This window comes from Schistosoma haematobium, chromosome 6 (assembly GCF_000699445.3).
Source record: "Schistosoma haematobium chromosome 6, whole genome shotgun sequence".
NCBI lineage: Eukaryota > Metazoa > Platyhelminthes > Trematoda > Strigeidida > Schistosomatidae > Schistosoma > Schistosoma haematobium.
The window spans coordinates 8,004,663-8,260,112 of NC_067201.1; the positions used below are offsets into that span (position 1 = coordinate 8,004,663).

At 33.6% G+C, this 255,450-nt stretch overlaps 3 protein-coding genes across 4 annotated transcripts; 2 read left to right on the top strand and 1 right to left on the bottom strand.

Moving 5' to 3' along the window:
- The first annotated feature begins 38,654 nt into the window (after window positions 1–38,654).
- Window positions 38,655–57,036, top strand: MS3_00008440 (uncharacterized protein). Of its 2 annotated transcripts, none has more exons than XM_012941750.3 (8): window positions 38,655–38,833; window positions 40,636–40,835; window positions 41,345–41,500; window positions 46,441–46,698; window positions 48,367–48,423; window positions 49,410–49,463; window positions 51,419–51,472; window positions 54,241–57,036. In XM_012941750.3, exons 2-8 carry the CDS (start codon window positions 40,653–40,655, stop codon window positions 54,385–54,387), a joined length of 909 nt encoding a protein of 302 aa, XP_012797204.1. In that variant the 5' UTR covers window positions 38,655–38,833; window positions 40,636–40,652; the 3' UTR covers window positions 54,388–57,036. The 2 variants fall into 2 exon arrangements, with proteins under 2 accessions (XP_012797204.1, XP_051065393.1); XM_051216778.1 differs by lacking the exon at window positions 54,241–57,036 and adding an exon at window positions 52,231–53,961 and having other exon boundaries at window positions 40,875–41,500.
- Window positions 57,037–60,117: 3,081 nt separating this feature from the next.
- Window positions 60,118–212,132, bottom strand: MS3_00008441 (uncharacterized protein). The gene is made up of 15 exons (XM_051216779.1): window positions 211,926–212,132; window positions 139,852–139,989; window positions 133,068–133,196; window positions 122,673–122,877; window positions 121,445–121,656; window positions 117,029–117,190; window positions 113,052–113,387; window positions 108,464–108,774; window positions 104,171–104,310; window positions 88,122–88,276; window positions 80,869–80,971; window positions 77,504–77,930; window positions 67,219–67,363; window positions 63,001–64,460; window positions 60,118–60,237 (listed from the first exon to the last, which is right to left on the bottom strand). Exons 1-14 carry the CDS (start codon window positions 212,080–212,082, stop codon window positions 63,013–63,015), a joined length of 4,068 nt encoding a protein of 1,355 aa, XP_051065394.1. The 5' UTR covers window positions 212,083–212,132; the 3' UTR covers window positions 60,118–60,237; window positions 63,001–63,012.
- On the top strand, window positions 167,752–173,147 carry MS3_00008442 (uncharacterized protein). Its single transcript, XM_051216780.1, has 2 exons — window positions 167,752–168,263; window positions 172,951–173,147. Exons 1-2 carry the CDS (start codon window positions 167,917–167,919, stop codon window positions 173,012–173,014), a joined length of 411 nt encoding a protein of 136 aa, XP_051065395.1. The 5' UTR covers window positions 167,752–167,916; the 3' UTR covers window positions 173,015–173,147.
- Window positions 212,133–255,450: the final 43,318 nt, after the last annotated feature.

Consider the following 255,450-nt stretch of genomic DNA (forward strand, 5'->3'; position numbering starts at 1 on the left):
AAGAAATATTATACTGAATGAAAACGTTTCAAAGATAAAATCAATATTGTACCATACAAACTTTTACATTGATAATGATACTAAACAATGATTATTTTAAATTAAAGCGGATATATTGTTGTGCTAATGAGGTATGGCAACTTGGACCGGTGTATATGTATATGCTTGGTCTTACGTTATAGCTGATTGACTGATTGTTGAACAAAAGTGATACTGAATTAAAACATATGAGAATAACTACTTATTCTATTAATGTTCAATAAAAATGAGATATGTAACATTTGGGGGGGAAGGGGGAGAGGGTATTTTTTCTGTTCATTTGTTGACAATAATGTTAAAGATTAAATCAATACAAATTAGACTGCTAGTTACATGTTAATATGCTACGACAAAGTATTAAATGGATAATAAAGGATAGGGTTCAGTAGATTAAACTCAATAACACCTTAACTGTGTTATTTCAATTAATTCCAAGTTGCCTGATCGAACAAATTTAATTTAAGCAAGGGTTAACAGAATTATTATGATAAAAAAGAAATGAGGATGATTAAGCAATATTTGTCCAACTTCCTCATTTCACATGTATTTGAATGATTGAAATACTGACAACATTCGAAGATCATTTCATCAGTTACTCCAGTTACTTACTAAATTACATCTGCTACCTGTCATAAAGCAAATATAAACTAATGTTCTGTCTAATTGTTAAGTTAGTGGTTATCTGGGTTCAGTGGCTCAGTGGATATGATATTCAACATTTAAAGTGAAAGGTACAGGGTTCAAGTCCATATGAAATTTAAAACGAACCAAGATACATCCAACTGATAAGTCTAAATAGGATGAAATGCCTATCGTATATTCTATACCAAACATACTTAAGAATAATTTACGTTTATAGATTAGATCTATAGTTGAGTTATAACATTATTTATTGAGTGTTTATAGTGCGTCTAGTGTTAGTGTCTGTCGGTAAACTTCTGTAGAATCATTTATCCAACCGTGTAAATATTATAATACAAATTCTTGTTTCCAAGTCTATTTCAATTAACTTATTGTTATAATTTGTCGTTTGAATGCTTATTGTCTTGACTCTTTTAATGCTACTTTTTATATCTGGTCGTCGCTGATTGTTATGTCGGAAACGCTTATCATGTATACTCGAAACGAGGGACCTCCGCAATTTCCTCGACGCGAAATTAAGAACACAAAAACTGGTATAAGTGAAGATTTATCGACCCAAAAACACGACGACGACGACGACAACAACTCTAGTAGAAAGTACACTCATTTATATATTGATTCGTACACCCATTTTTGATTAATAATTAGGATGAATTCACATACATGAAAAATACTTCGAGTTATAACAAATCACATACTGATCATAGTTCATGTCAATCGGATCCAAGAATATCGCATATTATACAGAATAAAATATCATACGAGAAGAGAAAATAAATACTACAATGAGTAATCATTACATTGAATCAAAACGGAATTAATCTTGAACCAAAACTCATAATGAGTAAATCAATCGAAAATTGACTTTTCTTTCCATCATATCACTTACTATTGTATGTTAACTATAGGGACACATGTCCTTTATGAAAAACTTGACAAATCATCCCAAATCTAATCATTACAATTTTGAAACGGAACTAAAACATAGTGGTTGGTGTCGGTTATCTTAGAAAACAAAAACAAAAAAAAAGACATAATATCAAAATACATGCATCAAACATAAGATGCTGTAATAAAGTGTCATTGAAGCAAAACTGTTTTAAAACATTCATGAATGAAGATGAAATCTTTTCATAAAGTTGGTTTTAGATCCGTAAATTGAATGGTTGTAAAACAGAACTTTTCTATTGCTACTTGAGATTTATTTTAGAGGTAACTAAACTAGTTTGAACCATAGTGTGGTAATCCCATACAACCTGTTGTGTTTGAACTCAACACGTTTAATTTACAAAGAGTGCAATAGTGAGATAGTAGATTACCAGTGACTATTGACGAAGACCATGCAATGAAATAAATTAGATTGTCCACATTTTCAATTTAGTTAACTTATTTCATGGTATGATCTTCATCTAAAATTAGTGGTATATTTGTGTTTCACTCACAACTTCAAATATATTCACCTTGAGATATGAATGTTTACGATTCGATTTTAGGGGAGGGGTCGTAGATGGACATCTACGTGCAATTAAAACTAAGGCATATTAGTTACAGAGTCAGCGCTTTCTGTTAAACCTGTATTTAAATGGCTACAATTGGTTTGATGTGATAACTAATGCGGACTAGTAAAATTCATAAGTTGGCATACTCAATTCAAGAAAGTGACAACCAAATTTGTTAACTCAATTCCGTTGGTTAGCTTATGAGGATTATTCTAAAGATCCTTAGTTTTTATACAAACCAACTGAAATCGCAAAGAGACGATCGAGGAAATCAGTAGTTACTCTGTGTGGGTTCTGATAATTAGTACCACAAATTCTTGTGATACCTTTGCTTATGGCTACAGTTAACGTTGTTGGGAGCACTTTAGATTCAAGGGCTCGATTACGAAATGAGAAACATTTGACGTCTAACATATGCACTTCGTTGATGAACAGAACATCAGGAATTATTTCTGACTTTCCTTTTTCGCATTATTGAGCTATCTTGTGATTAATCTGATCCTTGATCTCTGATTTTAAACTATCAATATTCTCACTTAAAAGAACAGGAAAGCACTGAGTTGTGCTAATAACTACATCGACTTCATCTGTAGTAACATTATGAACAACCTCTTCCTGTTTCTTCCCTTCGCCTTCTGGACACTGAATTTACTTAGCTTGACCGCCAGTGGGACTATACTGCTGACGTCTAATAAACGACCAGCCTAGTCCTGGAATTTTTCCAAGAGAGTTTATCAGTAGTAATAATATGACTAAAAATAAAGCATACCTAGCGGAAAATTACCCAGCTTAGACTTTCTCCTGTGTTAGGGATTCAATCATTTTGTTTAAAGGATTAGTTCGGAAATCTTTGCATTTATTCCAGTTGCCGAATGAACTATAAGGACTTCGATAACTTCTCCATCAACTGTTTGTGCTTCCTCTTTGATCCACTCATCAATCGCCTTTTGAAGCTTTTGAGTAACAGCTTCTATCTTGCTCATCTGCAGTAAGAATATTTCGCTGTCAGTCATTTTAATGAATGATATTTCCCAACCAAGTGCTTGAGTTGGCTCAGAGTACTTCCAGACTTTCCGGTATCAGACAGATCAGTAAGTAATATAATACGTCCAATAAATTTGCATCATACCTAAGATAAGGTTAACTGCTCTTCTTGCCTTACATTAGTCTACTCTACTCCAAATGGTTTATCTAGTTCCAAGATTATCATTTAACCTCGGACAACGAGTATACTAATGAGCACTTATGTATCAAATAGGCTTAATTTCTCTAGCTACAGTTAAACTGACCATTCGTATTTTGAAGTCTTTACATTGTGTTAAATTCATACTTAAAACCTCTCTTCAATATGATGATATTTAGTTGACATAAATGTTTACTAAACGGACATGATTAGAAACTTTAGATACCAAAATGATTTATTTCAAATTTATAGATATTTCCAATAAAAATGAAGATTATTTTCACATTAAATGCTTTCACAATATAAACATTATGGCCTGAGATCTGACTCCAGTTAGATCGTATGATAGATTACTGTTGAATTATATATATATATATATCGCCAATTCTCGTATATAATCATCAACTTATATCGAGTTAGTGAATAACGGAATTAAGTCAAATAAGAGAATGGATGTTTGAATACGTATATTTTGTACAATCGTTGTTCGGAATAGACAATCAGAGAGATGTAACAAAGGAAGGGAAGAAGAGAGAGGGAAACGAGACGAAAAGACACGCATGTGAACCAACTCATTTTAATCAAGCGTTAATCAATAATTATGTTCACACAAAAATAAGTTATGAACATGTAATGAGTAGGATAAGATATACATACACACACACACACATACGTTCATATGAAAGCAGTCAGTGTTGATAAGTGAAAAATTAACAAGGCCAAAATGTAGCTTGAGGAGAACAGATAATTTGGTTTGTCCGGAAGCAACAATAAGCTATATGGACTCGACATAGGATCAGCCATTACAATTTCAAACATTCTAATATATACAAAATTTCCAGATAGGACTTTGCATCTATTCAACAAACAACAATAAATAAAAAAGAAACATAATACAATGGTTCATTCAATATTCAAACTTTTATATATATATATATATATATATATATATATATATATATATATATATATATATATATATGCATATTGATTCTAAGAATAAACATTGAGACCACAATGATGTATAGGATACATAAAATCATAATAGTGAAGTTAGGCGTTAACAAAAGATTGATTCATGTATATGATTACATATTGTTTATTAATGTCACCAAACCTATCCTGATTATTAACGGAAACAATGAAGAGTGAATAGTGAAAAGTAATAATCTAAGTTGGTTAAGCGCCTGGCGCAAGACTGATAGGTCCTGAAATCGAATCTCGTGGCATGCGGAATCGTGGATGCTCACTGCTAAGAAGTCCCATACTAGGACGAAACGGCCGTCCAATGTTTCCAGGTTTTCCATGGTGGTCTAGCTTCAATTGACTCATGATTTCAGTCAGTGAAAATTTCTAAAATCTCCACAAAACCCCTTCTGATAATAATTTAAGTGTTGGTTTGTTTTCTCAGAATAAAAATAAAACAACTGTGATTGTATCTTATTAGATATTTCAAGTTTCTCTCAATGATATGGAACGTTTATAGTTTGTGGAATTTGTTGACTTTTAATCATAGATGTCTTTGTCGTATTGGTTATTTATCATTGAAAAATGTTAAAGTTAAGAATAGAATACAACTGGGTAACGATTTTACAATATATATTCACATAAACAGAGATGATAGTGGCTAGCAGTGAAATTGAGAACGATCGTTTCGTCCTACTTGGGACTCATCAGCTGGATATACCTCCATCCTAGACTGACTTATTACAGTCCTAAATATCAATAGGGAGATTTAAATAACCAGTACAAAAATAAAATTATGCACATTAACATTTCAAGGGAACACAATTAATGGACCGTTATTACTTGTAGTGTAAATGAAAAGTATGAAACACTGAACCTCTATTTTTTCACCATTAATGGATACTCGAACGAAGATTTTTTTCTTCGTCTGTCATATTGTTGGCTCATTGTATATGAATTTAACAAAGTTCGCCCTTTATTTTTCTCCAATTTATGAAATAATCTACTGCTCATCCGAAGTTGATATTTTCTTAGATCAGTTATCGTCAACAAAATTTCTATATCACAACAGAATGTTGTAGAAAAACATCAACAAGTAATACAGTATTTCCCCGAATATATAACTGGATCTATTACCACTGCTACTACAACTACAACTACTACTAATACTACTACTACTACCATTACTGCTAGTGTAGTGAACGAAAAATTATTGGGGCAAACCATCTTATAGTTTAACGCAAAATCACACTGTTGCTTAGTAACATATGAAAATCATACATTAAATACATCATACTCAAATCTTCTTTGAATTATTCTTTACATAACCCGCTATTCCCCTCATTTTGCCAGTATTTCGATTGCCATCAGATTTTCTTTCTTGTTCTATTCATTACAGTCTTCTGCTGCCAAGTTTTCCACTTCCAACTGGTGCCATATTCTACTTATATCTGTCAATATAAGTAGCATACGTTACTCTACCACTATTATGATACTTAGGGTTTAGTGTAATCTAAATTACAAGCATCATTACTAATCCAGGTAATTTGACACCAATGTGTGGCATGTTCTATATTAAATATTATTGACTGATTTATTTTGTTATTATTGGCTTTATTCAATATTATATTTTTGGTACAATATAGAATTCTCAGCGCAAATTATTTCAGCGAGTTTCCATTTCTTATTTCTTGATCGATATTGACGATAAATGTTGAGTGATCGCCAGTTAGATGTTAGAATTTCAGAAATCAACATCTGAATAATATTCATTCTTTTCAATGTACATTGCCAGCAACCACAATATCTGATTGGACTCTTTTGTAACTTGTACAGCGAAAAGTCGTAAACTTTTCACAAACGCACCTTAATAGATTATGCAAATAGTTGACATAATGATCTGTTAAAACAAACAAGGAAACAGATAACTTGTTGTAATATCTAGATGGCAGGAACAAGTAGCCCAGATATTCTATAGCAAGCCGTGTTCTAAGAACTGTTTGTTTGAGTTTTTGCACAACAAATAAAAAAAATTCATTTTAGATAACAGATATATCGTTTCGATAATTGTTTTACTGTACTGTATGATTTCATTACCGAATGCTGAACATAGATCAATATGTGATTCCAAAGAATAGCTTAACCTTACGGTCAGATTGTTGGATCAAGAGAACATATGCATCAGTCACATATATTTTCGAAAATAGTATAAATTCAAATCAATAAAAATTGATTGATTGATTGATTGGGTATGTTAGAGAGATCATAAAAGGAATATAACATTTATTGAAACAGACAGATCAGTAACACATTTCTGATGATCTAAAGTAACTAGATTCAATTCATTTTCTTTCCAAATTTTGATAAACACTTTAATTCCATTCTCATCATCTCAAAAATCCAGCTGTATAATCTGAGCATAGAATCTACTTATGGATGAAAATATAGATTTATTTGTTTATTTACTCAACATAATCTCGAATTACAAACGGAATAGGAATGTTAATTAAGTTTACACTTGAAATCTTTGAATATATATATATATATATATATATATATATATATGTTTGTTATAACATGAGATGAAACTTGTTTATCTAAAGCTTGCTAACAGTGTAAACAATATTGTTTTGTTGCTTTGTCTCTAAAAGAGAAAAAAAACATTTTATTTAGGATAAACAACCTTCTATTTGTAAACAATTTTGAATGTCAGAAACTGTAACCATTTATATTTCTCAATATAACATCGAATACTCCTCCTCCTCCTCCTCCTCCTACTACTACTACTACTACTACTACTACTACTACTGCTACTACTACTGCTAGTAACAATAATAATACTGACAAATAGATAAAATCACAACAACCAACATATTCTCTTAAAGTTACAGCAAAACTAAGACAATGGATAAGTGTAATCCCTTGGGAAACTGAGTATTTTGTTATTAAATCTGTAGTTTTATAATTAATGATAAATGATTGGTCAGGTCAAAAAAACGGGATTTGACCTCATTTCAAAAATTAAGAAAGTGAATTATTTGTGTAAATGTTATTTGTATATAAGCCAAGATGGATAGTGGCTAGTAGTGGAATCCAGGACGCTCATTTCGTCCAATTTTGAACTTTTCAGCTGGATGTACCTACATCTCAGAGCTGATGTTCACCCTGAGATTCGAACTCAGTGCCGTACATATGCCAACAAGAGACTGATCAGTTGAAGTCTTATGATTGTCTAACTTCAATTGACTCATAATCTCAACTATTGAAATTTCATTATTCGTTTATAATCAGTAGTAGAATGCGATTTAGAAAAATCACAATGTCTATTAGACAAAGCATTTCAGCAAACTTATACGCATCATTTTTTTACATTCTCATTTAAGTAATATGTAAGTTTTTAATAAAAAATCCCATTTTTTTTATTCTTTTGACATAAAATCTACATAAAATGATCAATAATCTTGTTCAATTTTCTTGTAATATCTTCAATGTACCTTCTAGTTTCCTCTTGTTCACCTACTATTTCCTTCATGCTTTAATGTTATCTTGTTATATAAATGTTTGTTTTTTTTAACACAGATTATATATTCCACACTAATGGATGGATTTCTATATACTTAAGTAAAACAAACATGTTACATAAATCTATGTTTGTTAATATAACCGAAGATGAAATTCAAGTGGAGTTAAAGCAAAATAAAAAAAATAATGAGATTTTATGAATACATCGGTTATTGATTCGATTATATCATGGTAGTGGTTTTTTTTAGCAATGAGATTCGGTTGACAACCACATATCAAATCCTTCTTCTTTATCCGGTCTTGGTTCCGAAAGTGAGCTTACGATGGCTCCAGGCGGAGTTAAACAAGAGGGATGTGATGCAGATATAATGGCATGGGTTGGCAAAGCAAGGTCAGCATTCTCACAATTAAAAAACATCTGGAACTCAAAATAACTGTCAGTTAATACAGAAGTCAGGATTTCAAATACAAACATCAAGGCAGTTCTATCTTGCGGAGTTTAAACTTGGAGAACTACCAAAACTATTATAAAGAAACACAGGAGTTTATAAACTGTTGTCTAAGTTTGATGCACCAGATATATTGGCAAGTAATCATTAACAACAACCTACTGTGTGAGAGAACGAGCCCAATTCCCACTCAGTATGAAATTAGAAAAATCGATTAATGTGGATAGAACACACACTGAAGAAATCATCAAACTGCATCACAAAGCAATCCCTAAATCGGAATTATCAAGATAAATGGAAAAGAGACAGACCATAGAACATATTTTGCAGAGAATTGCAGGCATACATCAAAGAAATCAATAGCACTTGGCAAGAAGTGGAAAGAAGAGTCCAGGACAGGGCAACCTAGAAGATCTTGGTCGGCGAATTATGTTCCATGAGTGGTGGCAGGTGCAAGTAAGTATACCACAATAATAACATGTACCCAAATGGCTTCAGAATCAAATACAATCAAGTGACCCAATAAGAGCAGAGGATAAACATCCATCATCCTCTATTGCTAAACATATAATTGAAACAGGTCACAAGATTGATCTAAATTCAGCTTTTGTAGTGCTGTATAAAAGTGTAAAAGGGCGTATACTAAGGTTCATTGAAGCCTTAGCCATACGAAAATTCAAACCCCCTTTATGTGTTCAAAAACAGTTTGTTCTTACCTTAAACCTACCCTGGTAATATTGACTTATTATCCAGAGTGATTAGGTTTCGCTTTGTGTTCACATTATTATTATTATTACTCTTATCATTATCCTTATCTCCTCTTACCCCGTTTCCTGTCTAGTTGACCTTTTATTTTTATATATAAATGCTCTTAACAAGTATATGTGTGACCAGATTGTTCGAAATGTATTGCGCTAATATATCACATAGTTCTGATAATCTTCGTCTTTTAATATCATTATCGAAATTTATCAAAGGGACTAATTGTTTTAAATAACATTACTGTCTTGGATAAAAATAAAATATATATCAGATTAATTATATTTCATTGATCTTTTGAGTATTGACTAATGTCATGCTTGTTTATTCCATTCAAGGCATACTGATTACTTCCACCAAAATTTCAGCTATTAGTGTGAATGAATTGACATCGTTTATATGAAGTGAATAGACAAGAATAGATGATCAGTGCTTAGTGATCAATTAATTGTAAATATCTCAAATTTACAAAGAGTCAGTCATGGCGTGAATGTCTCAATGGCAACATTTTAGATTATAAAACTGGATGATGAGTGTCAAAATCCACAAGGGAACATTAGTTACCTTAAGATTACAGTTAGGCATTACTGATGAGTACAAATTATATTTAAGCAATTGTAAACATTTTTATATGGGTACTTTAAATTTTTAGTTGAGATCATGAACCGATTGATGTTAGAACACCGTTGGAAACCTGCAAGCACTGGACGGTCGTTTCGTCCTACTTTGGGACTCCTAAGCAGTGCGCATCCACGATCCCGCACCCCGTGAGCTTCGAACCCACGGCCTTCGGTCTCGCGCACGAACGCTTAACCTACTGGATCACTGAGCCGGCACCCAATAGTGATAGTGTCTAACATCAACCAATCCACGAAATTGCACGACCATCTTCCATTGTACTGAGGTAGATACCTGTCTCTACCCTACATGGATTAGCTCCATTGGTCACGGCTTCTCACTAGAACCCCGAGAATTCCCTCACGAAGCTAGTCACTAGTGAGCACATGTTAATTACTAACATAGGGTTGTGGAGATTATTAAGTTTCTGATTAAGATCATGAACCGGTTGATGTTGGACGACCACATTTGGAAACCTGGAAGCACTGGATGACAATGTCAGATTGATCAATATACTTTGATTGTAATAAGTTAATATTTCAAATAGTAATTGACTATGAAGTAATACCTGGTTTTGTATTAGATACTTTTATTCTTACGAAAAGGTCATTGATTTCTACAAATTCTTATATTTTGAATGTGATATAATGGTTCAACTACTTTAAACTATGATTAGTTAATGAGTTGACAGTTTGATTCAATCAATCATGTATCATTCAATAAATCATGGTTATATTTCATTACTATTCACTATAACTTACTGCTTGCCTAGTTAGTTACTTAGAATTGTTATCAAATATATTATGAATCAATCATATAGTGTGTTATTCATTAACTAATCAGTACATACATTCATCGTATTCTCGTGATGTTTAGAAAGTAATTTTTTATGAAGAACTTATGTAATGGATTTTGAAAATATGTACTACTTGATTTTGGCTGTTCATTTTGTTATATCCCGACAAGAATTATGAATTGTAACTCTTGAGAAGTATTTATGCAACAATATGATACATAAATTTTCATTGGATAATTATTAAGTAACTAAACTATTCATAATCGTGTTCTTTTTATCGTAAGATTTATTTTGACCTATGTACAATTATTATACGATTTACCGTTCTTGAGTTATGCCCTGTATATCGATTACTACCTTTCACATTCACAGCCACTTTTGGCTAGATCTTGTACAAATGTTGTTTCATATTTTATTGGTGCGATATGGTCTGTTTGATTTGTATATAAACCCAGTCAATATGTTTGAAATACATGACTCATATTGCAGAGGTTGAGATTGATGTTCTGAACTCAACAAGAAAGGCTAGGCTAGAAGAAGGACCGATAAAGACTTAAGTCTGCTCGTACGGGTTTTATATGTCATTGGTCCGGTCGTTCCCCAATTAGCGAAATCATTGCATCATATATTAATAGGGCACAAGGCAAAAAGTTATAACACATTTAAAAGTCATTTTACTTACCATAGGATTGATCAATTAAGATATAAAACATGTTATATTAGTATCATAAGGGGTTTTTTGGAGATTGTAGTAATTTCAATAGTCGAGATCATGAGTAGATTGAAGCTAGACCACTATGGAAAACCTGAAAGCACTGGAATGATAGGTCCTGGGTTTGAGTCCCATGCGGCGAGATCGTGGATGCGCACTGATGAGGAGTTCCACAATAGGACGAAACTACCGTCCAGTACTTCCAGGTTTTCCATGATTGTCTAACTTCAGTTGACTCATGACCTCAACTATTGAAATTACATGTCATATTATGTATGATCTATGTACTATTATTTTTTTTCTGTACAAACTATTCATTTACTCTAGAACTTAAAATCTTTTAGATTTTAATGAAGTCATTACCATTTATTCAAATTGTTCTTATTTCGTTTCAGTAATTTTGAATGTGATTATCTCACTTGAATACGCAAGAAAATTTCCCACTCCAGAAATATGATGTATACACAAACTGACAAGGGAAATAAAGTTATGTGTTTGAAAGAAATATATTACATTGATCATGTATATACGCAACTATATTTGACTGGATTCTATCAGTCGATTAGTCTTAAATTAATCCCACAAATTGGTTAGCATACTTACATCTCTTTGTCATTGAATATGAACATCAATAATATACCATGAATGAATTCCATAAGAAAAATGGATTATAAATTCTTACATTGTATTCTATTGTTTGTAAGCTACAAGACTTGTAGGATCCAGGAATTGAAATAACAGCATTTTGGAAGTGGGTTGAACCAACCACTGTAGAATACTACATTGGAGAACTTCAGTAACCTTTTCAGCTACTCATAAAGGGATTAGCAGTGAGGTGACATGATAAGTCTTGCTAATTGAACGCTATATTCGGTTCCTAAGCTATTCTCGTAACCCCTAAGCTAGAACTACACAGCAGCCTGAACACGGAAGAAAAGGCGCAAAGTATGTGAGAAGCACTTTACTCCAGAGGTTCGTTCTAGTATAAAAAATGTAGGGTTTTTTATAGTATTTTAAATGTCCTTGGGTTTCCCGAAGATTCTGGAATGCTACTAAACATAGTAGCAGTATAGTAGTCAGCCAATCAGAAACTCTATACATGACTTTTCACTTTCTTGATGTTTCTGGCTAAACTTCTAATGAACGCTGATTGGATAAAATGCTTCTTAGTGTTTCCTGAGCCTTACTTGTCTTTTGCCAGAAGTTTTCTGGATCACCCCAACATGACATGATATGCCATCACTTATATCAATCCCTCCAGATAACCATAAACACAAATCCAATAGGAAAAATATCAAGATCTCAGATTAGGGAAATCCCAAGAATGTCAGAGAATTTCTAGAAGCATGTTTTCCGAGCACGTCGAAGACAGAATCTGCTAGTTCATATTAGCAGAGTCAACCAATCACGAATTCAAGGGTCAATCAAATAAGACAATCGACGTTCATGAAAAGATAAATGAAAGCAGTCGAACGCAATTAACGTCTTCCTAATGAACTGATACAACACTTGCAGAATAACTAGAAGACTCAATTATACATAACGTAGACACTGAGGCTGTTCAGAATGACAATTGAAGCTTCAGGTTATTAAATTTTCATTAATCACATTTTACAAATTCAATAATGGTTAATCAAACGTCACAAAACTCAAGTTTTCTGAATGATGAAGTGAAAAATCAATTAAAACTCCGAAGAAAACACGTCTGCTTATTGACAGTCAACAATAAGATTGATCAAAATTAGTCTAAGTGATCAACACTTTGATTGTGAACATCATCAGCCATCGAAATGTTTGATACCGAACGAATGATCATAGATAGACTATTACCGGAAATCAGTAAGTACTGAGTGGCCATTTCGTCCCAGTATGTGACTCCTCAGTCATGTGCATTCACGACCCCACCACCAGAGATCGGAATCAGAACCTTCAAACACTTGGCTTCCAGACTATCCACCCAGCATTCAATGGTGTACATATCTAATGACAACTAATATATGAAATAAAACTTGTTAATCACAAAATGATGACCAGTAGAGTACCTTTGACTTTTGTTTCTATACATTAGTGAACTATAACTAAAATGTCCGCTTATATTATTTCAACCCACATAGAAGTTTTTAAATCTAAAGAATGTTGTTCACATCATTTTATAAATCACCATATATAATACTCATAACATCCATAGAAAGTAATATGATGAAAATTATATTCATATTCAGTAAATTTGGATAAATACTTTCATCTTACCAATAGAATGTATTAAGGAGTGTAGATAGACAAGTTTATATCATTTGATAATCCTAAATGATGATCAGACTGTATTATGAATGAATTAAATTTGAAACTACAAAAAAAGTATGATGATGATTACACTTTACTGGTATACTGGGATAGTACACTGTTAGGATTGAATGTCCGATATTGTTGACCATGTATTAGATCGCAGATGTACACTGATGTGGAGTCTCAAACTAAAAGTTATTGAACTACAATTGTGTTAAGAGTAACCTCATGATTTGAATTGAAAGAATGTGCCTAACACACAAAGTGGACTCTTTCCAGATGCAGCTCTATATATTCTCTTACTTAACTGCTGTAAAGTCTGCATAAATCAGTCAATACTTCAGTCCTGGAACATTTAAATTCTTGTTACTTTAACTCATCTAAACTCTCTTTAAAAACGACACATACAAAAAGAAGAGTATGTTCAAAGGTAGTATGATTTTAGAGTTATGTACATAAATGACTCTGGTGTTCCACCAGTTCAAGCCGAAGCTTTGAGTAAAGAAATAATATGTTCAATGTCTTATTCTTCCGTGGTCTTAACTTTCTTCTCTGTCTTCCATTCCAAACATGTCTTTTATTTTTATCTAGTATTTTTTCGGAATCAATTATCAGTTGTTATTAAAATATTTAAAAGTTCTATTCTTCATGCTCATCAATTATCCTCCATCAATGAGCTTGTTGAGTCGGCTTTCCGAAAAGTGCAACGGAGCCTCCATAGGGCCTAAAGAAGCCGAAGAGTCCTAGCCAATCAAAGCATGATGGAGCTTTCTAGAATATCAACGTGGCGTGCTACTATTGGCCAGTAGCATAATATGTCTTTTAGCGGATTGTCCAAAATATGATGTTGATTTAACAAATGTTAACATCTATGAATACCCGTGTTTTTCTGTACAAAAAAGGAATCTTTGGAGTATAGTATTTTTCGCTTATTTCGCGCCTTTCCTCTCGAATTCAGGTTGCTGCGTAGTTCTAGCTTACGGGTTACCAGAATAGCTTAGGCACCGAATAAGGCGTTCAAATTAACAAGACTTATCAGAGCTAACCTCTTATTAAATTTTTTGATTAACCACTGGATCATTACTACTTTTTGACATTTGATCTTCTTGTAATTCAAGATCACTTTGATTTTAATTATAGAGGTTCGAGTCTAGTGGAAAGGTACTTTGTGCACAGAGTAATATAAGTGGGGAGAGCTGTAAAAGAGAAGAACGGAAGCAAAGGTGAGCCAACATGACCCAACAAGTGTACAAAGTGAAATTACATTTAATAAGGAAAACAATATACACTGATCAAGATTAACACAAGAACTCATATTATGACAATCTGGAAGTAGAAACTAGAAACAGATATCGTGAAGTTTGCGTTCCATTGAAAGATAACATTTTTAAATTATGCTAGAATGTCTGGTATATGAGTAGGCTGATAGAAATCCAGAAGTGGTCAAGCTAAAACATGGAGTCAATCGATGAGGTTGTTAACTGTTAAATTGTACCATACAGATATTTTCCAATTAGCTGCACTGGGTCAGCACAATCATCTTAACAACTGGTTATAGATGTTGAGTGATATTACTCAGAATTCATTGTAACGAGGCAGGCGTATTCAATCTTTGTCTTTATTTAGACCTTAAGCTTCTGAATTATCATCAAAAAACATTTTTATTCCACTCATCTATATTTTCTTCTGGAATCATAAACTTTATAACTAAACTTTTTTACAACCGCTAATACTGTTACCACTTGTATTACTCTGATATTTTACTGTACTGATGTGATGTAGTACCTTGAACCAATCGATATATGTGTCGAGCGCCATGTTATTTATAACTAACTGACTAACCAGTTCTTATTATTCAAGCCTATTTCTACAATAAACATTCTCAACAAAATCCAATAGTAGTATTATCCATTTTCTCGCTACTGATTGAATCGGATAGTTGATTTCAGGAGTTCTAGTGAGGAGTCATGAACAGTGGGATTCAACCATGTTGAATATGAGATAAATATCATCAACCGCAACAGATGATACTTATGCAATATCGTGAGTTGATGAAAGTTAGTTATGTAGATCAATGAATGCAATTTACTTATTTATTTATTTATTTGGACACATAAATATTGGTAGAAGAGTGTGCCAAATATATATACGCCACACAAAACAATGAGAATTTAAAGAGAAAGAAACAAAAAAGGTAAGGAGTGTAAAAAAAAGGGAACAATAACGAAGAGATTGATGTAGGGTAGTGTAGGAATAATAATAGTAATAATGGGGGAACGGAAAGGTACAATCACAAGAAATCTTTCAGTTAAGTAGGATACAACCACTTTGTACGAAGAAAGTAAAAGAAGGTTACAACAGGATCGCCACTGGCTTCTATTCTGAGCCATATCTGATAACGTCTCTAGCCACTGTGTTGCACCATCTCTCAAACCCCAACCAGGGAGTCGTGAAGGACCAACACAAGCCAGCCCTTTGCAGCTTTCTTTCATACCACGACACCATGTCATACACTGACCACCTCTCCGCTTTTTCCAATCAGTCCCAGAGTCGGCAAATAATGCACGACGTGGAATTCTCTGGGACGACATTCGTAGAACATGTCCAAGCCGATGAATGCAAGCTCAACATTTTCCAGGCTAAGTACATTCCGCGAGAATTCATTGTCATATGTTTGTTCATAATTGTTCACTTTCAACGAGTTCCATACATGAATGTAGTGGCTATCCACCATGTTTGATTGTCAATAGTTATTTAACTTAGATTACTCTTTGATGTAAGCTATAACAAATAAGTCAATTAAAAAATTGATTATAATTTTAAACACTTTAACGAATCTATCTTTTAGATATCTTTTTTAATAATTCTAAGGATAACTTTAATTTGTCGTTTTAATTTCATCAAAGGTCATTACCAGAGGGGAATAGAAAAATTAATCCAAAAGAAATTAGTTCATTATAAAGACTGTTTCTTGAGTTTGTCGTGATTGTTGTTGACGAATTCAATTTTATTTTACGTTCTTGATGTAAATAGTTTAATAAATTTATATCAATTTAATAATTGAATTCAAGAGTCAATTGAAACTAGATCATCATAGAAAACCTGGAAGTATTGGAAGGCTATTTCATCCTACTATAGGACTCCTCAGATGTGCGCATCCACGATTCTACCCCGCGAGATTCAAACCCAGAACCTATCTATATATTATTTGACAATAAACATTGTTTTCTTTCATTTTCAATAAAAGTATAATATCTAACATTTTCAAACACTTTTCTGTTTGTTTAATGGGTGAGATTAAATTTCAGAAATCTAAAGCTGTTTACATATATCTTCTGAGAACATGGTGCTATAGAGCAGATTAAAAGCAAACAAAGGGAAATTATAAACAAAGACAGATAGTGGCTAGCAGTAGAATCAAAGACGCGCGTTTCGTCCTATTTGGGACTCGTCAGCTGGATGTACCCGCTATCAGGACTCAGTAGCTAAGTGGATAACGCGATGGCGTTTGAAGCGAACGGTAGTGGGTTCGAGTCCCAAATAGGACGTAACTAGCGTCTTGGATTCCACTGGTAGCTACTATCCATCTTTGCTTATAGTGCTTGTGAATTAAAATAATATCGAGGCAATACGCACAGTATGCACATATTCCAATAAGAGATTAATCAATTGCAGTCCTAAACATCAATAGGAAGATTCAAGTGAACAATACCAAGTGAATTTAAACAAAGGGATGTTTGCAGCTTGAAACGAGATGCTTAATGAGAATTATACTGTTATATTTAGTATTCATTTATAAAATGAGTGGAAAAATGCTAGATAATCTATGCATATTAAACATTGAGAAACCGATAAACAACAAATTCGCAGATAATTATTCATTCACTTTATAATTAAATGATAGTTACTAATGGATATTAAAACATAATACGATATGATAACCTAAATAATAAAGTTACTAGATTAAGACGAAACAACTGATATCCATCTTACGGATAATTCAGAAAATGCAATCAAGTTTAAATTCATTCTTCAATGATACATTTATATGTATTATTTACTTTACTTATGCCTGTTATTCCCAATGGAGCATAAGCCGTCGACCAGCATTCTCCAACCCATTATGTTCTGGGCCTTCCTTTCTAGTTCTACCCAATTGTTCTTCATTCTTCTAATGTCTGTATCCATTTCTCGACGTAATGTGTTCTTCGGTTTTTCTCTCCCCTTTTGGCCTTGAGGATTCCATATGAGGGCTTGTCTTGTGACGCAGTTGGATGCTTTCTTCAATGTGTGTTCTATCCACTTTCAGTGTTTCTTTCTGATTTCTTCCTCAGCTGGAGTCTGGTTAGTAGTTTTAATCATTGAGACTACAGTGATTTATATAACGCTTGTTCAGTAATTCTATGCATTGGCGACAACCAAAAAGATTACTTTCCTTTAAATGAAAACATGAATTTTATGAAATTTGACTAAATCTGTAAAATAATTAAGTTATAAAATGAAGCAACAATCTCCCATAATTACTTGAATTCATAGATTATTTCTTTTATCTTAATCTAATATTTACACCCCAATAATGATAAGTGTTTATGTCTCTTACAATAATTGATATTTTCATCAATTAGGAACAACAACATGTGACTGTAGTGAGGTTATGTTGTTAGTGCTTGTTAAAATGTAAGAGAGTTTATGTGCGTGAGTGTGTGAGAAAGAGCGAGAGAGAAAGAATGAAGGATGGGACAGAACAATCTTACTAACTCAAGTTTCGTACATACTTATCGAGATTTATGGAAAGTTTTTATTTTCAGAATAGTATGAAGCTAAATTTCACTACAAGTCATATACGATTACATTATATCAGCTTCATGATAAAAGCTTAACTTAAGTTGACTGATCAAAGAGTTTGAAGTATATTTAGTTCGTCAATTGACTTTACATCATGTTGATATTGTCTCTATTGTCAAATTTCTAGTACAGTCATTCCTTTTAGACGATTTATTGTTGAATACAAACAATTGTATTGAAGATGCCACAGGTATTTGGAGTTTAACAACGCTTTAACCAGAAACACCTATTATGAATCGTACCCACCAAATGAAATCAAAAGACAGAGGCGAGAAGATTCGAAGATATATTTGACAGGCTATCAATATGTCGAGGATCGTCTGATCTAATCTGGCTAGCCATTGCAGGGGTTGTTGAGCACGGCGTTCCCACTCGTGATCTGGTGTGGATGCATGACCGAGCGCCTTCACCTAGATGAGTACATTAAAACATGTGGTCAGCATCCAATGTCGAAAACTTGCAGAGCTATTTATTTTGGGGATTTATTTACCTTTACAATATCATTGGTTGAATTCATACATCTAATATAGTCACTAGGTATTCACAATTGTAATGTTCGCTAATTTCAGCTTAATACATGACGAGCATTTTACTATGTGATCAAAAACAAACAATCCAACAAACATATTTTACCTCGCTTATAAATTGCCCATTACATCCACTTTCATTTGTGACCGTGTTTTTAGCGAGACTCCACTTAACTACTATTTTTATTTTTACTTAAAAATCGTTGACTTTTAAATTGTGTGTGTAAGATAAACTTCTAATATACCCTTTCAAATAGTTTGACAACTTTTACTGATGTAGTTTCGTCTTGATATCCGTCCTAAAAGACAAACAGTGAATATAGTATTCTTGATGAATGGTCACATTTATGTGATACTGATGTATGGCTGTTGGATAATAACAGTATGCCTACGCACTCAACGTTGATTATTTCGTACTTCCCGACCCTTAATTTTAATCTTTTCCATGGATCACCCTCCAAACTTGTCAAACTTAGCTTCTTGACATTTATCTGGTTTCCAAAATATAAAACAATCATTCGATAACATCACTGAGAAGAAATGTGGACGTTAAAATGATCCATCTGAGCGGTTTAAATTCTGAGAACTCATAAGAAACTCTTAAGAATAGGAAAAGACGGAAATAAGATGTGTAACAACACGGATTGGAATTGTTTTCAAGAATAAAATATTGACACCCTCTGTATTTTGTTCAACAAAGTGTTTTCGACCTTAGTTCATCTACTTAAAAGTTGAACTTTTTAGGCGGAATGAACGCAACTTCAATGATAATGTGATGTTTTTAGTTCTGAAACTTATTCAACTATTTGACAGAAGATGATTATTTCTTTTTTTTGCACATATCTTATTGTTGTGCACATTTTTGCTCAACATTATGTACAATGTTTAATACAAGTACAGCAGTAATAAAGATAGTAATTATTACAGCTAGTACGAAGACAAAAACGAACTGACCACAACTATTTTGATTTTCAGTAATCATAACTAGAAAATAACATAGAAAACTGGGGTGTTAATCGGGAAGTTAATGGAGTCAGTACGTTATATGACTAATAATGTTGCAGTGTATATTGTTATGAATTATAAACTACATAATTATATATTGACTAGATCAGTCTGTAACTGGAATATTTAATACTTTAGTCATTCATTGATTGTTTTTCTTTAGAATGTATTCAGTGAAGTGACAATGGAATTAATTTAACAGTTTGAAAGTTTTCAGTCGATTGTTGGCTGAAATTAAAGGAGTTCATAGATCAGTATAGGAAGCGAACCATAATTCGCCAGTTAAACGACTCCTTTATATGAAGCCTGAAATCCGGTTGAGTGTATTTTTATTATGGCTATAGATTGTCGTAAATTGGTTAGGGAGAACATTCACCCACTATATAATGTCATCTCGTACACTGTCAGGAAACTCCCACTCAAAATAATTCAACACCATAGCTATAAATAATTAAAATAGTTCAACCAACTCTCGACAGTCTTGAATAAAACATATAAGTAAAATTGTACGACTTAGGAAAATGATGTCTTTGAAAAGAGATTCCTTCGCTCGTTTCAATGAATCATAAGCTTTATTTTGGATACATACTTCTTAATTAATAAAACCCAACAGTCGGAAGTAACGCTGCGAAAAAACAAAAGGATGAGGTCCTCTTATTAAAGTCAAGTTGAACAAGTTTTTATCATAATTCAACTTTCGCCAGGGGTTATTTGACAACAAAGTAGTAGTGAATTGGAAAAAAATAATTGGATTACTTCGAATTACTTTCAAGTAGTATAAAACATTGAGATGAAATAAAGTGTAGTGAGTAAAAGAAGTTAAAAACCTGGTAGACAGCACTAGGATTTATGGAAATATAACTGGTAGCTTGACGCGGTAAGCAGTGAAAACATCCTCATTGATAAAAGATTTATGAGTAGATGGAACGGAGTAAAAGATGAAAGAATAAAATGCAATTTCGGGCTCGTTACAAATGACAATGACAGAAGAAAATTTGAAGAAACTTTAGATTTCAACGTCGCACCTTCAGAATGTCTGTCGGTTTGATGGCTGGCAGGAGAAAAAAAGGCAATATAATTTCTGATGGAACAGTTTAACAGATCAAGTGTGCAAATTTAGTAGGCTTCGCTGACTAATTGGGTAACACTAAAGGCGTTTAATAACTGTTTCCATCTTCATTTCAGAGTGAGAATAATACAATGGATCATATCCAGCGTTGCAGCAGGAAATCAGCCCAACCCATAAAGGGAAGCCATTAGGGAGCTAGATCTTTATCTCTCATACCACATACGATTCAGTATGGGTTTTTTAAGGCCTACAGCCTACTAATCACCCTAGAGTTTGCATAAAAATACGATTTTACGTTCAGTTTAAACACACACTATAGAGAACACCTCTTTACAAGAAGTCAATTTTAAGAGTTCACTAATGGCTGAGGTAATTCAAGTAACTTTCCATGATTTCTACAGGTAGAGTATTATATATTTTTAAGGACTAAAGACTGAAACTCATACTAACTTACTAATAATCGTTTCGCTCCTGCTTGATAGTACAACTCCGTTCTTATCAAATGGTATCGGTGAATCATTGTCAATAGAAATAAAAGCTCGTTAAAAAAGCTTTGTTCGTTCTATCCACACCTTTGAAGCTTAATTAACATCACGAAAAATGTTTGATTGAAAATCACCACCAATTCCTCCCAAGCTGAAGATAGGCGTCAAGTCATCGAAAACAGAAGGACATTGTGGTGTTTGAATGAACTAATGATACCTTTGTACTCGTTGAATGCTTGATTTTGAATTCTAAGTACAATACATTAGTTCGTGCTTGTGTCGTACTTCTTGATTGAATTGCGTTGTTTCGGGAATTCGCGAAGAATCCTGTAATGGAATCGTTGGATATACATTCAGATTTTGATGCTTTTGAGGATTATTTTGAAAGTTTCAAAATCTGGGCTATAACCAGCGAAGATGCTGAGGATGTTAATATTGTGGCAAATTTTCTCACATTCATCGGAAAAGAAGCATATGGCTTATTAAGAACTCTGGCTATGCCGAAAAAGCTCATTTTGCTTCCCATGTAGTGGCATTGGACAATAACCACACAATCCTCAAAGCTGAACACGAGACTACTCGGAAAATATATATTTAATATTTAACGCGGAGAAATACCTAACGATGGAGAAGGCGCGAACAATGAACTGAATTAATTGGAGTTGATCGGATGGCATGCCTCGTCCATGCAGGCGTGGTCCTTCTGAGGAAGATATGTTGAATGAACCTAGTCATGATCAAAAACCTGAGGCAGTCTTGATAGATGCTGATTTTTTTAATGATCCATTACTCTGCAATGACATTCTTAATAAATTTCATGAAAATATTTCGGAAGAATCTAATCCTGATGTCATATCATATATTACCTATTCTCATAATGCATTTGATCCTTGTGAAAAACTTGTTCAGTGCTAAGCACAAGTACTAAATGACCTCGATTTTGACTACAATTCGGATGATTTCATATCAACTGAAGTTTACCCTTATCACAAAAACAGTTCTAATGTTTACTCTAACCAATGTGAGAAATATGTTTTAAATGAAATCACATTCTTCACAACTTGGGGATATAAAGATCCAACATTATTTCGTGGTGGAGGATAGTGTTGAAAAATTTATGGTTCGAATTCTAGATATTATTGATTTCACTACAAAATCGACATGCTGATTGTATACAATTTCAGGACCCAGTTGAGTCTGTTCCAATTTTGGTTGTTAATTCCAAAACTAATGAGTACATTCTAGTTAATACCGGGTTTTTATCCAATAAAATGTCGGACAGACTCAGGATGAACTTAAGAAGAAGAGGTACAACCGATTACAGGCACTTATACTCCTATTTAAGCTGTGGCGGATGTGGTGTCTGAATGAACTAATGATACCTTTGTACTTGTTGAATGCTTGATTTCGAATTCTAAATAAAATACATTCGTTCGTGCTCATCTAGTACTTCTTGATTCAATTGCGTTATTTCTGGGATTCTTAGTCCATACTACAATTCAAATATTCGAAATACCATAGACATGTTCCACTGTTTCATTTCAGCAGGATAAACGGAGCTGATTTTTGACCATCTGTGATGGTTAGAAGTATTCAAATCATTGTACGAACTAAGAATCCCAGAAATAATGCAATTAAGGTCAGGCAGCACTAACTGAGGACAAACGAATGTATTGTATTTGGAATTCGAGATCAAGCAGTCGTCGAGTACAACGGAATCATTAGTTCATACAAATGCCACACCATCCCTCACCTTTGGTAGGCTGAAGTGACCCAGAGAACTGGTTCAGTAGTATAAAACATTGACAGGAAGTTGGTAATGGGATGACTAAAGGACACACAGTTGGTGTTCGTGTCGTGATTCATCTTTTTAAAGATAGTACATTTAGGGTGCTGAGATTATATTATTTAGTGTTGAGGAATAACTCTTGATGACTCTGAATTTCAGTTACGTATGTGTAGTCTCTAGGTAAGTTAAAGAGAGTCCCAACGAGTTTTTTTAGTGCTTTTTGTAGATCACTAATGTAGATGATCTGTATCAAATGATTGGGAGCCTACTGGAATTAGGTTAGCCAGCTAACGTTGAAGTCACACCTCACGATTAGGAAATCACGTGGATTACTTTTTCATCGTATCTAGTAACTGAGGCTGTCTTGGTGATCGTGTAGCGTGGTGTCGAGTCGCGATTGACTATGAACACCGCTACCAAGGAACGCGTGCCAGGATATCTATAAAATCCCCCGGAAGCCAAATATCAGAAGGCAGTTAATGGACCAAGTCGAGATATATTTGCTGGCGATCTCGTGGTATCGAAAGAATACCGAAATCGTGCCAGGATACGAGCTCGGTTACAGAGCGTGACCGAATTCGCGCGAGGTCACTGTTACGGGAGAACTGAAGACTTTTGACGGATTAAAACCTTTTATTGTACATTAATAATTTACTGTTTTTTGGATGTAATTGTTTTACTTAACTTTTGAACTTGTTTGTTTATATCATTATTTCGGACATTTTGGTTTGTCTTTGGTTTGGTATTTGGGAGTTTTGCTCCGGGAACCTACAAAATTGAAGGTTTGTTTTGTAATTGTTATAATTATTGTCGTTAGAACGACATTTGGTCGATTATTTGTGAATTACGAATAAATTTGGTATCTAAATTGGAACTTGGTTCTGTTGTTAAATTGGGTTCGTAATTTGCAAGTAGATCGATAGTCCGTACTTCAATAACTGGAACGAGCAAAACTTGGACGTAACATAAAGTTCTTCAATTATTGGTTCTGTGTTCATACCTTGGATCTTCTGGATATTTTGGGTCCAAATTCCTGGTCTTATTGGTCGATTTCGTTTGGATTAATTCGGGTTTGTTTTGGTAATTGATTATTTGGAACAACGGTAACGATGGAAACACGGAGCAGAAGGCTGAAGGAAAATGACGAAATGGATGGTAAAACTTCCAAAGCTGTTTGTGGTATGTCTGATGTTAATGATGATAAGTGTGATGATGTTAGTCTTAATAGTATGTCCTCTAGCCAGCTAAGTACTTCTAGACTAAAGTTAGATAAAGCATTACTGAGGAAAAGGAATTTAGAGAAGAGACTTGAATTAGAACGGCAACTTAAGATGTTAGATCTACAAGAAGAGGTTGATATCGCTGAACTAGAATGCAAGGCCATCGAGGACGATGAACGATTACCCGTAGATAAATGTGGGATAAATGCTAAAGTGAAAAATTATTTGGATTGTGATACTGGGTGTAATAATCACTCAGGGGAGGTATGTAACATCTCAAATGTCGATTGGTTTGGGGAGCTGAAGGACACGTTACATACAATGGTTAGTAACATGGTTTTACCTAAGATCGATATGATGTACTTTGATGGGCAGCCGGGTCAGTATTACCGTTTCATTAGTCAGTTCAATAGCCTTATAGCGAGTAAACTGTCAGATAAGGGCCAATTGTTGTCGTATTTGTTATATTATTGCAAGGGAAAGGTCAGAACAGCAATTGAATTTTGCGTTTCTTTGCCCCGTGATTTGGGCTATGATAGGGCTAAACGAATTTTGTATGTTTTATTTGGTAAAGAACATCTTGTTGCGCGAGAACTAATTATTGAGTTATTAAACCATAAATCTGTCGGAGGATCGGCTGACGTATTAACTGACTTTGCGATTAAGTTGCGTAATGTATGTATAACGTTGAAGCAAATGGGATATATGTCTGACGTTAATTCTACGGCTAATTTGGAGGTAATAGTTTCATGCCTACCACTAGAATTGCAGAATAAGTGGGTGGAAGTCGCCGATAAGATCATGATGCATGGGAAGGAGCCAAGCTTTGAAGAATTTGTGGTCTTTGTAGAAGAGAGGGCCAGAATTGCCCGAACCCGTTATGGTAGATTAGTACAGTGTAACTCAAGGTTCGGTAAAAGGAATTCTGAAGGCCAAGCTGATAGGAGATCACGCTTTCATGCAATTAGACGAGACCCAAATAGCTCAGTCAATGTATCACGTTGTGAAATCTGCGAAGGTGATCATGAGGTGACAAATTGTCCAAGGTTAGCAAAAATGAATGTAAGAGAAAGGAGGCAGGAGGTAAGAAAACGTGGTCTATGTTACTTATGTTTGAGGAAAGGTCACATAGCTATGACATGCAACTCAGGCATCAAGTGCGACGTTGAGAATTGCAAGGTTAGGCATAATTCATTATTGCATATTGATAGTATTGATAACCATGTGGTGAACCTAGCTAAGGATTGGAACTCTTCAAAGGTTTGTTTGGGGATCGTTCCAGTCAGACTATACGGTCCCAAAGGATGTTTGGAAACATATGCACTTCTAGATAGTGGTTCGGACACTTCTCTTGTATGTGAAGAATTAATTAATCAGTTGGGTATCAAAGGTAAAGAGACTTCGATAAGGGTGGCGACTGTCAACGGAACTACCAATTGTGAATGCTTGGAGGTAAATTTAGAGGTATTTTCATTAGATGAACGGGGTTCTGTAAGGATCAACAAAGTTTACACGACCAAGAAACTTCCGATCGATCATGCAACACCTTTAACCGAACTCCAACTGAAACGGTGGAAACATCTAAAGGACATAACCCTTCCGAAGTTGCAAAGTAATTTAGTAGGAATATTGATTGGGTGTGATGCTCCGGATGCACATTGGGTCCTGGAGCAACGTCTGGGGGACAGGAAGCATCCGTTTGCTGCGCGTACTCATCTTGGTTGGATGATTATAGGTCCTAGGGGAGTATCAAGGTCTCTACATCAAGTCCAGTTGTGTCATTGTTCCACTAATGATATTTTGCGAGATTTAGAAAGATTATATGATCATGAGTTCGAGGATACAAATAAGTTTTGTAATGGATATCCTGTCGAAGATAAAAAAGCTCTCGAGATAGCTAGCAGTTCGTTTAGATTGGAGGGTGGTCATTTCCAAGTTGGTCTACCATGGAAGTATGATAAGCCAAGACTACCGAATAATTTGGAACTGGCTGGACGCAGACTGGAATGCTTAAGGAGGAGGTTTATGAAAGATAACAGTCTTTTGGAGAAATATCAAGTTGTGATGAATAAACATTTAAGAAAGGGCTATATCATTGAAGCTAGTGAAGAGGGATTTGACTATGATGCTGTTTGTTGGTATATTCCTCATCATCCTGTTATCAATCCTAAAAGGCCTGGAAAATTGAGAATTGTTTTTGATTGTGCGGCTGTCTATCAAGGTTGTTATCTTAATGACCAGCTTTTGAGAGGACCGAATACTGTAAATAGTTTAATTGGTGTACTTCTACGATTCAGATTAGGTAACGTAGCATTAGCTGCTGATATCGAAGAGATGTTTCTTCAAGTAAAGATTCCGAGACAAGACAGGGGAGCATTTCGTCCGTTATGGTGGGAAGACGGTGATATACGACGAACGGCTAAGGCAAGAGTAGCCCCCTCGAAGGTCCAAACTATACCGCGCTTGGAACTTACGGCAGCAGTTTTGACAGCTCTCATGGAATCCCAGCTGCAGTCAGAATTAGATATTAAGTTTGCAGAGGTTAATTTTTGGACGGATTCTATGATTGTCTTACACTATGTTAGAAATGAGAAAAGCCAGTTTAAAACATTCATAGCAAATCGAATTTCGACTATTCAGAGTCTTACTAAAGTGGACCAATCGAGATTCGTACCTTTTAAAGAAAACATATCAGACTTTGCATCTAGAGGGGTCAAGTTTGACATTGATGATGTCAAGGTATGGGAGGAGGGTCCACGTTTTCTCAAGAAGCCGAAGGACTGTTGGCCTGCTGCTGATATACAAGGTCCTGATCCCCATCTCTTGGAATTAAAGAAAGCTATGTCCACGCATGTATTAGTTGAAGAATCATCCGTCGATTTACTTATTAATTACTATTCAGATTGGACTAAATTACTTAAGGCTGTTGCATGGCTAACACGATTCAAGCGATATCTATTGATCATGCGTTCTGGTAGAACTGATCTGTCTCAACAGGTGGGTATGCTTAGATTTGATGAGTTAAATTTCGCTTGTTTAGATTTAATTCTATATGTCCAACGCATAGTATTTCGGAAAGAGATTGAAATGTTATCGTCTGATACCATTAGCAAGGTGAAGATAACGAATTCACCGTTACGAACTTTAAATCCAATGATGATTGGAAGATGGGCTTTATGTTCTGCGGACTCAATTAGTTGTTTGTGTGTGAATATGCAATGGTGCCTGAAGCCATGTGTTATGGTTATTCATTTTCTAAAAGAACTAGAAGGGTCCAATGTTACGATTTGGAATCAGAATAGAGAGTTCGCAGTAAATAAAGGAATTAATGGATTGGTCCTCTATATGTGTTTATATATCCATATTTACGTTAGCGTATATGAGCTTCTATGGAGGATGAAGCATTTTGTTAGATGGTTGATATTGCGATTGTTTATGTTGGCGCAAATATTTTGGAAACGTTTGTCTAAGGAATATGTTTCATTGTTGCAACTTAGACACAAATGGACTCAACCAGAGATGAACATAGGAGAGAGTAACTTGGTGGCCACATGTACTGGGTTTTTAGAGAAAGACAAATGGTTATTAGGTCTGGTAAGGAAAGTGATACCTAATAGTGATAGGTTAAGACCGATGGAGTTGCGGACAAGCGTAGGGATCTTGGTAAGAGATATTAGAAAACTGCGTCTAGAAGTTGTAGATATTAGGTAGCTACTCGGATCCCTAGGCGTACTGGTGTAAGTCCTAGGGACCACGAGATTGTTGGTATAGTGAGTGTTTGTTGTTGATTGTTTGTGATGCTGTAACAGCTTAGGTTGGTTGGTTAAGAGTTGACCCCAAACAACCAAGTATATGCCAAAACAGTATTGTTCAAGTATTCATTCACTTCCTTGTTTTGTATAAGCGTTATATTCCCTATTATCTTATATTGAATGTTGAGAGCCTTTGTTTGTCTGAACAGATAATCCCACGCTCCACTGTGACTGCGCTAAGATCGAAATAAAGACCTATTCACTACTTGTCTGGTTTCTTCTATCAATAGCACGAGGGTTACCTATAGACACGAAATTGGTGAGCCCTTTTGAACACAAATTTAACCTCATTTTTGTTATTAATATTATATTTTTTGTACTCAATCGTAAAAGTAGACCTGATTATCCGTAAACTAAGTTGGATATATAAATAGTTTTTTCTTTTTTTTAATTACCTTAAGTTATTCGTGTTATAGAAACCATTTTTTCGTGCTAACTTTATTGCTATATTTGTCACATACCTCATGTCAGACTCAATAGAAACCCATAATCTGGATGATTTGTCACCAGTGGAGATAGACACTGTTATGACTACGAAATCCCGACTTCCAGAATCTGATCGTAGTGACCCTGAGTTGTGGTTTGCTCAACTAGAGCATTATTTCACGAGACACAATATCAAATCTGAAGGGATTCGCTATAGAGATTTGTGTTCTATCCTTCCTCCTTCAGTCGCCAAAGAAGTCCGTGACTTGATTTTAGATCCACCATCACCACAATCATACACCATCTTAAGACGAGAGATAATGAACCGTTTATCATTATCAGATAGTCAAAGAATCCAAAGACTTTTTCAAGGTGAAACACTAGGTGATCGGTCGCCGTCACAGTTTTTACGTCACCTCCAAGTCTTAGTGGGTGATAACACAGTGGGTGAAGCAGTCCTAAAACAAGGATGGATACAAGCTCTCCCATGCTACGTCCAACACTGTTTGGATGCACAAGATCCTGAAACCTCATTATCTCATTTAGCGCGTATAGCCGACAGAATAATGGAAAGAGGTCCTCCAACTGGATCAGGCACAATAAATCACACACAAAAAGTAGAATCAGCAAAAGACCCCGTAATAGAAGGACTCATTGCGAGTGTTAAGAGTCTCACTGAGGCTGTCACCAGAATGCAAATGGGTCATAGAAACAGGAGCAGGTCACCACAACGACCACGATCCAAGTCACAAAACAGGTCACAAATGTCCAGACAATCTGGGCAGTTTTGTTGGTACCACTGGAAGTTTGGTGTCAACTCAACCAAGTGCATGCAACCATGCGCCTGGCCTAAGCATAATCCTAAGGCAGCGGGAAACGAGTAACCCCTCCCCAGGTCGCGACGACTGAGGAGGGGCGCCTAAACAGTCGCTTGTTTTATGTTAGAGACAGAAACTCTGGCTTGAATTTCTTGGTGGATACTGGCGCTGCTCTTAGCATCATCCCTCAAAATAAAACTGAGATTAGTCGAGAAACATCATCAATTACACTTCAAGCTGCAAATAAAACTAAAATCGCGACATTTGGGCAGAAAACTTTAACCCTAGATTTGGGGTTCAGGAGGCAATTCCCTTGGGTTTTCACGGTAGCCGACTTAGATCTGGCAATACTGGGGATGGACTTTCTAGAGAGATACGAATTTCTAGTTGACACCAAGAAACGGCGATTAACACTAAAAGAAACTTCGTATTACACAAAAGGCAAAGAAAGTCACATCAGCTCTCTTAACTTGATTCAAACTCCCCCAGTAACAACAGCGAAATTCCAAGATATACTCGCGGAATTTCCAAACTTAACTAAACCAAACCCACAGCCTTCTAAAGACAAACTAAAAGTAAGTCACACTATCAAAACCGAAGGTGCACCGGTTTTTGCAAAACCCAGGAGACTAGCACCAGATAAGCTCAAAATCGCTAGGGCCGAGTTTGATTATATGCTACAATTGGGTATTATCCGTCCCTCTGATAGTCAATGGGCATCCCCTTTGCATATGGTCCCAAAGAAGAATGAAGGTGACTGGCGACCGTGCGGGGATTACAGAGCCCTAAACCGTCAAACCGTACCAGATAGGTACCCAATACCTCATATCCAAGATTTCACAAACGGTTTACAGGGTATGAACATATTCACTAAAATTGATTTAGTCAGGGCATATCACAATATCCCGGTGGCTGATGAAGATATTCCCAAGACAGCTATTACTACACCCTTTGGCTTATTCGAGTTTGTACGCATGCCATTCGGCCTGAGAAATGCGGCACAGACATTTCAAAGATTCATAGATAACCTACTTCGAGATATGCCATTTGCGCAGGGGTATATAGACGACTTGTTAATTGCCAGCCCCGATTTGCAATCACACGAACAGCATGTACAAGCAGTGTTGAAAAGACTGGATGAACATGGAATAAACATACATCAAAGTAAGTGTGTTTTCGGTGTTCAAACTTTAGAATTTCTCGGTCACACAATAAGCCCAGAAGGGATTAAACCTATCAAAAAAGAAGTGGATACCATCAAACAATACCCCATACCTAGTTCTCTAACACAACTGAGAAGTTTTCTAGGTCTAATTAACTTTTATCGCAGATTCACTTAAAGGAAAACCAAAAGAATTCAAACTGTCTTCTGACGCCATCGAAGCTATTAAACAGCTTAAAGATAAACTGGCTCAAGCAACTACGTTGATATATCCGAATTCTCTTTCCCCACTTGCTTTGATGGTGGATGCTTCAGATAAAGCAGTAGGCGGTACCCTTAACCAACTGGTTAAAAACGCCTGGAAACCAATTGCTTTCTTCTCGAAAAGACTCGCTCCAGCCGAAACAAGGTATTCTACCTTCGGGCGAGAACTTCTTGCAATCTACCTGACCATTAAACACTTCCGACACATGTTAGAAGGTAGGGAATTTATAGTCTTTACGGATCACAAACCATTAACGAATGCATTAAAAGCGAGAGCCGATAAATACTCACCTCGAGAAGTCCGACACCTTGACTATATATCACAGTTCACAAGCGATATCCGACATGTCAAAGGTCAGGACAATCAGGCGGCAGATGCTTTATCCAGACTAGAAATGAACGTGCTACAGCAGTCTACAGTAAACTTCGAAACGTTGAGACACGAACAAGAGCAGGACCTAGAATTACAAAACCTACTTAAAACAAACAATTCAAGTCTTAATTTAAAACAATTCCCATCACCTATCGATGGTATTCTAATTTATTGTGACACGACCAAGGCAATGCCGCGACCTTTCGTTCCCAAAAATATGCGAAAGTTGATATATGATAACTTTCATTCTTTGTCTCATCCTGGCGCAAAAGCTTCAACAAAACTAATCAATGCCAGATATATATGGCCGAATTTACAGAAGGATGTACACAAATGGGTTAGAGAGTGTTCAGCATGTCAACAATCAAAGATTAATCGTCACACAAATTCACCCATAGGTGTTTTCTCGCAACCAGATGCACGTTTTGCCCATGTGCATATCGACTTGGTAGGTCCTTTACCACGTTCAAACGGTTTTAATTATCTTTTTACATGCATAGATCGATTTACCAGATTCCCTATAGCCATCCCGATAGCGGACATCACAGCGGAAACAGTAGCCAAAGTTTTCATGCAGAACTGGGTAACCATTTTTGGTACACCCATAACAATAACGACGGATAGAGGAGCGCAATTCGAATCCGAACTATTTAATAACTTGGCTAAACTTCTAGGCTCCAATAGGATACGCTGCACTGCATATCATCCTCAGGCTAATGGGATGGTAGAACGTTTTCACCGTCAGCTAAAAACCGCCCTTATATCTCACTCAAACCCCAATCAGTGGACAGAATTCCTACCGTTAGTTATGTTGAGAATACGAACATCTGTCAAAACTGACGCACAGTGTTCAGCTGCGGAACTGGTTTTCGGAACAACTCTGAGACTAGCAGGTGAATTTATTAACCCTAATACTAACAGTCAAAAACTTAATTTAGAAAATTATGTAGATCAACTACGGGACCACATGTCTAAAATTAAGCCGATTAATACTCGTGAACAATCGCGCGCCGTATATATACCTAAAGACCTAAGCAATTGCACGCACGTCTGGATAAGATGTGACAAAATAAAAGCACCACTCAGTCCTCCATTCGAAGGTCCTTTCAAAGTCGTTTCAAGAAAATCTAAATATTTCGTGATAGAAAAACATGGAAACATCGACACAGTAAGTATTGATAGGCTAAAGCCGGCTTATCTAGATCATGAACCACCATACGTGTTGTTAGATCGTTTAACTGACAAATCCATTACGGAATCAAAATGTAAAGATAATAAATCTTTACAAATGACTAAAACGGTTCGCTGGGCACATCCAATTAGTCAGTCAAGGATGTTGACAGTTTCGGCTGCAGGATAAAATCTAACCACGCAGCTAATCACACCCTGCATCTACTTAAAAATAATTTTTTTTCCTCATTCCGTCTCACCGACAACTCCCCAGACCTTTTACCTTTGATATATACGTGTTATGTTAAATATTTTTTTTAAAATACTGGACACATAAGCTAGGTATTCCGCAACGATGGCTGAGGATTTTAATCAAACTCATACAACTAACACTGGCAAATACAACGAATTCTAAAAGCAACCCAGGCGAGTTTTATAATTTCTTTTTCTGGTTAATTATGTTGGCTGTACTTCTTATATATTTATATACATTTTTCACGTAGACTGGCTATACATATATACCATATGAACTACTTCTAAAAGTTTTCGGTTGAGGATATGTTTAGTAGCTTGATACGATTAATACTACCATTAGTAAGTAGTTTTCTAGACAAAACATTTTGGATTAAACCATAGTCAAGTACTTATTAAAGTTCTCATCATTTTTTTCATGTTTAGGAAACTTACGTAATGACTTACCCAGTTTCCCTGCAGCATGCTTTTTAGTGTGATCATATAACCCATCTTTATTGGCAATATTCAGATTTTTTTAATTTCTGACATTTAAGAATCAATAACCGTGAAGATATAGTACAGTGCGTTACTGTAAGGTTACTATGTCAGCCGCATTGATTCCACATACCTAATTTTAAACAACTTATAAGGGAACTGTTTAGTAATTATAACATTGAACTGACAATATGAATATCACGACTATACTAACGTTAAACCAATTATTATTAGTGGCCCATACAAAGTCCTGGAACTTAACATTAGCGTTATAAAAAAGACATTTTATGTCAATAACTGATATATATATATATTCGTTAGTTTAAATATAACGTAAAATGGGAATTTACTAAACTTGTAGTTTTTTTTTCTATAGTGGTAATATTCATGTAAACAAAGAACTTATACTTTTCCAATATGGCACTTTGATATATCAATCTGTCCTCTTGTCATTTTTTCTCTCATATGTGCGCGACTTACGGGCAACAAACATCGTATTGAAAGTGGGCCTGGTGAACAAAAACGCAGGCTCCACACGCACTCGAACCTCTGCCCCCCTGAATGCTAGACCGCGTGCTTAGCCGTTAAGCCACATCAGACCACGGAGAAAGTGACTTCAATATTTCCTTACACCAATTAATCACTCATAATACTAATGAGTAATAGGACTTACTTCTGAGGTGCAAACCAATTCGTTACTTGGATGAATTGACGATATATTGCTTCAATATATCATGCATACCTAAATCAAACAAGAAAAGGGTATTTGACACAACTGTACTTGATCCGCATACTCTACACAATTTTTTTTGCTTCTTAACCGTATATTCCTTTCCTTTTCGTGGAGAATTCTGATGCACCCTTGGTTACGCACCTGGTTGTAAAACGCGGTCGTCACAGGCTCAAGGTCACGCGTTTGATCGATTTTGTTAAAGAGTCCAACTTCTAGCAAGTTTACCCTTTTACATATATGCATTACAAAAGAGTTTTTTTTGTTTTCATGGTTTTTCGTGCACAAGATATCTACACTATGTCTATTCTCTTCCAGAATACCAATCCGTTCTGGAGACCAAGCACTTACATGGAACCGAACAACTATCAATTACATTTATGTATTTCCATTTTGTATCTTATTATTTTATGCAGGCAGTGGAGCAGTTCTTCAGGTTTGCTTGATTTTCACCATTACCTTTGAAGTAGATTCTTCTTTACTTTTTACTTGAGGGCGACTCAAGAGGCAGGTGAGTAAACACCTGATAGCCGGTCTGAGCACGGAAAAATCGTACCTCACCAACATGGTGTTGGGTAGCCCGCTCGCGGCACTTCCTCAGATATTCTTATTCCACATTCTCACACTTTCTCTTGAAAGCACGCAGCAGACCGTCGTCGGTAGTTGTAGAAGAAATCACATGCTACAAAATAAGATGACAAGCTAGTAAAGAAGAGACATCCATGGACCATCGTTGACAGCGTCAGTCGTCACTGATTGTAAGTCAAACAGTGAGGGAGTTGATAATTTTCCCTTGGGATGAGAAATAGAACTAAGGTGTTTTCGATAGATAGGTTAATCGAACCGACGTTCCTACGGAAGTCGATTCTAGGGGGAAGCTAATGTAACAGCTTAGGTTGGTTGGTTAAGAGTTGACCCCAAACAACCAAGTATATGCCAAAACAGTATTGTTCAAGTATTCATTCACTTCCTTGTTTTGTATAAGCGTTATATTCCCTATTATCTTATATTGAATGTTGAGAGCCTTTGTTTGTCTGAACAGATAATCCCACGCTCCACTGTGACTGCGCTAAGATCGAAATAAAGACCTATTCACTACTTGTCTGGTTTCTTCTATCAATAGCACGAGGGTTACCTATAGACACGAAAATGCATATACTTGGATTCTTGTTGTTTATTTATTTGTCTGTGAAAAGAACCAAGGTTCTTTTGGTCGGGAGTGTTACGGGAGAACTGAAGACTTTTGACGGATTAAAACCTTTTATTGTACATTAATAATTTACTGTGTTTTTTGGATGTAATTGTTTTACTTAACTTTTGAACTTGTTTGTCTATATCATTATTTCGGACATTTTGGTTTGTCTTTGGTTTGGTATTTTGGTGCTCTCTTTGTCTTTGGTTTGGTATTTGGGAGTTTTGCTCCGGGAACCTACAAAATTGAAGGTTTGTTTTGTAATTGTTATAATTATTGTCGTTAGAACGACATTTGGTCGATTATTTGTGAATTACGAATAAATTTGGTATCTAAATTGGAACTTGGTTCTGTTGTTAAATTGGGTTCGTAATTTGCAAGTAGATCGATAGTCCGTACTTCAATAACTGGAACGAGCAAAACTTGGACGTAACAGTCACAACCAATGAATGTTTTTAGCACAGTTAAACAAAAGCACATTAAAACAAGCACTGGTACAGCTGGTTATAATAATTTTTTATTAAACCAGTCGTATTCTCGTGATACAAGTAAGTCACTACAATCGTATGACACAAATGACCTTATTAAAGAAATTTGTCAATAGTAGTAGGTAAAAGAAACAGAGTGTAACCACTTCTGCACGCGAGTCCATGACATGTAGTTAACTGGTGCGTGTTTGTTGTCGTTCACTTTGACGAAAATTGGCGAACTGTTCATCACACAGTGATCGGGTTACCGAAGGATTTACCTAGAACCGAGTGACAGTTCACTGGTTCTAAATATGTGGTTCGGGACTTAAAAAATCCTTAGTGACTTCGTAATTTTACTAGGCAAGCTACGCTATTGACCCACCAAGATTTAGTAACGCCTTTCTAAAAGGTTAAAACAAAAAGATCTTTTCGTGAATGTTTTTCAAACGCTTAGGTAGAAGACCACATCGCAGAGCATTCTGAAAGTAGACACTTTGAAGAGGTGTAAACAGAATTCTTAAATAACCATAACACAGACAAACAAGAAAAATGATGACCAATGTTCAAGGCCTCGAAGTAATGGTTTAGGTCAATTTAGACGTGATTACTATAGGCGTGAGAATGAATGTTAGGCTACCGTGTTTATTATTTTGCTGCTGATATGATTAATTTTCTTAAAGTGAATTTCGAAAGCCGTCAGAAACCACAGTTGAATAGACATAAATTACTATCTTTCTTTCCCAAGGAGTGATGAGTATCTGCAATGACCTGAACAAATATCGGTCAAATGTTCAGAAGTGCTTGTAAAGAAAATTGAATTCTTATAGAATTATAAAATTCACTTGCTACTTCCCATTTTCGAAAATTAAGTGTGTTTTTTTCCTTAAGAAGACAAAGCAATCTTGTCACTCCCACTTGTCATGGAGAATATTGAAGGCAAGCGTGGATCATTTGATCGTTCAGAACTCATTTACCCAGGTTGTTCAATCGGAGTTTCATGATGAATCAAACAATTAGTCATAAAAGGTGTTGTCAGTACAAACTATGTAGCTGAGAAGTTGATTTTACCCTAAACTTTGATAATATAGATGCCACAGGTATTCGGAGTTTGACAACGATTTAACCAGTAACACATTTTTCAGTCTTCAGTAATAAGGATAAAAGGTCTATTGACCTATATTAATCATTGCAATTTGTAATACTGTGGAGGTCCAATCTCGTTTTAAATATATTAACAGAAGGTGCTGATATTACGTGTTCCGGTAGAGAATTCCGGTAATTCACTACTCGGTGCGAGAAAAGGAAATCCAGACGTAAACGATTTGATCTCGGTTTTTGAACTTTCTTCGAATGTCCTTTCAAATGATCGGATCTAGACGGAAGCAAGAGATAAGACATGTTGATACCAAGGTCATCGTTCAGTATACGATAAGCCAATATTAGATCACCCCGTATTCTAAGGTAAGATAAAGGGTGTAAGTTGAGGTGTCTCAGTCTGTCTTCATAAGATAGGCTAGATAGACCTTGTACCATCTTAGTACCTCGTGTTTGGATATAGTAATCTAAACATTTCATCGTCTAAATACTGGAAAGACCTACGAATTGACCATAATACTCTATAGCCTTTTACAGCAGCAGCCTTACAGTGGCTAGTGGTTTTGAGATCATTGCTTAATATGACTCCTAAATCTTTATAGTTTCTTACTTTGGGTAGCACGAATCCACGTATTGTATAGTGATACGATCCGTCAGAGTTATTTAACTGCATCACTACACTCTTATTAGGATTTACTTCTAGTGACCACCTGTCTAACCATGCCACCAATGACCTAAGATCATCCTGTAATACCATTCTATCCAACATACTATCTATAGGTCTCCAAATCTTTATGTCATCAGCGAAGAGTAGGACGGATGATTTTGCTACAGTTGGCAATTCATTTACATAGAGTAAAAAGAGAAGAGAATCTAGGATTGTACCTTGAGGAACCCAACTTTTTACAGGTACCCACGAGGAGAGAGCCCCATTAACCCTTACCCTTTGTCTCCTGTCATGGAGAAAGTTATTTATCCAATCGACGACTGTATAATGGATTCCAAAACGTTCCAGTTTGAATTTAAGACCAGAGTGGGAAACCTTATCAAAGGCTTTACTTAGCTCTATGAAAATCACATCCACAGGAACATTCCGGTCTTTTTCAGCCGCCAAATCTTCTCTTGCAATGAGAAGATTTGTCAAGCAAGATAGGCCTTTCCGAAAACCATGTTGTGCCCTGGAGAAAAGATTATGCCCTTCGACATAATTTATAACAGATATCCGAATTATTTTCTCCATCAGTTTTACAACTGCACTAGTTAAGCTAGCGGGTCTATAGTTACTAGCTAAATCCCTACTCCCAGCCTTATACACCGGACTTATTATAGCGTCTTTCCAGTCTCTAGGCAGTCTGGACTGTCTCAGAGACATTTCAAATAGTATCGTTAATGGTTCAGCAATTTCATCTGATATGACTTTCATAATCCTAAGATGAATATCATCAGGACCACTGGACTTATCAGGTTTGAGATGCTGAAGTAGCCTTAAAACGGTACCTTTCTCAATGACTACAGGATCCATCAGCGAGCCGTCACGGTCATGATGAATCGTTGGTCTAATTCTAGTATGAATCTTACACACCAAGTGAAATCAAAAGACAGAAGCGAGGAGATTCGAAGATATATTTGATAAGCTATCAATATATCGAGGATCGTGTGATCTAATCTGGCTAGCGATTGCAGGGGTTGTTGAGCACGGCGTTCCCACTCGTGATCTGGTGTTGATGCATGACCGAGCGCCTTCAGCTAGATGAGTCCACTAAAGCTAATGTGGTCAGCATCCAATGTCGAAAACTTACAGAGCTATTTATTTTGGGGATTTATTTACCGCTACAATAACTCAGTTCAGAACGGCAACGATAGCATCAAAATTAAGTCTTCTAGTTAAAATAAATCAAGAAAATCAAGTTTCTGAGTTAATAATCCCTTTCACTTATGTTTTTAATCAATTTACAATTACCTCTTTAGGCCAAATAACATGTCTTCATCAACGTTTTTTAATGTAGTTCTGAAGGTCGTTGCATTTTTGAATTTAGGGTCACTAAGCTGGCTCTTGAGGTAGACTGCTTGCCTCTCTACATTTTTGGATATTAAACTATCAAAGTCTAATGGCCATGTATGAACTAGTCAGCGTATTCCTCCTTTGTTACGCTTGGTAATCCACTTCGTACTGTCCATTGTGTAGGTGCAAATATGAGTTTTGGTCACATCACTTGTTGGCTCTTGGTTTTTCGCGTTGACTCGTCGTTGGCTTAGGTATATTTCTTAAGCCTGATGTTGATCCCTTTCAAGCTTAAAAAGCAGTAGAGAGGTTGAGTATATTTACTTGAAATCAGGTGCACAGACATGTAGCTAACAGGTTTCATATAAACAATTCTACTGTCTTCTCGTTTGCATTATGCCTTCGACTTTCGCAAACTTAGAACTACATATATAATAATACGTTTGTAAGTAATTACCCATTATAGTGGCTCAGGGTCTCTGATTTCTTCTAAACTTGCTTCGTTATCCAAAATAGCCACCAAGTTTATCAATCCTTCGGTCTGTACTTTTTAAAATTTTTATTCATTTCCTTAAGTCTGTATCTTAATATCGTGCTAATGCGTTTAGGCAGTAATACGACGTTAAATTAGCCGACAGCTGTGGCTAGTTTATAGACGAACCAATCAGAGTTAATATCATCAGTCATGGATTTGGGGACGTAATTTATCCATTCATTTGGCTAAATCTTACTTAGGCATTATAGCCGATGTCAGTTCGTGATTGCAAACCTGAATCTAGTTCTTAATCTTAACACACGGCTGCAAGTCATTCCTGACTTCTCACACTTGTTTATAACCAAGTAACTGAACATTACCAAGGTCAATGTAGCGTCACTCAAAGTTTGTCCATAAATCAGTCTCACTGAATAGACTATTAGGGTTATTACTTTAGGATTTAAATCTAGGTTATAGAAGTTAGTGTCGTAAGTATTAAGTTCATGAGTTAGGGTTATAGAGTTTTATCCTTAGCAGTTGAAATAAAGCCGATTTTTGAGATGGGAATTTGTAGCTTAGGTATAGTTTTGTTCTCTGAGCTGGATGGTTTGGTCTTGGAGCTTTAAATGTTCTTCTGAACAAAATCAGCACACAATTCGGGTAGAAGTTTGTTTATCGTGTCAAAACTCTTAATCCTCTGTAATTTCATCATTGTTTTTGTATTTTAAAACCATTTCATAAATCTTCATTCTGATTGGCTGTTTTCTGACTAGTTAATGTTTACGTTTCTTAAGGCCGTCTGTATAGTATGGTTTTGCTGATTCTGCATCAAAGTAGACACTAGATTAAACTTGATCTCTGTCTTTCGGTCCTATGGCGAGGAACTCGTGATCCCAAAGCTGCATCTGTTCATCTATAAAGATTTCAAAATCCTAATAAAGTAAGACCTGATCATAATTTTAAGGCATTAAAACTACCAAAGGAATTTATTAGAGATCTCTATTTTTAATTAGTACTAAACTCTAGATGACTATGTATAGCATTCAGTACTTAATTAGGAAAAACATCAATGAATAAGGGACGGACATTAAAACTTGTCATTAATTCATCTTCAATATGGTTTTATATTCTCATTTTATTTGTGTTGTTTCTTATCGTATTAACCTAAACCAGCTATGACATCGAAAAATGTAGAACTTGCTATCGAAAGCTGTTTGATCAGAGTATAGCATGGAAGTGATTTCCATCAGTTTAATAAAGTAATGGCATGTAATATCACTGTATGTCCGGTTATTCTCATCGGTTGTTGTTGGTCAGACATGTGGTAAAGTTGAAGTAGCATTTTCGTACAAAATGAAGAGTATTAATTCGTTGAAATAAATACATTGATAAATGTGTACGTGTTCGTCTAAAAGTAATTTTCAAATAAAATTCTGTACAATTACTTCATTTTGTGGTGATTATTCAGTGTTATGAACTGTCACTCATCAAATTACTTTTCTATAGGTGTTTCAATTCAAGCCATGCTTCCAAATTTACCCATGCGATTAGTAAAGAATCTTGTGAATTTTCCGGCTGTTGTTAGACAATCTATTATTGACTCGTATGAAAAACTAAAATCTACGGACTATCGTCCAATTTATGAAATTTACGATAATCTAACTGGATTGGATCGTGTTAGATCCTTACATGTTGGAGTCGCTGAAGTAAGTCATGTTTTACGATTAAATCTTTCTACCAGCCAGTATTTTTCTGTAGATAAAATATAATGTCCCGATCCTCTTCCAGGAATAACCTGGTCACTCTCAGGCACAACAGTAATATACTTTACCCATGAAACAAGATGTAAATGGGTTCATCAACAAAAAACTGAATTTCGTTTGAAAATTCAAACCACTGCTGTACAGACTGCAATTCACTTTGGTTCGCTACTTGAATCGTAAATCAGCTGAGTAGTGGAAGTTTCTCTTCGTACTTTTTTGGTTGATTGTTGTACTGATGAAATACCTTTCTCTCTTTGTTTTATTACGCTGTTTTCATAAAATGATACCGATTTTTTTTTGCATGTTTGTGCTTTTCCTCAAATGTATAAAGCTTATGTTTTGTTATCTTATCCTGATTTGTTCATATTCTTTATCCCATTTATATATAAGCGGGATATTGAATATTTAACGACATTTTCCTAATGCTTTTACTCTTTTCCTTCAAATTATAGGCTGAAAGAAACTTCGTACAGAAACAAGTCGAAAGAAGAGCTTGTCAAACGGAAGTGTTTCAGTTAGAAGAAGCTAGAAATCGAATTAACATACAACTAGATAGTGTTAAACGTAGTGATGAAAGTTTTTTGAAATTAGTTACAGAGTTGCATGAGGTAAATAATTATTTTGGTTTCTTATCGTGATTGTGTTTTGGTAAAGTGTTATGAATTACTCGATAAAGTTTGAAAGTTCAACTTTTTTAACTTAATGTAGAATGATTTAGTATGATCTAGTTAAGATATAGTAGTCAGCTGTAACTGATAGTTGATCAGATGACCTAGGTGTTTAATCCTACATGGTGCTTTATCAATCAGTCAATCATATGCAACATTGAACTAGGCTAACATGAGCATTTGTTCAGTTTGTCACATCATATCAACACAGCGAGATAAAATTATCAAAACAAATGCCAGAATAGTAGTAGCTAGTATAAGTGGTAGTACAAAACATTAGGAATCGAGGAACATTATCAAGATTTTTCAATCACTTATCTTGTCCACCGCTCAGAGCTTATTTATGTGTCAGCACTTACCAAAACTCCTCCTTCCAGAAGTCAATGGCTATTATGGGGCTGATACTATGTTTTGGTTTAGTTCCCCTTGGTCTTCTTCCAATTTACTCCTACGCCAGCAAACAGCATTTCGAAATAAGCGAATTCGATATTCACAGTTCAGATAAATGTTCACAATATTATCTGATTAACAAGTTTCAAATCCGTCACTTCAGATTACAGTGTCATCCACTTGATACTATGGTTGATTGCATCATAGTATTACTTACAAGTGGCTAGCATATAACTCATCTATAGGTAATACCTATTTTTTGAATTCTATTGTTTCGAACAGACAAACTAGTCAGTCACTCATAATCAACGTACGGCACGACACAAATGTTCGTCAACGCAAGTTCCCATGCCACGTTAGCATAACCAGATGTAATGAATACGATAAATAACAAGATCCGAAATGGCAGTGTTATCAGTAATGTGAATTATTAAACAATGGGAATATAGTTAGAAAATAATAGATAAGTTATCCATGAAGATCCGAAGGAAGATAAAGGTCGAATGCATATTCATATGCGCCATTGTGGGGCATGTTACCCAATGTCCCCAACCACTTATCGCGGTTATCGGGTGGACTCTAACAGAGTAGTACCGCGTAAACTAGCGGTCATTGACTTCACAGACTAGTCCCAAGTCTTGACTTAGCTATCCTTATATTCCTTCAAAATTTCTTTTGAACAACCTGTAAATCTGACACAAGCCTACATAGAACAGACGAAATGTGGCTAGTGGTGGAGTCTAGGATACGGGCTGCGGCTTATTTGGGACTCTTCAAATGTATATACCTGCCACATCCCAGAGTTGATCAAATTATGAATAATGGGATAATTTAAAAAAAAAACTACATATTAAATCAGAAATTCGTACACATTGCACAAGTGTGTAACCATTCGGATTCAGTGGCTAACTGAATAACGCGTTAGCTCTTGAAGCGAAGGATTCTGAGTCTAAATCTCGTCAAAATCAGCCCCCAAATGCCCTGGTATGGTCAAGAGTGGAGAGGGCCCGCCCTCCCTCTCGAAATGCCCTCGCACGGCCACGCGTATACAGCTTCTGCCAGGGAATTCCTACTCACTGCCTTCTCGTGGCGGGGGTGTTGTTTACGAAAATGAGAGGACGAAAAGCGAATGTCCGGCGCCTTAACCGGATTCCAAGCCAATGGTGCACATGGGCTCCAGTATCCTGTGGGAACAAATGACGTATGAACCAATTGTTGGTCACCGGCTACCATAGGACTGCATCTCCTCACGATGCTCCACTGCCTTGTGGGGTGTGGCCCCCTAAAAAACCACCTGCTTCGGTCTGGGCATCCGGTCAGTATCACAGCCTACACACAAATAGAATGAAATTTGTGTGGCGCATATATATTTGGTGCCCCCTTGTACCAATGTTTATGTGTTCAGATAAAATAAATAAATAAGAAAATCAACTTTTCTCCACCATCTCAAAATCAAATGAGCTTAACCCGTTTCTTGTTGTTCGAAGTTAAGGGGATTTCGCCAAAAGTCAGGCTTCCACTGAGAAACAACTCTATTTTCTGCACGAGTGTCTTCGTCAGCATGTTCTGCCAACAGGTGTAGGATACAGACCACCAATCAACTGCCCAATGGGATGGAGAATAGCTGAGCAAAATAGAAGGCAAATGGTGCATCTAATTATATCTGATGTACGCTACATGATCCACAAATACCAACACATCATGGATGATCGGAAGAGGATGCCAGAGATTATACTCACATCAAAACATTTGAAAATCTTGACAACAGCGATCTAGATATCAAGCAGACGACACGAAGAACAGGGAAGGAACACTTTCAAGGAAAAAATAATGAAGATTTCAAAGCTACCCATAGAAGAATACACAAACAACTGCGTGGCCAACCTATCTAAACAACCTCTGATGAACATGGAGGAACACTTCATCCGAAAAGGACTGAACTACAATACAAGTGACGCTTCAAAAATAGAATTTTACGCTGCACTAGAGTCATCACTCAAAAAATCCGGAATAAATGAAGGGTCAACAGGAAATAAGACAAACCATAGTACCGCTAATTCAGAGGAAAAATGAAAACATCCAACTGACCGCACAAGAACAAAAAGGCTTAAAAAATCTCAGAACCAGAGAAGATATTGTCAAGCGGACAAAGGATGTGCTACAATGAATATTGGATATGATAGAATATATCAGGAAAGCTGAGGAACTACTTGAGGACAAAAGAGCATATAAGTCAGTGGACACAAGTCCAATCAAAAGGTTAGGCAAACGAATTTAAAGGACTTTAAACAAGCTCGTCAAAGCTGAACAAATATCAAACCAAGATCAATGGAGAATGAAATCCAGTGGACCATTACTCCCTCGACTCTACGTTAGGCTACAAATACACAAACCAAACATCCCACTACGTCCATTTCTATCACTCCCCAGAACCCCAACATACAATTTATCCAAATAAATTCCAAAAATATTGAAAAATTTAGTGGATCCATCCAATCACTTCATAAAATATCCCATACATTTCTCGAACAATGTTGAGGAGATTCAGATCAACAACGACGAACTGATAACATCCTTTGGTGTAACAGCCTTATTCATCTCAACTGAATCAAGCTTAACAAAGGAAACTCTATTTTTCCTCCTCACCAATGACACAAAGTACATGAAGCGTCAAAGTCAAAGCTTACTAAAACTCATCCATTTATGCTTAACAACTATTTCAATTCAACAACAAAATCCACGAACAAACGAAAGGAGCACCAGTGGGACTACCAATATCAAGACTTATTACAGAAGCAATGCAGATACTGGAAGCCTCGGTCTTACCGGTTATCAAGCCAAAAATGCGGATCCGTTATGTGGACGATACATTCGTCACCATCAAAAAGGATGTGCTGGAAAGCACCTACAATCCGATCAACAATGTCTTCGATAACATAAAGTTGACAATGGAAAAGAAGTCCAACAACAAACTATCATTCTTGGATGTATTAATCACCAGAACCGACACAGGAAAACTGGGGACTCAAGTATGTCGGAATCCGACCTGCATAGACCAGATTCCCGATTGCGGTAGCAACAACCCAAGAACTCACAAAATCATTTGCCTCATCAATAACCACTCACGATCGAGGTCGGTAGTACAAACTGTGAGGTATATGTGGAGAAATTCGAACATTTCACTACTGCCTGGAGTTTACGTTGATGATGTTGTTCAGAAGAACATTGAAAGCTAAACAACCAAACCATGCAGCTGACTAATCCTAAATAAGGTGAAACCTACATCCTAGATTCCTTTGCTAGCTACATCCCATCTATTCTATACAAATGTTAGATAATTTTGAAGTATTGAAGTATAACGTTTGCAGTTTGCCAAACTACATCTCAGTCAGTCAGCTACAGTGGTCTTGAGTGCTGTTAGAGGTATGAGGGCGGTTATCACTTCCCGGTTGCCCACACCGTGGAAGGGTTCTTCTGGAGGTACCTGAAAAGGAAATCGGATTAGAAGTGGTCTTAGTGACCTGGGAGCGTGACCGCAGTGCCCAAGGGACAACTGCTTGAGGTCGGTCACACACGACCTTTTAATGGGTAATTTTTGTGTTAGCGCCGTACTTGTTGAGACCTCACCGCCGGAGACGGATATCCGTGGGATAAGGCGAGGTGTGCATTTTTAGGGTCGACCTTTTCTAACCCCACCCCTCCTTGTGGGAAGGCAGCATCGCTGTCATGCTGGTTGTCTGAAGAAAACACCTTACTGCTGTCACACCTCTGTACAGTCAGCAGTACGATTTCGCCTTCGGACCTTGGGTTTGTTGCTTTTAGTCTTACCGCTCTTCAACCGACCTGTCTGACATGGTAGGACCTTGAGGAACAGTTGTTCCAGTCAGTATAGCTCGGTTACTTCATCACGATAGGCAAGCCCGACCACCACGCCAAGGTAGCAACAACGGTCTGGCAAACTACATCTACTCAGGGAGATAAAATTATTTAAATAAATGTCAGAGTATTAGAAGTAGTGATATTATTAACGGTAGTAAGAGAATGGATGAATGTGTTGACTAAAGAAGATTATAACATAATTTTCAAACTTGAGATCACAGTAAAGAGGAAAGATGAATATATCTACGCTATTTCAACCGATTCTTCGTTATGTCATATTCATAGCATAAAACCCCAACTAGATAGTCTGTATAAATCTATACGCCTCAATCTAACAGTCAGCGTTTTAATGGACTGATGTCATGTTTCGGTTCGACTGTCTCTAGCTTTCGTCCAACCTAACATATCTAGGCAGTTGATAGTTGAGCATATCTAATATGTATCCCAACCATTTCATTCGATAAAGATTCACCATCTCATCATTCAAATCAATTATTGTATTGAATGTTATTTCATTTTCTGACTAAAATGTATACCTATTTATGATTCTCTCATAATTTAAGAGATAAGTGAAGTGTGTCTTTTTCTTCTTCATATATAATCAATTGTAGCTTTCACGTCAACATCAACAAGCTCGTGATAAGTTAACATCTATTGAATTAGCTGAACAAGTAACATTTGAACAATTCTCTAGTATTCTACGTCATTCACAAGCTGAAGAACGCATTCAAGCTAGCCGAATGCGACAATGGACTGTTGGATTTAGTTTAGCTGCTGGTTTGATTGGTTTTAGCGCTACATGGATACGTTTTCGTCAACTTGATAAGCAAAATGCATCATCACTTCGCTTAACCTCTGCTACTGGTCAGGTATGTTTATGTTACCTTGTTTATGCAGAATCGGTCAAGTTTTAGTATGTGTGAGGTTGAGCAATTTTTTTTATAATGACGGTATTGTTTTGAAGTCATTCTTGTCTTAGCTAATCGGCAGAAAGACTGTATCAATCAAATGTATTTCGTAACAGAACTAAGAACAATCTGTCAGAATCCAATGATTTTAAGATTACTGGTTTTCCAAGTCCTATTATCGGTTTTCTTATTTCAATGTTGTAGAACTATCACTATATAACACTATAGGTCTGGGTAAGAGTTTATTCACAGAAAACGTTTCTCTTTAAGTCTTTCTCGTAGCTTCAAATAGTCATTACTCGTAAAATCTGATTTAATTAATTCGTTGAGGATTTACGAAGGTAAAATTACAAACATACTATCACTATGGCCATTATGAACACGAAGTTGTATGAAAAAAATCGCCCTCTTTCGGCATTGCTACTTTACCAGGTTGTCTGCTATTCCAGTGAGAGATTACTTATTTACGCCTGTTACCCCTTCTGGAGGAACATAGGCTGCCCACCAGCACTCTCCATCCAACCCTGTCCTGAGTAATACTTTCCAGTTATTATTCATCCTTCCCATGTCTGCTTCCAATCTCCGACGCAATGTATTCCTCGGTCTTCCTCTTTTGCGTTTCTCTTCAGGATTCCAAGTTAGTACTTGCTTCGTGGTGCAGTTCGGTGGTCTCCAGAATGTGTCCTATCCACTTTCATCGTCTTTTCCTAATTTCTGGAATCTGGTTTGTTCTTTCCCACAGTAGGCTGTTGGTGGTGGTATCCGACCAACCAACAATTATAAATATATCTCGTATTTTTTTATAGTGAAGCATAAAAATAATCCATCTTTGAATTTCCCACCAAAACCAGTCTCCTTGTTTCTGATTGGCTAATATTATCAGTATAGGGTTGTGGAGATCGTTGAATTTTATCGATGTCACTAACCGATATAAGTTAGACAACCATCGTCCTAGTATGGGACTTTAGCAGGTCACAGTGAACGTAATGAGAGGCCGTCCAGTGCTTCCAGATTTTCGATTGTTGTCTAACTTAAATTAGTTCGTGATATCAATGAGCTTCGACAATTCCCACAACCCTATATTGATAATCATCATGTGTTCACCAGTGGATAGCTTCGAGAGAAAATTCTCTGAGATCTAATGACAAGCCGTGACGAGTGGAGTTCAACCGTATCAGCTGTGAGGAAGTTACTTACCAAAGATGGTTGTTCAATGTCACTAATTGATTGAAATTAAATTTTTACATCGTTGGAGGTCAGGGTTTCCAGCGCGAGGCCGAAGGTTTTGGGTCAGATGCCCGGTTTCGGGGTCGTGGATGTGCAGTGGTGAAGAGTCCCATACTGAAAGGAAACGGCCATCTAGTGCTCCTAGTTTTTCAATGATTGTCTATCTTACATCGGTTCATGATATTAATAAAAGATTGTGATTAAAATCACAGTAATGCTTCTCATGTATTAATACCTGTATAAACAGAAGTTGATAACTTGGTAAACCTTCGTAGTGTCTTTTTATGTCTACCTATGGTAATAATTCCATTTATCGTCAATATGCACCAATTAGGAATTTATTCTTGTGACTTCTATAGTGGAGATTTTATTTTTTGTTGTCTTTTGTTTGTCTCACCTTAGCCAACTACTGAGTACTCCATCCAAGATATAACTTCCAGTCTTCACTCATCCAATCAAGTAGGTTGCATTAACTTTTGTTTGTCGAAGGTAACCTTAATATTTTATAAAATTTGCATTTAATTTAAGGTTTAATAGCTGATGGATATGAAGAGCGTGGTAAAGTAGTTTTAGGTGGTTGACAAGAAACTTTGTCACTTGGATTAATGGTTAATACATTGCAACGTGATCAATAAAATTCAATTTGCCCTAAAGGATTGGATAGACATGACATCAGTCACTCTCTTCAGTTGATATTAGATTATAATGATGATGTACCGAAAGGTTCTAGTCGTACTTTATACTTGTACTCACATGATACCTCACTATCAAATGATAAACGACCAATTATAAACATGGCACATTGTTGTAGGACATTGATTGTGCACTCACATAAGATCTCAGCTTCCATGTCCTTTTTGGAATTAGAAGGACAATTCGTATATATATATATATATATATATATATATATATATATATATATATATATATATATATATATATATTAATGATTTATGTACTTGACTGCTCAATTTTACCAATTACATCTTCCAAGTTATTCCTCAGTTTTCTCAACTGGATTTCTGGTTAAGCAAGCGTATAAGAAGCCTGGATGTTGCAACCGATTGTCGTGGATTGAGTGTAACAGATAAAAACCAAACTTCTTGTAATGGAACAATCTACATTTTCTCTACATCCTATCGATTTACAAGTCTTATGTAATTCCTAAGTTATGTTCATGTAGTTCAATACAATACAATATAAAGTCTCACCTCGGATTGTGACATAAGCTGGCATTCTCTATTTGAGAATATCATGATAGCTTCGGTAATGCACGGAGTCCTATATTTTTTAATCACTACCCATAGGTTTATCTGAGTAACTGATATTAATTCATGATATAATCTCTCCCTTACAAAATCAGTTGTCTATTCACTTATTACTTTACGATTATATGTAATTCTTATTCTACATGCATAGAAGTATGTGATCTGTTTGCATTGTAGAGATTAAAAACAACATTGGATGACTTAAATCAAATAAGAAATAATTTGAACGATGTAAGTTCTTGTTGCTAACTTCTTTTCTTTATATCATTTTAAAAAGTTGCGTCGATCGTGTGTACGTTTGATTTTCTTTATTCTTTCTCCCACAAATTTACAACTGAATTTTAACTTATTCATCCATTTAATGAAGCATTGGGTCATTGGTTGTCGTGTTCAACTTTTAATCGTTGAGTTTGTAGTCTGAAACCGCTCCACCTAATTCGGTGCAGTCAACTGAGTAGTAGTAGTGTGGTGTATGCTACTTATATCTGACAGCATAAGTAGTATGTAACATCAATCGAAAGTGGAAGACCTGGCAACAGAAGGCTAAGAAGATCGAGTTGAAGAGAATAAAAGGGGAAATAAAAAGGGATTGTGAACTGGAAGAATCATACTGAATATGAAAGACAAATGATGGAAATTTACGAGTGAAGTATATGATTCCTATATGTTACCAAGAGAGTCTGTAATTTCGTATTTAAATACATCACTTGTCCCCACCTGTGTTATCGTTCATTGTAGTAGTAGTATAGTAGACGCTACTCACAAAACTGCTTATAAGTAGCATGCAGTGGAGGGCTGCGTAGGAGTTGCTGCAATTGACAGTCGGAGATAGGAGTTTCAGAAGGCCTAAAGGGCGGCGAATTCGGAATAACTGTGAGACCAGAAGTGAAGCTATAGAAGATAGTCCACAACCAGCTTTGTTTGTGGAATACATTGAAGACTAGATGTATATATTTCGTAAACAGTCAGTGTTCCCTCTAAATAAATGTGTGTGTCTTACAGCCAAGTAAATCAATCTGTACATGTTAATTGAGTCATTGATCATTTAGGCGTTCAGTGTGGTTATAACACAGAGATTAATTTCAATTCTCTTACCACATATCACTAGTGAACACTTTCCTCTACGCGTACAAGATGTTAAATATTTGAGCACTTATCCAGGATTAAATAGATACAAAAAACAATACTGTATATGGTGCACAAAAAAGGAGTCTATGAATGCAATTCTGCTGTAAAATGTACACCTTTCTGACAAGCACTAACTGGCACAACATTTAAATCTAGTGGTTCTTAATAATAATTGGTTCAAATCATCTATAGCCATACAAAATGTACATTGGGACTCCTCTCCATCTTCATTGGATTAAAGAGCCAATTAATATGATTGGCTTCGGCATAATGTTGCCTATAGTTCAGTTAGAATGATAGCTTAGTGGTTAAGCCATTCAACTTTCAGCCAATAAATCGTATATTTGAACTCCTTTCCACTTACTTCGATTTAACAACTGGTTAGTATCATCAACTCTCACATTTTGAATGAAACCTAAAGCCAAATACATAAATCTGTACCTGGTAAATTAGTTAATAATTCAATGCATAAATTTGTATTTGATAAATGAGTTACATTGTTCTTACGTTGAATAACTAATAGACTGATAATTATACTTAAGGTTGAATAAAAGAATTTAATTGAAAAATAAGAATTCGACAATATGAAATTAACTACTACAAACTAATCAAATAGCATTTAAATGGTTGACAATCAATCTGTCATAAATCTTGCTCAATCTAGATTTTATGTTATAGCTAACAATTGACAACAAGACGTAATTGTGTAATCTTCTGAATGAATTGATGTTCTCTTTTTGAGATTCTAGTAGTGTAACAGCATATATTTTTTTTCCTGAAAATTCCAGATCACAAATTTCATATAGTGAGCTCTGTAATTTTTGAATTAAAATAGAGCACTCTTCCTATTTACTATTGACTTTTGAACTAACCTGAAGATGATCTTTTTGAAGTATCGATTTTTCGGTTTTCCAAGTTAATGACTAGTTATTATTATTATTATTATTATTATTATTATTAGTAGTAGTAGTAGTAGTAGTAGTAGTAGTAGTAGTAGTAGTATCATTAGTATTGGTATTAGTACTAGAATCGTCTGTTATCCTCTTTTTAATCACTAGTTGATCAAAACACTGAAAGAAAATTTGAACGTGATAAATATGAATATTACAAAGGTAAATTGGTCCTTACTCTTGTTTTTGTATAAAATTTGTTTGTTTGTTTGTTTATATATTTTCAATTTTAGGTATTTTTCTGCTTTAACTATCATTTTCATCATATTTACTGTGATAACATTTAAAAAGGTTATAAAGAATTGAAGAATATTGATTAGTTAATTGTAAAGTAGTGAGTGACTAGAGGTAATTGAGAAGAAATTCTGTTTAACCTGGGTTTTGTGTTAATTGGAACTCATCAACAATATGTGTCTGTTGTAATTTTGAGCAAGTTGATTATTCCTTTAGGCATTTTTTCCCGTATCATCCAACTTCATAGTCAGAGATGTTATCGTTGAGTTGTTCGGTCCGCGACTGGTCTGTAGGGTTAAGATGTATTTATATGACATTGATTATTACTCAGAGATCAATCATTTGTAAATATCTCAGTTCTACCACCTTACATCTTAACATAGTGAATGCGATATTAATTCTCTAGACTAATGGACACATTGAAACTTGATCGATGGAATTCGATCTGCATTAAGAAGGGTTTTACACGTAATATTGATCACTATCCAATGATCGATCAGTTGTAAATACTTTAGTAAAGTATTGTTCCATCCCAAGGTATAGGAATGAATTTGAGCAAATTTAGAAGTAGTATTGAGTAGTTTTAACCAGATTTATCTGGACTGCATGTGATATAAGTCGATAAGTTATTACAGGGAATGAAAGAAAAATCATAATGTATATACACCTTTTACCATGATTTATAGATTTATGAAGGTTTGTCTATACTACTTCAGCTGATTGTACTCCTTGGAAATACTATGATGTCCAATATAGTCCTTCAATCTTGACAACATCAACTTAACGTTACTTGGACAGTTCACGAAGTGATTCTTATGGATGACACCTTATGATTACAAATGAATCTTCGAAGACATCTGTATGCTTCCCTAATTGTCAGTATAAATCGTAGTTCCTCGTTTTACGTACTTTCTAATGATAGGTATTACGATGAAATTCATTTTTAGCATATTAAAAGTGATCTTTCTGTAGAGTTCTGCTACGAACTATGAAAATCTGCAAGTTAGATTGAACACAATACTACTCATCTATTCTATCAGTGGACTCCTTCCTTCTTTACATCTCACTTTCGGGATAACAGTTTCGTCTATTTGAACCATTCAACCGACATTTTCAAGCTGTAGTTTTAGAATTGACATCATTTCAAAGTGAATGTCTAATAAATTGTTGTCATTGCACTCTTGATACTCCAGTGATCCTCTGGTATCCTCATTATTCAATGAATAATTAGTACATGATCTGTCTGCATTGGTACTGCTTTCTTTATCCAATACACAGTACAGCACTATACTACCTCATCCCATGAGACTGTGCTTTTTTGTAATTATTCAGTTTTCATAACCAGAAGTAGTGATAGTTCTGATTAGTCTAAAATCTTGCGAATACTGGATAATAGAATCATTGAAATTCCCAATGAATTGATCTAAAGTGATTATTTTAGTTTCAAATACACATGGCCTCTAAAACATGATTGGTTCATCGGCCAAGTATAGTTTCTTCAATTTGTTAAGCTTAGTTTTCATCAACAATTTTGGTAGGACTTACGTTTTGTTTTATCCAAACTATTTTTTTAACTAGACACTAGAATATCTCCTTATCTTTCCATTTTACTACGGCTCTATTCAGTCTCTTCTAGAAGTTCGTGTTATCCTTTACCTATAAGAACAGGCCCTCAAATGTCGAAGGTGGGGAGATTCAGCTCGCTCGCTCTCGAAATGCTCTCATATAGAAAGTTGTTGTTTACAAAATTGAGAGTAAGAAAAGTGGATGTACCGTACCTAGACTGTGTTGGTGGTTACGGAGGGTCCACCTAAGGGAGTTGGGAAGCTCCAACCCCAAGCTAGTAGTACACATGGGCTCCAAAATCCTGAGGAGATAAATAAGGTATAAACTTATTCTTAGGTACTGGTTACCATGGCACTGGGTCTCCTAACTTTGCTGCACTGCCTTGTGAATTAAACCTCTTAACTTAAAGCTCGCGGAGTGGTTCTTTAAGAAGACCACCTGTTTCAATTTTTGCACCGGAACAATAATATATCCCATAGGAAATTTTTTGTGGTGCATATATATGTTAGTCCCTCTTTGTACCAATGTTTATGTGTTTAAAATAAATAAATAAATCATAAAAAATATACGAATAGCGTAGCGGTTAGACGACAGTTGATAGCTATAAGAAGAACGTTCTATGTAGCAAAGCTGTGTTTAGCATTCATTGATAGAAATTCGTTTTGCATATTTGTTAGATATAAGCTCTTTCTCCTGGTCATTCTTTTTGTGCTAACAGTTGACTGTTATTACTGAATTCATCACATGAGATGTGATTTTTTTCCTTAAACCTACGTTAATTATTGTTATTTATCATAGGGAATCATGAATGGATTCACTAATTCATTCACATCCAGATATTCCAACATGTCATATATATATATATATATATATATATATATATATATATATATATATATATATATATATATATATATATATATATATATATATATATAGTCTTCCAGTTGTAATCGACCTCGGGTGTGTTATTCCAATGAATCTAACAATTACATGTTTCTGATATTCTATCAATATGTAATCTGATAAATTATGTTTTACTAATTAGACCACTATAATGAAGTTTTATATACTTCACTTTATTAAAAGGGTTTATATTTCATTTATTCTTGTCTCTTTTCATTTCTTAGTCATCTGATGTTAAGGATGGTCAATTACCTGTTGTCAATATGATTGCAGAAATTCCTAGTATTGGTGAAACAAAATATATGTATTATGCTTATGGAACTGGTATATTACTTTTGTCTACTTTCATATTATTCTTAATTAATAGATAAAAATGATATGGATATGGATACTTTTTCTTGAACTACCTAGAAAGGGAAATAGATTAGTAGATAGTAGTGATGTTGGTGACCTGGAAACGTGATTTCGGAGCTCAACGGACAATTATTTGAAGTTGGTCATACATAACGTTTTTCTGAGTAGTATTTATTGTGTTAGCTGCGTGCTTTAAAGATCTTGATCACTTATTCACTCTCCTCCAAACGTTAGACCACTATCATACTTATTGCAGATTAACAGTCTTCATGTCTCTTGATATTAAGGTTGTCTCTGATTTGTTGGATAGAAACATGATTTGAGATTGTCTTCTGGGGAAGGATTTTTCTGTGAAGTTTATTAATATCTTGGAAGATCCATACACAAATACCCCAGGTAGAGTGAGGGTATGCAACCACCTTTCTACATTACAGGATTAACTGTAAAATGACTTTCCTACCTTCTGTATGCTAATAAGATTGTCTTATTGTGCGATGACACAGAACTAATTCAAACCTCGGTTTTTCAATTGGTACTTGGTGTTTATAAATATAGCATGTGTCTTACACCTTCCAAATCCGAAATACTTATTCATGATTAGTAGGAAGCTGAGTGCTGGTGTTGGCGTATCATGAGATCAATCTATGCATAGTGAAAGCCAGAATGGCTTGTGACGATCTGAACCTTCTTCCGCTCTGTTGTAATGTTAGTCTGCCTATAAGGGCTCGGGTTTACGCGTCGGTGCGAGCTGTACTACTGTAAGCTTGTAGAACCTGGTCTCTACCAGCCGAGGATGTCCGGCGATTCTCTGTGTTCGACCGTCGTAGGGATGGAAGGACTTCTGATGTCCAGTGGCAACAGAATGTCAGTTTGCCAATTTGTGTTCGGGTACAGTAATAACAATTAAATCAGTGTCATCACCTTGAAATACTGGCTTCAGTGGTTTTGATTTGTTTTATGAATATCATCCTGATGTCCACCATATGTAACATTATTTGCTGATACTGGGCGCGGAAAGTGGAGGAGCGGTAATTTCATAACAGCCTAGTTGTATATGATTGCTATCTGTCGGTCCATCACAACTCCCTATTCGGTGTCCGAGACATGAATCAACTTCAGTGGCTTGAAATATTATCAGACATGGCTCAGACTAGAAGCCAATGACAGTTGTCTTATTGCGTTTTTCTACGTTTTTCATAAAAATGGGATGAAGTACCGTAACCAAGAGACGTTTCTCTTGGTTTTGTTTTTGTCTGAAATATATCTTCTATTATATAGTATTTTCGTTCACGTGGTTGCTTATTTTTGTTTGTACTCCTGTTCCCTCATTTATCTCCTTGCTTATGTTGCCTATACCCATCTTTTTCTGTCCAGTTGTACCACACTGTCTGTATTAAATAGGTGAATTAAGTGACTTACTTCTAGTTAAGGAAATCCGTGGGGTAAGGTGAGGTGTACTATGTCAAGGGCTGAGGTTTTATTCCCTTTTCCTACTGTTTTGAGAAGAGAGCACATCTACAGATCATGTTAATCCGATGGATCCAATTTTTGTCGTCTCATTTCTGCATAGTCGTCAGCTTGACTTTGCCCTCGGATTTCATGGTTTCGTTCTGATAGCTTTCTAGCCAACTTGCTAAACATGATAGGACCTAGGGGAATAAATATTCCATTCAAAATAACTCGATTGAGCCATCGCCACGGGTAAGCTTATTCACCACATTAATTCACGGGCTACGATTGGGAAAACAGCATGAACGTCTGTAGACCAACCAGTTATTTGAAGTTTACTTATATGTTAACCTGGAAGAAACTTATTTGATCGTTATTAAATTTTAGATGCTTAACAAATTAGAAAGTTAATGAAATACATTTTGGTATAATCTGTAAGGTGATTAACAGCTCAGTTTATTTTTAGACACGAAATTTCCTAATAAAACAAACAAAATATCTGGAAATGCTTTGACGAAAAACCATTTTTGAACGTTACATTTAACTAGGTATTATTAGAAAGGTTTGACTTGTTTCATTTAACTTTCTACTCATTGTTGTATTTCGACTAACAGTAGCAACCAAGACGTGACATTCATTTTGTTTTTAAGACTTCAAGTGAATTTGCCTGTACCCCGATGTTGATGTTCACATCGAGACTTGTACGAGGAAATTCAAACGCTTACGTATTATTTCCGCCGATTTTCAGAACCATAGATATTTGGATGTTTGCCTAGTTTGACTACTTTTAAATAAATAAGTAGTCAAACGTTTTTGTACAAATTAAGTTTGAGCGATTGGTAGTCCTGAATATAAATATCCAAATTCTCAGGATGCAAAATCCACCACTTCTAACGCATAATATTGTCAAATTCATTGATGTATGCCTTGTTCTGACCTTTGTAAAATATCACAGTAATTATGGAGCCTGGTAATGAAGTTGTTGAAAACAATTGTTTGCTCAAATATTCTTTGTTTTCGGATTAATAAGAACACATCCACGTAGTATTTACCTTAAACAGTGCATCTTTCTTTGACTATCTACACACTATGATCCATTGACATTCAAAATATTATGCGAGTGTATTCAAGGATTTATTGGGTGCTTAAGGGGGAGATATACTTTATTGGATTCCGAAATTTCAGAATTGGCTATATATGTCTTAACTCTATTAGGCACTGACTAATCTCATTAATTAGAGATTGAAAGTTTTGATATCTGTCACATAATCGATATTCAGTCTATTTACAGAACAGTATCTATATTACAGATGTTATGGAGAAAAAGGTGACGTATATTTTAAACAATAAAGATAGCAAACGACTTGCTGAGTGTTACATTTGACAATTAAACCACTAGCAATAAACTGATTTGTCCACCTTTTTGAAAAATCCATTCTCATAACATTTTACTTCCAAGTTGATCAGTTGTTGAGATTTATTTTCATAATGTATTGACTTTCTCATTCCCTATTTTTTTGTAGTACTCATTAGCAAGATATATTTGTACACCTGTGGAAACTGATTGTCATTACATTTATGTCACAGGAGCACCAAAATGATTTGTCGACACGTGCTGGCTAGCATAAAAGTCATCTACGGCTTCCTGATGCTTGCTTCTAACCACTTAGCACCAAAATAGTTACAGCTCAAAATTGATTCACTCAGGTTAGTGACTATATTACAACTAGAGTCAGTGAGCCATAATGTAGGACAAGGCACATATGCATCGGCCAAGCTGCCATACCTCATTAGCACAACAAGATGAACACTGAATTCATAGCAGCAGTTACTTCAGTGGTAGTAATATATAAAACAAGATTGCACGTAGAGTTGTGATACCGGGAGGAATTAGTTCGTTAAAGGTAAGGTATAATGTAATTTTCATCTCACGGTTTAAGGGAAGACAAAGTGTGTATACACCTACGCCATTATGATCGATTCTGAGCCATGTCACCCAGAGTCTCCAACCACTGGTTACGATAGTCTCGCGAACCTCAACTAATTAGTGTGCATCTACCAACATGGATCAGACCAGAAGTTAGTGGATTGATGCCACGTTTTGGTTTGGCCATTCCCTGCTTTCTTCTATCCGTCTCCAACACTAGTCAGCATTGCACACCGTGGTAGGCATGCGTAATATGTGGCCAAATAATCCCAGTCAATGTAGATTCACAACCTCATCAACTGAATTACCATCATTTTCTAACACCCCGCGTCTATATTTACTGTTACTTACCGGATGATCCCGGAAGATGTGGGCAATATTTCTAAGACATCTGTTATCAAATACTAGTAGCTTACGAGTATTATCTACAAATAAAGTGGAAACATCCTACCAGTAGAAAAATCAGAGAACAATGTTCATAAAGCTTTTACATTAATAATGTTCCTATGGTCACTGGTGAATCATTTCGTAAAGTGATTCTTGGAGTTCAGCTATGTTGGGTTTGAAGCACAAATAATTGCACAATTTAACCAATTAACTTAAATTAGTAATATAAACCATCGGATCTCGACTCAGTTGTCTAATAGTCGGGCACACGCCATAAAACCTTCAGGATCTGCGTTCTATTCCCGATAGGGTCATGGATACACAAACTGTGATTAAATAGCTGTTAAGTACTTCCTAATTTTCATTAGCTTTCTGACTAAAATAAGCTCTTGATGTAAATCATACCCTTTACTTTTATAATAAGACGTTGGTAAGTACTAAGTGGTCAGTGGATGTACATCACAAGATTGTAGTGTTCCTTATTTTCTCCAATCTACATAAAATGTTAAAATATCTTATATACTTATTTTTAAGACTCATTAGAAATTTTCGTTATTATTCTCTGGTGTGAATAGAGAAACAAGAAGCCTTGACAAACTACGGAAGCTGTTTTTCGGGACGTTATTACATTTAATGCAAAGCTTGTAAAACAGTGACATTTAGTTTTGTCCCTAGTCTATTCTACAAATCCTAAGCTTTCGTTAGATGTATGGTTCACTGCCATAGCCTTTTTGTTCCGAAGCTATTGTAATTTAAACGTATTATTTTGTACGCTATTTTCTACGCCAATCTCCAGTTTTGGACATAATTGTATTTTCCTAATTATTGTACGTTATGGTCGGGTTAGTCATCTATTTATTCATGGACCCTTTTCCACTAATCTGAAATCGGGGGATCGGGAACCAGATCGGAATTGAGAATAAATCGAGTAGTGTTCCAGTTGACTTGTTCTCTCTCACTCGCGTACTTCTCAGCCAATCAGGTGATAGGATAGTTTTCTTCTCTCTACCCCACTTCAAACTCACGCGTTCTAGCCTCATTGTTAAGCCGGTCATCCTATCGAGTCAATGTCTTAATCCAGATTAGACAAGTTATCCTCAGCACTAAAAGTGGGTGGACAGATCAAGAACGTAACATTCTTCTTGCACAATCAAACAATATTATCCCCAATTTTCATAGTAATAACGTTCAGTAAGGATGTTGTATACAGTTCGCATATAAAAAAGAAACTGAAAGAACGTTTAGTAAAAGTTACATATTTTTTCTTTAAAAAAGAAAACGAAACAAAAAAAACAGTGCTCCTAAACTTGAAGAAAGATCAACACAAATAAAATCCCAAATCAAAGTTTATCATTCTTTTCTCAAATGTAAAATATTACAAATTACATTTTTGCAATTTAGATTACAATGTATGGTTTCCTTTGTTTAACCGATAGTCTAACTAAACAGAACCTTATAAAGATTACCTTATGTTATTCCTTAAGTTCGTATTCTTTCCTCTCTTTTTTTCTACTTTTGAAAGAAAGTAAAGTCATAACAAATTTAGTGCAAACGAGATAGATTTGTGCATGTGTTTGTGTGTGTGTGTGTGCACGTATGTGTAAATGTGTGTATATGTATACAAAATGTCCCTATGTACGTGTATCTATGTATTTGTGTAGAATATTTCTCATTAATTTGATTACATAAATAATTATCAAAATTAGTGCACAACCATTAATTAGGAGAACTATTCTGTTCTGTTTGTTTGCTTTTTCTTGTAAATACTCGATAAAGATTTGTGTTTTAAAATGTACTCCTCAAAAGTTCAATATATATTACAACTGTATATTAGCTACTTCCCTATAAATATTTAAGTAATATGTATATATCATGTACAATTTATAAAATGAGCATAATCATGTACTATAGCAAACTTTACTGTCATTTTAAAGTATACACTGAATTGATGATGTTAGTTTCTTTGTCATTTATGTACATGTTAGTTAAATGTATAAGTAATAATAGCTGAAGAATAATGAAATATAAAGTATAAACTGATGAGTAGATTTATATTCTTCATTCTAACAGAATTAATAATTCGTTTTTCTGTTATATTGTCATTCTAAAAAGATTAAAACAAACAAACAAAAAATGGTCAGTATAGGGGAATTCTCGGAGTTCTAGTGCGAAGCCATGACCAGTGGAGCTAATCCTTGTCGGTTAGAGACAGGTATGTACCTTAGTACAATGGAAGATGGCCGCGCGATTTCGTGGATTGATGGATGTTAGTCACTAATACCATTGGATACCGGCTCAGTGGCTCAGTAGGCTAAGCGTTCGCATGCGAGACTGAAGGCCCTGGGTTCGAATCCCGCGGGCGGGATTGTGAATACGCACTGCCGAGGAGTCCCACAATAGGACGAAACGGTCGTCTAGTACTTCCAGGTTTCTAACGGTGGTCTAATATCAATCGGTTCATGATCTCACTCAAAAACAAAAAATTCACATTGGAAAGAATCAAGAAAACAAAGTTCTTTTAATCTTATGAAGTGTATAGTTAATCAATACCTATTTGATGTCTATCTAAAAAAGGATTCAAATCAATTGATTATTCGATCCTTGAACACATCATCAAATTTAAACACTTATCAACAACTAATTACAAAAAAATAGATTAAAACTTCACAAGCTGACGAGTTTTAAAATCGAACAAAATACACGTGTTGGGTTTCACTACTAACCATCATACATCTTTACTTAGAATGCTTGTGACTTCAGGCAATCCATACAGGATGCATATATGCTAATATGAAAGTGACCAATGACAGTTGTAAACATCAATGAGAATGTTCAAATAACTAATTTAAAAATGAACTAAACACTTAGTGTCAGTGGAATTATTAATAAAGATTAACTACAAAGGCAAAAGAGCTAACTTCACAAAGTTTAGGATGATAAATATTTACATAATTGAATCTATGACTGCATTAATTTTAAATATGATCTTTGTATAGAAAAACGAAATGTTCAGTCTCTATATTAATCCGTGGTTTTAACATCCTACTTTTATCAAGAGAACGCGATTGGTTTAATGGAAACTATTATTATAACCAATTATACCAGTGATTGTTTTACTGTACTTGTTTGTTTAACTGTACTAAAAACATCCATTATTCTTCCATTATCCTTCCGTTGATTTGTGCCTTGTACTCTCTTACGTTCGCTCACTGATTCCACTTGTATTTCTTTGGCACGATCTCGGTATTCTTTCGATACCAAGAGATCGCTAACAAATACATTTCGTTACAACTTGTAACCGTCGTCTGATTTCTGGTACTCAACCTCCTTGTAATGGTGTTCATAGTCAAACGTGACTCGACTCCACACTACACATCCATTCTCATATTTTTCATCTATTTCAGACTCATCAAGTATAAACAATTCTCTTTTATATTTGTCCCTTAAATTATGATTTCTCTTTTATTGCTTCTAGAATAATTACGTAATTACGTAACCCTTTGATAAGTCTAACTGCTTATATATATATTTTTAGAAATGACGTAAAATATCTTTATTTTACTATGGTCTATTATATTCAATACTTGAAATATCTTTGTAATCTTTAACTACATTATTATATGATGTAACAATTCTTTAATTCTTATAGACTAATACATTCAACACATTCAAATAAAACTAGCATTTAACTGTCTTTGGTAATTTTATTCAATGATGTAACATTCGTTTATTTTATCATAGTCAGTCAGCTACAACATAGAACCAGGCACATATGTGCATCGGTCCAAGTTGCCATACCTCATTAACACAACAAGATGAACACCGAATTCATAGAAGCAGTTAATTCAATGATGGTAATATATAAAAGATTGCATATAAGGATATAGTACAGGAAGAAAGAATTAGTTCGTAGAAAGAAAAATATGAAGCAATTTTAATCTCATAGTTTAAAGGAAGATGGAGAGTGTATACACCGACATCATTATGATCGATTCTGAGCCATGTCACACAGAGTCTCTAGCAATTGGTTACGATAGTCACGCAAACTCCAACCAAGTAGTCTGAAATCACAACCAACGTGGCTCAGACCAGAAGTCAGTAACCTTGTGAACTGATAGCACGTTATGGTTTGGTCATCCCTAACTTTCTTCCGTATGTTTCTAACACTAGTCAGCATTGCGCATCGTCGTAATCATAGACTATCAAATGTAAAATTACCTTTAATAAGTTCAGTTTGAATTATGAATATTATGTACAATTCAAATTCGAATTTTTGTCACTGACTAAAATTATTACATTTTATTAGAAAGGAAGGTGCATGACAGAGTGGGTTGAAGGTTGTTGGTCGGCGGTCTATTCTTTACTGGAAGTAACAGGCTTAAGTAAGTAAGTACTAGTTAAAATCAATCTTGTAATATCTTCAAGAAACTTTGCTGGTTGAAATCATGAGTCAATTGAAGCTAGACCACCATAGAAAACCTGAAAGAACTGGACGGCCGTTTCATCCTAGTACAGGACTCCTCGGCAGTGCGCATCCACGGTCACTCCCCCCGTGAGATTTGAACCCAGGACCTACCATTCCCGTGCCAGGCGCTTAACCAACTAGTCCACTGAGCCGGCGGTGTTAATGTCTAACTTCAACCAATCCACCAAGTTGCGCCACCGTATACCATTGTCTTCAGTGAGTCCCTATCTCACAACCGACCTGGTAGAACTCCACTGATAACTGCTTCTCACTAGGAGTCCAGGAGTATCTCTTGAAGTCAGTCACTAGTGAGCAAAACTTCGTCAAAAAATATCTATCTTTCTACATCATATTCAATTACTTATACTAACACCTTTTAATACATTTCAAGAATCTACATACTTTTTTTAATTATTATTTCAATGATTGTTGTATAAATTGTGATTGTATTTGATTATGTTGTAATTCATTTGTATCTAATTGTATTGTTTCTATTACTGGATTTATTGTACAATTAGGATTATGATAATCTATACCAAAATAAATAGTATCATCAAATGTAGATAATTTTTTATATTGAGATTGTAATGATAAATGATTCGATTTATTATTTATAAATTGTACATTTTTTATTGTACACCATTGATTATTATTTAGTTCATTAGTTGAATTATTATTATTATTGTTTTGAAATAGTATTACATCATCTTGGAGTTGAATTGAAGAATGGGGATAAGAATCTGTTAATTGATCTGAACAATATATTATTGAATTATTATTATTACTACTTATATTTGTTGTTGGATATGATGATGTAATGGATTCATGAATATTGCTCATAGTGTTTATACTCATATTATTGTTATTTCCATAATTATGAGTATCATTATTACTAATAGTAGTGACAGTGCTAGTAGTAGTAGTAGTTGTATTACTACTATTAATACTACTTATCATTGTATGTGTTGGTTCCAATATAAACGCTGTTGTTGTTCTATTCAACAATCGATAATCATCATTTTGTCTAGAATTTTCTATTGATTTAAATGATGTAAATGTATTCGATGTAGTTATTGGTAATGTAGTATAACCTTTTAATGTATAATAATTAGATAAATTTTGTATTATTTTATTATCAGTAAATAATGTTTCATTTAAACATGAACAATGACTTGGAGTAGCCATTGTAGATGATGGTGAAATTTGATAATGTTGTAATTGATATTGTGATGGTTGTTGATGTTGTTGACATTGTGAATGATAAAGTTGATGTTGCTGATAAGGTTGTTGATGATGATGATGATGAAGATGATGACGATGATGATGTTGGTGCAATGGTAGATCATGAGGTAAAGATCTTTGTAATAATAAAGGATTAGCATATGAATGTTCATTTAACCAATATTTACAACAATCTTTAATATCCATTGTATATGGTTGATTATTATTATTACTACTATTACTATTACTACTACTACTAGTATTACTAACACTACTAGTATTATTATTATTATTATTATTCGTAATATGATTATCAACTGTTAAAAGACTTTTGAATATTTCATTATCTATTTGTTGATCTGATTGACATTGTGGTTTATGAATTATATATTGTGATATGGATGATTGTTTAATTGGATTATAATAATTTTTATCTGTTTCTACACAATGATTTTGTTTTGTTGTTATTGATTTTGATTGTATTAATGAATTTCTTGTTTGATTTAAATGATGACGATATTTACGTGCTAATAACATACCCATTACACCCATTAAACAAGTTAATATACCAACTAAACTCATCATTAATAATATATGTAATGTATTTGAACAATATAATTCTCCACAAATTCTTGATTTAACTAAAAATTAAAACAAAATATTAAAATGTTATAATTTATTAATTGAATGGTACTTGTTATATCTGGTCAATGCTGATTATTATGTCAGAAACTCTTATCATTTATATTGGAAACAAGGGACCTTTACAATTCCCATGATGAGAAAGTTAGAACACAAATACTGGTATAAGTGAAGATTTATTAACCCTAAAACACAAGGACGACGACGATAGTCAGTAATACATTCATCATCACATTGAATCAAAACGAAATTAATGTTGAACAAAACTTATAATGAGTAAATCAATCGAATTTTGACTTTTCTTTTCGTCATATCACAAAACATAAGATGAAACACACAATGAAGAAGTATATTTTATCATTGGTAATAGTTAAATCCAATTGATATGGTTTACTCATATCTTTCGATTGATGTTTAGGACTGCAAATGATCAGTCACTAATTGGCGTATATGCATCCTGTAAGGATTAGCTCAATTTTGCCTTAAATCACAAGCATTATAAGTAGAAATGGATAATGGATAGCAGTGAAATTAAGGACATGCGTTTTGTCCTATTCGGGACTCGTCAGCTGGATGTACCTGCATCTTAGTTTTGATGTTCACTCCGCTTCTCGAACCCAGTACCCTAATAAAATGAAACGCACATCCTGGATTCCACTGCTAGCTACTATCCATCTTCGTTTATAATGCTTGTGAATTAAGGCAGTACGCACAATATGCACATATATCAGTAAGAGACTGATCAATCGCAATCATAAACATATATGGGAAGATTCAAGTAAGCAATACTAAGTAAATTTAAACTTTACCCTATTGCACAAGTAGGTGGCTATCAGGACGCATTAGCTAAGTGGATAACGTGATGGCGTTTGAAGCGAACGGTACTGAATTCAAGTCCCACTGTGAACATCAACTCTGAGAATGCAGTTACTTCTAGCTGACGAGTCCCAAATAGTATGAAACGCGAGTCTTGGATTTCACACTTTATTCTTTCTTCATGATTTATAGTGTCTTGTATACAGTATAATATTTCACTAACTTTAAAAGTCGTTTATTTATAGTCAAGAAAAAGCCTAGTATATATATATATATATATATATATATATATATATATATAGTCAGATAAGAAAGAGATTTGAAAAACGAAAAGTATTAATGGTAGTAAGAGAAAAATCAACTGAGATAAAACTAACGAAAAGGAAAGAACTGATGAAAATGTAGAATAAACAAAGTTTCGCCAGTGAGATCAACTTTAATCCACGTCACTTATACTCTCAAACAGAAGATTGTGATTATCGAGTTAATGGCATACAAAAAGTCTATATCTTACCACTCGATTCAGGTGAATAAAGTGTTAGTTTAATGCTTCCTACTCTCTTGCAACCGATCACTGCGTCAACTAGTGATGTACTTTACTGTATAAGGTAGTTGACCATAATTAATATATGTCAAAACCAGTTAAAGGTAGTTTGCGTATAATAGATAGAATGTAGCTAGTAGTGGATTCCAGGGTGCGCATTTTATCCTATTCGGGGCCCGTCAGCTAGTTGTATCTGCGTCTCAGAGTTGATGTTTACTCCGAGATTCAGAACCAGTATCTTTCACTTCAAACTCTAACACATCATCCACTAAGCTACTAAGTTCAAATGGCTACTCACCTGTGCAACGAGTATGGAATTCTAATGTTTCCGACTATTCCGTTATTGGCATTTTGACTTAAATTTTATCATTCTAGGCTAATGAGTCCTAATTAAGACGAAGCGCGCATCCTTGATTCCACTAAAAACCACATTCCATCTTTCCTACATAATCTTGTGTCATAATGGCTATATCGAAGCATTGTGCAAAGGATGTATATATGCCAACTAAGAACGACTAGATTTCAGTTAAAATATCAACAACAGGACAAATGAAAACTCTTACGAATTTAATTGATAATTAATATTAGGTCAGTTACTACTATTAGAAGAACGATTTCCCATTACCAATAAAAATTTCCATCTAATAAAATAAGATTTTAAAATAACTATTTTGTGTATTTTATTAAATCTTTGAGAGAAAAATACTAATGAAATTACTTATTAGACTATAGACGAAATTTTGCACAGGACTTGACTTGAGTTTCCATAACTGTACAATAATTCTTTATTCTCAGTCGTCTTTTAACTAAGATCAGTTTGTGATTTAAACTATAAAATAAAATTTACCGCTTGTTAGGTAAGTTTAATACACTTCTGTTTAACAACAATAATTAATTAACTTCAACAAATTTGATGGTTATATTTTCAAGCCAGGATCATATTGTGCTTTATAGCTGGATCATTTAATTACTAAGTTATGGCTCTTTTATGGTTATCTAAAATAATCCAGTTCTGTTTAAATTTTGAAGTTTTCTGACGAAATATTTAAATCAGAATGAAGATTCGTGGAGGTTGTAGTAATTTTAACGAATGAATTCATGAGTCTTGCGTATGAGATAATAGATGCGCATTATTGGGGAGTCCCATACTAGAACGAAACGGTCGTCCAGTGATTTCAAGTTTTCAGTGGTGGTATAGCTTAAACTGACTCATGAATTAAACTAGTAAAATACATAAGTACCAAAAAAAAGCTTATATTAGGCTGTTTTTGACTTCTTTCTTTAACTACTTATAAAACTGTTATGCTTGAATTTCAATGTTATTTTGTCAATATAATATTCCTAATGCATTTAAATTAAAACAAAAAAATCTGGTCAATGTTCAATTGAAAACATACCTTGTTTTTTCACTGGTAACTGACTACTTGGAATACTTTCAATTAAATATAATGGTATGGAACGTTGTATAATTCGTAGACTTGGTGGCAGAAATGTTATTCGAGGATTATTCAAACTTGATATAGTTGAATCGCACGCAGAAGGCTATATTTATATGACAATGAAAATTACAATTATGAAATGGTTAATAGATTAAGAGTTATTCTAATCGATGAGAACATCTTGAGTAATATTTCAAAACTAAATCGTTTAAAGATCGTAATCCTCACATATTGATTTCCATAGGGGTACCATTGCAAATCAGGGAGCACTGGGTTATTGTTGTGTCCCAACGTGGGACTCCTCAACAGTATTGATCCGTAACTGATGGAACCCAGAAATGTAGAGAGTGAAACTAATGTCACGTATGCCACGGTATGATCATTGTACTATATCGCAAACTGATTGTAGGTGTAATCATAATGCTGGAAGTAGACCAAGTCGTTCTAATGGTTTAGTGCTTGCCACGAAACTCAAAATTCCTTGATTTGAAGGCTACCTTGGTCCCGGCTGTACCCTGCTGAGGAATCTCATAATAAAACAAAACAGTTGTCCACTGCACTCTGGTTCCCAATTTTAGCCAAGTGAGGTCAGTATACGACAGATTAAACCTAAGATATAAGCTAACCTAGACAAAATATCAAATGAAATAATCTATATTTTCCCATTTTAAATAAACTTATACCAATTTGATGCAAGACTATATGAGAATTCTAAGAAAACGTAGGACAGTGAGTACATTCGCTCTGTAACAAATCAATCAATGTTCTTCAAATACCTACTCAAACATTTACATTGGAAACTAAACCAACCCAAATAAGTCACTAGGTTTAGAGTAGTGTATTGAGCTAAGAGCTAAGAGTTAATTGAAGCTCTTGAGAAACCTACTTCGGTACCAAAACTCTAGCGTATGGAATGACTTTGGAATTTATGACACATTGAATGAGAGGAATAATCAGACGATGGAAATACAGTTTCAGAAAATTTTGAAGTCTAATTGAAATGACGATAATGTCAGTTGTATTGTTTTCATAAGGTCCTAATTCTTGATAAGTATATATTCGATTTTCTACCCTTTTTTCATAATAGTTAATTAAAAATGTTTCTATGTTTCATTGATCCCATAGAAACAGAGAAAACCGTGGAGATTTTCTGATTTCCGGAACAATATTTCCAGTGTTAAAGTGAATTATTTTCATGATGCAGTTTATTATTAAACATCCGGAAGCACATATAATAAAATATATTTTTATGACAGGGATTAGAGATTAGTCATTTTAAGCCATAAAATGCTCTTCCACTTTTGGCGTCATATCCTTTATCTTTATAATATATGTATATAGTTAAAACTGTCGGAATCCTCAGAGAATTCCTCGACGAAGTTATCAAAATCCAGGGTAAAACTGAAAACATTTCGTTTTTGGTAAGATACACTGCAAAAATGTTTAGAAAACTGACATATTAAATGTCATATGTTAATTGTATGATAAATTACGCTGCTATTAAATTTGAAATACTATCGACATTTCTCGATGGTCAAAGATTTTCAGCAGACCTATAAAAATACGATTATTTTCTGTATATAAACGAACCTTTCAGTAAAGTTAGTTTGGTAACTCAATGCATTCTTTGTATTGTTTGAGTTTTAAATATGGGAAAATTCCAAGGATTTAGAAAGTGACTAAAAAGTCAGTATTAAACATTTGTATAACAGACTTAACAGAGCTTATTCACATTTGACTGCATTACATAATCACTGAAAACATAAAAATGTGCACAACTGCACAACGACAAAGCTTAATATAAAATTGTTACAATAAATAAGATAAAAAATTGTACCTCAAGTGGATTTTTTTGTGGCTATTATAGAGCTAGTTGAGTTAGATGCTTCAGTTCTGGAGTTTACATATAGAACTGGAAAATAAAACTTTCAAAGATAACCAATCACTAACAAAACGATCAGAATGTATAGTTTTAACTCTACAGTAATAACTATTATGCTCATTTCAATAAGATGTAGGCGTTAATGATGTTGTATGGGGTGACATTAAAAGCTTTACAATTAAGCTTCGTGTTCAATGAACTCCAACAATAATAACTGAATGAGAATTTCTACTATAAATTTAACTGATAAGGTACCGCACAAAAATTTTTTGACTTTGTTTTCGCTTCCTCAGTGAATTATATTTAGAATATTCCATAAGAGAGTGCTAAACTATGTTAATCTAGTAGTAAACACGATATCAATGAATTATGAAGTATAAATCTGTTTACCACTATTTCGAATTTTAATTCAGTCTACATAAAATCCTTCTTATTCTAGTTGTTATGTTATTTGGGACTGGGGGACAATATATACTCATAATAATGGGAAAAATGATCCTCCCTGATGGATTCGAACACTCTTCATTCAGTATCATAATTTGAAACATTCTAGCCACAACTGACCTTCTGTAGAACTGAGATATTTACAAGTAATTGATTGCTGAGCAATGATTAATGCCATGTTTATCTACTCATTTAATATCAGAAGGGTTTTGTGGATATTATAGTGATTTCGATGGTTAAGATCATGAGTCAGTTGGGTGCCGGCTCAGTGATCTATTAGTTAAGTGCTCGCGTGCGAAACCAGTAGGTCCTGGGTTCGAATCTCGCAGAAGGCGAGGTCGTAGATGCACACTGCTGATGAGTCCCACAATAGGACGAGACGGCCGTCCAGTGCTTCCAGGTTTTCCATGGTGGTCTAGCTTCAACTGACTCATGATCTTAACCATAGTCATTTAATGTCGATCCAATTGCAATCCCATAAGAATCATCATTTCCCTCAAAATTACAGATATTTCATGTTGAATAATGTAAACGAATATGAAATTCAAGTTTAGAGTTTCTTGTCAATTACTTCCAGCTACTTTCCATCTCAACAACATGTACTTAGTGTTTAATCAGTTGAACTAATGAACAATTTGAATGATAGAATTAATCATCTATTTAAAGATTAAACAAACATGTCATATATCATTACTTAGTGATCAATTAATTGTACATGATTATGAATAAGTAAACTAATAATGATTTTAAATAGAATTTTGTGTAATTTGCCAAGGATATTTAACAATTTAAAACATTTTTTTCCTATATTCATTACCCATTACGTCAATGTTAAAGTAACATTAAGAATTCATTGCAACGTGCATATATATAGTATCTATCAAAATGTGTATACAGGTTATTGAAGTGACTATAAATAAAATGGAACTTTTTCAACAACAAAAGAAAACACAAAAAAAAACGTATTTTTATATACATACACATATTTCAGAGGAAGGGACAATAATAGAATAAACAATTTTACGATATATATATATATATATATATATACCTTTAATACTATACAACGCACAGGAAATGAGTGAATGACAAGAAATGGAGTAAAGATATCAAATGAAAGTCAGTGTAATCGTTTGTTTTTTGTTTCTTTGAAATATATACACCGCTATTTATAGATTAGACTTTTGTAAACTGGTTGTACTATATAACTGCCAAATATATATATATATACTCCATCACTTTGCATCCTCTTCACTATCGCCTGATATTCATGTTTTACTTTTACTCCTCTTCTGTTTTTTTTTTATTTATTATACACTCTCTCTCTACCACTAACTGTATATATCTCTTTTATTCTTGTTTAAATTTTCATTGTTTATATACGTGTATTTATATGACTGTCCGTGGGTAGGTTATGTTTATCTCTGTGTGTGTTGTGTGTGTAAGTGTGTTGTATAGATATTCTATCGTAAATATTTTCAAAAGTTATCATAAATGTAAATTTTTCTCATCATATCACTATCTTGTGTTCGCGTCAGTTTCCACCCCCACCATTTTTTTTAACGAAATTTGTCATATTTATTTATTTATTTATTTATACTAAGTGTTAGGTGAACAATTGTGGTTGAATGTATCACTATGTAGGCTTAAATGTTTATGACTCTATGTGTGTATATATGTTGTTGTACATTAATTATATTTATACTACTATTACTTCTACCACTAGTAATACTATAATACTACTACTACTACTACTGCTACTACTACTTCTACCACTACTAATACTATACTACTACTACTACTGCTACTACTTAAATCATCCACTTCTGATATTATTCAAATCTCATAAAATTTTCTTTATGTTATTTCTTTTCAATAAAAGAAAGATCGTGTTTTCTATGGCTATTTATTTCAAATAAAGTTTTCCTTTTAACTATTATATCACTATGACATTTAGATTTGATTTACTTTTTAATTGTTTGAAAATAGGAAAAAAATGATTGAACATATAATGAATATTGAACAAGTGAATTGAAGTTAACCTTTCGAAACCTTAATTTATAAACTATGTACTTTTCAAAAAAAAGATAATCAATTTATTTAGAAATATATAAAGATTTTTTTGTCATGTATGAATAAACACATACTGTCACTATCAAATATGTGAATAAAACAAAGAAATAAACCGATGAAAATATGATCTTTCACTGGTTGAAATCATGAGTCAATTGAAGCTAGACCACCATAGAAAACCTGGAAGCACTGGATGGCTGTTTCATCCTAGTATGTGACTCCTCAGCAGTGCGCATCCACGATCCCGCTCCCAGCGAGATTCGAACCCAGAACCTATCAGTCTCGCGCCAGGCGCTTAACCAACTAGACCACTGATCTGGCCGGCATCCAACGGTGTTAATGTCTAACTTCAACCAATCCACGAAGTTGCGCCACCGTACACCATTGTCATCAGTGAGTTACTATCTCACAACAGACCTGGATCATGGATGCGCACCGCTGAGGAGTCCCATACTAGGACGAAACGGCCGTGCAGTCCTTTCAGGTTTTCCATGGCGGTCTAGCTTCAATTGACTCATGATTTCAACCAGTGAAATTTCTAAAATCTCCACAAAACCCATTCTGAAAATATGATCGCGAAAAATTTTTTTATTGATGAATGACATCAAAAAGGATTCTCCCGAATAGAATAGATTAGAGAATGTTGTTTGTAGATTTACTCTCCATAAAATGTAACTAAGCAAATAAACAAGTAATGCTTAAATATATTTTAATAACAACTATCGTCATGAGAAAGTATCAACTATATAGGTGAGTATTATACTAATAATACATCATTTAAAGTACACTTGTTAGTTACTGGGGCTCAATTTTAAAATGGAATTTTTGTTTATAAAATAGTTTACGATGAATCAGAAATGTATTTGAATACAATGGGAATAGATATGAAACCTAAAGGTCATATGGGTAAAAAAGGAATCTATTTTCTATCCTATTCTTTATAACATAGAAATGTTTTGAGTTTGGATTATTCAACTTTGAAATGAACTAAGTTGTCATAGAATAGTTACCGGATATTTAAATGAGTTTATTTCATTGAAATAAATCATATATATTTAATGTGTTTAACATTGAATTAATAATTTAATTAATTTAATTTAATTTCTAAATGTATATTAGAATCAAAATTCAATTTTACACGGTTACTTTAATTTGACTTATATATTTTAAATCATTAATCTTATGCAAATGAATCTATTTATCGATTTGTAATGAATAAAAATTGGGAATTGTTAAAATGTTTGTTTGTTTTTTTCCCTTTCTATCGAAAATAAATGCATGTAATTAATGATGATCTGATCGTCGGTATGCATTAACTCTGTCTATTCAAGATTAGTAAAGATAGATAGATGGATAGTAGAAGTAGTAGTAGTAGTAGTGCGGGTAGTCGACGTCATCATCGTCGTCGTCGTCGCCGTAGTAGTAGTAGTAGTACTAGTAGTGTGGTGAACAAGGACACAAGTGGGGACAATCGAATGTATTTGAATACGAAATTACAGATCACTTCGATAAAATCTGAGAACTATATAGTAAATAGTTAATTTGCAAAATATCAATCCATCGTCTCAGATTTTACTGTTCATTCATTTTCATACTAATTGCGTTCGGTTCCCGTTCTTTCCTCATTGACCTACTGAAATACATTCGATGCCTGACCACCGTTATATGCTACTTCTATGGGTATAAGTAGTAGTAGTAGTAGTAAGTGAAGTAATAATAATAATAACAGTAGTAGAGTACTAAGTTTATATTTATGTACTAGGTATTAAGGCTTTCATCAAGTTATAAGTTCTAAGTTTCTACAGTTGACTTTTAATTTGTAGTTTAGAAAGTTGTTTACCTAGGTTAGAGTTTCTTATAAACCTATATAACTAACTTTATTAGTTTTTTTATTGATATGACTAGAATTAACTAATTGGACAGTAATGAATAAAAATGAGTAAACGAATTTCTTTAATTTACTATTGCATTTAGCTGATCTTGATTATCTTCTCGATTTATGGAATATTTAAAATAATATAGAAGAATAGCATATATTATGAAAGAGGAGATAAGAAAAAAGAGGAAGAAATTTTAAGTAAAGTTTGTGTGCTGTATTAAAATATGAAATCCTTTAATATGTTGATTTCGAGATCTAGACGAGAAGATTGTCAACGGACACTGTTTGTCTGTCATATTTTTCATATCTTTCCACGATGAGTGTTTTTTCTCGGGACAAATGATTGTTCAGTGATGAGAACATAACAATTTTTTTATGTACTGAGTATGATTTAACAAATATTAGATCAAATAAAAAATAATGTTTCTATGCTCGTATTTTTCCTTTCTACATCAGAATTAGGGTTTTTAGAGGTTGTAATAATTTAATAATTAAATTCATGAGTTGATTAAAGCTAGACCATCATAAAAAATCTGGAAGTACTGGACGACCGTTTTGTTCTAATAAAGGACTCTTCAGAAATATTCATCCACGATCTCAGTGACCAGTGGAGTTCAACCGGGTCTGTTGCGAGGCAGATACTCACTGAAGTTACTCAGTGGACAGTAGCGCAATATCGTGGACTGGTTGAAGTTAGACATTAACACAGATGGACACTGGCTCAATGGTCCAGAGTTTAAGAGTACACGCGCGGCACAGAAGGTCTTGGGTTCCAGACCAACGTACGTGACAGTGGATGCGGATTGCTGATGTGTTTCATACTAGGATGAAACAGCCTTCTAGTGCTTCCAGTTTTCCAATGGTGGTCTAGGTATAATCAGCTCATGAATTGAATGATTAAATTCTACATCTTCAATCTTTAATTATTCTATCATAGAAATCCTTTAAAGTTTAAAGCTCTCGTGATCATTGTATAATAAGTAGATCTTAATGAGAATGTCGAAACTTCGACATCCGTCCAAAAATATCTAACTAGTGAACTCATACAAGAAAAATGACTTCTGATTTCTTGAAATTCCAATAGCATAGTAAAATAAATAACTTTTCTAATATGTATCGTTACCAAGGTTTGACTTGATAATTTCGAACAAATTGAGCATTGGATAGATTGATATAGATAAATAATATGTTTGTAATATCCTAATGAATAGAAAAAATTAGATTCTTGTTGTTCCGTTATACGATCTGAACTTGTATTAATTTTGATTTGGTTCGTTGTTCTCTGAAGAAGTGGCTTACACTGAGTCACGAAACGTCAAAAAATCTAATTTTAGAATATTACAAATATATTATTCATTTATGTTTTCTAATATGTGTAGACATTATTCATTAACCTTATATCCATTAATCAGTCTACTAACTACAATGTTACGTTAAATCTCTCTTGCAAAATATCAAAATTCAAACAAGATGATTTGTTTATTAAGTAACATAATAAATGAACATCTATCATAGAGACTAGACTCAACTCAGTTCTTCATTTTCATTAATTTCATATGAGCTGATGAAATAAGAAAAAAAAATAGTGACCTGAATAGTTAAACAATATTCATTATTGAAGGTTCTCCATAGTGAATATGGACAAATAGAAACTCAGATAGTAAAAAAATTTATTCTTTATTTCTAATGACATGATAATTATGTTATATATAGTTATCAGCCAAATCTTGTTGATATGCCGTTTGAGTACTGATCTATCAAATGAATTTGATCAGTTGTTTATTTATTTATCTGTTTGTTTGTTCGTTTGTTTTTGTTCTTCCAGTCATATATATTTCATGTTTGATTAATTTTGTCTATCATATTAGAACATGAGAAAATTTTAAAAAAATATACATAGTTGAATACATAAATAAATACAATTTTTTGTCGTTTTTCAAATCAACCACATTCTCAGTTAACAACAAAGTACTCTAGATCACAGATCACAAATCACACACAAACACATATATATATATATATATATATATATATATATATATACAGACAAACAGATAGATACAGACCACAATTTAGATCATTTTCCGTAGTTTCATTGATAATTATTATTACGTGACATAAAGTTTTCTAAACTAAGAATGATGATAGTAGTATTAGTAAGTTAATTATTGTTTAATAACCCCCCCCCAGATGTATGTATATAGAGACAATACTTTTGGGTATACATTAATTTAAATTAGTATACAGAGTATAGACATGCCTAAATAAATAAATAAACAAATAAATAAATAATGATATAAACTTATTCGAATCCCACCCCCTCCTCTTGCTCTCTTTCTCCTTTTCTATATATTTATATACTGTCATTTATTATCATTTTTAATTAATGAAACACTCAGATACTGTGTTTTATTACAACAGAAAGAAAACGCACGCATACACACACACACAATAAATTTAAATAAATCCTTGGAGTTTATCAAAATTCAGACTGTATTAGGACAAACTTTCATAAATTGATCCTAATTGTTGATATCAACTATTATTTTTAAAATTCCGCCGTAAATTCATAAAATCTTTACAATCATGTAAAGATTTTAGCTATACTTTTATTACCAAAAGGGGTTTTATGGATATTATAGCAAATTTAATAGTTGAAATCATGAATGAATTGAAGTATTGGACGGTCAACTCCTGAACAGTGCGCATCCACTATCCCACCTTGCGAGATTCAAACACAGGAACATTCAGTCTCGTACTCGAACGCTTAACCACTAGACCATTGAACTGGCCGGCATCCAACGATGTTAATGTCTAACTTCAACTAATCCATGAAATTAAGCGACACATCTACCATTGTCTTCAATGAGTTACTATCTCACAACAGACCCGATTGAACTTCACTGATCATTGCTTCTTACTAGAACTTGAGGAAATACCTCTTGAAGCCAGTCACTAATAAGCATATGTTAATTAACATCGGAAGGTGTTTCGTTACCTTATCGTCAATTGAATAAACTATTTCGTTTTATTTCTAAATAGGGTTTAACAATGAAATCCAGGATATATGCTTTTTTGTCATGTGTGTGATTTATGAGATGTATGAAATTGTATTTCAGTGTTATTGTTGAACCCCAAACTAAAGCTCAGTGTTTTTTACTTCAAATGCTCAAGTAATTATCTAATTAGCTACTAAGATCACATTGCAACTGATCACTGAATTCGAATTCATTTTTTATTGGACTAGTCAGTGTTCATTTTGACTAAGTAGCTAAAAGATTTATGGATTGGGATTTAAAGCGATAGCCACTGAGTTTGAGTCACGGAATGAATATCAACAATGTAATCTAGGTACACTCAGCTAAAAAGTCGCAAGTATGACACCGGATTCATAGAGGCAGTTAATTCAATGGTGGTAATATATAAAAGGAAGAAAGAATTAGTTCGTTGAAGGTAAAGTATAGTGTAATTTCCATCTCACAGTTTAAGGGAATACAGAGAGTGTATATACCGATACCATTGTGATAGATTCTGAACCATGTCACACAGAGTCTCCAACCATTGATTACGATAGTCATGCGAAACCCAACCAAGTAGTCTGCATCTACCAATATGGTTTAGACTAGAAGTTAGTGACTTCAATGGCTGATGCCACATTTTGGTTCCCCCCCATAACTTTCTTCTAACCATCCTCAGCACTAGTCAGCATTACACGTCGTGATAATCGGTGTTCAGGTATATGTAACACGTGACTCAACCATGTCAGTCGATAAAGATTCACCACTTCACCGACTGACTTACCACCCTACATCTACCCTACGTTTATTACTTACTAAATGATCCCCACAGTTGCGAGTAGTATTTCTAAGGCTGATTACTTACAACTTATGTATATCTTCTAATTTCATAGATGTAATAGACATACAGACATTAAAAAAAACAACCCCACTCACAATCAAACTTACCCATGAACACCATGCTAATTGTTTACATATACGAAATATACAAGTAAATTTTAATTCATGTATTCTATATCCAATTTCATTTAATTTTTCTTTATATATATCATCCAATAAATTCATTTGTTTATTTATTAATTTCATTGGTTTATTATTAATCATTGTAACATTTTTATTGATTTTACTTGTATTGATTTTTTCGATATTTGGTTTTATCATTTTGATTGTTTTATTGATTGATTGTGTTATATCTAAATCAATTATTGATTGTTTATTTAAATAAAGATGAAATAAACCAGTTTGTAATTGATATAAATTATTATTATTATTATTCGGTTGAAATATTAATACTTTTTCATTGTCATATTGATTCGTTTGAAAATTAAATCCAATTATTGATTGATTGTTTAAATTTGATTTGAACATTGGACAACTTGAATGAATGATGATAGGAAACATTTAAACAAAACAAAAAGGAATGAAAAATAAATAAATAAATGATGCTAAGAGATATTATTATGTAATAGTTGTTATATGAGGCATGACCTAAAGAGGAAGATCAAAGAACATATTATGTCGGATAATGAAAGCAGATATGAAAAGGATGAATAAGAACTGGAAAGAGTTGGAAAGGATTGACCAGAACAGGGTTGGATGGAGAGTGGTGGTAGGTGGCCGATGTTCGTCCACGAGGAGTAACAGGCGTAAGTAAGTAAGCGAGTAAGTTGTTATATTCTAGCGAAGATTAAATTACGAGTATGTATTTGGTCATCAGTTTTTTTTGTTAATGTTTAGTTTGTTATATTTCTCTTCCATTACCGAATCCTTAAACCACCCATTCACTTATACATCTCAATTCATTTAATTCTCTTTAATTATGTGAACTCTTCAAATTCTACTCAGTTATTACGTAACTCATCTTATCAGTTTTTAATTCCATGAATCTTATGTAAACCCTTCATTACCTCTAAAATTATCACACAATTTATATTATCTGTCTCTGAACTCCATTCTATTATTGATAACCTTTATCATTCCAATTCTTTACATTCACTTATGTCAATTGTTTCATACTATTTCTTACCTCTATTTAAAATTCTAACACATATTTGGTTGGAAACAGCGGATGAGAAACCACAATATATAATGAATTCATATTATTCTGCATCAATATTTGTTCTGGCTCTATTTAAATTCATAAAGGGAACTAATTGTATGCAACTTCTGAGAACTATTAGTGGACTAATTATATATATATATATATATATATATATATATATATATTCACCTTATGATAAGCTTTATTTTGACCTATAGATTATTATTATTATTATTATTATTATTACAATTTACTGTTCTTAAATTATGTTCAGTTTATTGATTACAGTCTCCCGCGTTCACAACCATATTATGGCTTGATCTTGTATAAATGTTATTTCCTAATTTATGATGTAATGTGATCTATTTGGCTGGTATATAAACTAAGTATGTTGGAAATAAATGATTCGCATAGTGGAAGCTGTTATCAGTGTTCTGAACCCAACGGGTAGGGCTAGGCGAACAAAGGACCAATAAGGACGCTATGCTGTTTATACTGGTCGAACGATATTGGTTTAGCACAGTACTAAGTTTGAATAAGTCGTATTTTGATTGGCGAATAAATCAAGTGATAACTAGCTGGCCTTAAAGTCACAACAACACTAAAAAAAACAACGAAAAACAAAGAAAAAAAACTCGTAGGCAGTTCAACAGATCAAATCAATTCATGTATTTGGATTTGCGTTAGTTTCACTCAGTGATGACATAGTAGACTAATTCTGAACATATGAAATCCTCTTTTAAATAGTCGACAAATTATATGATAAGGAAATTTATAAGGTGTATTATAGTTAGTTTTAATAGTGGAATTCCAGTCAGAAAACCAAGAGATGCTGTCTAGATCTCTATTGGCTTATAAAGTGTAAGCTCAATATTAAAATTCATTAATAGTTCAGGGAACAAATAAGGGAAAATAACCTGGAAGATTGATTTAGTTATGAATAGAAATTATTTAACGAAGCTCTGAGAACAGAGATATGGTATACTTTCGTCAAACTTTGTTGATACGACTTATAGAAGTATAATGGAGCCTCCAGATGCTCTAAAGAAGCCGAAGAAATTTCATTCCTGGCAGAGCCTTCTAGAATATCAACGTGTCGTGCTACGTTTGGACAATAGTATAACTCGCCTCCTTGCTGATTGGCTGAATCATAATGATGTTACAGCCAATGCTAATAACTATGAATAACAATTTTTTCTGTACGTTTCTAATTCTTACCCAATAATCACTTCCCTTGCTTCTTCCATCTTCTGATTTGTGAGTGTGGGGTTCTACACGTTCGAGTACCGTTAGTTGTATATCATATTCTGCCGTAATCATGTAAAGGATGTAGCATACTTTTCATTATTGCGAATAGACTTCTGACTTCAAGAGTAAAACTGCTTCCTGTTAACGGTGTCGTTCACACATCACTGTCAAAGGTTCAAAGATCTTAGATTTGTTCAGTGAACTTGTGACTAGTACACAACTGTCAATTATTCGAAAAGCATGCCTGTGTAGTAAAATTTCATTAATCTTTATGTGATCAGAATGAATTAAGCTTGATAGCCAGATCCCAAAAAACTAAAACCAATATACAGTAACTCAATGCATTACAAGCTTAAACAAATAACAATGAAACCATGCCTGGCCTGATTCGTGATTATTTGTTCTTAAAAGTGTTGTTAAATCCATTTGTCCTTGTATCCAAGTTAGTTGTGCTGTTTAGTCAATCTCTAATTATGTGAACAATTGAGATTTTACGTATGATTTGGTAGATCCGATCGGTTTGAATGCCATGCAATAAGAAAATTGTACCTAATTTATGTTCATTGCTTAGCTTTTACTAGTAATATTTTCCTAGAAAAGAATACTAACAATTTACTAACCGTTCACTCTGTCATATCAATTTATTCATGCAGTCGAATTCTGTCGTATTCTATCATTAATTCAATATGAATAAATATACATCAATTGTCCATAAACCAATTCGTCTAAGAACATCAATTACACATTCACAACCTAAACAACACTGATTATCCTTCTGTAGTATATAAGAATATACATATCTAATCAGTTCACGAGTTTTACAAATAATACACCTAACGCCTATCCGGATATCATTTTATGAAAACTTTTCATTTGACTCCATTTTGATATATAAATATATATACTAGTGCTGTGAAACACTTAGAGATTGTCAAGTAGTAATGTCACATTTATATCTCTACATATCTCTTTGTCTTTATATATATATATATATATATATATATATATATGCCGATTTACATACCCTTTGTATAATAAAAGAGTTTCTTTTGAATCTTCATTTCTTTGACCAGATTTTATCCTGTCTATCATATAACATTCTTCAACAGTAATAGCTTTGTAAACATCTATAAAATTAAATGGTGGATATAAAATAAATATTCAGTTCTAATTATTAGACAAAATAAACAATTGAAGTTAACCAATATATTAATAAATAAGGTTAATAGATTCATAAAGATGATCCTTTGTAATATAATATACAATAATATCCAATACAGTAAAATAAAAGAACATTTTTAGGGTTCAGTATTGTTTAGATAGGAAGGAGTAGTTCTAACAACAACAACAACAATGACAACACCAAAATGGTCATTTAGTTGTATGATTTATTCTGTATTATATAACATTTATAAAGTTTGATAAGATTCTTAACAAATAGGGATTTTTATCAGAAGGGTTTTATGGATATTATAGTAATTTCAATGGTTGAAATCATGAGTCAATTGAAGCTAGACCATCATGGAAAACCTAGAAACACTAGACTGCTGAGGAGTCCTACAATAAGACGAAACGTCCATCTAGTGCTTCCAGGTTTTTCACAGTGGTCTAGCTTCAGTTAACTCATGATCTTAACTATTGAAATAGGGATTTCGTTTGTTTGTTTTTTTCAGCCAGACATTTTCATACACAACTTCTTAATTAATCAAGTATTATTCAAATACTAGTGACCAGTTGTCCAGAACATGATTATCCGGATTCATCAATCATACTGTCTAGTTTATAATTAGTAAATTCAATAGTTTCCATAACAAAAACAAATAGTTTAGTTATACTTTAGTGTTAAAAACATTTTACAAATATCATTGAAACTACAGACAAACCATTGGAATGAATGGGGTTCGGTCAACTTCTTTCAACTACAGAACTATTCTAAACTGTTGATGATTAATGAACGACTGTTAAAAATAATAACATTCATTTATATCATGTCACCAAATTTTAAAATGGATCTAAGATGATCAGAAACAAACATTTCTTTCATTAAAACACCTTCATTTTAAGAAATTTATTCATTTAAAAAGTTCTTATGATTACTCTCCAAGATCATGAGAACTGATCCTTTTCATTCAATAGACTTCTTACATAAATTTAAATTGAGCGAAAACAATTACTTTTACATAAGTCTAAATAGTGGATAGGACTGAAATTCCAAAACCTCATTTCATACTCAAATTCAGTACGTTTCACTTTAAATATCTAAAGGGTTATTTATTGAGGTACTTAATTCGAACAATCGCTAAATTGTGCAACATGGATTAACTGTTTTACCAACTATCAATTTTACATTAAAATATTAACATTCTTATAAAATTAAAGAAATGAAGTGTTCATCAGAAAATAACTAATTTCGTTACACTCATGAACCAATCAATGTTAGACCACCACTGAACACCTGAAAACACTGGACAACCATTTCGTTCTAGTATGAAACTTGATGTGTGGGCTAGAATGATAATGATTAGTTGTCTGCTTAGTCAGATATATAGATAGTCTGACATGTGTCAAATGAGTTATATATTCTCCTGTCTTTATTATTATTACTCACTCACCTAATATTGATTGTTCATTGTTGTTGGATTGTGTCGGGTTTTGGTGTGGAAATATATTTACGTTCTAGTCAGGCTAATCACACGTTCTCGATCTGAGTTTTGTTGAAGTCCTGTAGAATAAACACTTGGAGGGAATCTAGTGTAGATATTCATCTAAGGTAAATTAACATCCCATACATTCAAACGTGGAAACCCAACCGTTTTAGCATTAGACTAAGTGAAACCGAACGTTATAACAAAGCTATTTTGCAGTCTCCATTCACGAGCCTGCACGCGGAAATTGACCTTAGGACTTTCGATACCGTGCACTAACGCTTTAGCTCTTGACCAATGAGCCGGCATTCAGTGAGGCATTTGTCTAATTCCAATCGATCTATAATGTTACGCGATGATCTTCCATTGTTTTTCGATGACAGTGGATTTTGTAATCATGACTGACAAAAAACCATCGTAATTGGAATAATACTTTTAGAATACTGGAAATAAGCTGATAACAGTTCATTAAGAAAAACATGAAGTTAATTAGTGGGAATTAGTTCAACGTGATTTCATTGAAGGACTTGAAGATCAATTGCATTTCATTTCTGTTATTAAGGTAGATGACAGTTAACCACCGACATAATTTTAGATAGAAAAGTTAGTTTTCAGCCTTCTAATACTGTTTGCGAATTATTTCAACTAGCTTCATTTTATCAATCTCTAGCCTCGTGTAGACAACTTTTAACTGTGGATGGTTCAATGACGATATGTCTTTGGATCGAATTCATTAATAATGTACAGTTAATATATGTATGATTTATTTAGGAAAGAAATTCTATTAAAATCACTTATTTACAGATTGATCCTGTATAAAATGTGCATGGATAATAAATGTGATCTCATCATATTCTAAAGACTTTCAACAATTATCATCTGGAAATTAACTCGTGAAGTAAGAGACAGATTATAAGTACGCTCTCTTGATAGTAAAATAATGAGAATACCTAATGAAACATTAAAAAAGTTCAGTCTATAGACAATATTCATTAAGTGGCTTGCTAGCAAACTCCAACAGTTAGTTTTGTAATCCCAGTTCGTATAGAAAAATACGATTCAAAATTTTGAAGTGTAAATCATTGAATGATTCCATCTAGAAAATTATTAGAAACTAGAAATGTCATTGGATAGATATTTCGTCTTAATATAGGATTCCCCCAATGATGTATATAAATGTTATGACTCGGTAAGCATTATGAATGTTAATTTTCGGGATCCATCTATGGATCAATACTATGCGTAGATTTTTATCGTATGACTGTTAACTAACTAAACTGTTCATATTCATGTCCCTCTTATTATAAGCCTTATTGTGACCTATGAATCATTATTATACGACTTACCATTATCGAATTATGCCCTGTCTATTAATTACTACCTCCCACATTCACAGCCACATTTGACTAGATCTTGTACAAATGTTGTTTCCTATTTTATTGGTACGATGTGGTCTGTTTGGTTGGTATATAAATGGAGTATGTTTGAAATAAATGATTCATATCACAGAGGCTGAAGTTGTTGTTCCGGACTTAACTGGCTGGGCTAGGCAGGAAGTAGGACCGATAGGGGCTCTAGACTGTTCTCACGGATTTTATGCGTCGTTGGTCCGGTCGATAATTCACTGCTCTCTAATTGGCGGTATCATTGCGTATACATTAACAGGACACACATGTCACAAGTCAAACAATAAACCAACTGCCAGAGATAAAATCAAAACATTCAGATCTCGTATCTGGTGTTTAACCATCAAACTACTGAGTAACCCCAATGTGGTTTAAATGTCTAACTTCAATCAATTGAATTAATATAAACTATCCTCACCAACTCTTGTACTAATTACGAAGAAATTGTCAGATAATGTTTTCAATCTATTGCTAACTAGTTACTAATTGATTACTAACTATGAAAGCTTCATTTGACTATTTCATGAATCATATTCTCTTCACTGATGTAAACGTATTCGAACAGTTATATTTCCTTAATAATATCTTGTAATATTTATATAAAGATAAGTTTCTTTCAACAATTTTCTTCCTTACATTTGAATACTTAAAAAGTTAGCGGTATTATTGAGAAGAAATCTCCAGGAAAAAAAGACATTCACAATCTCTATGACAATTATTATTATTATTATTATCAGTCAGTAATCTGTTGTATTTTTGATATTTGTTTGGTCGCCTGGATGACATGTATACGATAACATGGAAAAAATAAAGCAAACTGAACTTCAAGGTATACACTAAAAGTTACATATTAAAGAAAAATATATGTATAGACCAACTTATATGAAATAGCTTAGAAAGTAAGGCAAACGCAATTCGCATGATCGATTTGGACGATATTGTTACAGTGGAATGAGTTTTAAAATGATAAGATTTGTATTTTGAGAATAAGCCTTTAGTGGAACCCTTTATTTTGACATCAATTAGATTGTACGATGTTGTCGACGGGTCCTCCACTTTAGTGGCCCGGGATCTGACTCCAAGTAGATCGTATGTATGATTGTTATTGAATTATTGCTGTCGAAATATATACATTGCCTATCCTCGTATATAATCATCGACTTAAATCGCGTTAGTCAATAATGGAATTAAATAAGTCATATAACGAGGATGGACTTTTGAATACATTGAATATATTTTGTATATGAACCGAATGGAATAGAGAGAATCGAAACGACGCACAGTGGAGATGGCGGGTAAGCCAACTCCGTTTAGTCAAGAGTTAATCGATATTTATAGTCACATAAAAATAAGTTACAGACATATGATGAATAAGATAAAAAATGTACACGCATATATGCGCTCATATAAAAACAGTCAAGATTGATAAGCGAATAATCAATAAGGTCAAAGTATGACTCAAGTAGAATGAATAGATCATGTTGTTTAGTAACTGAAGCTGGAAAGATAAATATTTAAGTTTCAAACTTGTTCCTCAAGAGTACCTTCCTCTCTTTTGAGTTAGATCTCCAGTTGAATCACCCACTACTAACGAATTCTGTAATATATTGAAATAACTATTCATTACTCTCTGATATTCAATAATTGTGAGGTTGTTTGCAGTTGACGAAATCTAATTTTTTTTCAAACTTCATCTTTGTACTTTTTTATTGAAATATCAGAAGAACAATTTTATGAAGTTCAATTATATATTGGGATTGTGAGTAGAACTTGAAATCAGGATATGTCTTTCGTTGTGGAATTATAGTGTAGTGAACGGAACACGGGTGGGGACAACCGAATGTATTTAGCGCAAAATTACAGAGTTACTCGGTAAATAAAAACACCATGTAGTAAATCGTTAATCTGCAAAATATCAATTCATCATATCAAACCGGACTGTTCCTGTTGCAAACATCAATCCATTGTTTCACATTTCATTGTTCATGCGTTTTCCTACAAATTGCATTGTGTTCCTGCTCTTCCTTTCTTGATCTTCCCCCATCTTCTGCTGCCAGACATTACGTTTTTCACTCGCGTCGTGTACTACTTATATCAATATAATTAGCACGCACCACAGTAGTACACATTAAAAATAGTACAGGTCATTAAAAATAATTCTCAAATACTTTGAATATAACAACAGTATTGAAAACTAGCTGACTATTTTTAACTGAAGCATAAATTTCCTAGAAAACTCATATTGATCATAATGTACATCAAGGATAACTTTAAAATTGTCAGTACTTTATACATTATTCTCTATTCTGTTTCAGAACTGAGATGAAATCTGAATTGATCTGGTTTCTATTGATAATCATTTTATCCTACACGATACCTTCTGAACAACTAATCAAAGATTTATTTTGTCAATTTATTCATTTGAAGAGATTTCAATGAAGCCAGAGCTATGCGGGTTTTTTAATTCAATATCAATAAACAAACAAATCATAACATTCCCATTCTCAGTACTTGTAGAAGTAAATAATATTAAAGTCGACGGGCGATGTTGTCTAATGTTGGAATAGGCTACCAGAAAGCTAGGAATGCCCAAGCCAAGATATCATACCAGTTCATGATGCCAGTGATAATTAAATATCAACAGGTAGAATCTGCCTCGTTCGAGTTGTCGTAACTGATTGTTAGAAGCTTTGAGTGATATTACCCAAAATCATTCACGACGACTTAAGTCAAATAATTCTTAGCGCTGCTTAAGATCCCAAGTTTCTATCTCAACGTTTTTTTTCTATTCCAGGAATCTGTGTTTTCTTCTCGAATCATATTTATCATTCCTAACTTTTTGTTTATTACTACTGACACTGTGATAACTTCAACTAAACGGGAATTTATCTTAATAATTTAATCTTATTGTGTTAATATAGAGTTACAAATTGAACTTGTGTGTAAGATGGTGGTTGTAGGTAGTTAACAGGAAACCCTGGACCCGGGTTTCATGCTACTTGGCACTTGTCAGCAAGGTGTACCTGTAATCTTGAGGGAACTGGTGCTCCCTAACGGATTTGATCCCATGTCATCCAGCTTCAAAGTCAGAGACGTTACCACTGAACTATCTGGGCCGCTACCGACCTTCTGTAGGACTGAGATGTAATCACAGTTGATTGATCACCACCCAGTGAATTTGTGTGTATTTTACTGAATGAATGACAGAGAATTATAAGAATCTTCTTTCTATGTAAACAAATTTGACAGGTTACATAGAATTTTTATCTCTACTTACAGTTTACACCTTGAATTAATATGAACTGGAAGAAAAAAACATACTATCCATGGTGGATAACAAAACGAATGATCATTATGTTAGTTACAAACATCTTAAAACCTGATATAAATATGGATACATCGAAACTCTTAAAAGTACAAAAACAGAATCAAAGATAAAAGAGAGGAAGTGACAATAATGGAAAAACTAACCACACACACACAAGAAAAAGAAACGTAAATAGTTTAGATTATCCTGTTGTGATTATATTTGATTAAAATTTTATCACTTTTAGTTGACATATTTAAATCCTATGTAGATTGTTTTGATACAATACAAATTGATATAAAATAAATGGAATTTCGCTATCGGTAGAATCCAGAACATGTCATTCCTCCTATTCGAAACTTGTTAACCGGATATAACTACATCCCAAATGTGATATTCACTCCATGACTGGAGCTCAGTATCGTTCGCTTGAAATACCACCATATTATCCACTAAGTGACGTTTCAAGGGAATGGTACTGGGTTCGAGCCCTGAAGTGAACATCAACAGCAATATAAATATATACCATTTATTTTGCATGAAGAATGTAGTTTAAAAATAGCGAATAATATCAATTTGGAAATAGGATCAAATCATATTAAAAGTTAAAATCTATGATGAAATGACAGCACCAATAAAAGCCTTCAGTTGTTGATTAGAACGGTCATATTTTAAAAACGACTTACATTTTGTTTCTTAAAAGGAACGTGTTAACCATTCGGAGATCTTTCTAACTGAATAAGTATCTTAAATATTTGCACTAAGATCCTTCTTGAAAACTTTGACTATCTATGCATAAGTAAATAGATCCATGATGATATAATAATGTAGTATAGTTATTGACATACAAATTCAACGATAAGATTATCCAACAATAGTTTATCATATATAATATCATATTTAGTTCATTTGTACTTACTTAGTTCATCAATCAATTCAGCTTCAAATCTGATTGGTGTTGACTCTAATATTGTTTGTACTGATTGTCCATTTTCATCTTTCACAGTAAATTTAACATCAAGTTTAGGCCATGGTGAATCATCAAGTAGATCTTGTCTATTAACTTTAATATTTCTGTTATCATTTTAAAACATAAAAATTAAAATGAATAAACAATGAAGTCAATCAAATGTAAATTAGTTAATTAGTAGTAGATTTAATAGTAATAGTCGAGAGATTAAGCACTCACGTACGAGACAGTACTTCTTTAGTTCGATTTCTTGCCGTCGGGTGGTTCGTACTCAATGATGAAGAGCCCTATACTCAAAAGAAACACCTATCTAGTGCTTCTGTGTTCTCAATGGTGGCCTAGATGATGTCCGTTCATGATATAAACTATGGTAATGGAGTTTTCCAAAAATCTCTAGTAGTAAAAGCAAATGAATTTCTGTCATAGTATAAATGTCAAGGAATGAATTATTAATTAATTATCAAATGAGTCCAAGATGTAGTTTACATATTTAATCAATTAAAATGTTAATGTTACATGCTTTCTAGTATGAATACTCAGGTAGCTGATGGACAGAAATGACTAACTTCTATTTCAGAAAAACAAAACATCATTGAATAAATCGTTAAGTGAACTAATGTTTGGTTAAAAAGTATATAGCTAACGTAATGAAATACTGAAGTCAGTTCAAGATGAATACTATTTTCAAAGTTTATAAACGTCACAACATGTCTATTTAAATAGTGCCCAGTTGTAATAGGATACACCTGTTTGAACTGATTAATTTGAACATATCCTATTAACATCTAGTTATGAAGGGTTTCATGTATATTGATTTAATTTGTAAGTTGTAAGGTCGATATCAACCGAAGTACCGTTGAAGATCAAAGAACAATAAAAGACTGTTTAATTCTAGTATAAGATTAACCAAAATTAAACAATTATGACTCATTTAGAGGTTGGACCTAGGACTTTTAGATCTCCTAGTGAATGCTAATTAAACTTTAATTACTTACCAACAACTTGTAATCACTAATTAAAATTAAAAAAATGTGGCTAAATCAAAATGATACTGAAAAAAATAAACACATGCATTAGATCTTTACTTTCTTACCGTTTTATCCATTCATACCAACTACCTTCGACTCAAATGACAAAATAATCTGATTGAACATAAATATTGTTTTGCTGTTTTTTAGTAAACAAACGACTTAAATTGATGTCGTAAACTCAAGAAGATTACAGATTTGTTTCTAGGTCATTTGTACTATGTGTATATGATGATTATTAATAATGTAGTTAAACCTAACAATGTTTTTATACAAACGAATATTTCATGAATCTAATCAGAGAATCGCTATTATGAAATGATGTAGAGAAAAATATCCTGAAGCCTCTACACGAAAATTGATTGGATCTAATATCAATTTAATAGTCCGAATCCAACGTACTTATTAGTTCTGAACTTTATCTCTTACTAAATAGTTATTGTTCGTTACAGAGAAATCGCGTTTCAGCTGTTTAGCCATATGGTGTGGTGCGTACTACTTATTTTGGTGGAGTTTTGTTCTCTGAGCTGGATGGTTTGGTCGTGGAGCTTTCGTCGTTCTTCTGAACGACATCATCAGCACAAACTTCAGATAGAAGTGAAGTGTTCGAATTTCTCCATATGTGTTTCACAGCTTGTTCTGTGCACCTCGATGTTGATTGGTTCTCGTTGACCTTAAATTTATCATTGTTTACTTCTTTGTTTTAAGGTCAACGAGAACCAATCAACATCGAGGTGCACAGAACAAGCTGTGAAACACATATGGAGAAATTCGAACACTTCACTTCTATCTGAAGTTTGTGCTGATGATGTCGTTCAGAAGAACGACGAAAGCTCCACGACCAAACCATCCAGCTCAGAGAACAAAACTCCACCAAAATCATCCACCTGAGCTACAAATCTTCTCCACCATCTCAAAATCATATGCGTGCTACTTATATTGACATAAGTGATATATAACACGAGTCAGGAATGTAATGTCTGGCAGCAGAAGATTGGGAAGATCAAGAAAGGAAGAACGGGAATAGAAAGCAATTAGTATGGAAATGCAAGAACAGTGAAGTCCGAGACAATTATTGAACATTTTGCAAATTAGGTGTTATAGTACGATTTTTCTATTTTACCAAGTAATTCAGTAATGTTGTGCTAAATTTAATTCGGTTGTCCTCACCTGTGTTCTCCTTCACTGCAATGGTACTTTTTGTCTAGTTGAAGTCAATGTGTAATACAGTTTATCCAGACATTTTGAATGATTTAGATTTAATCATCTTGTATTGTTGCTAGACTTGTGTTCATTTGAATAGAAATGAACTAATTAAAATTTCCCTTATTAGATTTATAACTCTGAAACCAAAATAGTACTTTCTCAGGTAATCATGTCATTCACCGGAATAGTTAGTTTGCTAATTATCTGAAAAGACCCACTGATTTTCACAAGTACTGAATGAGTAAGTGATAACTAGCTTCATAGGTTCAGCCTAATATATATGCTGAGGAGTCCCACAAAAGAACAAAACGGCCATCCAGTGCTTCCAAGTTTTCTATGACGGTCTAGCTTCAATCGACTCATGAATTCAACCATTAAAATATTAGTGTCTATTGTTTTTTAAAAAAAAACACATCTACGAAAATAATAATTCGAAAACAAACTTTCAATATTATTTTTGGTCTAATTCAGTCCTAAACATAAAAGAAATTATTATCAGAATGGGTTTTTTTGTGATTTTTGGAAATTTCACTGGTCGAAATCATGAGTCAATTGAAGCTAGACCACCATGGAAAACCGGGAAGCACTGGACGGCCGTCTCGTCCTAGTACGGGACCCCTCAGCAGCGCGCATCCACGATCCCGCACCCCACGGGATTCGAACCCAGGACCTACTGGTTTCGCAAGCGACCACTGAGCCGGCATCCAAAGGTGTCAATGTCTAACTTCAACCAATCCACGAAGTTGCGCCACCGTACACCATTGTCTTCAGTGAGTTCCCATCTCACAACAAACCTGGTTAAACTCCACTGGTAACGACTTCTCACTAGAACTCCAGGAGTTGAAGTTAGACATTAACACCGTTGGATGCCGGCTCAGTGGTCTAGTGGTTAAGTGCGAAACCAGTAGGTCCTGGGTTCGAATCCCGTGGGGTGCGGGATCGTGGATGCGCGCTGCTGAGGGGTCCCGTACTAGGACGAGACGGCCGTCCAGTGCTTCCCGGTTTTCCATGGTGGTCTAGCTTCAATTGACTCATGATTTCAACCAGTGAAATTTATAAAAGAAATTGTATCGATAGTATTTCGTAACATGAAAGTTTATTTAAATGAAATAGTCATTTTAAAATTTTCTTGAAATCTTTAAATATAATTTACCTATACAAACAAAAAAAATTCTGTTCAAAACTAAAGCTAAGACTGTGAGTTATGAGCTGTAATTGCTAATTTGATTGAATGTTTTCAATAACGGATATTCTAAAGTATTCGATTGTATGTAGTAAGGCTGTTATCAGCATGCTAACGAGTGCCAAACAGGATGAAACACATGTCTTGAATTCTACTAACAGCTACAATCTATCAATTTTGAAAATCGTATGATAAAATATTAATATGAAAGCTATTCTATAATGGTGTAAATTAGGCAATAAAAACTGATGAAGGTGTAGCGTGGCGTGGAGTCGAGATTAACTATGAACACCGCTACCAAGAAACACGTTCCAAGTAAATCAGAAGGCGTAAGTTGAACGTAACCAAATAAATCCATAAAATCCCCGAGAAGCCAAATATCAGAAGACAGGTAATGGACCAAATCGATATATATTCGCTGGCGATCTCGTGGCATCGAAAGGATACCGAGATCGTGCCAGGATACATGCTTGGTTACAGAACGTAACCGAATTCGCGCGAAGTCACAATCAAAGTGTGAGAATAAGAATGGAAGCACAATATAGCTGTCATTAGCACAGTCAAACAAAAGCACATTAAAACAAACACTGGTACAGTTGGTTATAATAATAATTGTTTTTATTAAACCAGTCGTGTTCTCGTGATAAATGTGAGTCACTACAAAGGTCTAGTCATGAATGTCATCTACGGGATAATTCAAATCCCTATTAACGATTATATAAACGTTGTACCAACTTAACACGTTGGTGGGTATATAGATTCAGTAGCTCAGTAGAAATTTTGTCGCAATTCAAAAGTTACTTGGTCTGAGTTCCAATTTGGATATCAATATCATGGTAAATCAGTTGATGAGCTCAGAGTAGGATGAAAAGTATATTCTGGATTTCAACCCTCAACCGTAATCTATCTATTCTGTACAAATTCTTTTAACTGACTTCAATGGTTCACCATGTAATGTTTAAGTAATATGTATGTATGAAAGAATTTTTATCAGTTAATATTCAGTACTTATAATGCTAGATACTTCTTGAGTTTTTAAAATGTCGTTTGATGCTTTGAAGAAAATGCTTGATGGTAATTATAAGTAAATTCTACAATGTACTATTTATTCTGTAGGATTATATCAGCTTGATATCCTTTAATTCTGGTGGATAATGATGTTATAAATATAATTCTGAGCTATCAACTCACTGTTTCAGATGACTATTTTGTCCACGAAGGTTTAATAACCACCTTTTATGATAGATAATATATATGGCATCCTGATTATTATTCTTAAGTGATCTTTCATCTACATATCGAAAAATTCGCTTAACCAATCGTTTGTAAACTACCTATGATCTTGGGAACTATTTAAATTAAATTGAGTTTGTACCCAAATGAATAAACCCGAATACCAAAACATCCCCCCAAAAAACAACTGGAAAATCAAATAAAAACACTACATATCTTTTCTAATTTTATTGTAAATTTAGCTAAAGGCTACTAAGTTAACATATTTGTATTTTCATTGTATTAAGTCCGTTAAAAGAATCTTAAGGTCAATTTCGGATTATTTTCTGGTTAGTTATGTAACGGGGATACCAATCCTTATTTTGTCTATCTAATATCAGAGAATCGGTATTTTGTATATCATATTGTGATGTGTGCTACTGATGTCAACAGACATTTAAGTAATATGTATCATCAATCGAAACTGAAATACCTGGAGGTAGATGATTAAGAAGATCGAATAAAAGAGAACGAGAACAGTCAATGGTTGCTGTGGAATCGAAAGAAGAATGAAGTCTGAGACAATTGATTGACATTTTGCAAATGAACTATTTATTGTATGGTTCTTAGATTTTACTAAGAGATTCTGTAATTTTGTATTCAAATACATTCGATTGTCCTTACTTGTGTTCTCGTTCACTACAATATATTTGAATTCAAATAATTAACAGTAAATAAAACGTCTGTTAATCATATTTATCACAATCACATGTGTTCATATGAAGTAAAACAGATAAAAATCAAGTTTCTATTGTGACTTAGATTAACTTCAATTGACGTTCATACTTTTTGATGGAGTTTTGTTTTCTGAGCTGGATGGTTTGGTCGTCTCCTGTAGTGTGCAGCCGTTATCAATAGGTGTTCCATTTTTCTTCCACTTTGCTCAACTATTCTCCATCCCAATCGGCAGTTGATTGGAGGTCTATATCTTACACTTGTTGGTAGAACATACTGGCGAAGACACTTGTGGAGAAAATACAGTTGTTCTCAAGTAAAAGCCTGTCTTTTGGCGAAATCCTCCCATTTTCGAACAACGAAAAGCGTATTACGCTCATATGATTTTGAGGTAGTGAAGATTTATATCTCAGGTGGATGGTTTTGATCAAACCATCCAGCTAAGAGAACAAAACTTCATCAAAATCATCCACCTGAGCTACAAATCTTCTGCACGTTTATACTTTATTCTAATCATCATTGAGAAACTGATTCAAAACTGAATGTCATGTAATTGTTCACATTACAATATTTATGTCAATTTCTACACAACAGCATAGTGATTTTTTCAGAAAGGAAACTATATCATTATTCTTGATGAGTAACATTTCAAACGTTTCGTTGATTTTGATTTCTAGCAAATAACTAAACTGTATCAAAGCTAATTTAATCCATGACAAAATTGAAATATTACTGAATTTATCTATCCTTTATCATTGTTCAATACAACTCCAGTACCTAACATTATCAAGCATTTTTCTGTTCATTTAATGGGTTAGTACTAGATGTAAGAGTATAATTCCCATAGAGAATTTCATTTCAATCATATGTCTTATATAAACATCCTATTGTAAAGCATCTTAAAATGTAGAATAAATCAGAAAACGGATTGAAAGGTGGAGCACAAAATAAATTACCGATCCATAAAAAAATGCTTCAAAAAGTTTGATACCATACATCGAAAAAAGGATGCGGTGCAAATTTACGGACATGTATTCTGTTTCAAAGAGCATTCGTATCTATATTTGATCAATTCATTTATATATCTATGTATATCCGATATCAATTTTTTGATTTATATCCATTTGAACTATTTTTAATCAACATTAATCAGTTTTCTTCATTAAATTCAAGTCTATATCGATATACTGAAGTACTCTTGAGAAGTTAAACATCTTGTATAAATGTCTTGACGATAAAACATGACAAAAGTCTGTTTATGCTTGCATATATAATTGAATTCTACTTGTAAATGAAAGTCACTTATGCAATAATTGCTTTTTAGGATTACATATACATAGTTTTAGAAAGTAGAAAAACTGAATTGGAAATTTATCGAGGTTCGTACTGTATGTATTTGGGTAAAGAAAAAAAGAACTGAGAATGTAGAATTTCTAATTTGCTTTACTTACAATAGATCAGGTTATTATCATCATTTGAAAAGAAATTTATACTGTTATGATATTCATCCATTATGTTAACATGAACTCACTAAGAGAACTCTTTACTTGCTAAACGATGATATGAGTTTTAGTAACCCGAAATCTGATTCCAATTAGGTCGTATGATTGATTGTCATTAAAATATACATATCTTCAATCCTCGTATATAATTATCAACTTAGATAGTGTTAGTGAACAACGGAATTAAATAAATCAAATAATAGAATGGATATTTGAATAAGTATGTTTTTTACACTCGTTGATCGAAACAATCAAAGAATTGCAGTGAATGAAGTGAAGAAGAGAGAGCGAAGCGAAACAGAAGGACTTGCAGTGGAGGCGTGTGAGCCATCTCGATTTAACCGTGAGTTATTCAATAATTATTGTCACACAAAAATAATCTGCAGACGTGTAATGAATAGGATAAGAAGTGTACACACATATACGCTCATATGAAAACAGTCAAGGTTCATAAGTGAATAATGAACAAGGTGAAAACGTGACTCAAGAAGAATGGATAAATTGTCATTGTTATATCTGAGCGAAGATTAAATCATGAGTAACTTCTGAGACATATTAATTGACTAACATTATCTATACATTCTTATGGTATAACTATTCAATAATTAGATTATGTATATTTATATCCCTCTTATTATAAGCTTTATTTTGACCTATAATTTATTATTGTACGATTTACTGTTCGTAAGCTGTGTTCAGTTTATTAACTACTGCCTCCAACGTTCACAGTCACTTTTTGGCTTTATTGTGTACAATGTTATTTCTTTTATTGTGCGTTGAGGTCTGTTTGATTGATATATAAACCCAGTATGTCTGAAATAAATGATTCGATTCGATTCACATAGTGGAAGCTGGTATTGTTGTTCTGGACTCTAGTGGACGGGCTAGGCGGACATAGGACCAATAAGGACGCTAGGCTGCTCATACTGGTCGAACGTCATTGGTTTTGGCACAGTGCTACGATTGTATAAGTCGTATTTTGATTGGTGGATAGATCAAGTGATAAAAATGCCGGACATAAAATCATAACAGTCATGTCCAGAAGCTAGAATAAGTTATATAAGCTTAACATTAATAACCAACACTACAGACTTATAATAATTAAGAAATGTCGTCATATCACCGTACAAATATCCTAAGATATTTTTTTCAAAAATACACGCTGATACGACCTTTAGTCACCATTATTTTTGTACTTAGAAGGACTTTTGTAAAAGACTGAAACATTTATGGTTAATTAACAACAAAATATTTAAAAAAAATTACATCATATTACAAAATAGTTCTCAATTAATTAAAGTTTTTTTGGCCCAGTTTTCATTTACTCACTATTATAGTTTAGATTATGTTATAACATGTGGTCTGAGTGCCCTGTTAATATATAACGTAATGATACCGCTAATTAGAGAGCAGTGAATTATCAATTGGACCAATGACGCATAAAACCCGTGAGAGCAATATAGAGTCCCTATCGGTCTCGCTTCCTGTCTAGCCCAGCCAGTTAAGTCCAGAACATCATTCTCAACCTCTGTGATATGAACCATTTATTTCAAACATACTAGGTTTATAAACAAACCAATCAGACCACATCGCACCATAAAATAATAAAAACAACATTTGTACAAGATCTAGTCAAATGTGGCTGTGAATGTCGGAGACTGTATTTAACAGAATGAGCATAACTCAACAATGGTATGTCGTATAATAATAGTTCATAGGTCGAAATAAAGGTTTTAATAAGAGGAACATAAATATGCATAGTTTAGTTACTTAACAATTATACGAAATAAATATACGTATAGTATTAGTCCAGAACTGGATCTTAAAGGTTGTCATTCATTATGCTTATCGGGACATAACAGATTGAAAGTAATGTAAAACAGTTAACTGAATACTCAAACAAAACATGATTGATACAATAATTTACTGATAGTGTACTTAGGCTGTAAAATCTTATTTGCGGTAAAAAATTTCTGTATAGTAATCAACAACAACAACAAAAACCCAGAAAGTACTAGATCATTCAACCAACAAGAAATTAGAAAATTAACAAACCTTTACAAGTATTGAATATAGATTATGTAATACTTATAAAGATAATGAAAAATTATGACTTAGAAAAATGTAAAGTTTAACTAAGACACATATATATCACATATTTTCTTGTAAACTTGTCAAAACTATTCATAAGGGAACATTCATTCATACTGATTTCCGTTTTAAAACATTTTTATCATGTTCTTACGTCAAATTCCTTATAATATTGCATAATTTGCGCTGAAAACATTTATCTTTGTCATAAAAATGTACTATATGCATTGGATGAATTGAACTATTTAGCCTATTATGACGTACATATCTATATGAGCGAAAATACTATTTGAGATGCTAGTGAATATTCATAGCTAACAAACAAGATTATTGAGGATATCATGTTCTTTAAATTAAATGGTTTATTTATGAAGCTTTATTATCCTTCTAAATAACATCATCAGTACACATTTCAAAAGTATATGAGGTATTCGAACTTCTACATAATTAACTAATAGCTCATTCGAGTCCTAGAGTGAATATCAACTCTGAGAGGCAGCTACATCCAGATGACGAGTCCCAAATAGGATGAAATGCGCGTCCTAGATTCCACTGCTATCCACTATCCATCATTGCTTACAAAAAAATCATTCTATCATCTTATAATTCAGTTAATTATTGTTCAACTTTACGTTATCACCATTGTATGTATATTTGTCATGATTATTTTCTTTGCTGACTTAATTTCTGATCTTGCAACTATACATATTCCATCTCTTATTACCTGATAGAACGGAATATTTTCAACATTCAATCGTCTATTAATCCTTATGATGTTGTCTAAAAGAACAATAGAAATTTCACATCTCATTACAAGAGAACTACCTTCCAAATCACTTTTTAATCAATATAAAGAACTGTGTTTTAATAAATGACATCATTTCTATTTGATAAATGATACATTTTAAACATTAAAACAAAAACAAAACAAACTATTATTTAACTGTCTACAATTCAATAGAGAACAAAAGAGATAGACATAAAAGAAGAAGAAGAAGAAAAAGAATGAAAGAAAGAGGTATGATAATTATTCTAGTGCTTTTTCTTTCAAAAAAAAGGAAAAAAAGACAGAATCCACTTCAACATTGAATAGAAACAATTTGTTTCCTTTTTATTAGTGTTCAGTTGTTGTATACACCTTAAACTAGGGCTAAAAAAAATTTAATTAATTCTATACTTCATTGTTTCCGTACATTACATAACTATATATCTGTCTATATTATTTATGTAGAACATTCTAATTGTTTTATTCATTGAACTATTATTTAGTACTTTTTTATTAAAGTTACATTAGATTTCACTAAATAAGGGTGGAGTAGTATTTGTAGAACTGATGATGATGATGATGGTGGTGGTGGTGATGGTGATGGTGATAATGATGTTCTTCATTTTCTATAATTATCATTAATTTAGTGACAAATTAATTTAATTATTGTCAAGAATTGTGTAAATTATGTAATGGATTTAATGATTGTTAGTCAATTTTTAGAAGGTTTCTTCACATTTTAAATGTCTAAATTCTTTATTATTTTAATAGTTGAGGATTATGTTTTAATTGAAGCTAGATCATCATGGAAAACCTGAAAGCAATGGACGGCTGTTGTGTCTTATTTTGAGACTCCTCAGTAGTGCTCATTCATGATCTCGCCTAGTGAGATTCGAGCACAGGATCTATCGGTCTGACGCGCGAATGCTTAACCACTAGACCATTGAGCCGACATCCAATGATGTTAATGTCTAACTTCAACTAATCCATGAAATTGAGCGACACATTCACAAATGTCATCAGTGAGTTACTATTTCGTAACAGACTCGGTTGAACTTCACTGGTCACTGCTTCTCACTACACTCCAGGAAATACCTCTAGATAAAAAGATATTATACTTAGTATACATTAGTATGATATATATTTGACATTATCATTATAATTGTTTGTATTGGCATTATACCTGACGATGAGAATGATGATGACGATGAGAATATATTACAAACAAAAGTCTTGACAAGGGACTAACGAACATAGAGAGAAAGAAAAAGGATAACGGAGAGAGGGAGAGATTGAGTTAAAGATCGATAACAAAAGAACTACACATAGATAATTGATGATATATGGTATCAATACTAAAAATTGTGCATTTTGATTATAAAGAGATAAGAGTATAAACTGTATCATTTAATATATAGCATGCATATACTTATGGCTAAGAAAATGTAGGTGAACTTACAATCACGTCATTGTACACATCAAATCAAGTATTAAAATTACTGATGAAAATAAGAATACACCACTATTGTTCGATTAATTAAATAAATTATTGAAATTCAGAAAATGTCGATTATTTTATTGTGCTCTAGTGCTCAGTAACAATGTAAATTAAAATGAATTTAACTGTGAAAATACTACAACCTCCACAAATCCCCATACGTATAATAATCACCAATGACTAGCTTAAAAATGGAATTACAGTGAGAATCCGTGACCAGTGAAGTTCGGTGCAGGTCAGGTGTGAGACGGTTATCTACCTCAGACAATGGTTCAAGGGTTGCTAACGATCATGGATCGATTGAAGTTAGATATTAATACTGTTGGATGACTGCTCAATGGTCTGAAGGTTAAGTGTTAGCGCACGAAACTGAAGGTCCTAAGTTCAAGTCCTGTGTACTAGAACAGGATTGCGCACTACTGAGGAGTCCCAACTAGGACGAAATGGCCGTCTAGTGATTTAATGGTTGTCTAGCTTAGATCGACTCGTGAATTCAACCGTTAAAATACAACGATCTCCACAAACTCCAATAATGATAAATTCAAATGATTAAAACAAATAGTTCAATTTGCATTTGTCTTTTTATTTCAGATAATGGTAATAATAGGAAGAATGAGTTTAAAATAACCGTGACAAAATAATAGCCAGTTAATAGTCTGTCAGAAAACAAATGGATTATTTTCTATCTGTATCCTAGAGCCCTTATTAGGACCGAAATATATTTTTGAAAATCTCTACATTGTTGCTGGCTAAGGTTATGTATTTAGGGTACGGATCAGAGATTTGAGATGGGAGTTTTCATCATGAACTGATAATAGCTATAAGAAGAATTGCTCTGTAGCCATACAAATAAATTAATTTAGTGTGAAAATAAAGGAGATAGTATTTGCTTAGTTCATTCATAAAATATTGTTGCAACACATTTAAGGTTTTTTTTACATGTCAACGGAACGGTACAAAATCTGGGATTACAACTTTCCAATTAATACTGTTTCTACTAATTCCCTAGTTGATATCACTCTGTGATGGAAATTATCATAAAACGAAATAAAAATCCGTAAACAGTATCAAATTTAAATTACTAGAGAGTCAGAGTTATGGCTTACATCATAAATTGGGCTTATATAGCTGTCTTAGTATAAGACTCCTCTACACTAAGCAAAAAGAACTTCACCTGATGTCAAGCCACGGACTTCTAGGTTTAGCTGTAAGTTATTAGCCTTCTGATCACTAAGTTGGCATTCAATGGTTTACGTTTGTAACTTTAATTATCTCACGAAGTAATGTAACGATAATCTAACTTGGTCGCTGGAGACCTTTCTGATACCCGAATTCCTCAGTAGAACTCCTTGAACCACCTCTAGAATGATCTAATTAAAGAACATACATTATTTTGAAATTAACTGATGATAAATGAAGTCTTTCGACGGTATAAAGATACGTTTTCGTCAGGAATATAAATATTTTAATGACAGTTATTATAACGAATATAAGATATGAAAAAATCATTTGTTGATTACTCAACACTTAGTAGATTTTTGCGACTAAATGGAAGAATAAAGGAGTTAACCAACTAGACATACATCTGATTATCGTTTATACAAAAAGTGGAAGTCATTTTCACATTAACATTAATACTTTAAATACTATTAATGTTAACATCATATAATAACGTAATAAACGAGAAGTAAATGATTAAAATTACGTTGTATCGTGGGTGAGACTATAGCCTATGGACGACATTTGAGCGACTCCAAAGTGACCTCGAGAATATTCACCTACTAGTTAGGACTAGGGTTATAAACCAGTGTGAGGAATTATAATAATAATTTACAGTTGACTGCTTGGGTTAGGAATTAGATTTAGGGTTTTCATCACGAACTAACATCAGTTCAAATGCCAAAACTCTATTTAGACAAATAAATGAATGAATGCCGCACCAAAATTCAAGATCTGTTTTCTTACATCTGATTGGTTCGTTCATCAATTATAGTCTCACCGTTATTTTTTATCACATAAAGTGATACCAACTGGTAAATTATTGAAAAACAAGAATTACAATAGATATCCGTTTTTGTATTGGATTCAAGTCTTGAAATAAATATCAACTCTGTGATGCAGGTTCTTTCGGCTGACGAGTCTCAAATAGGATGAAATGCGCGGCCTGGATTCCACTGCTAGTCACCATCCATCTCTACTTATTATAATAGATAGTTTGTATTTTATTAAAGTACTATACAGGCATAACCTAATTCAAGTGTTTTGAAATCATAATAATGATATCTTACAAAAGATACACTACTATTTTTAAATAGCTGAGTCAAAATTAATTAGTTAGCAGTTTACGTGTAATCGGTAATACATATGTCTTGCTCCTGAGCAGTTGATCTCGTTAGTTACACTTTCATTGGAGATACATTAAGAAATTCATTTCAAAGCTAGAGATAACTATGAACTGTATTGTTATATATATAGACGAGACTATTTTTATACGAAAAGTTAACATTTTTTTTAAAAAAAAGTTTCTTATTGCAAATGGTAAAACAAGTTGTTGATAATGTCAAGTTACTGAATACCAATTCGTTTGATTATTCTATCTGATTGTATATACATTTATATATTACTGTTTATGTTAACGGGTACCCATTTATGAATTTATATCTCTAAGATGTACTAAATGTAACTAACTATACCACGTCTACAATTGATTATATTCCGGAAAATAAAGGGGAAAAAATGACAATTTATGCGCACTATAGTTGGTCATCATATAAAAAAAAGACGAAAGAGGAAATGGAAAAACAGACAATCAGATAACCAGATGGTTGGACAGACAGACATTTAGATAGATAGACAGACAGGCAGAGAATAGATGTTTCCTTTAATCTAAGTCTTAATATATATTCATTTGACATGAAATCATTTCATCTGTGTTTTAACCGAATGAATGGAAAAGAGATTAGAATTGCACAGAAGTACAAAGATATATTTTAACTGAATAGTAAATGATTAAACCATTGTTATTCAAATAGTTTATATTTCAAATGTATAGTGATACAACCGTCTGTTGTTGTTGTTGTCGTTGTTTTTTGAGTGTGTATAATCTTCCATTGAATTTACTCACTGGATGTCCTAGCTTCCGGGTTTTTTTTAGAGTTTGTTTATGTATTAAGACGACTTGATATATATAAAGGGTGAATTCAGTCAATGTAGTGTGTATATGGTCATAAAATTTATAAAATCTTGAAAAAAAATATTTCAAGGAAATTTATAAGCAAAGACAGATGGTGGTTAGCAAAATACTGATCAATGACAGTCCTAAACAACAATGGTGTTATATCCGATGAGAATAACGAATGGTAACTGTTAGAATCTATTTCTGGAATAATACTATGCATATATTTTTAACGTATAATTGTTAAGTAACTAAACTATGTATATTCATGTTCTTCTTATTAAAAGCTGTATTTTGATTCATAAACTAATATTATGCGATTTACCATTGTTGAATTATGCTCAGTCTGTTAAATACAGTCTCCGACATTCACAGCCACTTTTGACTATATCTTGTACAAATGTTATTTTCCATTTTATCGTACGTTGTGGTCTGTTTGGTTTGTATATAAACCTAATATGTTTGAAATAAATGGTTCATATCACAGAGACTGAGATTGGTGTTCTGGACATAACAGGCGGGGCTAGGCAGAAAGTGATGTGTGGGCTAGAATGATAATGATTAGTTGTCTGCTTAGTCAGACATATCGATAGTCTGACAGGTGTCAGATGAGTTATATATTCCCCTATGCTCATAATTATTATTGTTGTTGGATTGTGTCTGGTTTTGATGCGAAAATATATTTACGTTCTAGTCAGGCTAATCACGTGTACTTGGCCTGAGTTGTGTTGAAGTCTTGTAGAATAGACACTGGGAGGGAATTTAGTGTAGATATTCGTCTAAAGTAAATTAACATCCCATACGTGTAAACATGGAAACCTAACCGTTATAATGAGAAGCAGGAGCGATTGGAACTCTAGACTGCTCGTACGAGTTTTATGCGTCATTGGTCCAGTCGATAAAGCACTGTTCTCTAAGTGATGGTATCATTACGTTATACATTGATAGGGGCACAAACCTATAAGTTATAACAAATGGGAAAATACAAGCAAGCAATACCAAATGTATTTCAAGAAAAATTAAAAAAAACAAAATCAATAGAGAAAACTGAAAGTCTTGAATACCATAATAATTACTCATACAATACTCATTATAATAAATATTTGTAAGCTACTACTGTATGAAAATAAAACGAACTAATATAGCTCTCATGATTTGCAATTCATTGTATTTTTAACTCCTGGAGAAAACTGAGCAAAAGTTATGAGCTTCATATTTATAGTTTGGTAAAACAATGGACATCTGCTTTGAATTGGTACAGTACTTCCCGACAGTGGGTATCCGCTATCATGTCAGAGATTAAACATAGGACGTTCGGTCTCCCAGAGTGTGCTCGACTTTCAGAGTATTAAGTTAATATCCTATGGCTTACATTTCTAACTTCAATGAATTCACGATACTAATCAACTATCATTTTTTCAAAAGTTAGGCGCTTATCACGTTGTTGTTATCATGTGTTATATTGGAGAACAAATACTGAGACAAAGCTGCTGCCTAGTGCACCTTGATTCACAATAACTCTCTAGATATAGTTGATCTGTGTAATAAACTAACTCTTTTGTTCATGAATATGTAGTGTATTTTATAGAACCGTATCCCTACCTTTCGAAAACTTGTCCAGGTACCCGATGCGGTACATCATTATTAGTTTTACATGTAAATTGAAACAAGAGATCAACTTCATGGTTACGATATTCTTGGTTTGTAATTATAGCCAAGTAACCAGTATACAAATCACCAGTCTACAAGAGAGGAAAAATATGATTACATTATTATAAAAAATAATACATGAAGTGATCGTGTACACTGCTGAATAAAATATTGATAACTGTTTTTTCATATATATAATTAGAAGTCGTAAAGCAAACCTTGTGGAAATGACTTAAATTTTATACTTTACACTACGTTTGAGCTGTAGATATGCACTCCTGATTTGTCCCAATATTAAGAGAAAAACGGCTGTATAATTTTTTATGGTCTTCATTGGTTGTCTAAAAAAGATCAGTCCGTAATGCACAGTATGAAAATTCAGCAATCTCCACATATACCCAATTCACCAATAATAATTGTGTATTCAGGCGGAACTGATTTCGAGAGGTAATCCAAGGAGTCCTAATGAGAAGCGATGGCTAGTAGAGTTGGGCTATGTCACATTGCAAAATGGTCACTTAGATGTCGATCCCAAATTGTCCAATCAATGATCCTGTTATCAATATTTTGACTGATATATGGTCAGTTTATGCTAATGAGTCCCAAACGGGACGAAACTCGTGTTTTGGATTCCATGTTACATTTTATCATAATGGATATATCAAACCAACCAGTACAGAATGCACATATAACAATCAAATTTCTGTAAAATATATCAAGAACGGAATAGTTCAAACCACCACAAATTAAATTGGTTTCCAGAGGATGTTAACACATCTAATCATTAGGTTTTATTAGATAGTAATAGCGATGATTTCAATTTTGTTGTAGTTTCTTTAAGACTAAATATCTCCAGTTGTTGAGTGTCGATAAAAACAAGAACTTATGTATATAGTCTCCGCTCATCGAAAATCATGTAACGTCATACAAATCTAACTAATACAACTGTGTCATTATGGAAAATGTGTCACTAGTGAACATTGATATTCAGTACATTCAGTCATATAATAATACGAATTCAATAATAAACCTTTAGAAGATTTATATTCAAATGATGAATTAGGTATTCAAAGTTATTGTTACATAACAAATTTAAGTACATCATGTTTGTAACCAAATAATTTATCGACTAAAGTGCATAAATCATTCAACGTTAGCAATTATTATTCCAATCAACTACTGAGATAATAAAAATAATCAATGATCTGATGTTATCATATTCTATTTAGATGATACAGTTAAAATTGTTACATTTTGATAATGGAACAATGAAATAGATATGTATTCTGTTATTACTGTAACTATCATTGAATAAAGTAATTTTCATTGAAAGATCATTTAAAGTAATCAAAATAATGTCTGTCCTACTGTGCGACTCTTTACCAATACACATCTACGACTTCCAAACAGGAATGGAACTTGGGACATTTGGCACTGTGAATGAACGCTTAACCTCCAGACTACTAAGTCCCTATCCAGTGGTGTTAATTTCTGACTTAAATCAATCAACAATATTGCTTGACAATCTTCCGTTGTTTTCAAGGAGTCTAATTTACTTACCGATTCAGAAAGATATCCTTTCATTTACGCTGCTAAATTACTTGTTAACATACTAGAATGATAACGATCTAGTATTTCATTGATGTCATCAAAGTTTATTGCTAAGATTTTTGTGAACTATTTATGCACCAATACGATACATATATTTGTGTTATATAATTATTAAGTAGCTAAACTATGCATATTCATGTTCCTCTTACTAAAACCTTTATTTTGACCCATAAACTAATATTATGCGATTTACCATTGTTGAGTTATGCTCAGTCTGTTAATTACAATCTCCCAATTCCACAGCCACTTTTGACTATATCTTGTACAAATGTTGTTTCCTATTTTATGGTGCGATGTTGTCTGTTTGGTTTGTATCTAAACCCAGTCATATCACAGACTCTGAGATTGATGTTCCGGACTTAACAGGCAGGGAGAAGGGCTGATAAAAACTCTAGATTGCTCGTACGGATTTTATACATCATTGGTCTGGTCGATAAATTATTATTCTCTAATTTGCGTCATCGTTGCGTCATATATTAATAGGGCACAAGGCCACAAGTTATAATACTTTGAAGATTTACAATTTGCCGTCCAACATCTAATCAATAAATGAACAAAATGATACACACTTTAAAACAATTAATCCCTTTGATAAATTTCCATGATACAATAAGAAGACGAAGTTTATCAGAATGATGTGATATATTTGAGTAACACATTTCGGATTAACTTTAGCCTGTTTAGCTGACCTTTTAATTTTCATATAGATATATTTTAGCAAGTATATGTGCGATCAGATTGTTCGAAATGTATTACACAAATATATCACATAATTCTGATAAACTTCGTCTTCTCATTGCATTATCGAGATATACACATTCCCAAAATTTCATTTACTCTATAATTAACTCATTAAGCCTTAGTAACAATTTTTTTTTTCTAGTCTTATAGTTCAGATCAAATTCTATTATTCAAGTTTCAATATGAACATTAATCTAAATTACTCAACATTGTACACACTATACTTAGATTTTACGTAGTTCGATTTAATCGGTAAGAAATTCAGATACGTAGATCTTCTAATAGTTAACATTCTTCAATAATCTTAAATGAATTCCATTCTCTTTATAAGATTCAAAACTGAATCAAATATCTTCAATAAGTTAGACATTATCACCGTTGGATGCCGGCCCAGTGGTCTAGTTGGTTAAGCACCTGGCGCGAGACTGATAGGTCCTGGGTTCGAATCTCGCACTGCTGAGGAGTCCCATACTAGGATGAAACGGCTATCCAGTGCTTCCAGGTTTTCCAATGTGGTCTAGCTTCAATTGACTCATGATTTCAACCAGTGAAATTTGTAAAAATCTCCACAAAACCAATTCTGATAATAATTTTATGATTAAAATATACTTGACATTATTTTTATGTCATCTTTCGTAATGAAGTAACTTAGGAAGTGAATCGTGTACTTTTATTTCATACGAATGCACGTATGTATGTATGCATGTGTGTGTGTGTGCGTGTGTTAATTAACATTTCCCTATCATACTAATGAAATAAATATTTTAAAAAATCGGCTTGAAAAATCTACTTATTACCTATGCAAACAAGATAAATTGAAAAACAGAAAACAACCTGATTACATATTAAATTAAATTAGTTTAAATGTTAAAATCATATTTTGTTGTGTTTTTTTCGTTGTTGTTGTTGTTGTTAACGGATTATTGAATTAGTTGAGAATTAGTTTAATTATGCTTTATATAGTTACTAAGAGATTTTCTTATAAGAAAAAAATATAAAGAATAAAATGTTTATTAAGTAATATAAAATAAATTAAGTTAACACTAACTAATGTGAAATGATGAATGATTATTTTGTTTTTGAATGGACCTTATCAGTTGATGATAATCGTTTTCTAGTAAGTTGATTATCTTGATTCTTTGAAATACTTCAAATTTCAGTGTTAACTAATTATTAGACTATTGGATTATTGTAAACATTAACTTGTCTCACAGGTACGATACAGTTGATTGATCACTAAGTAAGGACTAATGTCATGTTTATCTAATCCTACTTAGTAATCAATCAGTTATAAATTACCTTAGTCCTAATATTGTAGAGAGTGATACTTGGTAAGATAAGATGGAATCCATTAGAAATCATTAGTTCTTTTGAATATTACATACACCATAGTGATAACCAATAACTAAAAAGAAATTCTAAATCAAATAGTGTTTCCAGTAAACTACTTTGAATTATTTATCACTAACTAAGAAACAAAAGACGATATACATTGCTTTCGACGAGATACCAATGTCAAGATGAACTTGACAAAGAACTTTATAGATGTAGTTAGCATAACTCTCTTTTCACATCCTCTTCTTCTTCTTCTTCTTTGTATGCGTTCGTCTACAAAACGATACCTCCTAAAATGGTGTCTGGTAAAGCTGCGAAGAAAGCGTCGAAGGTAGGAAAAAGAGTTATGCTATCTACATCTCTAAAATTCTTCGACAATAGTATTTTATCGAAAGTAATGTCAATCATCAATTCGTTTATGAACAATATCTTAGAGCGTACTACCATAGAATTCATCCAACTTTCATACTACAACAAGAAATCCAAAAAGAAAATGATGCCAAAAAAAGAAGCTACTTTATTAAAACAAAATCATTTAAATCATTCATATTTACTTACCATATATTCAGTAATACTAAGACCACATGGTATATTTGTTGATTCTTGTCTCCAATCAATTGTTTTACACCATATATGTTTTGTATTGAATTTATTATAATTTAATATTGTACTATTCCATTGTTTATGATATAAACCAGAATTTTTTATATTTAATATACAAGTATTAATCAACTTTTGATAGATTGTTAAATTTGTAATAAATGCAATGGAATGATGTAATTGTAAATTTTCAGCTAAATTTTCAAATGGTGATTGATTCATTGGTAAAAAACAAATTTCTAATAAATGTCGTTGACAAAATACATGTACTAGGGGGTAGGAGTGGGTAGGTGGGGAAAAACAAACAATTTACATGAGATTAAAGAGATTCTTTTAAAAAAAGTTAATTAATGCAGGAATAAGAAGAAGTGATCGTGGAACAATATCGTGGATTGATTGAAGTTAGACATTAACATCGTTGGATGCTGGCTCAGTTGTTTAGAGTCTAAGTGTTCACGTGCGAGACTAATAGGTCCTGGATTCGAACCTAACGAGGTGGAGTCGTAGATGTGCATTGCTGAAGAGTCCCATATTAGGATGAAACGACCATCCAGTGTATCCAGCTTTTCTATAATAGTTTAGCGTTAATTGACCTATGAATTCGACTACTAAATTACTATAATATCCATAAAACCACTCCCTAATTTAGAATAGAATTTAGACCAGTCTCAGTAAAATGAGTAGATAATTGAACTTAGTTACTCAATTGATAATGTGTTAAACACTTGGAAGGAAAGGTACTGTGTCTAAAATCTCATCACGAACATCAATAATGAGTTGTCGGAGGAAAATTTAATTGGTGAATCTGAAATAAAAACGAAACTGCTTACTTGTAATCGATTGCTATTCACTATTTGTTTTTTTATGAAATGTGAAGCCTGTTCTCACTATTAAATGATGTTACCTATAATGAGTAATATTTGATGTAATGAAATACGGGAATAATTTTCTAGTTTTCAACCTGTTTGTAGCAGAGCCTAGTTATACTATGTGATTGTCTTAATGGAAGTTAGTGAAACTGTTGGGGAAATGGGAAATCTGCTCGATGAACCATACATGTTTTACATACTATGATATTATTTACACTTTAAGTCACACCTCTCGCATATTAAATCGAAGACGATCGGTACAAATTATTTTTGCGTAGCTGATATCATAGAAGAATCCAAGTTAGGCAACGTTTAAAAACCAGGAAGCATTGAAGAGCTGTTAAGTTCTGATATGGGACGTCTTAAGAATATACACTGACGTCTTCAGGAGCACGTTTAACTTTTACACCACTGAGCAGACAACGGATGGTTTTTGTGTCCAGCTTCAATTTCCGACACTGTACGTTTAGTTCCATTGCCTGCAATGGATATCTTTCTCATACTTGACTTACCTGAGGTCCATTGGTTATGGCTTCTCAATAGGACTGTAGGATTTATCAGTTGAAATTAGTCGCAAGTTTTCTATCGAAATCAAGCTTCAATAAATATGACTTTATAAGAGACCTTACCAGTTCTTAATACAAATATTTCTAAGGCTTATAAGTTTAGTCTCATTTTATAAACAACGTTGCTTACATGTTGATTTCAGCATTTTGACATTAATAAAAAGCTACCTATTAAACATCCGTAAATAGCCCCAAAATTTCTGCTGAAACATTAACTCATCAGTTATTTTACTAGAATATGTTCACAAAAACCCGAGTCAATAACGAAAAAAATACAATCATATTCATTTACTAAAGTTTAGTTGCGTAGACGTGGATATATGCAAGCATCTCTGACAGCATTCGATCTTCATTTCTACACAAATATCCATAAATCACTTATTATCACTGGCCTCAGTTATTTTTTGATTGAGACCATAAATCGATCAATGTTAAACAGCTATTAAAATACCTGGAAGCAAAGAATAGCCTTTACGTCCTAGTATCAGACTTCTCAGCAGTGTGCGTCCAAGATCTCGTGTCAAAGGACCTCGAACCTACGACCTTCGGTCTCACGAGCAAACACCTAACGCCTAGACCACTGAGACAGCATCTAACGGCATTAATGTTTAACTTCAACCAATTCACGATATCGCACAACCATCTTCCATTTTCTTTGGTGGTTAACTGCCTCACACACGACACGGATTAGATCTACTGGTGACAGCTTCTCACTAGAACTCCGAAAATCCCCTCTCATTTATTTTCATTTATTTAATTACCTGTTATATAAAAACCATATAATACTTGTAACCAATTATTCTTTTTTGCATTCTAACTTATTCATCGAAATTTCTATATTTATTTTTTGTTTTGATTCACCATTAAAAACAAGTGCGAAAATTAAATTATCAATATTATTGTTATTACAGTCTTTATTATTCAACTTGCCTATCACCTTACTTAATAAATAATAATGATAATAACAACTAATATAATGATTATCATAAAATCAACAATGGTTATTGACCAACAATAGAAAATGAAGCTTTGAAACCATTAAAATCTATTTTCAGAGAAGTTGTTTATCTACGTACTTACCTACCTACCTATCTATCTGCCTACCTATTTATCTACCTACCTACTTGTTCCTATTATAGACATATATAAGAATAAATTAAACGACAGTAGAGAAAAAAGGTCGATTATCTCGGCAAAGTTTCTTCTCTATCAGTAATATACCAACGATACTGATGACGAATGTGATGATGATGATGACGATGACGGTTAATCTTTATTTAATCGCATGATTTAATGATTAGAATTATTAAATCAATAACCATCATTTATATTCAATTACATTGGATAAATATTATTTTCCCTTTCAATTTAATGACATCACGTGTAGGAAAAAATTAATCAATAGAAAAGTAACTCATGATGATGTTGGCTAGTTTTTTTTGTTTCAACGTACATTTGTCCAGAATTTAGAAAAAAAAACAAAAGTAATAATACTTACATACTAATAATTAGGCGGGAAAAAAAAGCGAAAGAACACTTGTATATGTAACAGCTATCTAACAGTGCAAAATGAAAGGTATTAGATTTTGAGTTTCAACATAAAAATCAATATTGAGATGTAGTTTAAGTATCCAGATGACAAATTTCATGGTTAGCGACGCCATCCCGTAGAAAACTAACTCGCTAAAAAAACGCTAACCAGAAAAAATTATTCAAACCTTTTAAACTCTGCCCTGGGAGTTAGAAGGTCTTTATTTAGAAGAGTTTTGACGCCTCATGATGAAAGCCGAGTTTCTTCGGAAGTCACGAGGCCGATGCTTCTTCTGACAACCAGAGCAACTATTTATGAAATACTCGTACAATGTGGGAGACCGGGAAAGTCTTCCAAATTGCTGCAATATGGTGAACTGATGATCTTAGGATGCGGAACCGCATCACTCAACTTTACAATCTTACACATTAACAATAAAGTATTCGGTATACACTTAATCACATTTTAATAACTGAGATATTTTTACAAGTGACTGATCACTTAGCAATGATCAATGTCATATTTGACTAGTTTTTCGATTGAAAACAATCAATAGTAAGACCTTAATATGACGTGTAATAAAATATCTGACTGTGACATTCACTACTGACTTAAGACATAGTCAGTGCATACAACTTATTTTATCAAATTAATAATAATAATGATATTCTCTGAACTAATTAAGAGAATAAAGGGTTGTTTTAAAGTGGACATTATATAGTATTATATTATTAACTAACTAAACCATAAATTATATTCCACTCTCATTAAGTGTACCATTTTTCTTCCACTTTGCTCAGCTATTTTTCATCCTAATGGGCAGTTGATTGGAGGTCTATATCTTACACTTGTTGGTAGAACATGCTGGCGAAGACACTCATGGCGAAAATATAGTTGTTCTCGAGTGAAAGTCCACAACTATCGTGATTATTATAAGACATATTATGCAATAAATATCAGCCTATCTTAAATCATGATAGTGAATCCCTGATGAGTTTGAAAAATAGTACTAAACAGTTTTTAACTCATTATTGATTTTACTAGTTGAATTCATGAATTGATGTAAGCTAATTCACCATTAAAAATGTGGCAGCATTAGACAACTGTTTCGTTCTAGTATGTGTCTCTTCAAATTTAACATCATTCTATGATCTAATAACTATTAGTCTCAAAATTAACGTCTGACTTATCTTTTTGTTTTGTTTTCTTCTTAGTAAGATTTTGATGGAGTTTTGTTCGCTGAGCTCAGCGAACAAAACTCCATCAAAATCATCTCTACCTGAGCTACAAATCTTCTCCACCATCTCTTAGCAAGATTATTCCATCAATCGTTTTTTAATTTTATTATTTATTTTTATTTACCATGACATCATTGTTATCATGTACTATCATCTGTTTAACAAGTTCAATTTGTAAATAAGCCATTTATTGAATAAATGACAATTAGTTTCGATTAGATGACAATTAAGTCTGTTTATCAATCGACAATTATTCTCATCTGATATAGAAGAATAAGATAAATAATAGAATTGAAGATTCAATTTGAAATATTGACTATATATATATACATATAGAATTACCTAAATTTTCACCGCATACTTCATATTCCATTATTGTTGTTTGTGATAGCATAGATTTATAATGATTCTGTAAATCATTATCATTATCATTATTGTTTATGATCTCATCATTATTACTATCAATAGGAATATTATTATTATTATTATTATTAGTAGTAGTAGTAGTAGTATGTTGTATTACATTAGTCTGTGTTGAAGATGTTATCATAGATTGAAGATTATTTGGGCATAAACAACCAATCGATGATTCAATGTCTTGTTCATTCATTGTATAACATTTTCCATTTGAATGAATACATGACGAACAGCTGGAATGATTCGCTTCAAGTTGACGAACTGAAATCAATTTAGAAAATTAACAATATATATATATATATCACATTGAAATAAAAATAACAAATCTCCTCCAAGATGAAATATATATATAAAAAAAAGTGAAAAGTTCTTCTTATGATAATTCATTTGTATTACTGTCTTCAGTTAATTACTTACGCCTGTTACTCCTTATGGAGGAGCATAGTCCGCCCACCAGCACTTTCCATCCAACCCTGTCCTGGGTAATCCTTTCCAGTTCTTATTCATCCTTTTCATATTTGCTTTTATTTCACGACGTAATGTGTTCTTTGACCTTCCTCTTTTCCGTTTCCCTTCACGATTTCAAGTTAGTACTTGTTTCGTGATGTATTTCGGTGATCTCCAGAATGTATGTCTTATCTATTTCCATCGTCTTTTCTTAATTCCCTCCTCAACTGGAAGCTGGTTTGTTCTCTCCCACAGAAGGCTGTTGCTGATGGTATCCGGCCAATGGATGTTGAGTATCTTGCATATACAACTATTTATAAATACGTGTACCTTCTTGATGATGTTTGTTGTAGTTCTTCAAGTTTCAGCTCTGTACAGTAGAGCTCACTATCTTGACGTTCGTGTTGAAGATTGTGACTTTGATATTGGTTGAAAGTTGTTTTGAGTTCCATATGTTCTTCAACTGTAGGAATGCAGCCCTTGATTTGTCAGTCCTCGCTTTTACGTCTGCATCCGATCCTCCTTGTTAATCGATAATGCTTTCCAGGTACGTGAAGGATTCTACATTTTTCAGAGCTTCACCATCATATGTGATTGTGTTGGTGTTCTCCTTGTTGTATTTGAGGACCTTGGCCTACTGATGCACAGGCTGTTGCCATACAAGTTGTTTTCATCTGCATTTGTTCGTGTGTACGGGATAGGAGGGCTAGGTTATCTGTGAAGCCTATATCGTTTAATTGGTTCTGAGCTGTCGAATGTATTTCGTGCTTTCTTTCAGGTGTCGAGGTCTTCATAATCCAGTCGACCACCAGAAGAAAGAGAAAAGGAGAGAGTATGCAGCCTTGTTTGACTCCGGTCTGTTTTAGACTCGTTAGTTAAGTGAATAACGTGTTAAGCGTTTAAAGCGACAAGTACTTTGTTTTAGTACCGATGTGACTGTCGACAATGGGGTTCAGGTACATCTAGGCAAAGAGTTCCAAATATGACGAAACAGTCATCCTGAATTTAACTGTTAGCTGGTTTCTAATTGTAGTTTTAGGTTAGTCAGCGTGACGAATTGAAAAGCCACTTTGAAACCGAGTAGAACCATGCAACCATACATGGGATTAGTTTTACTAGTGCAAATCAATTATACCACATGAATTATTAAAAGTATGCGTCTCTATAAAGCCTCATTGCCAAAAAGACAGTACGCTATGAAATCAAATACCCGCAAATCAAATCATATTGATAGAAGAATAGAAGTGTTATAAGTATGGTGGATTTCTGGAGATCGTAGTATTTTCACAATTGAAATCATGAACTGATCTTAGCTAGACCGCCATTAAAGACCTAGAAATAGTGGACGTGGTTTTTGTCTTTGCATGAGATTTTTGAGCAACGCTCGCCCACGACACCTGCCCATTACACTATAGCTAAGATCTCTTCGTGATCTCAACTGTAGAAAATATTACTGCTTCGAGTTCTTTTATATGGTTATCATATGTCTGTTGTCCACTTTGAATGAGTAAAAAATACTGTTGTATGTTATTTATTGTTAAGTTTATTAGCTGAAAATTGAGGTCATTATGTTTTTACTATTTGAGTATTACACATCTTATTCTTTAATTACAATTGATCTATATTTATTAAATTCACTAAGTTGTTTATTTTATGTTAAAAACGTGATAACAATTATGTTTAGGTCATGATCCAATAGCAGTTTAGGCTGATATGATAGAATCCAAAGAGTGAAATTAGATCAGTGAGAACTGATCAGTTTGTTATTGCGAATACAGGTTTCTGTTGTAAGTTATTGATTAACTGATGTTATATACTATTCAGTCCAAACATGCAAATCTGTTCATAAATTTAAAGGTAAATAAATCATATAAAAAATCCAACTTATTCTGCATAACATCATCAGTCGCTGCTTTTCACTACATGTTGTTAAACTTTTGATCACAGTATCAAACACAAGCTAATTAAGCGTTTTGTATTTGGAATACTAACAAACATAGGACACTTTTCATTGAGACCAGGAACCAATTAATGTTAAACCACCACTGGAAAACTGGAAGCACTGGATGGCCGTTTCACCCTAGTGTGGGATTTTTCAGCAGTACGCACCCACGACCCCGCCCATGGGATTCAAACCCAGGGCTTTCGATCTCGCTCGCGAACGGTTAACCTCTAGACAACTGAGTCGCCATCTTACAGTGTTAATGTCTAACTTCAACCAATCCACGATATTGCGCCACCGTTTACCATAGTCCTCAATGAGTAACTGCCTCAAAACAGACTCGGTTGAACTCCGTTGGTCACGGCTTCCAGGTTTTCCATGGTGGTCTAGCTTTAACTGACTCATGAATTCAATTATTAAATTGCTACAATCTCCACAAAAACCTTCAACTCTGATCGTTTACAGAAGTGACAACTTATATCAACTTTAAAATGTAATCGAAAAAAATAATTGTAATGCACTGATATCATCTCACAAGGGAATCAATACATATTTTGGAGTAGTCGGAAGCATTGTTTAATTTATTATCAAGACATTTGATCATAATTACCTCCCCCCCCACTACTTACACATTTGTGTTAACATATTAAATAATAATTGAATCTCCATAGTTCAGCCTTTTGTGCATCATAGTCCAATGATCGTGGATGTTCACTTCTGAGGAGTTCTACAGTGAACACTTACACCAGTGGGAACAATTGAATGTATTTAACACAAAATTACAGGACTTGTTAATAAAATCTAACAATCATAATGTAAATGCTTAATTTGCAAAATGTTCATCAATTATCTCATAATGACTCAGACTTCAATGTTCTTGCATTTTCATACAAACTGCATCCTGTTTCCATTCTTTACTGTTCGATCCTCTTGTCTCTCTGCTGCCAGACATTCTGTTCCTGACTAACATCATACATTACTTATGTCAATATAAGTAGTACACACAATTCCACAATGGGACGAAGTGGCCGTCCGGTGCTTCCAGGTGTTTCAATTGTGGTCTAACGTCAATCGATTCATGATCTCAATCAAAAACTTAATAATCTCCACAATCCTATGGTGATAAGACATTTTTATCACATCTAAACGACTACAGTATTATTAGTCTGAACAGCAAACTTTTAATGTCTTTACCAGATTTGTATTAACATTTCATTATAACGATGTTATAATAAGTAAATACTGATTTTTAATGGTTGAGATTATGAGTCCATTAAAGCTAGACTACCATGGAAACCTGGAAGCATTGGATAGCCGTTTCGTCCTATTGTGAGACTCATCAACAGTGCACATCCACGATCTCGCCTCGTGAGCGCTTAACCACTAGATCACTGATACTAAATACTGATTACTTAAAAATCCAATCAACTCAGTAGTACATCACAATAATGAAATAATAATTCCTCTTTTTTTAATAAAAAATCTATAGAATAAAACAATTAGAATTACTTACAACATTCATGATAATCTAAATGATTTTGATAAACTGGTATATAACCAGGTATACACTGACATGTAAATTGAATTAAATCTAATTCATTATCCGTTCTGATACAACGTGCATTTTTAGTTCGACATAATAAATCAATATTGTTACAGTATTCCCATAAATCGACTGAAAATGAAGAAAATAAAAATGATATTCCATTGAAGAAGAAGAAAACTGAAATGAATTTAAGTAATATATATGAAAGCATAGAGTAATGGTATGATGATGATAATAATGATGATTGCATTCATATTTACGTTTTGTCTTATTCACATGGAAAGTACTATATGACGAAAAGAATAGTAAAATCTAGATTAAAACACAGATATATGAATGGAGAACATTGTTTTGAATAAGTTCTCTTCAGGTTCTACAATTATATATCCAAATTAATAATCCAATATATATATATATATATAATGAGAAGCCGTGACTAGTGGAGCCCAATCTGTATAGGATGTGAGACAGTTATCTACTGAAAACAATGGATAAAAGGTTGCATGAGATCATGGATCGATTGAAGTTAGACATTAACATCGTTGAACGCTGGCTCAATAGTTTGGAGGTTAGGCGTTCACGTGTGAGATCGAAGGTCCTAGATTTGAGTTCTATGTGTGGGATCATGGATGCCTATTGTCGAACGAGGAGTTCTTTATGAGGACAAAATGGCCGTATGGTGCCTCTAGGTCATCAATGGTGATCGGTTCATGATGTCAATGATATGATATAGTTTTAAACGATGTATTTTGTGTAAAACGTGGCCACTTATTGGATCAATAGTTTGCGCATGTAATTATAGAACCTGATGAGAATTTATTCCTTATTCTCATATCTATGTTTTATCGTGATAGAGATTTTTCAGTGATTAAAAAGTAGACTACGTAAAGCTTTTATCATTAAAATTCTTTGGATAAACTTATTTGTGTAAATCAGATAGTCAGTGGTTAATAATCACCACCTTAATATGAATATTGATATAGAAACAGTTATTTTGAACATTGTACAGTATACATGAAAGTACTACATGAATCTATACAAAAACTTGAGACTGTCACTAATGATATACTAACAGAAGAACAAATACTCTAAAATGATCATATATGTAATGTTAAGAATGCCTTAATTTTCAAAAAACGATATAGAAAGTCAAACACAGTCACTAACACCAATCATTGAACTGATCTAAATCTTAATATTCTACTTTATTACTTTACCAAGAACAAACAATAACAGTGATGTATTAATATTTAAAGAGCTAAATGATATAGTCCATCTTAACAAATGAAATCAAACATATAATTATTAATAGTAGTACAGTTGTTAAGTGAACCAACTGAGTAAACAAATATTGTGTTTAAAAAAAGTAAATACAGTCTATTATTAAGCATCAATAATATATGTAACTTCTAAGAAACGTTATAATTAATGACTCTTTTGTGTTATGAACTTCATGTACAGTGTTTGCTTATTAATTATCAAGGGGAATATGTTACACCCAACGTTAAAATAATATGATATCTAAATGTTTGTAGTCAACATTATGTTGAGAATTTTAAGAATTAAAAAAACAAACCACATAGTTAAATCCATTTGGTATTGTTTACTTGAATCTTCCCATTAATGATTAGGAATGCAATTGATTAATGTTTTATTCTCATATGTTCATACTGTGCGTATTACCTCGATATTGCCTTAATTCACGAGCTTTATAAACAAAGATAGATGGTGGCTAGCAGTGAAATCTAGGACGTGCGTTTCATCCTATTTGAGCCTCGTCAGCTGGATGTACTTGCATCTCAGAGTTTATATTCACTCTGGGCCTCAAACCCAGTACCGTTCGCTTCGCGTTATCCACTTAGCTAATGAGTCCTGATAGCCAGATACATCCAATTGACGAGTCCCAAATAGGACGAAACCTCTGTCACGGACTCCACTGCTAGCCACTATCCACCTTTACTTATAAACCACATATTTGCTTAAGTCAACCTCATATTAAAAATGCAGTATTTATTTAAGAAGTAATCTGTCTTAGTGACAATTTTTTGATTTTTTTTTGGAAAAAATTCATTTAAGAAGTAGTTGCGAAGGATTGAACATTCAGTTCATTTAATCGAGAGAGAAATGCTTCTACGATTTTGTTCCTAAGCAAATCAAAATAGTTTTTTATAATGATTTGATAAAGGAGGGATTCATGACATATTGTTAAACGATGATAAGTATTATCTTGTTTAGAAAAAATAATTTCACAGAGGTCTTTCCACAAATATTTTTAATATATTTTCAAGAAATCGATTATATAACATTCATAAGTAGCCAACCACTATGTGACAAGCTCACATTTGATGCATAACACAGTACTCAATAATAAAACAGTCACCTTGTGTATCACTATGTGTGTGAAACAAAGGAAAGACATGCATAATCGTACTGTCTACTAAAAAGGATATCATCTCTTAATCATCATGTCCTTTGATCTGGTAGAAACTTATTTTTTGTCATAAACATAGAAAAGTTCTAAAAACAAAACGAACAATGCAAGAAGAATTTAACATCATCCGTGAGGAGAAATGTTATTCAGCATTGTTTTCGTAATGATATTTCAGATTAATTTTATAACTTATCCATGTAAAAATGTCAACTGTTTTGATTTACAAGTTCAATGTAAACAATTGAAAATATGAGATAAAATGGACATGAATAAGTCAATTTGTGATGTATGCTACTTATATTGACAGATGTAAGTAGTAGTATGTAACACCAATCAAAAGTGGTTGCTTTTCAAAAGAATATTGAGAAGATTAAACTGAAGAAAAAAGAAAGCGAAACACAAAGAAATTGAGAATTGTAAGGATCATAAAGGATGTAAAGGAAATCTGATGGACAGACATGATAATGAATTATTTTATGTATGGTTTTCATAATTTACCAAGACACTCTGTAATGTTGCACTATATAAGAAATTAGTTGTCCCCTATTTAGTTCCTCGATTACTATAAAAACACTAGGTGAATTATTAATGGATACTTCTCCGATCTATGGTTAATGAAATCTGTCTGACTACTGATAGAACAAAAAACATACGCTGTAGAACAGAGAGAGAATATATACTTGATTGTTGAACATCCACTAATATCGCTGATATATCTAATGGGAAGGAACATTTCTTTTAGTAATTTGAATTATTATATATTTGTAGTTGACTTTAGCTATCCAACTAAGAAGTAGTAAACTGACATTTGATTCTAGTATGCAACAGTGATTACTCCAGGTTTTATAACCGACACTTCAGGATTTCATGGCCATTAATAACATCTCTTTCAAGATTTCTAATCACAACTTCAAGAATTCTTATTCTTATAGGTAATTATTATTTACATTAGAAATGTTTCGTTGATTGACAAGCTTAAGTTCGTGCTTGATATAAATCCAAAAAAATTGATTTCTCTCTCAAAACCGTTTATGATAATGATATTATAAGATTCACTTTTATAGTATTCAATGCATCAGTGCATTCTATTGAAGCTGATTATATAAGTTAGCAACATTCACCAATCATTGTGTTTAAATTAACTAAACATTTTAAACCGAGAAAATATTATTCACTTTAAGCAGATGATAAAAAAAAACACGACTCATTTCAAATGTTCAAATATCTCATGCAATCAAAGTACCGTGATCGTTGAGTACAGCACTATACAACTACAAATTTAACAAATATTTTTTAGAAAATATGAAGTTCAGCGAAGGGATCTCTTTTCAACAGATCTATTATCAAGCTGTAAAAATGTATATTTATATCCAGAGAGGAGTTTTTGGATAATATAGCAATTATAATAGTTGAATTCATAAGTCATTTGAATCTAGATCATCATGGAAAACCTGGAAACACTGGACGGTCGTTTCATCCTATTGTGGGACTCCTCAGTAGTGTGCATCTACAGTCCCGCCTTTCAAGATCCGAACCCAGGACCTATCAGTCTTGAGCGTGAGCGCTTTACTTTTAGACCACTGAGTCATCTAAGGGTGTTAATGTTTAACTTCAATCAATCCACGTAGTTGTGCCATCGTCCACCATTGTCATCAGTGAGTTACTATCTCACAACATATATACATGAAAACGTTTTATTAAGGCTCTAGTTCCGTTAAGAAATGTGAACAAGGAATAACCAAGATTATGTAATACAAAGATTATCATACTATTACATAAGAGTAAAGAGATCCTTTCACTGAACTTTATGTTTTTAATGTTTAAATAGGAATTATCTGTCAAATATTTTTAAGGACATTGGTTTTACTTTTTATGTAAGACAATTTGAGTTGCTTTTTAAAACAAAAAGATAACAACAACTATTTCTTATTAAATCATGCTTACACACTTACCCATTATTGCTTTACAAAAATACCATTGAGGAAACTGTTGTTGTACAAGCTGATATGTTGACAAGGATATATTTTCATCAAGTTTATTAAATGATGTTGAGTGATGTGGTTTTTGTAAATGACTATGATTTATATTTGTTGTTATATCATTCATTGAAAATGAAACTAACATTCCAGTATTATGTGGACAACTGCATCCATATGTCTCTGTACTGAAATGTACAAAAAGAAAACGAACGGTATAACATTATACTTTGTCAATACAAGTTGAAGTTGAAATGATTCAACAGAAGACCTAAAAAACTTTATTAAACACTTTTCTTCGATAATTGTTATATCACACATTTTATCATCTAGGGTACACAAAATGAATGATAATCCAGTAGACAGAACTTAGAATATCAGCTTTGTATAATAACTCCGCTAGTAACTAAAAATATACATTTAACTGTGAAAGTGGTTCATTTAGTTCACTTTCGTTGTATGTTTATTCGGTTATAATGTCTGATAAACCATAACATAAAGTGAATTCACTAACCGATCTAAGTTAGACAATCATTGAAAATCTGTACGTACTGGTGTAGTGAAGGAGAACACAGGTGAGGACAACCGAATTATACTTAGCACCACATCATAGAGTTACTTGGTAAAGTAGAAAAACCATATTATAATACCTAATTTGCAAAATGTCCAATAATTGTCTCGGACTTCATTGTTCTTGAATTTCTATACTAATTTCTTTCTATTCCCGTTCTTCCTTTCTTGATCTTCCCGATCTTCTGCTGCCAGACATTACATTTCTGACTCGCGTTATATACTACTTATGTTAATATAAGTAGCACGCATCACACTGGAAGGCCATTTCGTCTTAGTATGGGAATTCTCAATGACAGTAAACATCTATAACCCTTCTTTTGAGAATCGAACTCAAGAGCTTAAGTTTCACCCGTTGACATCTAACCTCTAGACTACCATACATGTTAGGCTCTCATTGTTATCGACATTTTTCTAAACGAACCAAATCACCATGTGTCAAGATGAATTGAATAAGTGAAAATACAAATTAATAAAAACTATTCACTAAACATTTGGTATATATATTGTATGCTTTTATTTCGAAAGCTGCTATTAGGTAATAAAAAACTACAGATTACCTAGTACTCAACTTACTATGTGTATATACAACTTTATAGAATAATTGTAAAAGTACTAAACAATAGACACTTACTTTTCAGAATATTGAAGAATTTCTTTAAATATTACATCCACAGGGCTATTGAAAGGGATTAATTTATGATCTTTATATTCATAACGTTTATATCGTTTCATTTCATTTGAATTTGATATTTGATTAGAAGTATAATGATAACATACACCGTTAGCTTGTCGACATTTTAAACAAAATGGATTTTGATTATTCTCTGCTGACTGTCCTATGAAATTAATTATTCATTGAAAGGTTTTAGAGATATATATAATAGAACAATCATGTATTACATCATTAGGATCATTATATTAATTGATGGAAGAAAGATGTTTAATAATTATGAAGTCCAAATTGAAAACATTATAAAATATGTATCACTTAGAAAGAATACAATTACTTCATTCATCAAAAAAACAAAAAAATGCTGATTTTCAATAGTTGAGATCATGAGTCAATTGAAACTAGATCAACAAGGGAGACCTGGAAGCACTGGAAGGCCCACTCGTCCTATTATGGGACTCTTTAGCAGTGTGCATCTACGGTCTCGTCTCCTGAGATTTGAACACAGTACCTATCAGTCTCGCACGTGAACGCTTAACCACTAGACCACTGAGCTGGTCGGCATCCAACCGTGATAATGTCTAACTTTAACTAATCCATGAAATTGAGTGACACATCCACCATTGTCATCAGTGAGTTACTATCTCACAATAGACCTGGTTGAACGCCATTGATCAATGCTTCTCACTAGAACTCCAGGATATACCTCATAAAGCCAGTCAGTAATGAGCATACGTTGATTAGTATCAGAAGGGGTTTTGTGGTTAACACTTAATATATAGCGGTTGGTTAATTGTAAAATTGAAGAAGATATTCCATCTCATTTATGACATAGTAAATTCAACCAGTCACGACTTCTTACCTATTTAAATGTCCGCGATCTGCCTCAAAATTTACAAATGGTTTACAATTAGGGGTTGTGTTAATCGTCTGACATCATATTTTTAACATCTTATCGTATTTCGTATAGTAATGAATGATTACGATGGTTGGTTAACAAATAACCCCCATGACTATGAAAATGCGTTTAAACTTTAGAACTGATTCTAGTGTAAAAGAACTACATACACATTTCGTTATCAGAAGGGGTTTTGTGGAGATTGTAGTAATTTAAACAATCGAGGTCATGATACTAATCTGACACTAATCAGCATATACTCACTAGTGACTGGCTTTAAGATATATATCCTGGAGTTCTAGTGGGAAGCAGTGACTAGTGGAGTTCAAATGGGTCAGTTGTGAGGTAGTAACTCACTGATGACAGTGGTGGATATGTAGCTCAATTTCATGGATTAGTTGAAGTTAGACATTAACACCGTTGGATGCTGACCAGCTCAGTAGTCTAGTTGGTTAAGCGCCTCGCGCGAGACTGATGGGTCCTGGGTTCGGATCACTCGGGCCGTGGTCATGGATGCGCACTACTGAGGAGTCCTACAATAGGACGAAACGGTCGTCCAGTGCTTCCAGGTTTTCCATGGTGGTCTAGCTTCAATTGACTCATGATCTCAACTGTTTAAATTTTGTTATCTATTACTAAGATTCAGTGTTTTAAGTAATGGAGTTCCAAAAAAAGAATAATCTATTTCAACTTTAAATCACCTACTTCGTTTTGGATATTAGGATGGTGTTTTTAATAACCATACAAAATATATCTTACGAAGACCATTGCATAAAACTGTACTTGCTTAGTGCACCAAAGTAAATTATGTCTATTTTCAAAGTTCAGTTTATGAATTGATTTAAGCTAGACCACCAATTATGTTTATTTTAACAAGATACACACAAAAACTCATAATGTCTGTGTATGACATAATTTACAATAATTTACATACAAATGGCTGAAGCAATAGCTATTCAGATGAAAAACGGAACCTATGCGTACAGAAGAACTATCTTCAACCGCTTCTCCTTCTCCAGTCAAGGCTAATTAATCAATTGTAATCTTACCTATTGAATAACCAAATTTGTACTTACCACTTTTCGTTGTCAAATGTAATTGTCTCTATTATCTTTGTTCACAAATCTTTGTATAATAATAATGATAATAATAATAATTATAACTATAATTACAATTATTATTATTATTATTACTATTATTGGTTAAACATCATTATTAATCTCCCCTATACATGATTCATTTACTTCGCATTCATCCCTCCTTATTACGTATTACTAATGTTTCACACAATATAGTGTTCCACTGAACATTTGATCGACCCTATCTGATCCATATTTATTCGGATCATGGATCTTAAAATTTCACTTAACATATACGCAAATTCAAGTTAACATTCTATACTACTCATATCAACATTAACAATTTTATTGTATTTTGTTTATCACAATCCTAAATTCACATGCTGTAAACGATGTACTTTGCCCTATTACCTGGCTATTTTTTGGATTATTAATTTGGATATATGAATTGTAGAACCTGAAGTGAATTTATCGAAAAGAATATTCTTTGTTCAAATATTAGTCTTTTAATATGTTAGGGATCTTTAAACGATTAAAATACGAATAATTTCATATCATGACTATTTTATTATCTTCCGTTACATTCAACATTATGATCTAGTATTGAAATTACAGTGAAGATTTGAAAGTAAGTTGGATGATTTGATTGTTTTTGAGTTCTTTGATCTCGGTGATGTAATGTCAGAGTTTTAATTAACATTTAGGACAACATCACCAGCGCTTACTTCATGTAGAAATGAGTTATTTAGTTATTACACAAATGTTAAATCAATTTGTCTTATTAACCTCGATCATGATTTGTTAACGTTCAACTAAAAACAACGAAAACCATAAGAATAGCCAGTCAAAATCAAGACGGAACAACTAGATGGCTCATTTCTACATGAAATAAGCTCTGATAATATTGTTCACATCATTCATGAAAGCTCTATCAGTATGTTATTGAGCCCAATGAATTCGATAATATCAAAAGATTTAACAATAAATATTTAAATATACGTTCACACAGAAGCTGAAATATTTTCAGTCTTAAAATCCAATAAAAAGAAATATTGTTTTACTAATGAATTTGTTTAAACTCCGCCTGTAGTCGGACATGGGGTTAGCGACCCCATCTTGTAGAAGACTAACTCGCCAAAAAAAAACGCTAACCAGAAAAATAAACCATTCAAACCTTTTAAACTCTGCCCTGGGAGTCAGAAGGTCTTCATTTAGAAGAGTTATGACGCCTCATGATGAAAGCCGAGTTCCTTCGGAAGTCACGAGGCCGATGCCCCTTCTGACAACCAAAGCAACCATTTATTTAACTACATGGAAATCAATTTGTTTCTATTTGTGTATATATTCTATGAGCACTTCAAATAAGAAATTGTACCATTAACTTAATATTCATTTATCTTCTTTACATTGAATAATTTAACTTAAGTGTAACTAAAGCATGGATCTATCATATTTTCTATCATTTCAACTGTAAATCTTATATACATACATCTATATTAGATATAAACTTGACAATTTTGTTAAATCATAAGCATATGACCAATAAACTAAATTATATTTCAATCAATTTTCTTTTCATTACAAAAAAAGGAAACTTTGCCATTTATGTATCGAATATACTCAACAATAATAATCAATATTAAAAATAATAAAATCTTGTAAGAGAAAAATTTATCCCTCCACCATCCCCCCTCGCGCAAGGAAACATAAACTTTTGCGTGATCAACTATCCTAGTTACAAACTTCACTAGTTTCTATACACAGATCAATACAAATACTTTCAAGTGAACATTTTACATGTAGATATATTATGATTTTTTTTTATTATAATTTTGTTGTTGTTGTTGCCTAAAACGAATTTTCTAACTAACCACTAAATAAACATTGATGATTGTAATTCAACATGACGAAAGAGAATTACTCTTTATTATTATTCTTTGATTTTTTTTTCTACAAACCAATTCATTGATCAAAAACATATACACACATCAAAAAGAAAAAAAGACAAAAAAAAGAGAAAAATTAATTTTTCTTTTCTTTTCTGACTCTATTTCCTTCTTTTGATTACAAGTTTACTTATGATTCAGTGAAATCTCTATTTATTAAAAATATATACATCTTTGTACAGTTAGTGATCTATGATATAATAGTGAATAAAATAATAGTTGAATTCATGAGTCATTTAAAGCTTGATTATCAAAGAAAACCTGGAAACACTGGATGATCATCGTTTCGTCCTAGTATACAACTCCTCAGCAAGGTGCATCCATGATCCTGCCTCGTGACAATCGATTTCAAGATTTATCGGTTTCACGCAAGAACACTTAACCTCTAGACCACTGAGATGATATCCAATGGTGTTAGTGTCTAATTTTGATCAATTCACGAAATTGCAACACCGTTCACCATCTCACAAGAGACCTGGTTGAACTCCACTAGCCACGATTTCTTACTAGAACTCCAGGATATACCTCTTGAAGTTAGTCATTAGTGGTTGAATTTGGACATTAACACCATTGGATGTCGGATCAATGGTCTACAGGTTAAGGGTTTGCGCGCGGGACCGATAGGTCTTGGGTTAGAGTCTTGCGGGTGGGATCGTGAATGTGCACTGCTGAAGAGTCCTATACTAGGATGAAACAACTGTCCAGTGTTTCCAGGTTTTTCATGGTGATCTAGCTTCAACTGAATCATGAATTCAACTATTAAAATTACTAAAATCTCCACAAAATAGTAATTTTCTTATTGGTTTTAAAAAACTTTAACATTATTACGAAGCTATTTATGATTATTTGAAGATATTTAATCAAAATAAAGACTGAACATAATTTATATTGTATGAACTGTTGAGTATGTTCTATTCTAGGATCGATTAAGGTTAATGAATATTTATAATGATTGTATCACTGATGACTAAATACCTGTTTACTATTTTACAACAAACAATCATAATAGAGATCATTGATAGAGTAACCTGAAAAAACAACTGTTATTGAAAAGAAGTATTAATTTGAATTCAGATCATTTATTATTTCACCAGGTGACTATCATAAGAAGTTTAAAGACCAGAAATGTACTAGACTAAACTACAAAACATTTAATTATATAACTTTAAATATTTTTTGATTGAAATCATGAGTCAATAGAAGCTAGATCACCGTGGAAAACCTGGAAGCACTGGACGGCCGTCTCGTCCTATTGTAGGACTCCTCGGCAGTGCGCGTCCATGAACCCGCACCGCACGAGATTCGAACCCAGGACCTATCAGTCTCACGCCAGGAGCTTAACCAACTAGACCACTGAGCCGGCATCTAATGGTGTTAATGTCCAACCTTTTCTTTGAAAATCAAGTTATTTATCTACCTGAAATATTCATCTTTCGAAGTAATCACTTTCATAAATAAATTTCTTTTAGACAAGTATACTTTGTATTGAAATCTAATTTGATTTGATTTTACAGTGATGAGTAGAAAAAAAGATCTATTTTTCCGTCAGCAACTCATGTTGTCTAGAAAGTAACCAAGATTTACATATTTTCTTATTGTCTAATGTTAAACTACACAAACACATTCCACTTCTATAATACTACACTCTAATCTGTTTGTATTTTATTGTCATTAAATCAGTCAATTTTTTTTCAAAAAAAACTTATTTAATCAAGTATATTTCGACTCCCTCTAAGGGCTACTGCCAGTCCGAAGCCCGGGTAGAGGAGGAGGGTTGGGCATGAGGTTAGCGACCCCACCCCGTAGAGAACTAACTCGTTAAAAAACGCTAAACAGAATATTTTGACAGGCGGAAACATAAATTTGTCACAATTTTATAGGGAATTAATTGATGAATTTTAATACTAGAAAACAACACTATAATGTTTGTACAACTACTAGACATACTTGTCTCTAAATGATCAAACTTAGTTGTTGGGATGAATTTTATAAGGTTTCCTGTTGATTGTGTTCAGCAACTTTGTATTTATGTAACGATACCATATTGTTCACCATACTTCAGTTAAACTTATATTGAATATAAGACAAGATTAGCAGATTAGTTTTCAATAAATACCATCATTTTCATTATCATTATATTTGTGTGAGAGGTGGTCAGTGTGTGACATGGTGTTGTGGTATGAAAGAAAGCCGCAAAGGACTAGCTTGTGTTAGTCCTTCACGACTCCTTGGCTGGGGTCCGAGAGATGGTGCGACAAAGTGGCTAGAGACGTTATCAAATATAGCTCAGAATAGAAGCCAGTGGCGATCCTTGCTGTAACTGTCTCCTACTTTCTTCATTAAAAAAATGGTTTTTTCTTCCTTAACTGAAAGATTTCTTCCGATTGTACCTTTCCGTTTCCCCCATTATTACTATTATTATTAGTACACTACCTTACACTAATCTGTTCGTTATTGTTTTTTTCCTCTTCGAATTCTCATTGTTTTGTGTCGCGCATATATATTTGGTGCCCTTTTGTACCAATATTAATGTGTTCAAATAAATAAATAAGCAGATTAGTGTAGTTACTTATCCGTAGATACAAATGAAACATATATTATGCTCAGTTGGAACTAAGTAAATATATTATTATTACTAATGGCTTTATTCAATATTATATTTCGGTACAACATAGAATTCTCAGCATACGGTATTTAAACAAGTTTCTTACACAAAAAAAGGAACATAGGCAAAAAGGGAAAAAAAGGTTTTTAAAAAATCCGAAAAACTGTACAACTTTTCAAATTAGAGGCATGTTTAACAATGCAGGTTATTAACTAGATTGACTCTAACAACCTGTTCGTCACAGAGTATATTTGTTAGGTAAGGTATTATAGAACTTTTATACTTTTGCTTGCGTGCATGGATTTTAATGTAATTACGTCTCGTTCTACCAGAAGATATACAAGGAGAAAGATAAGAGTGAAGGGGATGGTTAGTATCTGATAAAATAACACCTGCCAGGAGTTTGCATGACTTTAGATGTCTATCCACAACCATATTAATTATGACCTCGAAAGATTCACCACACATCTTGCTAACTGCCTTCAGCACTCTCCGCAATACAGCAAAGTCTTTTCTCAAAAGCCCGGGAAAGAATAATGGAGAACAGTAAAGAATAATAGGTAATATACAAGAATTGACAAATTATAAGAGTAAATGACGAGTAATCCCAAGGGCATGCAATCTCTTTATGTAGTAAGTCAGATGGAAAACCTTCTTCGATAACAATAAAACGTGAGAAGACCAAGAGAGATCAGAGAACGTCAAACATAAGTGTTACCTTCTTTTAGTTGGATAATTTAACCTACCTAAATACTTCAAGCTAAAGTTGATAAATTCTAATCACTATTACAATATTAAAAATAGGGTCATTTGTCCTTAAATTATATAATGAACACAATCAATAATCAATGTTATACATACGAATATATTCAAAGTACTGTGATTACATCCAGTAAACTTTGTAAAAATGACTATCTACTCATTCTTCTATTCTATTTCTCTGTGGATACATTCTTTGAAATAAGTGAAAATGATTCAAGGGATACTTAACAATATTTTCCATTGATATATTCACAATTTTGATGGAGTTTTGTTCTCTGAGCTGGAGAATTCCATCAAAATCATCCAACTGAGCTACAAATCTCCACTATCTCATATATTCACAATATTTTACAGTATACCATGTATTATATTCTTAACATTTACCATAATACACCAATATTTTCTATATAAATACTTAAATCAAAAACGACATAAAAAGTTTAATCAATAAACTCTACAAAATTATAAACATTTTTACTGATTTTATCTTATAGACACATGTCCATGAGAATCAGTTTCATGAGAGTGTGATTTTTAAAAAATGGATGATGATGCTGATGATGATGATACGGCTGCTGACGAAATTCTTACTATCTATATTATGATGTTCACGATTGTACACGTGCTTATCTTTTTTTTAATTAGAAAAAATGTTTAGAAATACTAGTAACCGTATGTTAATTACATAGCAAACCATAAAAGTTGTAATTTGTGGGCGTGGGTTTTTGTTATCAATAAAATTACTCATGATTTTCATCAATAATATGGTCGATAAGGAAATAAAAGTCAAATAGTTTACATTATAAACTCAGAGTGAGGTAGACATCTATTGAAAATCGGAAAGTATTGAATAGTTATTTCATTTTAGTATAAGATTGCTTAATAGTGCTCATCCACGATCCTTCACGAAATATTGAATTCAGAATTATTGAGTCCTGTGACAAGCAAACCAGTTCTTATTTGTCACTTAACTAAAGACAGTTCGTTATATAAACTATAGGAATCAATTATTAATCATAGACCTTTTATACTGATAAGAGATAAATACTTAAAATTGATACTCATCATAACCAATTACCATTTTCAAAAAAAACCTTCATAAAAGTATAAACTGTCGTACAGTTATATTTATCTTGATTAAATGAAGTTTCGAATTATTAAACAGTAGTATATGTCAGTTTTCAAATGTTCAATAGCTATTCTTGGATCATGCGTGTAAATATCTTTAATTTGTCTGAACCCTTTCAATAGACAATCTACATAAGTTATTGAAAAATCCTAGTCATTCAAAGATGTAAATGATTAGTTACTGGTTGTGATATAAACATAAGTAATTTGAATCTTCCGATTGACTCATCTAAACAATACCAAGCAAAATTAAACTTCATCCCATTGTAGAAGCAAGTGGCTATCAGGACTCAATAGCTAAGTGGATAACACTATGGAGTTTGAAGTGAACGGTACTGAGTTCAAATCCCAGAGTGAATATCAACTCTGAGTACCAGGTACATCCAGCTGATGAGTCACAAATAGGACGAAACGTGCGTCCTGAATTCCACTACTAGCCAATATCTATCTTTGCTTATAATAAGTAATTTGTTTAGAGAAATATTCTATTTTATAAACTACAGACAAACTAAATGAACCAAACATCGTGTTCGTTGTTTACTTTATATGGTCATAATAATATAATCCCATTGTATAAAATATTAATGTTGTAATCCAAGTTGGGTTTGAATCCCGTGGGCGAAATCATGGATGCGCACTTCTGAGGAGTTTAAATATTTCTGTATGTGATCTTCTAATAGTTGTGAGTATTTACTCTTCAACAATTCAACAACTGCTAAGTTAGAGTTTCATAATTTTTAATGACTCTAGAAAATATAAGTCAATATATGATGAATGACAGTCCCAAGAAAATTCAATGCAATATGAGGAAAACTTCCTTTTTTTAAGTTACAAATTCTGTCTTGATATTCGTGAAATCCTCCTTCAAATTTCAGTAAACCATTTAGCTAAAACACAAGTATACTTTGTATTATGTGAATCATTTCATGCCAACTTCTAGTCAAATAAATTGATATCAATAGTATTATACCCTAGAATCTCAACCTTTTTGAAATAATCTGTAAAACAAAATCTTATACAGATAATGTTTATTCAATAGGAATTTTCAAAATGGAACTATTCAAGCATATGACTGAATCATTGAATCCACGTTTAAAGATAAAAAAATAGGTTGACACATTCTTTTGAAGCATCATCATCATAATAATATCACATAATCTGTTGACATCTCACATTAGTAGACAAATCAAAGTTAAAAGGGATACTTTATCATGAAAACAGATCAGAATAGATCATACTTGGTTTTTTCTAATAGTTTAGATTTTATAATCTTTAAATTTTAATAGTTGAATTCACAAGTCGATTTAAGCTAGACTACCATTGGAAACCTGGAAACACTAGATGATTATTTCGTCCTATTATGGGACTTCACAACAGTGCTCATCCTTGATTTCATATGTGAGAATCGGACCCAACATCTTCAGTCTCGCGCACGAACGCTTAAACTCAAAACCATTGAGACGTCAGTCAACGGTGCACATGGGGTTAAGGATCCTGAGGGAACAAATGGCAAATGAACCAATTATTTGTCACCGGCTACCATGGGACTGCATGTCCTGAAGTTGCTCCACTGTCTTGTGGATCAGACCTTTAGGTCGAACGCTCCGGGTGTGCCCCCTTAAGAAAATCACCTTTTTCGGTCTGGGCACCGGGACAGTATCTCATCCCTCACACAAATTGAGTGATTTACGTGGCACATATATATTTGGTGCCTCTTTGTACCAATGTTTATGTGTTTAAAATAAACTAAAAAGTAGATGAAGAAATGTTTGTATCTAAAACACAATCGTTGAAGTAAAAAGATATTTCTTGGCTTAGTAGTAAAGGAATACAAATGTTTGTGATATTTATAAATATTATTATGAACGTTTAAATCTCAAACCAAATAAGTAGTAGTATAGAAATGTATAGATAGATATATATTCAATGAGAACTTACGACATGCATTATCCTGAGAAACATAAATTGTACCACCTGGGCAAGCACAATATCCTGCACCTGGATGACATGCACTATTCACTACATGTATACAATCACTATCCACTTGACATTTTAAATTGGTTAACACTACAAAATGAAATATAAATACATATATATGTAAATATATATCCAACAACTATGTGTACAGTTAAAAGTTATTATTATGTTATTTAAGTTACAAATAAATAGCACCGTTGAATGACGGCTCAGTGGTCTAGAGGTTAAGCGTTCGTGCGCGAGACTGAAGGCACCTGAATACGCACTACCGAGAAGTCCCACAATAGGACGAAACGGCCGTCAAGTACTTCCAGGTTTTCAATGGTGGTCTATCATCAATCGGTTCATGATCTCAATCAAAAACTAAATAATCTCCACAACCCATATACTGATAATAAATAACTAATTCAAAGATTTGTAGAAATTTTTAAAGAGATCAACTTTGCCACGAAATGAAACGCACTATAGGTCTTTTGAACAATTAAGACCTTTGGACTGTGTTTTTTTTTCTCGTTCAATTCAAGATACCCTGAAATTGATAACTGGAGTATACAGTGTTTGATAAAATTAGCATCTATTAAGTACAGATTTGACAATAACCACTTTTGATCCAAAAACTATGTAAGTTAAGTAGTTTAAAGTTATCATAGTAAACACACACATGAATATACTTAGTTCAACCTTGTGTAGTTCATGAATACATATTGCTGAGGACTTGTAAACCAGGACAAAACAACAGTTCATTTTGCTTCTTATATTGTTAAGGATTCTCTAGTTAACATCTGCCTTATTGAAGATACTGTTTAGAAATTGTTCGTGATATAAGTCAAGCAATAAAATTCTCTGAGCAGCCGTCGTTTCCTATTCACAATGAGAAGTATTCAAAGTTGACCAAAAAGCACTAGGCATCTATCGAAAGAATTCTGAAAACCCTTTTAGGTCTGCAGATGTATAAAATATCATATTAATTTAAAATAACACGTAAAAGACACTGCATTTAAGTCTTAGTGTGAACACTCACACCGGGATGTAGATATTGTGGTCCTGAATCTGACTCTACTTACATCATATGAATGATTGTTATTGAACGATCGCTATTGTGATATACATGTCGCCAATCTTCGTATAAAATTATCGACTTAACTTTCGTTGGTGAATAACGGAATTAAAATAAGTCGGATACGAGAATGGATGTTTGAATAAGTATATTTTGCATACTCGATGATCTGGAAAGACAGTCAGAGTGACGAAAAAAAGAAAGCGAATAGATGAAAGTGAAAGGAAGTGAAGCAGAGTGGAGACGGTGTGTGAGCTAACTCGATTTAGCCAAACAAGAATAAGCTACAGACATTTGATGAGTAAGATAGGAAATGCACACACATATGTATGCATATTAGAACAGTCACTGTTGACAAGAGAATAATTAATATAGTCAAAATGTAACTCCTGTTCAGAAACTAGAATAAGCTATGTGAACTCAATATAGCAACCGACACTACACTGACGCATCCAAATGATTAATCCCATATGGGATGGAAATCATATATCCTGGATTCCACTTACTTACTTACTTACTCCTGTTACTCCTCGTGAAGGAGCATAAGCCGCTCACCAGCATTCTCCATCCAACCCTGTCCTGGGCAATCCTTTCTATCTCCGTCCAGTTCCTATTCATTCTTTTCATATCTGCTTCTATTATCCGACGTAATGTGTTTTTTGGTCTTCCTCTTTTTCACTTCCCTTCAGCATTCCAAGTAAGGACTTGTCTCGTGATGCAGTTTGATGATTTACGTAATGTATTTCCTATCCATTTCCATCGTCTTTTCCTAATTTCTTCAGCTGGAAGCTGATTTGTTCTCTCCCACAAAAGGCTGTTGTTGATGGTATCCGGCCAATGGATGTTGAGTATCTTGCGTAGGCAGCTATTTATAAATACTTGTACTTTCTTGATTGTGGTTGTTGTAGTTCTCCAAGTTTCAGCTCCATACAGTAGAACTGCCTTGACGTTGGTATTGAAGATTCTCACTTTGATATTGGTTGAGAGACAGTTGTTTTGAGTTCCATATGTTCTTCAATTGTAGGAATACGACCCTTGCTTTGCCGATCCTCGCCTTTACGTCTGCATCTGAACCTCCTTGTTCATCGATGATGCTTCCCAGGTATGTGAAGGACTCTACATCTTCCAGAGTTTCGCCATCAAGAGTGATTGGATTGCTGTTCTCCGCCTTGAATTTGAGGACTTTGGTTTTCCCTTTGTGTATGCTGAGGCCTACTGATGCAGAGACTGCTGCTACACTGGCTGTCTTCATCTGCATCTGTTCGTGTGTACGTGATAGGAGGGCTAGGTCATCTGCGAAGTCCAAATCGTCTAATTGATTCTGAGCTGTCCATTGTATTCCGTGTTTTCCTTCAGATGTTGAGGTCTTCATAATCCAGTCGACCACCAGAAGAAAGAGGAAGGGAGAGAGTAAACAGCCTTGTTTACTGGATTCCACTGATAACCCCTATTTAACTACGGAAATAATTTCTATGTTTATTATTGTTTAGTTGAACAAATAAGGTTTATCGCTCAACAATTAATACTTCTCTCTTATTAACTATCCCATTAATATACTTTGTAACATTTATAAAAATGAATCTGTAACTGTAAGGAGGACTCAACTCTGTGGAACCCTTTGATCACAATCGACATAAAGATAAGAAATTAATTTAATTTTATCCTACTTTTCTTCAAGTCATTTGATCTAGTAGTCCTTCTAAAATTAACTGATAGATTTTATAGACTAATGATGAGATAGGTTTTAATTACTTACTGTATCTCTCTCTGTAACATTTCTTTATCAATAATATTTTTATTACTGATAATGTATTTCAGTACTAAACAATATGCTAACGGATTTCATTTGCTTTACAGATCTCAACGGTTTGTTGTGTTGTTTTTTCTTTCAATTCCGGAAAATAGTAGTTTAATAATTGTCAATTAACATGAAATCTAGGTTCAAACTACTTCCAACTATCTAACATGTAAACATTAGTGCACTTGAAATAAAGTAACTTACATCAGTGATCATACTACTAATTGGTTGATAGGAATTGATTAGCATTAACGAACTTGACAAACATGACATTGGTTACTAATCAATGATCAGTCAATATTATTAATTACAACTACATTATTCATTTATATGTACAGGTTTTTTACATCATTCTGTTGATGTTTGCATAAATCATTAACTAACTGGACTCATTAGATAAATGGATAATGTGATGGTTTATGAAGAGAATAGTATTGCGTTCAAATTCTAGAGTGAGCATCAACTCGGAAAGTCAGGTGCATTCGGCTGACGAGCCCCAGATGTGACGAAACATGCGTCTCAGATTCTACTGCTAGCTACCACCATCCATTACTTTGTCATTCTTTATTTATCAATTTAAACTTTCTATAGTGAGGTTTATTGTTCGATAGTGTTGTCAACTACTCTGTCAACCATCTTAAGTTTGTTTAATTTCTTAATGATATATTTTTGATAAAAAATCTCCATGAAAAGATAAGAGAAAATTCCAAAACAAAAGACTTAAACTTGTTAAACAGTATGTATCAACTTACAAATTGTCAACATGGTGTGTTTAAGGACAGATTTTTGCCGTGAACTAACTCTTATTAGTGATAAATGTCATATCCATTTAGTTCTTGGCACATATACATGGTGTTTCAAACCTACGTCACCTAGTGTCGCTATCACTGAATTCCACAGAGTTTCCTACTAACATTCTCCGACTATCCAACATAGGAAATGGATGCTATTACTATTGTTTTTATATTGATTATAGTTGTTTAGTAATTTTAAGGAATATCCATAATGCAAACTATCTATAAATTTAAGAATATCTATAAACAATGAAGAAAATGCACATGTTACGTTATATTAGGAAAATAACTTCACTTATACATATAAGAATGAGTATTTAATGAAGAGTAAAATTAATGGCAGATACTTTGTTAAAGGTTTCTTTCATTTAATTACGATATCCTTATGGACTTTACTAACTCGATGTATCCATATGTTCATGCTAGTTATTCTGTCTAGTTGACCTCGAATTATCTGATTGATAGACAACTTCCTGTTATATCACCGATAATAAATCATGTGTTCTGTTTAACAGATTTCAGCAAGTTATATAATGTTATCAGTTGTCGAAATAGCCCTTGATAATTATTTATTCAATTGTCCTATAGCACTAGTAAAAAGGACTCGTGAAGACTACTGAATTCTGTAGTTAAAGTAGCGAACAACTGTTGGAATCGTAGATACTAATTGTTACAATATCCCCTACTAGTCCATGAAGAGAACTACGCAACTAGTTAATTATTTGCTATAAATGATGTCAGTTGTTAACAGACTAGTAAAAGTTCCTTCCCATATTGGAGACGATCCTTAACATACTGAAAGCTAAGGTTATACTGTTTAGGCCTTGTAGACCATAGATTACACATTATATAATCATCGCACATGGGTGACAATAAGCTATGCAACATTTTAACTTCATAATCCAAATTGAAATCAATCTCGTTTGTTTTGCTTGATTTCACAATCTAACTACGCTAATAGACTTCAAGATGCATAATATCTTTATTTTAATTTCTTTAGCACAGATAATATTCTTTGTTTGCGATCTCTAACCAGAACTCCGCCTGGAGCCCCCCTGGAACTACTGCCGGTCCTATGCCCTGATAAAGGAGGAGGGTTAGGCATGGGGTTAGCAACCCCATCTCGTAGAAAACAAACTTGTTAAAAAATGCCAAAAAAACGCTAACGCTAACGGGAAAATATATGTGAATTAAATTAATTCCCTTCAAAACTACTTGAAATTATCGTACGTATTTGGACATACTTATATTCCTCTTCTGAATGTCTGAAAACAAATTACACTTTGAATAAGTGGTAAGTATTTTTGTAAGAGTTTTGATTGAATTTGGTTAAGCAGACAACGAAAACCAAAAAAAATAGGTGGCTGTTCCTCATTAGTATGATATTCTACTACAATACACATCTGCAACCCTATCTGGGATCGAAATTAGAGTTCAAAGTTCTGGGGATAAGCACTTGAATTTCAGACATCTAAGTTGGCAATATGATGATTTACACTTTTTAATTCAGTCAATTCGTGATTTCGAGCGATCATTATCTAATGCCATTCATGGTTAACTGCTTCATCTTCAAAATTGTTGTACTCCACTGGTCATCGTTTCTCAATAAAACCACAGAAATTGTCTCTCAAAGCTAGTAACAGGTAGATGTGTGACGACCTTTAAGTTGATACAAAATAGCTGTTTGTTACTTCCAGGTTTTCAAAGTTTGAAAAATTGATTTAAAGTCTAAGGTGAAGTTGTAAGTATAGGGTTGTGGAGATTGTTGAGTTTCATTGAAATCGTGAAGCCATCATTGTTAGACCACCATTGGGATTCTGAATGCACTGGACAGCCGTTTCGGCCTTGACAGTGAACATCCACGACTTTGTACTCAGGGATAGGAGTTTAAGACTAAAGGTACTGGGTTCGATTTCCGTGTACGAAGTTGTGGATGTTCGCTGCTGAGGAGTTCCGTGCTAGGACGAGGCGGTCGTCCAGCGCTTACAGATTTTTAACGGTGGTCTAACATTGATAGATCCATGATCTCAATTAAGCATTAAACATTAAATTGGTTTCTTCTCGATCTGAGGTTTTGTTTACTATAATATGATCTAATACCAGTCATCTTTATCCATCCGAAATCTAACAAGTAATTCTCTGCATAAGATATACTTAGTTTGATTCGAGGAAATGGTGTATTCCAAGTGAATATTGTAAAATGTACTTAAACAGTCGGATAGAAATAACGAAACTTAAAGAAATCTTAACTGTAGCTTGTTTAGCCAGGCTATGTGGTCTTCTGTTTTAAGATAATAGACTTGTCCAACTGTACATTTCATAGAATTGGCTCATCAAGAGAAGTTGAATTATTAAACACGCATAGATTTGGCAAACTCAAACAGTCTGTCATTATTAATGATTCTCAATATCAGACAACTGTGGAGAACCACATTCAGTTTGGCTGAAGTATACATTTTCTGAACAACTTTTTTGACCTTTATTTCACCTGTAGCGTCGTTTCTGTACTTCAAGTTCAAAAAACAGTAACTTCTTCATAATAGTTGCTATATTCTGCCTTATTCTTTTTTGCTGAAAATTTAGCCGGACACTATTCTTAATGAGAAGATCAATTCATCTTCACTGGTAGTGTCAGAAAAAAACCCATTTTAACACGATTATTCAAGATTTCTACCAAGTTCTCTTCGTGTTCCATTAGTACACAAATATATAAATCTATCTATTGTCATATTGTGGATTTTCTAAGTATGGTTCATTATGCTTAGATTTTTTGGCTGATAACTTGGAATGTATTTGATGAACCCCCCTGTTGTACCAATGTTTATGTGTTCAAATAAATAAATAAAGTATAATAATATTGATCCGTAATACAAATTATGTATCTATTTCAGAGTTTACAACACAGACTGATCTTAGGGGCGAATAATCATTTAAAACCAAGAAGCATTAGACAAATGTTTCATCTCATGATAAAACTCCTCACAATGACAATTAACATCAAAAACCTTAACCGTTCTCGAACTCAAGATCTATACATTTCATGACAAACATATAACTTTTAAAACTATTCAATAAATATTACATAGTTTCACTTACATGTTTTACAAGTAATTCCATAACTTTCTTGTATTGATACATAACCAGGTTTACAAAAACATTCATTTTTCTCTAATGAACACATACTATTAGCAACACGTCTCATACAATAGGCATCACCTTCTTGTAAACATGGTCCTGGTGAAACAACATGAAATTCATCAGCATTAATCCATAATATTAAATAAATTAATAGAATATAATCATTGATTATAATAATATTCATGATTTAATTATAATGAAATATTCTGTACTCCTTTCATTATTGATCATACGTAACTGGGATCTTATTATCATTATTATTACTATTAATAGTAATAGTAGTAGTATTATCCCATTACAAGGAACATTAGAATGTATTCCTTATTTATATTGACTAGAATATAATGCCTAATATTAAAGTTTATAATGATGAAAAACATTTAGTTTCCCAGTGAATTTTCATTTGTAAATAGTTAACTAATTGAAATTAACCAATCTAAAATCATTCTATACTTGGATTGGTAAATGTATGAATGTTCGTAGTTCGATGGGTGTGTGTGTATGTGTGTACAGTGATATATATATAAAGTTTTACCTGAATTCATCGAATTACCAATTGGAAAATAGAGATGAGAAGGTATTTTTAGAAGAGGTTTTGTCGAGATTTTCTGTAATTTTAATAGTTGTATTCATGAGTCAGTTGAAGTTAGACTACCATGGAAGCACTTGACGACCGTTTCATTCTAGAATTTTACTCCTCAGCAGTGCACATCTACGATCCCGCTTCACGAAATTCGAACACAGAACCTATCAGTCTCGCGCGCGAACACTTAACCTCTAGAACACTGAGCTGGCCGGCATCCAACGGTGGTAATGTCTAATTTCAACTAATCAACGAAATCAAGCGACACATCTAACATTGTGATCAGTGAGTTACTATCTCACAACAGACCTGGTTGGACTCCATTGGTCACGGTTTCTCACTAGAACTTCAGGAAATACCACTTGAAACCAGTTACTAGTAAGCACATGTTGATTATCATCAGAATGGAGTTTTGTGGAGATTTTATTAATTTAATAGTTGTACTCATTAGTCAGTTGAAGCTAAACCACCATGGAAAGCCTGGAAACACTGGTTCGAATCTCGCGGCTCGGGATCGTGGATGCACAATGCTGAGGAGTCTCATACTAGAACGATACGGCCGTCCAGTACATTTAGATTTTTCATAGTGGTCTAGTTACAATTGACTCATGAATTCAACTATAAGGTATTTATTGTGTTTATGTATATATATACCAGTAAGTATCAACAGTTGGTATCACGGACCGATTTAAGTCAAACAACTACTGTTGAACATCTAGTAGTGGACAATTGTTTCGTCTTCTTACTATGGGAGTTCTTATGAGTATTCATTCACAATTCTTTAGGGAATTAAACAGATTCTTCAAACTTCACTGCGATAATTTGACCTTATAGTCTACTCAGTTGGTATATATTGGTCTTTATTTCATACTTAAGACAATTCACTATATCGTAAAATCATTGTCCAATACCACTTTTAGGGAAGTCTCACCTATAGCTATAATTGAATTTTATAAAAATTATTTAAGCTTTAAAACATCTGAATATTACAAAATTGGGGGTTGATTATTAATTTTAATTTTATTAGATTTGATAGTTGATTTGATAGAATTAAAGTGACAAGTTATTTATTGTAGTTAGATTTAAGTTCACTTGGTGTTGTTTTACTTGAATCTTCCCATGTTGCCATATGTGCATCCTGTGCGGATGCCTTGATATAGCCTTAAGTGAACATCAACTCTGGGATGTAGGTACATCCAGCTGACAAATCCCAAATAGAACGAAACGTGCATTCTGGATTCCATTGCTAGCCACTATCCATCTTTGCTTAAGTTAGATTTAAGGTTTAAATTATTGTGATTACGGATTTTTTTTTTTAATGTTTACAATTCACCAAAACAGTTACATCATATCCCCATGTTTTCACCAATTTACCTGTTTGTATAGATATGCATACAAATGAATGAGAAATTAGGACTTAAAAGTTGGAGTGGATGGACGTGTACTAAAATGGCTCCGAAAGTAAATAAAGTGAAACAGTCAAGGGTAATTATTAGAATACATTGTAATTAAAAAGGCAATCTTAAAACAACACTAATCAATTATACTCCATTTAAATTTACTAACAGGTTTGACGAGTACAAAACGATGAGAGGTAAAATATTCATCATAAATGAGAGAGCGGGAATGAACTACGTGTGTCTTGATCATATTCATCCTCTCCAATTGTCGAAAACACACTTGAAACAAGCCAAAAGTTTGATGTTAACTCAATCTTTGTAGTTTAGTCTGAAAGATTGTCTAGAGTAAATATTCAGGTTTGTCGAAGCCTCATCCAAACGAAAGTTTAACTATCCCATAAACTTGAAAACATTTTGTACATTTACTACTTCGACATTTGTAATCATAGTTTATTATATCGATAATTCAATTCTTTGTAATATATAATCCAGTTACATTTTCACTTCATTTTATTCTGCTATTCCTTTGTTAATTTTATTCTCTAGACTACTGAGACAGCATCCAACGTTGTTAATTTGGAGATTGTAGTCATTTTAAGAGTAGAATTCATAAGTTGATCTAAGCTAGACCACCATCGAAAATTTGCAAACTATATCATAGACTGTTCTTAGTTAGTCAACCAGTAAAGACTAGGAAGTGTCAGTTAGCTAATTAGTCCCAGCATGTGACTACTCAGTAATAGAAGTTCACCATTCTACCTCAGAAGATAGAACTCAGAACTGTCGTTCTCGCACATGAACACTCAGCCTCTAGACCACTGGCCGATATCCAATAGCTTACATTTGTGACATTGAGCAGTCATCATCCAGTGTCTTTGGAAGGTAACATGGTTAGAGTTTCTCGTTAGAACTTCAGAAATTATCCCTCAAAATCAGTCAACTACATACAGACGATTTCGGGTTCCGAGAAGTCACGTACTAAGATGAAATATCTGTCAAATACGTCCTATCTCGGTAATCAATTTGTGTACAACTAAAACCAGCCAGTAGATTTTACTGAAAACAGAACTCTTTTATAGTAAAATTGTTTCGAGATAATTAAAATGTCCACATTAAAAGTAATTCCTATTATTAAACTTTAATTATCACTGTATTGTCTTTAAATCTACTAAAATCCATTCAAGTAAAAATAAAAATAAACTGTGTGACATTTCTTGGTATTGTATGCTTGTATCTTCCCATTGTTGTTTAGGACTGCAATTGATCAATCTCTAATTGGCATATGTGCATACTGTGCGGACTGCCTTGATTTGCCTTAATTCACAAGCAGAGATGTATTGTGGTTAGCAGTTGAATCCATGACGCGCGTTTCGTCCTGTTTGAGACTCGTCAGCTGGATGTAAATGCATCCCATGTATATGTACTACCACCGAAGAGCTCTGCACTAGGATTAAGTAACCATTCAATGCCTGTACTTTTTCAATGGTTGTCGTATACTGATCAGTTCGTGATTCCAATAAAGTTACGGGGATCATTGACGACCATATTGACAAATAATCTTATTAATTTCAAGATATTTAAAATGCAATTGATTCATTTCACATTTTTATTAATAGGGATATCAAGATTGAAAAAACTTCAATAAGTACAATCTTCAAAGATTTAGGTTTAGAAAACTGAAATATTATGTCCCGCAAAGTAATTAGCCGAAGCCTTTTTAATAATGTAGATTTCTAGGAAGGTAAGGGTTAATACTTTTAAACTATGAACTGATCTCAGTTGAAGATCTGGTATAAACGAGAGAGATTTAGACAACTATTCTATTCAAATATAGGGATATTTATCATTAATCATCGACGCTCATTTGTTACTGGGAAATATGAGATCTCTTTACTATATAGTGAAAAACCTATGATCTCTATTTTCCTATTTCAGTTTCAATGTGCATAATACTTCTGAATTGCAAGCTGTATTTCTTCAGATATAATTTTTCATTATGAAAAAAGAAATTCAGTTTAAGCGATCTTCACAGGACCGTTCCGTTGATAATTGATTTACTAGTAATTAATGACTATTGAATTTCATTGAAACCATGAACCGACCGAAGTTTGACAACCAAAGGAACCTGGGTGCAATGGATGGCTGCTTTATCTTAGCATAGGACTTCTCTGTGGTAGTCCGCACCTACTACCGTACAACCAGAAATCTAACGCAAGAACACTTAACCTCCAAACCAATGAATTGGGCTCCAGTGATTAACAAATCTGATTTTAATCAATCTACGATACTTTACTATTTTCTTCAACTATTTTCGTTGAATATCTACCTCATATTTGACACAGTTGAACTCTCTACTGCCTACGGCCTCTTAATAGAACTCCAGAAGAAATATTATGAACATTTGCTACACTATTAACAATTAGATCAACGTTTCAAAAAGAATGAAATTTAACCGTCGTCTCAATAAAATTCCACCTGAAAGTAGTTTATGAGAGCATGTTATCTCAAAATAACGAGGCAATTATTAAAAAGTGGATAACACCTAGTTGTACAATATTTGGATATTTAATGATTCCACAACTAGACTTTCATTTAGGAAGTTTAACTTCATGTGTAAGTAGAAAAGTTTAGATCAATACTAGATGAACGGTGGTATCTATAAACATTTTTCAATGGTCACTTAAACAAGGAACATTCAGTTATGTAAAAGTCATCAAATATAAATACAGATAAACATATAATGTGTCGTTTGAATAGGGACATAAATTATATGAATCCAAAAATTGAAGTTTCCGTTTGACTAACAGAAAGTTCTAGGACAAAACGGCGATTCGGTGCTTTCAGGTTTTCAATGGTGCTTCAACATTGATTGGTTCATGATCTCAATTGAAACTCAACAATCTCCACACTTTTACACTGATAATTATCATGTGTTTATTACTGACTAGGTTCAAGATGGAGTTCCAGTGAGAAGTGTTGACTAGTTGTGTTCAATCGTATCTGTTGTGAGGCAGTTACCCATCAAAGATAATGGAAAATAGTAGTGCAATATTGTGGACTGTCTGAAGTTAAGCATTAAAACCGTTGGATGCTATTTATAGTCACATCAAGCTATTTAGTATTGAACACGTAAAATATATTATTTTCTTATAAATTGCGAACTACTAATCAGTAGTTTGTGTTGTCTAGCATAATTGTCAAGTGAGTTGTAAGTAGACGTAAAAAAAAATCTAAATTCAGAAAAAAACACTGATATGTCAATTGATACCATCATTTATGATATAAATAACAATGTACAACACATAGTGATAAAATTTCTCAGTAAAGAGGATCGATTTTGAGTTCAATTGTCAATGCCTATTCAGCTGGGTTGACCTGAATTGAAGGTAACGCTTATGTTGGATTCTGCTGCTACCCACTATTAAAAGACGGCTCAAAAATTTATTCCATTTGATTCATGTGCATATTTTTGCCTTTGATACATCAACAATGTAGATGCTTGTTTGTTGGAGCGGGTGATCAGTAGTATGAATAATTTTTTCTACTTAATTTTAAGAACTAAAACTGAAATACACTAAATATTTACAGCTTTATATCAATTGCTTTGATTGATACATTATTTTCCAATTTGAATTGAATAATACTTTTTATGAATGTTTACTTTGACTAAGTACTATGCATTCGCTGAATTTTTAGAACACATTGATTGGTATAAGTGAGTTGTTTTTCTCTAAGCATTAGATGGTCTTCAAAACTCTACATTTGAAAACCATATCTCTGCTACACGAACATTTATTAATAAATCCCGTGCCTGGGCCCCAAACTGTAGCAAAAAAGACTTGAAATAGGAAAGGAAGATTTACTTAGAGGGTAATTCATGTAGAGAACACAAGAGAATACATGGATTTATCATGAGTTTTGAGGTAAACTTTAACCTCTTGTAACTTTTTGGAGTAACATAGTAAGTAATCATCCATTCGAAGTGTGACATATAATCAGTCATTGTTCTAGGAAACTTTTGCGCGTTCTGAAACGATGTTAGTTAGAAAACACTTTTTCAACCTTTTACAAGCTACTGACTACCATATCGAGGAGTTCTAAGGGTTTCTAACAGAACGTCTCTTGAAATCCTTGTGATAAAACTAAGTAAATGCTATTTTTAAAAAACGCATCTCTTAAAACAGTGACAGAAGAGTGTTAAACTCACGGTATATACCAGTGAGTAAAGATTAAAGGAATCCCCAATTTTACACCTTTGATGTGCACAACTTTAGGGATTTTTTACTAGATCATTATTAGTCCAATTGTTCAGATTGGTGGCCTGTAATAATACGTTACCCATGATTGTATTTCACTAACTCATACATCAGACATTTGTATTACACAATCAGCTGTCGAGTTTGTGAACAAACTCACTTAAATTATAAGCAAAGATGGATAATGACTAGCGGTGGAATCCAGGAGGCACGTTCCGTTCTATTTGGCACTCGTCAGCTGGACGTAGGTGCATCCAAGATTTGGTGTTCACTCCGAGACTCGAACCCAGAACTCTTCACTCCACACTTCATTCACGTCATTCACATGTCTCATATAGGAAGAAACATGTGTCATGGATTCCACTGCTAGCCATTATCTATTTCTGCTTATAAGTATCAAATATATCATATATGCATCAATTCAAATTGCCACATCATATTAATATAGCATGATGAAATTATCAAAACAACTACTGATGTAGTTTAAGTAGTAACAGTCTTAAAGCTAGTAAAAACAAACATTACTCATAGACAACATGCGATTCTAAAAGAAAAAAATCCATATAAATAATCAATGTATCTGTGTTATTGTGGCTAATTATGTCTTCAAAAACCAGTTAACAACTGACAATAGTTTTATTCCTATTTAAGAAACTTTTCATAGTACTTAACCAACACACTACTATCAGCCTAATCCGGTATATTTATAATGAATTAGGTAGGAAATATTAATTATTTGGTTCTTAATTAGTCAATTCACATTAACATCTTGTTAATCAGGAGATATACATAAGTTTAATTACTAAATTACTCATTGGTGTACAATTGGAACCAGTTCAAAATAAGTGATCCATGATTCTAAATGTCTTTTCTTACTATATAATATATATATTCTGAAAATAATAATTACGGAATTCAAGCCAGTTTACAGGCATGATCAATTAGATATAAATAGTAATATCAAATGTGTAGAATCAACATGTGATATAAGATAGTTTTAAGCATACTAGATTAGGAATTGTTTAGATAGTACATTGTATTATAGTAATCCAATGCATCAAACGGAAACTTTGAATTTTTCTTAAGTGAACAGCTTATTGGTTTATAAACGGTATATTTAAGGTTATTTCATGTGCTAGAACGAATTAATGATAATTATGTACAACTAAAGAAAGTAAAATGAGAGCACAGAACAATAAAGTAATGATTAACAAAATATGTCAATCAGATCTACCATAATGCATGTGTCATGTGACATAGTGATATACTGTTAATATTAGATATTATTCAAATAAGTTAAGGTTGCTAGAGACAGTGTTAACGTAAAGTGACAGTAGGTAGGTGGTTTTACTTAGGATATTCACTAATAATAATGGCTAAACATTTAAAGTTCTTATAATCTCACTTGTGGAATAAGATACACTTACAGGTGCTAGAACGCACTGAATGTATTTTCAGAGGAGCAGTATGCATCAGTGCAGCGAACGAAAAATGGAAGTGATTTTATCGTACCAACAGATTATGGTAGATTATTCCAGAGTCTAGAAAATTTACAGGTAAAGTAATTAATATAACCTCCAATACCTTGATACGACCAAGAGTTGGGAGAGCCAGCTCTCCCTCTCAAAATGCTCTCAACTGGCTACATGCATACAACCACTGCCAGGGAAGTTCTACTCATTGCCTTCTCACGGCATTACTGTTGTTTATGAAATTGGGAGGATTAAAAGTGAATGTTCGGCGCTTTAACTGGATTAGTAGATACGGGGAATCTACCTAAGGGAGTCTCGAGAATCCTAGGGAAACAAATGGCGTATGAACCACTTGTTGGTCACCGGCTACCATGAGACCGTATCTCCTTACATCGCCTTGTGGATCAGACCTTTAGGTTGAGTGCTCCAAGTGTGGCCTCCTAAAGAAACCACCTGCTTCGGTCTGGGCACCCAGGCAGTATCACAGCCCACATAAAAATCAAGTGACTTGTGTGGTGCATAACTGTTTGGTGCCTCCTTGTACCAATGTTTATGTGTTTAAATAAATAAATAATAAAAAATTCATATAGAGAGATGATTTAGAATGGGTTTGTTGGTCTATGACTATAGTTTTTAAAAAAAGCAACTTTGATTCACATAAATCTAAGACTTAATTAGGTTAGAAATTCATTTCACCTACAACAGGAAGAATGATTCTTAAGATAAACTATACTCCTCATATTATTATTATTATGTTTGAAAGTAATTTATAATGGGGAATAACATTTTCACTTCACTTTCTTGACCTAATACATCCTCTTTAATGAAGTAAAAAAAAAGAGAAAAAATAATAACCAAATTTATTTCCGGTTTAATTTTAATTGACAACTAAATCTCACCCCTTCCTATAAAAAACCCCCCAATCCCCCCTCCAAAAAAAGAAACAAAACAATGAAAACCGTTTTATTGTTTTAGATATGAATACATAATATGTAATGGTTAATTCATTTTCATTAAATGGAATTTTTGAATATTCTAGAAAATATTTCATTATGAGAATTCAATGTGAATGTACAATATTCAAGTTGAAAATACCGGGTGAAAATGTTCAATGTTAAATTATGTAATTTATATTAAATGACGATAATAAATGGTATTTTTAACGATAAGAAATGAAGTATGACCTTTGAGTTTTATGGTATACACTGTTTTTTGTGTTAAAAATGCTTTTTTCAATTCAAAGGATAATTTCACTTTTCAGTCAGTCAGTCAGTCAGTCAGTCAAACCAGCTAAAACGTAGGACCAGGCACATATGTACATCGGTCCAAGTTGCCATACCTCATAAGAACAACAAGATGAATACCGGATTCATAGAAGTGGTTAATTCTGCTGTGGTAATTTATAAAAAAAAGATTTTGTGCGAGGAAGAAAGATTCAGTACGTAGAAAGAAAGATATGACTCGATTTTAATCTCAGAGTTTAAAGGAAGACAGCGAGTGTGTACATCGATCCCATTGTGATCGATTCTGAGCCATGTCACACAGAGTTTCCGACCATTTGTTACGATAGTCACGTGGTCTCCAATCAAGTAGTCTGCATCTACCAACATCTCTAAGACTAGAAGTTAGTGACTTCAATGATCGATGCCACGTTTTGGTTTGGCCGCCCTTAACTTTCGTCCAACCGTCTCCAACACCACTCAGCATTGCGCGTCGTGGTAAACGGTGTTCAGGCATACTCAACACGTAGCCCAACCATCTCAGTTGAGGAAGATTCAGCGGTCTACAAGTTAAGCGTTCGAGTGCGAAATCGAAGGTTCTGGGTTCGTAATCCCAAGTATAGGATCGCAAATATGCACTGCTGAGGAGTTCCATGCTAAGACGAGATGGTCTTCCAGTGCTTCTATGTTTTCAATGGTGGTCTAGCTAAGATGAACTCATAAATTCAAGTTTAAAATACTGTAATCCCCACAAATCCCTATACTAATGCTAAGGAAGTATTTCAAACATTCCGGCATAATAAAATTTAGTAAATTTAAAGTAATTGAGTAATCTGAGTTCTCTTTTATGATTTTATTTCTTGCAATATAAACAAGATAATAAGGGATAAGGTAGATTGAAAATGTATTCTCATAATACAAATTTAGGTTATACAAAGTTACTTTATTTAATGTTTTCGTTTGTACTTTATCACTTCCAGAGTTCAAGATCACAACCTATAAGAATTATATCCAGTTATAACGGAGCTACTATTGATCACATTGGAAATTTCAGGACTAATTAATGGATTATGAATTAGATTTTTATCACATATTTATTAGGTAACTCCCTTATTACGTTTCTGTATTCCTGGTATTATGATTTTTTTTTACCTATTAGCCTATCATAATATGCCTTATTTTTCCTTGATCATCGTTAATTCATTTGCTAGGTTTGAAGCGATTACGAGTCCATTTAGTCTAGGAACGGAACAAAGACTTATGACCAAAGACCAATAAACTAGTTATTTTGTTGCGTTCCAGTCCCGCTAACTAGAGAAAGAAATCGAAGTCCAAACGGGGAAGTATATTCCACAAAAAGCCAGAAGCACGAGTGATAACAACAGACAAAAGTCAAAACGTATATATACAGTACAAAACTATCATTGGGAAGCGTTACAAAATAGCATACTAAAAGACACAACGGACCAATAGTGTTTAAGATCCTCTCAAGTGGGAAATACAACATGAAAGTGAAAAGAGCACTTTAGGCGCGAAAACGAAGAAATTCAAAAGTTCGGAATAAAACTACAAACTTAGGACTTTTTCCAAGTGAGTTCTAGGGATCTAACGTCCTCAACATCATGATGTTCCGTCTGCATCGTTCTCTGGCAAAAAATATATGTTAAGTATTATTTGTTATTTCAGGTTTATCGTAGCCTGATAATTATTGTATATAAAGTATAAATATTTGAAATACATGTAATACTGAACTACTATTTACTGTATTCTACTTCCAGAAAGAATTTCAAACCAATAAAAGTCAATATTCTTTATGTAAGCAATGATGGATAGTAAGTGGCAGTGGAACCCAGGACACGCGTTTCGTCCTATTTGCGACTCATCAGCTGGATGTACCTTCATCTCAGAGTTGATGTTCATTCTGGGACTCGAACCCAGTACCATTCTCTTCAAACGCCATCGCGTTGTCCATCATTGTTTACAAAAAGCATGTGAATTAAGCCATTATCGAGCCATACGCACGGTGTACACAAGCCAAACAATACCAAGTGAAAGTTAATATTCATTTTGTATTAAACTAATGATCAACTTTATCAGTCTAATTACATTATTAATTGAAGCTTTAAAATATTAAGCAATAATCGAATTAGTATACATAAAAGAATTTTGATTTTAGGATCTCTTCTATAAATATCAAATCAAAGTATCATTCATAACGTATACAAATCGATAAATTATACATTTAAGTTAAGATTAATGACATAGATACTGGGTTATTTCAAAATGAAACATATTAAATACATTAACATATGGTGGTCTAGCTACAATTGACTCATGATCTCAACTGTTTAAATGACTACAATCTCCACAAAACCCCTTCTGATACTAATCAACATATGCTCACTAGTGATCAGCCTCAAGTGGTATATCCTGGAGTTCTAGTGAGAAGCAGTGATCAGTGGAGTTCAACCGAGTCAGTTGTGAGATAGTAACTCACTGATGACAATGGTGGATATGTCACTCAATTTCGTGGATTAGTTGAAGTTAGACATTAACACCATTGGATGACGGCCAGCTCAGTGGTCTAGTTGGTTAAGCACCTGGCGCGAGACTGATAGGTCCTGTGTTCGAATCCTGCGAGGCGAGATCGTGGATGCGCACTGCTGAGGAGTCCCATAATAGGACGAAACGACCGTCCAGTGCTTCCAGGTCTTCCATGGTGGTCTAGTTTCAATTGACTCATGATCTCAACTGTTGAAATTACTACAATCTCCACAAAACCCCTTCTGATACAGTAGCATATGCAAATATGTCTCTTAGGTTAAATAGATTTAGAAAAGAGAAAACACCACCACCAACAACAATAAAAGATGAACATTTGTGATGCAATCGGATATTTTAGAGTTGCAATATAATATAAACATGTTTCCTATTTCACTGTCTACATTTATAAAACAGTTTTAATGTACCAATGATCAAAACAGAAAAGAAACCAAAAAACGAACAATAAATTAGTGTAAAAATAGATCAATGCTACAGGAATAGGATGAGAATAGAAACATGGATATATATCGATAGATTGATGTTTATATGCCATTAGAAACAAATTAATTTTTATATTAGAAGGGGGTTTTCTGGAGATTTTAGTAATTTCAATAGTCGAGATCAATTGAGTCAATTGAAGCTAGACCAAGATGGAAAATCACCAAGTTCTGGACGACCGTTTCGTCCTATTGTGGGACTATTCAACAGTATGCATTCACGATCCTGCCTCGCCGTCAAATTCTTCCAGATTTTCCATGGTAGTCTAGCTTTAATTGACTCATGATCTCAACTACTGAAATTACTACAACCTCCAAAAAACATCATTCTGATACTAATCAACATATGCTCACTAGTGACTGACTTCAAGAGCGATATTTTTTAGTGACTAGTGGAGTTCAACCAGGTCTGTTGTGAGATACTAACTCACTGATAACAATGGTGGATGTGTCACTCAATTTAGTAGATTAGTTGAAGTTGGACATTAACATCGTTGAATACCGGCCAGCTCGGTAGTCTAGTAGTCAAGCTTTCGCGTGCGAGACTGAGTTCAAATCCTGCGAGGCGGGATCATGGATGCGCACTGCTGAGGAGTCCCACAATAGAACGACTTGGCCATCCAGTGTTTCCAGGTTTTCCATGGTAGTCTAGCTTTAATTTTTCTATTTCTCTGAAAATTATATTACATAATCTTTCTTATCAATCTATGATATATTACTGATAGCAAATCATATGATATTATTTTCATAGAAATATAAGTATTTATCAAGACATTTAGTCTATTATTACATTTGTGTTTTTTTTTCCAAAGGAGATATAAGCTTTGTAGTGAGTGAATTACCATCTGTCGTTAAGTAAGATTAAATGATGATTCTTCTTCCAAATGAAAAATTATAGGAAAACTGCATTTATCAGTAGTGTTTCTTTATATTGAAAGAATGAAATATCACGCTGGACTTCTGAATACATTCGACAGGAAATATTATTCACTTTTTATAAACGTTTGATTATTACGTAACTAATTGTTTTGAGCCTTCAGATTGTTTGTTGTTATCCATGTTGTATACATCCTTTCACACGATATATATATATATATATATATATATATATATATATATATATAATTTAGTTTAACAAAATCGTTTACATCCTTACTATACTATACTGATCTGTGATCATAACAACCTCCAACTAGACTCATCTATGTAAGCAATTTGAACCTACTTGTTTTTAGTTATGATCTTTAAATATCACATATTGTTGTAAGCAACTAACAACTAGCAAATAAAATGCGATTCTGTTTAAATCTTTGTTCTTACTTTATTAAACTAGGTTTCTAGCTAGTTGGCTTTCATGTAAAAGGTTTGTCCACAATCATGAAGGGATTAATGTTTACTATTCAAATTAGACCTATATTGTTCAATAACACAGTCCAACATATTATCATTAGATCAGTTAAACTTTGACTGATATCTCATGAAGCTGATATTTTTTACAATAATTAATTTTGTTGTTATACTTGATGACAACAGATCATATCTCAAGGTCAGTTTCAGTTCCCTCATTATTGTAGATAGTTTTGTGTGATAATAATCAACTAGCACAAATCCAGATGTGATTAGGCTTCCTATTCACGGTTGTAAATCTTCCTATACGATAACAATGTACCTAAACTAATGTCCATATTGCAGTTTATTCAATAGAATTATATCAGAAATAATGAAAAAAGAAACCCTACTACTAAATAGCTTCCTTACGCCTGTTACTCCCAATGGAACGTAGGTCACCGACCACCATTCTCCAATCCACTCTGTCCTGGGCCTTCCTTTCCAGTTCTATCCAATTTTGGTTCATTCTTCTCATGTCTGTATCCATTTCTCGACGTAATGTGTTCTTTGGTCTTCCTTTTTTACTTTGGCCTCGAGGATTCTATGTGAGGACTTGTCTTGTGACGCAGTCGGGTGCTTTCCTTAATATGTGTCCTATCCACTTCCAGCGCTTCTTCCTAATTTTTTTTTTACGATGGGATCTGGTTTGTTCTTTCCCACAGTAGGTTGTTGCTGATAGTATCTGGCCAATGGTTCAGAAGTATTTTTCGTAGACAACTGTTAATAAACACTTATACCTTCTGGATGATGGCTGTTGTAGTTCTCCAAGTTTCCTCCACATACAGTAGAACTGTCATGACATTTGTATTGAAAATTCTGACTTTGGTGTCAGTTGACAATTGTTTTGAGTTCCATATGTTCTTTAGTTGTAAATATGCTGTTCTTGATTTGCCAATCCGCGCCTTCATATCTGCATCAGATCCACAGTGCTCACCAATGATGCTCCCCAGATTTGTAAAGGGTTTTACATCTTCCAAATCTTCTCCGTCAAGTGTGATTCGGAAGGTGCATGCTGTGTTGTATCGGAGAATTTTGCTTTTCCCTTTGTGTATATTGAGACCTACATCTGCTGTGGCTGCTGCTACACTGGTCATCTCCCGTATTTGTTGTTGCGTGTGTTATAGAAGAGCCAAATCATCTGCGAAGACTAGGTCGTCCAGCTGCATCCTAGCTGTTCACTGTATCCCACGCTTCTCGATGTTGACTTCTTCATAACCCAGTTGATCACCGGGAGAAAGAGGAAAGGTGAGAGTAAGCAACCTTGCTTGACATTAGTTTTTACTTCGAACAAGTCTGTGAGCTTTCTTTCATGCACGATTCTGCAGTTTAATCCATCATAGGAATTCCTTATGACTTGAACTATCTTCTCAGGCAGGCAATAGCTAGTTATATCCATTATCAAGTTGTATTGAAGAGGAAAATTAGTTTGGATAAATTCATCATCAGGATCTGGAATTACATTATAAGTTTTAAAAAGTGTTCTTTCAACACAGTTAATGGTTTAAACAAATCCAAATTCAATCATTTGTACATTTTAAAAGTTATCATCACTTGTGAGTTTAAATTTTACTACATGTGAACTGGTTACTTTCATTCATGTTTAAATTAATATATCAAATGGGTACTCCCCCCACCCCCTGGTCATAATTCTGCGCTCAAAAACTTAGCTTGGATATTAGAAGTATTTTAATTAAATGAAATATTTTAATAATAAAAAATGTCAATGCTTTGCTCAAACGTATAGCTTTCCATTGCTTATACAAATGTTAAACATTCCATTAAACTATCTTATGTGATTATGTACCAATGAGTGTGATAGAATTGTTTTAAATAAATCTAGAGGTTAAGCGTTGGCGCTCAAAACCGATAGGTACTGAGTTTGAGTCTCGCGCGACGGGATTGTGGATGCGCACTGCTGAGGAGTCCCATACTAGGACGAAATGGCCGTCCAGTGCTTCTAGGTTTTCTATGGTGGTCTAGCTTAGATTGACTCGTTAATTCAGTTGTTGAAAATATATCCAATGTTCTGTATATATACGTACTACTACCTACTCATATGTTAATATAATGTTACAGTTGTTGATCAAACTATTTTTAACTTAATCTTATTGTAACAATTAATGTGAAACGATACTTCAGATACAGATAATTAATTCAACTACTCTCATTTTATATTATAGTTCATTAGCCAACTATACTGTTAAGAAGGTATTGATTAGAAAATTTCCCAATATAAGGTTGTGGAGATTGTTGAGTTTATATTGATATCATGAATGGATAAATGTTAGACCACCATTGAAAACCTAGAAGCACTAGACGGCTAACTCTTCCTAGTATGGGACTCCTCAGCAGTGCACATGCATGATTCCGCACGCAGAACTAGTACCTAGGACCCTCTGTCTTGCGCGCGCGATTCCTTAACCCTTAGACGATAGCCGACATACAACTATGTTTTATTCTTCGAGAAATTTCCAGCTCCAGTATTCTCCCATAACTTGTATGCTTAATCTTGATTGCTATCATTGGTATTTTTAAAATTATTTTAACTGTTTTGTTATTCATCATGAAATGATAACTTGAATAATTAAATAAGTTTTGGTTGATCGTATGTCATTTTAACTGATTAGACGATTCTATTTAAAGTAACCATATACTATTTACAGTTCAAACAACTATGAGTTCCGAGCATTATAAGCAAAGATAGATGGTGACTAGCTGTGAAATCCAGGATTTCCGTTTAATCCTATTTAGAATTTGTCAGCTGGATGTACTTGCACCCAACAGTTAATGTTCACTCTGAGACTCTAACCCAGTACTGTTCGCTTCAAACTCCATCACGTTATCCACTTAGCTACTGAGTTAACCTAGATACTAGCTTGTTCAGCGTAGTGAAGTTTTAAATCATCCTGGTATGCAGGTACATCGAGCTGAGGTGTTTCATATAGGACGAAACGCGCAATTGCAGTCCTAGACATCAATGGGACAATTCAAACAAACAATACCAAGTGAATTTAAACTTCACCCCACTGCGCAAGCAAGTGGCTATCAGGACTCAATAGCTAAGTGGATAACACTATAGAGTTTGAAGCGAATGGTCCTGAGTTCGAGTCCCGGAGTGAATTTCAACTCTGAGTAGCAGGTACATCCAGCTGATGAGTCGCAAATAGAACGGAACGTGAGTCCTGAATTCCACTGTTAGCCACTATCCATCTTTGCATATGATGCTTGTGAATTAAGGTAATATCGAGGCAATACACACAATATGTACATATGCCAATTAGAGACTGATCAATTGTAATCCTAAAACATCAATGGGAAGATTCAAGTCAACAACAGAAACTGAATTTAATATTATTATTATTATCATACTATGACAATATACATTACATATTACTAATGGTTGTTTACATATAAACAAATAAAAGATAATTAACAAATCTATTATAATTTGTATAATATTTCCAGTGAAATTATTCAATTGTCAATCTCTTATGTTATTTATTTATAATGAGGACGTAATTGAATGCATAAACATATATATATAAAGATCCTATACATTATATATAATGGGGTGGGGTTAAATTTTATTGTATCTTAGTAACTAAACATAACTAAGCTATTCAATAATTGTTTCTTAATTTAAATGAAATTCTGTTCATCCAGTTTATTTTATGAATAATAATATCCTATTTTATGCTTAATATAAATAAACAGTTGAATGATTGAATAGATTTTGATGGAGTTTTTTTCTCTGAGCTAGATGGTTTGGTCATGGAGATTTCATTGTTTTTGTGAACGACATCATTGAGAAAAACTTCAGGTAGAAATGATGTGTTTGAATTTATTCACATGTGGTCTACAACTTGTCCTGTACACTTTGGTGTTCATTGGTTCTTAAGGTGGTGGCGAAGATTTGTAGTTCAAGTGGATGATTTTGACAAAACCATCTAGAATAATTTTCCTAATGAAATGACAAAAGAAGAAAAACCAACCATCATCTAAAAGATAAATTGTGCTGATTGCGATAAACACTACATCGGACAAAGTGGACACCATCATCTTCGCCTACATAAACATCAATTAGCAGTCAAACGCCATGAAATGTCCTCACTTCTATCAATGAATGTGGAAAACTGCGGACACATATTCGACTGGAAAAATGTGAAATTTTTAAATAAAGGCAATTCTAAAAATACTAGAGAATTTTTAGAAACTTGACACTCAGGTCAATCAGCAATCAACAAGAACATTGAAATCAATCCAATTTATCAACCACTCAGGAAAATTATGCACAAACATTGGAACACAAATCAAACCAATGGGAGATACAACCCAAACAAGGAAGTAAACAATGACAGATTTAAGGTCAACAAGAAACAGTCAACATAGAGGTGTACAGGACAAGGTGTGAACCACATGTGGAGAAATCCGAACACTTCACATCTACCTGAAATTTGTGCTGATGATGTCGTTCAGTAGGACGATGAAAGCTCTGCGACCAAGTCATCCAGCTCAAAGAACAAAACTCCCTCAAAATCATTCACCTGAACTATAAATCTTCTCCACCATCTTTACTGTGAATACTTCTAGTTCACTGTAGGCATTAGTATTTTATTCCATTTGATGGTAATCAGTTTAAAACAAATGAGTGTTATGTTTTTACTTTGACTCTAATAAATTTCAAAATAGTCATTGAATTTATCATCTTCAAACTATTCATCTATTCAGTGGTACTATTTATATTCCATCCAGTTTATTGTTGTCATGGAAACTGTGTGTACATGCATGTGGGTGTGTGTGCTTGGTTTTAAGTAGCAATGATTTACTAATATACTTCAGAAATAACATTGTCTACAGTTTTACACTTAGAGATATTAAAACGAACTGGTTACTTTGAAAAAATAGTTTGTCTACGAAGGTAACAGGTTGATTAACATTATACATGATTATAAATGATCTTTTTGATTGGCTGAAATGATTATCTTTCAGGTTTAAATCTCCCTTTTTGACTTTTAATAAAGTGACACTTTCCATCTGTATCCTGTTCTTAAAATGATGATTCAATTTTTTTTATTTCTTCAATGTTCTTTTAGTTTGGGAACTAGATTAATATCTAAAGGGGGTTTTGTCACGATATGGGATCGTGCTTGGGTTGAAGCTATGACGCGTTCACTTAATCTGCGAACGAGAAACAAGACTCGGTGACCAAAGACCAATAAGCTAGCTATTGATGCGTCCCAGCCCCGCTAACTAGAGGGAGAAGTTCAAGCTTGGAATGGGGAAGTATATTCTGCAAACAGCCAGAAACGAACGATAACAACAAACACAATTCAAAACGTATATACAGAGTACAAAATTCTCCTTGGGGAGAGTTACCAAATAGCATACTAAAAGACGCAACGGACCATAGCATTTAAGATATTTCCCAGTGGGAAATACGACATGAAGGTCATAAGAGCGCCTTTGGCGCGAAAACAAACAAATTCAAATTTTCTAAATAAAATTACAAAATTAGGTTGTTTCCCAAGTGAGTTCAAGGGATATAACGTCCCCAACAGATCGATTAATGTACAAATGAAAATTATGGAGATTTAAATAGTTGTTTACTCGTTAGCATAAAATTCTTCATTCGTCAATGTTAACCCTCGACCACATCAGATATTGAATTCAGTTGAACTCAGGAAAATATGAATTGGCATTCAATGTTCAGAGTTTATACATTCAGTGTGTGAATAACATCTAGTTCGAGACATAACTGATATCCCCTTCTTAAGTTAGTTATTGAATTGGTCAATCCATCTGACTGAAATATGTTGGTTGTTTAAATTAAATCTGACTTTCAATTTGATGAGATTAAGAAGTACATTTTTACTTTTAAATACAATTGATTATGCTCAAATCTTGGAACATACTGTTTTCATGTTTATAATTTAAATCATGTGTATTGAAAAAAGAACAACGTTTATAATGGATGTTTTTCAATGTTCAACTAGAAAGGAATCTTTTTAAATCAGTCTATAAATCTATTTTTATAGAAAAAAAAACAAACATTAAAACTAACATTCTATGGAGAGAAAAAAAGAGAAACTTTTATTGTCTGATATTGTTTTGAATAGTTTATATATGGATAGAACTTTTCTATTCTGTATAAAACCATCAAATTAATGTGGTTAATATTCATTCCCTTTTAATTTCATCACATTAATTATTACCCATACTGTTGTTATCACTAACTGGATACCATTCAAATGAACAAAGTATCGAAGTATAAGGAGAAAACAAAACAAACAAACAAGACATATGGCTTTATTTATACCAGTTGTTTTGGTCAAATATAAGGATTAATCAGATAAATGAAATTCTGACATTTTTCTTACTACATTCATCTAGATATCTATATTGCCTATGATGAGACAATATTTTTTTCTTCTTTCCGATGGAGTTTAATCCATGAAATGAATAGTTTGAATTTCGTATCATTCTGTATAACATTAGAGATTATCTGACATTGAATTATCTTTGTAATATAAACCATTTGTATGTAGTAAATGACAGTAAAACTTTATGATCATTCATATACATATATATGTCTATAAGATAACCGGTAGATACGAATGATGAAAAAAAGCATGTAGTTCTATAAATTATTTATGAAACTGTAATTATTAGATAGTATGTTGCATAACAAAAAATAAGCTGATATGATAACAAGTAGCGTTTTGATAATATTAGTGTTTATTATTAGATTTTAATGTCAGTAGTTGAGATCATGAGTTTATTGAAGCTAGACTACCGTAGAAAACCTGGAAGCAGTGGATGGCCAAGTCGTTCTATTGTGGGACTCCTTAGCAGTGCATATTTACGATCCCGCTTCGCGAAACTCGATCTTAGTCTCGAGATTAAACGCTTAACCACTAGACCATTGAGCTGGCCGGCATCCAACGGTGAGGATGTCTAACTTCAACTAATCCACGAAATTGAGTGACATATCCACCATTGTTATCAGTGAGTTACTATCTCACAAAAGACTCGGTTGAACTCCACTGATCACTGCTTCTCACTAGAACTCGAGGAAATACCACTTGAAGCTAATCACTAGTGAGCATATGTTGATTAGTTTCAGAAGGGGATCGTGGATGTGCATTGCTGAAGAGTCCCACAATACGACGAAACGGCTGTCCAGTGTTTCCAGGTTTTTCATGGTGGCCTATCTTCAATTGACTCACGATCTTAACTATTGAAACTACTACAATCTCCACAAAACCCCTTCTGATACAGATTTTAATGTGTATAATCAAATTAGTTTTTGTATAGATTGATTAATTTTGAATAAGATTTCATTAAATTTAGTGAATGATTGAAAACCTCTTAAATGAAAGCATTTGCTTTGCTGTCGATTAAGATGTCGTTCAACTTTATAATGAAACACTGAGTTAATCTTTACAATTTTACCAGTAATTCATTCTAATAAATATGATAAATAGTCTAGATGATAATCATGGTTGATTAACTGTAATTAACTCGATGTGCGTCTAATGAGAAGGAGTAATGGTTTCTTAAAAAGATCCATTTTAAAGGACAAATATGGAATGGCCAACTAACCAACTTCTATAGCGAGGTCTCCTTAAGTAGAAAGAGAAATCTCATTCACTCTTTATGTTACAGAATACATCAGATATGTAGTACGGAATGCATTGACGAAGAACTCGCATTCCTCGGGAAAACGTTGACGAAAAATGGCTATCCAGGTCGTTTCATAGAGAAGAATATGAAACGAAGTAGTTGCGGAGAGAAATCTGGTTGTTCCTTAACAAGGAAAAACCCCTATATAAGTTTGGAATTTAAAGGTGATCGAACATATGACGTAATCGAAAATCGTCTAACGACAGCGATTAAGAAAACATTTAATAAACCTACTACTAATTTCATCGTTTTATGTAGCATTAAATAACTTACATACGTAATATTACATAATCAATTTTCATTTATTTTTCATTAGAATTAATCATATTGAAACCATATTAACACCGTTAGATACCAGTCAGCTCAGTGGTTTAATGGTTAAGCGCTCGCACTCGAGACTGACAACTCCTGAGTTCGAATCTCGCGAGGCGGGATCGTGGATGCGCATTGCTGAAGAGTCCCACAATAGGACGAAATGGCTGTCCAGTGTTTCCAGGTTTTCCATAGCAATGTAACTTTAATTGACTCATGATCTTAACTATTAAAATTACTATAATATCCACAAAACCCCCTTCTGATATCGAAATATGTATATCACGATATTATTAATCACTACGAGAAGAAATCTTTTAAAAAAATCAATATATTTTTTCCGGGTTTCCGTTTATATCAATAATATACATTATATGAATTAGATTACATGTAGTTAATATATATTTCATGTTTCACTTTTTTGTTCTTTTCTTTCTTTTCAAACTATATAGTACCTGTTATTATTGTTTAACTGAAGGAAATACAAATCAGAGAATAAGATTGAGAAAGATAATATTTCTAGTTAGTTTCTATTGTAATAAAGAATTGAGAAAAAAATTAACTCTTATTTCAAATAAATCAATAACGAATATAAAATCTATGATGTTATGTTTACTGAATTGAATCATTTTGTTGGGGTACTTATATTTCCACAACTTCAAGATATACTTCAAGTCTAGTTCTATATAAAGTAAATGTTAAAGATAACAATATAAGCTGTCAATTTGATGTATTTTGCCCAAAGAATACAATATGTAAAAGCATCCAACTGAATGAAAAGTCTTCTAAACCACTTCATATGTCAATATATTGTTGTGATTGCTTTAACAGTTAAGTAGTATATACCTTTGTCTAAATGTTTGTCATGTCTCGATAAGCATAATGAATGGCAACATTTGGGATCCATTTATGGACCGATACGAAACGAAATTTTTTATCGTATAATTGTTAAATGACTAAACTGTTCATATCCATGCCTCTCTTATTATGAGCTTCATTTTGACATATGAACTATCATTCTACGATTTACCATTATTGAATTATGTCCTGTCTATTAATTACTACCTCCCACATTCACAGCCCAATTTTGACTATATCTTGTACAAATGTTGTTTTCTATTTTATTGGTACGATGTGGTCTGTCTGGTTGATATATAAACGGAGTATGTTTGAAATAAATAGTTTATATCGCAGTAGCTGAGATTGGTGTTCTGGACTTAACTGGCTAGGCTAGGCAGGGAGCAGGACCGATAAAGAGTATAGACTGCTCACACGTGTTTTATGCATCATTGGTCCGATCGATAGTTCACTGCTCTCTAATTGATGGTATTATTACGTTATAGATTAACAGGGCACACAGGCCACAAGTTATAACAATGTTTAAGCATCAACTTAGTTGTACACAATCCTCATCCTCAATTCATAGATGAATGGAACCATGTACAATGATTTGTGTCCAATGTTCCAAATCAATAAAAATGTTTTCAAATATTATGATCATATAGAATCACATTTGGGAAAATTTGTACTATAAATATGATGAGATTTGTCAACGATAAGATTAAAGTGTATGGACAAGCCAATGATGTTTCAGAAATCAGTTCCAAAATAAATAGTACACCAGCTACAATAAACATTTTCAATATCAATCACATAGTTACCTAACAACTTACTAATTGGACTAGTAGATTTAGGTTAAAGTTAACAAAACACAGAAATCACTTAGCAATAAAATATTTCTAAAATATAATCGAACTATAAACCTCATTGAAGCATACAGCTTGACGTATTGAACTTATAGTTTCTTACATTGATTGATCTTAGTTAAATCAATGAAAACTAGAAAGCAATAAAGAACTATTTCATTTTGGTTTGAGACTTTATGTTCTTGCGCATCTAATACCAGCTGTGGGTAGAAACCAGGTCTTTTAGAATTCACAATGAGTTATAAATCATAACACTCCTCGATCAACATTTGATGACGCATATTATTAACATCAACCGTTCACAATATTGTGCGACTATCTTTACTGGGTCATTGATGAACACGGTGGATCTGATGCAGATGTGAAGGCGCGGATTGGCAAATCAAGAACAGCATATTTACAACTAAAGAACATTTGGAACTCAAAACAAATGTCAACCAACACCAAAGTCGGAATTTCTAATACAAATGTCAAGACAGTTCTACTGTATGTGGAGGAAACTTGGAGAACTACAACAGCCATCATCCAGAAGATACAAGTGTTTATTAACAGCTGTCTACGCAAAATACTTCTGAACCATTGGCCAGATACTATCAGCAACAACCTACTATGGGAAAGAACAAACCAGATCCCATCGTAAAAAAAAAATTAGGAAGAAGCGCTGGAAGTGGATAGGACACATATTAAGGAAAGCACCCGACTGCGTCACAAGACAAGTCCTCTCATGGAATCCTCGAGGCCAAAGTAAAAAAGGAAGACCAAAGAACACATTACGTCGAGAAATGGATACAGACATGAGAAGAATGAACCAAAATTGGATAGAACTGGAAAGGAAGGCCCAGGACAGAGTGGATTGGAGAATGGTGGTCGGTGACCTACGTTCCATTGGGAGTAACAGGCGTAAGTAAGTAAATAAAAAATCTTTACTGGGTAATCGCCCTATACCCAACACCTTTGATGGTCACAATTGCTCACTAGAACTTCAAGGATTATCTTTCGAAATAAATCACCACTAAACACACAGTTAAGCCTAAAATATATGAAAATGTTTGAATCCACATGAATCAAGCGATGAATAGAAAACGTTCCATTTTTTTCACTACAATATTAAACTAGTATATGTCTACATTTATAAAACTTCAAGTAGCCCTCATTAGTCATCATTATACATTGAAGAAGTCAAACCGTTGAAAATCTCTATGTACCAATTGGTTTATCTTACTACAAATTAATTCTATACACTCAATATGGATACAATAATATTCACATGGATTAAAGTTTTTTTTAAAGAACTACTGCAGTGTATGCTACTTATGTCCACATAAGTAGTATGTAACATTAATCAGGAATAGAGTGTCTGGCAGCAAAAGGTTAAGATGATCAAGGAGGGAAGAACAAGAATAGAAAACAATAGAGTCTGAGAAACTGAATGAACATTTTGCAAATGAAGTATTGGAGTATAGTTTTTTATTTATTTTACCAAGTAACTCTATAATATTGTATATTCTCGTTCACTACACTACTTAATAAAGAGTTAATCTATTTATAAGAGGATACTCATTAGAATATTCTGTTTAAATCAACTTTATTTAGTTTACATTAAGCATGAAATATTCTTTTAAAAAGAATGAAAATTATCAATGAATACAGAAAAGCAGATAGATGAATGTAGATACATGAAACAAATACTATTTATTATTTTTTTTATTTGAACACATAGATATTGGTACAAGACGACACCAGATACATATGCGCAACACAAATCTCATTTAATTTGTGTAAGGGCTGTGGTACTGCCCGGACGCCCAGGCCGAAGCAAGTGGTTTTCTTAGGAGGCCACACCCAGAGCCTTCGACTTAAAAGTCTGGTCCATAAGGCAGTGGAGCATCGTAAGGAGATGCAGTCACATGATATTCGGTGACCAACAATTAGTTCATACGCCATTTGTTCTCTCGGAATAGTGGAGCTTATGCGCACCATTGGTTTGGAATGAGGGTTTTCCAACTCCCCTAAGTAGATCCTCCATATTCACCAACCCGGTTAGAGCACCGGACATTCGCTTTTCGTTCTCTCAATTTCGTAAATAACATCCGTGTTGCGAGAAGGCAGTGAGTAGGACTTTCCTGGAGGAGGTTATATACGTGTGGCCATGTGAAAGTGAGGGGGAGGGAGAGCTGACACTGTCCACTCTCGTCCACACCAGAGCATTTATATTTATTATCAATAAACATATTGGCAATGTTTGTATTATTCACCAGACTGTCAATTAAATGAGCAAACAGTAATTGGTACTTTATTCACCATAGAGAGGAGATAATAATAATATTACTACTAGTATCAATAATAATAACGATAATAATAATTATTATTATTGTTATGAAGAGTTTTCAATTGTCTATGAATAAGAAAAAAGAACATGAGCCATTTCATTAATAATCGTTGTTTATATTACTCAAGTACTCAAGTATTTAACTTCCTGGTTTACAGTAATTCATATAACTGGTTATTCATTTAATTTGGCTACTGTGTATTAAATTCATTGAGAACAATCATAGAGTGATGTTTCATATAATGTTACAATTCCGGATAGAAAAAAAGAATGATTAAACTACTTATTGGTATATGTATCTACTTAGAAACATACACAAACATGCACTTCTATACCTTGTAGACTAAACAATTCAGAACAGATTGTTAGTTAGTTAGTTAGTTAGTTAGTACTTGTAACATTTTGAAAATATTATGGAAAAGAAATCAAGAAAAGAAACTTGAAATACTAATACCTGAACGTTTTAATCATTTCAAAAATAGAATGTGTTTAAATTAATTCAAAGAAAACATCACTCATTACCATTAAAAATTTGTTACACAAGTAACTACATGAACTCAGTTGCTGAGATAACGAGTTGATGTTTAATGCCGAAGTGTATTAGATTTAAATTCATGAATAGAGATCAACTTTGGGGTGCAAAACTTTTCAGCTGAAAAACCTAAATAAGATTAAGTGTCCATCTTGGATTTGTGGTATCAGTTACTATGTTAAGCCCACATAATTTGTTCTAACTTCTAGACAGGCCAGTTGATCCATTCTTCTTGAGTTACATTTTGACTTTTTTACTTATTCACTTATCAACTTTAACTGTTTTTATATGAGCGTATTTGTGTGCATTTCCTATCCTACTCATCACATGTCAGTAACTTATTATTGTGTGACTATAAATATCGATTAACTCTTGATTAAATGGAGTTGGCTCACACGCCTTCTCCATTGTGCGTCGTCTCGTTTCACTCACTCCTCTTCGCTTCCTTCGTTAAATCTCTCTGATTATCTGTTCCGATCAACGATTGTGTAAAATATATCTATTCGAAAATCCATTCTCCTATTCAACTTATTTAATCCCATTATTCACTAACGTGATCTAAGTCGATAATTACATACGACTATTGACGATATATATATTTCGACAGCAACAATTCATACGATCTAATTGGAGTCAGACTTTTGGCCATTAAAGTGGTGAGTTTGTCTACAACATCGTGCAGTCTAATTGATGTCAAAATAAAGGGCCCCATTAAAGACTTCACTATTAGCCAAATTCTATTTATTCTGTATAAACTTATTCAAAGCGCGCAATGAAAGACTCAAAGAAAATAAATCTTTTTGATTGAGATCATGAACCGATTGATCTTACTACTAAACTATTTGATCACCTGAATTTTTTTAAATACAGTAACATTGAGCAAAAAAATGATTCTTACAGTTAATCTTGATGATTCAGCTAGATAAAAGATCACAGATCTAGCTGAATAACCATGTGATATAACAAGAAATTTTCGTTTCTTATTTCGATCGCTTAAAATGTCCTTTTTCATGGTGTAGGAGTAGGTTGGAAGAAAGCTAGGGGCAGCCAGACCAAAACATGACACAAATCTATCAAGTCACTGACAAGTGAACTGAGTCATGTTGGTAGGTGTAGACTACCTGGTTGGGATTCGCGAGACAATAGCAACCGATGGTTAGAGACCTTGAATGAAATGGCTCAAAATCGTTTGGAATGGCGCAAGTGCATCCACTCTTTGTGTTCTCCCAAATTCTAATCTTCTGAATTATTCATGTCTCTTTCTTCCCTCTTTCCAAATTTATTTCACTGTATTATACTCCTTGAATAACATCTTCAAACCCTAATCTTTCCGATTACTGCTTATATTTTTACTACCTCTACCACTATGGAATTTGAATTGACATTTGTGTCTGTGTGCTAATGTAGTATGGCAACTCGAACTGATATACGTACGTACGATGTTCTACGCTGTTACTGACTGATTGACTGACTGAAAATATCTTTTAATATAATCAATATGTAGAATCTAAAAAAAGATATCAATCAATTGAATACTTGAAATAGATAAATTTACAAGTACTATGAAATAAATCTTAACATTCTAAAGAATAAAATGCTGATAGTATGTTATGATTAAATGTTGGACTCCCCTGTAAGTTATCCAAGACAAAAAAATACAAACTAAATTGAATAACATATCATAATTCATTGTGACAAAAAACACCTCTTCAAAAAGACATTTACAGAATATATATGACCTTGATCTGATATTCAAAGATAAGTATGTTCCAAAATGTGTACCTATTTTAATCAAATCATAGTAAGTGATCCGTAAAGATTCTCATCAATTCAATCATAATATCAGTACAATGTCTTCTTAATATTTAATCAAATATTGATATAGAAGAATTTGAAACTAATCAATTTTTTTTAAAAAATTTCAAGCGTAATGACCCTACTAGTTAAATAAACCGGAAAGAAATATCTTGAACAAACATACTCAACAACAACACCAATAACAAAACACTGAATCGGGATTTATTTTAAACCTTGTAAATATCATTTTCTTTTTATCTTCAATCAGTCAGTAGACTATCTATTTTACTACCAAGATATATTATGTGCTTTATCTATCAAATTTGGCCGGATACCATCAGCAATAGCCTTCTGTGGAAGAGAACAAACCAACTTCCAGCTGAAGAAGAAATTAGGAAAAGACGATGGAAATGGATAGGAAATACATTACGTAAATCATCAAACTGCATCACGAGACAAGCCCTAATTTGGAATCCTGAAGGAAAGCGGAAAAGAGGAAGACCAAAGAACACATTACGTCGGATAATAGAAGCAGATATGAAAAGGATGAATAGGAACTGGAAGGAGCTGGAAGGGATTGCCCAGGACAGGGTTGGATGGAGAATGCTGGTGAGCGGCTTATGCTCCTTCACGAGGAGTAACAGGCGTAAGTAAGTAAGCAAGTAATCTATCAAATTTATAACTTACAGGATACGAACTTAAGATTTATTAGTGTCTTAAGAAATGTAACATCTTGATTAAAAATTGAAATGCGTTCAATCAGACTCACGCAGAAAATTACATGGTGGATCAATTGTCTAAATTATAGTGAACAGATAAATAATATAGTAGTGGAATGAGTTTACTACAATACCATTGAGATAATTGCGTTGTGATTAATTTACTTTGGGATTGAGATAATTTATAATAGATCAATTATCGAGTAGTTACTAATTTTATGTTTATCTGCTGTATTAATCCTCAGCCAGTTTTTGAACTTCGACTATCAGTCTAAGTGACTGATATGATGGAAAGAAAAGTAAATTTTCGATTGATTTACTCATAACAGTGACTCAACATCGAGTGTACTCTGTAAAGATGTCAAATGGTTGATAATAATTAGGATTAAGGATTAAGGTTTTGGGTTAATTGACATTTGTCAGAAAGGATTACTTGTGAAAGTGAAATGACTGATGCTCACTAAGTAAAATTAGCTAATTATTTGAGTGATTTTATCATATTTGTGAGACTCTAGTAGTTTGTACATGTAGTGAAACGTTAGATTTTCATAAAACTATATTAGTTCTATGTTTGCAACGAAAACAATAATATTGGAAGTGCAGAATACGTTTGAGTTCTTTGTTAAAATTAAACGAAAGGTTATTAAAAATTTCAATAAGGGTTAATTAGATGAAGGGTATGCCAGTAAGATCGATAAAAGTACATAGTTTCCACCAATAATATTATAACATTTTATACATTCCTTATGATGACTAAACTAGCACAAACCGCTATCAGTATTTTTTAGTTCATAACCGTCTGATGTGAACGACACTTGTATACGCCAGTTACCTCTCATGCAGGAGCATAGGCTGCCCACCAGCATTGTCCATGGAACTCCAACCTGAGCGATTCTTTGCAGTTGTTTCCACTTGCTGTTCATCCTTTTCATGTCTGCTTTCAATTCCCGATGTAATGTGTTCTTTGGCCTTCCACTTTTCCAATTCCCTTCAGGATTCCAAATTAGGGCTTGTCTCGTGATGCGGTCTGGTGATTTCCGTAATGCATGTCCTATCCACTTCCATAGTCTTTTCCTAATTTTCTCTTAATTTGGAAGCTGGTTTGTTCTCTCCCACAGTAGGCTGCTGCTGATGTTATCCGGCCAATGGATGTTGAGTATCTTGCGTAGACAACTATTTATGAACAATTTTATCTTGTTTATGATGGTTGTAGTAGTTCTCCAAGTTTCAGCTCCGCACAGTATAACTGACTCAAGTCCTTACCTATAATGCATCTGTCAGCTGTCGTCCATGCACGACTTTGCACTGCAGTTTATCTTATGAATTCCGGATGATGTTGACAATTTCCTCACAAACTCCATAGTGTTGAAGAAGGCTCCATAAGATTCTGCTATCCACACTGTCAAACGCCTTCTGATAGTCAATGAAGTTGATGCATAGTGGCTAATGTGATTGAAAGAAGTAGTGAAAAGTAGAGATCACTTGGATAAAATCTTTGATCGGATTTGTGATATCCGCCACTGAAGAGTTTTCAAAATAAATCAGTCAGTCGTGACCAACATAGGGCTTGGCGCAGACATGCATTGGGCCATACCGCATAAGCACAACTAGGTGTAAATAACCAAATGAATAGTATACAATTCAGAATGGCATAACATCAATGAATACAAAAAGACTGAATATTGAGTATGTGATTGAAAGCTATGTCAAACACGGTTTATAAATACTGATCGCTATTGTCACCACTAGTTACGAATACTGTATGAACCGCGACCAAGTATTCTTCATGCTGCATTATGGTTTAGAGCAGCAGCGAATAACTACAAAAATTGATGTCAGGTTTTAATTTGACCAACTTTAACTTTCAACTTACTCTTCAATCAACTAACATCATCCTTCTAGATTGATCACGGTTAAATATCCAAAGTATTAGAAAACAACCATTTATTACCATTCCATTTTCATTGATTCTTAAAGTGTTAGGTTATCATTAAAAAAACAACAACAACAACTTCAAACCTGAAACATTCCACTACACTTTGTTGGTTACAAAAATAATAAAAAGATGTTTTGTTTGTTTGTTTGAAGTTCAGTCTTGTTTAAACCATTTCAACAAGAATGTCAATTAACGGGACATTTGAAAAATATTCAACCTTGAATGTTATATATAATAGAATGATATACTATTCAAATTGTAAATGGTAATAACAAGCCAATCAATTATTAACAGTGATTTGGAGAGAAAATTCATGTTATTTGTTGTCATGTTGATAGTTATTCAATAACATACTTTGTTCTACCTGATCTTTTGAATAAATACACAAAGACACATTAGTAAACGGGTAGATAGAAAAGGGTGATAATACACAATTTGGTTTCACACATCTGATAATAATAATAATAATAAATCTTAAATACTTTTCAAAGTAGTAATCAGTAAACGGTAATATAATGAACTACAGATCTTTACCTACCTAACTGGTTATCATTATCAGATTATCTTAATGTTATACCGATTCTATCAATTATCATTATCAAGTGCACATATCTCACATTTTCTAGAGTTCTTCTCTTCTCTAGATTCGTTTTTTTTTTACATGAATTAAGTTTCACACTTTTCCAATCCCATTGCAGTATACAATATAACTTTAGGCTAGACATAAACTTACCCAAAGGCCAAACACTACAGTAATGTGATATTTTTTCCTTAGTTATTGTTATGCCCCGATAAACATAATGAATGGTAACATTTGCGATCCATTTATGGAACAATATTATGCGTAGATTTTTATTGTATAAGCGTTAAATAACTAAACTATACATATCCATGCCTCTCTTATTATGAGCTTCATTTTGACATATGAACTATCATTCTACGATTTACCATTATTGAATTATGTCCTGTCTATTAATTACTACCTCCCACATTCACAGCCCAATTTTGACTATATCTTGTACAAATGTTGTTTTCTATTTTATTGGTACGATGTGGTCTGTCTGGTTGATATATAAACGGAGTATGTTTGAAATAAATAGTTTATATCGCAGTAGCTGAGATTGGTGTTCTGGACTTAACTGGCTAGGCTAGGCAGGGAGCAGGACCGATAAGGAGTCTAGACTGCTCACATGTATTTTATGCATCATTGGTCCGATCGATAATTCACTGCTCTCTAATTGGCGATATCATTATGTTATACATTAACAGGGCACTCAGGCCACAAGTTATAACAGTTATATTTTATAACATTCGATAGTTTGACTTTATCCAGTATCATACACAATGAATTCCAAGATTCTTCAACTTCCTATTCATCATTCATTGAGTCACATATAAGTTTTGATCATCATCGTAATGAATGTCATTTATCTTTCATTATTTTTTATTATGGAATTTCCTGTTTTGGTGTAAAGACAAAAAACAAAACTAAAATAAAATGCATGGATACTAATATACTTACAAATAAGTAGTATGATGAGAAAAAATTAAAAAATTTTTATAATTCTTAGTTTAGAAAATTACAATAATTTAATTTTATAATGTTTAATTTGTATATATGAATGCGTGTGGGGTCTTAATTATTTCTACCTTGTTTATTTAGTCATTAAAGACCACACACACACACACTATAAGAAAGGTAGTAATAATCGTGGATAATCTTGTAGAAATGCCAATAATCCTTAATCAAAAATACTACTGTACTGCTTTTCATAATATGAATCATCACATTTTAGTCAACTGGTTTATGTTAAGAAGTAGTGTAATGAACGGGAACACAAGTAGAGACAACCAAATGTAGTTGAACATAAAATTACAGAAAATCTTAGTAAAATCTGAGAAACATAAAGTAAATAGTTCATTTGTAAAATGTCAACCAATTGTGTCAGACTTCATCTCTGTTCTCTTTCTCTTTACTTTGATCTTCTTAACCCTCTGTATCTAAGCATTTCACTTTCGACTGCTGATACATACTACTTATATCTGTCAACATCCGTAGCACACGCCACAGTAGTAAATATATGTGTGACACTGAACAATTAACCTTCGTTTGTTAGTTGAAGTCGTTTAGTATAACAAAGTTGTAAATTGTATACATCTATTTGGTTATTGATCTGTTAATGTCAAGTACTGTCTAGTTCGGTGTATTAAAATTTGATTATTGACCAGATACGTAAATCACGTATGACAGGGCATTTAGACGTAGTTATTCATCTATTTTAGAATAAAATCTTCATTTTTATTTAGATTTTGCATCTTTATGTATAGTTTTCCACTGACTAACTCAATGCTCGATGATAGCTGGTGTAAGAGTTAGTTAGAGCAAAACCTGGAGTAACCAAACTGAGAAATAATATCAGTCCATGAAGATAGTGACTACAGAAGTGAGTCATTTAGATGCACACTTTCTGGTCAAAATGCGCGTGATTATTATAACAAAAGGTTAGAGTCTGCGTGATATGGCTCTAAATCGTCCTCACTGGCTCAGTTGAATTCACTCTTTGTTTTACCTTAAATCTGAAGTTTCTGAATTCCTCACAAATTTTTCTCTTAGTTGCACTAATTTATGTTTTCTTCTTGAATCGTAACTTATATGTTTAATCTTTTCAACAACCATTGTAGGCCATATTACCCAAACTACTCTGGTGTTTGTCCTGACGATTCTCAATGTGCTAATATAACATGATAACCTCAATAGATGTACAAAAACACAAAGTTCTACATTGTATTTAACTGACTGATCTCCATCGAACTATATCAATCTTTATTTATTTATAAAAAGTATCAAGTAATCAACTGTTCACCAGTTACAATGGTTTAACACATAAATTTCTTGATTAAAACAAATATTCACATTCTAATAGTATTAAACAGTTCCACTTCAGTGGCCCGAGATCTGACTCCAGTTATATCGTATATTTGATTGCTGTCGAAATAAATATCCTGACTATTCTCGTATATAATTAACGACTTAGATTGCGTTAGTGAATAGTGGAATTAAATAAGTCAAAATACGAGAATGGATTTTGAATACGTTTATTTTGTACAGCCGTTGACCCAGATAAACTAGCGGAGAAACGAAGCGGAGAGAACGAAGCGGAATGACGTGTAATGGAGAAGGCATGTGATGCAACTCGATTTAACCGAAAGTTAATCAGTATTTATAGTCACACCAAATTAGGTTACATACATGTGATGAATAGGATGAGAAGTGTACACATATACGCTTACATAAAAACAGTTAAGACTGATAAGTGAATAATTAACAAGGTCAAAATATGACTCAAGTAGAATGAATGATTTAATGATTTACTGTCGTTTTGAGGGGATTTTTCATTCCCTGTATGTACTTTCGATAGTGCAATAAGAAGACGAAGATTATCAGAACTATGTGATATATTAGAGCAATCATATAGTTCTGATAATCTTTTTTCCTCTCTTTTAAATACTAATCCATATGATTTATTGAAAACAGATGATTTTTTAAAGAAACCTTCTAGATAGGTTGCATAAACGTTATAGAGATTAACACTTGTCCTGTCAACCTACCAACTTCTAAAAAATTCAGTAAAAAATTAGACTGTAATGTTTATATGAAATAATCATTGTTTAGTAAATAATCAACAGGATACTTCTAACTCTTTGCTAATGAACAACTTTAACAAAAAGAATTGTGGCTAAATGATGATAACGAAGCAATCTACTGAAAATAAACAAATCCAAACTAAGTCTGATCAATTGCAGCCTTTAAGATGAATAAGAAAATACAAGTTCATCTACACTGCACAGACTAGTGGATATTTAGCTTCAATACGGATATGGAAGTAGCTTAGTGAAAAGGTCAATCTACAGCAATCAGAAGTGAAATGAAGGTCAAGTGCATTTCATTGGGGACAATGGTTCAACCTCCTAAGGGATGTGTTATATATATATATGAATGAGTATTTGTGCATTTTATTCGATAATCCAATATGCTTTTTCGTTCACTCTTATGTTCTCGTTCAAGTAGTCACTTGGGAGGTTATAGTGTAGCATATCATATATCAGTATTAGATTTCAAATACCGCCAATTACGACAAATACTTTAATGGATAATAAGTCCCATTGTCTAAATATCCATCTGATGAGTCACAAATAGGACGAAACACATATCCTGAGTCGCACTGGTATTCACTATATTGACGATGATTTTTACAAATAGATTAAGTGAATAAGTTTTAAAATATAAAAACTTATTATTATCAAATGTATTTACTGTTTGTTCAGACACATTTTAAACAAACCATTGACTCATTATATAAATACAACACGGAATAATTACATTATTATGTTGTTGTTCTTGTTATTTCTTTTAATGCAATTTATAACTTGGCATTTTAATAATATTAAATTAAGCTAAATATACTTACAAAGTGTAGTCTTTTGTTTATTATCCAAACATCTGTGAATTGAATACTGAATAATAGTCTCATAATAGATAACTTATGATGATAGGACTAATCTGGATTCATTGTATTCCATTGTATTAAATTTCTATTTTATATATCATCTAATAAGTTAATGAATGGAATATTATCTTTTAATTTACTTTATAATTTGTGAATATAATTACAAAGATGAATGTAAGAAAGAGAGTGAGCGAGAGGGAAAGAGGGCAAGGGAAAGAGTAAATGATATGAGAGGTTAAACTAGACATTAAACAATAAATAACTTATTATACACTAGAATTCAAGTATTCTTGGAAACTGATTGTTTTGTATTTGAGCACACACACTCTATTTCTTAACATTTACCTACTCAAAGTATATTTCTATTATCAGTGTAGGGGTTGTGGAGATTGTTAGGTTTTTGATTGAGATCTTGAATCAATTGATGTTAGACCACCGCTGGAAACTTGGAAGCACTGAATGGCCGTTTCGTCCTAGTATGGGACTCCTCAGCAGTGCGCATCCATTCATTTGACTGACTATCATTTAATCCTCCATGAAAAGTTGACAAACGGAACTAACAAAGTTAAGAAGCAATGACCAGTGTTCAGCCGGGTCTGTTATGAGAAAGTAACTCACTGATAACAATGGTGAATGCGTCACTCAGTTTCGTGGATTTGTTTAAAGTTAGACATTAACACCGTTGGATTACGGCCAGGTCAGTGGTCTACAGGTGAAGCACTCGTGTGCGAGACTGATAGAACCTGGGTTCGAATCTCACGAGGCGGAATCGTGGATGCGCACTGTTGAGGAGTCCCACAATACGACTAACGGCCGTCCAGTGCTTTCAGGTTTTCCATGGTGGTTTAACTTCAATTGATTCATGATCTCAACTATCAAAATTATTAGAATATCCACAGAAACTCCTTCTGATAACAAAGGTTTTATTCACCAAATTTAGACCATTATTACGGACTAGATAATATTATAACACTGATTACTACCTACCGAGTAATCAACAGAAAACAGTTTAAAGTACACATTTAACAAAATGATATTATTTAAGTTAATTTCAATTAAAACATACTGAAAAACGAAAGTAAATAAAATTCTGTTTAAACTAACACCTTACCTGACTGTAATGTAAATCAGTCTTGTTTTTCGACTTTTCAATGTTAGGATTTTGGTCAACCTCCTAACCTCAGGTTACAAACAGTTTCCCTAAAAGAAGGTTATTAGCTATCAGTCAGATAATGAATCAGTATTCCTGAATATCAAAGAACCTAGATACCCTTATTGTCTTCATTTATACAGGAGGTCGACGTTCATCCAAAAATTTTATCCTTCATGCAATGTTAACACCATTTACCGAAACCTTCAACTAGTTTAACACCAAAAATAAGATTGAATATTTCATAAATTTACCGTAGAATCTTTTCTAATTCTTATTAACACCTCTAGCACGAAGAAATATACAGAATGTATTTTCTCATTCTTAAAAGATAACAGCTATTCGTAATTTTAATTCAGTATGTCATATTAATATAAATAGCTGAAAATCCATGGAGCAATTTACAGCTATACTACTTATAATCCAAAACACTTTTTTTTCTCAAAGAAAACTAAATTAATCATAACAGATATTACTAGTGTATAATTAATTATTGAAATACTACGTATCCGAATTCCGATTCTTCAAATTAACGATTGAATTTACTAGTCGATATAAGCTAGACCATCACGGACAACCTAAAAGCACATGACGACCGTTTCGTCCCAGTATGAGCCTCCTCCAGAGTGCATACCCACAATTCAGCACGTGAGCCTCTAACCTGGAACCTCCAGTCACGCACGCGAACGCCAAATTTTCGGACTACTAAGCCATCTAAATTCAATCAATCCATGATCTTATGCAACCTATCACCCATTATTTGAGGTGAATGACTGTATTACACCCAACACAGAATGAATTCTACTAGTCACGCCTTCTCATTAATCTTTCAAAAAGTCCATTTTGAAGGTAGTCACTAGTGAGCAAACAATTATTATCAATAAGGGAAGTTGTGGAGATTATCTGATTCAATTGGTAAAAATACTACACTCTTTATAACTCCCCTTAAGTTGAATGATTTTCATGTATATAGGGTTGTTTAGAAAAACAAAATGTGAGTTTCTAAACATTCACTAATAAAATTATGTTGGTATACCAATAACATCAAATAGATTACAACAACAACAACAGTTGCTGAGAATAGAATCTTTTACATTGACTACATTGTCTGTTTTGTATTGAAATGAAACTACATACTGTACTTACTATCGATTTTACAGAGAGAAAAAAAAGAAAGAAACAAAGAGTGAAATGAGACAATATGGATAATGGAATGAATGACCGATGGAACTTAAACTAAATTTATGCAAATTATTAGTATAGTCTGTTAAGCTACATTCTAATTTTTTCGTATTAAATTAAAATTTAAAAAAATGAAAGATATTTGATGTCAAACAAAAGAAGTATGTACATACAAGTCGGGATATAAGAAGATGGGAGTATTTTTTGAAAGAATGAAATAGAATTAAGTAAATTCAGTATGATTCTAACAAAAACTGATATTTTAATAGTTGACATTATGAATCAATTAAAGATAGACTACCATGAAAAACCTGGAAGCACTGGAGAGCCAACTCGTCCTATTGTAAGGTTCCTCAGCGGTGCACATCTACGATCCAGCCCCCCGCGAGATTCGAACCCGGGACCTATCAGTTCCGAGCGCGAACGCTTAACCACTAGGCGAGTGAGCTGGCTGGCATTCAACGGTGACAATATCTGACTGCAACTAATCCATGAAATTGAGTGACACATCCACCATTGTCATCAGTGAGTTACCATCTCACAATAGACCTGGTTGAACTCCACTAGTAACGGCTTCTCACCAGAACTCCAGGAAATACCTCTTGAAGTCAGACACTAGTGAGAGTGTGTTGATTAGAATCAGAAGGGAGTTTTGTGGAAATTATAGTAATTTTAATAGTTGAGATCATGAGTCAATTGAAGATAGATTACCATAGAAAACCTGTAGGCACTGGACGGCCATCAGTCGTATTGTGGGACTCCTCAGCAGTGCTCATTCACGATCTTGTGCATTGTCTATTGATAAGTGAAATAAATTAACTACTGTATTCTTTAACATAGTTCCTTAAATAACACTGTCAATTCAATTGTATTTGCTGTTTACTAATTAAACACAATCTTTCCATACTAGAATAGATTTCATGGATAAAAATACTATATTATACCTGTGAAAAGAACAGAAGGGTAGATTATTTGTAATGTTTTCAGTGTTCAATAAGTGTTATACCTATAGCTTGAATTCTTAATATACTGTGTACAATTTGAGCACTCAAGCGCTAGAACTCTCTCAAGTACCAAATGAGAAGATAGAAGACAAGTAAAAGGAATGCTATTTTAAACAGTGTCAATTATGGTACAAAACTGTCTGGTATTTATATGTTTTAGTAAAAACGAAATCATCATTAAAGTCCTCCAATCAGCATACAAAAGGTTATTAGCATTTGTCCCAATGGGGACGCTACACGTCGAGATTTTGGAATGTTCTTCAAAAGGATGATTCGATGGAATATCTTCGGCTCTTCCTAAGCTTCTTAGAGCTTCCTCGAGTTCACTCTTGTGCCACTCTCATAATAAGTGTATTGTATCCAGGACATTTAGCTGTTTTTCGGCTCATTCAGTACGTAAATGTATATTTGTATTTTATCATTGTCACCTGGAATTTATTTCAAATCATAATCTTTACTGATCAGCCATTTCAACCTAGTATAACACCACTAGAAATCGAAATGGCTTTAACTGAATGTCCTAGGTTCAAACCAGTGGGCGTACAAGAATGTAACAGCTTATGGTTTTCAGCAATCATCTAAGATCAATTGTTAATATAAACTTTAGAATATACTTTTTTTGTTTTCAGTCGTACTCATGACTTATGTAGGGGTTGACTAAATGTCAAACGTAATAAATGAAAAAAAAAGTTTAATAGTTGAGATCGTGAGTCAATTGAAGCTAGATCACCAATGCAAACCTGAAATTACTGGACGACCGTTTCGTCCTATTGTAGGACTCCTCAACAGTGCGCATCCACGATTCCGCCTAACTTGACTCACAATCTCAACTATTAAAATGACTGTAATATCTACAAAACCCCTTCTGATAAAAAATTTATCTTTTATTGCATTTTGCCATTATATATTTGTGTCGTTCATTTATCTGCATTGATTAACGTCTAGCTAGGATTACAAAACCTTGTTTCGTAAACACTATCTACAGAGTTCATCAGATATCTGTATATTATAAGTTTAAAATTTAACTTCATATCAGGTGAAAGATCACGCTTAATTATTGATTCACTTACACCTTTCAAGATAAGTGATATCATTTGTTTAGTTTATTTTTTTCTAATTTCCCTCCCATTTAATAAATATTTGTTTATCTTACATCTAGTCAACAATAAATAAGACAAATCGTAATGAAAACATTCGTTAACTATGACTAATCCTTTTTTAAAATAAAAGTAGGCTATGTTTATTGTTATCAATGCTACCTTCATAAGATATTGACCATTTTAAGTAAGTTGTTTAGATGATGCAACATTAGTTAGAGTATAATGTGAAAAGTGGAACAATGACGCAATGTGAAACAATGAGCGGAGGAAAAAATCAGGAAGAAGCGCTGGAAGTGGAGACAGACATGAGAAGAATGAACAAAAACTGGATAGAACTGGAATTGAAGGCCCAGGACAGAGTGGGTTGGATAATGCTGGTCGGCGGCCTATGCTTCATTGCGAGTAACAGGCGTAAGTGAGTAAGTAAGTGAAACAATGAAAGTTACTATATTGAATATTATCTCGCTTAATTCAAAATCTGTATAGCATGAACATTTAGTTTTATCTCTGCCTCATTCTTTGAACCATAAACTTTCGTTTAATATATTCTCTTGCATGAAAAGTTTTTACTCTAATGTCCTAATTTAAATTTCTTGTCATTTTTTATGAGTTATTATTTTGTAATTCGTGTCTTCATTCATATATCTTTCTAAATAAGTTGAATCAGGAATAAATCGGATCTACAGTTTTAACTGGATTTGTCTTCTCTCTTCGCTTGCCAACCAGTCACGTCATAAGTCAATGTTATGATAGTTTTTTCTCATGACCATTCAGTCACTAGTCGAACTCACGAGTTACGAGTCCCATGGTTGTAACTAGTAGCCTATCATATCATGGCCATAAACTACATCAAGATAACTATCTTTCCGTGGATATTGATCAAATACCAGTAGACAAACAGATCAAGAATGTAACAGATAAATAATTAAAAACAAAATAGCCTTTTTAATTTTACTTTAGGTTTCCTGTTAGAGGCTCCAAAGTTGATGTCAGTTTATGACTAAAACATTTAAACTGAACGAACGACATAAATAAAATCATCTATAATAAGTTAGTCACACCGTTTAAAAGTCCCGTGATAACTGGGAGCGGATAGGACATACATTACGGAAATCATCAAACTGAATCACGAGGCAAGCCCTTACTTGGAATCCTGAAAGGAAGCGGAGAAGTGGAAGACCGAAGAACACACTACACCGAAATTTGGAAGCAGATATGAAAAGGATGAATAGCAACTGGAAAGAACTGGAAAGTATTTCCCAGGACAGAGCTAGATGAAGAGTGCTGGTGGGCAGCCTATACTCCTCCATACTTGACTTGATGTCCAAACTCTAGCAGCTGGCATTCGATCAATTAAATGAAGACTCTTTTGAATATAATCGATGAAACACATAGTTTTCCCTAAATAATGTTATATTAATTTACCTCTCATTTTGTAGATACAAGAGGATATATACATTTTGACGTGATATTTCTTATAGATGTTTGTTTTCCCTTCATCAGATATATTTTTTATCATATTGTGTACAAGGTTAAACATCGTATTTTTCATATAACAAAATCTGTAAGGATTCGAGTTTACAATCATAGTCTATGTATAACAACCATATCATTTTGGTGGAGTTTTGTTCTCTGAGCTGGATGATCCGGTCGTTGAGCTTTCATTGTTCTTCTGAAAGAACAAACGTCTGAACAAGCGGAGAAATTCGAACGCTTCATTTCTATCTGAAGTTTGTGCTGATGATGTCGTTCAGAAAAATGATGAAAGATCCACGACCAAACCACCCAGCTCAGAGAATAAGACTTCATCAAGATCACCCACCTGAGCTACAAATCTTCTCCAGGATCTTATCATACCATCACTAATACACTTGTCATTTTACTATCAGACAAGTTCCCTCTCTTTATGTAACCACTTGTGTAATCTTGATTGATTTTTCATATCACTACTTAATACATAATAAAGATTAATAAAGATCTAGTTGGAAGCAATACCGATTGCTTATATTTGTTATTCTAGACTACATAATAAAAATATTTAATATCAGAAGGGGTTTTGTGGAGATATTAGTAATTTCAACATTTGGGATCATGAGTCAATTGAAGTTGAAGTTAAACATTAGCACCTTTGGACGACGGCCAGCTCAGTGGTCTATTGATTAAGTGTTCGCGAGCGAGACTGATAAATCCTGGGTTTGAACCCCACGAGGTGGGGTCGTAGATGCGTACTTTTGAGGAGTCTTACAATAGGACGAGTTGACCGTCCAGTACTTCCAGGTTTTCCATGATGGTCTAGCTTCAATTGACTCATGATTTCAGATATTGAAAATATTTAATATTTTAGAAATGTATTATTCTCATACTCTCTCCCTCTCTCTCTCTCTCTTTAAACTTCAATTGATTTTCATTGTAACTTAATCATTCTACATTTAGAATTTAACAAATAATAGTTTACCCTCTATCTGGTATTTATTTCATAAGAATTTCTGTTAAAATCTGAAGTTACAGGAAAAAAAGGAAAAAAGAAAAACTAAATAAATCAACCCAACGGAAATGTTACTATGAACAATACAAAAAAAAGGAAAATTTAAGCATAAATAAAAACTACCTGATTTTAAAAATGCATTTTTCACGGAGACGTTATGTAGGAAGACAACTAATCAAAGCATAAAAGTAGAATATAGATGTTTGATTTCATAATAATTTCTATGAACATCTTGTTAGTAATCATCAATAAAAGTAGTTGTATCTTTATTATATGAAATTTATCAAATGTACATTCATAATGTTTTCGAAGGTTAAACTTATGACTTTCATTCAGACATTGAGACTCTGAGCCAGTAACTAATCTCTAGAAACTGTGACTAATAACATTTTAGCGTTGTCAATATGAAACAGTTAGCTACTGAAGATGATGAATGAATGGGATCATATTAAATCACAAATTGACTGAATTTATAAATGTACATCAATGGATTCCATATCAACAGTTTGACTGATAAGCAATTATAAATGAAATCTAATAACTTGAATCCGATTCCCTTTTGGAGCGCTCGTTTGTATACAACTCTGGAAAGTCATTTACACTAAATCAATCTACTATCCATTACTTCTTTCTATTCAACGGTTATCTAACTTACATCAATTCCTAGTGACAATAACATTCTAAACTGTAAACCTTAGGAAAATATTGTTTCTTTTTCTCTTTTAATACAATTAGTATAATTATATTTAATGTTATTTTGTTTGTCTCATTTCAAAGTGGATGAAAAGTAGATAAAAATATTGATGACATTTTATGAAACAAAAAAAAATTTGTCATCAGAGTTTATTTGTATTTAATTAAATTGACATTTTTTGTTGCGGGGATGGGTGGTGGTAGCGGTGATAAGGGGTGGGGGGCGGGTGGTGTTATTTCTCTAAGTAACAATTCTTAACTCATTTTAATTTTATGTAAGAAAAGTTAAAAATTTGCATATTTTTAATTTGACATTTAGAGATCATTAATGATTAGAAATGGTTAATATGTCCGAATGTGTTAGAAAAAAGTATATATATCACTTAACTTAAGTATGTTTTCTGATTAGATTGTATAACTTTTATGAAAAATTTTAAATATTCACAATAAATTCTAATTGATAGTGGAATTCATGAGTCAATTGAAGTTAGACTACCATGGAAAACCTGGAAGCACTGGATGGTCATTTTGTCCTAGTATGGAACTCCATGACCAGTGAAATTCAACCAGATCTGTTGTGAGATAGTATTTGCCTATTATGATAGTAATAATCATTTTACAAAACATTAACAGGAAGAGTAAAATAAATTCATTTCTGTATTGATTGCTTAGATCTTCTCACTGATATTCAGGACTGCCATTGAACAATCTCTTGGATCCCGGAATAAACATCAACTCTAGGATGAAAATACACCCAACTGATGAGTTTTCAAATAGGATGAAATGCGTGCCATCGTTTCACTACTAACCACCATCCATCTCTTCTTATAGAGTAAAATCTAAACAATTATAACACATTATAAGTAATATTGTACTTTAACTGTAAGAGTAGGTTTTCATTCAACTCCACACTAAAACATCTTTTCTAATTATAGTTTATCTGTTTGATATATACTACACAAATCTTCAAGTGCATAATAAAAAAGGGAAAACACTAGTATCCTTAATATTTTACAAGTGTTTATCAATAAAGTCAATCAGTTCATGGAATCCTACACACATATTACAAGGTTAAATGTGTTGTTTCCACCCCCCGCCACACACACACACACTTCATTTTATCTATACTTCTCTAATAAATACATTGCTGAATATTACCACAGCTCTAATCAAACATTAACATTAGTACTTATCAATTTGATTTGATTTCACAATTATCATGATCAATCTATGTGATAATATTAATTACTTTGTAAAAACTGTGTATCTAGTTAGAAATAATAATAATAAAGTTTACAAACATTAAATAAGTAAGATTAGTTCAGTGAAATGTTCTCTTTTCGGCGAATTCATTTTCAAAGCTGTACAATCGCATATATATATATCAGAAGGGGTTTGTGGCGATTGTACTAATTTCAATAGTTGAGATCATGAGTCATTTGAAGCTAAACGACCATGGAAATCCTAAAAACATTAGACGGCTGTTTCGTCCTGTTTTTGGACCCCTCACCAGTGAGCGTTCACGATACCGCCTCTCAAGATTCGAACTCAAAACCTATCGGTCTCGCACGTGATTTTAAACTAAGATAATCTTAAGAATTAGTACGGGGGATTTGTGAAGATTTTAGTATTTTCACAGTTGTTCAGTGCTTCCAACTTTTCAATGGTAGTCTAGTTTAGATCAACTTATGAATTCAACTGTAAGGATTTTAAGAATATTAAACAAGATTCTGTGAAATGTCCAAAAAAGTAGGGAAAAGAAAATCACAATAATGAAATAAAACCATCACCTAGTAAAATATTCAAGAATATTTCAGAAGTAAATATAATTCATTTTTGAGAGAAGATTGTATAGTAAGCTTGACCTATCATATTAGTGAAAAACCATACTACGTCCTCTGTTGAATTTTCGTTTTTTTTTGACAACTGTTTCGCCTATTTCAACTATCCTCCTGACTCTCCCTCAGACAACTTGTATAAACTTGTCATTCTCACTGAGCATATATCTCTACAACACTCATACCACCGTACAACCGAACCTTCAGTAACATCTGCAAATGTTACAGCCAGCTCGCAACAATTATCTCAATTTGCCTTAGTCTCAATCTGTATCGAGCGAAAAAAATCCTATTGTAACAGATTTCTTCCTCCAACAAATATTACATCGAAAAAATATCACCACGGTAGTCTGCACATGGTCCACAAATCAATTCTGTTGTGAACTGATTGTACATGAACATCAGGTACTGAGATTATCCCCTTGACCTTAAAATTTCTCATACGCTTCTGATTGGCTCGTTCAAAAAATTACAATTTCTCCAAAATTTTATTTTATTTAGTAGGTACAATTCAATTATTATCAGAAGGGGTTTGTGGAGACTTTAGAAATTTCACAGATCGGAGTCATGAGTAAATTGAAGCTAGATCACCATGAAAAACCTGGAAGCACTGGACGGGCGTTTCTTCCTAGTATGGGAATCCTCAGCAGTGGGCATCCAAAATCCCGCACCCCGCGAGATTCGAACCCAGGACCTATTAGTCTCGCGCCAAGCACCGTCCGGTGCTTCCAGGTTTTCTATGGTGGTCTAGCTTCAATTGACTCATGATTTCAATCTGTAAAAATTCAATTATTGTCTGGTTTATTCAATATGAATATAATAAACATTCAATAGATTTAATTAAAGTGAATAAAATTAGATGTAAAATAGAAATTTACATTAAATATTGTCAAATATTCAAAATGAATATGATTTACAGTTGTGTTTTTTTTCATAATTCACTAATGTCCAATGTATTATACAAGATAATTACTTAGTAACTAGAAATACTCCTATGAATTGAATGACTGTTTTAGATACATTTAATAGAATGATTATGTCAATAAATTATTGACTATAGATATTAAAGTCGGATTTATATGAAATGATTAAATTAGTGGGAATCTATCTGCCAAGATTATATGAATTGCCAAAGATATACAAACCGATAATCCGATTAAGACCTATTCTAGATATGTATAACTCTCCTTATCATACTATAACTGAAATGGTTGGTAACTATATTGAAACCTCTCCATAAAAAAAACTTGTAAGGCATAGTGTTAAGGATATATTCTAATTTGTTGAGAAAATCAAAAATACAAATACTTTGTAACTAAATATGATGTTATTGGATGTAACATCGTTATTCACAAACGTTCCACTCATAGAGACCGTAGAATATATAGGTGAACAACTGATTGAAAATGAAATTGAGACTACTGTTCTTATTAATGTCGTGAAAGAGTTATTACTTAAATGCACCATGAATGTGAATTTCAAGTTCAACGGTGAAATATATAAACAAACAGATGCTGTTGCAATGGGTTCATCACTGGGCCCTATACTAGCTGACATTTTTCTAGCCAAACTAGAGAACGGTCCACTAAATAAGATTATTCAAAAAGTTACATTTTACTGTAGATATACGTATGACACGTTCATCCTCTGTAAAGATAATATATCACAGCAAGAGGTTCTTAGACAAATTGTTGAAGTGCATCCAGCCATTTCGTTTACATTTAAAGAAAAGAGTGATTGTAGAATAGTCTTTTTTGACGTTCTCTTAACTAAGACAGCGGATGGTTCGTTAAAAAGGAACTTAAACAGAAAAAGTACATGGACTGGGCAGTATACACATTTCCTTAGATTTGTAAGTCTACAATACAAACGAAACTTGATCAAAACCCTTAGTTACTATATACGCATGATATGTTCTGCGGAATTAGTTGAAGATGAGCTTAACACCTTGCCTAATATTCTCAGGGAGAACGGTTACCCTAGAAAATTTATCATTAAATATATGATCACGAAGGTGAAAATAGGTGAAATACAAACGGTGAAGAAGAAATCCCTGTTCATGCGTCTACAATTCAGAGGGGATGCGGCTAGTGAAATATTAACTCAGAGATTACGCAGGACAATACAACTGCGATTAGTGTTTTTTCTACGCGCCAAATGGTTACACCGAGGCTAAAAGATGAATTACCTAGAATGACCACCTCATTTTGTATTTATCAGTTCGACTGCTCCTGTGGGGCGAGTTATATTGGTCGAAGTCCTAGGAATTTACATTTTCGTGCTCGTGAACACCTCCCAGCGTGGTTAAACAAAGGTTTGATGAAGAATGTGAACAGCTCGATATTGCCCCATTTACTACAAACTGGTCATAGTTCCAGTATAAACCAATTCTTTTCAATTATTTATAAGGTCAGTAATTTTTTGCCAAAGCTTGTTGGATTTAACGTTTTTCAAACGGCTGAAGAAGTAGCCATCTAGATGAAGAAACTGGAGATATGCGTACAGAAGAAATATCTTCAACCACCCTTCCTCCCCTGGCCAACATCACGGCCAGTTAATCGTTAGTAATGTTTCAACATAAAACGTATATGGTTTTAGTATAGGGTTTTCTTCAAAAATTTAATCAAAATAAGTTTCATCTGTTTAATAGGCTGGAATGCATTAAAATGAATGTTATCAGTATCTTGTCTAACAAATGCTTTCATAACAACAAAAACTCAAAAGGTTCAGTCGACTATTTTATATGACTTGAAGGTAAATATTTAAAACTTCTAGTCCGAATTGTGGTATGATCATGGGTCTACTGATCTTGATGTTGCGTACATAGTGCCGAAATTCTAGTTGATTGGAAGCAGTCGACAAGAAACTCTGTTCAACTTATATTCTAGCTACTTAACACTTATCAGCAGGGTTTACATTCAAATTTGAAGGTGCAAATAGTGTGATTTAAATCTTCATCATACAGTTGCATATTTTGTAGTGTTATCAGTTAACTATTCATCTTAGATCCATATAATTCGGTCAGCACTATACAAGCATAACATTGGTCACTATGCAGTAATCAATCATTTGTAAACATCGTAGTCCTGAAAACATTAGTGAGTCACAGGCCGAATATTACATTGATAACAACGCAGACTGTTAAGTATGGTGATATAAGTTCAAATGAATCAAGGAACATTGGTACTCTCAAGATTACAGGTACGCCTTAGTGATAAGTCTCAACTAGAGTATTATCTAGTTTTGGAAATGATTCATTAAGATTATTTAAAGATATAAACATACTTTAGAAATTGTGTTATTTATAAATTAGAAAGGTCAGAATGATTTGTAGTAAAGTGTCAAGTCAGAAAGAATACCATGGTAATACAATAATTTATGTGAATAAAATGCATAGTAGGAGAATTTTATCTTGTTTAAAGGTTAAGCGTTCGGACGCGAAACCCAAGGTTATGCATTTGAGTCTCGCTTACGAGATTGTAAATACGCACTGGTGAGGAGTTCCGTACTAGGACAAAACGGTCGTCCAGTGCTTTTAAGTTTTCAATGGTGGTCTAGCTTACATCGACTCATGAATTTAACTATAAAAAATATCGAGGTTTTAATGTTAGTAGTAATATTAATAATAATAATATTGTTGTGTGAATATGATATGTAATAAGAGGGGTGCTATCAAGATAATTACGATGAAAATCAATTCATATGAATTGGGAAAGATGAATTATTATTATTATTATTATTATTATCAGCTTTATTCAATATTATATTTTTGGTACAATATAGAACTCTCAGCGCAAAGTATTTCAACAAGTTTCCGTTTCTTTCTTCTTGGTCGGTCCTGGTGATAAATATTGAGTGATCACCAGTTAGATGTTAGCAATCCAGTAAATGAACATCTGAATGATGTGCACTCTTTTCGTTGTATATTGCCAGCAACCACATTCTCTCTTATTGAGATTTTTGTAACTTTGACAACGAAAGGTTGTACACTTTTCAGAAACGCAGCAGAATAGGTTATGCGATTAATAGACATAATGATATATTAAAACAAAGAAAAATAGATAACTTGTTGAAATATCTAGATGGCAGGAACAGGTAGCCCAGATGCTCAAGCAGACCGCCCTTTATAGATTAAAAAAATATCAACACAAAAGAAATTAGGAGGAGGGATAAAACGTTTATAATATCTAGTCTAGGTATCTGATGATTTAGTCGTAGGTCATGGTACACATAGTGGCTGGATATACCTCTTCTGGATACATAAATTCAATTTTCTGAAGTTGATCCAGATGGCCTCATCTATATAGAGTAGCCGTAATCTGGCTTATTTAGATAGATTCTTTGGAAAAACTGTTCGCTCAAATATATATATATATATATATATATATATATATATATAATGTTAAACATCAACTATTTACCTGTTACTAAGTTTATAAATAATTATGAAAGATTTAAATGGAATTATTTGCATAGAAACATTGAAACTGAAATCATCTATTCAATGCACTTTAAAATGTCAATCAACGATAACTCAAGAAAAAAAATTGATATAATTCTCCTTGGTTTATGTATATTGGCTTGAATTAATCAGGAAATTAATAGTGGGAGTGGTAGTAGTAGTAGTAGTAGTAGTAGTAATATTAATTCATAATTTTTAAAATCTTAGAATGATTATATTTTTGGTCATCTGTCCCCCACTCTCTCCCTCTCTCCCTCTCCCCCTTTCTCTCTGTTTCTAGACTTGATTGTCAATTAAATCTATTGTTTACAATAGATTTTAAGTACTTGTACAATTATGAAAAGAAGTTATGAACATTACGGATGGACTAATTTGGAAAGTGTTTGTATTTTGTTTATTTATTTATTTCATACAAGACGTGTTCACATACAACAATTTGTCACTAATGTAATAACCGTAACATGAATATAAATCATCAATGTTGTTTAGTTAGATGCTCATTAAAACAAATTATAATATCATACTAGAAATATTGGGCATCATATTACTCAATTCGTTAAGAGATATGATGTAATAGATGGATACATTCAAACTATACTTCTTAGGAAAGAATTGTCACTAAGTTCAATCTTCAATTTCAAGTATATTCACATGATATTACTACTCTTAAACATGGCGCCATACCAAAAATCATATATACATATGCATATATATACACAGTTTATAAGTGTTCACTTTGATTTGTTTATGAAAAATTAAAAAAAAAATCTAAAGTTTTCCTGTCTATTTTTATTAAGTTTAAAGAAATGGTTACATCAATGGTTATTGACAGTTATTTTAAGTAATTTACAGTCTCTTTTTTTAAGATGGTGCAGAAGATTTGTAACTCAAGTGGATGATTTTGATGGAGTGTTTGTTCTATGAGTTAGATGATTTTTGTCATGAAGATTTTATCGTTCTTCTGAACGATATTATCAGTATAAACTTCAGGTAAAAGTGAAGTGTTCGAATTTGTCCATATGTGATTCATAACTTGTCATGTAGACCTTGATTTTGATTGGTTCTTGTTCACCTGAAATCTGTGATTGTTTAATTCTTTGTTTTGGTTGTATCTCCCATTGGTTTGATTTTTGTTCCAATGTTTGTGCATAATTTTCCTGATGAAATGACAAAAGAAGATAAACCAACCATCATCTACAAAAGAAATTGTGCTGATTGCGATAAACACTACATCGGACAAACTGGACACCCTCTTCATCTTCGCCTGCATGAATATCAGTTAGCAGTAGAACACCATGATACTTCCTCATTTATATCAATGCACATGGACAACTGCGGACACATGTTGGACTGGAAAAATGTGAAATTTTTAAACAGAGGCAATTCTAAAAACACTAGAGAATTTTTTGACGCTTGACTCTCAGGTCAATCAGCAATCAACAAGCACATTGAAATCGATCCAATTTATCAACCAATCGGGAAAATTATGCACAAGCATTGGGACACAAATTAAACCAATGGGAGTTACAACCAGACCAACCAACATCGAGGTGTACAGGATAAGCTGTGAACCACACGTGGAGAAATCCGAACACTTCACTTCTACCTGAAGTTTGTGTTGATGACGTCGTTCAGAAGAACGACAAATGCTCTACGACCAAGCCATCCTGCTCAAAGAACAAAACTCTATTAAAGTCATCTACCTGAGCTACAAATCTTCTCCACCATCTGAAGATTGAATAGATAAAATACGGCTAGCAATGGGACCCAGGATGCAAGTTTGATCGTGTTTAAGATTTGACAATTGTTTGTATCTGTATCCAAGACCTGATTCTCATTCTGAAAGTCAAACTCATTATCGCATTATTCAAATGGCAATTAATTCCAGATAGACTTCTACCTGAAGTTTGTGCTGATGGTGTCGTTCAGAAGAAAGATGAAAGGTCTACGATAAAAACCATCTAGCTCAGAGAACAAAACTCCATCAAAATAGATGTATTTTTAAGCAGTAATATAAAGAAATAAAATTCTCACCACAAGTAACTCAAAATTAAATTTGTATTGTGATAGGAATGGATAGACTGTGGTTAATTGCGTAATTTAGAAAACATATATTTCATCCATACACTTTGTGTTGTTTTACTTGTACCTTCAGATTGTTATTTAGGACTGCAATCAATCAGTCTCTTGTTGATATATGTGCATCCTATACGGACTCAGTAGCTAATTGGATAACGTGATGACGTTTGAGGAGAGTGGTACTGAATTCGAGTTCCGGAATGAACATCAACTCTGAGATACAGGTATATCCAGCTAACGAATCCTAAATATGACGATACTAGCGTCCTGCACTTCTTTGCTAGCCACTATCCTTCTTTGCTTAAAATATATATATCGTTATTTCTGGAGATCATCAGCTTTGCGAAGTATGTCTTATTCCAGTGTTAGTGTTTATAACGAAATCTCAATTGAGTTATTTTTACTTCAAATGTTATTGCTTTATTTACTGAGATACTAATTTTGAATAATTACGAAGTGATTAGTTGTTAATAAGTGTTTGAATCATCTTCTTGTTAATATTCATGAATAAACTTTGATCAGACTTTGAATCCTAATGTAAACATCAAATTTGTGATATAGATACACGCGTAACTACATTTTAATGCCAATCACAAACCGTCTATTCCAAACTATCTGTAACAATATTGTACTCATTTAAGCAATCCAAGAAAGGTACATAAATAACAAAAAAAAGACTGATCAAAGATAAGTTCTGAATACCAACGAACAGACTGATTAAATTCCTCCTAAAAATTTTAAACACTAAACATACTGTAGTCCAAAAAGCAATAATGCAGATAATGTTTAACCATATGGAATAAACTTATGCAAACTATCATCGATTGATTAGTTTCCACACATCAAAGACGTAATTTACCAATTTCAAATATCATTCTGAGCTACTATTAACTGCTGATTGAATTCTACCAATCAGCAGTTGAAATGTGACATTCAATGAAAGTGATTTAACATTTCAGTTGTAGACTTACATTCAACCATTAAAAATCATAGCCCTATGCATAGTAATTTAATTTTTCAAGTAAAGGATCATAATTATACTTTCGTAAGATATAAATAAAATAATATTGTCATGAATAAAAAGGATTTGTCTTACTTATTCCTTTCTCATCGTTTATAAACAATTATTTGACCCCCACTACAGTTATTGTCGAAGACTTACTGAATGAGTTGACAAATGATTATTTTGTAAATGCATCTTTGATTACATATATGCATGACTTAAAACATTGAATCCGAACATGTTCAACTATTCTATTTTAATGACTCAGAAATAAATGCTACCTGAAAATAACATAGAGTCAATAAACCGCCGTCTAGTTGACTCAGGTCCATTTGAAACGTATAACTGGAAAGTTTAACTAACTTACAACTATAAACCTGTAGTGACCCACTTTTATCAAGAGAACGCGATCGGTTTAATGGAAACAATTATTATTATAACCAATTTTACCAGTGATTGTTTTACTGTACTCGCTTGTTTATCTGTACTAAAGACGTCCATTATCCTTCCATTGATTGTGATCTTGTACGAATTCGGTTACGCTCAGTAACCACACTTGTAAACTGGCACGATCTCGGTATTATTTCGATACCACGAGATCCCCAACAAATACATCTCGACTGCAGCCTTCAACTGCCTTCTGATATTTGGATTACAGGGGATTTTATCGGTTAACTGGCACGTAGTCTTCCTGTAGTGGTGATCATAGTCAACCGCGACTCGACCCCACACTACAAACCTTCCTGTTTTGAATTTTTTTTGTAAATTATCAGTATATATATATTTACTTGCTATCAGAAAAATCTCACAAGTCATTATGATGCAGAATACTGGGAAACTCGAATTCGAGATTACTAGCACAGTTTTTTTTCCTTTAAAGAAATGAGATGTGAATACATTTTGAAAAATACAATTGCAGAAGTTAAACTTCTTGTAAACTCTCACAAATGAACGAATATAAACGATGGATACCAATGGTTTACAAAGATTTTTGCGATGTACATTCTCTCCACATTCTAAGTTGAATGTAAAAAGTATTTCTGAGTAAATATCCTAGTTACTTTGTGAATTGAGCCCTAAAATTTATAGTTTAACGTGAACTCATTTCTGATCATTGTATTTTATTATCATAGGTATTTCATTACATTGAATAAATATTCAGATATTTTGTGTTTATCAGAGCTAAAACATTATGTACTTAAACTGTTCAAATAACATTTGAATACAATAATCATTGTCTTTTTTGATTTCATATATGTAGAAACAATCAACTTTATCCATTTGCTTTAAGTCATTTCCGTTGATGAAGGTTACATTTTTGACTTTCGTTTTAATTCCTATGGCTTCAGCTATATACAGGAGATGGGAACAAACTCTGTAGGGAAATGATGGAGGTATACGTTAGATCACTCGAAATGATTTCAATTTATCTACATGATGACTCCTACCAATTAGATGTACCAAGATAGAACTGCTTATTGTTTTTATCTGGACCTTTATAAACCCTTCTGGTAGATGTTCACTCATTTGTTGGTTAAGTTGCCTGGTAGTACGCGCGTTATAGCTATCTCCACAGGAGCAGCTAGATTTGTAAATGCGCACCGAGGAGGCCAACTCAGGTAACTTATCCTTCGTTTGAGTAGACATCGCCGGTCGAGTCAAGAAATTAAACACAAGATTGGTTGCGTAGAATGTCCTGCTAATTACTTTCGTTAACCTATGAAGCGAATGCGACGAAAAGCTGAATTTCCTTGATGCCACACCAAGCAGGCGAAGTGATGTCTCGTTAAGTAGAAACGTGTACAGAAAAAGTCCCTCTGCCTGTCAATATACTCACTTCCATAGTATTACACCTGTCCGTTACAAGAGAAATTTGGTTAGATGTCTCACTAGCAGAGAAAAAAAGACCTGTTCAGTAGATACTTTAAATCAGGAGCTGAAATTTATCAATAACTCACTGAATGAGATCAGCTACCCCAGTGCGTTCATTAAGAAGTACATATACAATGCAAAAAAGAGGTCGGATATTTCGACTGAAGGACCAGATAAAAACAATAAGCAGTTCTATCTTGGTACATCTAATTGGTAGGAGTCATCATGTAGATAAATTGAAATCATTTCGAGTGATCTAACGTATACCTCCATCATTTCCCAACGGAGTTTTTTCCCATCACCTACATATAACTGAAGCCATAGGAATTCGTACATTTAACCCCAATTTCTGTGTACAGAAGAAATTCATAACTTCACTATCCATTCCTTTGAATGTCCTCAATTAATGACAAATATGTTTATGGCTCATATAGTAGAAGTAAAAACCATAAGAATATATCGTAATGAAAAAATACATTTACCGTTTACATATTTTATTACCTATTTTAAAGGGTAACTAGATTTTTTTAAAATTGGTAATACAGCAAACCAATATTTTGGGTAGATAACTAATTATGAGTTGATTGAAGTACAATAAGGAAAAAACCCAATAAAACTGTTCATAATAATACCAATCAATGTCTATCTAATATATTTTATTTATTTTAACGCAAAGATATTGGTACAAGGAGGCACCAAATACATATGCATCACACAAATCTCATTCGATATGTGTGAGGGCTGTGATACTGTCCGGGTGCCCAGACCGAAGCAGGTGATTTTCTTAGGAGGCCACACCCCGAGCGTTTGACCAGGACGTCTGATCCACAAGGCAGTGGAGCATCATAAGGAGATGTAGTCCGATGGTAGCCGGTGACCAACAATTGGTTCAAACGCCATTTGTTTCGTCAGGATACTGGAGCACATGTGCACGATTGATTTGGAATCCGGTTAAAGCGCCGGACATTCGCTTTTCGTCCTCTTAATTTCGTAAACAACACCCCCGCCACGAGAAGGCAGTGGTTTTAAATACATTCAAAAATGAAATGGTAATACAGATTCTTAAATATTAAATACTATATAACATATACATAATTAATCTTGTGATAGATTTATATAGTTTGTAGTTTACATTAAGATATGAACTTTGAAATGTAGAAAGTAATAGGTATTTGTCTTGTTCTAGTGTTCGACTCCGTAAAATGTACACATATACGAAACCTACTAGGAGTCGAAATCATGACCTTTAGGTATTTCAGTAAGCGTTTAGTCTAATAGTGCTATGTTATCATCTAATAATATGGATTTATAACCTAATTAACATAAGGTACTGTACAAAACGTCATCTGATGTTATTAGTGAGTAAACACGTTTTAACTCAACTTGTCCTACTTTCTTCCTAAAATTACAGGAACCACTTGACAAAATTAATCAGCATTATTTATATGAATGTTATTAGAGAATTGATTGTAAAAGTTACAAACATAAGAGCTCTATGTTTAAATCCTAGTGAGGATATGTACTTCACTATTGAAGAATTTCATACTAGGACAAAACCAGCTATCTGATGCTTTCTAATTTTCAATGGTTACTTAAGATCAGTTTAGGATATACTTGATGAAATTCAACAATCTTAACAATTCTCATTGTTAGTCAATAAAGACAATTACAATATAATCATTATTGATATTATATACCTTTGCAACCTCAAGTGGTGTCCGTCAAGGATGTCCACTTTCCCCATTTTTGTTTAACTTCATCATAGATCTACTGATGGAAATAACTTTCTCGTCGACTGAGTTCTCGGGTATTGATCTCCTTCCAGGAGGTCCACTTATCGACTTAGAATACGCAGATGACATAGTCCTGTTTGGTGAAGACGCTGACAAAATGCAGTCTTCTGGCAGCGCTGAGCAACAATGCCAGAATGTTTGGAATGCGCTTCTCTCCCTCTAAATGCAAGTTGTTGCTTCAGGACTGGTCTGCGTCAACACCTGAACTAAGGATAGGGAGTGAAGTAGTCGAACGCGTTGACAACTTCACATATCTTGGAAGTCTGATCAGCCCTAATGATTTGGTATCGGACGAAATCTCAGCACGGATTCGAAAAGCTCGTTTGGCTTTTGCCAACTTACGCCACCTGTGGCGAAGGCGAGATATCCGTCTATCAATAAAAGGACGAGTATACTGCTCGGCAGTCCGTTCTGTTTTAATTTACGGCAGCGAAACATGGCCATTAAGAGTAGAAGACACTCGTAAGCTACTAGTATTTGACCACAGATGCCTTAGAAATATTGCTGGCGTCTGCTGGGATCACCGGGTAAGTAATAGTGAGGTTAGACGCAGGGTATTAGGGAATGATGGTAAATCAGTTGATGAGGTTATGAATCTTCATCGACTGAGATGGTTGGGCCACGTGTTACGTATGCCTGAACACCGATTACCACGACGTGCAATGCTATCCGGTATTGGAAATGGTTGGAAGAAAGTTGTGGGCGGCCAAACCAAAACGTGGCATCAGTGCTTAAAGTCACTAACTTGTAGTCTGAGCCATGTTGGTAGATGCAGACTACTTGGTTGGGGTCCGCGTGACTATCCTAACCAATGGTTGGAGACTCTTGGTGACATGGCTCTGAATCGATCACAATGGCGTCGGTGTATACACTCCCTGTCTTCCCTTAAACTAAGAGATTAAAATCGCTTCATATCTTTCTTTCTACGAACCAATTGTTTCTTCTTGTATTATATCTCTATATGCAATCTTTCTCTTATATATTACCACCTTTGACATAACCACTGCTATGAATCCGGTGTTCATCTTGTTGTGCTGATGCGGTATGGCAACCTGGACCGACGCACATATGTGCCTGGTCCTACGTTGTAGCTGACTGACTGACTGACTGACTGACAGAGTAAAACAACTGACTAAATATCATAATAAAACTGAGTAACATCCAACATTTTTCTAAATGAATAAAAGATATTTCAATGGTTAAGATCATGAGTCAGTTGAAGCTTGATCACCATGGCAAACCCAGAAGCACTGGATGGCCAACTCGTCCTAGTATGGGACTACTCAGCAGTGCGCATCCACGACCTCACCCCCTGCGAGATTCGAACCCATGACCTACTGGTTTCGCGCGCGAGCACCTAACCACTAGACCAGTGAGCTGGCCGGCATTCAACTGTGACAATGTCTAACTTCAACTAATCCACGAAATTCAGCAACACATCCACCATTGTCTTCACTGAGTTACTATCTCAAAACAGACCCAGTTGAACTCCACTGATCACGGCTTCTCACTAGAACTCCAGGATATACCTCTTGAAGCCAGTCACTAGTGTTGATTAATATCAGATGGGTTTTGTGGATAGTATAGTAATTTCAATGGTTAAGATCATGAGATACATGAAAAAAAAGAAGTAAATCGAACATAATTTAGTTTCAGTGATATGGAATTTAAAAAAGGACCCTTTGTATTCTTTCCTTTTTTAATATTTTAAATCTAATTAAAAATTAAATCGAATGCGATCAAGATCACGAAAAATCGATATTGACACACACGCACACACACACATACACAGAACCCAAAAATAAAATTATTAATCCCCTTCATATTGATTATATCCCATCATTATTTTATATGGAAACAAAAACGTGTTTTCGTTTCTATTCAAGGATTTTTTTTCTTTTTTGGGGGGGACTTTTCATCATTACATATGAATTACATTAAAATGTATACAACACAATGTTAATATACATATATACTGTCATTTTATTTATAACTATCTCCATGTGTTTTATGAATATATGTGTTTGTATGAGTCTGTTCATGAATTTAGATAACTAAAAAGAGTTTATTAGAAAAAAAATTGAGGGGGGGGTCTTCTACCTGCTAATGAATATACTTCACAACTCACTATGAGGTTCACTGATCTACTGTTTTCCTTATATATATAATTCTATTAAACTGAATAGTAACCAAAGTGTAGACTTGAAAAAAAAACATTTTTAGCAAAAAATTTTCATTTTTTTCTCTTCGAAAGGACGAATATGTTTACGGATCATTTATTCCGATCATAAAGTATAGATAGACATGATAGTATACTTCAATATATCTTCATTGATTATTTGTCCTTATTTCTTTACTGTATATAGGTCATATTCACTTGATTGTTTATTAATATTATTACAAGTAAATACTTTATATAATTTAAAATGAAATAATATTTATCAGTTTAGGGATTGTGGAGATTGTTAAGTTTTTGATTGAAATCATAAGTCAATTGAATCTAGACCACCATGGAAAATCTGGAAGCACTGGACGGCCGTTTCGTTCTAGTATGGGACTTCTCGGAAGCGCGCATCTACGATCCCGCTTACCGCGAGATTCCAACCCAAGACCTATCAGTCTCGCACCAGGCGCGAGCTATTCCGTGTCGGGTAGAAACAGGTGTCTTCCTCAGTACAAAAGAAGATGGTCACGCAATTTCGTGGATTGGTTGAGGTTAGACATTAACACCATTGGATGACGGACAGCTCAGTCGTCTAGTTGGTTAAGCGCTTAGTGCGAGACTGATAGGTTCTGGGTTCGAATCTCGCGAGGTACAGGATCGTGGATGCGCACCGCTGAGGAGTCCCATACTAGGACGAGTTGGCCATCCAGTGCTTCCAGGTTTTCCATGGTGGTCTAGCTTCAACTGACTCGTGATTTCAATGAAATAATATTTGTCAATATCTAAAATCACTATGGGATTTGAATCAATGACTACATCTCTGTGATAACGTGGTATGGCAACTCGAACTAATGTACGTACGTACGAAGTTCTTCGTTGTTACTGATGACTGGAAATCAATTGATATTTAGCGATTTTCTAATGTTTTATTTGATAGTTTGGTTTGAACATCATTATTTGTGGCGACTTGGTTTCAAGTTGATTCCTTAGTCTTTGTTTATTAATCACCTTAATAACTGTTACTGATTTAGTCGTAATCGGTATATAAATTCAAAAGACAACACGAATTTCTGACTATAGTTTTTTTATTGGATAGTACTGATAACAAATTTACAAGTAGACCAAGCGAATTTGTGCAAAAATACCAATACGTGCGAGTAAATGAATAGAGAGGTGAATTTCGAGTCGAATCAATTAATACGATTCAAGCACATGGGAAAGCGAAAGATTCATCGAATGATATATAAGCAACTAATGTTCAAGGCAGAGTAAGCATTATGTGCGTAGGCTATCACATGTGACCAAACATAACATGTTTATACAGATATGACAGTAATAACAATAATACAAAGAAATAGACAAATTGTTACTGTTTAAATAACACTATCTGTCAAATAAGTTAATTGAAGGGCTTCATAAAATGAATCGTAAATAAACTTACATGTAGGCAAGGTGTTATAGACTTACTAAACTTTCTGATATATAATTCTAATATTGGTAAGATGGTTTATTGAACTTTGTAACGAACGGTCATATAAAGTAGTGATGTAATTTTAAAAAAATCATGTCTGTATTCAGTGAACGTAAGACTTAATACAAAACATAGACGAGATATGGTTAGGACAACAGGATAAATCAATTTAAGGGTAAAGGAATATAAATGTCACTTGAAATATATTTGTTTAACATGACAACATAAATATACATTTTCATAAAGAGCATGGTTTTCTAATTCATCTTTAAATAAACATACGTTTATTGATTTATTCTAGTCTTATCCATACTATGGACTCCAAATGCACCGGTGGGGAGAGTCAGCTCTCTCTCTCTCTTTCTCTCTCAAAATGCTCTCACATGGCCACGCGTATACAACCACTGTCAGGGAAGTCTTACTCAATACCCTCGCGCACCACGGGTGTTGTTTACGAAATTGAGAAGACGAAAACTCAATATCCGGCGCTCTAATCGGATTGGTGGATACGGTAAATCCACCTGAGATAGTTGGAAAACCTAGATTCCAATCCAGTGGTGCACATGGGTTCCAGAATCCTGAGAGAACAAGTGGCATATGAACCAATTATTGGTCACCGGATATCATGGGACTGCATTTCCTTATATTGCTCCACTGTGTCATGGATTAAACCTTTAGTTCGAAGGCTCTGGGCGCGGCCCACTAAGAAGACCATCTGCCGGGCACCCGCGCAGTACTACAGCTCACACACAAATCAAGTGACTTGTGTGGCGCATATGTATTCGTTGCCTCTACCAATATTTATGCATTCAAATAAATTAATTAAAACATCCATACCATGACAAGTTTTATCTGTAACTATCAACCCCTATAATAACTTAAGACTATTTACAGTCGCCCTTAAATGCCCTGTTATGGCGGAGGAGAGAGAGAGTCAACTCTCCCTTTCGATATGTTCTCACATAGCCAGGCGTATATAGTCACTCCCACGGAAGTCTTACTTACCGCCTTCTCGTGACGAGCAAAGTCCAAAAAGAAGTTGTAGAAAGCTGATCTTCATTATAGTAGGTAGTAATGAATAGAAAATTGCTTTGTGTCAAATAGAAATAAGGTCATGGAAATAAGTATATATTTCGAAATATAATCAGTTTAACACTCAACAAGATTGATTCTCTTTTTTTTAAATGGTTTGATTGATAATCTACTTAGAAACGATAACGATATTATTACAAACATAATCAGACTAACATAAAAGGAGAGATTACATATTCATTACGTAACAGTGCATTATATGAAAGGAAGTGATGAATAGATTATATTTGATTAAATATTTAAAAAAGAATTATTATTATCAGAAGGGGTTTTGTGGAGATTGTAGTAATTTCAACAGTTGAGATCATGAGTCAATTGAAGCTAGACCACCATGGAAAATCTGGAAGCACTGGATGGCCAACTCGTCCTAGTATGGGACTACTCAGCAGTGCGCATCCACGATCCCGCCTCAAGGGATTCGAATCCAGGACCTATCAGTCTCGCGCCAGGCGCTTAACCAACTAGACCACTGAGCCGTCATCCAATGGTGTTAATGTCTAACCTCAACTAATCAACGAAATTGAGCGACATATCCACCATTGTCATCAGTGAGTTACTACCTCACAACTGACCCGGTTGTTATCATTGTGTAGTGTAATTTATACATAAAATTCATATTCATGGATGATATTTTATTGTAATGACTTATTTATGGTACATATACTGTAATAGTCAATTATTGTGTTAATATACAACTGTCATTATAATAACTAACCCACAATAAAATAAATCAAGAAGGTAGAACACCTATTACGTTGGAGATGTTAAATCCCCAAAACTCACCTGGTAAATGCCTTAATTTTGTAATTTTATTTTGGAAACTTAAATTTCCTTGTTTTCGCCTTCATGTCGTATTTCCCACTTGGGAGAATCTTTAACGCTATTGGTCCGTTGTGTATTTTTAGTATGTTATTTTTGCAACGCTTCCTAAGGACAGTTTTGTGCTGTATACATACGTTTGATTTGTGTCTGTTATTATTCTGGCTTACGGAATATACTTTCCCGTTTCAAGCTTGGACTTCTTCCTCTAGTTAGCGAGGCTGGGACGCATCAGTTAGTTAGCTTATTGGTCTACGATCTGAAGTCTTTGTTCCGTTCGCATACTAAGTGGACTCGTAATAGCTTCAAACCTAGCAGTTTGAGAATGGTACATGTCACATCTTTCCCCATGACTGTTACATCAAGTACGATAGAGTTTTATCATTAGATTTTAATTTTTTTTCAAATCATTTACATGTTCAGTATTTAATTAATGACTGTTGTTACTGATTAGATCTGTAGTGATCTGGGAAATTTTTACAACATGTTTATATCAGAAAGGATTTTGTGGATATTATTGTAATTTTAATAGATGAGGTCATGAGTCAATTGAAGCTAGACCACCATGAAAAACTTGGAAACAGTGAACGGCCGTTTCGTCCTATCGTGGGACTCGTCAGCAGTGAGCATCCACGATCCCGCCTAACCACTAGACCACTGAACTGGCCGGCATTCAACGGTGTTAATGTTTAAATTCCAGTTAATCAAGCCCATGACAGAAGATACAACTGATATTTCATTAATTATATATTAAATAGTAACTAAGCATACACAGAACATTTTGATATTTAATTAACTCAAATTATTTGATAAAGTGTACTAACATGATATATCAACTAGAAATTTCATACACTTGTTGCTCTTTATTATGATGAATGATTATGAATGGCCATGAAACAACCATACCTGAACTTATGTAATCAAAAGAACATAATTGTAAATCGATCCTTACTATGATGATTTTATCATCAGTTTATTATGTAATTTTTGCAGTTTTCTTCTCTATCTTCTATTTTAATTATATTACTTAGTTCGAAGTCAAATCTTTATTATTTACTTTTTAACTAACTGATCTTAATTCATGTTATTTAGGATCATAGGTTAATTGAAGTTAATCATCAAGACCGTTGAGTGCCTGCTCAGTAGTCTAGAGGTTAAGTGTTCACGAGCGAGACTGAAAGGACGAAACGACCACCCAGTGCTGCAAAGTTCTCAATTATGGTCTAGCTTAGATCGACTCATATATTTAATTATTTGTTATTATGTCTGATAATCCAGAATCTTCTCTCATATATAGTATTTATTTACAACACTCATTACATATATTTTTACTACACCATCGCGATGATACTTATCCATTTTTACTGTTATACGTATGTCAGTGAGTCAGTAACGACGTAGAACTTCATACGTACATACATTAATTCGAGTTGCCATACCACATTAGCACAAGGATGCAGTATGTAAACGTTATAATAATTTTGATTATACGTTGTAAGTAGTTGATGAGAATCTTATGAAATAAAATGATAGAATATATATATACGGTTTATTTGGAATCTAATAATCAGTTATGACGTAAAAATTATGAGTTATTCTCATTAGGATAGGCACATTTACGTAAATCTATTGATGATAGGACCTTACAGTACAATTTTAGTTGGCAATATTTGTTTAGTTAACTTGTATAATTAACTAACTACTACTGAATAATTATTAATTGTAATAAATATAATAATGGATTGATGTCGGTAATTCAATAGCTCAGTGATAGCATCTTATTCTGTGGAACTAGAAAATGTAGATCATAAGCTGTCTCAATATTACAGCCATACCTTGCGGAGGAGTTATAACCAGCGTGAAACATGAGTTTAGCCTCTATTAGCTATTGTTTATTAAAGTGGAGGGATGCAATTCCAGGTTATTCAGACTAATGACTACACTGCAACATAGATGATTAAATTTAATAACCACCCAACAACCAAAATAGAAATGACATTACTCAGTAATCAGGTAATTTAATTTTGTGATTTAGTTTCGTTACAATCTTAGATGTTTGGTTGGATAGTTATCAGTCACTGATTTGTATAAGTTACCAATAATCTCAAACAAAATCTTAGTAAAAATATGGGTTTAACACCACTGAAAAAGTAACATTTAAATACTTCATGTAGAAGTTAATAATATATAAAGACTATAATTTATGGACGAACCAATCAGGGATAAGACTAAAGGTCTTGGATTTTGGCGCGAAATTCATTCATCCATTTGACTAAATAAGGTCTTGGCATTATAGCTGATGTCAGTTCGTGATGAAAACCTTAGATCAAACTCTTAACCTTAACCATCAACTGTAAATCACAATCCTTATCCTTCACATGGGTGAAAAACCCTCATTTGACCCTAGTCAGTAGGTGGACATTCTCAAAGCCATTTTAGCGTCACTCAAAGGTCGTCCATAAATTATAGTCTTATCTGAAAATGTTATTCAGCATGACAATGAAAACTACCCAATTGAATTATCTAACTTGAAGTGTATAAAATCACCAACATCTTAGTTATCGTCAACGATGAGATGTTAGATGGTTGGAAGTAGTAGACAAGAAGTCTTGTTTGACCTAGGTTTAATGCCATTTGACACTTATCAACTAGGAATCTGAACACTAGTCACCTATCCTTAATAAGTTAAAAGTTTCTTGTTAACCATTATAATTCAAAGAAGTTTCATTATGATGAACTTAATATGCAGGATAATAATCACTGTTTACTAATCAATCAATTATAAACAACCTAATGTTGTAGTATCTACTGTCACTTAAATAATTACTGATGTAATAGAGATATGTGTTACCAAAAATCATACTTCATCTTAGAAGAAAATTTAGCCTATTGAGAATTCTTCCTTTATTGTCGAATAAACACATCATTATGTATTAGCATATAGTTGAAATGATGAGTCAATTGAAGCTAGACTACTATGGAAAACCTGGAATCACTGGACGGCCAACTCTTCCTAGTATGGGACTCCTCAGCAGTGAGCATCAACGACCCGTCTCGCGAAATTCCAACCCATGGCCTATCAGTCTCGCATGCGAGCGCTTAACCAATACACCACTGAGCTGGCCGCCATCCAACGGTGTTAATGCCTAACTTCAACCTGGGTTCGAATCTCGCAGGGGGTGGGATCGTGGATGCGCACTGCTGAGGAATCCCATACTACGACGAGTTGGCCGTCCAGTGCTTCCAGGTTTTCCATGGTGGTCTAGCTTCAATTGAATCACAATCTCAACTATTGAAATTACTAAAATCTCTACAAAACCCCTTTTGATATTAGTAATATAGTGTAAAAAATACACTTAAAACCACTTATACAAAAGTCCCTAAAGGTTAGTAAGAATATGATTGTTGACATTGAAATATCATGAAAGTAACGAAATAAAGTGTAAACATTATATATACCCTATTTACATGTATCCATTACACAACATAAGCATATACTTATGACAACAATCTCTATTAAACATAAATAAATATGATAAAGTAAACAAATGAACATTGAGGAAACAGCTAAAATATAGAACAGATTTTTCTACAATAATATAACCTATAATTATAATACTTAGTTATATAAAAACTATGCATAATGGCAAAGGTTTTAATAATTTAAATAGTTTAAGTATATAAAACTATACAAATAAAAAGAGGATGTTCTTTTTTCAATCACTTTACATTGACAAAACTTGTGACTTAAGACTATATTGAGGCAATTCACACAGGATGCATATATGCTAACATGAAATTGATCAATTGGAGTCTTCAATAACAATGGGAAGATACAAATAAAACAAGATCAAGTGAATGTTTCCATTGTTTTTTTCTAATTTTCTTGTAACTAGTTCATTATTAGCCAGATTAGGATTTTTTTATTCATTTCGATAGAATAATGAGATGAAGTTGATCTGGAAAAAAAGAATGTCATGTATTTGTGCTATACATTTTGAACAATTTGGTCACACATTTACTTGTCAGGGTATTTTATATGAAAAAATTAATAAAGTTCAATGAAATGAAAGATCAAGGAAACAAGGTGAAAAAAATTGGGAGAGAAACAATTTTACATCGTATTGAAAGAATAAGAAATAGTCACGTTATCCTAGGCCATAGAATGAATTAAGGATTACCAGAGTAAATTCAAGGTTATGTAATTATTATTTTGGAATTATTATTATTTCAATAGTTGAAATCATGAGTAAATTGAAACTAGACCATCATGGAAAACCTGGAAGCACTGGACGGCCTTTTCGTTCAATTAACTCATGATTTCAACTGTTAAAATTACTACAATCTCAACAAAAGCCCCTTCGGATACTAATTAACATATACTCGCTAGTGACTGACTTCAACATGCATCTCATACAATGACTCGCACACTGAAATTTGATGAAGCATGTCTAAATCCACTGTCATAAATAAATTAATATATTTGTAATATCTCAATGAATAGAAAAAGTAAACTTTTGTGACGTTTCGTAACTCAATGTAAGTCACTTCTTCAGAGAATAAATAACTGAATTATAATTAATCCAAGTTTCCTTTTGTACTATTTAAACTTGGATCAATTTTTTGTATTTGGTTATTTATTCTCTGAAGACGTGGCTTACACTGAGTGATGAAACTTCAGAAAATCTCATTTTTCTACTCATAATGGCATTACGAAGATAGTGATTTCTTTAAAAAGGAAAGTACTTTTCAACGGAATGTATCATCATTAATTCTTAGTCACTAATTTAATTAAAATATTTAGTCTATGCATTAAAGAGTGCATGAAAAATGAGTTACTCTATGGTGTTGATCACTATTTTAAGGCTATATAACTCATTCCAGATTCTGAACAGGACTATTTATTCACTCTACTTGAGTCACGTTTCGACCTTTTTAATTATTCACTTATCAACGCTGACTGCTCTCATATTAGCGTATATGTGTGTACACTTCTTATCCTATTCATTACATATATGTAGGTTTTTTTTGTGTGACTATGAATATGGATTAACGCTTGGATTAAATGGAGTTGGCTGACATGTCTTCTTCACTGCGTGCCCTTTCGTTTCGCTTCGCTCTGTCTTCTTCACTTTATTGTCTGCAATTCTCTGATTGTCTATTCCGATTAACGAGTGTACAAACTATAAGTATTCATATATCCATTCTCGTATTTGACTTATCTAATTCCATTATTCACCAACACGATTTAAGTCAATCAAATATATCTGAACAGTCAGCATGTATATTTCAACAGCAATCATTCAATAACAATCATTTGTCCAATCTAATTGGAATCAAATCCTGGACTACAAAACGTTTTTTGAGGTAATAATGAATAATATATCAACAAATAACATAAATAGAATCTTCACTTATCAAATACTAAAAAACAACTCTATACATAAATGTTATATCAATAAACAATCAACTAGTTTACTTATACAATGCCGATACAATCAAATGTAAAGCTTCATTTATTTTTGTTCTATGTATATATAATTGTTTATCATTTAAATGCGAATATAAACTTAGAATAGTCTTCAACCTATTAGCAATTGAATAAATGATTTTACAGACAAGACATTACTATATAGAATACTTAAAATTTTTAAAAATCTTTTAAAAGGGATAGTATAGGACATTCAACAAGTTATATATTACTATCACTTTTATTATGAGTACTATTACTAGTGCTATTACCATCACTATTATTACTGTTACTACTATTATTACTATCACTATTATTGTCATTACTACCACTATTATCACTATTACAATTATTGTTATCACTATTGTCATTGATATTACCATTACTATTATTATTATTATCACTATTACCGTTATTATTACCATTATACTCTGTTAGACGGCTTTCATAAACATCTCAAGTGAATACAAGCCTTAGTAACTACATCAAAAAAAAATGTAAATGCTCCTTTTTTAAAAAAAAATAGTACTCAAACAAAAAACAAATGAAAAAGCACTGCGCAATAAACGTTAATTTCAAAAAAATTTTTTTAATTTTAAATAAAAAATTCTGTTAATCATTAGATAAAATAAAATTTACATGAATGGTAGTAAGTAACTATGGTAATGAATCTACGGTATATATATATATATATATACACACAGACATACACAAACAATGACATACAGACATGTACAAATACTTTGTAAAGTATGGTGGAATTGTTTGTTTGTTTGTTTTTTAAATATAACTTGGTCGTTTGTTTTATGCTGAATGATAACAGTCGATTGTCAAATGATATCACATGTAATTTAACATTATTTCGGTATAAAAACAATGTTCTCTTTTTATTTTATTGGATAAATTAAGTCTATAGATTAGCCATAACAATACAATCATCAAAGTGTAATATCTATCATTGTACAACTTAATAATCAATTCAGTGGAGAGATCCTTAAGCTGAACTTTGTTATTACTTTTTCTCAAAATTAAAGAATAAATATCATCGGTAAATTCAGATTTTCTTGAAGTTTCATCACTCAGTGTAAGCCACGTCTTCAGAGAATAAATAACCAAATACAAAAAATTGATCCAAGTTTAAATAGTACAAAAGGAAACTTGGATTAATTATAATTCAGTTATTTATTCTCTGAAGAAGTGACTTACATTGAGTTACGAAACGTCACAAAAGTTTACTTTTTCTATTCATTGAGATATTACAAATATATTAATTTATTTATGACAGTGGATTTAGACATGCTTCATCAAATTTCAGTGTGCGAGTCATTGTATGAGATTTACATTTTCTTGGTACAAAATGGAACACTAGTAGATGTTATTCATATGATGATGAATTGATAACAATCAAAAATCGAAATTTGTTAACACATATATGGCTGATATATAGATATGTATATGTGGAATAATACACAGCACGTATCAATCATTAGTGTTCTCCGACAGTCGAATAAATTTGAAATTCTGTTAACCCATGATGAAGCTATTCTTATCTTACTTAAACAGTTATGAAAATTATGTTGAAATGATTTTGGACTTCAAACTCGGACATGAATAACAATGACTACCACCAACAAATACTAATATATATAATGAGCATAAGAAAAATGACTAAGAGTGGAAGATAATTGATTATGGAACGTTTTGATGAATCAGGTGTATACAAATCTTTGAGGTAATTTTGATTGATCACATTTAGAAGAATTTCAGTGTTTGTATGACAGTTTATTGAAGCACTTATAAGAATAAGAATACTAATTTGAACAATGCGAAAGTACATGATAAAGTATTTGTCAGGGAAACCAGTGTCAAATTTGTCATTGGTGTCTTATCAAACAGAAATTAGATGTGACTCGGAGTTTAAATATTACAAAGGAAATTTGGAATAATTTTGATTTATTTATGTATTCTCCGAAGAAGTGGGTTACATTGAGTTACGAAACGTCGGAAAATTTTATTTTTCTACTGACTGAGCCAATAAAAATAGATTAATTTATTAATGTTAAACTATGGAATGTTCAATTTATTCAAAATGATGAATTCAAACCTTGGTCGTGATATTGGTAAGATTGTATTAGATCTTCACTAGCCTAATAATCACTATGATTAGTACATATTATGAACGTTGTAGATTCGCTTCTAGTATAGTTAATAATTTTGTACAAATGATTTGCATGTTTTTCCCAAGGATTCATCAAGTTCATAAAAATAAATCATACGAAGTGTCGGATGTCAACAAGAAAATACTAACATTATTAATAGTATATGTTAGAGTTTGTATTTAGCCGACATTGATATGATCAGTCGTTATATTAGTATATATGAGTTCTTAGTAGACTGCCTTGATATTGCCATATTAGCCATAAGTATTTATAAAAATCAAATACTAGAAAGTAAGGGGTGGAATCTCAAATACACGTTTTGTTCTACTTAGGGATTGTCATCAATAAATCAAATAAGCGCATATACATGAGATTAAATATTTTTTTAGCATGTTATTTCACTTCATTCACAATGTAGCTAAGACATGAAACCTTCACGTGTAACGAATTAAGACGTACTTTTTAAGCACACACATACTACTTCCAAATGATACTATTTCAGTAGTTTTTTTCTTAATTTTATCAAAGAAAAACATCAGGGTAGCATTGAGATAAAAATTAACTGGTGAATATCAAATAGTATGAAACGTTAATCCTGGATTTCACAACTAGCTACAATTCATTATTTCTGACTTAGTAACCACAAAACCTTTAAGATTGATCAGTCAGTGATTATGTTAATGAGGTTTACAGTCAGATGAAAATAAGCTATTTCTAATCTTTGAAAAATTCGTCATTCCTTCTTTAATTATTGGATAACCGTGTATTTATATCGTAAGTTATTATACTGGATTTTATAACAGTTTTTGATCAAATTATGTAAATAAACATTATGTAGCCAGCCAGTATGGTTTATTTTCTGTAGTGAAATGAAGAATAAATTTACGTGAATAGTTACTTATTTAATAATTGAATTCATGAATCAATTAAAGCTAGATCACCATGGAAAACCTGGAAGCACTGAACGGTCGTTTCGTCGTGACGGTGGAGCAACTTCGTAGATTGGTTGAAGTTAGACCTTTACACTGTTGGATTCCGGCTCAGTAATCTAGACGTTAAGTATTCGCTTACGAGACCAATATGTCCTGGGTTAGAAACTCGCGTAGGGGGATCGTGAATACGCACTGTTGAGAAGTCATATACTAAGACGAAATGACTGTCCGGTGCTTCTAGATTTTTCATGGTAATCTAACTTTAATTGATTCAGGAATTCTGTATAAAATTGCTGTAAATCTATGTCTTGTAAAGAAGAAAATTTTACAGTGTAAATAAAGTAAGACTATAGTTTATGAACAAACTAATCAGATATAAGTGAACTGGTCTTAGATTTTGCCTTAATAACATTTTAGCATTTTAGTTGATATTATTTCATAATGAAAAGCCTATATCGAATTGACAATCCTAATCATTTACTGTAAATCATAGTTCTTATTGTTCATACTACTTTATAACTCACATTTAGTTCCAGTGAATTGATGGACATCTTCAGTGTCACTTTAGCATCACTCAAATATCGTCCATAAATTATAGTCTCATTATACATAACAATGGAATTACAAAATTTTGTTAAAATATACTAATGTAGTTCCTATTATCAAATGAAGTAACAGATCATACATCATTAGCAATATGCTCCGTTTGCAGTATTTAGACACTTTACAGATTTTCTTACTTTGACCAATAAAATTAATTACTAACTCAGTATTATTTTGGCATTCAGAAAAGTAAAAATTAAAAAAACTTGATTGAGATGATACAATCAGAGAGAGGTTTTGTGGATATTATAGTAATTTAATAGTTGAATTCATTAGTCAACTGAACCTAGATCACTATGGAAAACCTGGAAGCACTGGACGGTTGTTTCGTCCTGGTATGGAACTCCTCCTTGACAGTGCACATCCACGATCCCGTCTGGCGTGATTCGATTCTAACCAAAGTTCTACTCTAATATAACATCAGTGTAATACTTGGTAAATGAAATCAATTTTAATAAAATGTTACCGAATCAATTAACAGTGTTTATCTATGTATAGATTGTGATGTTCATTTTAATAATTATCTAATCGCCTGGCGCGAGACTCATAGGTCCTGGGCTCGAATCTCGCGAGATGCGGGATCGTGGATGGGCGCTGCTGAGGAGTCCTATACTAGGGCGAAACGACCGTCCAGTGCTTTCAGGTCTTCCATGGTGATCTAGCTTCAATTGACTAATGATTTCAATCAGCGAAATTGTTTAAGAGTTAACTGGGCATGTTTGTGAATCAAGCAGTTAATTATTAAAAATGAATATGTAAATATTTTAATAAAATCTAGAAATCCTAGATGTAATGGTGACACTATAATTTGTGGAGGACATTTGGGTGACACCAAAATGACATTGAGAGTGTTCACTTAATAAACAGGACTAAATGAGGGTTATAAACCACTGTGAGGAATTAGAATCATGATTTGCAATTGATGATTAAGGTTAGGGATTAGATTTAGGGTTTTTATCACGATATGAAATCAGTTATAATGCCAAAATCTCTATTTAGCCAACTGGATGAATGAATTTCGCGCCCAAATCCAAGATCTGTTATCTTATACCTGATTGGTTTGTACATAAATTATAGTCTCGCCGATGCAAATTTTAAGTTCAATTGATGAGTAAGGTAAAGATATATATAGTACTGACATTTATGAATTTAAAGATTAGTTATATTTAAGGAGAATCCTATTTATTCTACGGTACAGATAGATAACATACTTGTCTAATTGTAATTTGCTTCACAGAATTAACTAACCTAATAAATCTCTATAAAGGTATATATAAGCTCCGATTTACAAACATTTTCTAAACTGATTACTATCAAAATCTAGTAAATTTAATTTTGTAATGAATCATAAACTGTTATGTATTATCCTACCGTTTAAAAACATTCGATTATGCTTTATATAATTCAATTAAACCAATTTTATAAAATAGATTGTAAAAAACAATCCTCTAACTTCAATATAGAGTTGATGAGATTATTAAATGTTTGATTGAGATCATAAATCGATCGATGTTAAATCACAATTCGTATGTTCGAGCACGAGATTGAAGATCCTAGGCTCGAATCCCGCGTGGCGGGATCATCAACACACACTACTGAGTAATCCCACAATAAAACGAGTCAGCCGTCCAATACTTCCAGATTTTCAATGATGGTTTAACATAAATCAGTTCATGATCTCAATCAAAAATCCTCTACCTTAATCATTTTAAATATAAAAATCATATTAATATTTTCCTCATCAAAAAGAAAAAAACAAAGAAGAAAGAATAACTCACCAAGATCTAGACTTCGAAGTCTCCAATATTCAACACCTTCTCGTATATTTTTTAATGAACTATATTCCATAATAAATCCATGTATACATCTTTGTAATGGTATTAATAGTAGTATTATTATTATTAAAATACTTAATATCCATGAAATATTATTCATTTCTTTCCTGTTCTGTTATTATTATTATTTATTATTATTATTACTATTATTATTAATTCTGTACATGTTTTTTCTATAAAATGGAAAATCAGTTTTCAAATGTTTAAAGCCATAGAAACAATTTATATGACATGCTAGAAAAAACTGACCAATCATATTATGAGAACATACTGATTATTGATTGGCTGAAAAGATTCCCAATTAAAATTATTATTATTATTATGTGTTTCTAAGTCATGTATAAATTTTTTTTGATAAAAGTCCGTGCAATTTATAATCATTCAGTGATTAAATAATTCCATTAAAGTGTATTATATCATATTATATGTTATATCAGTCAGTCAGTTACAACGTAGGATCAGGCACATATATGTAACGGTCCATGATGCCATACCTCAATAGCACGGTAAGATGAACACCGAATTCATAGAAGTAGTTAATTCAATCGTGTTAATATACAGAAGAAAGATTATGTGTGATAATATAGTATAGGAAGAAAGATTTAGTACATAGGAAGAAAGATGAACCAATTTTAATCTCATAGTTTAAAGGAAGTCAGAGAGTGTATACATTGACACCATTGTGATAGATTCTGAGTCATGTCACACAGAGTATCCAACCATTGGTTAAGATGGTCACGCAGACTCCAACCAAGTAATCTCCATCTACCAACATGACAAAGACCAGATGTTAGTGACTTCAAGGACTAATGCCACGTTTTGGTTTGACAACATCTTACTTTCTTCCAACTATCCCCTACACTAGTGAGCACTGCGCGTCGTGATAATCGGTGTTCAGGCATACATAACACACGGCTCAACCATCTCAGTTGATGAAGATTCACAGCCCCATCAACTGATTTATCATCGTTCCTTAATACCCTTCGTCTAACCTCACTATTACTTACCTGGTGATCCTAGCAGATACGAGTACATTTATCAGAAATCTGACACCAAATACTAGTGACTTATGATTATTTTCTACCCTTAATGACCACGTTCCGCGAATGTAAATTAAAGCAGAACCAACTATTGCGCAATATACTTGTCCCTTAATTGATAGACGGATATCTCGCCTTTGCTATAGGTGACCTAACTTGGAAAAAAACCAAACGAGCTTTTCGAATTCGTGTTAAGATTTTGTCAGACATCAATCCATTAGAGCTAATCACACTTCCAAGATAAGTGAAGTTGTCAAAGCGTTATAAATTATATAATATACCCTTGTGGACCATGGTAATTTTACGTTGGCTTTCCAAGAGAACCAGACACCATCCAGACTTTCACGTGACAATCCAAACAGTATAGCTGAATCCCATTTAACAGGACAGCCAGACACTACCCATACTTAAAATTTGTAGCCCAAATAGTACGGTTCAATCCCCTTTTCCAGGAGAACTAGACACGATATAGACGTCAACATTACAATTTGAATAGTACAGCTCAATCCTGTTTCACAACCACACAGGTATCAAGCACCTTGATGGACCAATGTATTACATCATATTTGATATTTTACTCTCGAAAATTTCAAAATGACATTAATTTATTTGACTTTTACATTTCCTTTTATTAATTTTATAAAAAATTAACAAGAACTATATTGTAATCAATGATCATTTGATAAGAATCAGTTATTGACTATCTTCAATATTTCTACAACAATTTACATTTCAAGTTAACTACTTATAAAGATGATCTTAATCTTGATATACATCTTTACGACAACAAAGTGAATGATAGACATAAGATAATGTCTTGTGATCAACTAGAAATAGTATACAATTATTAACAACAATAGACGTTTAGTGTATATTAAGCATGATAGTGAATCTTCTTCATGGATAGATTACAGAAAATTCTATTAGATTCTCGAATATTATGACTGGATTACATGAGTGAATATAAAAGATATTTTATTTAATAGTTTTGTAATTAGATTTAGCTCAAATAGTTGTTTTTGTAAAAGATTAAGCCTTAGTCCAACGTATCTCAATATGTAGTTTTATGTACAATTACTTTTAAGTGGCCCGAGATCTGACTCCAAGACGATCATAATGAATGTTCGTTATCGCCTATCCTAGTATATAAAGCGAATAGAATAGAGAGAAGAGTAACGACACACAGTGGAGATGGCGAGTAAGCCAACTCGCATTTAACCAAGCGTTAATCAATATTTATAGTTACACAAAAGTAAGTTACAGAAATGTGATGAGCAACGGGATAAGAAATGTACACACACCTACCCGCCTATATAAAAACAGTCAAGATTGATAAGCGAATAATTAACATGGTCAGAATGTGACTCACGTAGAATGTATAGTATGGGTTGTCCAAAAGCTAGAATAAGGTATATGAGTTTAACATAATAACCGACACTACAACTTCCAGGAATGCAATGCTTAAAATACATCTAAACAGCTTCTAATTTAGATTTACCCTGAATGTTTTTATCTGACAATTATTTGAAATTTCCATGAAATTGCTTTTTTATTTAACCCTACTAAGAACCTCATTAAACAAACAAACAAACAAAAACAAATTAGTCTTATCAAATTGAACAAATCGCTTTCCAAAAAAAGAAAGACAGAAATGAACAATTTGCAGCGTTATGGTACCTTCCATTTCATTTACCAGTTTAGTAGTTTATTTTGTAAAAGAGAGAAAAGAGAGCCCTCACACATCCTTAAGCATCATTACCTATCAAATGTTGAATACATCTTTATATTTTATTGAAATGATGAAATCATTTAAGTTAAACCGTCTTGGTATAACCGTCTCGTTTTATTACGAGATTCCTCAATATTGGTAAGCATTCACAAGTCTACTCATGGAAATTCAACCTAGGTTATTCGACCTCCTATAAGTATCAATCGTTCAATGCTTTCAGGTTTTCAATAACTTAATTTAAATCACTTCATGATTTGAATAAAATTCAAAAATATCTACAACCTATTACTTTTTTTATAGATTATATTTTCAACAGTTGAAATCATGAATCATAAATCTCCACAAAACCCCTTCAGATTATATTTTGTAAATAAATTTGTATATAACCCCAAATGCCCTGGTACGGCCGAGAATGGGGAGAGTCAGCTCTCCCTCCCAAAAGGCTCTCACATGGCCACGCATATATAGCCTCTGCCAGGGAAGTCCTACTCACTGCCTGCTCGTGGCGGGGGTGTTGTTTACGAAATTAAGAGGACGAAAAGCGAATGTCCGGCGCTTTAACCGGATTCCAAATCAATCGTGCATATGGGCTCCAGTATCCTGTGCGAACAAATGGTGCATGAACCAATCGCTGGTCACCGGCTACCATGGGACTGCATCTCCTTACGATGCTCCACTGCCTTGTGGATCAGACCTTCAGGTCATAGGCTCGGGGTGTGGCCTCCTAAGAAAACCACCTGCTTCGGTTTGGGCACCCGGATAGCATCACAGCTCTCACATATACCGAATGAGATTTGTGTGGTGCATATGTATTTGGTGCCTCCTTGTACCCATATCTATGTGTCAAAATAAATAGCATTCATTTGAAGAATACCAACAACAAAAATGGAATACATCAATCCATAGAACATAAAATCCTCAAAACTCGTAATAAAGATAAGAAGAGAGAGAAAATATTTTTGGTATTTTGTCAAAATTGTCAATATAAATTGTCAGTATATTTTTATTCTTTAACTTCACCTCACACTTTATCACTAATCATTATTCAGATGATAAATTTCTTGTTTTTTTTAAATAATGTCTGTATGTAAATGTCATTGCATGATACAATTCTGTCACTACTCGTAAAAACGGCCGTTAGATATACATATATATTATTGGCTTTATTCAATATTATATTTCTGGTACAATATTAGAATTGTCATTGCATAGTATTTCAACACGTTTCCTTTTTCTTATTTCTTAATCGATTCTTGAGATATATATTGAATGGTTGCTATTCACATGTTAGCAGTTCAAGAATCAATATTTGAATAAGATAGTTTTCGATGCATATTGCCTGCTAGCCGCCACAATGTCTCTGATTGTGCTCTTTTGTAATTTGTACAGTGAAATATCTCAAACTTTTCACAAACTCTCCTGAATACGTTATGCGATTAATAGGCATAATGATATGTTAAGAAAACAACAAGAAAACAGATCATTTGTTGAAATATCCAGATGGCAGGAACAGGTAACCCAGATATTCAACCAGGCCATATATATATCCAATGCTAGAGTAAGACTGATTTACAGAGGATTTCAAGAAGGACGGTATAGTTGAGCGTCTACAACAGATGAAATTTCTAAGGAGCTCCTTTATTTGTGATGTCGATGTTCAAATTATTTCTGGATATTGTTCAGACTATTGTAACAATGTTGTATTTCGATGTAATATATACATTGTAGGAAACATTCTGCTGGAGTGTGGAAGATTTTCGTTCTATCCGGTATGACACAAAGATAAATCATGATAATTGTTGTAAACTGGATAATTCAAACACCCGTAATACTGACTGAAAACTTTGCAGTTGTTACTGAAGCGTCGGCTGTTTAACAGTATGAGTACTATCGAGATATATGTGTAATGAAAACGACAAGCTTGCATAAGTCGTTTGGAGAAATCGGGAAAATCACAAAAACAGACGAAGCAGTCGTTAGAAGGCTCAAACTCAATAGAAGTGTTGAAGACTCGGTAAGCAGCTAAAAGAATTTTTGCGACCTTATCATGGCTACAGAGATCGTTTATTAAGGAGTCACATGTATGATTTCCTGTACCGTAAGCATTATGATTTCAGAACAGCAGGAACTCTTTCTAACCTTGACAAGTTTTTAAGCCAAGCTAATGAAATGTATTAACTCTAATTTTTTGGTGTTTTATGATATACTATTACTCTCTACTGACTGGTTTCGGATTGGGTGAAATTTCGCAAAATCTTCTTGTCTTTCATCGGATTATTTTGAAAGGAATACAAAGGTGAGATAAGACTATGTAACAAAAAAATTTACTTTTAAGTTTAGTACTGTCACACTGAACTTCAAACAATCATCCCGACAGCATAAAAACGACAACAGTAATCAAATATAAAACTTTTTCAATGAATATCTAACGAAAGCCCATGATGACTCAGTGAAGTAACTATGGCTGGTTAGATTGTCCTAATTGTTTATAGAAAAATTCAAGTGGTTTTAGTTTTTCTCATTCAAAAAATTACTTTCATTTGCTTGTGATGTAAACATGGGAAGAAGTAAGAAATATGTGAAATTGATTAATCAATAAGTAAGGAGTAACTAATTTGAATTTGTTCTGGCTTTTTAGTACTGGTCAGATCCTGTCGACTAGCTTTCGAGACTACAGGCATACCTTGCTAATCAATGTCAAATAACACAAAACGTAGGTAGAATAGGTTTTATTTTTGGCCTACCGTTTAGTATTGTAATATGGGTGGTTAGATGGTTGAAAGTAGTTGACAAGAAACTCTAGACCTTGATTTCATCTAGTTTGATACTCATCATAGAAGTATACCTGTAATTTTGAAGGAACTGATGATCGTCGTCAAACTCGATGTCTTGTCACCCATCTTCCCAGTCTAAGGTAATAACATTGAGCTGTTCTGCGCTCTACTGACCTGTTATTTGCTCGACATTAACAAACATTTTATCTTTTTTTTAAAGTAGATATTGGCGGAAAATATGAATTGGGAGAGTTTTAGGCCAAAGTCAAATGCATATGAGGTTTAGAATTTATTCCATAAGTGTTAATCAGTCTATTCTGATGACCTTGTTAGTGGCTAGTTTTCTTTTTAGGTTTTGTAACCTTAAGATGTATTTGCATTTTTGTCGATTGTTTCTGTTTAGTTGACCTCTGACAGTGTGATCCAGTTTCCATCGTTTATAGAAACCCAAATAAAATTTTATGATCGTACAATGCAATGGTGTTAATTTTCATATTTATCTATAAACAGTATATTTATTCTGTTTGTGAGATCGAAATAATGAGTTCAATATTCTGAGTTAAATAAAGGTAATTGAATGTTTTTCTACAAAATTAAATATACCGCAAATGGAGAAACTTCATAGTTTGCATCACGTCTTTCAAACCTAGCCACCATGTCTGACACATTATTATTACATTCTGTCCGATTTTGATCATCATTCCTGCTGTAAAACATGACAATAAGCATGAAGAATAACTTTGTTACCAGAAGTCAGAAAGCATTTATATAATATATTATACATAATCTTTAATCTTTCATTTTTCATCTTTCAGTGTCTTCCTTCATCTGAACTACCTTCTCTTTTGGTCTCTTAGTGTTCTGCCAACTCTTCAATCCACCTGACGTTTGTTGCAACTTCTATGTCTCGTTCCGCTACAAACTACTTACAAACAATTTTGTGAGTAGCGTCCACTATAATTAATGGAAGATATTTGAGCGATGCCACGGTGACCTTCCTTCGAGATACTGACAAACTCAATGAATTCAAGATAGCTCTCAACAACAGATTCCAAGCCTTTCAAGATCTACTGAAGGAAGAAGAAACTACCATGGAGGACAACTGGAAAGGCATCAAAGAAACATTGACTTCAACGTGTCAAGAGGTTCTGGGCCTAAAGAAACACCATCATAAGGAATGGATCTCTATAGAAACACTGGACAAGATCAAAGAAAGGAAGAACAAGAAGACAGCAATTAACAACAGCCGAACACGAGCAGAGAAAGTCCAAGCACAAGCTGAATACATAGAAGCAAACAAGCAAGTGAAGAGGAGCATTAGAGCCGACAGGAAGAAATACGTGGAAGAATTAGCAACGACGGCAGAAAAAGCTGCTAGAGAAGGAAATATGAAACAGCTCTACGATACAACGAAGAAACTATCAGGGAAATACAGTAAACCAGAGAGGCCGGTCAAAGACAAAGAAGGCAAGCCAATCACTGAAATTCAACAACAGCGAAACAGATGGGTAGAATACTTCGAGGAACTCCTGAATAGGCCGGCTCCAATGAATCCACCGAACATCGAAGCAGCACACACAGATCTTCCTATAGATGTCAACCCACCAACGACGGAAGAAATTAGAATGGCCGTCAGACAAATCAAGAACGGGAAAGCAGCAGGACCCGACAACATACCAGCTGAAGCACTGAAATCAGACATCGAAGCAACCACAAGCATGCTTTACCTTCTATTCAAAAAGATTTGGGAGGAGGAACAAGTGCCAATGGACTGGAAAGAAGGACACCTCATCAAGATTCCAAAGAAAGGAGATCTGAGCAAATGTGAAAACTACAGAGGCATTACACTACTGTCAATACCAGGGAAAGTCTTCAACAGGGTGTTGCTGAACCGGATGAAGGATGCAGTAGATGCCCAACTTCGAGATCAACAAGCTGGATTCCGAAAGGATCGGTCGTGCACAGACCAAATTGCAACACTACGGATCATCGTCGAACAATCAGTTGAGTGGAACTCGTCACTATACATCAACTTCATTGATTATGAAAAGGCATTCGACAGTGTAGATAGGAGGACATTATGGAAACTTCTTCGACACTACAGAGTTCCTGAGAAGATTGTCAATATTATCCGGAACTCATACGACGGACTACAGTGCAAAGTAGTGCATGGAGGACAGCTGACAGATGCATTCCAAGTAAGGACCGGAGTCAGACAAGGCTGTTTACTCTCTCCCTTCCTCTTTCTTCTGGTGGTCGACTGGATTATGAAGACCTCGACATCTGAAGGAAAACACGGAATACAATGGACAGCTCAGAACCAATTAGACGATCTGGACTTCGCAGATGACCTAGCCCTCCTATCACGTACACGTGAACAGATTCAGATAAAGACAGCCAATGTAGCAGCAGTCTCTGCATCAGTAGGCCTCAGCATACACAAAGGGAAAACCAAGGTCCTCAAATTCAAAGCGGAGAACAGCAATCCAATCACCCTTGATGGCGAAACTCTGGAAGATGTAGAATCCTTCACATATCTGGGAAGCATCGTCGATAGACATGGAGGTTCAGATGCAGACGTAAAGGCGAGGATTGGCAAAGCAAGGGCCGCATTCCTACAATTGAAGAACATATGGAACTCAAAACAACTTTCAACCAATATCAAAGTGAGAATCTTCAATACGAACGTCAAGGCAATTCTACTGTATGGAGCTGAAACTTGGAGAACTACAACAACCACAATCAAGAAAGTACAAGTATTTATAAATAGCTGTCTACGCAAGATACTCAACATCCATTGGCCGGATACCATCAGCAATAGCCTTCTGTGGGAGAGAACAAACCAACTTCCAGCTGAAGAGGAAATTAGGAAAAGACGATGGAAATGGATAGGACATACATTACGCAAATCGTCAAACTGCATCACGAGGCAAGCTCTAACTTGGAATCCTGAAGGGAAGCGGAAAAGAGGAAGGCCAAAGAACACATTACGTCGGATAATAGAAGCAGATATGAAAAGGATGAATTACAACTGGAAGGAGCTGGAAAGGATTGCCCAGGACAGGGTTGGATGGAGAATGCTGGTGAGCGACCTATGCCCCTTCACGAAGAGTAACAGGTGTAAGTAAGTAACGGTGACCTTCAGAATGTCTACCTACTTACTAGATCTAGAGTTGATGGTTAATGTTAGAAATTAGATTTACAATTTTTCATCACGAACTGATATCATCTAAAATATCGACACGCTAGCTGGCCAAATGGGTATGTGAATTTCGCACTAAACTTCCAGACATGTTATCTTAACTCTGATTGGTTCGTCCATAAATTATAGTCTCTCCACCATGATTAACTGAAACATGACAGTGTTTAGAATCATCCAAATTATCGCAACAGATCATAAAAAACCTTAATAGAGAATCATTAATCAATTCTATTCCATGTATATTATTATTCTCATTTTGTTCGAGAATAAATGAATTGTAACATTACATAACACATCCTGTCTACTCTTAGACATTATTCCACTAATAGACGCTTTTGTTTTAGTGTGTTCTTCTAATTACAATAAACAATGAATCGATAAATAAACAATCATTTCTGTAATAGAATTCATTAATCGCGACTGAAAAGAACAAATTAGAACACGTTGAGCAGTTTATTAGTGATATACTAAAAATTTTCATCAAACGAAAGACTGTTATGTCACGGTTTGTATAATCACAATTATTCAAGTAGTCGATTATCATTCATGATTTACACTAGAATCAACCATTAGATAAAGTTGGTAGGAGAAATCAGCATTGATTACTTACTTACTTACTTACCCCTGTTACTCCTAATGGAGCACAGGTCGTCGACCAGCATTCTCCAACCCGCTAACCAGAAAAAACTATTCGTCAGTATTGATTATGATATATCAAATTGTCTAAAATGTTATTATTATTTAAAATTTGAACTGTGTCCGATATTGGAAACTGGGATTCACGTTTCACCTTATCACAGATTGGTGAACCCAAATGACAGGAAAGTATGTCTTAAATTCGACTGGTAGCCACGATCTAATGTTACGGAAACATGTAATTAATTAAAGTACCGAGGCAATCAGTCAAGGATGGATATAAGCCAACAAATAATGATTAAAATTCAGTTCTCAATATCTACAAAAGATAAAAGTCCTGTATTATATTAGTATAACTTTTATTATTAATGTATCGTTGATATTCATAAACGTAAATGATTGATCTTTGTTGTCATGTGAGATATTGGAATATCCGTGGTTACTGTTTGCATCGGCAAGTTACTGATATTATGGATATTAGCTAGCGATGGGAGTCATAATGACCTGTTCATCTTATTTGGAATTCATCAGTTGGATATACTTGAATCCAAATGTTAAAGTTGTTACTAATACTCTAACTCGGTACAGATAGTTTCCTACACTAATGTATTATCTATTAGTCTATTGAGTAGTGTTCAATGGCTTTCAGTCAAGATAATCAAATAAAAAGTCTCTTTCTATTATTAAGTGTAAAATTCCATTATTATTTGCTAAAATCAAACTATATAAGCAAAGATGGATAGTAGCTAGCAGTGGAATCCATGGCGCGCGTTTTGTCCTATTTAGGATTTGTCAGCTGGATGTACCTGCATCTCAGAATTGATGTTCACTCTCAGACTCGAACACAGTACTGTTTGAGTTATCCACATAACTATAGAGTCCTAATAACCATCTTTTAATGCATTGAGGTGAAGTTATATTCACTTGATATTGTTTACTTGTATCTTTCCATTAATATTAAAAACTGCAATAGATTAATCTATTGGGTAGATACAACATCAAATAAGTATAAAATCAAACTAGTTGACCATAAAACTACATGTTCACTAATTACTTGTATAAGATACGTACTCAATAATGATAATTTAATTACATTTCATGTACATTATTGACAGTAATGAATCATTATTAACAAGCTATTGTTTATATTATGATAGATAATTTCTACTCTTGACAGTCTAAGCAACAACAAAAAAACTTGACTCACTTGCATTGTAAACATGTATTCTGAGAGTATACAGGGTACATGCTAACGGTTATATAGTCACAAAGTTACTCTTCAATAAAGTAACACTACTTATCAGAAGCGTTCACATCGAATACTAAAATGTTCAGTCAATAACCTATGTGAAATTATACTTAATTTATTCTGAGAAAAATCATGATACTATCAAATAGAAACAACAATAACAAAAAAAACCTACCTATTATAATGATTTTACAAACTTGGAATCCTTGAATATACACAATCTGTATTCTGATACTGGTGTCGGTTGAAAATATGACAACAGTTGATCATGGTAAATAATAAATTTAATAGTTGAATTCATGGATCGATCAAAGATAGACCAACATGGAAAACCTGAATGCATTAGACAGTATTTAGTATTAGTACGGCACTCCATAACAGTGTGAATCCACGGTCCCACAATAAAAGAGCCTCGAGCCCAGGACTTATCAGATGCTTAATCTCTAGATCACTGAGCCGGTATCCAGTTGTATTAATGTCTAACTTCAACAAATCCACGATTAAATTACTACAATCTCCACAAAACCTCCATTCTGATAATAATCATCATGTGCTCAATAGTGGTGGATTAGTTGAAGTTAGACATTAACTCCATTGGATGACGGTTCAAGGGTCTAGAGTTTAGACATCTGCACACAACACCGAGGGTTCTAGGTTCGAGTCCCTTTTGGTGAAGGATCATGGGTACACGCTGTTAAGAAGTCCAGTACTAGTATGAAATGCTGTTCAGTGCTTACAGGCTTTCCATGCTGGTCTATCTTTAATCGACTCATGAATTCAACCATTAAATTACTACAATTTTCACAAAATCCCCATTGTGAAAATAACAAATTATCACTGCATATAACAGAATTAAGGACATTAGTCTTGGCTGAGAACAATTTAACTAAGCTTCTGTTTTTTAGAAAAAATAAATTATTCATAACTAAAAAGATACTTGAAAAACTAGGAAAAAAAATTGATCTGAGTAATTTTAATTGTCCATGAAACTCGGTTTAATAATGACTTTGGTGACGGATAGCCTATTTACTTAACTTGGAATAGTTTTTCAAAGTATAATTTATTTATCAGAAGAGGTTTGTGGAGATTTTAGAAATTTCACAGATTGAAATCATGAGTCAATTGAAGCTAGACCACGATGGAAAACCTGGAAGCACTGGATGGCCGTTTTGTCCTAGTAAGCGCCTGGCGCGAGACTGATTGGTCCTGGGTTCGAATCTCGCGGGGGACCGGATCGTGTATGCGCACTACTGTGGAGTCCCATATTAGGACGAAACGGCCGTCCAGTGCTTCCAGGTTTTTCATGGTGATCTAGCTTCATTTGACTCATGATTTCAATCTTTGATAATTTATTTAAACATCTAATTAAAAAAACAACCATTAAATGAGAGTGGTAAGCATCTAACTAAGGGAACGTTTTACTATCTATCACAATGAGTAAGCCGAATAAATTTATAGGCAAACGAGTTATACGAACAATGTGACTTGTGTTTATCCTAGATATAATATTATTTCTATATATCTTGTTGGTAAAACGATATTTGAGCGACGTCAAAGTAACCTTGAGAGTGTTCACCTCATAAACAGGACCAAATGATGGTTACAAACCAGTATGAGGGATTAGAATTATGATTTAGAGTTGATGGTTAAGGTTAGAAATTAGATTTAGAGTTTCCATGATGAACTGATATGATCTATAATACCAAAACTTTATTTAGCCAACTGGATGAATGAATTTCGCGCCGAAATTCGAAACCTATTGTCTTATACTCGATTGGTTCGTCCATAAATTATAGTCTCGGTGTCTTGTTTTTACTAACAGTTTAATTTTATAAAGTTAAATCATCAGTTGAAAATTTAAATGAGGTATTATGTCTCTGTAAGCAATTTCTATCCGTTCTCTCTTTAAATAATTCTTAATAATTGATGTTTAAATAGTTTATTTATCGAAGATTTATCAAAGATTAACATTCCCTAATAATGTTTTGTATGTATTCAATACTAAGGTGATTTTCATTGATTTCCATTTCAATACTAATGATATACAACCCTTCATATAGATTCATTAAATAGTAGAAATCATCAGATGGTGGTTGGAGGTAGTCAACAGGAAACCCTGGACCCGGGTTTCGTGCTACTTGGCACTCGTCAGCAAGGTGTACCTGTAATCTTGAGGGAACTGATGCTCCCTGGCGGATTCGATCTCGTGTCACCCAGCTTCACAGTCAGAGACGTTACCAGTAAGCTATCTGAGCCACGACCGACCTCCTGTAGGACTGAGATGTAACCACAATTGATTGATCACTGGGTGGTGATCAATGTCATGTGTGTCTAGTCCTTATTATTAGTGCAGATCGAATGCTATCGACCATATTGCAATGTGGCCACCAGCCAGTAGCACGAAACCCGGGTCCAGGGTTTCCTGTCGACTACCTCCAACCACCATCTGATCTCACAATAGTGCACTCAGTGTCGAGTCACCCAGGCTGGTGTCCACATTGCAACATGGTCGATAGCATTCGATCTGCACTAATAATAAGGACGAGACACCCATGACATTGATCACCACCTAGTGATCAATCAATTGTGAGTAGAAATCACTAATCACTTTGTATATTTCCTCATAATAATACATTTAGTGTAGTTCAATGAACGATATACTTTTTTCTAATTTCGAGGGATTTATTAAACTTTAAAATTGTTTATAGTACATGTGTTAATTATAGGTATTACATAACGAATTGTAATATAACGAAGCAAATGGCTTAGTATTTTCAAAGATATCAACCATAGAAATTTCACTAACTTTCATGAAAAGTCAGTCTTGAATTCTCAAGATATTCTAGGAAATCAACTTCTGGATTAATACTATTGTGAATTCTTCATAAAGACAAATGTTTAGAAATGTAGTGATTTTTGAACTGTATTTATTAGATATACCGACATTGCCAGTAACTGAAGCAATAATCCAAACCTTTGTGATGAGCTGCTTTCATAAGGTATATTCGTCAGTTAATCAATTTCAAATCATCTCTCTTTTTTTGTAATTTTGAAACCCTATGGTGGATGAAATTTATATTATTAGACTAGAATTATTAGCCCTTCAGTTGAAACCAACATCTTTACTAAATGGCTCTTTTCCATTAAAACAACCACCAATCATTAAAAATACAATATTCTATAATATACTATCATTTATTTCAATCAATCTCAGTTAAAACTACAATTTAAATGAACACATGCTATATGTAAACAGATAACTTTAATGTTCTAAGTATTAAAAATGATTAAACCTTAGTTATATCATAATAACTCCTCAAGGCCAAAGGAAAAGAGGAAGACCAAAGGACAAATTACGTCGAGAAATGGAGACAGACATAAAAAAAATGAACAAAAATTGGATAGAACTAGAAAGGAAGGCCCAGGACACAGTGGGTTAGTGAATGCTGATCGGTGGCCTATACTCCATTGGGAGTAACAGAAGTAGTAATAATGTGTATATAATTACATAAGGCTTCGATCATCAATAATTTTACTTTATAAAATGAATTAAACCACATTATCACTTGTAAGCAGAGATAGATAATGGATAGCAATGGAATCCAGGATACACGTTTCATCCCATTAGTGACTAGTCATTCAAATTTACTTGCATCCCAAAGTTAATTTTCACTCCAGGACTCGAACAGAGTAATGTACCCTTCAAACATCATCACTTTATTCACTTAGATAATATTGAGGTAAACCGCAAAAGATGTAAATATCCCAATAAGTGACGGATCAATTTCAATTCTAAACATAAATAGGAAGTTTTAAACAAACAATACAAAAATGATTTATATATTATTATTTGTTTTACTTATAAACATTTACTATAAATTCATTAAATTTAGATATTTCTATAGAAGAATGAATAGTTATACATAAGGGAGATTATGTCATATTTGACAATGATGACAAAGATTAAAACAAAGAAGTGAATTGAACATCTTCGTCTTTGGAAATAATTAACATAATAGACTAATGTATGTTAATCATATAAAAATAAATTAAATCCAGGGTATAATAAACTGTTCACGAACGAAAAAGAAAACACAATGATTATTATGTAACATCTTCAAAAAAACTGTTGGGTGGTTACAAATAGTTGATAGGGAACTCTAGATCAATGTTTTCTATTAGACGGCAATTGACAGAATGGTGAACATACAAATTTCAAGGGAATGATAATTTCTTAATGATTTAAACCTGAGCTACCGAGATTCAGAATGTTAAACGTTAACATGAAGTTCTTTAAACCACAACTGATGACCTATAGGGCTAATTTATTTTCGTCTGTCCATTCGATAGTCATTGTATAGTGAGTAATGTCACGTATACATAGTTCTTTAATGCTGATCGGATTATATTCAACTGCTAAGTATTCCAATATAGTTGACGAAATATAGAGGCATTTATACTTGTGGCTTCATTATCATCTGATCGATGGAATTGGATTAGCACCAAGCGACTAAACGAATATGATACTGGTCGTTATTCAGTGAAGCCAATGATCATTCACAGACTATATATCCATTAATCAATAAGCTTAATTTGTTTGAGTTCATCCACCTTATGATTGAAACTATTCTAATAACCCAAACTAAAATGAAACATTTATCTTGTTCTTTCTGAAATTTTTTACGGCCCAACTAATATCAGTGTGTAACTGAATTCACATTTAAAATTGATAATACTCATGAGAAATAGGTACATCCAGCTGAAGAGTGTCAAATACAATGGAACGCGCGTCTTGAATTCCACTGCTAGCCATCATGCAATTTCAATAAAAGCTTGTGACTAAACTACACTATCAGGATACTCCATTCAGGAAGCACATACGCTAACAGAGACCGACTACGCACAACCCTTAATCTCTAAACTAAAACACTCAAACCATTACATCTATTTATAAATCCGTACCCGTTAAAAATGTAAACAATTATCTGGACTCGATAGCAAAAATTAGTCAGTTTAAGTCTCAAAATGAATATTAACACCAGGATGTAGTTAAGTTCATCTAATATGTCTCAGACTTAACGCTGGAAGTGGATAGGACACACATTGAGGAAAGCACCCAACTGAGTCACAAGACAAGCCACCACATGGAATCCTCAAGGCCAAAGGAAAAGAGGGAGACCAAAGAACACATTACGCCGGGAAATAAAGATAGACATGAGAAGAATGAACAAAAATTAGATAGAACTAGAAAGGAAGGCCCAGGACAGAGTGGGTTGGAGAATGCTGATCGGTGACCTATACTCCATTGGGAGTAACAGGCGTAAGTAAGTAAGTAATGGATTTTCAGTTTTAATAATCAATTTTTCAACTACAATATAATAGATACAATTCCATTGAATCTGATAATCTGTTAACTTGGTTGTCGGTGACCAATTCATAATTACGTCATTGTTTTTAACATATATTATTAACAAACATGGCGTCGTTAGTCAATTATCTATAAACCTGATCAGGTTAGATAGTAATATGAAAAAGGTTTCTTTGAAAAACTGTTAGAGAAAATAGATTTTCTTTTTTTTGTTTTGTTTTGTTTATCTAACTTCTGTATATAAAGTAAAGGAAATTTTTGAAAGTTGTTAATTTCATCTATACTGTATCCTTACTACTCATCAATATCTTAGTAGTCACTTCATATTTAAATTTTTGCAACATACAAAATAAATCATCAATCAAAGTTTGCCAAGAATTGAAGATAACATTGAATGTTTCACTTGAAAGTTGTTTTGTGATCCTTATTACTTTGACCATATAAGAAAAAACTTTACTCAAATAATTAACACTTCTATCCCATACACAGACGAATAAATGTAGATGAAGATAAACAGTGTAGCAGCAGCCTCTGCAGCAGTAGGCCTCAACATACCCAAGGGAAAAATAAAAATTTTCAAATACAACACGGAGAGCACCAACCCAATCATACTTGGATGGAGAAGCTTTGGAAAAGGTGGAAACGTTCGCGTACCTGGGAAGCACAGTCGATGAACAAGGGGGGATCCGATACAGACGTAAAGGCAACGATTGGCATAGTAAGGGACGCATTCCAACAACTGAAAAACACATGGAACTTAAAACAACTATCAACTAACGTGAAAGTCAGAATCTTCAATACGAATGTCAAGACAGTCAGTTCTACTGTACAGAGCTGAAACTTCGAGAACTACTACAACCATCATCAGGAAGATACAAGTGTTCATACATAGTTGTCTACGCAAGATCCAACATCCATTGGCCGAATACCATCAGTGACAGCCTACTGTAGGAGAGAACAAACCAGCTTTCAGTTGAGGAGGATATTAAGAAAAGACAATGGAAGTGGATAGGACATACATTACGCAAATCATCAAACTGCATCACGATGCAACTCCTAACTTGGAATCCTGAAACAAAACAGAATGACCAATGAACACACTGTGTAGAGGATTGGAAGCAAATATACAAAGAATGAATAACAACTGGAAAGAACTGAAAAGAGTTGGATGTAGAGTGCTGGTGGATGGCCTATGATCCTCGACGAGAGTTAACAGGCGTAAGTAAGTAAGTGCATAACACTTCATTCCTTCTAGACCTTTACGTTGACAAATTTCAGAGCAAAATTATTACCTGAATATCTTTTAATCGTTTTTTTTCTTTAATTAAAGAATAATACCGATATTTAATGTATCATAATTTAGAGCAAACGATATATATATATATATATAACATGCAGTATATACTATTTACTTTATTCCTAATAATAGTTCACAAATTCTTAATTCCAATATAAATCGGTACATTTTGTTGCTATGCTATAGTAACTAATTGATTAAAATATAATTTTCTCGTTTTTTGTTGCTTATTCAATTAAAGTTGCGTGTTAAATTTGTTTCCAGGTAATTTGATTTCAATATATATATATATATATATATATATATATATATATATATATCATAACCATTCAAAGTGTAATGAGAGACAACCAACTAAGTGAATTTGTTTTACATATCTGTATAGTCATAGTTTCATAATAAACTAGTTTATGACACATTGTCTAAATCTTTATTTCAATATGATTGTTCAAATTATTCTCTGTCAAAATAGTAAATAGTTAGGAAAGATTGTGTTTTATGAATAATGAACGAGTCTAACGAGTTTAACAATACAAAATTTATATTTCATTATGATGAAATAGAATAACTTACGCCTGTTACTCCTAATGGAGTATAGGTCACCGATCAGCATTCTCCAACCCACTCTGTCCTGGGCCTTCCTTTCTAGTTCTATCTAATTTTTGTTCATTCTTCTCATGTCTATCTTTATTTCCCGGCGTAATGTGTTCTTTCGTCTTCCTCTTTTCCTTTGACCTTCAGGATTCCATGTGGTGGCTTGTCTTGAGACTCAGTTGGGTGCTTTCCTCAATGTGTGTCCTATCCACTTCCAGCGCTTCTTCCTGACTTCTTCCTCCGCTGGGATCTGGTTTGTTCTCTCCCACAGTAGGTTGTTGCAAATAATTTCCGGCCATCGGATCAAAAGTATTTTGCGTAGACAACTGTTAATAAACACCTGTATCTTCTAGATGATGGCTGTTGTAGTTCGCCAGGTTTCCACCCCATACAGTAGAACGGTCTTGACATTTGTATTGAAAATCCTGACCATGGTGTTGGCTGACGAAATAGAATAATCCTATCCAAATAATGAAATATTTAGTATTAAATAGTTGAGTTCATGAGTCAATTGAAGCTAGACCATCATAGAAAATTTGGAAGTACTAGACGACTGTTTCATCCATAGTATGGGACACCTCAGCAGTGCTCATACAAGATTCTATCGGTCTTGTGCGCGAACGCTTAACCTCTATACCGCTAGACCGGCATTTAATGGAGTCACACGACAGAACGAGATGGCTGTCCACTGCTTCCAGGTTTTCCATGATCGTCTAGCTTTAATTGATTCATGATCTCAACTATTCAACATTACTATAATATCCGAAAAACCCCTTCTGATATTCAGTAGTTAAATTCATGATTGAATTAAATCTAGACCACCGTTGGATGCCGGTTCAATGGTCTAGAGGTTAAGCGCTCTCATAACTGAACTCTACACAACTGGGCTTGTATCCAATGGTGTTAATGTCTAACTAACCAGATTGTACTACCGTCAATCATTGTCTTCAATGAATTCCTGCCTCACAATATACACGGTTGAACTTCGTTAGTCATGACTTCTCACTAGAACTCCAGAAAATCCATCTTGAAGTTAGTCATTAGTGAGCACATGATAATTATCAGTATTGGTTTGTAGAGATTGTTGAGTTTAGACTGATGTCATAAATGAACATCCATTAGTAATATCATCTCTATAATCATGAAGAAAATATTATAACAGTTGAATTTGTCCATAGTTGTTTTTTTTGTAATTACTATAGACTCATATCGCTAACGTTTTAAGTTTATTTAAACTCATCTCCATAGAAGATTAAAACTATTATCCATTTGCTAAAAACTATAGAATCAATACATAATCTATCTCAACATATAACCAACTTGTTTTTTCCTCAATGATAAATGCTTTAATAAAAAGTTACCGACTTCTAAGTGTAAAGATGAGACATAGCGACAAAAAATATTAGAAAAGACAAAAACCATAAATTATGAAATGGATGTAACACGCAAGGTAACAAAAAAATAAACAAACAAACACACAAACATTGACGAAAATAAACATAAATTCACTATTATTTTTAACAACAATATTGAAAAAGAGAAAAAAAATAATGAAAATTTCGATGACGTAAGGAAAAATTATTTGTATCAGAAGGGGTTTTATGGAGATTTTAGTAATTTCAATAGTTGAGATCATGAGTCAATTGTAGCTAGACCACCTTGGAAAACCTGAAAGCATTGGACGGCCGTTTCATCTTATTGTGGGACTCTTCAGGAATTCACATCCACGAACCCCTTCTGACACTAAACAACATATGTTCACTAGTGAATGGCTTCAAAAGGTATTTCCTGAAGTTCTAATGGGAAGCAGTGACCAGTGGAATTCAATCGGGTCTGTTGTGAGGTAGTAACTCACTGAAGACAATGGTGAATGTATCGCTGAATTTCGTGGATTAGTTAAAGTTAGACAATAACACCGTTGGATGCCGGCCAGTTCAGTGATCTAGCGGTTAAGCGCTTGCGTATGACACTGACAGGTCCCAAGTTCGAATCCCTCGAGGCGAAATCGTGAATACGCACTTCTGAGGAGTTCCATAATAAGATGAAACGGCCGTCCAATGCTTCCAGGTTTATTTAAGTAAATAAAAAGTTAAAATCAATTTAAAACAACAATTGATTTAACTTATTCAAATAATTTACAATTTTTTTTATTATTTGTATTGTTGGTTCATCAAATTTAACAGAATTCATTCTTTAGAAAACTTTAGATAAGTTTAGCAGAAAACCAAGAAAAAGAAACTGTATTGTTTCATTTTGAATGATGTTATAACAACTATCCTACAAGCAATTTTGATTAAGGTTAACTTTTGTCAAGACTTATGAGCTTATTTAATAAACAACGTTATACGGACAGTAACAATTTGTCTACTTTTTTGTATTATTATGATCACTGTCATGTCTGTATAAACGTGTACACTTGATCATATGACAGACTACGTACATTTCTCTTTGTAGCTTAAGTGTTGATAGCTTAAATATCGCTAAATGAATCATTCTCTTTCGTATGTATATATGTACTCGAATCTTATCAATAGCCTTCGGCTTACTTAGCTGCACCTTAATTCGACTTGACTATAAATTTGCTTCTATATTCACTAGCACACACATTCACCACTCTGTTACAAATTCGTTCGATGTGCTTATAACTTTGTGATCTATGCTATTCACTAATAAATTGTAGTTGTCGCTTCTTATCGCCTTGTGATTTCAAACACTGTTGAGATTTCAATAACTGAAATCATGAGTCATTTGAAGCTAGACCACCATGTCTAACCTCAACCAGTCCACGAAATTGTGCTTCAAGTGACTCATGAATTCAACTGTTAAATTACTATAATATCCACAAAACCCTTATCTGATTATAATCATTATCTGCTCACTAGTGACTAACTTCAAGATGGATCTCCTGGAGTTCTAGTGACAAGCCATAACTAGTGTAGTTCAACCGTGTTTGTTTTGAGACAGTGACTCAATGAAGATATTTCTAGACGGTCGTGTAATATTGTGTATCGGTTGAAGTTAGATGTTAACATCATTAGATGCTGGCTCAGTGGTCTAGTGGTTAAGCGTTCGCGCACGAGACTGATAGATCCTGGGTCCTGATCTCGCAAGTTTGGGTTATGGATGCACACTGTTGAAGAGTCCTATACTAGTATGAAATACTGTCCAGTGTTTCCAGGTTTTCGATGGTGGTCTAGCTTCAAGTGATTCATGGATTCAACTATTAAATTAAATATCAGATGTTATCATATGATCGGTTATATAATCTTTTTTTACTTATAGATGACTACTACTATTACTACTCCTATTATTCCGTTTATTGAAATGTTTAATTAAAAAATACTATTGAATTTTAATATCAATTTCCTTTTTTATAGGAACGGTAAAACCATATATGGTTTATTACTAAAGAGAAGTATGTGATAGAAAAGATAAAAACGACCTGTTAATTGACAAATAATTAAAACCCCAATGGAATACATCTTTTTACCTACCTACCTACCTACCTACCTACCTACCTACCTACCTACCGTTAAACTTGTTTTTCTGACCTTTTGACTGTAAATAATCTTTTTCCAGGAGAAAAAAAAACCGGCCGTTTTTGAATTTGTAATTTTAATTTTTCCCCCTATACACAACATTATTGAACTGGAAACATTATTGGAAATTACTCACTATTTTTGCAAAGATAATCAAATGTGTATGTAATTCGCAATGTTTTAGCTCTATACAATCGAACTGTATTGACGTTCGTAATCGATATTCTAACTATGATGTTAGTTGACAATTGTTTTGAGTTCCATGTTATAGTGGCTTGGCTTTTGGATAATTCTTCAAGTCTCGTATATCAATCATCCTGATAACTGTTATTAAATAAGTCCTAACAATGTATAGATTCAGAAGGCAACACGAAGCATCAACTACGGTTTATTGTTGGATAGCTCAGATAACAAAGTTACAAACAGACCAAGCGAATTTGAACAGAAAGACTAATGCATGCAAGAAAACGAGTACAGAGGCGAATTCGAAGTCGAATCGAATCGAATCGATTTGATTAATAAGAATGTGTGTAGGCTGTCACATGTGACCAAGCACAACATGTTCATACAGACATGATAGTAATAGTAGTAGAGGTCTCCATAATCCAGTCAATCATCAAAAGAAAGAGGAAGGACGAGAGTAAGCAACCTTGTCTGACATCTACCTTTACTTGGAATGTATCTGTCAGCTGTCTTTCATGCACAACTTTGAAGTGTAGTCCGTTGTATGAATTGCATATGATCATGACGATCTTCTCAAACACGCCATAGCATCAAAGATGATTCTATAGGGTTCTTCTGTCCACGCTGTCAAATGCTTTCTCATAGTCAGAGAAGTTGATGTGTAGTGACAAATTCCATTCAATGAACTGTTCAACAGTGAACCTTGACGTCACAATTCGGTCGGCACATGATCGATATTTACGGAATCCATTTTGTTGATTTCAAAGTTGGACGTCTACTGAATCTTTAATCCAGTTCAGCAATATTCTGTTGAAAACATTTTCTCACACTTGCTTAAATCTTCGTTCTTTGGTATCTTGATGAGATATTCGTCTTTTCAGTTCACCCGCACTTGTTCTTCCTCCCAAATATTCCTGAATATAACATGAAGCATACTTGCAGTTACTTCTATATCTGACTTCAGTGCTTTGTGTGGTATATTGTTGGGTTGTGCTGCTTTCCCATTCTTGATTTGTCTGACGGCCGTGCTTGTTTCTTCAATCGTTGGTGGAGTAGCATCTGTAGGAAGATCTGTGTGTGCTGCTTTGGTATCCGGTGGATTCAATAGAGATGGCCTATTTAACACTTCCTCAGAGCGTTCCACCCATCTGTTCCTCTGTTCCTGAATCTCGGTGATTACCTTGCCTTCTTTGTCCTTGACCAGTTTACCATATTTCCCTGCTAGTTTCTTCGTTGTATCATATAGTTGTCTGATATTTTCTTCTCTTTCAGCTTTTTCCGCTGTCTTTGCTAGCTCTTCCACATATTTCTGCTTGTCGGTTCTAATCCCCTACTTCACTTGTTCGTTTGCTTTTGCGTACTTAGCTTGTACCCTGACTTTCTCTGTTCTTGTTAGACTGTTGTTAATTTATGTTTTCTTGTTATCCCTTTCTTGAATCTTGTCCAGGGTTTCGATGTAGATTCATTCCTTATGATGATGCTTCTTGCGATCTGGCACTTCTGACACGTTGAAGCTAGTGCTTCTTTGATCCCTTTTCAGTTGTCCTCTATAGTAGTTTCTTCTTCTTTTAGTAGAATCCGTTGTTTAGAGCTACCTTAAATTTGTTAAGTTTGTCAGTATCTCAAAGGAAGGCTGTATTTAACCTTTTTAATGCTGTTTCTTTAGTTTTCCAGTGTTTTTTAGCTTCAGTTTCATCTTGACCACAGACAGGTGGCGATATGAGGCTATGTCAGCTCCTCTCTTGAGTCTTACGTCTTCCATTAACCTTGTGAACTTTAACTGATGCAAATATGATCTTTCTGGTTCCCGTGGTGTGATCCGGAGAGACCCATGTAGCTTTGTGTATGCATTTGCGTGGGAATATTGTGCCACCTATAACCATTTTGTTGAATGCACACAGGTTTGAAAATCTCTGCTCATTTTCGTTTCTTTCTCCCGGTCCATGTCGTCACAAGATGTCTTCATATCCAGTGTTGTCCATTCCGACTTCATCATTTAGGTCTTCCATCAGGATGGTCATTTCCTTTTCTGGACACATCTCGAGGACCTACTGAAGTCTCTAATTAAACAGATCTTTTCCGTCTTCAAGATTATCACTGGTGTGTGCATAACACTGGAGAACATTCATTGTGATCCCCTCGGCTTGTTCTCTGCTCTCCATGATATGTGATGACATTTTTGGAGAATAGAATTTTTTAACTTAGTAAATTGATTAGAAATGCTAGTTACAGAGGTTAATTTTTGTATTCATGCAGTAAAATATTGATTAATTAATGATGAGTACTATTTATAAGTTAACTCAAACAAATCAGATCACTGACCTCTGTACGTAAAACACATGTAAAAATCAGTGTATTCATATATCAGTTTGTGTTTATCATCCAGCACATAATAAATCGTCTATCATCCAAATGTTTTTATCAAAGTAGAATGATTCACAAATTAAAGTAGTCACTAGCGTTATCCGAAATTATGACGACTATCAGTGTTTTTTGAGGGTAGAAATAAGTCGTTTTCTGTTATTAGTTTCTGTATCCTTATTTGAATCATAGAAGCTATAATAGTTCAGCGGTATCTGCTGTTGCAAACAATTACAAATCTTCAAAAGTCCCGTGCTATAAATAAACATCTGTCCAATGTTTCTAGTTTTTTTTTCAATTCTGGCCTATCTAAGATCAAGTCCTAATTTCAGTTATGAATCTTCTACACTCTCCACATGCTCTACGTTTTATATTGGTAATTCCTAATTCTCAGAAAGGGGTTTTTGCAGGTAGTATACCAATTTTAATGGTTGAATTTGTGAGTCAATTGAAGCTAGACCACCATGGAAAACCTGGAAGCACTGGACGGTCGTTTCATCCTAGTATGGGACTCCTCAGTAGTGCTCACTCATGATCCCGTCCTGCGAGATTTGAACCCAGGACGTATCTGTCTCGCACGTGAACGCTTAACTTCTAGACCACTGAGCTGTCCGGCATCCAACGGTGTTAATGTCTAACTTCAACCAATCCACTAAATTGAGCCACCGTTCAGAATTTACTATTTCAAGATATTTAAATTATATTCTCCTCGTATAATAAAAAGTAGTTTTGTATAACATCAACTTGATTAATGTTAATGAATTATGAAATCCGGTCAATTGAATAAGCGTAGTCTTTATTCATTCTTTCATTCAAACAATATACGTATAAAGTACATTGATAGATATGGTTTTTTAAGAGGGATCTATATATACTAGAATTACAAAGATTTTGTTCTGTTATTTTCCTACTATATTAAGCTTGATATACAGACGCTTTATGAATTATGTTTGTTTGTTTTGTTTCTTTTCAAAAAATCCCAAAGAAATAATTAGTTACTATAATACACAATTTCACTAGACAACGTCAAATGATTGAAGCCTGTTTATATCTTCAAAATAATGTGTAGACTATAAGTGAAGATGGATAGTTGCTAGAATTGGAGTCCAGGGCGTAAGTTTCATCCCATTTGGGACTCGTCAGCTGAATATACCTGGATCTCAAATTTGATGTTCACTCTGAGACTCGAACTCAGACTGATCAATTGCAATCCTAAACATCAATCGGAAGATTCAAGTAAACAATACCGAGTGAATATGTAGATTAGTTACTGAAAATACATTTAACTATTGAAATGACAAGAACATCTTGAGTAAATAATCTCAGTTTATTGAAAATAACCTTTCGAGTTTTCTAATATAATATCAATGTTTACATGAATGAGGATATATCTAGCGCTTTAGTGATAATAAGTATACATTTTAATATAGACATAACAAGCTACACTTAATAAGAGAGAATATCATATATACACAGTAGGTTCCTACTTTTTAGTACCAATTCGAGTCCACATGTTGAGTTGCTGAAAAATAAACTATCATTCTGGTCTAAATGTGGTTCTTTACCATTTTTCGGGGTATTTAACTTGAATAAATCACGTTATCATATATCAGGATTTCTTGATATAATCCCCAGTCTAGTTTTTAGTCCTATTGATCTGCCGTCTAGTTATTCATCTACAATCCAATGTAGAAATGATGAATATTTTGATTTCCCCTATTTGTTTGATGACTATAACGTTATTGTGTTCCTAATTCTAAACTTATGTTATGTAGTCTTCTATTACGAAAACAAAAAAAATATTTTTGACAACTAAAGATGGATAGTGGCTAACAGTGAAATCCAGGATGTGCGTTTCGTCCTGTTTAGGATTCATCATCTGGATGTACTTGTATCCCTGAGTTGATATTTACTGATCAATTGCAGTCTTAAATAACAATGGGAAGATACAAGTAAAACAACACCAAGTGAATTTTTGACAACAGTTTTTATTAACTAACCCAGTCATTTTATTTTTTCTCATTACGTAAAACTATCTTACCTAGACTGTACAAACAGTGTTTCTTGTTTAATTTTGTTTTCTTCTCATTCTATCGTATATTAATGATTGGCGGAAATAATTATTTATTCATTAATTAATTTAAACAAAGAAAAAAATAGAGAATATTTACAGAATGAACAATGAATTCATTAGATGATTTGATGTACTCTATTCACTTACATTAAAACTAACGAGTTTAGTAATTTAATGTTAAATTCCGAAAAGGTATGTATGTAACCAAAGAAATTGCAAAGAAATACAAACAAGTTCACAGTATTCTTCCCCAAACGCCCGATATGGCCGAGAGTGGGGAGAGTCAGCTGATGCCAGGGAAGTCTTAGTCACTACCTTCTTGCGGTGGGGGTGTTGCTTACGAAATTGAGAGGACGAAAATCGAATGTCCGGAGCTTTGGCCGGGTTGATGGACACGGAGAGTTTACCTAGGGGAGTTGGAAAACCCTGATTCCAAACCAATGCTGCACATGGGCTCCAGTATTCTGAAGTAACAAATGGCGTGAGACTGCATAGCCTTACGTTGTTCCACCGCCTTATGGATCAGACCTATAGGTCAAAGGCCCGGGTTGTGGCCCCCTAAGAAAGTTACTTGCTTCGGTTTGGACATCCGAGCAGTATCCCAGACCTAACACAAATCAAATGATTTATGTGGCACATATCTAATTGGTGCCTTCTTGTACCAATGTTTGTGTGTAAATAAATAAGTAAATTCTTCAAATAGTTTTCTCTTTACTTTGTTTATACTCAAGAAGGTAAACAGTTAACTGAAATATCAACAAATTGGTTGGTCTTTTTAATAATAGAAGACATATAGAAGGAGATTAGGAGAAGAGCACCCTCCATGGATATTTTGTAGATTATATAGCCACGGTTGACGAGTTCATGGTAAAAAATTGGCAATGGATGTCAATATAACTAATTGTAACTACCTATGAAAATTAGAATAAACGAATAATGATATAGGATAACAGTTTATCCAATAAATAACGAGTTCCTATAGCCAGTACATAATAACAGTTATTGAAGAACAAGTGTCCATTAGGCAATATGAATAATAATAAATGGCAATAATACTTCTAACTGTATAGGAAAGTGTATAGGAAACCAACTTGGACGGGATAATACTTAAATTTCCATAGTTTCTGTCCATTGCAATACAAGAGAGGTCTGGTTAAGTCTCTCTTTAAGAAGACTCAAAGAATATGTACCTCTGACATGGTGGAAAAAGATGAAAAGTTACTGACTGACACATTAATAGCAAATGGTCATCCCCTCAAGTTTATTAATAGGTGCAAAAGTCAGTTAATGCCAAGACCTCTAATTTATTCAGTGCCAAAGAAAAAAGTTTAGATTAATCTACCATATAGAGGCGAATCTAATAAGTATAGAGAATGAAAGCAGCCATCGAGAATTCGTATTATGCTGCTCAGTTGGTTGTGATTGAAAAGTCTGAGACCATGATTCCTAATAGACCCAAACAATGCACTAATGATTACGTCACATCCGATTGTATTTACCAATTTACATGTTTGTGTGGGAACACATGCATAGGGAGGAGTAGTCGAACATTGCAATCAAGAGTCAATGAACATGTACCTAGATAGCTTCAAAATCAATGTGTGTCAAATGATCCGATCAATGTAGGAGGTAGAAAACCAAGTTCATCGACAGCGAAACATATAGTTGAGACGGGGCACAAAATTGACACTAATACAGCATTTAGAACGTTGTATAGAAATTGTCAAGGACGAATTCTTAAGTTTGTTGAAGCCTTGGCTATTCGTAAATTTAAACCCCCCTTATGTGTACAAAAACAATTTGTCGTAACCTTGAATTTACCTTGGTAATCCTTAAGTCATTCTATGGCCTAGGATAACGCGACAATTTCTTATTCTTTCTCTCCCCTTAGTTATTTTAATTGGACCTTTATTTGTTTGACCTTCCGTATTTTCATATAAAAATGCCCTGACAAGTATATGTGTGACAAGATTGTTGGAAATGTATAGCGCAAACACATCACATTTTTCAGATCAACTCCGTCTTCTCACTGTTCTATCGAAATTTATAAAAGAGACTAATTTCTTTAAATAATACTTCTGTAAGATGTTCTGCTCCAAATAGGACTCACGAAAACAATAGGTAAGATTTTCAACACAATCAGTGTTATCAAGATGAATGAACAAGCTCTGAGGGATTGAAATCTAATATAAACAAACATAATCAATAATTTCAATACTAGAACTTCACTGACACAATATCCTTTAGTCAATGAAACACGTTCATCTTGTCAAGGTGGTTAAAAGCTGTGACACTTACACATAATGTATGATAATGATCTACATTTCTGAGTTAAATTATACTTAACAACTAAGACACCAAATAAAATCATTGCAGTTAACGGTCATCATGATGATCTACTACGTCAATATACCACTTGATCAGCTGTGATTTTCTGAAGTTTTTGTTGAACGTAAGCTATGCGCTAACCTCCCAAATGACTACTTAAGCGAGAACTCAAGAATGAGTAAGAAAGTGTATTGGACTACCGAACGACATGCACGAATACTTATATATATACTACCCTATCCTGAAAAAAATCGACCAGTTGACCCCAATAAAATGCAATTGACCTTTATGTCACTTCTGACTGCCATCAATTAACCTTTTTATTAAGCTACTTCTGATTGGCACTCCATATCACTGTATAAATATTCATCATGACATCCATGAGCAAACAACGAAGCAAACCTATAAATTTTCACATCAGGTTTTTATTCTCATAAAATACTGTATCTGTAACTGTATATTATAGTGAATTTCGCAAATTAACTTGTTGCCCAATTTTTAAAATACTGTAACTTAACTATGGAGAACGCAGGAACATGAATTCAATTCGTCGGATGACATGGCTCAGCCTTGAGTGCGTAGTCATTCTGTATAACTTGTCTTTACTCACATTAAATATACTGCTCTATCTCCAGCTTGCAGGTGTTCCCTAGAAACTCCAGACATGTTAATTGATTGATTTAGATCATGAAAACATAAAAGCACTAAGTCGCCGTCTCATTCTCTTGTGGGACTCCTCAACAGTACGCATCCACGATCCCGCTGGCGGGAATCGAATCCAGGGCCTTCACTCTCGTGCGTGAACGCTCAACCCACTAGACTATTGAGCTGGCCGTCATCCAACGGTATTAATATCTAACCTCAAACAATCCACGAAATTTCGCGATCATCTTCCGTTGTACTGAGTTAGATACCTGTCTATTAGTCAGTATAGACAATGATATGACGTCCACATAAGATCTTATTAGATTAGACAGTCACATCATGACACATTTACAATTTTAGGATTAGGTCCATTATCATAATAGTACTAATAATGAAGTAGATCATAATTCTATAAACTCATCAAATTGTGAAGGCTATTTGTCGATAGGTATACATAGATCATTCATCATTTTATTGTCCTTCAATCTAAACTATTATTTCCCTCTTAATGGAAATACAATAAAAAGGTGATATAAAACACATTTTAGATTGACAATTAACCTGTTCATTAAAACAATTAATTAGTTAATATTCATGAGTAACTGACATTGGAAAAAAAGAACCCCATTATAGTTAACAATAAAACTTGGGACAAATATGATGAATGATTCCGAGAATACATTATATATATTTATTGCATTGATTATTTTGATCATGTAAAATGAGATATTTCAATAATTAATTGAAATATTAGTTGAAGTTAGACATTAACATTATGATAATGAAAGAAGGGTTTCTGTGGATATTATAATAATTTTTATAATTGAATTCATGAGTCACTTGAAGGTAGATCACCATGGAAAACCTGGAAGCACTGGACGGTCGTTTCATCTTGGTATGGGACTCCTCAGCAGTGCGCATTCATGATCCCGTCTCGCGAGATTCGAACCTATGATCTATTATTCTCATGCACGAGCGCTTAACTTCTAGACCACTGAGCTGGCCAGCATCCAAATGTGTTAATGTTTAACTTCAAACAATCCACGAAGTTGCACCACCGTTCACCATTGTCTTCAGTGAGCTGATATCTCACAACAGACCTGTTTGAACTCCCCTGGTCACTATTGGGTGCCGGCTCAATGGTTTAGATGTTAAGCGTTCGTACGCGAAACCGAAGGTCTTGAATTCGAATCTTACGTACGGGATCGTGTATGCGCACTACTGAGGAGTCTCATACTAGGGTAAAACGATCGTTCAGTGCCTTCAGGATTTTTAATGGTAATCTAACATCGATCAGTTCATGATCTTCATTAAAAAGATTTTTGTTGAGGGAAAAACAAACTAGAAATGGTTCTTGGTACAATTTGTAATATTCCGTCAGAAATTATGAGTGACCAAAGTGATGTTTATCCAGTCTTTTAATTGTTGATCAAACACTGTTGATCAAATTGTAATATAATCACTGGTATATTTGATTTTAGGCTGGGAAGTTATGTAATAGGATACTATAAACACCAAACAATTATATAAATATAATCTAGGTATCTTATTCTTTGAACTGGATATACAAAGATGTAAACAATAAGTAACGACATTTCAGGTAAAAGAACAAGCGTCTGGTTGAAATGAAATCATAATAACTTGTTTCTCAATAAAGCATTTACTGATGATATTTTCGAGAAAAAAAGAGTGGAAACTTCATAATTAAACCATCCAGCTCAGAGAACAAAACATCATTAAAATCTTCCTATTGAACTATAAATACCCTCTCTATCATCTCATAATACTAATTATTACTAAGTAACCAATCGGTTGTAAGTATTTCAGTCAAATAAGATATTATTTGTAGCCAGAATAACACAGCTATAACGTTTTAGACTGAGAAACTTGATAGAATGAGCTTGAATTTCATAGATCACTAGTGCGCATTGCCTCGATAACCTGGCGGATGCTCATTGCACAAGAATCTCATACTGATATGAAACAGCTATACAAAACTTCATGGTTTCCAATGATTTCCTAGTTTGTTATGTACGTTTAACAGTCTTCCAAAACCCTTATATTTATATCTCTATTTAAGCACGTATTTAAGCAATGGCTCTTTAGTCTAAACAAAAAACTTTGTTTTACGAATATTGCAATATATCAACCAGATCCCCTCCAAAACTGTTTAAATTTCTGGAAAACTCAGGTTCTATTACTGTTTCGTTAGTTATATTTATTTTGGATTGATGAAATCTAGTTATCGAAAACGGATATGTGTAGGAGGTTTGTGAGGTTCGTTGAATTTTTGTAGATTATATCACAATGTGAATAGTGGAGTCTTGTGCTATATAGTTATCCACCGTATGTAATGTAAGATAACAGCTCATTATATTAACTTGATCCAAGTTAAACTTCTACGCTATTAGATGCTAGATAAGCGGTTTAAAGGTTATGCTCTCATGAAATGTCCTGAAGGTTTCGTGTTCGATCTATGGTACGGTCGTGGATGCGTGGTTCTGAAGAGCCTGACACTAACATATAACATCCGTCACGTGCTTCTTAGTTTTAAATGGTTTTCAGTCCGAGATTTAATCTGTGAAAATATATAAGCTTCCAGATATTCAGCTCAGATGAAAGAATTCGTCGATCAATTAATTCTTATCACTAACACCAAATTGAATAATTTTTCCCTTTGTGCAATGAATCATGTTAATTGAAATAAGTATTATGATTAAGTTACGACCGCTCACATAAACTGAATGATTTCTGCCTTGAGCTCAGTAACAAAACGCTTAGTACCGAATTTGAGTAGCTCTACAAAAAAGCAAAACCTGACACTTTATAAACCATATAAGTATGGTGGAATATGAACAACGCAAATGTTTCATTTATTCTTTTTTCGCATTAAACTTGATGTATATGCTCGAATGGAGAGGTGTACAGTTCAATGGTACAGCTTTCATTATCTTTTTAGACAACCTTATCATAACACACCTCAAGGAGAATTAGGCTTTCAGAACTTCTCCATAGTAGTCGAACAGTTTATTTTGATGATCTTGAATTTGGGTAACCATCGTTCACAACTATGTGGTTGTCATTCTCATGTTTGTCTTGAATATCTGCTTCCCTGACCTTATCCTTGACCTTGTATTTGCTGATACTTTCCCTTATGGGTTGATAGACTGAGTCGACTTCTATGTCTATTGATTGATGATAGACCTGAATGCTAGGCTTCCAAGATCTCTCTCTCTGGCTCCTACATCCAATATTTTTCCATTTTCCCAATCGAACTCATGAACATAGTTAACTACGTCCATTAGTGTAAATGAATCTATGAAATGGTATTTAATTACAAGCTGGTGTTCACGTTGACAAAGATAGAGGGAGTGGTCACTTTGTTCTGTATAATGCTTCTCACAAGTACTGTATCTTACCATGAAGATGAAGTTTGACTAAACATTTCTCGTGACATCATTTATTGAGTGTTTTATTATTTAATAGTTTAATATGAAATTATGTACGAAAAGAAGTGCATTGAAATTAATACCAGTCTATGGTAGAAGTGATTCATCAACAAATATCACCACTGAATTACTAACAATTAGTGAATTGTCACTAATATTATTATTGTAGTGAACAAATACTCAAGTGGAGAATATCAATTTATTGTTTAATACGATATTAAAAAGTTTATTGGTAAAATATCACAACCATACTTCATTTGTAAATCTCTCATCAATTGTCCTTTACATGCTTCATGAATCATCCAATCCTCAATTCCGGTTTCATGCAACTTGGCACTCGTCAGCAAGCTATACCTGTAATCTGGTGCTCCCGTGTCACCCAACATAGTGCACGAAGTATCGAGTCACCTTGATTGGTGGCTACATTGCAATTCGGTCGATAGCATTCGATCTGAACTAAGAAGGACTTGACATACATGACATTAATCATCACCCAGTGATCAATCCATTGTAATCTTCAATTCCTCTCTGTTTTCCTTAGTTCAATCTTCTCAACCTACTTTTAACAGGTATATCACTTCTGACCAGTGTTGCATACTACTTATATTTATCTCCATAAGTAGCATACAACACATTATAATTGAATTATTAAAACAAGTATTTAATTCGTTCAATTAGACTTTATACACCAAAAAAGACATAACGGAAATGTACAGAAAATTATCCTTATCTAACAAGAGAAATCTTAAATAACCAAGTATTTTTTTCATTTTTTTTGTATCCAAAATTTCGATTAGTAAAAACTCTCATGTTTGAAAGAAAAGAAACGGGAAAGAGAAAAAAAGAAACCAAAACAGAACAAAATAAATGAGATTCAATAAAATCATGTAAAATCTAATCAGATTGTTTTAATAAAACATATTGACAATGGGAAAGTAATAATAATAATATCAATCTTTAATGCAAAGATGGATAATGGCTAGCAGTGGAATCCAGTTTGATGAGCGTTTAGTCCCACTTGGGGCTTATCAGATGGATTTACCTGTAAATGAGAGTTGATGTTCAATTTGGGATGGGGTTTGAAGCGAGCGGTTCTGAGTTCAAGTCCCAGAGTGAACATCAACTGTGAGATACAGGTACATCCAACTGACGAGTCTGAAATAGGACGAAACGCACGTCAAACTGGATTCTATTGCTAGCCACTATCCATCTTTGCTAATAAAGCTTGTGATTTAAGACAATATCAGGGCAGTTGGAATAGGATGCCCATATGCTAATATGAGACTGATCAATTGCAGTCTTAAATAACAATGAGAAGATACAGGTAAATAACATCAAGAGAATTTATAATCTTCAATAACTATGAAATGTCATTCAATAGCCTTTATTTCTTTTTATATTCAATGTTCCTGAGTTATCTAATATAAAGTGAATTTTTTATTTAAAACATAAATTACACAGATTAGATAACAATAGTAATTATTATCAATTGATAATGCAAAAGTTTGTATAACTAAACAGTTTTAGTTAAATAATCATTTGAAACTAGTAAGTATTGGATAGCTAACTCCGTCTGTAGCTCTTCTAGAGTTACTCCAAGTCCCGGTCCCGAGCCCGAGTAAAAGATCAGGGTTGAGCATGGGGTTAGCAACACCATCCCGTAGAAAACTAACTCGCTTAAAAAACGCTAACCAGAAAAATTGGTTCAAACCATTTGAACTCTGTCCTGGGAGTTAGAAGGTCCTCATTCAGAAGGGTTATAACGCCTCATGGTGAAAGCCGAGTTTCTTCAGAATTCACGAGGCCGATGCCTTTTCTAATACCAGAGGAACAATTTTTATAGGTACATGGAACGTCCGGACCATGTGGGAGACGGAAAGACCAGTCAAATAGCAACGGAAATGAGGAGATACAATTTGGCAGTACTGGGAATCAGCGAAACCCACTGGACACAAGCTGGACAGAAAAAGCTAGCTACGGGAGAGATGCTGCTATACTCCGGTCACGAAGAGGACAATGCTCCACACACTCAGGGAGTCTCTCTACTGCTGTCCAAAGTAGCACGAAATGCACCTGTAGGATGGGAATCTCACGGATCCAGAATCATCAAAGCATCATTCAAAACAAAGAAGGAGGGGATCACAATGAATATTATCCAATGTTATGCACCCATCAGTGATAGCAACGACGACATTAGAGATCAATTCTATGAGAGGCTGCAATCAATCATAGCGAAGTGCCCAAGAAAGGACCTCGCCATTTTGATGAGAGATATAAACGCCAAAGTCGGAATAGACAACACGGGATATAAAGATACCATGGAATGAAATGGAAAGATTTGCAAATCTATGTGCATTCAACAAATTGACAAGTAAGTATTGGATAGTTGTTTAGTCATAGCATGAAATTCTTCAATAATTCATAATAACAGGTATACAGGAGATGGAACTCTGAAGCTTTAGATTTTATAATGAGCCCCTAAGCTTTAGGTTACTAAGTCAATATACAACATTTTACAAGTCAAACGTTAATTAACTTTGGATAATAGGATAAGACAGTTGCTGTGTCCTAATTTACAACTATTGTTTAATTAATATCAATCAGTAAGGTAAACAATAAAATAACTATCTAATTAATAGAAGTAACATTGTACTTACTATCTTCAATATCCTCAATGATATTTCCCCAGTTCATTTTACCGCCATAATATTTTCCATTGACTGATAGGATTTTATCGCTTTAACTTTACTAACTTCATTGTGTATCCCAAGTTATCTCGAAAACCCTGTCCTCTTTATCCTATATTACATATATGACTTAACAATGTACGAGTATTGTTGTATGATGGGCATATAGATTAAACAAAATAACTATTCTTTAATCCATAAAAGAAGAATCTCCGATCATTTGTAAATAAAATTTACTGTAGATCAATTGAAAATCTCAATAATTTCATCAATAATATCAAGATTGATCAATTGCAATGAACATTCAATGTATATATAAGCTTGATACATTCCAGTATTTTAGATGGAATCATTAAATCAACCTACAAATCATAAGTTACTAGTATCTAGTATATGTCATTTCATTGGTTTGCTTGTACGCACACACACACACACCCTCTCTCTCTCTTGCGGTCTCTGTCGGATAAACATCCAACTGGCATACTAATATTCAATAACTTACTAATATCCATGTATAAAAATGAAGTGCATAACTAAAACTTTTCTAGATTTTTTATTACTGATTATTGACTATTCAACGTTGAAACCTTATCTAGGACATGATTTTCTTTTAAAAATATTTTACCTAGAGGTGCATCATTCTATACTTCAACAAGAGTTATTTCTTTGCAGTTAGTAGAAATACAATTTCTTGGTACATTTACTGAACATAATAGAAAAAAATGCTGGAAATTTATACTCAAAGCCTTTTATTGCTAAAGTTATTTTAAGCAATATGAATTAACTAATATTGTGATAGAGTTTTGTTCTTTGAACTGAATGGTTTAGTTGTGAAGCTTTCATCGTTCTTCTGAATGACATCATTAGCACAAACTTCAGGCAGAAAGTGAAGTGGTTCACGGTTAACTAATATTGTCTCAGTTTAACAAATATTTCCTAAATAATCTATGGTAGATAAATATAGGGATACCAAAATGTATATTATTTAAACGGTTAAATGTTCAAATAAACATTTCATGATTAATAAATATGACCAGAATGGGGATTTGAAGAGATTATAGTAGGTTCAAAGTTGAATTCACGATCCTGGATTTGAGTCCCGCTTGCAGGAGAGTCTTATACTAGAATGAAATGCTGTCCCATGTTTCTAGATTTTCAATAATGATCTAGCTCAGATTGACTTATGAATTCAACTTATTAAATATGATTCATTTACTTTGTGATATCTATTTCATTTTAATATGGTCGTAAACTTCAGTAGAAATATTTTTTAATGAGCCAGAATGCTGTTATATCTAGAACTTATATCCTTGATATGCAACGTATAACTTGAACACTAGAATGCTAGAACCCTTCCAAGTCGCAATGAGAAGACAGAAGACTAGTAAAAGGAATGTTATTCCAGGCAGTGTCAAACTATAGTATAAAACTGTTAGGTATTTATAGTTTTTAATAAAAACGTTCAATTTCAATTAGGTTTATTTAAAACTATGATTACTTGGGTACTTAAGAAAAGGGTCTGTTAATATATCCTTTTATAAATAAATGAAACTGTACTCTATTAGTAATTCTTTACTCTGTATTTAAAACAAAATATGAAACATTTCTTTTGAGTAAAACAATTAATTTCAAATTAAGTTAGTTTTCGTTCCACTGTGGGACTCCTCAACAGTGCACATCCACGACCATGTGCTCACAAGTGACTAGCTTCGTGAGAGAATTCTCGGAGTTCTAGTGAGAAGCCGTGACCAGTGGAGCTAATCCGTGTCGGGTAGAGATAAGTATCTACCTCAGTACAATGGAAGATGGTCGCACAATTTAGTGGATAGGTTGAGGTTAGATATTGACACCATTGGATGACGGCCAGTTCAGTAGTCTGAAGGTTAAGTGTTCACGTGCGAGACTGAAGGCCCTGGGTTCGAATCCCGCCAGCGGAGTTGTAGATGTGCACTACTGAGGAGTTCCAAAATAGGACGAAGCGACCGTGCAGTGCTTCCAGGTTTTTAATGATGGTCCGATATCAATCGGTTCATAATCTCAATCAAAAACTTAATAATCTCCACAACCCTATACTGAAAAATATTTTATTTGTTTTCAACAACAATATTATAGTAGTAAAATTATCTTTTTTGCCATTTGATTATCACGTTTTATTAATTGTGTTTAACATATTCTGTAAATATAGTGTTCTCCTATCCTGATGGTTTTTGTAGTGAAACTTTATTAGTTTTTTAATATTATAGCAAACCTGTAGGTGTATACACTCTCTGTCTTCCTTTAAACTATGAGATTAAAGTCGCTTCATACCTTTCTTTCTGTACTATATCCTTACATAAAATCTTTCCTTTATTTATTAAACCATTGAGTTAACTACTTCTATGAATCCGATGTTCATCTTGCTGTGCTTATGAGGTGTGGTAACTTGGACCAATGCATATATGTGCCTGGTTCTACGTTGTAACTGACTGAAAAAAAAGACGGTGAACTATTAGAATTACTCCATTAATGATTAACATACTTTTCAAACGGTATGGACTTTGATTGACTATTGTCTATGGCCGTTCTTTCATTGAATTCAATTTTTATTTTACTGATAAAAGTATAATCTATGGATAAACAATTCAGGATTGCGAAGTTGAACTTAGAGTTTTCGGACGATATCAGAATACTACATATATCGATCATCAGAAATTCCCTTTGTATATTGCTTAAAATACTTCAAACAATAAAGAAGTATTGCTTTTTACCACCATAAATTAAAGGGATAATGTTACAAGTATCAAATGCCTTATTCCATTTCTGTGGGTTGTGTAGGATAAGTAAATTGACACTTCCTTTCATCTTAACCTAAAACGCTTAATCTCCAAACAAACCATGTCACGGTTACATTAGATTTATGGAAGAACAAATCAATAATACGCTTCATGGATTTTTGTATGATATTCATACACCCATATAACTACGTAGTATTGTTGCATTAGAGAAAATGTTAGTTCATAATGAAAACCTTAAACCCCTTATCCTTACCATGAACACCTAACTAGGAACAATCTGAGACTCTTTACGGATGTATTTGAATCCCTGTAAGGATTTAAGAAGACTGATAACATAAATTTATAAAGATGAATGATTCTTCAATTGGCAGGTAAAAGACTTAAATAGATCTAATAAATGTACGAAATCTATCTACACTTTGTTAAGTTATTGTTTTCTTTTCCATCAATTAGACATTTATAAAAGCTATTAATCGTGATTAGTTAGGAATTAGCTGAAAATGCATTGGGAGTATTTTAAACTCGTCCTTACACCATACTCTTGATGTTTCTTCTTTTTCTATAATGCTAAATACAAGTACCACTTACTTACTTACTTACTTACTTACTAACTTACTTACTTACTTACTTACTTACTTACTTACTTACGCCTGTTACTCCTAATGGAGCATAGGCCGCCAACCAACATTCTCTAACCCAGTCTTTCCTGGGCCAACCTTTCTAGTTCTATCCAATTTTTGTTCTTTTTTCTCATGTCTGTCTCCATTTCCTGACGTAATGTGTTCTTTCATCTTCCTCTTTCCCTTTGTCCTTCAGGATTCCATTTGAGAGCTTGTCTTGTGACGCAGTTGGGTGATTTCCTCAATGTGTGTCCTATGCACTTCCAGCGCTTCTTCCTGATTTCTTCCTCCGCTAGTATTTCAATTATTCCCTAGGTTCATATATATATTTATATAACCATAAAACCGATCAGACTTTCATCAATTTGTTGGATATACCTACTAATATAAGTCAACATGTATGGGAACAAATTAAAAATTTATTGCCAATGTTCAATCAAATGAAGATGAAAAAGACGTTTAGCTTCTTATAGTTACTGTAAATGATTTTGTAGTTAATATTTAGCTTTTATTATTGTTATTATGTATTTTTGTGTATATTTTAATGACTGTAAAGATTGTATTGGTTCATAAGCTCACCCTATTCACAAAGAAACGTTATTAATCTCATTATATTCTTTAAAATTTTCTTCATGAAATGTATAATGAAACAGTCAGATACAACGTAGGATCAGGCACATGTATGTATCGGTCCAAGTTGCCACACCTCATAAGCACAGCAAGATGAACATCGGATTCATAGAAGTAGTTAATTCAATGGTGGTAATATATAAAAGAAAGATTTAGTACGTAGAAAGAAAGATATGAAGCAATTTTAATCTCATAGTTTAAAGGAAGACAGAGAATGTTTACACCGACACCATTGTGATAGATTCTGAGCCATGTCACGCAGTGTACAACCATTGAATACGAAGGTTACGCGGACCCCAATCAAGTAGTCTGCATCTACCAAGATGACTAAGACTAGAAGTTAGTGACTTTGTGGACCGATGTCACATTTTTTGGCCGCACCGTACTTTCTTCCAACCATCCCCTACACTAGTGAGCACTGCGCGTCGTGATAATCGGTGTTCAGGCATACATAACACGTGGCTCAACTATCTCAGTTGAAGATTCACAGCCCCATCAACTGATTTATCATCGTTCCCAAATACCCCACGTCTAACATCACTATAACTTACCTGGTGATCCCAGCAGATACGAGCACATTTCTAAGAAATCTGAGATCAAATACTAGTAATTTACGAGTATTTTCTACCCTTAATGGCCACGCCTCGCGTCTGCAAAGTAAAACAGAACGAACTACTACGCTGTAAACTCGCCCTTTAATTGATAGATAGATATCTCGCGTTTGTCATAGGTGACGTAAGTTGGCAAAAGCCAAACGAGCTTTTCGAATTTGTGATGAGATTTTGTCAGACACCAACCCATTAGGGTCGATCAGACTTCGAAGATAAGTGAAGTTGTCAACGCGTTCGACTATCTCATTCCTTATCCTTAGTTCAGGTGTTGACGCAGTCCAGTCATGAAGCAACAACTTGCCTTTAGAGGGGGAGAAGTGCATTTCAAACATTTTAGCATTGTTAGTCAGTGTTACCAAAAGTCTCTGCATTTTATCAGCGTCTTCACTAAGCAGGAATATGTCATCTTCGTATTCTTAGTCGATAAGTAGTCCTCCTGGTAGGAGATTAATGCCCGAAAATTCAGTCGACGAGAGCGACATTTCCATCAATAGGTCTGTCATGAAGTTGAATAAAAATAGAGAAAGCGAACAGTCTTGATGGATACCATTTGAGGTCACGAAAACAGTTGAAAGTTCGCTATAAGCTCTGACTCGACTAGTAGTATTCGAGTAAAGAGCCTTCACATAGTTTATGTACTTCTGTGGTACGCCTTTCAATGACAGACACTGCCACAGAACCTCTCAATCTACAGAGTCAAATGCTACTTTTAAATTAAGAAAGAGTAGTTTTATAGTTTTTTCAATTGTATTTGTTTGTGATGATAAGTTTAATAAGTAATATGTAAATAATATTTATGAGCAGTAATTGTCTCATTCATCCATTCTACATTCAGCTACATATTTAGCCCTCAAATGCCCTGGTATGGCCGAGAGTGGAGTGAGCCCGCCCTCCGTCTCGAAATGCTCTCATACGGCCACGCGTATACAGCCTCTGCCAGGGAAGTCTTACTCACTGCCTTCTCGTGGCATTACTGTTGTTTACGAAATTGAGAGGACGAAAAGCAAAACTCCTGAGCTTTAACCGGATTCCAAACTAATGGTGCGCAGGGACTCCAGTATCCTGTGGGAACAAATGACGTATGAACTAATCGTTGGTCACCGGCTACCATGGGATCGCATCTCCTCACGATGCTCCATTGTCTTGTGGGTCAGACCTTTAGGTCCAAGGCTCGGGGTGTGGCCCCCTAAGAAAACCACCTGCTTCGGTCTGGGCACCCGGGCAGTATCCCAGCCCTCACATAAATCATTCGATTTATGTGGCGCATATGTATTTGGCGCCTCCTTGTACCAATGTTTATGTGTTTAAATGAATAAATAAAAGCTACATATTTAAACGAACGTAATTTAAGCGGTGCAATTAACATCTTACCATTAAAAAAATGCTCATGGTGATCAAATAGAACTGAATTGAGAAAAAAAATACACTTATTATATCCAACTACATTCGATCGATAATTGTTTTTTTAAACTTCAAACAAAAAAAGAACATTTTTTTCTTTTCTTTTTTTCTTCCGGAAATATGCTTTCATTACTTATGAGTAGTAAACGTATAGTTTTCTTATTGACTAAATTTTGGATTGTATCATTTTGTTTTTTGTTAAACCAAAAAATTTGACAAAAATCTAGACGACCCAATTTGACATTATCAAGATTCATTTGTTTTTAATGTAAAAATAAGAGTTTAGCTACTACTACTACTACTACTACTACTACTACTACTACTACTACTACTACTACTACTACTACTACTACTACTACTCAAATTGACTCCATTTTTTTGTATCCCAATCCAAAAATGGGTCTGTATAAAGTATTAGAAATAGTACGTTTTTGTTATATACTATAGAGTTTTACATCAACTCCATCATTGGATCATTTTGTTTCAGCTAACAAACTTGAGGCTGTTTCATTTTAATTATTTATGCTTTGTACAATTTCAGATTTGTGTGAACGGAAAAAACTTTTTTAGTTAAGGGGATTATTAAAATAGAGAAAATGGTAGCGCAGTATGGTGAATTATTTGAAGTAGTCTAAAGGTTAGGCATTCATATGTTAAACCAAAGATTCTTAGTTCGAGTCCCACGTGCTGGGTCATGGATGTACATTGTTGAGGAGATTCATGCTAGGAAGAGACGGACGGTCAATGTTTTCAGGTTTTCAATGGTGGTCTAACATTGATCGACTGATAACCCCAGTTAAAATTTAACAATCTCCATAACACCATACTGATAATATGAAAATGGTGTTGAGTAACTAAATAATTAATGCAAACAAGAAGGTTGTGATGATTGTAATAAGCAAAGTATTTAAAACATGTAATTGATCGGGTTTTTTGATTACATAATATATAGTAAGATCGTTAAAAGATGTTGATAAGAAGCTTATTTTGTAATGGAAAGAAGAGACGAATGGTGAAATAATGTGAGAACTCGAAAAATAAAAGAAATTAGAAAATATTTCATAAAGCAGTGAGCTAAATCAAAAATCAGCGAGACTCTAATTTATCGACGACCTTTGAACGAATCTTAATTGACCTTGATCAATATTAGCTAATCAGCACACAGTCAGAATAGAGTAAAAATATATTATACAAAACCAAGGAAATAAAGTGGATTCACTTCTTATACATGGTTCAAAACTTGTCAAGGTTAGAAAGAGGTTCAGAGGTTCTAAAATCGTAATGCATGCAGTGGAGGAAATCATTCATATGTCTACAGAATAGTCGGCCTCTGGAGCCATGATAAAGTCTCAAAAACTCTTTCAGCCTCGACCACATAGCTTCAATATTGCTTGTGTGCATTCCGGTTGTTGAGTGTACAAAATGTTACTTGTCGATAACGACAGGATGCACATAACCAAGCCTATGTAGGAGTCTGTACGCTCTCCAATCATCCGTACATATTGTAGTACCCGGCTGCAGCCACTGTTACTGGTGCTTTAATTATCCAGTTCGCAATAATTGTTGTAATTCGCCTTAGTTATGAATTATATATGGGGTTTTCATCGCGAATTGGCATCAGCTATAATGCCAGAAATTTATTTAGCAAAATGGATGAAAGGCTTTCGCGTTAAAATCCGAGATCTATTATCTTACACCTGATTGATTCGTCCACAAAGTATAGTCTCGCCGTTTTATTTGTTATAGCCACTCAATCATCACGTTTTGCACGAAATTCCCTGTGAACTGATCGTACGTTAGCATTAAGCACTGAAGTTGGCGCCGTAATCTTGAAATCTCTAAAACACTCCTGATTGGCTCGTTCATAAATTAGAGTCTCGCCTGCAAAGTCTAGATTTTCGAATATATCTTCTTACAGCTTCAATCATATACAAAAGGCCAACTCGTAAATCATATGGTAAATTTAATGAAATACAATAAATAACATTTGAAGCGTTATTCAAGCCAACTTAATATATTGTGTCCACCAAGTGAAGGAGAATACAACTTCTAATCATCCTTAACTATCTTTAGCTTAACTAAGCTCTACAGTGTTAAGCTATAAAATGATAAACTTGTCAAATCGTAAAACCTTACGTAACTGTTTCTTCTGTAGAAGTAATTGAATTGATAAATATATAGTGAATTCGATTATCATTTCATTGTTGGCGGTTTCAATATCTGTCAATTGTAACTAATCCCATTCAGTATGGCTACAGTGATTTTTTGGTGTATAAC

Coding starts and splice junctions, on each gene's coding strand:
- MS3_00008441 (XM_051216779.1), bottom strand. CDS start 212,082: ATGAATAATATTTCATGGATATTAAGTATTTTAATAATAATAATACTA. Junction 117,191..121,444: donor TTTTTGTAAAGCAATAATGG/GTAAGTGTGTAA, acceptor CTTCATTTTCAG/TCGATTTATGGGAATACTGT. Junction 108,775..113,051: donor AGTATGCGGTGAAAATTTAG/GTAATTCTATAT, acceptor CCTACCCCCTAG/TACATGTATTTTGTCAACGA.
- MS3_00008442 (XM_051216780.1), top strand. CDS start 167,917: ATGTGCTTTATCTATCAAATTTGGCCGGATACCATCAGCAATAGCCTT. Junction 168,264..172,950: donor ACGAGGAGTAACAGGCGTAA/GTAAGTAAGCAA, acceptor CAACCATTGTAG/GCCATATTACCCAAACTACT.
- MS3_00008440 (XM_012941750.3), top strand. CDS start 40,653: ATGCTTCCAAATTTACCCATGCGATTAGTAAAGAATCTTGTGAATTTT. Junction 46,699..48,366: donor TAACCTCTGCTACTGGTCAG/GTATGTTTATGT, acceptor GTCTCACCTTAG/CCAACTACTGAGTACTCCAT. Junction 51,473..54,240: donor TAAATATGAATATTACAAAG/GTAAATTGGTCC, acceptor TTCATTTCTTAG/TCATCTGATGTTAAGGATGG.